We start from the raw sequence: 252,320 nt of genomic DNA on the forward strand, positions 1-252,320 counted from the left end.
TGCGCAACAGACACTGAGTGGAGCACGCTTAAAGGGAAAGAAAGTGCACTTTGGAATAAAGAAAGTTTAGGCAGCCGAGTTCGCCCTGCGAACCTACATAAGATAAAATTAATGGATGAATGGATGGATCATCGCCGCCCGTTCGGCCTCGTTTCACAGCTGGCCCACCGGGAAAAGTCTCGGTTCTCCCTATGGCCAATCTGCCCCTGGTGGGCAGACATTGGCTGTGAACGAAAACACTCAATCATTATTTCATTCTCTTTATAGTGAATGCTGCAGAATAGCGAGGGAGCGATTTCAGACTGTTCTGAAGGGAACTAACCAGTTGATTACAGTCACCTGTGATTGGTCAATGACACGCGGCAGCCACGGAAAGATAAAAAAAAAAATGATCATACACAGTGTGTGCCGCAATCAGTCCTGCATGAAAATGCGATTGAATTCTCATGAACGGGCTTGACAAGCGGAGGCCTCTCCATTTAGCCGCCTGGCGCCTCTTTCCCTATCTCAAAATGAATAGGGAACTCACGGTTACCACATCGCCTTTACATACTACTAATAGCAGTTTTTTATCCTATGACCCTGCTCAGTTAAAACCTGGATCATATCTGGCTGCAAATGACATTTCATCTGTAATTACAGGTGCATCTCAATAAATTAGAATGTCACGGAAAAGTTCATTTATTTCAGTAATTCAACTCAAATTGTGAAACTCGTGTATTAAATAAATTCAATGCACACAGATTGAAGTAGTTTAAGTCTTTGGTTCTTTTAATTGTGATGATTTTGGCTCACATTTAACAAAAACCCACCAATTCACTATCTCAAAAAAATTAGAATATGGTGACATGCCAATCAGCTAATCAACTCAAAACACCTGCAAAGGTTTCCTGAGCCTTCAAAATGGTCTCTCAGTTTGGTTCACTAGGCTACACAATCATGGGGAAGACTGCTGATCTGACAGTTGTCCAGAAGACAATCACTGACACCCTTCACAAGGAGGGTAAGCCACAAACATTCATTGCCAAAGAAGCTGGCTGTTCACAGAGTGCTGTATCCAAGCATGTTAACAGAAAGTTGAGTGGAAGGAAAAAGTGTGGAAGAAAAAGATGCACAACCAACCGAGAAAACCACAGCCTTATGAGGATTGTCAAGCAAAATCGATTCAAGAATTTGGGTGAACTTCACAAGGAATGGACTGAGGCTGGGGTCAAGGCATCAAGAGCCACCACACACAGACATGTCAAGGAATTTGGCTACAGTTGTCGTATTCCTCTTGTTAAGCCACTCCTGAACCACAGACAACATCAGAGGCGTCTTACCTGGGCTAAGGAGAAGAAGAACTGGACTGTTGCCCAGTGGTCCAAAGTCCTCTTTTCAGATGAGAGCAAGTTTTGTATTTCATTTGGAAACCAAGGTCCTACAGTCTGGAGGAAGGGTGGAGAAGCTCATAGCCCAAGTTGCTTGAAGTCCAGTGTTAAGTTTCCACAGTCTGTGATGATTTGGGGTGCAGTGTCATCTGCTGGTGTTGGTCCATTGTGTTTTTTGAAAACCAAAGTCACTGCACCCGTTTACCAAGAAATTTTGGAGCACTTCATGCTTCCTTCTGCTGACCAGCTTTTTAAAGATGCTGATTTCATTTTCCAGCAGGATTTGGCACCTGCCCACACTGCCAAAAGCACCAAAAGTTGGTTAAATGACCATGGTGTTGGTGTGCTTGACTGGCCAGCAAACTCACCAGACCTGAACCCCATAGAGAATCTATGGGGTATTGTCAAGAGGAAAATGAGAAACAAGAGACCAAAAAATGCAGATGAGCTGAAGGCCACTGTCAAAGAAACCTGGGCTTCCATACCACCTCAGCAGTGCCACAAACTGATCACCTCCATGCCACGCTGAATTGAGGCAGTAATTAAAGCAAAAGGAGCCCCTACCAAGTATTGAGTACATATACAGTAAATGAACATACTTTCCAGAAGGCCAACAATTCACTAAAAATGTTTTTTTTTATTGGTCTTATGATGTATTCTAATTTTTTGAGATAGTGAATTGGTGGGTTTTTGTTAAATGTGAGCCAAAATCATCACAATTAAAAGAATCAAAGACTTAAACTACTTCAGTCTGTGTGCACTGAATTTATTTAATACATGAGTTTCACAATTCGAGTTGAATTACTGAAATAAATGAACTTTTCCACGACATTCTTATTTATTGAGATGCACCTGTATTAGTTTCAGATTTCAGATATCACGATACACCACGATGCATCATAATTGTTAGGTAGAGAAACGTAATCAAATCAAATCGTTGTCAGAGTGAATTGTCACACCCCTACCTTCTAATTATGACACCATTTCACTCGCTTCTGGTGCCCCTCGCTGGACGTTTCACTGGGAAACTGCAGCGAAATGTGTAATAAGGCATATGATTTCGTTTTTTATTTTTTATTTTGCCATGGTCATGTAATGTAATGAGATCAGGCTGCTTTTGACACAGTTTATTCAGAACACTGAAATGTAAATTTTGTTCCGAAAACTTAAAAGTATAGATTACTTTATTTGTTTGTTTGTTTATATTATTAATATAATACTATTTTTTTTTTTTTTTTTTTTGGTTGGTTGGTTTATATTATTACAATAAAATTTGTCCTTGTTTAAAGAAACTTAAAAAAAAAATTGTCCATTTCCAGTGTAATATCACCTATTTTTCATACATAATTTTTCTGTATTATGAAAGAATATTAATATAGAGAGCATTATGAACTGTGTTTCTTTGAAGGCCGAAACATACTTCATGGAAGTGCATGAATGCAGACGCTTCTAGCTACGCAAACTTGATTTGTGCATTGATGCGTTCCAAGATGTGTCAGGCTGCAATTCATAATACAACGCAATTACGTCTTGCATTCTCAACTCTGCCGCGAGGGCCACTATAGCTGACATATATTTGAACTGTCTACTTCTATTGCGAGTTTTCCCTTTCCAGTTAACTACTGTCATTGCGGACCTGAATATAACACTTCCGGTTTAATGGCACACACTTTTGAAGGTAACTCTATCGCCCCCTGGGGTACTGAGGTTTATTAACACCACAGTAACGCAAGAAAGTACGTTAAGTATGTTCAAACGGACTGCTTATTGGCAGTGCGTTGCCCAAGCATTCACATCTGCAAAAACGTACATGGTTAAGGGTACTTACAGAAAAAAAAAAATTGTGTGAGAAATGTTAAGGAACTGTTAAGCAGTGGAACGCTTTTGCATCAGTAGCCTGAGAATGCAATGATGCTAAAATCATTTCTCATTTCATGGTGAGATAAAGCCACATTCCTCGCAAAGATGGAACCCGAGACGTGGAAGGGACAGAGCTGCTGATGGAGGGAGGAAAACAACTTGTCATCCATCCTCTCAGATCATTTCATACCAGAGAGCACGTGCTGTAGGGAAACTATAGCCAGAACTAATGGAAGCACACACACAGACACAAATCCTCTCACTCAGTCATCAGTGGAGTGGAAAGCCAGACATAAAGTGTGATGTTTCTGTCAGTAATTTGTGAGAACACCAATAATTTGTGTATTGTAAAACAGGTCACAGCTGTGCGACTGTCTGTGCCCTTGACAAAATATCTTGAACTACATTTCTTCTAGCTCTTCAAAAATTATTTGTTTTGGTTATGAAAACATTCAAATTTGTTGGTAAAAGATGATTTCATATCTTGATTTTATAATGAAAATACCCTTTAATAAAATAGACCCTATAATAATAATATACCCTGTTTACAGACTGTGAAACAGATCAATATTTAAGTCATTGTAAAAGAATGTAAAAGTGAAAGTGGAGATTGATAGTAAAAAAGGACTTAAATATTGATCTGTTTCTCACCCAAACTTATATCGTTTCAGAAGACGTGATTTAACCAATGTAGTCCTATGGATTACTTTTATGCTGCCTTTGTGTGCTTTTATGAGCTTCGAAGTTCTGGCCACCGTTCACTTTGACTGTATGGACCTACATACAGTAGCTGAAATATTCTTCTCAAAATATTTGTTTGTGTTCAACAGAAGAAAGAAAGTCATACACATCTGGGATGACATGAGGGTGAGTAAATAATGACAGAATTTTCATTTTTGGGTAAACTCTTCCTATAGTAAGTGATGTGCGGTCACAGGTGTACGTATATTGCCTAGTTTACAACAGCTTTGGATGTAGCTCATACAATTGGATTTCAGAGATATAACTATTCATTTTATAACAGAACAAAGTACACATAATCGTCTATTTAGGAGCTCTGTGAATCCAGCTTCTTTTGCATTGGTATGCATTGGTATGCTTGTGTGTGTGAAAATGCTGTGCATTTTTGTCAGTGTTTGGCTGGCTTGGTGGGAGTAACAGTGAGGGAGGGGTTTTGTTGTTGAGGGATTTTCCCAGCTTTACACACACAGGCCTGAAATCAAACAGAAGATCCCAATCACACAGACTTTCCATTGAGACACCTGCACCCTCACCAGCTACATCAAAAACCTGCTACTATCAATCATAACTGTACATGTGACAGCTTTATGATACGCAGAGTTTCTTCCTAAAATCAGACTTTGCACAAATTTGTGTTGTTTATGGTCCGCACTCAAACTCTCTAACTTTTTCGATCTGTGTTCTGACAACCACATATAAGCACACATGCAAAGAAAGAGGCAAATGCTCTATTTAAATGTCAGTAAATAATAAATAAAAAATAAAAAAACTATAGAGTAATAGTTATTGCTGCACACACTCAAAATGCAATTGCACACTTGTGGTGCAGTTTATAATGTTTCATACAGCATATCTTGGTGAGCTTGCTCTTCGAGACAGAGAAAGCTTTATCTGTGGCTGAATGTTAACTGTGCTGTCTAAAATACTTGAGATCTTTTAAGAGACTTGGAATGGGTCAAAGGTTTTTTGGCTCTAGCTTTCGATGGCACGAGTGAGTCACTTTTCAAACGCTGCTCCCAACTGAACCTAAAAACATCTTTAAAAAGCATCCAGCTGCAAACAAAATATCTGTGTATAATTCAGATATAAAAATGCAAACACTAGATTTCATGGAATATTATTTCTTTGTGGTGGTGCTTTTAAAGTTCATAGTCCAGAATTAAAGCCATGTTTGGTTTGTTTATATTTCTTTCCCATCAGTTTGTGTTTGGAGTAGGATCTGCCATGCAGGAAAAGATTATGAGAAGAAGAGAAAGAAAGAAAGAGAGAGAACAACGGAGGAATGAAGGGAAATAGGAAGAATTTTCCAGTCAGCATTTGAGTCCCATGAACTTTGCACTAAGAAACAATTAAAGGGGATTCTTGTGGCCAATATTTTGTTTAACACTGAAATATTACATTTATATGAATGCTTAAAATTTACTGTAGATCTGTTTTAGCATTTATATTTGTCATTTAACATTAAGCAAAACTCACTGCCAAAATGTTCCTCCAAGGGTCTTAGTACACTTCCCCAAGTCAAAAGGCCCATCCCCAAGTCTCTATGACGTTCTGTTGCAGAGATATGGCTGGGTCATATTACTACAGTTGCTAGGGTGCTCTGGATGGTTGCTAAGGCATGGCTAGGCAGTTGTTCCTGATTGGCCTCTTGCAGGCCCAAGTCAAAATTGCCCACCCTCTTCCGATCCGGAAATAAGATCACTCTTATTACTTTCCAATGTTAACTCTTTGGGATTTTATTTTTCATCCGTTGTTCATAAACATTGTTCGGCTGATTGCTTATAAAAGTCATAGCACCTATCTCCTTAATAAGCCGGTCATCACTTATATCTGTAGCACAAATGGTGCAGGACGAGTAGATACCTAAATTTTGTACAGAACAAGTAAAGAGTTGATATTTTTAAAAATCCCTAAATGTCGGTCAGAGCGATAGTAACAGTGGCGCCAAGCACCTCTAAATAGGGACGTGTAATTACTTTGAACAGGTTGCGATGAGAGTTTATTTTTCATGGAGACCACCTCTCTTTTGATGTGGAAAGACTAACACATTAATGCCTAATGAATGGCATAGATGCACTGTGTGTAGTGAGTAAGTCTGCTGTTCAGTTTAGGCTATGGAAAAATCCCTTTTGTCCTGGGTTGAGAGGAGATGCACATTTGTCATCAGAATATAGTCACCGAAGAGGACAACAATAACATCAACATGATCAAAATGTTCCAATTGGAGCCTCTTAATCATAGCCAACAAGATTAGTCAGCATTATGTTTCTGAGAGTTCTGGTATACTAGGATCGGCCTCATTATGCCAACTCGCCAACAAAAGGCATCTCCTACCCAGTGCCGGTCCTACCCCATTTGGCACCCTTGGCAAGGCGTTATTGGAACACACAGGGCGCATTTTGTTCGACAGATTGGACACATGCTAAAATTGGCTTTCTATATTGGCGCCCCCGAAGCGATGCCACCCTAGGCACTCGCCTATGTCGCCTAATGGGTTGGCTGGCCCTGCTCCTACCAGACATTTTTGCATCAGCTCCATGTTCAGCTTCCCCTGTGGCGCGAGCAGAAGTGCATTGCATCAGCTATGTGGGAAACCCCGGTTCAGATCTGTGTTGAAACCAGGAAGTCATCACACTTGCATAATCAGTGACAACTGCAATTTGGCGGTTACATTTTTCCCTCTAATCTTACATTTTTCCTCCACTGATGGTTAGATTTAAGTTTGGGTTTTAGGTTGGGGCTACAGTTTATAAAATAAGCATTCCTCTTCACTGTATAACATCCTGTACAGCTGAAAACAACTCGCCTCACAAGTCGCTTTTGATGCCCCTCCAGGGACATTACACCTGGAAAATGGGGCTCACACTTGCCCATTCGCTCAACAACACTTATCTCTTTGGCCATTGGGGGCAGTGTTTCACATTTCAGTAAGCATAGACTGATTTTAGCTCAAGAAAAATCATTCTACTGTTTCCGATTTTAGTGTGAGATCAGTCTGTCATAGCAGATATTATGACAATCGGCCCATTCAAAGTGCTTTACAGCAAAAAAGTCCAATGTAGAGAAGTGACATTTGTCCTTACTTATTAAATCATGCAGAAACCATTATGATTTATTGAATTCTTTTCCTATTTCTCAATATCTCTTTGTCTTTCTCTGCTTACTCTATGACACCCAGAGCACATATTTGGTCAGTGGTCACTCGACTGGATAGAGCGATGAACTATGTTTATTATTGATCTGCCACACTCTCACATGCCTTCACTGAGTGACCACACCCATGAATCCCAACAGCTGGGTTTGTACTGTATTGGCTCTATGTAGTGTAAAACAATAGTGTTCCTCTCCGGTCTTTATCCGGTCCATTGAGCCCTGCTGTTACTCGTGTACAGCTTCCTGTCCAGGAACTAAGATGGTTATGACATCACAGCAAGACTGAAATCAAATCACACTGATTACAATGCAAAATAACCAAGCATTTGATCAAAATTGACTTGATTTTTTTTCTCTTAAACGTGTAATTTAGTGATGAAAATGTAGTTGTAAAGCCATGCAATTGTTTTAAATGCTGATTATGTACTGGCTCTTTTAACTTGGGCTAGTAAGCAACCACCCTGAACAGCCTAGCAACCACTTCCCAACATTTAAAAACATTCAGAACACCTTAGCAACTTCATAGCAAAGCCCTGGCAACCACCCATAGCACCCCAAACATTCGGCGACAAGGTTTCTATTCGCAAGTACCTCTCAAATTTTCTCTGGAGAGGTAAAAATCGATTTATACTATTGTTGTGAAAGATATCTAAGTGAATACACTGTAAAAAAAAAACAAAAAAAAAAACAAAAAAAAAATTGGTTTCAATTTCTATGAAGCCCATATTTAGAGTGCATTATAAAGGCATTATAAAAGCATTATAATACACCGTAAAATATGTTAAAACTTCTCATAAAGGATTGTAACTACAATTATAATCATTTTAATACCTAGCCTATTTATAGTTACAACTCAAAAAGTATAATGCTTTATTGCACAGTTAACATAAAGTGCCCGGCACTGAATCAGAACAGTTAGTCGGGAGAGGGATAAACAGGAGCCGGAGATGCCAGTTCAGGAGAGAGAGAGAGAGAGAGAGAGAGAGAGAGAGAGATGAACAAACCTGTGTTTGTGTGTCTGTGTGTTAGTTTTATGCTGTGTTTAATTAAAGTCTTCGTGTTTGTTAATCTGGTTCCCACCTCCTCCTTTCTCTTGTGCAAGAGACCTTTTCTGTTACACTGGCACCAAAACCCGGGACTGGAGAGGACCACGCTGTCCTGGAGACCTCGCAACACCCAGGATATAATCTGATGGTACTGGAGTGGTTTGTCATTGGGCTACCAATGTCGTCCGGCAGGAGGCAGAGGAGCTGCTGCTGTCTGACAGGAGGCGGAGGAGCCACTACCATCTGCCAGGAGGTGGAGGAACCTGCTGCTGACTGCCAGGAGACGGCAACCAAGGGACAGCTGAGTGAGTCCAGTGCCATCGCCCGACGTCACTGACAGAGGTGGTCCAGCTGGCTGAGGACCGGGTGGGCGGTGTGGTCGGGAACCTGAGTTTTTTTCTTTTCTTTCTCTCTCCTCTCTCTCTCCTCTCTCTCTGGCTCTTCCACTCTCTTTCCCTCTCCCCTCTCCCTCCCCTCATCCTACTCAGGCTCTCAGGAGTCAGGGAAGACCAGCCGGCGGAAGGACGGCTGAAAGGGCAACACATCCCCTCCGGGATGGAAGTTGGGGAGTAAGTCAGGCCGGTTGGTACCCCAGCCTGAATCAGCACTGGGGGTATGTGACGAGGAGGAGGGTATGGGTGGGCTGTAAGGATGGACACCCGGCGCTGAATCAGCCCATTCAGCCAGGAGAGAGAGAGAGAGAGAGAGATGCATGAACCTGTGTGTGTGTGCATCAATTTTATGTTGTGTTTAATTAAAGTCTTCGTTTTTGTTAATCCGGTTCCTGCCACCTCCTTTCCCTTGAGCAAGAGACCTTTTCTGTTACAGGTGCCAAAAACAACAACAACAACAAAAAAAAACATCCAGTGAGCAGCAGTTCTGTGGACAGAAATGCCTTGTTGATGAGAGAGGTCAGCAGAGAATGGCTAGACTGGTTCAAACTGACAAAGTCTACGGTAACTCAGATAACCACTCTGTACAATTGTGGTGAGAAGAATAGTATCTCAATACCTAATATAAGGCAGGTGGTTTTAATGTTGTGGCTGATTGGTGTATGTATATACTGTATATATATATATATATATATATATATATATATATATATATATATATATATATATATATATATATATATATAATTTCCATTATATATATATAATGGAAATTATATAAAAATTCACTGTATACAATATCTCATTTTGAGACATGAAGAAACTTCCCATGTAATTCTGCGCATCATGGTGTAATTTAAGTACAAAGGCCGGAGGCCTAATGAAAATATATAATAAAGCTTGAAAATATATTAAAATATTAAAAGTATTTTACAAGCATGACTTTTAATACCTTTTATCTCTTAAAAATATCTTAAGAAGACATTGCTTTTGTCATTTTTCTTAAAATATATCTAATATACATATAACACAACTATGTATAATATATTATAACTTCTGCAGAACAGTTTGATGTTGGTCATGTTATAATGCAAACGTAAATATAATAAAGTATTATAATTGTGGTAACAATTGATTATGAGAAGTTGTAACATATTATATGGTGCATTATGAGACATTACATATGCATTTTCATGCATTTACAATGTCTTTACAATGCATTATAAATATGGGCTTCATAGAAAGTGCTACAAAAATGTTTTGACAGGTGACCTAAAATGCACCTCATGTTCATGTAATCTGACCAAATCAACCTGACAAATTAAGTTACTCAAATTAAAGTAATTTTATGGGTTAGATCAAATAGAAATTGATCCTTGAGGTAACAATTGCTGTTTGCCAGATTTTCAGCGTTGGTATAGTTTGATGTAGTTCCCAAAGCTACAAAGCTACATTTCTGATGGAGAAATGCTACCTTAAAGCTCATCATATACAGAAAGACAGAAGGAGATGTACATAATCATGAACAGACATGAACAAATGAGCACATATTGCAGATGAAAGAAACTGAGGAATAGAGCAATATCAAAAGGATGGAAGGATGAAAGAGGGGGCAGTGAGGAGGTGGAGAAGTAGAAGGAGAGAGGAAGTGGGAGACAAAGAAATGGAAGCAGAAAGAGGGAGTGTGGGAGTTACAGCATGAGATGAATAGAGAATATAAAGATGAACATTACACAGCTCAGTGAAAATGAAAAGAACAGAATAGAACCAGACAAAAAGAGTGAGTGACAGAGCAAGAGAGATAAATGAGAAATTGGATTAGAGTGTTGTCCTGCTAGCCTTGATCACACTTGACCTCTTGACTTGTCCTTTTCCTAATAAGACAGATCATATCTGCACACACATATGCGCGTCTGTGGCTGTAGCAGACAGTGCACATCATGCTATCTAACCACAGTGCTCTTTTGTTTGTGGCCATTGGCAGCTGCCCACACATTTTTATTGTGGACTGGGCTCTTCATAAGCATGTAAAAGCTACAGTATATGGTGGTTTATTGACGGGCCTGAAGTGCAAAAGTATGCAATCCGCTAGTAACAGTGGTGCAGTTGATGAAAATGCCATTTTGGTTTATGAAGGTATTAAAATTCTGCTGCAGTTTCAGACTGATCTCACTGTGAATTCAGCAACAGTAGGTCGAAAGTTCTGCTCCTGAAATTGGTCTGTGCTTACCGGAATGCATATCACTGCCCCCAGTGGCTGAAACTGGAAGTGTTATTGAACATACTGTATGGGTATGTGTGAGCTCCAGTTTCCAGGTGAAATGTCCACAAAGTGGTACAAAAAGCAAGTTGTATTTTATTAACTCTTCCCCCAACCCTAACTTCAATCCTAAACCTAGCCATCAGTGCAGTAAATGTGTACTTTTATCGTGAAAATGCATCCTTCGAATCATGCTTACCATTGTTTAGGTGAAAGCGATTACTTCCTAGTTTCCACGGGACTTCAACCCATGTCTCGAATGGCTGTTCACGCAACACGCTATCAGTAGCGCTAGAGGGAAATGTGTTCACACTCGAATTGATGCAAATAAATAATAAAGCATGATAAAGTGCTAGTCATTAATTTGGCAGACTGGGATCAATATCACCTAAACATTTGGAAGCAACATACCGATTTCCAGTGTGATCATGTTGGCAGTTTATGGACAGTTTCTCCATTGCAGTTTTAAATACTTTCTTCATTGAACAGTCCAGCTAACTAGAATTGGTTTTGGTAATTGCAAAGTTATTTTTTATATGAGATAGGCATAAGCAACCACTGTCTGATTATTTCTTGAGTATTTCTTGGGTTGTTGGATTACTTCACTTCTTAGATCATGAGGGAAAAATTCACCCTCAGTCTTTGATATAAAATTGGTAAAAAATAAAATAAAATAAAAATCATTCATTTTCTCTATGATCTCAAAAAGACAACAATTACTCCTGTCAGTTCTATTGTGTGTTCATGTTTAAAAATCATAACTTTAAAGTGTATTTCAGTCCTCCACACCTTGGACACCATGCATGAGAAATTACAGCAAACTGTGAATGTGACTTTTATAGATTTAGAATAGCTTGTCATATGTCTTCATGCCATGTGCCAAAGACATTTCTGATATTCGCATCTAGGCTAATTAATGTATAAATGTAAAACATTTTAAGTTTTGTATTAACTTGTGTTATGCAACAGAGCTTTTCCAGCTACCTTCATTTTAGGCTACTGACCCCTTGGTTTCATAACTTCTATTGTGCAAATCCAAAAGGTCATACTCTAAGATTTAAAATACAGCTAAAGGACTTTGGTATTTAGATACACCTTTTGATTCTGTCACCAAGGGTAATATTGTCGAAAAATGCTGTAAATGCTGGCCAAAGGTAATAGGTCAGCCACATTCCCATTTTTTACATGCAAATGAAACATTTCAACTTACTCAAAATGCTCAAAAAGGCAGCATAAAAGTAATCCATACGACTCCAGAAGTTATATCCATATCTTCAGAAAATATATGTGTGAGTGAGAAACAGATGAATATTTAAATCCTTTTTACTATCAATCTCCACTTTCACTTTCACATTTTTCTTCTGTTGTTTTTGGCTATACACATTCTTCATGCATATCGCCACCTAATGGGCAGGGAGGAGAATTTATAATAAAAAAGGACTTAAATATTGATCTGTTTCTCAATCAGTAATCAAAGTATCACAATACTATTATTAATTTTCTTGGGCATTTTAGCTTCTAATAAAGCTAAAACTGATTGGATTTTAAAATACATTTCATGAATACATAATTAACAAACATACCAGTAGTTCATGTACATCCAAATATGAATATTTAGGCCAATGACAAAATAGTAGTACCCGAAAGACACCACACTGAAAATCTGGGAAATGTTTTCATTTATATTTTCTTTTTTTTTTGATGACGTAAAATGAAGAAGAAACTTTTGAGATTCTACACTGTTTCTAGGTCCCTTATCAAATAAGCAGATCTGTGACACTGACCATGTTAACTACTTTAAACAAAAGGTCAGATTTCCTCTCCATTGACACACACAAGGTGTTCTTTGGAACATTCTCAAATCATGCTGGTATAACATGGATCGTCAGGTTTTGCACAAACGTGCAAAATCCAGAGCATGCTCTCACGCAAACAAATGGGGAAAGAACCAAAAGACCTTTTTAAATTAATGTACAATTTTCAATTAAAATTTGCACTCAAATTGTTATTCTATATAATATAGTTTGACATATAATTAAGACTCCTGAGCTCCTCACCAACCTCCCGTCCTCTCCCAGTTAGTGCAGCCCTGCCTTTAAGGGGAGGGGAAGATAAGAGTCCACATACAGACCACTGGAACTCCTCTGAGTCACAGTCCCATAATCAACGCAGCACAGACAGCTCGCGCAGGGCCGTGCACGTGCTGGACATTGATAAGAAAACTGCACGACCAGAGTTATATATAACTTATAAATGTCGCTTTCATTGCAGCCAATGTGAAGAACTGGACGAAGGGATTCTCGTGTCTTACACTTGGAACATCTTAGATTGTGAATGCAATATAAATAGTATACCTACTATTTAACTGTTTTTATACTCAATCAACGGTGATGTGGAGTTAAAGAGTTACGGAGGATTTTCTTGAAGAATGGCCTATTTTAGATTAAAACAAAAAGTCCAATTTGATCTTTAAAACTCTTTTCGCTTTAATCCGCAAACTGCCTTTCAAAGGACTTCAAATGGGCCGCTTGCTCCTCAGAAAAGAGACTCATTCTGCGGTGGAGGGCAATTTGAATGTTTGCGCACCGAGAAGAATGTCAAGCCTGCACAGCCACTGAGGGACTCAGAACTGCTGCTTAATTAACCCGCTATTTGCTCACGAGCCGCTGCTGTCCCCAGCGCCAGGTGCTGAGCTTCTCGTGCGCATTTCTCTCAATGCGCGCTGTCCCGCGGAGTCCCGCAGCGGCACGGCAGCAAGATGAGCTCGCGGATCCCGCTACTTCTCGCGGTGCTTGCGGCGGCGTGTCTGCGGTTTGGCAGTGCGGAGGTAATAACTTTTTTTTGAGTTTCTTAGAGTACTTATTAAAGGTATAGTTCACCCCAAAACGACAATTCTGTCATCGTTTACTCACCCTCATGTTGTTCTAAACCTGTTATTTTTGCTGTTATTGTATGTATTCTGTGGAACGATCTTATTTTAGCGCTTTTCCATACCTGTGAATCTTCAAAAAGGCTACATTTCCACATATTTGAACTAGCATGTTTTGTTCAGCTGTGAAACATGCAAGAACCAATGGGGTTTGGCGTCAGGGACAACGCAATGCGTCAAACCTGGAGCAATGAGTCGGTATGCTATTTTGTAATCTGAACGACAGCGCGAATTAGATTTGAGCTTGGATGGGAAGATTATCAGTGAAAAACGACTTCAATTTCGGCAGGTTACAAACAACGAGCTATTGTGGCTTCAGAAAACTCGGAATATAGCACGCAGAGAGAGTTGTATTGACTGTCTATAGTGTTTTTTGTGTGTCCTTTTCGGAATTTGATATATGTATATATACTGTAAATATATATATACAGTATCTATAAGGAAAAGTACATAATAACAACATTTTTATTTTAGGGTGACCTATTCCTTTAAAACAAGTCAACTGTTTGCTTGCATTTGTGTGAGCACATACTGTATGCACGTGTGTGTATGAGTATACAGGAGCAAATTTTCTTCCCAGTACTTCAAAGCTCCTTTCATCAATGTAACTGCCACAATAGCTAGTGCTGTAGTCATGCAGTGTGACCATTGACACCCCACAGCGAAACTTCCTGAGCAGCTTGAATGACCTACCAGAAGTCTTAACTGTAATATCTTCACGTGCCATTTTACTTTTATGCATATGATTCTTTCGGTCTCCTTGGGTAATACTATTAAATGGCTTTAGTGCCTAAAGTCTCCAGGAACCATTGAACCATTTTTGCTTTGTGGCTATGGATTTTAAAAATGTAAAAATGATGAAATCAAGAGAGAGAGAGCTGCACTAGATGAATGCATCGTGAATGTGCTAATAAGACAAATGGATCTAGACAAAGAGCTCATGGCATCTCTAAAACACGCACCTTTCAACAATTTTATTCAATGAAAAGTGGAATTAATGAGGAAGTGCTGAAATTTTAAGGCTTGATATGTAATTCCTTGCTGGAAGGGAAATGTAAGATCAAATCCATTTTAAAAGCTGTGATTATGAACCCTCTCAACTTTAAGATGCACTTTTCAGGAGTTCCCCTTGGAAGAACATAATGTTTCATCTCTTTATGTTGTGTGGTATGAGTGGAAACATCCCACTGGGTCACTGTAAGTCATAATCTCTTGATTATACGTTTTAATTGACATATTATAAAAATTAAACCCATACTTGCAATTATTTCTTGCAGTTACATAAACCAATCCAAATGCATATTTGCATGTGTTAGTAGATTATATGGGCTCATGTGTGTGCATTGTCAGCAGATGTGTAATTCTGTATCATTACTCCACAACATGGGCTGTGCATTCCGCCACTGCTCCACAATACCAGAAAGCACTTTAATCTCTGTTGATATTTGGAGCAGTCCAGCATGGCTGGCTCCAACACAAACATCAGTGTGTGTATGACCATTTACAACATTGATGATGAGGCCACCTGCAAGTGTCAGTGAAGCTCATTTTGATTTTAGATTGAACTAGATAGGTAAAGTTTGATGTTGGCTTGGCAAAACCTTCTCTGACAGACAGACAGACAGACAGACAGATAGATAGATAGATAGGCTTGGGCCACATCCATGCTAATATGTTTTCATTTGAAAAAGCATTGATTTTGCTATGTTTAAGCAAAGTCTTTTTAGGCAAGTCCAGTCACTCCGCAGCCATGTTTGAAATGGTGGGACTTTCTTTTCTACATCTGTTGACCACTGGGTGTTCCAATTTCCCCCATTCATTTTAATAAAAGTGACCCGTCTCTACTAAGCAGTCTCTGGTTTAAGCCTTTAATCCACACTAACACCATTTTCCTCCACCGAAAATGCAGAATTTTAAAAAGGTTCTCCATAACCGCATACTTTGGAAAGCAATGACATTAAGAAACTGAAAACGAAAAGGCTAAGTATGGACATGGCCTTTGCCCATTTGAACATTCTGTCAATGTAGTTTTGATCTGTTTCTCAGATTTTTCTCCTGAGTAAAAGAATCTAGTAATCCCAAGTGACTCTTGTAGTCTAGAGTTTCAAAAGAGATCTTAATATCTTAAACTCTGCTCAAATTTGCCAAGATACCAATGTTTTCCAATAGTCAGTGGTATTAACATGAACTTAAACATTTCTCATTCTCAGAATTCTTCCAAGACTAAATTATAAGAGAGCTGTGTTAGTTACTCACATTAGTTTTATAGCTCTATAGTTTTTTGTTGTTGTTGCTTAAACTGTTGTCAAAAATGGCCTCATGACTATATTTATTGCTCCTGGGGAATTTTAGGAGAAACATCTGAGACAAAGTTGATATGTCAATTAATCATATCTGAGAACTCCATTGAGTGTTCTGAGATATGAAAGAGCAACTGCTGACCAATAAAGCGGTTTCCTCTGGGTAAAATCAAAGAGTTTGTCTGTGTGGATGCCATCTGGTGCTTTTTTTTTTCTTTTGTCTAAGTTTGATACTATGTATTATATAGGTTGCCATAAAGCAATTACAGTTAGTGTGTTTGTGTGTCTGTGCCTCCCTTATAAATGATTATTAATTGTTTGGGTGTGTGAATGTGTATGTGTGTACAATATGCATGCATATGTCTGCAAGCATGTGTGTTGTGTTTTCATTTTTTCCTGCTAGAATGCAAATCAACATGCCAGCGAACACAGCGTATGCACATCTGTGCCATGATGAGCTCATTTATGCAGCAAATCACCATGACAACATTTCATCCAACAATGTACACCTGCTTATCGATGTCTATCTCTTGGTGGATTCACTGTGTAAGATCTCAATTAAAACCATGCTGTCGTATTGGCAGAAATCTTTTAGTGTACAGTATGCACAACTGGATGACTGAGTGCTTGAGAATATGACGGAGATAAAGAGCAAAAAAAAAAAATCAAGACAGAAAATTGATGTTTCAGTAGATTTATGCATTCAGACAAAATAGGATCACCAGTGTTTCGCTCCCAGGAGTATAAAACACAGTGATTCACTATGCATGTATGAGCCCAGAAGACTTCTGTTAAAGGGATAGTTCACCCAAAAATACAAATTCTGTCATCATTTGCTTACTCTCATGTGAAACTCATGTGACTTTCTTTCTTCCAAGGAACACAAATGGAGATGTTTGGGAGAAGGACACCCTCAGTCACTGTTCTCTTTCATTGTATTGACAAAAGATGCAATGAAAGTGAATGGTGACTGAGACTGCTATACTGCATAACATCTCCTTTTGTGTTCCTTGGAAGAAAAAAAATAAGACATACAGATTTGGAATAAACTGAGTAAATGATGACAGGACTTTCTTTTGGGTGAACTATCATTTTAAATTAAAAATTGAAAGAGGTGTGGTTCATCATGGATGTTTTCTTAATTTTTGGAATGCTTGCATTCTTAAGTTTGCACTGCCCTTGCCAAATTCTCTGAATCACTCGGAATGTGACTGATTTCCTTATCACGGTGGTTGCTGAAAAATTCCATACTTCCGGCAGATTCCTTTATCCATCCATCTCTATATTTCTCCTCCTCATTCTCACCTCTCCTCTTAACTCCTCTTTTGCTCCATATCTCCATCCCCCACTTCCTTTCTGCCCTCTATCCTGTGTCCTGCATAAATGCTGCCAGATGAAGTCGGGAAGACAAGGGTCAGTGGCCCCTGTCTGGACACGCTGTATGAACAGGGCTATTGTGTCCCCAAGACCTGCACTGACACCCTGAGACAAGCTAGCATCCAAAGCACTCTGTGCCTCTGTCACATAATCACTCACACAACACATTCACATGCCTTTATATTTTCACACTGGAATATTAGATTCTGATCAGTCAGTCATGGCTTTCCGTGGTCAAATATGTTTATACAATGGTTGGTAAACTATCTATCTATCTATCTATCTATCTATCTATCTATCTATCTATCTATCTATCTCTCTCTCTCTCTCTCTCTCTGTCTGTCTGTCTGTCTGTCTGCCTGTACGTCTGTACATCTATATATATACTGTGTACATTAGTGCCATAAATGTGATTTATTTATTTAATCGACTGACAGCCCTAAAAAAAAAAAAGAAATAATCTGCCTTCCAATGAATAAATCTCTGCACGTAGGTGCACTGAACGCTGTAACCGGAAACGCCTGAGCCGCGCTACTTAGAATGCGGAAGCAGTTGTGCAAGTAGCCCATTGATTATCACAAACATTTATTTCGACTCGTCACTCCTTTTCTTTAAAAAAGGCAAAATCAAGGTTACAGTGAGGCACTTACGGGGCCAATTTTTGGAGGATTTAAAGTCAGAAATTTGATGTTTATAATTTTATAAAAACACTTACATTAATTCTTAAACTCATAAAACTCATGTATTGTTTGAGCTGTAAAGTTGTTTAAATCGTCATTTTTTACAGTCATTTTAGGGTTTTAGGTTTTGTTGACATTACATCGTCATGGCAATGAAGTAAGGAATATTACTGGGTTCAATACAAGTTAAGCTCAGATGACAGCATCTGTGGCATAATGTTAACACAAAAATGTATTTCGATCCCTCAAATACTGTAAATTTCATCCCTCCTTTTCTGTAAAAAGCAAAATGAGTGGGGCCAATTTTTTGGAGGGTTTAAAAGCAGAAATGTTATGCTTATAATTTGGCTATAACTTTACACATTAAAAAGTGTAAAGTGAAAAGGTTAGTAAGAGATGTGATCACACTAAAATCATGTTTACATGCATATTGTTTATATCTTGTGGCTATACTTTTGAAAAAGTGAGTATTTTAACATTAAAAAATTGGCAGTCATTCACTTCCATTGTAAGTGCCTCACTGTCATCTGATTTGTGCTTTCTTTTTTTCAAGAAAAAAAAGGGGCATGTCAAAATTTATTTTTGTGGTAATCAGTATAGACCTTATTCACGCTAGCGCCATCTTTGATTTTTAAAGGGAATGATAGTGAGGCTGTGAGGGATAGATGTACAGTCCCTTCAATGGGCTGTACTGCAGTTTAAAGTGGTTTTGGATCATACTGTGGACAAAAAATTTCTAAAATATCTGTCCAAGAGCATTCGGTAGACAAAGAACTCAAGACAACATGAGTTGTGGAAAATCAGATGTGATCTAGGAGCTTTTTACAGCTTTTACCGTTCGTGCCATTGAAGATATGGTAAGTCTATCCCTCACAGCCTCATTCTCATTCCCATTAAAAATCAAAGATGGCGCTAGTATGAATAAGGTCTATTATTCCACAGATGATGTCGATTGAGCTTAACTTGTTTTGAATCTGGAATATTCCTTTAAGGCTTTTAAAAACCTTCTGGTTCTGCTTCATTTGAGTTTTTTTTAGTTTTTTTTGACTGACTGACTGTCTCTCTCCTAGGCCGATCCTCTCCCGGCTGCAGTGGTTGAGTTGGTGAAGGGTGGATCTGTGTCCTCTATGCAGGATCTGCAGTTTCTGCTGTTCTCTGAGTCCATAGGTAAATCAGCTCTCTTGAAATATCTCACATACTGTTCTCATGCTGTTCTCAGACACACCCAAAACATAATTTGAGAGTTTGCTGTTCTCAAACAAACTCTCAAACCTAATTCCATCCATATCTCATTATGGATCTTTAATCTCTTGGTCAAATAGTGGCTTTGACAGAGGTGTTAAAAAAAGCCAATCTATAATAAAGGAATGGTCCAACCAAATATGAAAATTCTGCCATTACGTACTCACCCGCATGTCTTCTCAAACCCATATGACTTTCTTTCTTCCTTGGAACAACAAAGGGAAGTTTAGCAGAATGTCAGAACTGCTCTCTTTCTTACAATGAAAATATATGAAGACCATGCTTCAAAAGAGACATAATATAAGTCGTCCATACTACTTGTACACTATATTATGAGTCTTCTGAGGCCATATGATAGCATTGTGCTAGGAACAGACAGAAATTTAAGTCATTATTCACTGAAAATCTTGCCTTATACCAGTCACTATAATTTTGTGGCAAAGAGCAGCTTGGACATTCTGCTAATAGCTCCTTTTGTGTTTCATGGGAGAAAGAAAGTCATATACCTTTGAAACTACAAAAGGGTGAGTAAATTATGTCTGATTTGCTTTTTTAACACTTCTTTCAAATTGCCTATTTGACCTTTTACTATATTGTCCTCATTTACATTTAGCAGACACTTTTATCCAGAATGACTTACATTAAAAAGTTCACATTAATAACTTTGTCTAGTTATGTCTCTTATTAAATGTGCCCTCTTAAAATATCACTCAGTGCACAAAGCTTTAGTAAAACTTTGTAAGGCAGTAAGCTTTAGGCATGGTTTGACGTCCCAGCGCTCTTCTACTCTTACTTTTATCCTTTGAAAATAAAAACAAGATGCCATGAACATTTGTTTATGTACTTAAGTGATCATATGCTCTATTCCTGTCTTTCTTCCTCTTAAATTGCATTGCATACATAATCAGACAATGTGTCGTTAAGAATCTTATGACATTCATAGTGATAATTGTTGGTTGTAAATAATTGTTGTGCTTTAAATGCTGAAGTTAATGTTATTTTGCTCTCCAGAGGTCGAGCCAGATGGTCACCATGACAATGACACCAGCAATCGACTGCCACGGAGTCTTCTCGGTTAGTCTGGTTAACATTGTTTTGTCTCTCATTTCTTGGTTATTGTTGCTCATCTGTCAAGATGTTGTTCTTTCATAAAAGTTTTCTTTAAAAAATTCTAAATCAACTTTTAAAGAAAGACTGTAACTGTAACAATAGTTTTATACTACATGAATTACTGTAATTATGTATCATACCAAAAGCTCAATGCAGAGCAGTTTGGAAGACATTAGCTGCCATAAGATGACTGATGGTTCTGTGTGCGTAAGTGTATGTAAGTGATGACTTCAGCTTTCAATTAATTATCTACTTATCACAATAGTGATCCAAAGTCAGCAAATCTATCTGTCAGTCACCCATTCAGAGGAGTTAATGTGTCTAAGGTGTCATGAAACCGCTGTGTCAGAGCATCTGTATTTCCATATACTATAATCATTGTGGAAGAGAGAATTTGACGAACTCCCACAAGGACTGTTCATTACTACACATGCTGAATGAGCAATTTGAGGAAAACACAGACGCTTTCAACACATCTGTTCATCGAGGCACAGACAGAAATCAAAATAGAGTTTTTTTTTTAAACCCCAAACCCCATGTATTTAACTTTGGGACATAACTTATCTCACACCGTTTTTGCTACGGACATGAATGATGCCTCAAATCGTCTTGTTGAGGAGAGGAGTGCTATTACTTTTCTGATCAATCCGACTTACAAGTTTCTGCCTGGCAGATGCTAAAACAGGCAGGAAAAAAATCTCATTGATTTACATTGATTGAGGGACTTGAGCCATAAAGCAACAACCTTGCAACTCCCTATTATTGTCTCAGCAAGTTTCTTCATGGGCATATGTGAAATGTCATTGTAGCAGGTAAAGGTGGACAAGGAGGAGGCGGGAACCGGCTGAACAGTCAACGTAAAGTTTAATATCAAACTCAACATAAAACAAACATAAACAAACACACACATATGCAACGCGGCCACGTGCGTCTCTCTTTCTCTCTCTCTCTCTCTCGAACTGGTGTCTCCGGCCCCCCTTTATCTGATTCAGCGCCGGCCGTGTACCCTCACAGCCTGGCCACACTCTCCTCCTCGTCACAGTCATGTTTCTCATGTGGATCATGACAGATGTAATTGTGTAGCCTGTGTGTTTCTATGTTTGTCTTCAGATGCTCAGCCTGCTCAGCAAGCCATCTGTAAGGTCAGGACAGAGGTCATCGAGGTCACCCGCTCCATGTTGGACCGTAGTTATTCAAATTTCCTGTTGTGGCCTCCGTGTGTGGAGGTGCAGAGGTGTTCAGGGTGCTGTAATACCAAGAGCCTGCAGTGTGTTCCTGTACTTACACACACACGATACCTACAGGTACACACACATGCTCACATACACCTGTAGCCAGTGCAATGCTCCGTTTAAACATACAGTGATTTTATCACTGGAGGTCGCTGAGTGGCTGTATTGTTGGCCGTTGAACACTGCAAAAAAAAAAAAAAAAAAAAAAAAAACATCTTAAAGGAATATTACTGGGTTCAATACAAGTTAAGCTCAGATGACAGCATCTGTGGCATAATGTTAACACAAAAATGTATTTCGATCCCTCAAATACTGTAAATTTCATCCCTCCTTTTCTGTAAAAAGCAAAATGAGTGGGGCCAATTTTTTGGAGGGTTTAAAAGCAGAAATGTTATGCTTATAATTTTATAAAATCACTTACATTGATTTTCTGTTAAAACTTGTGTATTATTTAAGCTGTAAAATTGTTGACCGCCATTTTTACGGTCGTTTTTGGGTTTTAGGGTTTGAGGCGTCATGGCAATTAAGTTGTAAAATTGAATATAGCTTTACACAGAAAAGGTTAGTAAGTGATTTTATCACAATAAAATCATGTTAACATGCATATTGTTTACATCTTGTGCTTATAATTTTAAACAGTAAGTATTTTAACATTTACTGATCTGCCCAATTCACTTCCATTGTAAGTGCCTCACTGAGATTTTTGCTTTTTCTTAAAAGAAAAGTTTTTTTTGGTTGTAATCAACATTATGCCTCAAATACTGTCAATTGTGCTTAACTTTTATTGAACCTGGAATATTCCTTTAAGAAGAAAAATTACAAAAGATATTAAGTCTTACAACATTTACAGCATACATGCTAAATTTGGTTTGATTTTCTGAAAACATGACTTTTTATCTTATGTTTTGTATCTTGTTTTAAGGATGTTTAGATATCTTTACTGGAAAAGAAGACAAAAATTTTATTGGTAGCCTTCACAACTGGCCATGCCTTTTGAAAATCTGATCACATAAGAGATGTCTTGAAATAATAATAATAAAAAAAAAAATGTTATACTAATTTGTCAAGGAATCAGTTTTCTTGCTGAAGGGGAAAGTGTTGCACATACATTTCAGCAATGCATGATGCATCATATCATGAATGATTATGAATGCATGAAACTCACTTAGTTTTCTCAACTTTGAGACTTTTCTCAGCATTGTGTCGCTTGACACGCCCAAGATCGTTGTCGTTCATGTTGCTGGAAATCGCCATCTTTAGGTTGCTTTTCTGCTGCAAATAGCTATATGAGTGAATAGTTCACCCAAAAACAAAAATTCTGTTATCATTTACTCACCCTCATGATGTTTTGAACCCGTATGACTTTCTTTCTTCCATTGAACACAATAAGGGATGCCCCAGTCACCATTTACTTTCATTGTGTCTTTTTCCATTTAATTAAAGTGTATGGTGACTAAAGCTGTCAGTCCCTACACATTCTGCCAAGCATCTCCTTTTATATTCAACGTTAGAATGAAAGTCATACAGGTTTAGATCAACATTGGGGTGAGTAAAAGATGACAGAATTGTAATTTTTTCATTTAAGTTTAAAAATACAATTTTCACTGTCTCTTCCTTTTCATCCTCAGGTGATGAAGATACAGTATGTGAACAAGAGGCCACTCTACGATAAAGCCATTGTCTCTGTCCTTGACCATGTTGAGTGTCGCTGTCAGCCAGCCCCTCGTTCCCCCCAGCGTAGGAAGTCATCTGCAAACAAACAGGAAGCACGAGATCGCTCTGGGAAACCTCGCACTAAAGATGAGCTCCACCGCAGAGATGAACTCAAACATAACCAGAGGCTCAGCCTGGAGGACCTACTGAGCCAAAGCTGGCTGCCCAAGGAGAGGCTCTCTGAGTCGGGAGCACCAGATGCCTTCCAACCTTCTGGAGAGATCAAGCTCCATTTCGGCCGTGATGGCTGGGCTCTGAATGAAACGCAGTATGGAGGGAGCAAAGGTCATCTCCATTACCCTGGGGATGGATGGAGACATCATGGCAACATGAATGACACAAAGGCGACTCCGCTGCCGAATCATACAGAGCGAGAAGAAACTGAGAAGCTTAATTCTTCTCTGCTCAATATTACAAAGGTCAGCGAAAGAGAGCTATCAAATATGCCATTTGAATCACAGACTAATGCTAACCAAAGTAAAACCAATCAGACATCTGAATATAAGACTGGTTTAATGGAACTGACCAATAAGACATTTAAGCATCACTCAAACATCACGCAAGAAATCAGCTACACCAATAGTGAAGAAATCGAGCATTTACAAAGACATGAACCCAACTTTGCTGCAGGGACCAATCAGAATCATGAAAATAAAGCCCTGCCCACAGAGCTGACCAGACAGACAGATCAGCTCACTTCAAACGCCACAGAAAGATCCAATCAAAATCAAGGAGATGTGTTTCTGTCTTCCGAGGAGAACAGTAAGAGAGTGAGAAGTAATGAGACTTCAGACGTAGGGAGTAAAGAGGAGGAGAAGAGGAGAGGTTCCAGCCCACAAGTGGAGAAAAACGCTAAGGAGGAGGAGATGGAAGAACTGTTGTTACTGCACAAACTCCTAGATGAAGAAAAACTCAAACATCACCTCAAAGTACAGCAAACAAGTACACAACAGGACGATAAACTACAGCAGCTCCACCACAAGCATCAACACGAGCACATAACCACAACCACACAACGAATAGGTAAATAACATACACATGAACAATACAGTATACACAGCTATAAAACCATAAAACAAACAGAATGCATCCACGCACTACTGTTAAAGGAATATTCCGGGTTCAATACAAGTTAAGCTCAGTCGACAGCATTTAAGGCATAACGTTGATTACCACAAAAATGTATTTCGACTCATCCCTCCTTTTCTTTAAAAAAAGCACAAATCTGGGTTACAGTGAGACACTTTTAATGAAAGTGAATGGGGGCCAATTTTTGAACGTTAAAATACTCACTGTTTCAAAAGTATAGCCACATGACATAAACATCACTTACTAACATCTATATGTAAAGTTATAGACAATTGTATAACTTTGTTGCCATGACCGTGTAATGTCAACAAACCCTAAAATGACTGTAAAAATGACGATTTAAACAACTTTACAGCTCAAATAATACATGAGTTTTAACTGAAAATTTAGTGCTTTTATAAAATTATGAGCTTTACATTTCTGCCTTTAAACCCTCCAAAAATTGGCCCCATTGACTTCCATTGTAAGTGCCTCACTGTAACCTCGATTTTTGCTTTCTTTAAAGAAAATTTATTTTTATGGTATTCAACATTATGCCTCAAATGCTGTCGACTAAGCTTGACTTGTATTGAACCCGGAATATTTCTTATAAATGTAAATGTAAAAACTGGGCAGATTTTTTGTAATATCCGCAGCATAATTGAACCAGGATGCTGGGTTTTTACCCTAAAAAGTGTCCAGTGCTGGCCTTTTTGTCTCTTCCACCACATAGAAGCTGCAGTGGAAAATTTTGCAGAGCACATTGTAAGCTGTGTTTTACCCACTTGTAATACAATCTTGTATCGATTCTCTTAGCCAGTGATCCGATGTTTGCCAATACCTCAAAGTCTGCCACAATACGATTTTGATTACATAAGATTCAGGGGTCTGCGATCGATATTATGATATTATGTGCCTATTTTATACAGTCAATTACATTTATCATCTCTGAAAAGTGCAAATCCAGTATCCACATTGGGACAGCCACAAATAAAGCAAAAAAATAAATAATACAAAAAATAGTCATACAATCACATACAAGTCATCATCAATCGTTTGATGACAGCTCATTGGTTTGTGGAATGAGGGAAGCACTACAGTGACAATTTGTCATCTCTACAAAAGTCAAGCAAGTCTTTCAATCCAAAATACTTACACACCCATGACTGGAAAGTATGTGCTATCTGTATTTTTTCTTGGCTACATCCTTCCACGGTTGTATTGAAAAATTCTGTTACAGTTAACAGTGATACATATTAGTAAGTGTGTTGATGTGAAGATGTGGAAAGTCTTGTAATTGATGTTGGTGCAGCAGGGCAAGCGTTTCCACTTTCCATCGTCAGTGCTGTTCATAACATCTAGTCATTTGACATGGTTGAATTACTCCAAAGTGCTTCAAAAGCCAAAATTCTCATGTATGATTCAAATGTGTAGCATGCGCCACCATATTGAGGGAAGCCCGATTTAATCGCGCATGTGAGCTGCTCCATGCTATCCTGTAACCGGAGCTCGCCACCCTTTTGACGCGCACACACACGGATAGAGCAGGGCGCAACTTCAATCACCCTGCGCACATCCGTGTCCCACATGAGAAGCATATTTAGCACTTATAAAGTGAGATGAATATCATAAGGTTGCTGCATCGTATGACGGAAATGCGTGCATATGTGGCTGGTGTTAAAATAAAGGTGCGTCTTAAAAAATGTATACATCGATCTGTACACATTGTATCCAAGGACGGATTAACCACCAGGCGGATTGGGCCATTGCCCAGGGGCCTCTAAACCCAAAGGGCCCGAGCTCTAAATAAATTATTTATTTATTTTGAGATATCTATTATAAATCCACGTAAACGTCAGCCTTATGTGAAATACCATTTGTTCGGCCGAATGCATGCTGGACGACAGCAGTGCGAGCATAGACACTCGAGTGTGCACTCAGGGATTCTGCTTCTCATAGGTGCAGTGCGTTTATTTGAAGGACTACAGACAACAGCGTCTGGTTTACAAAACGCTTCCAAACACAAAGATAAGGTGCAGTTTACCCTGTCTGTGTATAAAGTTGATGGTTAAAATTCAGCGACAGAATTCAACAGAATTCGTGCAGCAGTATATAGATGACTTTAAAATGTTTAAGTCGTGCAAGCATTTAATGTTTAATGATAAAGTGAAATATGCCTTAATACCCTAAATATGTGCACGGTAAACTTTTGTAATACTTGGTTAACCGCGAGAGTTCACGAACGGTTAATGTGTATTTTTTGGGACTCTGGACTCAGGAATGAAGAACGTTCATTGCCATGTGGATGCGTCAAACACAATTTCTGATTAGCAGGGAATAAATTGCACAGAGAGCTATGAGCCGCAATAGCACAATACATAGATCTTCAAATGATAAAATCACATTAAAGTTGAACAAAAATAATCTCTGTCACTGCCTGCAACATAGTAGGCCTATTATTAATCAATGGAAAATGCGTAATACTGCCCGGGCAGGTTCACGTTCCATGAGGCAGTGAACGCTACGGATTATAGGACTTCTTCCAGATGCTTTGATTTTTAAATGATTCAGAATTTAACTTGTGTAATTATTGTCTGCACACCAGAGCAAAAGGGGAAATAAACAGTTGCTCACCATTTAACAAGTGCTGAAACTTTGCCAGGTGAAAACAATCTGGAATCATGTGGAACAGTCACATTAAGTCCAATTTGCAACCTGAACTTCATCAGAATGTCGATTTGTGACACCAGCGCTGAAAAAGCTTAATGCAGCGCAACAAATGGTGAAACAGAACACAGGTGTCTTGAGATGCGTTTATAAATATTAAAGTTCTTTTAAACTTAATGCAGTCTAAAAAATGCCACGGTCCTGAGTTGTGGAGCAGCGCAATGATCGAAGATGTCTGTCCAGTGCGTGTTTACATAGAAAAACAATTCAAAAACAGTGCAGACGCATGTGTGAACAGCCCGTAACTCACCCTATAGCCTACTTGAAAAACTGACCCGAGCCTGGCCCAAAATCTGTAAATTTGTCGGGTACCGTCGGACCGTCGAATAGTGATTTTGATATTTGAAAACCATGCACATCCCTAATAATAACACATGATTTTGAATCGGTTCATAATTAAAAAGTACATATAATTGGTCATGTAAGACATTGCTACAAACTTTTCTTCCATCTATTTGAAAAATCCAACCAAATCTGATAAGCATCCTGTAGCGCATAAAGGTGAACGTAATCACGTCATGGGGGGCCTCCACGGTGTACCGGCCCATGGGCCTCTCAGGTCTTAATCCATCCTTGGTTGTATCGATGACATTGCATCGTTGGTTAATTGATCAGTGCATCGATCCAGATCGATGGATCATTACACCTCTATGTACTAACGTTTGATTTTTGGTTTGATTCTCTTGTGAGCTAATTGCCTACGAGTATCTCAGTTGACTTCATCATAATTGATGCAAAGTGTCACTGATATTACCACATAAATGCATACACACTGACAAATAACCACCTAAGGCATTACTGCTCATCTCAGCATAGCCACCTAAGATTCTAATTTTATATCTGTTTGAGGATTGTGTGTGAGTAGTATATAACATATTATAAAAATGTCCTAGTTTTCAATCCCTCTCTTTGTTGTAAACAGGAACCACATTTCCCCCTCCGCATCGTTCCCCTCCTCGCACACCTCCCAAACCACCTCCTCATCCCCCGAAACGGAGGAGAAAACAACGCAACCGCATCAGCAAATCCGCCATGAGAGCACTGCTCATGTAGCACAAAAACACACAGGTGAGCTCCTGAGACAATAGGAACTTGAAGAACTTCAGTACAATCAAAAGTCTGCCTCTGAAAATGACTGTTTAACAGTACCAAAGCCCCACTTCACGTTTCATGTAATTCCAATGACTATGTTTGTCTGTTTCTTTCTCTCGTTTGCAGACAGATTTTCAGATATGTGCCTCCCTAACCTTCTGCCTAACATCTTTTGTGTTCCACGAAAGAAATAAAGTCACGAGAAAGTATGCTGTTAAAAAAAAGTCTGCTGTTCTCACTAAATTGGATCATACCTGCAGGTTCTTCACATTTTCATCAAGTGAAGACAGGGGCGTGTCCAGGATTTTTTGCCAGGAGTGGCAAGAGTCGAGTAAGGGGTGGCATCCAGTAAGGGGGGGGGTTGTGCAGTGTCATCTTGCAGAGGATTCCATCTGAGCAGGGGATGGGGGGGGGGATGCTGTGACAAGGGTGGAACATTATTATGGACCATGCGCAACACGGACGGGTTAAGCCATTGCACACTGTCTCCAGGACACGAGCGGGGTCTGAGTTGGGGTGGGGTGGCAAAGCTCATTTTTAGGGTGGCAGCTGACACCCTGTGCCACCCTTCTGGCCCCACCCCTGAGTGAAGATTCTTTCTCAATGCTCCAGTTGGCTTCTTTAGAATGGACTCTCAAGCTGAAAAATGAGACCAAACCTGGGACTTATGGACCATGTAAATCAGCAAGTTCAGAACATTGGAAGCAAGGAATGCCTGAGTTTGAGAACATTGTAGAAGAACTTTGGAATTAAAAATATAATACTGTGTAACTGCAGTACACCAGAGCATGTTCCTCTTTGGGTAAAATATGGAAGAGAATGGCCTGACAAAACCCATAACCAACATATCTCCCGTAACCACTATCTTTCACCTGTGCTATTCCTCACTTTTAATTTTTAGACACTCCAGATGAAAGCGGTTGACATTTTCAAGTTATTTTGGAACCAATAATAATTGAGGCTTGAATAGAAAAAAAAAAGCACCTACGTTTGATGGTGATATCAAGAAGCATCTGATAAATGAAGCCTATTTTTTAAGCAGATCTGATCTGGTATTATCATCAGAGATGATACAGTATGTGTCAAATGTGACAAATCTATAAAAATATTTTAATGCATATTTATTCAAATTATGTGCTTTTACCTAAAAAAGACAGACAGAGAGAAAGCTTGAACGACTTGATCAACAAAAAATTTATTTGAATACATTACCAGCCAAAACCACAAACTACCTTTGCTATAAATTGTTTGTTGAATTTTTTTAAAATTATTTTTATTTAAGCGATTCTTAACACTGGAAATTCACACAGGATAAAGAAAGGGACTCTGTTTCTATCTCGATTAATTTTTCATACCTCTAAGAGTGTAAAGGTGCTACATTATAACCCAAAACAGTAAGAGTTTTATCATTAATATTATTTATTCTGTGTAAATCTTCTATTCTGTTCATAGCAGACCCAGTGTTATATCATAGTCTTACAAAACACTCACCAAAAAACCAAAATGTGGATTTCTGTAGTTTGTTCATGTACAGCTCAATGTCTGTGTTGAATCTTTACTAAACTTTGCAGATGGTGCAGATTTTGCACACTTTTTTTATACATGGAATAAAACACTAACCATCAAGGTGTAAGTGATGTTCTCTTTACTGCCGATTTGACAGTGGGTTCTGATTCCAGTTCAGCACATTTTAAAGGGATAGTTCACCCTAAAACGAAATTTCTGTTTTTTATTTACACATCCTCACGTGTAAGTTAATTCAAGTTTATGCATTTTTACACAAACTATCCTTAAAAAACATTCTAAACAAGCCATTTCGCAAAACTCAACCCAGCCTGGTAGAATTCCATGGTCCCTGTAAATGCTGAAATGGGATGTCCCAGAAGTATTTGAGACTCCTGTGTCTAGAATATTTATTCTCTATCACCAAATGAAGTTCCACTGGCAGTCAGAGGTCTTCAGTAGGAAAGTTTATTGCGTTGTTACTCTGGGGAGTCATGTTGTTTATTTAGTTTTTTGGGAAGGTGACAAATATGTTCCTGCACTAAAGGATCCTGATTAAAATTCCCCTGTTAGTTGAGCGAAAATCGGCCAAGAGGCTTTTTGTCAAGGGCACTGACAGATTTACAGTCTCTAGTTGAGTTTTCTTGAACCAAACTGTGGTATCTATCCTTAAAGATCTGTTTTAAGAGTAATAAGACTGATTTTTTCTTTGGACCCCTGACATCTAGCTGGGATAAACAACCAATTAATGTTCATAACAGTACATTGAGCTTGACTAGCAAATATGCATTGCAAAAAATGACCCATCATGCAGTTTGTTTTTGTCTGGTCTGCATATGAACGGTTGTGAGGGTGTCCTGCTTTGCTGCAGCCCACCCGGACAGATAAGACACACTCCTTCATTTCATATCTGACTTGCTTCCTTGATAACAGGAATTTATGTGCTGAATTAATGTTGTTAATTATGCGCTCGCTGCATTCCTCTGGGAGTAGAGAGACAGTGAGAGTCAGTGAAGTGGATGAACTCAGAGTTGGTACTATAAGTCATGACCTCAGACTTGAAGATGTTCAGATGTGCTTTAGACAATTTGACATTTTGATGCATGAATTTCTGGATGGGGATTAAACTTAATCCTGGATTAAACTGGATTAATGCCATTAAAATACTGAGAATCCTTTAAAAAACAGTAGCTGACTCTGGAAAAGGATTTTAAATGTTATGTACATTTATTCTGAGGTAATATGCAAAACCAAAAAATGGCAATTAGTGCCAAATAAGCTAAATATAACATATTTTACCATATCTAAATGTATTCTGCAAATAGAGATTTTTCCCTAAAACCAGAACAAAAACTCAGAGAAACATCTGCAGTTTACATCTGGGCTGTATGACTGACTAATATTGCTTTGCCAGAGTAAACACCACATTTATTTATTGTTCGATACAAAAATGATCACGCTTAATTTTGATGCAAATGAAAACGCTTGTGAATAATTTTCACCAGGTTCTTTGAACGACCCTCAGATACACAACTGTACGTTCAAGATACTGAACAGACTGTACTCCTGTTCCTCAAGCCCTCGTTTACATTCGTCTACTCTGACTGAGGTCTGTTGCATTCAGGCAAGTGATGTTACCATAACAATGATAAATTATTTAATTCATTTCCTCCCTTGATTCCCAATGATTTCATCCATCATTCATAATTAGTGCTCCAACAGTAAGATGGATTTTCTCCAACAAAGCAAAACGATCACTGAAATATTATGTGCTTCAGTATTACACCAACAACTTTTCAACCAACATCTACTGAAGCAAAACCAAAAATATATATATATATAGAAAAACAATCACTAATATTTGGCAACCATAAAAGGTCACATATCTGAAGATCCCACTACAAGACAGAGGATGAATATTCCTTTCTTAGCTAGTTGTTCACTCATTTCCCTCTTAGCATGCACACTTAAGCAAAGGTGCTAAAAGAGAAAGTTTGTTATTGTCATTGCTGCACATAAGTGATATACAGCCACTCAGAGTTCATATTTGCAAGAGTTAATGCACTAAGAGCAGATAAATCTCATGTATGCTAACAGAGAGAAGAGTTTCCCTCCCTCGCCATGATTTAGCCTCCATTAGCTAGCTAGCATAACACATGTATGCAAACAGACACACACAGGTTGTCTATAAACCCACTGCACTTTTCATTGGCAATAAGGCCACATCTGGACAGTGTTTTCCTCTGTTGGCGTTGGAAATGTGTGTGAATTTAGTTGAATGAATTGATGTCTAGCTAATCTCTGAATGATAAATCCAAAGTCATGCTAACAGCTGGCCTGAGCTAAGAAAATGTTTTGAAAATAAGTGCAGAATGCAATATTTATCTCAAAATGCACACACATTTTGTACACAAAATTGAAAATCTTTACACCTGGGCCAGTACGTGTGAGGACCTCCCATAGACTTTTGTAGATGATTGTTCTAAAATTAAAGCTAATTATAATAACTACACCCTAAACCTAGCCCCAAAACCATGCTAACAGCTGGCCTGTGCTAAGAAAATGTGTTGAAAACAAGTACAGGATGCAACATTAGCATAATAATTTATCTGAATTCACAATAAGTCTTCACCTCTAGGCCTTACGAGGACCTCCCATAGACTTCTATTGTTCTTAGATTTAAGCTAATTATAACAATTACACTTTAATTCAACACCCAATTATACCCCTTTTGGACATTATTTGGCCTGTTCATGAATCTTGTGAAGACTGTCCTCACAAGTCAGAGGTATTAGTGAGGACATTTTCAGATATTTGGTCCTCACAAATATATTGTAGCGAAAGTTCTTGCTCTGATTGTGATGTTAAGTTTGTGTCTATGAAAACAGCAGATATGTTTTGAGATTTGTTTAAAGGAAGTAGCAAACTATGATCATAGGTTTAAATGTATCTGAAAAAAGTTTCTATGAAATGAAAGTACTTATTATCATCCATATGGAAGTAACACTGGCATTATATGGAATTTGTCTAGAGCACTGAAGATTGAAAAGAGAGAGACGTCCAAGATGAAAAATCGAATGAGACTAAATTAGAGGTGTGAACTTGAACAAAACTTTTCAAAGTATCCTCAGTGTGTTTTGAAAAAGATAGAGATGCTTGTGCTTTGAGATGTTAATGATGTTTACACCGTTTGAAACCAATTTCTTATGGATGAAAGACATCTAAAGAGACACATACAGTCAGACACAACTTCAGCTGTTTAATCGTACAGATGTCATACACATAGACATGTACACTTGTGCACACAACTGCAGACACACAAGCACATGATGTAGGGCCTTAAATAAGATAACAGGAAGACAGTGTGCGCTGCCGGTATAGATAAATATCTGATCTATTGTGTGCAAGCTTGTGTGTGGCTGGGATGTGTGAAAATGTGTGTGCTTCTACGGATGCTTGTGTGTGTGTGTGACTGTATGTACTGTATGTTTATCTCTGCACATATTTGTGTGACACTGAGCCACAAATAACAACCTCCTGCCCCAGACATTCTGAGACGGTATGTGCTGCACACTCTCACACACTCTCAACGTCGTGGATCTGTACAGCTGTTGCCCCAGTGTGCTTCAGCTCAACTCACATTCTGCTGTAGATCACCTGCATGATTCAGTTTGAACTTAAATTATCGGCACAGCATGCACAAACATTTTGGTTGCAGTTAGGTTACAGCGTAGCACAAACTTTTAAAATGTTCAGAAAACTACACCTCACACCAAGCGATAAATCCAGTCTCATCCATGCAAATATGAGTTTTTGCCTAACAAGCCGCAATAATTTTGAAGCCGTTTGTTTTCTATTCATGTGGCGTTGTTTTGGGTAGCCACACTGAAATCTCACTGGTGCAAATCCCGCTCCACATAGCTGTATAGAAAAAATCAAATACATTCTGATTGGCTGTTAGTGTGCTGCATTGCGCAGCATTTTTGCTTTTGGTGTGAACTGTCAAATTACTTGACAATGGCAACCTTACAAATGTGCCTTAATTTTTATATAACCAAAATAAAATGATATGGAAAAGTTGTGAAAATACCTACCTGGTAGGTTTTCCTAAGTTGCCTCAAAGCATCTATAACAAATTTTTTGGATGAAAAGAAAACAAGATCAAACTGCAACCTTTGTGAATCATTTTGTTTAGGTTTATAAAAGTCAAGCTCGCTGGGAGCCTATTGATCACTTTAAGAAATAACCTTTGAATAATCTTGTTGAATGCCTTTATGATCTAAAGGACTTTGAATGGGGGTCAACAAGCTTCAGGAAATGTGGGGATAACTCTGAAGAAGCACCAATGAGGTGAACTGCTCACATTATAGTGAAAATGTGTAATGAACAACCCTTGCCAAGTGTTTTCTTACTACTCACTATCAGTTTGTTGGTATAATCAACACTTTTACCCAAAGAGATCATATCAGAATTAAGCTTCCTCCTTTGGGTGGGTGACTTTCGTCCTGAATCACTGGTTCACATCAGTACTGCTAGAGAATCAGTCTAGCATGAGTGGTTCACTAGAGGCCAGAGGTCAGATCAGGGGGCAGGATTATTGAGTTTAACAGATTAGCTTGAAATTTTGTTTTATTGAAAACTGTGGGACAACTGGCTTATTGATTATGCATGAGCGTATGTAAGGAGGCCCTGTGCTTAATTTCTCTTTGCCCCTGCAGGTCTCAGAAAGTCATTTCTTTGTACAAAATATATGCTCAATAATTTCTTTAAAAAAGGACAAATCTTTATTGAACTGAAAAGAGATTTTGTATAATTGTATTTTATTTTTTATTTGTGTGTGTGTGTGTGTGTGTGTGTGTGTTTTTTGTTCTAAAGGGTGTATGTCCCTCTTTTGCTTCTTTTGTATCAATCACCATGACCTCTGACATCTTCGCTCCTTAAAGAGTGACACCGTGGCGTCCCCTCAGCTAGTTTTGGACAGGTTTGTTTTGATGATGTCAGAACACGTGGGTGTCATGACAATGTGTTACTGACAGAGAGAAACACACACAGGCATGCAAAGCGTGCAAATCACTTACATTTTTATTACATTTGACATCAACTTTGCCATTACAAATGTCTTTTCTCCTTCATGCTCAGATAAATGAGAGTCCTGTTATGAGATTGTGTCTGAGAATTGAACTCGGTCATCAGCGGCGGTACCCTCAAAAATGTTCCAGCATTTTCAGTTGCATATAGTTGCGCAATAGGTTTTTGTTTTTGATCCTGTCAATACGTTGATATTGTATGTTTTAGTGTGCACATGTGTACACTTAACCAGAGGCAAGCAGTTAGCCCCTTCAAACCTTTCAGAGAAGGGGTGACATAAACTGAGATGGAAACGTTATTCAAATTATGAAACGCTTTTTACCCCTATTAACAATGTATGTGCATTATATAAATAAATATTAAATATTAAAATATATTGTATACAACGTAACTTAATGGGGTAGTTCACCCAAAAATGTTCTCATTATTTACTCACCCTCATGATATCCCAGATATGTATGACTTTATTTCTTCACCAGAACACATTTGAAAAAAATTAGAAAACTATCTTAGCTCAGTAGGTCCTTAAAATGCAAGTTGATCCAATTTTTGAAGCTCCAAAAATCACAGACAGTCAGCATAAACATTATTGATACGACTCCAGCTGTTAAATTAATGTCTTCTAAAGCGATACGATTGCTTTTGGTGCGAAAAAGATAAATATTTAACTCTAAATCATCACTTCCGGTAAACTTCACGAGAGGGTGGAGTTCAAGCGGTCTCTCGTGTCGTGTGGTGTATTACCATTGCCATGATACATACCTGGTTGAGACATCCAGGATCAGCACACAAACGCACGGCTGTGACTCAAGCGCCTCGGTTCTTGCGTATTTCAAATGCCAATGCGATTATGTCACACGTGCAGTTACAGTTAAAAAAAGACTTAAATATTTATCTTTTTCGCACAATAAGCGATCTTGTCGATTTAGAAGACATTAATTTAAAAGCTGGAGTTGTATCGATAACATTTATGCTGACTGTCTGTGATTTTTAGACCTTCAAAAGAGAAATCTCCATTCACTTGCATTTTAAGGACCTACTGAGCTAAGATAGTTTTCTAATTTTCTTCAAATTTGTTTTGGTGAAGAAAGAAAGTCATACACACCTGTGATATCATGAGGGTGAGTAAATAATGAGAAAATGTTCATTTTTGGGTGAACTATCCCTTTAAATGTAATGTAGACCATAAATATCTTCGCATTGTTTCTGTTTGATGGAGTGTATGCAGTCTGTGGCAGCCAATAAACTACTCATTATCGTGCTGTAACTCAACGTTACTGCATCCCACTTAACAGGAGATTTTGAAGGGTTCTGTAATTAATTTGTATTGGCAGAGTGACAGAAAAATCTAACCAATCAAATGTATTAATTTCACCTTGGGGGTTGGGAGTCAGAAATCTGCACCTTCACATAGTTAAGGATTGAAGGGGTACCCTGTTCATACACCACAATTTATGCCAGTGCACTTTACTGTACACACGAATACTTTGGAATCAAATGAGATTACCCTCCCAGATAGCAAACGTACATCTCCAAGATGTCTATTTTAGATATTTTCATATGAAAAGCATCATAATCTAATTAACATCTGCTAAACATCTTAAAAAGTTTTTCATCTTAAAAAGCTGAATTTGTTTCATGTTTTGGGCTTTCTTCAAATTGTAAATTAAATACACTCAAAATAGTCTGAAACAGTTTTTTTTTAATTTTTTTTAATTTTTTTTTTTTATTATTTTTTATGTCAGGTTGTTGTTTTTGACTAAATAATGTTATATGAAGATGTATTAAGGGACGCATGATTGCATAACGGTCTCATAACGTCTTGCAAATGCCTTAAAGACTTTCCTGTTTACTTACAACAAAGTTAAAGGGGACATGTTGTCCACCAAGGACTCCACCTCTTCATTTCTCTCTCTCTCTCTCTCTCTCTCTCTGTATCTCCATCTCTCTTGTTTTTTCTCTCGCTTTCTATTTAGAACAATGTATCTTAAGGAATATTTCAGGTTCAATACAAGTTAAGCTCAATCGACAGCATTTGTGGCATAATGTTGATTACCAAAAAAATTAATTTCTACTCGTCCCTCCTTTTCTTCCAAAAAGGCAAAAATTTGGGTTACAGTGAGGCATTTACAATGGAAGTGAATGGGACCAATCTTTAGTGGGTTTAAAGGCAGAAATGTGAAGATTATAATTTTATAATTTTATAAAAGCAATTGCATGAATTCTTCTGCTAAAACTTGTGTATTATTTGAGCTGTAAAGTTGTTTAAATGGTAATTTTTACGGTCATTTTAGGGTTTTAGGATTAGTTGGCATTACATCGCCATGGCAACAAAGTTGTAAAATTGGTTTTAACCTTACACAGAAAAGGATAGTAAGTGATTTTATCACACTAAAATCATGTTTGCATGCATATTGTTTATGTCTTGTGGCTATATTATTGAAAATGTGAGTAATTTAATGTTCAAAAATTGGCCCCCATTCACTTCCATTAAAAGTGCCTTACCCAGATTTTGCTTTTTTTAAAGAAAAGGAGGGGCAACTCAAAATAGATTTTTGTGGTAATCAGCATTATGCCACAAATGCTGTCAACTGAGTTTAACTTAAACCCGGAATAGTCCTTTAACCTTTTTGTGTGGAATGTACCTGCTTTTGGAAAGAAGACCAGCATTTCTGTAATGTTTGTGGAAAACCATCTAAACAACCAGATACTTTTACACTTGGCTGAGTTGCTTTTTGTATGCGTCTCTTGTAGTGAATGGATTGTTATCAATCTCAAATGGATCTTTTTATGATCGGATAGCTATACAATTTGTAAAAATGCATGAAGGGACCAGGTGTAAATACTGTACTTATTATTGTGTTAGTGTAATTAAAACATAGACACACACACACAAAACCAACTTAAGGTGCAGAGTGGAGTAGATTGGTGGGCCAGTAAATCAGATCTGCTCTGTGTGAAACCAGTGATACAGACATTTTCAGAAAACTCCAGCCTGCCAAATAACACACATGTGACACTGCATGCAGCTCACACAGTACATACAGCTAAACACACATAAACAGGCCTGTTAAAATAGAGTGTGTAGACAAAGAGTATAGTGAAGACAGCAAAATGTAGCAAAATCTTTAATATTTGGTGTTTGAGTAAAGATAGTTTGCAAACACTTCTGCTGAAGAACACGTAAGGAATGCATGAACCATTTTAAACATCTGGTTCATTTTCAAGCATATCTTTATAATTACATTTGAAATAATACAAACCATTTCACAGTAGAAGGGATAAACACAACACTACACAACATTATTTTAGTAATTGCATTAATTAATGAAGAAAAAATAATCAGTCAGCATAGGCTGTTTTACTTGTAACAAAATAGAAAAAAATATTGAATCAGACTTTTTTAAGAGTTAGTTTTCCCATAATTTTCTAAATATGGTTAAAAATGGAAAAGAACAGTATACTTGTGATGCACTCTATGTATAATTGTTACTTTTTATTTACTTTTTTCAGTATAATAATTAAAAAATAATAATGATAATAATTAAATTAAAGACATAATGGATATAAAACACATTCTGCATTGGGATGTGAGGCAAAAACAGAAATTTACATTGTCAACTAATGCATTGTTCACTCTATAGTTAGAGATACCATTTTACATTAATTTTACGCAACACTGTCATCTGTTGGTCAGACTGTCATAGCACAACAGCATAATAGCTTTAACTCAACTCTCTCTGAATTTCTAAGATCCAATGAGACTTTCACCCCCTTCAGAATGAGCATGTGATCCGCTTATCCATAGCTAGACAATGCTCTTAAAGTGAAAGTTTATATAAAGCAAAAATTTGAACTACATTCATTGTGCTCAATATCATGTCCTCTTCAAGCCCTGGTCCTCTCTTTTTGACCCCTCTCATTAAAAGTTGCTTTGAGTTTACACAGTCTTTTTAAAAGCACCAAGCCACCAGTCATTTGATCATTATGTTCCAGAGTTTGCCAGCATAACATACTCTCTAGGCTCTGATTGGCCCATACCAGTGTCGTGGCCCACTGGCAGCATGAAGTAGCCAGATGGATGAGGGAGGACCATACTACCATGATCTACACTGGGGGTGTACTCAGGGGGATCATCAGAACAGTTAAGGGGTGAAATCTTAGAGAGGGCGGAGTCTTGAATTGCAGGCATGCTGGTGGGAGGAGTCATAACATATCCTCCATTTATTGGAGCAGAATTCACAGACTTTCCAGGCATGCATGTGTCATCTCCATCAGAGAACACATCAGATATTTTGTCCTTGGGGATAGAATCCTCACAGCAAAGAATATAGGGCCCAGTGAAGCTCATGCCTGATTTGTCTTGGCACATACCCTCCCCCACGTAGGAGTGGAAGTAGTTTGATTCAGCTGACCATCGCGTTTTGACAGTGGTAGGGTCTAAATTCATGTCTTTACTGTGTAATAGAAGTGGCTTCTCAGAGACACTGTAAAAAAGTTAAGTGTAAAAGGAAAATATTATCATTCTCATTTTTTGGTTACATTTTTGACAGTTGGTCAACATGGACATTTGGGATGCACTGGTTATGAAAAACCGGTGCTTGAGTCACGAAAATATTTTTTTAAGGGGATAGTTCACCCAAAAATGAAAATTCTGTCATTATTTACTCACCCTCATGTCATCCCAGATGTGTATGACTTTCTTTCTTTTGCAGAACACAAATTATGATTTTTAGAAGAATATCTCTGCTCTGTAAAACCATACAATTCAAGTGAATGGGTGCCAAAATGTTGATGCTCCAAAAAGCACATAAAGGCATCATAAAAGTAATCCATATGACTCCAGTGTTTTAATCCATATTTTCAGAAGGGATATGATAGGTGTGGGTGAGAAACAGATCAATATTTAAGTAATTGTTTGCTTTAAATTTTTCTTCCTAACCAGTAGGGGGCGAAATCCATGAAGAATGTGAATCACCAAAAACAACAAAATCAGGTCGTCTATGAGTCATTTAGCACCAGGTTCTCCACAAACGTGCAGTGCGTGAAGGGAGAGGGGTGTCACTCATCCGGCCAACTAAGAGGCATTCAGTCATAATCCCACAGATGGTAGCTTCGCACCAGTGGCTCTTCAGCCAAGCACTCGCACCAAATGTCTGAACCTGTGGTTCCTCTGGTACTGAGCAGAATTACTATTGCAGCAACACATCATCAGTAGGGTAAAACTAACCTGTCTCACGATGGTCTAAGAGAAGAATGTAAAAGTGATCTCTCCCACACCTTTCATATTGCTTCTGAAGACATTGATTTAACCACTGGAGTCTTATGGATTTCTTTTATGCTGACTTTTTGGAGCTTAAAATAATTTTTTTCACTCATTTACTTGCATTGTCTTGACCAAAAGAGCTAAGAAATTCTTCTGAAAGTCTTTATTGGAGTTCAGCAGATGAAAGAAAGTCATACATATCTGGGATGGCATAAGAGTAAAATTTTTGGGTGAACTATTCCTTTAAGGAAATACAAGTTATGTTACAAGTTAAGCTCAATCGACAGCATTTGTGGCAAAATGTTGATTACTACAAAAAATCATTTCAACTCATCCCTCCTATTCTTTAAAAAAAAAGCAAAAATCGACTTTACAGTGTGGTACTTACAATGGAAGTGAATGGGGGCCAATATTAAAAGGGTTTAAAGGCAGAAATGTGAAGCTTATCATTTTTTATAATTTTATAAAAGCACTTACATTAGTTCTTCTGTTAAAACTTGTATATTATTTTAGCTGTAAAGTTACGTCAAGATATGCGTTACGCCATCATGGCAACAAAGTTGAAAAATTGGATCTATCTTTACACAGAAAAGGATAGTAAAAATGATGTAAACGGGTGTGTTCATTTTTATGTGAGAGCTAACCTGCTTTTACAGATGCTGATATCGTCTGTAGCCAGGAGGACACATGTTGAAGTTTTCTCTTTCTCACTCTGAAGATCCGGCCTTCCAGTGGAAGACTTCTGAAAAAGAGAGAAAGAGGAATTTTGCAGTTCAGTAACACCTCTACAGGGTTTTGTGTGTTAGTGAAATCCTCAGTGGATATCTTGACCAAAAATTGTCTATTCTAGGGATGCACCTTTCCAATACCTGGATCGGTATCGGCTCCGATACTGACGTTTTTAGACAGACCATGTATCGTCCCGACGAGCCCGATCCAAATCCGATACTGTGTGTTAGTTATGTTTGTTACTGTCAAGCTCCAAATATAGCATAAAAAAAGGCACCATTAATGTAGTCCATATGACTAAGCCACTTTAAAACATGCGATAGCTCTGTGAATCGCAAAAGGCTGTTTAATAAGTAAATGTACAGTTTGCATGTGCGGCGCATTAGTGAATGCCGCAGCTCTGTTGACACACATAGCATGCGCATGATTTCGATGTGCTCGTGGCCCTCATAGTGGTGCGCAAAATGTGAGTGCCACACACAAACAAAATTTCAGACATAGTTGCTCAATAGTTCAGTTCAATTATAACATGCATTGTGAATGGCACTGATGGAGCATTTCGCCAGATTTTGATTAAGAAGTGAATTAAACTACTGTGAACTAGCCCACATTTAGACAATTACAGGACTTACTGGAGTGTTCTGACTGTCAAAATAAAAACCAGAGGGTGTTAAAGTTAAAGGTGCACGACTGAAATATATTTCTTTTGTATTCTAAAATGAATAATTTATTATTATTATCATAATTATTTGTTTACAAATAACTGTGAGAATGAAAAGTGGACAACTTATAAAAGAGTACACCAATTAGTATCACAGAGTGAGGTATAGTTATTCTAAACTGATTATGAAAAAACAGCAACACCGGTATCGGATCGGGATCGGTATCGGCTGATATTGAGATTTCAGGTATCGGAATCAGATCAGAAGAGAAAAAGTGGCATTGGTCTATCCCTAGTCTATACAGACTGCATTGACGGACAAACAACCGTCCTAAAGCTAACCAAAAAACTAGATAAAACTATGATTTCAAACTACTGAAATAAAATAATTAACACAAAGTAATTAAAAATCTATAACAAAACTAAAACACAGGTTGGAATACAAACAAAAATGTTCATGTTTTTCCAAGCTCAGTCAGTAAAGACACTCACCTTGATCATTCCCTCAATTACTCTGCTATTTATGGGCGAGGGAATCGATCCCTTCCATAACTCTGTCCTTCTGTTGAGAGAAAAACACACCCATGAAGAAATAAACACACTAACAAAAACAACTACACATGATGAATGACAAGGTTTTTCACCTGTGACAGGCTGGAAGGATGTTATACAAGATGATGAAGAGCACAGCCACAAACACACTAGCCAACATGTAGATTGTATTGCTGATGGGCCATGAAGCTGTACACGCATACACATGCAAACAAAGAGAGTTTTTTTTAAAAGTGCACTCAGTAACTTTTTGTTTGTGTCATTTTGGACTTACGGTGACACCCAGTGGCGTGGATGCAGCATGATTCAAAATCAGTATTTTTCAGGTACCAATGCCATTGTAGAAATTAACTATTCACAGTCAGCTGTGATTAATTTAATTCCTGAATGAAAGTGTCCAATAACAGGGTGGTTACAGAGAATAAGCGAGTAGTATTTTTTGCTGGTCATGTGATCCTTTAGAAAGACACTTGAGCAAACGCATACCTTAAGTTTGGAGGTGCAAATGAGGACAAAAACATTCAAAAGAAAAATATATAACTGCACACTCTCTTACAAGTTTATTTTATTACCAACGTTTCGGCAACAAGCCTTTGTCAAGGTACGTGTATGTGTTCCTAACATGGTAGCCCCCATGAAGGGACCCTCTCCATGTACAATGAAACAGCTTTTAAAAGGTTACTGATATGACTGGAGTCTTCATCTCATGTGGGTGCTCATCATTTTATACACATGTTTCAAAATTAGAGTTAATTTCTTTAGGAGTAAAACTTTTAACAAAAAAAAAAAAAAAAAAAAATCAAAAAAAACAAAACTGAGTGCACCTTTAAGTGTTCATTTTGCATTGACTTACTATTAAATATTTATTAACAGCAAAAATGATATCAGTTAAGATTCAATGAATTCACACTGGACACATTCAACCACTTTTTCATGTCATAAAATGATCAAATTTACTTGAATTCACCCTATATGTAAATATTAATCATTTACTTTCTCTATGATTTAAGGATGATAAATAAGACCATATATACTATAAGCCATTTGTCATGTTCTTTTTTGCAATTCCTTTTGGTGATGCTAGTGGCATAGAAATGACACACTTCAGCTTTAAGAAAGGAATATATCACATTTCAAGACTGAAATAGGCCTGTATGATCAGAAGACCATGTCTGAAATCAAAGGTGTTACCTCGATAGATGGTAAATGGCGTTGGCTGGGACCATTCTGATGGCCAAACTACGAAAAGACCATCAGGATCAGGTATATGCTGCAATCTAATGTAGGCCTGGTACTGTATTGAATGTTGTAGAGAGCTAGAGAGAATCTCAAACCTGCTCTGCCCCTGAGTAATGTTATAGAGCACTGAGCTCTACAAAAAGAGAGAGAAATAACACCTTTTATAAATCACAGCAACAACTAAACAGTTTAACGTTTTAGTATGTGCAAATTTGCAACATAAATTAAGACTGAAAGAAAGTTAACACCTTTTTGGTACAGATTTGTAGCTGGATTTGGAAGTCAAGAAGTTCAGAGACTTCTGGTAAAGACCAGGTTATGTTGACAACACCATCTGCCTCCACATTGACCGGGTCGAGTTGCGGAAGTTGAACTGGAGGAGCACATGAATATGCTGTTACAGGTCCTGTTTAGAGACTATAGTTTTTATCCCGACAGCTCATTTAACCATCAACTTATCAAAACTGTCCGTGCCTTTATGCTTTCAACACAACAACCTTTATACCGTCCATCTTTCTAAAGTATATGTCAGTGGTGCTCAATTGTTGGTAGGTTTCGGTTTTATTATGAGATCTAAGACATCCTCAAAGTCACTTTTTATATTTCAGGTACACACTGAGCCTGTAATGTTCCTCCTAAACACCAGATGGCAGCACTGACACTAGCATAATAGAGCTTCAGACTCCACTAACAACCATGGGGTTTGAAGTTTGGCCAGAGCCCTTCATTCAAGTTAAGCCTACAAGTTTAGCAACAAAATGCATAACATTGTCACATTGTTATTTTATGGACGGTACACTGGCGAGGAGACAAGAGGCCTTTTTTTAATGGATGTCTATGAAGGAGATGCTTGAGTGTGCTGAATAAACTGATTTTGTGAGGAAACAGCTCATCACTTAATGAATTGACCACCTGTCTGCTAATATTCAACATGTTTTACACTAAACAGTCCTACTGGAATGAACTATGTGTGAAGTTTACTATGATAAAATTGCTGATTAATAAGAAAAGACACACAATTTTGCGACAGGTAGATGTCAGTTTACGGCTCTCCCCATTCATTTGTATAGTATCCGCAAACGGGGATTCACTGTCGTAACATGCTAGTTGACCGTTACGCTCTCTCTCTCTAATGGTAAAAATGCGGAGGTGGTTATAAAAGATCTCTTGTTTAGCTAGTTAATATGGTACAGTTAGCCCCTGCAACTACACCATCTTGGCCCTAAAAGCAGCTTTTTTTCCACTGATGGTATTATAATGAAGAATAATTTTGCAAGCAACAAATAAAACACGACACATTCATTATATTTTAATAGATAATTTGACCAGTTCCTCGTTTTTTGAAGGCCTCTTAAAAGCGTTAAATGGACTTAAAAGAAAAGTTCACCCAAAAATGAAAGTTCTCTCATAATTTACTCACCCTCATGCCTTCTCAGATGTGTATGACTTTCTTTCTTCTGTGGAATGCAAATTAAGATTTTTAGAAGAATATCTCAGCTCTGTAGGTCCATACAATGCAAGTCAACAGGGTCCAAAACTTTGAAGCTCCAAAGTTTAAATAAAAGTAATCAATATGACTCCAGTGGTTTAATCCATGCCTTCAGAAGCGATATGATAGGTGTGGGTGAGAAATAGATCAAAAGTTAAGTCCTTTGTTACTATAAATTCTCCTTCCTGCCCACTAGGTGGCGATATGCACCAAAAATGTGAATCCCCCCCCCACCCCCCAAGAGCACTTAATTGGGCTGGCGAAAGTGGAGATTTATAGTTAAAAAGGACTAGAATATTGATCTTTTTCTCACCAACACCTATCATATCGCTTCTGAAGAAATTGATTTAACCACTGGAGTCATATGGATTACTTTTATGCTCCCTTTATGTGCTTTTTGGAGCTTTAAAATTTTGGCCACCATTCACTTGCATTGTATGGACCTACTAAGCTGAGATATTCTTCTAAAAATCTTCATTTGTTTTCTGCAGAAGAAAGAACACATCTGGGATGTCTTGAGGGTGAGTAAGTGATGAGAGACTTTTCATTTTTAGGTGAACTATTTCTTTAAACTGCCATTGCGATGAATGGGAATGCAAACAGATAGCTACTTGAACCACCCTTTAAAAGACTTACTATGTTTTGCCATATTAAATGCCCTACTGTAGTACACTGGCCTCAGCTCCACGGTTAACAGGGAAGGGTCAGAGGTCTTCACAGAACAGGTAAACTCTGACAGCTCAGGGCCACTGGACTTCAGCAGAGGGTTTTTACAACATTCAAAGGCTCTGAAGGACAGAGAAAGCATTATGAGTCAGGGTTGTCAGTGCGCAGGATATGACACCACACTTTAAATCAATCATATGTGATGCAATGTGGGCCATTCTTTGAATGTTACTCACAGGCTGCTGTCATTGTCATGACCACAGAGATGATAAGAGATAAAGTGAGAAAGTTCGGTTTTCATCTGCCAGGAGCACGTCACAGTGGTTTCTCCCTCTATCACACACTGCAGGTTAAAGACACCATCTAAAAGTAAGAGATCATAAAACATCACTAACCTGAACTTCACTCTTTCAAACTGTTAATTAAAGTTTTATATGATCAGTTTGTTATGGACTGGGTTCTTATTACCATTGTGTGTCCTCCAGGACACTGGGGGGCTCCAGTCACTCCAGAGTCCAACAGCAGCCCGTGCCCTCACTCTGGCTTGGTATGGATACCCCGGCAACAGTGACTCCCTTTCAATCATATACTTAGAGGCATTGATGTTGTCCACCACCTATCCCAGTAAAAAAGAAAGAGAAAAATTACATGCTTTCACTAACATAAACACCCATGCACTTATGCTGCCAGCATAAGATGCATTCATTGGTAACATTGACACTTGCATGAATATACACACAAACATGCACTCAGCATGTACCAACATAAATATCCAAATCATTACAGCTGATCTATCTCCAGTATCAGAACAACAGCAATACTCTTTCATGTGGAGACTTTATCTTCAGTGGGAATCTTGTGACTAGTTTGAGGTTATATTGCCGTTTCCTTACAATGGCAGATTGTGCTATGTGATAGTACATACATGTGATACACAATGAAACAAAGCTGCTTTTACACAGATATTGCCGGATATCCACAAGGAATCCTATCAGAAAAACATACTGTTTTGTTAAGTGGTTTGTTTTAGTGTGTGGCAGGGTTACTTAGCTATACTTAAATATAGCTAAATATACCAAAGCTAACATATCTATTAGCTAAATCTGACAAAACCTCCCTTTGGTTACATCAGTAAAGGTAAAAATGGTTCTTTTATTGTAAAAAGTTTTCTTGAAGGGGTAGGGATAGTTTGTAATTGGGTCGATGACATGATGCTTATGTTTTTGTCCAGATATTGAGTTATTCAAAATGACATTAAATAACATTTCACACAAATCAATTACATGAATACAACTCCAGTATGATGAACAAGTTTTTAATTACTTAATTCAAAGTCATTTTGATTATTTTCTGGGGCTTAAAGTAAAAAATAAAAAAAATAAGTGGTGTAACTGTCTCCAACAGTAAACAAAATTTAAAAGCCTCATTAAAAACTGCAAATCTTGTAAAAAAAATTAAAAATAAATAAATAAATAATAATAATAATAATAATAATAATAATACAAACTTTTATAATGATTATTTCTTAAAAACAGCAGTGAATCATTTTTATTTTAAATATTAATATTTTTTAACTAATCTAGATTTAAACTAGATTTTTAAAAGATTTCTCATTACAACCTTATTTGTCAATGACCCTGTAATTATAATTAGCTTTAAAAAAAAAAAAAAAAAAAAAACGAAATCTATGGTGTTTTCTTATCAAGCCAGTTAAACGTGTATTTGTGTGTACTCACTATCCAGTCATCCCCATATCTGCGATAATGAAGCTGGTACACGAGTGTTCCTGTGATATTTGAGGATGCTGGATAAGGGCTTCTCCAGGACAGCAGATGACCTTTCCCATCAGCCAACTCCTCTGTCAAGTCAATCGGGGCGAGAACTTTTCCTGAAAATGCACAGAGACAACTGTGAAAGGTTTTTCCACACTAAAAATGCTTTAGAACAAACATTCATGCACAAAACACGCACTTACCCTGCTGGGCTACTCTAAGAGTTGTGGGTTTTGATAAACAGGGTACTCTGAAGTATAGATTGTGAAATGTTACACTGCTAAACCTTCTGGTGTTATAGTGACAGCTGTGAGAGACCTTCCCATTGGATAAAAGCACACCGGGTCCATTCGAGATGCAACGTATTTCATTTCTTCACAGAGAGAGATACAAGAGAAAGTGACAGAGACAGAGAGAGAGAGAGATAAGAAAAGAGTCAGAAATACCTATTTATTAATAATTTTGCAGATAACGAGAATTTCCCCGGCACTTTTCTCCTAAGAAAATTCAATCTCACTTGTTCCGAGCTCTGACGTCCCTGTAGTACAGTGTCTGTGATGATGTATTTCCTGCTGTGTGTGAATGAACATTTGTATCCTCCCATGCGCATCGTACCTGGGTCATAAAGTCACTGTAGCACTGCAAAGAATCCATAATTGGAGACCCTAAATCAAGAGATCAAATGTCAGTATTATAGACCAAAGGTTCAAATGAGATGAACAGTTAAATTTAAAGGGATAGTTCACTTCAAAACCATCATTATTGACTCCCCTTGATGTTGTTCCCTATCCGTAGGACTTTCTTTCTTCTGTGTAACACAAAAGAAGATTTAGGGCAGAACGACAGTCAATATTCACTTTCATTGGATCTTTTGTCATACAATAAATGTGAATGGTGACTAAGGCTTTCATTCTGCCTTATATCTCAGTTTGTGTTCCACGTAAGAATTAAAGTTATACATGTTTGAAACAACATGAGGGTGAGTAAATAATGACTGAATTGTTATTTTTGGGTGAACTATCCTGTTGAAGGAATAGTTCACCTTAAAATGACAATTCAGTCATTATTTACTCACCCTCATGCCATCCCAGATGTGAATGACTTTCTTTCTTCACCAGAACACAATAATGAAGATTTAGAAGAATATCTCAGCTCTGTTCAGCCATTTAATGCAAGTGAATGGTGGTCAGGACTTTGAAGCACTAAAAAGCACATAAATGCAGCATTAAAGTAATCCATATGACTCCAGTGGTTAAATCCATGTCTTCAGAAGTGATATGATAGGTGTGGGTGAGAAATAGATTAATTCTTTAGATTCATTCTTTTTTACGCTAAATCTCTACTTTGACCAGCCCTCCTATTCACGTTCACGAGAGTTCTTCTTTTGTTTGTTGGCGATTCACATTCTTTGTAAATATCGCCACCTACTGGGCTGTTGTGCAAATACGATTTATTTATTCTTTTCTTGCCCTTTGTCTCTCCCTTTTTTAATTTCTCCTCCCTACCCAGTAGGTGGCGATATGTACAAAGAATGCAAATCGCCAAAAAAAACAGAAGAAGAAAAACTTGGTCCTCTCATGAACTTGCATAGAAGGGCAGTTTGAAAGCAAATTTAAAGTAACAAATGGACTTCAATATTGATTGGTTTTTCACCAACACTTATCATATCATTTCTGAAGATATGGATTTAACCACTGGAGTCATATGGATTACTTAATATTCTTCTAAAAATCTTTGTTTGTGTTCAGTAGAAGAAAAAGTCATACACATCTGGGAGGCATGAGGGTGAGTAAATTATGAAAGTGAAGGTGAATTTTTGAGTGAACTATTTATTTAAGACAGACACAAATTGGTGCCATATTTCAACTCAAAACAGTTACTGACTTTAGTAAAAGATGGCCCCAGACAGTTCAGTATTCATTTGATCGTAACAGGAAGCCTTTCAATAATAAGTTTCCTGTTCAAGCAAGAAAGCAACAGCAACAACGCTCGGAAGAACTATGAACTGGTAAGAGACAGATATGGATGAAAGAAAACTTCATAAAGGAAGACATTTGTCATTGTTGCTAAATATGTTAGCTAGCTAGTCCATAGGAAAACAACTGCAATTGCAGATTAATATATTATGATGTGATATTAGTTGCACTATTCGTTTTGCTGATATATTCAATGCAATGGACTAAAAAACACAACCCCATCCGCAAAAAATAAATAATAAAACACTACTATTGCAAAACATAAAAAAAAAAAAAAAAAAAAAAACTTCTAAATGCATAGCTTTTACAATATAGCAACAAAATGCCTGAACAGTACACTAAAGGAGAATATAAAGATGAATGATGATGAATCTGTCCTCTTTTTTTAACATTTTGTTTTACACTTTTTTTCTGTTTCAAAGCTTTTTCCTAGAGCACCACTCTCTCACAGACATCTGACCACAATCAGGAACTTGCTAAAAACTTCTTAAAAGGGAGTTTTTCATTCTCAGTTTCTGCAAAATTCTTGATATTAGTTAGAAGTGAAGTTTCAAAGTAATAATTGAATTCATGCCCTGAGTTATAAGTGTCTGCAATGGAAAATCTCTGTCGACTGTTTAGTAAAGTCTTGGATAAGGATTTGTTTGTGTTGGTGTATCGGCCCAGGACAAAAGACACAACATGATTAGATAAACCAATGATAGGGTCTATCTGGTGGACACAGTCCTGAACCAAACAGTATTTTTGTTTTTTTAATGAACAGAATGCAATAATGTATGAAAGTGTTAACTTTCTGTCTCACCAGTCCCAGGTGTGACTTTATGAAGTGGACAGTGGTCAGCGCTGGTGGTTATGACAAGCAGAGCAAGTACACTCATATGTAGCATCCAGGTGGAAAACATTGTGGCTGAGATGCAAGACCGGAGACCAGCGAAATGCTTCTTACAGGTGGATCTCCCAGTTACCTCCAAGATATCTGAATATTCAGAAACTCAAATTTAGGAATAAATGTGACATGCATTCTCAGTTCATTTAAGCATATTCAGCTCATAAAATGGAGCTCCTTCAAGCACACAGATACATTAGTCTTAAAAAAAAAAGACAGACATTTGTGGTTGTGAGAAGTACGCACTTCTCAAAACTTCCTTCCTTTTTTACACTTCACTCATGTGCACCAAACAATACATACACTTTTTTGTCTCTGAAATACATTTGTATGCAACCTAATAATTAGAGAAAATGCTTAAAAGTAACTTTGAAAGCATAATAGAAAACATCTAAAAAGAAAGATATGCAAAATTCTTAAAATGCTCAAAATTACATAGCCTATTTTACTTACTTTGAGTGACAAAAACATGATGCCCTTCAAATCCATGTCAAAATTTTTAAAGAATATAAAGTCCATCTTTTAATTAAAGGAACACATCAAAGAACCGGTGCACATCATATTAAACGCTCCATATCTTCATGCAGCTGTTGAAGAATGAAAGTAAGTCTGGTACAGTTATGATACATGAAACGGTAAGGTAAACCTGACCGTCTGTCCGTGACCCACTAGTAGAGCTACACAGTGTAAACACAGATGTAGAATGTCACTCTATGTTTCTTGCAACTGCCAGGAAACTGTAAGGAAAGGGATTTCCCAGATCTTAAAAAAGTGTGAGGGGTAGGGGAGAGAGCGAGAGCGAGAGAACGAGAGGACACGGTCAAACTAAACTAGTCAAACTAAACTTTAGGGGAAATTATTCAGTTTTTTTATTTTTTATTATTCAGTTTATAATTTTGAGTTTATTTATTTATTTATTTATTTTCTGTCACTTATAGTTGTTTTTAAGTTTAAACTTTTTGGTAAGGTACGGCTGCTATTTTTAGTTGCAGTAAAGTGACATTACTTACGTGTACTGTAGGTGAGTAAACTCAGTAGTATGAAGCACGAGACTGCTTTCGTGGCTTTTCATGCCTGTAAAGGCTGGCTATAACATGTGCCAATAGCATTCGAGTGCAGGCTGTGAAGGAGCATATTGTTAGTTTCACCTGCTGAACGAATACACCCCTTCTCTGAAAGAGTTGAGTGGATAGTTTGAGTCTGAATGAGTTGAGTTGTCTCATTCATGAACAAACTTAATGTACTGGTATAATCGTTCATGAACAAAATGTATGAATGTAGATCTGAACAAAGATCTGCTGACTGACTAAACGAGAGGAGGCATGTAGTTCGTTCATTTCGGCATGTGAGTCAACGGTGTTTCTACTAGGAGAGAAAAGACAAGCATATCATTGGTTTGACCCACTGAACAAATACACCCCTTCACTGAACTAGTCGGTCATCTCATTTGTACTGGCAGGGTAGTGAGGGTTACTTTTGAAATGTATTCCACTACAGATTATAGAATACATGCTGTGAAATGTAATTTGTAACATATTCCATTAGATTACTCAAGGTCAGTAACGTATTCTAAATACTTTGGATTACTTCTTCAGCACTGGTGGATTTTTTCACTTGTTTTGACTATAAAAACTCTGCCAGTACAGTAAGACAAAAATACACATGTTAAAAATACATTCTCTGAAAAACCCAAATATCTTATGCAGTGTTGTTTCTAAAACAAGATTAATCAAATTGATCTTGTTTTAAGGATTTTTAGATATTTTTACAGGAAAACAATACAAAAATTATTATCAAGAATATGATTTTTGCCCTAATATCAAAGGTCGTCCTAGAAAAAAGAAATTATGATCCAACATGAATTTTCTTGATAAAAAAATACGATCGTACCTGGTATCATGTGCATGTAAAATGGCTAGAAACAGCATTTTAGCTTAGTGTAAAGATGACAATTTACACAAGGTTTATTTCTATTTCTTCTGCTCCAAACTTACTTCAAACTTACTTCTCTGTCTGCTCGTATGAATGTAACACATCATAAGAAAGTGTTTCACCGCTGTTCAAATGCTCTTTGGATCTCATCATTTATATGTATAAATGTTTTCCATCTGAAAGGACTAAATATTAAATGAAACAAATGACAATAAAATGCAAAGTAATCTCTTCAGAAGTCAAAATACTTTTTGAATGTAACTGTATTCTAATTACCAATGATTTAAATTGTAACTGTAGTGGAATACAGTTACTTATATTTTGTATTTTAAATACGTAATCCCGTTACTTGTATTCCGTTACTCTCCAACCCTGTGTACTGGTACGCTCGTTCACAAACGAATTGAATGAATCAGTCATCACATTTGTAAATGAAGATCTGCTGTTTGACTGAACAAGAGGACGAGGAGCTACATGTCATTTGTTCAGTTCGTCTTGTTCAACAAAAAAAGGGACCAAATTAATTACAAATAAAAGTGAGTGATGACCGCAAATTACAATCACCTACAGATGTTACTGAAACTCAAAATAATTTTTTAGGCTAGTATTGTTTATTTTATTTATTTATTTATTTTTTTGTATAGCTTGATATAAAGTCATACTTAGCAGTTCAGAATATGATAGATATGCTTTGTCGTCATTTTTTGGGGAAACGTTTATGATGCTTTAACACCCTTGAAGTGTTGAAGTATCTTAGTAGATTTGTAGACACGCATATTTTAATAAAGTATAATTAGCCTTATACTGGTTGTTCATTACACTGTACTTTTGATTCCATGAATTTTACTCTTTTTTTAAAATGTAAAGGACGTTCATTTGGCGCCATCTACTGGCGTAAAGGCGTAATCAATGGTCAATGAACGAATCAATGAATGAATCAATGAATGAATCAATGAACTAATCTTTTTGGTGAATGCCCAGCAGTTCAGAATATGATAGATATTCTTTTTCACATGTGGGGAAACGCTTATGATGCTTAAACACTGCAGTGCTGAAGTCTCTTAGTTGAACTGTAGACACGCATATTTTAATAAAGGATAATTAGACATGTTCTGGTCATGAATGACTGCTTTTGGTTCAGTGCAATTACTTAAATATGGTCATTTGGTACCATCTACAGGCATAAAGGCGTATCTTGAAGAAATGGTCAATAAATGAATCAATGAACAAATGTGAATGAATCATTTTGGTAAACTGAATCAAACTCACCACCACTAATGTTGGCATGCTAAATACATGCTGGTGGGAAGTGTAGTTTAGTAACTAAACAATTGCTCTATGAAGGGAACAATCAATATCATGTGTCACATCTATCTGTCCTGATCGTAAGCTCAACCCCCAAAACTCAAACATAACTAAAACTCTTCTAAATCTCAGCTTAACCAAACATTAAACACTAACAAGTATCCCCCTTTATATTGCACAAAACACACACACACACACACACACACAAAATAATACTTAATTTTAGCATTTACTCTCCCTATCTAGTCTCGTTCAAAGTATGCTGGGAACTAGAAACCCCCAGCCCAGTTTCAGATAACCAAACAAAAAAGATTCATGTTGTCCTAACACAAATGAATAAAATAAAATAAAATAAAATAAAATAAAATAAACAACCTGGTTAATTTAAGTTCACTTAGTTAAATGCATTTTTTGAGTTACACGAACAAGGGAAAATTAAGTAAACCTAAAGATAGTGTGTGTTCTCTGTTTTTTGATTATCTGTCAACCATTATCTGAATATTTAAGCATTTTAGTAAACCAAATAAACCCTAAATGGAAATTGCTGATCACAGCAGCATTTCAATAGCAGTTTCCTGTCATACATGAAATGGCACCACTGCGGTCATTTTATATGCCAGCTATTGTTTTTATTCTATTCAAGCTTACAAAGATCCATAACAGATCAGTAAAGATATCTTTTATTTTTATTTTTACTGGTTGTCTAGATACACTTGCTTTTCAGTAATTAATTAATGTTGAAATGGCCACTTCATGATTAGGCTACTTGATCAAGAATGATCACATGATTGGAAATATCCCTTTTGTTTCCCTATTTCGCTGTATGCCCATTGTTTTTTTGTTTTTTTTTTGTCCTTTTAATTTAAATATAATGGAAAGAAACACACACTATTCACAAATGTTTAATGAGTTTTTTGTTAACATATAATCTTAGGTGGAGATACTTCTTTCTCATTGAAATGAAAAGAATTTTGGTTTAATAACTGAATCCTGAATCTTTTTAGCACAGTCATTTTCTATAACCCCTTAAATAACTGCCTTATTTTAATCAATAGAAAATATGACTGTATGTGACGACACTTCCTATTACTTTTTTGCAGAATTCAGCTGCTTAAAGCTGAGCTGAAATGTGAATAATTATACTCTCATAAGTATAAACAGTTTTAAAAATCCTTACCTTTATTTCCTTAATTAAAAAAGGCTATTTATTATTCCATTCCTCTGTGCTTGGACAAAATTGTTCATGTGCCTGTTGCAATCAGCTTAAAATCAACATACTGCCCTTGTCTCTGCATGTTTAAGGGTGTGTTCTCATTATTGAAATGCATATGAACACGAGAGATAATTTACTGGAACAGATTCAAAACTAAAACTTCCTTTTTTCTCAGTTGGGTAAAAACTTGAAGCATCAGAAATTGTCTAGTTTACCACGGGAACTAACACAGAAAAAAACATGTTTGACCATACAATTGTTATTCTGTATTCAGTATCACAATTAGCATGAAAATTGCCAAGCCTTAAAGTAATAGTTTACATAAAAATGTTAATTCTGCAATCATTTACACATCCTTGTGTTGTTTCTATATTCATATGAAATTCTTTCCTCTGTGGAATACAAAAGGAGATGTTAGGCAGAATGACAACCTCAGTCACCATTCATTTTCACTGTATGGAAGAAGGCTTACATTCTGCCTAACATCTCCTATTGGGTTCCACAGAAGAAAGATTGTCATACGGACTTGAAACAACATGAGAGTGAGTAAATGATGACAGGATTTGCATTTTTGGGTGAACAATTTCTTTAATATGGATAATGAAAGTTACAGCCCTTGTTCGGAAAGGTACACAAGAATACCTCTATATAAGCTATGTATTCACACCCATGAAAACACATTTACAAAAAAAATCACACTCACACTTACACCTACACTCACTAACACCCATGAACATAATGACACACCCATGAACTCTCCCACACACAGACACGCAAACACTGTGCTGAGAACTTTCCAGTTAATGTGAGGATAACCTGAATGTGTCAGAAATTTCTCTTTTTCTTTCTCTTCCTCTCTTTCTGTGTGCCACGTGTGTGTTTGTGTGCTTGATTTATACTCAGCTCTTCAATGTAAATTCATTTAAGTCATTTAGCTTTTTCACAAGTTTGCATGTCCAATTAGTCCTTGAAGTGGAAATGGTAAACAGATTGGTAAGGATAAAAAAAAAAAAATCCCATCCCCACCCCCAGATTATTTAATTAAATTTAATAAAGATTACAAATGAAGATGGTGGAGGGATGCCGGACGAGTTGAAGAGAAGGAAAGCAGCTGCTTATATGCGCTTATGTTGTGATTGACAAGTTCCTCCCGAACCTTCCTTTAGAACTCCATTTATTTGTTGCATGGAAACATGTTGAAAGTTTCCCTTATATTTCCAGTAACAACAGGAAATCCCTATGCCACTGAGGGCATGTTGGAAAGGATGTTGATAGACAGAGCTGAGAGTCCTACAGTACAGTCCTATTGGTAGCTATGAGCAAAATCAAATTAGCCAAAATATTCAACAAACTAAGATACAAGAGGTGAGGGATTTGTAGAATTTTTTGAATGACATGTTCCGGTTCCAATTCTGCAGAGCTTTCTGTTGAATTTTGCGGGTGCAGATTCTGTACGGGCCTGCATATTCGTAGCCTCTAGCGAGTATGGAATTTGTCAAAAACTTCCATCATGATAGAACAAATACAATTTTAGCTGCAAAGATTCTTATTTTAAGGGTGAAGGTTTTATTAAATAGCCAAATGCATTGATTGGTTAGTCCGCTTTCTACATTATAATGGATGAATGCCATAAACAAGATCACAAAATTAAGAGTTCACTTTAAACTGATATGTAATTGCGACATTTCCTGAGCACAGAGAGAAGAACATTTGTTTGCACGCTTGAGCTCAGTTTGTATATGAGAAATGGCAGTCTTTGTGAAATTACATCTACATGAAGATCATACCAACATTAAATCAGCATGTTTCAAGAGAGCTTTTATTGAGAATTATCTGTGTGTTTTTGGGAATGTTTATTTTGAGTTATCCCCGGTTGTATTTTTCAGAGTTTGCATTAATCTTCACAGAACGCTGTCAGTTACCAGTCCTTCTCTGGAAATTGTTAAGAGGGATGGATGGATGGATGGATGCATAGATAGATTAATTATTACTAATTATTGTCTACACGCTGGACCAATGACAGTCTCTTTATTTAGATACTAGATTTAGCTGTTCTCAAGAGCGTGTCTGTCTCTGAAACCACTTTTAAAAAAAAAAACAAGATTGTTTAAAGATAAGATATATGCTGTTTGGTCTAAGCGGTTTTAACATGAGCAGACCACATGCACACTACTCTGTTCAAAACTCAACATAATAATAATGATAATCAAAAAAGTTTTTCCCTTTTGTGAATTTGTCTTTATTTTGTTCATGCCCTATAGTCTTTTTATAATATAATATTATCAACGTGCTATTGGTTTGAACTCAAACAATTAAGGCATATGCAATTTGCACCCTGGTGCAAATAGTGTCAGATACTATTTGCACCCATATTTAAATATTAACATACAGTATAGGCATCACTACAGTGTGTTTATTGTGTTTATTTTGAGTCCCACAGACACAGTACATTATTCCCTACCCCTAAACCTAACCTTAAACTTACCTTAGAAAAAATAACCTTGGTTTTACTACAGTAACTAGTTTCACCATGGTATTTTGCAGTAAAATTATAACAACCACAAAATTAACCATGGTTACTATATTACCACCATATTACTGTGGTAACACCATGGTTAGTTGCATTAAAACTATGGTTTATGCCAAATAAACATGGTTACTACAATATTACTATAGTAATACAGTGATGCAATCTATACACAAGCAACGCCGAGCCACAGGAACGAGTGCAATTGACAGACCCCGCCACCAGATCAAACCCTTCTCTGCACTCCCCGACATTCACCGTGATCAAATCACTGCAATGAAATCAGCCTTTATATTAATTTGTATTTATTATTGTAAGTAGTATTAAAGGAAATATTAAGAGTGGAAACAGGAAATCAGATGGTAAAAAAAAAGTGGGACTAAAGGGGCAATCACACCTGGGTCGCTAGGACCACACTGTACAATCATACCGTCTTTACACCCCACACCACTGCAGCAACACCTGTTGTCTAGTTTGTCATATATTTTTGTGGTTCCACCAGACTATTGGGGTGCAAATAGCTGTACTGTGTGGCAAATACTATTTACACCAGGGTGCAAATTGTCACTCCGAACAATTAAACACAATTTAGGTCCTAAGGGGTGTTCACAATGACAATTTGCAGGGACAAAGCATGTGGAGGTCATCCATGTTTAATGAGAGCAACCATCTTTGGAACCCTCCCGGGAGGCTATTTCCAGTCACGACAGAACAGCTCCTATCTACTTGAATGGGGGAATACCGATATCTCACAAACTGTTTGCCAAGCTTATGTTCAAATGGCATATTTCAAATCAGCAGTAAAATAAAACTACTCTGATATCATAAATTGTGCTTCTTTCCCTCTATGCTGAAAAATAAAATTTTACAGGCTTGTTTTCCTAATGTGCATGTATATCGGTGGCCAGCTGATAGATAGCTGTGCAAGGTGTATAAACCTCACTCTCCTGACCTCAAGAGGTGCACTAGCGACTGAAGTTAGAAGCTGTAGCCTTTAGCCTCCTTGTTAGTGCACCCACCTCCCATGCCGGAGATGCCGGTTCGAGACCTGTACGGAGCGGGCAGAACAGGAACGTCATAATGGTGCCGTGACCTGGATGGGAGTGAGGTTTAGGGGGGTGAGTGTAACAGGAGCCAGCTGATAGATAGCTGTGCAATGTGTATAAACCTCACTCTCCTGACCTTAAGAGGTGCACTAATGACTGATGTTAGAGCCTTTAGCCTCCTTGTTAGCACACCTGCCTCCCATGCTGGAGACACCAGTTCAAGTCCCATACAGAGCAGGTAGAACAGGAGTGTCACATGCACATTCTCAAGTTAATTGACAGGCGATGTCTGTATCTAAAAGGTGATTGGCTTTCACCTGTAAGGAGGGACTTCCTTTCTACATCCATTGACAGTTGGGTGCTTAGAGCTCCTTGGTTGGGCATTCCAGTGTCTCCCATTCATTTTAATAGAAGTGGCCCATCTCTGCTAAATAGTCTCTGATGTTATACAATTGTAAACAAACCCCTCTTGTCACATACATACTGTCAGTACTAGCATCTAGCTAAAGTCACTGCCCTAAAATGTATTGACTTAAATTGTAAGCTCATACAATGATGCACTGTGGAGAAAGCATTGACTCTTTGTTCATCTGTAATTTTTCTGCAAACTCCTACTCTTCTGTAGGGTAAAATTAGCCCAAAAAGCTTGCTTGCAAATAGGCAAAGTCTCTTTCAAGGCAACTCAGTCCACTCGGCTACCATCTTGATAACTCTCCCAGGCAGCTATTTTGTCTATGGATACAAGCGGCATAAAAATAAAGCTCCTTTCTACTTGATTAGGAAAAGACAGAAATCTCCAAAGCGGTCGGTCGAGATTACAATCAAAGAACATATTTAAAATCAGTTGTAAAATCTGACAACATTGGTTTCATAAATTGTGCTTCTTCCTCTCAGATCACGCTAAATTGTGCTTCTTTCTCTCAGATCATGCTAAATTGTGCTTCTTTAGCACAAGATCATGTTAAAAAAAAAGACATTTTTCATGCTGGTCCAGCTAATGCGCATGCACATTCTCGAGTTGACTGACAGCCGATGTCTGTATCTAAAAGGTGATTGGCTCTTTTACCTGTAAGGCAGGAATTCCTTTTGTCCGCCATATTGAGTGTTCGAGTTTCTCCCATTCATTTAAATACAAGTGCCTCAGCTCAGGCTAAATAGTCTCGGATTCAGGTCCTTAGAAAATCCAAGATGCCATTAGGGCACTTTTTGATAGGCTTAAATAATTTTCATTTTACTATGATTTGGGACACACTATTACTAATCTGGTGCACTATGTAGAACAGATAGCATTGACAGTTCACCCTGTGGTGTGTGTGTGTACAGGGGACCGGACACTAACATCTGTTTATTAAAAAAAAAAAAGAAAATCGAATTTTTCTCCTCTCTTTTTTGTTTATTCTGTTTTGACTGGGTGTGGTGTAAAGTTCATTAGAGCAATATTAGGGTTAGTGATTAGGTTATGTTTCCATAAGATAGGTATCAAGTGGTTAGCTTTCTCATTAGCTAAATGTTAGCATAAGCCACATGAGCCTAGTCATTTACAAGGTTTTTATTTAGTCCCTATGCTGTTCTCTGATAGATGTTGTATTCATTTACAGAGTAGTTTTACTTTCTCAGTATCACATGTCTAAAAGTTTGCATAGTCACGCATGATATCTGGATTTTCCTATTTCTAATTTGGTCTTCATAGTTTGACTTGGCTGAATTTCACACATTTTTGCTTATGTTGTTGTTCTGTGTTTTTTCTCCATACTAACAACATGTTCACCAACAGGCCAAAATCTCTTAATAACCAAATAATTGGCATAGTAGATCTTGTAAACTGTGTAATATAGGGTATTCATTTATGGTTTGTGCTCCTAAGACCATCTAATATGATTCATGTTTTATAAAGACACTATTCTGTATTACTGATATTTTGTAGTGTTTAGTAGTGTGTTTGTTTGGATCTGCCATGTAACATTAAGAGTAAAGGTTTTGACAACACATTTCAGTCAAGAAACTTGGTTAAAATTAATATAGTAGACTCATACAGTCAGCCAGGTTAGCTATAAAGCTAATGATCAGGACACTTTATAAATGGGCAATTTTCAGCTGTCAACATTAACAAGACACCACACATGTTTATAACCGAGAGAAAATGATACAAACCTTAAATCACAGTATTCCTCAGATGGCATCCGTTTCTTTGAAAGTTTGTGGCCTTGGAGCTTGTCTGTTTGTGCTTGATTCCATGCTCATGAGAGCTGTGACTCTGGTCCCGCTCTGATAGTAAAACGAAACATGATTGGTTGAAGATAGAACATGCTACGACTGGTCCGAGTAATGTGGGTTATCTGATTGACTTGAGTAAACCATGATTGGAGGCCACCTGGACTCAAGGTGGACTCAAGATGGCGCCGAGTATGGCTGCTGCGTTGCGAGCTCTGACACAACATGGTAGTGTTTTGTTTGTTTTGTTCACAATTCTTATGTTTTTTGTCTTGGATGTTGTCTGCCTTATTGTCTACGACAGACAAACACTTTTGGACATTGGTTCAGCAATTTCACACCGTAAACCGGACTTCAAATTCCTCAATACCGACCCGCTGTTTACAAACACGCAAGCGGAGCCCTTTGTCTGGGCAGCACGGCCGCGGAAACGCAGGAGGAAAAGGGTCGGCATTCTCATCAGAGTAAGACGGCGTGCAAATCGATCCCCGCTACCCAGTATTCTACTGGCAAATGTTCAGTCTCTGGATAACAAGCTCTGCGAGCTGAAAGCGCGGATCTCTTTCCAATGAAAGATGAGGGACTGCTGCATTATCTGCCTAACAGAAACTTGGATGTCTGCGGAGATTCCAGACTCAGCTATTGAACCCGCGGGGTTCTCCGTGCACCAAGCGGACAGAGCGAAAGACCTCTCATGTAAAAGCAGAGGTGGTGGTGTAAGTTTTATGATCAACAAATCCTGGTGTGATCAGAGGAATGTACATTCTATCAAGTCTTTCTGCTCTCCTGATCTGGAATTTCTCATGCTTCTGTGTCGACCATTCTGGCTACCGAGGGAATTCACAGTGGTCATTATCACAGCTGTGTACATTCCCCCACAAGCTGACACAGACCGGGCAATCAAGGAACTGTATGGGAGTATAAGTGAGCAGGAAACCGCGCACCCTGAGGCCGCGTTCATTGTGACCGGGGACTTTAATAAAGCCAGTTTCAAATCAGTCGCACCAAAATACCACCAGCACATTAGTTTCAACACACGAGGGGACCAGGTTTTGGACCATTGCTACTCTCCCTTCTGGGATAACTACAAATCCCTCCCCCGCCCACCATTTGGCAAATCGGACCACTCTTCCATTCTGCTTCTGCCCGCTTACAGGCAGAAACTGAAACAGGAAGCACCCACCCTCAGAACGATCCAGTGCTGGTCGGACCAATCAGACTCTACGCTACAGGACTGTTTTGATCACACGGACTGGGAGATGTTCCGGTCCGCCTCTGATGACGACATTGAGCTTTACGCTGATAGCGTAATGTGTTTCATCGAAAAGTACGTGGAGGACATAGTTCCGACCAGAACAACACGGATCTATCCGAACCAGAAGCCATGGATAAATAGCGATGTTCGCGCGGCACTTAATGTGCGGACCTCCGCTTTCAATTCCGGGAACGTGGAGGAGCATAAACAAGCCAGTTATACCCTCCGAAAAAGAACAGCAAAACGCCAGTACAGGAACAAGATTGAAGGACAGTTTAACACCACCAACTCTAGAAGCATGTGGCAGGGAATTAACATAATCACGGACTTTAAAGGGAATAAAAACTCTGCCATGAACACCGCTGCCTCTCTCCCGGATGAGCTAAATACTTTTTATGCTCGTTTTGAGGGAAATAACACCGCCCTCGTGGAGAGAGCTACAGAGGTTAGTTCACTCTCTGTCTCTGTAGCGGGTGTAACCCGAATATCCGCAAAGCCGCGGGCCCAGACGGCATTCCGGGCCGCGTCATCAGAGCGTGCGTGAACCAGCTGGCTGGTGTTTTTACAGACATTTTCAACCTTTCCCTCTCTTTGTCTGTAGTCCCCACATGCTTTAAAACATCCACCATTGTGCCTGTTCCAAAGCAATCAAAAATAACTTGCTTAAATGACTGGCGTCCTGTTGCTCTGACCCCCATCATCAGCAAATGCTTTGAGAGACTAATCAGAGATTACATCTGCTCTGTGCTGCCTCTCTCTCTAGACCCATTGCAGTTTGCTTACCGCAACAACCGCTCCACTGATGATGCCAATGCATCTACACTACACACTGCTCTCTCCCACCTGGAAAAAAAGAACACTTATGTGAGAATGCTGTTTGTAGACTACAGCTCAGCATTCAACACCATAGTGCCCTCCAAGCTAGATGAGAAACTCCGGGCTCTGGGCTTAAACAAGCAGACGCCAGGTGGTTAGAATAGGCAGCAACATCTCCTCATCACTGACCCTCAACACTGGAGCCCCACAGGGCTGTGTTCTCAGCCCACTCTTGTATTCCTTGTACACACATGACTGTGTGGCAACACATAGCTCCAATGCCATCATTAAGTTTGCTGATGACATGACGGTGGTAGGTCTGATCACTGACAATGTTGAAACAGCCTACAGAGAGGAGGTGCACACTCTGACACACTGGTGTCAGGAGCACAACCTCTCCCTCAACGTCAGTAAGACAAAGGAGCTTGTGGTGGACTTCAGAAGAAAAGACAGAGAACACAGTCCCATCACCATCAATGGAGCACCAGTGGAGAGAGTCAGCAGCTTCAAGTTCCTCGGCGTCCACATCACTGAGGAACTCACATGGTCCATCCACACTGAAGTCGTTGTGAAGAAGGCTCATCAGCGCCTCTTCTTCCTGAGATGGCTGAGGAAGTTTGGAATGAACCGCCACATCCTCACACGGTTCTACACCTGCACTGTAGAGAGCATCCTGACTGGCTGCATCTCCGCCTGGTACGGCAATAGCACAGCCCACAACCACAAAGCACTGCAAAGAGTGGTGCGAACTGCCAGACACATCATCGGAGGTGAGCTTCCCTCCCTGCAGGAAATATATACAAGGCGGTGTGTGAAAAAAGCTCGGAGGATCATCAGAGACTCCAGCCACCCGAGCCATGGGCTGTTCTCACTGCTACCATCAGGCAGGCGGTATCGCAGCATCAGGACCCGCACCAGCCGACTCCATGATAGCTTCTTCCCCCAAGCAATCAGACTTTTGAACTCTTGATCTCCCACGATCAAAATACATCAGCACTGCACTTTATTACTTTGCTCTTATATGTCACACCGGACTGACATAAATTATATTATTATTATATTATATTCTCTCTTAACAACTTACTATCAACCGACAGCCTGAATGTCAATACAGTACAATACAGCCTACTGTACATTCTATATATACTACTATATATACTTTTTTTTTTTATTGAATAATGTGTATCTATATTGTGTGTATTGTATACTGTACAGTGTATGTTATTATTTGTATATTGTTGAGTGTAATTATGTGTATAACAGATGTTTAAATTGTGTTGTGTTAATTTGATGTTATTGTAAATTGGTATATGTCTCATCACTGTCACGACTGCTATGTTGATCGGAACTGCACCCAAGAATTTCACACACCATTGCACTTGTGTATATGGCTGTGTGACAATAAAATTGATTTAGATTTTTTTTTTTTTTACCTATTTGTAGATTTGGGTGCACATCTTGACGCGTGTAGCGATCCGCAAATGCACAGGAAGCGATCCACAAATAAATGCACATGATTCACAAATGAATGCTGGACAGAGTTTTGTTTGTGAGTTAAAAATATTATTTTTAATATTTGTTTTTATTTTGCAAATCTCATTTTATTTATTTGTGAATTCTCTTTATTTTTGTGAAACTCCTTACATTTATTTGTGGATCTCATTCAATGTATTTGTGAACCAACTTTCTATTTGTGAATCTCTTTCAATTTGTGTGTTAATATGCAACAATTCCATCTCCATATTTAACATACCCATTCATAATTTAAAAGCGTATTTCCTAATGAAGGAACTTTTGAATGGGAATTCATATTAAAAATTTAGAAAACATATAATAGACGGGTAGATTAAAAGACGGGTTGTTACATATTGTATAAAACTGAGTGTTGCATTTTAATCCTGGTCTATCATGATATGCGTACCATACTAATATACATACATACTTTGAATGTAGAGTTATACGGTAAATTACGTTTTAATTTGAACATGGGAAGGACAATGAAACATTTAGCTGAAGTTTAGCTTTTTAGCTTTAGCTTTGGTTACAATGAAATTAATATTGTATTTTAACACATTTTTTTTTTTCATGTTCTTTCCACCACTTGTGTGAGATTCACATAACACCTTCTAAAAACATAAGTGAACACATATTACTCGCATCTCATAGTTTCCTGTCAGTGTCTTATTGTGTTAAAAGAAGTTCTTTAGAAGTTGCAGTTTCTGTGTAATGTACTGTAATACTGTTTCTGTCAGACATGAGTCTGCTTCCTGAATCCTGTGACCACTGATTTCCTTCTTTTATTTTGATTTCTCAGCCGAGGTAGATTATCTGACCAAAAGACCACTGAAGTATAAGCACATTTTTTTTTTTTTTTTTTTTTTTTTTTTCTGATGAGGAGAGAAGTTTCTCATTCAGAACAGAGAAAGAGGGTGCTTTCCAAGGTTGCTGCACACTGATAAAGTGGTGGGACTTTTTCTTAAAAGACCCCAAATTTGTGGGTTTCTAGGTTCATTTGTTTTGTGTGTTAAAGAGGAAGTTCACAATATATATATATATATATATATATATATATATATATATATGTCATCAATTAACAGCATGTCTTCAAGAATCTGCATGTCTTTTTTAGTTATTTAAGATGCTCTTTTCCATACTATGAAAATAAATGTCGACCACAGTTGTCAAGCAAGTGTTTCAATGGAAAACTGTTCTAATCCTCACACAAAGCTCTCAGATAATTTCAGAAGCTTCAGTGGACTTGAAATATAGTGCAAAAGAAGTATGGACTACTTTTTTTGATGATTTTGTGGTGCTTCTTTGTCCTATTTGGAGCTTGCCTGGTCCCCATCCACAATTGTTGTATGGAAGAGAGCAGTTTGAACATCCTTTAAAACATCTCCTTTTGTGTTCCACCAAAGAAAAAGTCAAACAGGTTTGGAACAACATGAGGGTGAGTAAATGATGATAGAATTTTAATAAATTAATTCACTTGTCTTATGGACAGACCTTACCAGAATTTCAAGGGCCATTAATAGAGCAATTGCTTCTTGTTCTGTAGTAGCGTAAGCCATTGACTGTGATGCTGAACTGAGAGTTGTAGTGTGTGTGTGTGTGTGTGTGTGTGTGTGTGTGTGTGTGTATGATCCAGTGGAAATTATGCTGCCTTTGTCCTTCATGCTAGTGCTGCACAGTTGAGTCATCAGCAGGCTGGAATGGACTAAAATTCCCACAGGATGTCTACTGGATACTGCATCCCCTCTTACTTTGATACTCATCCCAGTAAGCTGGCTTGAAACACATAAAACTGTGTGATTTCTGGGTATTCTAGGTGGTTGTCAAAAGAACCCATTCCCAAATCTCTGTGATATTATGGTCCCTAGATATATGGCCTTGGTCCATCTTTCAATTTTAGTTTATGGGATTATTTCAAATCCATTTTGTTGTGCGCCATGCAAAAAGTACCTGCTTGATAATTTAGAAAAGTCACACCACACATCAACAAGCAACCTGATTTTAGGTATTATTCAGTCTTATTTAGACAAGTTAAGGTGGCGGCACACTAGCCAACTCCAAACAATAAACTTTTGGCAGAGGGTGTCACACTTATCGACTGTTCTGCAAAGATCTCACACTTTTCATCTGGAGGGATGACACACTTACCTTTTAGGAATGGTTGAGGGGTGACAGACAGAAATACCGACTCCACGCGACTCTCTGATTCCCTGTCACATGTAGCTCGCCAAAATATCAACAGGAGTACCCTGTGAACATAAACAATTGTAAGAGTGTTTTAGGATGCGGTTCGTGTGATAACTTTACCTTGTGAGTGAGTGTGATTGCGTATTTATGCCCTTGAGGCTTGCTGTGAAACACGTATGTCCATATAAGCTGTCAGAGAAATAAAGGATTATAACAAAAACAAACTGTTCTGCCTCTGCTTTCTGATTTTATTCGTTTTTTTTATTTATTTTTTTTTATTGTAGGAGAACCCCATTAAAAATGCTTGTTGACATAATTGATATGGATTACAATCTGTGTTTGTGATCATGTGCAGCTGTGAGTGCGATAGCTGATGAAAACGTTCAGATCAGAGCATGATGTCTTGTCAGTTCTTCAGTAAAAGAAGTTTGTTGGTCACTTGTTGAGACTGCAAGAGCCTGACCCAGCGACAAAACCATTTTTTCTAACAAGTTTGATCTGCTTTTTCAGTTGTCAGAGCCAGTAACTCAGCAGGGAGTCCTATTGGTCAAGGGATTCATGTGTGATTATGTAAATGAAGCGTTTGCCTGAAAATCGGTTGGAAAATTGGCTTGTGTGATGCCTACTTAAAATAATTGTTCTCCCCAAAATTAATATCCTCTCATCATGTACTTACCTTAATGCCATCCCAGATGTATAGGACTTTTTTTCTTCTGATAAACACAAATGAAGATTTTTAGAAGAATATCTCAGCTATGTTGGTCTATACAATGCAAGTAAATGTGATCAGAACTTTGAAACTCCAAAAAGCACATAAAGTCAGCTTAAAAGCAATATATAAACTCCAGTGGTTAAATCCATGTTTTCAGAAGAAATTTGATAGGTGTGGGTGAGAAACAGATCAATATTTAAGACCTGTTTTTTCTATAAATCTCCACTTTCACTTCAACATTCTTCTTTTTTTTTTTTTTTTTTTTTTTTTGCAATTCGCATTCTTCGTGCATACCTACTGGATCTGTTTCTCACCCACACCCTATATATCGCTACAAAAGACATGGATTTAACCACTGGAGTCATATGGATTACTTTTATGCTGCCTTTATGTGCTTTTTGGAGATTCAAAGTTCTGTCCACCATTCACTTGCATTTACTCTATCCATTTAATTATTAATTATTACAACAGTGCATACAGTATGTGCTCAAAACTTTGAGGCATGATTGTTGAAAAAAATGCATGATTTTTCTACGTAACAGTAAACCTGATTAAAGAATTCTTCTCACCTCCCCTGAGAGCCCGTTTCCCTATAAGTTCTATGTGGATGCAGTACATGTGATCATTGTGTGTGATGAAGGCTTTGAACTGCCTCTAGTGGTGGTTTGCTGGAAATGCTGGTCTTGATCCTTTTGTGGGAAACCGGATAAAGATGAGCTAATTAGAATTTGCTCTTTTATTCCATGTCTAAATGGATTTAGGGATCAATTTCATATGTGTGGCACTAAATGAAGGAATTTCCTTTCTTGATCCCAAAGCAAAAGGAAATGAGAAAGCGAGCTTTAGGAGGTTGTTCCATTGTAAATCTGTCAGCTCTGTCCTGAACACACAGGATCACTGATGAAGAAAGGTCAAACATATTCTTAGAGGTGTACATGCATGCACATCCCCCACCAGGGGTGTAGGAACAATCTGAAAAATGGGGTGTCACATTAACAACCATATCAGCCTGGCTCAAGAATATTAATAAGGTGATGCATTGTATTCTAGTAGTCCTAACTGATTTGCTGAAAGCATATAAGTGGGGTCTAGGGGTGGACAACATAACGATTAAAATTATGTTCTGGTAAAAATGTGTCAAGAGTAGAAATGTTTCAGAGTATCGCCTTGTGGTGGGGTGAGCAAGAGACAGGCACAGTGGGTGTGGCATCAGACCCACTATGCATTTATTTAAAATCTTAAATAAATAACTATTGCCAAGGGGCCTGGGTAGCTCAGTAAGAAAAGACGTTGACTACCACACCTGGAGTCGCAAGTTCGAATCCAGCATGTGCTGAGTGACTCCAGTCAGGCTTCCTAAGCAACCAATTGGCCCGGTTATTAGGGAGGGTAGAGTCACATTGGGTTAACTTCCTCGTGGTCGCTATAATGTGGTTCTCGCTCGCGGTGGGGCGCATGGCAAGTTGTGCGTGGATGCAGCAGAGAATAGCGTAAAGCCTCCAAGCACACTAGGTCTCCGCAGTAATGTGCTCAGCAAGCCACATGATAAGATGCATGGATTGATGGTCTCAGAAGCAGAGGCAACTGAGATTTGTCCTCCACCACCTGGATTGAGGCAAGTCACTATGCCAACACAAGGACCTAGAGTGCATTGGGATTTGGGCATTCAAAAAAACAGGAGAAAATCCACAAAAAATTAAATAAATAAATATTGACTAAAAGTGGGATGGTTGAACTTAGACATTTCTGAAAGTGGAAGAACTGTTATGATACATTTAATCCACAAAGCCTTTATACCACAAAGTTTTGAGATGAATTCATTTTCTGTATTTCACTACAAGCTGAATAGGTTCTTCTTGCGTTCTACTGTAATTGCTAAGCCACTAAACCAGGCATTGCTCATAAGTTTGTGTAATGATTTAAAGTAAAACAGGGTGTATGCTGCCAAACATCCGAAATAAACTTTGTGGTTTGAGTGTATTTTCGTAATGTGGTTTGTTGTAGTGCTTCTCTCGAAGACAGTTGATTGCAAACATCATACAGCTTGATGTGATACTGAATGGCATTAGTGTTTAGCTGATCTGAGACCTGTGTTGGCTGTCAGCCTAAATGCAATCTTGCATAGACCCAGAGGACCACTGTAACCCAGTGCAAACCATTCGAAACACAAATACACATGCTCCGAAATGCCAAATAATTGCATGTGTGAGAAACTTATTTACTGCATGACACTCTGAAATACTTGATTTTGATTGATCAATCAAATTTTTTTTTAATAATGACCTCTACTGTATATAACTGTATAACTGACCACTGTCCCAAGCAACCAATTTCCTACAAAGGAGTGCTTCATAGTTTTATGTCTCGTATCACTCTGTGCTCTTATTCTTCTCACATAATACAGTAATTTCAATTCAAATCACTATTTCATAATAACACATTTTTAATTTTTATGTTAACTAGCTGTTTAATACTGTAAGTAGGAAATGTACAGGCCCCCGGTCATAATCATGGAATAAACTTCCTCTTAGTGTCAAGTCCTGATCACCCAGTCAGGGTTTATTCCATGACTGTATGTTTATTCCTTATTTAAACGAATAATTCACCCAAAAATAAAAATTCTCTCATCATTTACTCACCCTCATGCCATCCCAGATGTGTATGACTTTCTTTCTTCTGCAGAACACAAATGAAGATTTTTTATAAGAATATCTCAGCTCTGTAGGTCCAAACAGTGCACATGAATGGAGACCAAAACTTTAGAAAAGTGTCTAAAAATCACATAGGCAACATAAATATAATCATTATGACTCCAGTGGTTAAACTCATATCTTCAGAAGCGATATAATAGGTGTGAGTGAGAAACAGATCAAAGTCCCTTTTTTTACTAGAAATCTCCACTTTCACTTTTTTCTTCTTTTGCTTTTGGCGATTCACATTCTTCATGCATATCGCCACCTACTGGGCAGGGAGACGAATTTATAGTAAAAAAGGACTTAAAATTATACCTATCATATCACTTCTAAAGATATGGATTAAACCACTGGAGTTGTATGGATTACTTTTATGCTGCCTTTATATGCTTTTTGGAGCTTCAAATTTCTGACCACCATTCACTTGCATTGTATGGACCTACAGAGCTGAAATATTCTTCCAAAATTCTTAATTTGTGTTCTGCTGAAGAAAGAAAGTCATACACATCTGGGATAGCAAGAGGGTGAGTAAATGATGAGATCATTTTCATTTTTGGGTGAACTATCCCTTTAAATGTCTAAAGAAATCTGTCTACAGCTGCCACCTCCAGAATATGCTGATATCTCATAGACCTCCGAACCAGACCATAATATACATAGCTTGATGTTCTCATCAATTTTAGCTCTCTGTTTAAAATTCGGAAAAGGTTAAACTCTTGGTTTTGTTAATGTAGATGCCACAGTTCAAGTGAAGGGTGACTGAAAAGACAGCTGTTTTGTGCCACATGGAGCAGTGACGTGCACTGACCTTAGCAGAGACTGCTTTTTATTATTTATTTTTTTTAATTAGTAATTATAAATACTTAACTAATTTTTTTGCTTTTTGAGTATTTAACCATTTTCTTGTATAAATATACTGTACATAATTTTTTCAATTTTTCCTTTATCACAAATAATAGCCTATTCTGTTATATTTCTCACAAAAAGCACCATGGTAATACACTTGTTTATTTATTTATTTTCAGACATGGTCTGTGATAACCCCATGTTTTTGACATGTGTCATATGTCGGTGCCCATGTTTTTTTGTTTTTTTGTTTTTTTTGTTTTTTAATTACCTTGGAGTACCATGACAGTATCATGAAATATGAACACGATCAGTCATTCAATACCATGACATTACCCTGGTAACGTGGTGCACGGTGCAAAGGCACGATGAGAAAGTGCGAGCGCGAGGCTATCGACTGTGTTCCGCGAATGCTACAGGGTCCTTGAATAACATAGGCCTATAACATGCGAGTAAGGGCAGCCGGTGGAGTTTCTGGTGCCCCCCTAGGATATGATGGTACCCCCCTAAGGTGTTGGTGCCCTACACAAACTGCGTAATATGCGTATAGGGAGCGGCAGTACTGTGGAAGCCTAATGGTATTTTTCTGAAAGTAATTAGTCTAATGGCTTATTATTTTCAACAAAACCAAACTGGCTTTGGCTGAACCAGACAGCTCCTTCAGTTTATGTCAATATTCTATAAAGGACAAATTTTATTTATATCACTGATGTTACTTGTCTGAAGTAACGGCACTTCGATGTTCTAGGGCGAATTCAAAACGGCATTTTATGCTTTCTTCAAGGGCACTGCTGCAGGAGGGGATGCCACTCGAAAGCTCGATCAAAACGAAAGTGAGAAAATGAATCTTTTCGGAGGGCCCTTCCACAAAACTGTTAGCGAAGGGCACATTCTTACAGTAATGCCATGTTTCCTTCAGATTACCCACTTCAAGGGTTCTGCACTTCGGAGTGAGTATAGGGCATAGGGAGGATCACTTGCGAAAGGCACCTCCACTTAATTTTCTTTAATACCCCTGTGAGAAATCTCATAATAACACATTATTACTGTTATTTTCAAATTATGACGACATTTAAATTTTGTTTTATTTAACTATTTTAATTTAATTATTAAAATGTCTCCCCTTTTTCTGGATGACCAAAAGGGCACTGTAGAGCCGAGGAGGGCGGGGCCGGGCTGGAATGACGCACGCCCGGTCCCCAATCAGCCTGATGGGGCACGCGAGGGATAAAGGCGGCCGGGGACAACAGTTCGAGAGAGAGAGAGATAGAATTACAGGCAGCTGAACTGTGTGTTTATGGTTGTGTGTTTTTGTTTAAGTTGTTTATTAAATTATTATTTAAGTTGTCAAGCCGGTTCTCGCCTCCTCCTTTCCACTGAACCCCTTTACACTGGTGCCGAAACCCGGGAAGGAGGAGGGATTCCCGTCGCAGAGTCCTCGACACTGCCGTCCACCCAGGGGAGCGGCGCTGCCATCCGACGGGGGACGGAGTAGCCCGACCACCCGGATTTGGTGAACGGCCGCCGTCCGTGGGGCGAGTGGGGATGGGACTCCCCGACCGCCTGGAGCAAGGGAGCCGCTGCTGGGGGCGGAGGAGTGCCCTGTCGTCCACCGGGAACGTGGAGGGGTCGAGAGAAGACCGCCGTCCGCGGGGACCGCCTGGAGTGGTAGGGCCACTGCCAGGGGCGGAGGAGTGTCCCCACGGGACGCCGGGAACGCGGAGGGGCATTCTGTCCGCTGGGGGTCGGAGGTCTGACTCCGGGCCGCCCGGGGAGGAGCGGCTGCCATCCGCCTGAGAGGGTGAAGGAGTGATCGAGGACCACGCGACGGCGCATCAGAGAACCGGTGAGTTTCTTTTTCTCTCTCTCCTCTCTCTCTCTCTCTCTCTCTGTCGCTCCATGTTGGCCTTTCCCTCGCCTATTTTGTTTTGTTGTTGTTGTTGTTGTTGTTGTTGTTGTTTTTCCCCTCCTGTCTCCTCCCAGGTCGAGGAAGGCGGGGATGACCCATCGGTCGGGGTGCAAGGCACGCCCCCCCGGAGAGGAAGAGGGGATGTACGTCATGCCGGGGGCTCCCCGGCCTGAGGCAACGCCGGGAGGAGTGTAGAGCCGAGGAGGGTGGGGCCGGGATGGAATGACGCACGCCCGGTCCCCAATCAGCCTGATGGGGCGCACGAGGGATAAAGGCGGCTGGGGAGGACAGTTCGAGAGAGAGAGAGAGAATTACAGGCAGCTGTACTGTGTGTTTATGGTTGTGCGTTTTTGTTTAAGTTGTTTATTAAATTATTATTTAAGTTGTCAAGCCGGTTCTCACCTCCTCCTTTCCACTGAACCCCCTTACAGGCACCTTTAGATTAGCGAACGAAAGGGGCTCCTGCTGCTCCCGCTCTGTGCACGTCAGTGACATGGAGTGACTGAGCACCTGAGGTTGGTGGCACAGTCAGTGGAGCACATCTGTTATACAGAGATGGTGTAGGAACAGTCTAAGAGGGTTATAAGATGGTTTAAAATGTACATGTATAAAAGAAAGAACATTTATTTCTCTATTGCCTGCAACTCATTCACACTCTAGCTCTTTTTTTTTTTTTTTTTTTTCTAAATAAACAATTGTTCATATGCCTTCATGTCATACTATTGTCACTCTTTAATTATCACTCAAATAATTTCTTTTGAGGATAAATCCTTGATTCATTGATTAGACACTCTTCCCCACTCAGTGGCTTCTTGTCTTTTCATGCATGTATTTTTATGATTACATAATTCTAAAGTCCCTGATGAGACCCTGAGGAAAATTTTTAAAGTCACAGATGTTGCTCTTTTATAGCTCAGGATATTTAGTAACTCTGGATTTCTCAGTTGTGTTTCATTTAAGAATCGACTTTTTCTCCAACGTGGTAATGTGCCTCGTTGCATGTGTCGTGGCAGTGTCCTGATGAGATGAAGAAAACGGCAGAATATCAGTTTGAAAACACTTACTTTTTTTACTTGTCTCATCACATCATGACATATAATCACTTTTACTACACTTTATTATTTGCAATTTATAATCAACTATATTTACAAGCTTGTTCGGATGTGCTCAAATTGTGCAATAGCTCAACTGATAGTGTTACACTTGCTATGCAAAGAACCAGGGTATGAGTCCCGAAGAGCACTCAAATTGACACTTGAACCGAAAGTTAAAAGCACTCAAAAATAATGTGGTTGCTTAAGCAATTGTGTTTTTCATCTCACAATTGCTTTTTCTGACACTTTGGATTAGGTTCAGGTTCAATGTTTAGGTTAGGGAGGAAGGTTTTGTTGATTTTAAAATCGATAGAGCATTAACCTTGAAATCCTCATCTGTTTATAAGAAAATTAAAATGGCTTTTCAAGAGATCAGGCTTGTTTGTCTCAGATGTTTCTCCTACTGTAAAATTCCTTTGGAGAAATACAAATAGGCACACATGTGATAGTTGCTGACATACAGTAAGAGTAAAGAACTATAGAAATGTATGTGGATAGCATAACTGTGATAATTTGATCTCGGAAGAGTAATGAGAAATGTTTGAGTTCATGTTGAAATCTCTAACTTTTGATTGCAGACTTTGGTATCTGGGCAAATCTAAGCACAGTTTGTGACATTATTGAGATCTCTTCTGAAACTCTCGACGAGACACATGAGATTACTAGAATCTTTCTCAGGTGAAAATCAGTGAAGCCGAACACTAAAGCAAAAGTCTCATCTGCTCTCTGTTTAATCTCATTGCTGTCTAACAATTATATGTAACATAATTTAGATATTATGTAGATCTCATTTGTGATTTTTCTTTCCTATGGTCACATGTGTACATGGATACTTGTTACATACACTAAATGTATTTATTAATTTGTTTGTTTGTTCGTTCATTCCGTCATTCATTCATTTAATAATTCAGTCATTTTAGTCATTTGCTCATTCGTTCATTCATTCTTTTATCAATGATTTTCCCTGCTCTCCATCCATAAGGCATCACACCATCCCTACTATCCGAGTGAAGCCCCTCCCTCCTCCAATTTCTCTCTTTTTCTCTCTCTCCCTCACTTTCTCTCTCTCTCTCTTCCTTTATCTTCCTCTCACACTTTCTCTCTCCCCTTCATCTCACCTCCAACTAGTCAGTGCTCCGTCTCTCTGTCCTGCTTTGTCTCTCTCTCTCTCTTTTACCCTCCCAGTCTCTCTCTCTCTCTCTCTTTCTCTCTGAAGCTCCAGTTTGGTTTTCTGTCTGTCTGTGCGTTGCAGGTCTTGTTCTTCTGTAGACCTGAACCTCCAGCCGAACCCGGGACTCCAGCTCATTCTACAGCGGGTAAGATACAGACCGGCATGCTCCACTATGGGAAAAAGAATTATTAAATGTCTAGGACAATAAAACAAGAGAGGGGGAACAGTTCAGGAGATAGAAAAGAGGAACAAGAGAGAATGAAGTGAGACAGGAATGGTGAAAAAAAGAATTGTAGGCTTGTAAAATGAAAATGAGAGCGAGAAATAGGGAAATGCTCAAGTATAAGGAAGATTAAAACTGTTAGAGAGAGAGAGAGAGAGAGAGAGAGAGAGAGAGAGAGAGATGCAAGTCTCTCGCAAAGACGACAACATCATCTTCTTGTAATATCCCATTCACAAACCACAGCTGAGCTCTGCCAGCCCGCCGCACTCTGTGTGAGTGTGATAGAGGGAAACAGAGAGCTTGTAAAGCATTATTGAAAATGTAATAGACAACATCTAGTGAGAATGGGACTCTAAAATTAGAAAAAACTGTCAGGGAGTTTTATGCAGACACATAAAAATGAACTGGATGAATTTCTCATTAAAAAGCTATTTAAATCCCAACACAATGATGATGAAAATGATGAAGTCATTTTGGCATACACTGTTTCCTTTATCATCCATCCATCCATCCATCCATCCCACTTTCTCTTCCTTGCTAACTCTCTCTTTCAGATGTTGGAGTGTCATTTCTGTGTTGTGCATCTTTTATTGTGTTTATATTAAATAGAGCTCATTCAACTCGGTTCCACTATCAGTTTACCAAGATCAATGATTCACTGGCTCATTACATTTCTGCAATAGCAATGTTGTCTAAGTAAATCGATTTTACCTTTCCATCACCTCTCTGATTTTGTCTCTTTCCATCCAATCTCTTCCTCTGTCCATCCCTTCTTAAACAAGTTTCATTTTTTTTACACCTTCATTCTCAAGTTAACATTTTCACACAGGGACTTTCTATTGACTTCTGTTGTTTTATTCAGCTAATGTATGCCCTAACCCCAAACCTAACTCTTACTGAAACCGAATTGCACATTAGATTTATATTTAGACATTTTAAAGCCCCATTATGAAGCCATTTGTGGGGTCTATTGCAAGGTGGTGATTTCTGGTTTTACTGTCCGTGTGGGACATTTGGTCCTCACAAAGATAGCAAAACCTGACCCACACATACACACACAGTTGATTGTGTGGTGTAAAACACATTCTGATAGTCCAGCTGTTCTAATTGCACAATCTGGAGCTCAGATTTACAGAGAAAAAAAGAAAGACAGAGAGAGAGATGAAAGACAGCACGAATGAAGGCGTGAATGGCTGCATTAGTGCTGCTGTGGTCCTCATGCAGGAGAGTATTTCTGGGTTCCCAAACACCATATGATGCACGCTGTCAGTGTATGTGTGTGTGTGTGTGTGTGTGTGTGTGCCTTTGTGTGGGTTCATGGGGCTGCGAGCACAGATACTGCTGGTATGGTGTTAGTGTGTTAGCTAAAGGATGGCACAGCAAAGCGATTACAGACATTCTGCAGTGATCACACAAAGTATGTGTGTGAGTGAAAGGGCTGCCTGCTCAGGTTAATGAACCAAATCAGTCACACAGACACACACTCTCTCTCTCTGTTTCTCTCCCTCTCTCGCTCTGTCTTTCTTCACTTTTAAATGGATCAACTGTCCACCAGAGATTACCAGTATATACCATGTGATTTTATGAATTAGTCTTTTTTTTTTGGTCCGTTTGTCTGTTTTTTCAAATCCAAGTAATCCACAAATTACTAATTACTTCTCAGATTACTTTACTGATTACTTCAGTGACTGATTACTTATAAACCATCTTTTTTTTTGAGGCTGGACTGGAGGGACGTTCCACATTGTTGAGTGAGTTAACTCAAAAAAATTATCCAAATCAAAGTAATTCAAGTTATTACTTCTCACATTACTTTAATGATTTCTTCAGTGAAAAGTAATCACATTACTAATTACTTCTAGAGAAGCTACTTTCTTAAACATGTCACAGAAAACTTTTTATTGATCACTCAATGTGATATTCAAAGACATTCAAAATAACATCTATATTTCCTCATCCTTAGTCATATGCCTTTTAGGTGTCACAGAAACACAAACAGACGTACACATGAACATAATGCATGTTTTAAATGTATTATACATAAATAATATTGGTTTAGAAATATGTCTAAGCTATGTACTTAAAAGCATTTTTATTGAATGTACTTAAATTACCTTAATGTACTTAATTTTGAAGATGTACCTAAAATGATCTTAAATGAAAGTCAGTACATTAAAACAAATAAAAAGAATTTAAAAATGTAATTCGTTACACTACTTTTTGATCCACCTTTCTTTTTTTAATTAATTAGATTACTGTTACTAATTACTAAGTAATCAGAAGAATCTGTCTCTTTGATACGACAAGATGTTTTAACATCGAACTTAAAGTTGCCCTCAGTAACTTTTTGCTCGTGTCATATTGGACTTACAGTGACACCTAGTGGTGTGGATGCATCATCATTCAAAATCAATAATTTTCAGTTACAGATGCCATTGTAGAAATTCACTATTCAAAATCCGCCATGATTCATTTAATCCAAGAGTGAAAGTGTCCAATAACATGACGGTTACTGAGATTAAGTGAGTAGCATTCAGTTGTTCATGTGATTCTAAAATGGTAGCCCCCATGAGGGCGCCCCTGCCCCATGCAGAATAAAACAGCTTTTATAAAGTTACTGATATAACTAGATTCCTCATCTCATGTGAGCGGTCATGATTTTATACATACGATTCTAAATTACAATTCATTTCTTTAGGAGTAAAACTTTTTTAATAGGGAAAAAATTACTGAATCCCACTTCACATTTTTTGGCTTTTATTAAAGTTTGTGTGACGTTTGGTTGATGCTATAACATTTTGCTTTGGGAGGTTAGGGCTGTCTTTTGGTGTGTGTATGTTTTGCACAGTTTTGATCGAACAGATAGACATAATTGAATGTTTGCAGTGTGTCTGTTTAAGTGTGTGTGTGACTGTGGACGTGAGAGTCATTGAGATTGGACAGCTGGCACTAATTGAGTATTGGCAGATAGAAACTGCAATGTTGGTTTGTGTAGGATGGTGCGTGTGTGTGTGTATGTTTCAATTTCTCTTGTACGTGGGAAGCTTTTAGATAAAACTCAACGGTAGCCTATCTCTCACTGATCTGTTTCTGTCTATCTTACTCTCCAACACACACACATACACTCACATCACTCAGTCAGGCTTTCTGGAGATTAATTAACGAGCTGTACTGTTGTGACAGTCTTGAAATGATAGATTAATTGATTCAAGTGTTTGTGAGGTCTGCGTTATTGCAGCCCAGCATTAAGGGTCTCACGTAAACCGATCAAAGCAATTACAGCCAATGTCTTGTCAGGACTACTTTTGCATACTAATTAAAACAGAAATAACTTTGATAAGAAGGATATGGTGATGGCATTGAGTAAAGTTAATGTTGGTGAATGCATGTATGCATCGCTAAGATCTACAACTGCAATAGCGATATTTATCTGTGGATGCAGCATCATTCAAAATCAACAGTTTTCAGTTACAGATGCCATTATAGAAATTCAGTATTAATTTATGATAGATTTATCAATGAGTGAAAGTGTCCAATAACAAGACGGTTTCTGAGTTTAAGAGACAACTAGCATTCTGCTGGTCAAGTGATTCTAAAATGGCAGCCCCCATGAGGGCGCCCCTGCCCCATGTAGAATAAAACAGCTTTGTTAAGGTTACTGATATGACTACAGTCCTCATCTTATATGAGTGGTCATTCTTTTATACAAACAGTATGTTTCAAAATTACTATTGATTTCTTTAGGAGTAAAACTTTTTTAATGAAGAAAAAAATTACTGAGTGCACCTTTAAAGAGCCGACATTGTGTAAGATCATGTAAGCGGCTTAAACTGCATTCCTTTATCAGTTTATTTTTTCCAAAACCGATCTGCGTATATAGATTTTTGCCCATTACTCTGATTTCGTGTTGCATGTAAACACCTTTGCTGGTGTTTTTACTAGCTTACCCAGTGTTCGCAAGTGTTGTGCGCATTCCTGTTTATGTTTTGACGTCATAAGCAGAGGATAACCTGATGATTTCAAGTCTCATGGAAACACGGTATTATTGCATTGTAAGCTTTTTTGAATCAGCTAATTTTTGGAAGTTATCAGCGTATTTTCAACTCTACACCCAATTTAAATCCGAGATGCTTTTGAAAAATCAGTGTTTTTACGATCTAACACTCACAATTCGCAAAACAAGGTAGGAGTGTGATACTCTTAAGGAAATTAATTAAACAATAAAAAGCATTAAAGTCATCACAGTTGTCAGACCGTTGTTTGATTTTACATCAGCAACAAAATCATTGCGAATATATTATGGTCATTCAATATACCACCAGACCAAAAAGCAGGTATGAACAGTTGAATGCACCTACACAGAATCATCACAATCTGCTTTCTGCTTCCACTCATATTCACCAAGCATGTGCCATCACTCAGTATTTCATCTGTCAGAGTGGACACATTTCCCTCATATTCTGGCTTTAAATTCCCTTTAACCTTTCATGCCTGATCACATAATAATTCAAGGTCAAACGGCCCAATAACTGCCTACTCTCTCAGTACTTCAGCAGAGAAAATACAGAGAAAGCGAATGCTAACACAGACAGTGCAGGATCACTGCAATACATACAGATGGATTTTACTTCAGCCTAGTGCTGTCTGTAATAGTCTTTATCAGTACTATTAGGTTCTTATCGCAACTCACAGGGTGTAGCTCTTCTCTAGCTGTGTTGTATGTTTTAATGTGACTACTGTGTGTGTTTGTGATAGATCTGTCACCATTATAAAGGAACAAATACACCTCTCTTGTTTGTGTCCTTGTCAGGGACAATGTGTGGGTGTTGGGAGTTTGTTTAACATGTGTGTGTGTGTGTGTGTGTGTGTGTGTGTGTGTGTGTGTTTACATGTTTATGCTATATTTACTTGATATATCAGTTTTGTAGACAAAAATATAATTGTGCCACCATATTAATTTATTTCATTATAAATTTAAAATGTAATAAAAAAAATAAAAAAATAAAAATAATTTTTGAAATTGATGACTTGGACCAAATAATAAAGAAAAGCAGCCAATAAGTGCCCAGCATATAGACGGGAACTCCTTCAATACTGTACAAATTCTAGGCAAAGGGTGACTACTTTGAAGATGCTAAAATATAACACAGTTTTGATTTATTTTGGATTTTACATAATTCCCATAGTTCCATTTATGTTATTCCATAGTTTTAATGACTGTACTATTGTTCTAAAATGTGAAGAAAAAAAAATATAATATTGAATGAGTAAGTGTTTCAAAACTTTTGACCGGTAGTGTATATATATCAAGGAGAGTAAAACCTGAGATCACCTACCTTATCCAGCGGTCCCCATGAGGGAAATGGCTTATTAAACACACTGAGTTAAAAACAATATTTTTTTGAAAATGTTATAAAACAAAAAGGTTTCTGTGAGTGTCAGGTTTAGGGGTAGGGTTAGGGTTAGGGTTAGGGGATATAAATTATCATTAGATCTGTATAAAATCCATAAAATGCATGGAAGTCTATGGAGATTCCCCACAATTATATAAAAACAAGTTTGTGTGTGTGTGTGTGTGTTTATCTAATTTTGATTTTAGACATAGCGTTAAAACACCTGCTAATGATCCACTCAGAATTGAGCCGCATCCTAATGGACACACACACATCAACTGCCGTGCTATTATCATTGCAAAACTGCTAAACAGGACTCTTTGAGTGAGGATTTATGTTAATAGGGGATTTTATTTGCTGTTGCACTGTGTAAATGTTCAGCGAGAATGCACAGAGTGAAGACAAATGCATGTTGCTGTTTTTTAATATTTTTTTTTATTTGCCCTGTTTTCTTAGGCTTTGATCCTTATACACTTAATAGTTTGTGTATGGGTAGTTCATTAAATATGTTGTCATTAAGTATGTTTAAGAAGTTGAGATACTGGGGAGGCCTGGGTAGCTAAGCGAGTAAATATGCAGATTACCACCCCTGGAGTTGCAAGTTCAAATCCAGGGAGTGCTGAGTGACTCCAGCCAGGTCTCCTAAGCAACCAAATTTGCCCAGTTGCTAGGGAGGGTAGAGTCACATGACCTCCTTGTGGTCACTATAATGTGGCTCTCACTCTCAGTGGGGCATGTGGTGAGTTGTGCATAGATGCCACTCAACAAGCCATGTGATAAAATGCACAGATTGACAGTCTCAGATGCAGAGGCAACTGAGATTCGTCCTCCACCACCCAGATTGAGGTAAGCCACTACACCACCACAAGGACCTCACGCATTGGGAATTGGTCATTCCAAATTGGGGAGAAAAAGGGAGAAAAAAAAAAAACTAAAGTTGAGATACTGACAGTGTGACTTGCCAAACTCCATCTAAATCTCTTACTAAAAAAGCATTTTGCAATTTTATTTTATTATTGTTATGCAACTTTTTGTGACCTTACATTACCGAGTGACAAGGTAATTAAACGTTTGTGCTTTTAAAACACTGTAGAACCATTTCAAATAAAGTAAAGAAGACAAAAAGAAATAGTGATGAGTTATGCCTGTTTCATACTATGGAAGAAGCATACATTTTTTTTTCTCCTGGACAAATTAAAGCACCCTAGGCGAACAAAGCCTGAGTTTAAACTACTTGTGATGTCGTTTTAAAATGAGCTCGTTGAGGGTGACGTCATGGTGTTTAACGTACTGTTCCAGCCCAGGAAGTAATGCCAGTAATGCAGGCTTTTCTCTCCATGAACCGTCGCATTTAATACTGTATAGCTCCTTTGCTTTATTAAACTTGTCATGGGGCCCTTCCACTTGTGGTGACAAGTTATTTGATCTGATTTCATAAAAACTCCAATCTCTCTTTACTCATTTGTCATAGCCACGTTGTCTTTGTGGAGTTTGTGCTGCGAATCATATAAAAAAGTGCACTTCTGCACAATCTCTGAGAGATGAGCTTCAAAGTTATCCATTTTAAAGACAGTAACCTAAGTAACAACTCCTCAGCTGGCACCCGTGATTGTAAATAAAAAAAAGTTATGTCCAAACCACACCCTTGATTAGTTTTAACCAATCATCAACGCTTTTCGACCAGCCTAGTTCCACTAGGTCAAGAATTTCAAAAGAAATATCACCAAACAAACACCTCGGTTGAACAAAAACGTCACTGCATTTTGACATCATTCAAACTAAGCGAAGCCTTTTCGCCAGGAAATTTAAATTAGCCATTACCCGACCTAAGATGTACACTTCCCCTTGTACATTCAAATAAATGTAGCCAAAAATCTTAATGTTTATAAAAACTCTTTAAAAATAAAAAGAGAGAGATGTTTGTTTTAGTTCTTTTCATCTGGAAAGCATCAGCATCTATTTAACATCTGCTAAACATCTTAAAAAGATCAGATTTACAATCAATCTGAATGAACATCTCAAAGACATCTGCTGAATGTCTTACTGACAGCCGAGACATTCTTATTGACATAGGTCTTATAGATGTATTGAAGATGAGCAAACAACAACAACAAAAAAAAGTCTTTCAGGTGTAAACACACACATCAAATAGACGTATGGGTGATGTACATGTGCTATCAGGGATGTTCATTTACATTAACAGTAAAGAGCTATATAATGATTGCATGGCTCAGATTATTTGGTTTTAGCAAAATTTGATGAGAAATGTTTGAGTTCATATTGAAATCTTTGACTTTTGATCGAAAGCTTTGGTATCTTGGCAAAGTTACTGTAGTCTTATAGATATATGAGAAAAAAATGAGAAACATGACTCTTAAGCAAAAGTCTCCATTTAATCTCATTGCTGTTTAGGAGAAACAGCTGCGATATAAAAGAGATACTTGACATTTTTCTTTCCTACAGGTGTGTCTGAGTAAGTTAAGTGAGAGTGAGGGATCTATTCTAAGCTCTTCATAGTGTTTAAGGTGATTTTTTTTTTTTCTGGGCTTGTGGCTGACAGGGGAAAAGTCTAACTTTAATCTGACATTGAGGTCACTGTGTCGCACCAGGAGTCAAACCTTTAATTAACCAATCCCTGACCTCCTAAATGAGGTCACCACCATGGCGGAGTTCCAGCGGGAGAATCGTCTAAAACTGACTCACTCAATCTTATCTTGTAACACTCTACTTTCTTTCTTTAGCCTTCTGGCTATTTCTTCCTCAAATACATGCTGTGATGTACTCTAAATCTGCATGTATAGTTTTAAAAGCAGCTGAGCTCTGGATATATGAATGAGAGACAGTATATATAAAGGCAGCACTCAGGGGAGCTTTCAGGATCTCATTCTTGTTCTGCCTCTTTAACAGAGGTCAGTTGTTCATTCAGTCAGCAGAAAAGGAGAGGAAAAGTGTGTTCCTTTTCTTTTCACTGAACAGTGGCTTTATGTTACAGTATTTGTGCTTTGTCATCACAGAAATTCACTTGATCTCAAGGGACACTTCCACCCAATGGGCCAAATAATTGAAGTCACAATAGCACCCTTAAAGCCAGTATGAACTCTTTAAATCTGAGAGCCAATGGGATTTCAGGCCTTCACCCTGAGGGCCAATAGAATATTTATCTGGTCCCATCCGGCTGATAGGAGTTCCAGAGGTCAAGGACGCTGTCTCAAAGTCAGTACGGACTGAATGTGGTTGTTCCCCTACTGAATCAAGATTAGTTTTGATTTATCCTCTGAGATATAATTAGCCTTCTTCTCCAGAAGCCTGACCCCCACTCTCAGGGAACCAATGGCAATGCAATATGCAACTTGGGACAAATGTAATTGTCTCCTAGCTGAATCAAGTTCACTGAGAATCTATAGCAGAATGTAGAACACCTAGAGAGGGCAGTGTAATTATGCAAGTGTGTTGCCCCTAAAAGTGCTTTTCCATCATCGGGCCGAATGGTTCTGACTCTGAGCATGGTGAGTAACAGTTCAAGTAGCATTTCCACTTGAGCATGGTTCAGTACGGTACGATAACAAACCGTTCCCGACCTTGAACTCTTAGCATGGTTAGCTAACCATACTGAGGACAGAAAACCGTTCTGGTAGAATGCCTTTAAGTATGTAATGACTCATGATTGTTCACTTGCCCAGTCAGTCCATTCTACTTATGAATTCACAGCACCACAGTGGAAAGAGAAACCGTACCAATTAGCCTGTATCGGTACGGGATGGCATGGTTCCACAAAGAGAACCATTTGGCCCAATGTTGGAAAAGCGCTTTAAGAGTTTGCACCCATGATCACGTACCCCCTGCAAATGTACAGCTTGGTAATGTAACACATAAAATTTACCTCAGCCCAGCTGGACAAAGCCAGCATCCGATGACTTAAAGTTTAGACCATAAGAAAGAAAAACCATGATGCATGTGTTTATTTGGGGGCAAGCTATCTAGTAACATTGTCAGTTACAATGCCATTTGACTCTCAAGTCACTGAAACAGCTGGCCAGTTCTGAGAGAGTTCCACAGATTCCTGGTCAGAGTACCAAGTCCGGTACCACCACCATTTGGTTGAAAACGGAACATGTGTTTCCCTGAGATTCATCATTTGATCAGTGGTTATGGATTGAAGCTCTTGGTCAAGGTGATGATAATGGTTATTTTTCTTTACAAGCTTTGAGCATTATTTACATATGTGTCTATTTAAAAGTACCTTAAATTTTCCAACATGATCACAGGGAGAAGTTGGCATGTTGCTTCCAAATGTTCCAGTACCCTGACATCGGCCCCATTATGAAGAGATGCTAAAGCGCCAATTCCAATCATACATTTTTGCATCTGTTCAAGTGTGTTTCCCTCTGCTATGGTGTGACTGATAGCCTGTTGTGCAGCATGGGAGACCTGGGTTCTCATTCAGCGTGGAAACCAGGAAGTAACTGCATATGCATAATCAGTGTCCAGGTTCCATTTTCCCACTAAAATTGCATTTTTACTCCACTGACAGGTTAGGTTTTGAGTTGTGGGTTGGGTTTGGAGGTAGAGTCAATAAAGTCATTTACAACTGAAAACAACTTTCTTTGCAACACACTTTGGCACCCTTCAAGGGCATTTTACCCAGTAACTTTAGCTCACATGTGCCCTTAGGTTCAAAATTACATCCTGCTTCCTGACTGTTTCAGAATTCACTGTAAGATTAGTCTGAAATGCATGATGTGGCAAATAAAGAACACAATACTTTCAGATCCACATTTGGAATCTAAGAACCAATCACATTTCTCCTCATTTGTGTAAGCCCAGTCTAAACTCACCAAACATAAGTGCATTACAATTCTGAAGGTCATTTTGCCCTTCCCAAAACAGGCAAGACAGAAGCATGTACAGTAACACTGGTGCTGTTGGCTCTAAGATAGAGAACTCTGGGTTAGCCCAGGAGATAGCAGTGGTCATTGTGTGGAATGACTTAAAGTGACTTAATTAGGTTAAACAATGCTTTAATACCCAGAAGACTCTGGACAATTAAACAAAATAGCTTATTACTTTCATTGAGCCTTCCCCCCTATAAGAGAATGCATTACTACTACACCCCCCCCCCCCCCTTTCATTCTGCAGTTCTTTACAATGCACTTAGTGCACTGTTTTTGCCTAGGGCTCAGGCTGGTCAGTCACAGTATCTGAACTGCTGTAAGAAAATGAAACACAGTAATTTACTACTGCCCTTGATACTGGTATGGGACCTCTCTCTCTCTCTCTCTCTCTCTCTCTCTCTCTCTCTCTCTCTCTCTCTACCGATTCGGAGCACATTTAAAAAAATTCTGCAAATCTCTCAGCTTTTTGCTTGCTCATTTATTACAGATTTTGTACATTTTTAATAATGCTTCCAGCTGAAAGATAATATGACTCTTTGCTTCATGTAGCACAGTTTACCATGTTTAAAACAGAGACATTGCAAGGGGATGAAATGGCCCTCTCGTGTACTTATGAATGGAAGAAATAGTAATGTTAAATGTGCCGGCTGTAGTCTGGCCTTACACTTAAAAGAGCCATCACTTGTTTGATAAAGGTATCGCAACACTACATTTTTTTTCGTCTGCAGGAATAGAAGTCCCTTAGAGTTAAAAGAACCAACCACATTTTTGATAGATATCCCTTGTGATTTGAGCAAAAGAAGTGCAATTTATGATACCATTGTTGACGTATTTTATTGCTAATCTGAAATATGTTATTAATGTACTGTAAATATTAATATTCATACATTGTATTCATTGGCGTCTTTCACAGCACTAAAGGACACCTAACAGCATTACAAGAAATCGAAAAGTCACAATCAATTTAACAAATTACAGCATTACCATGGTCATAGAAAACATGGAAATGTCTGGGAATTAAATTTTTCTTTTATTGTCTTTTCCAGGCCTGGAATAGTCTTGGAAATTAACAAAATCTCAAATGTCATGGAAAAGGCATGAACATTTTTATAGGGATTACAGATTTTTCTAGTTTTTCTCTGTATTAAAATATTTATTGGCTTAATATTGCTCTTTTGTACAGATTGGCTCAAGTAAAACTGTCTCAAATTCCATAGTGATTCTGATTTGTTTGTCAAAAATTGTGAAATGGAATCCAGTTATTTGAACGGAATCTTTCGCCATTCAAAGTGATAATGTAGGAGCTGCATAGCTGCTTGGCCTCAATCACCATTCACTTTCATTGTATGGAAACAAGATGCAATAAAAGTGAATGCCCAGATACAGACCAATATATGTTTGGTTGAAAGTGCAATAATTTTCTGTGTTTACACCTCTCGTTCACATTGGAGCGGCATTTTCCTCCACTGAAAAATGCTCTCCATTACCGCAAACTATAAAGGGACTTTAAAAAGTCAGCAGAATCCATGTGGGCCTACTAATTACACATCGTTTTAACTCATTTTTCCATGTAGTTGGTGCTACTGCTAGTTGTTGAGTGTTTGTGTGTGTGTGTAGATTTGTTCGTCATTCGCTGAAGATTTGCTGACTGCAGAGAGACCCTTCAACTAATTCTGTTTTCAAGGATCCTTAAACGTGAACAACAACCCCCTCTAGCGCGCACACACACACTTATACACGCACATTCTTACACACACATTGCAGCAGTCATGAGGAGAATACTGATTTCATTTTGGTCGTATTTTTCATGCTCTAAGCTGTGGACATGACAAGAATGGGAATAGAAAGGAAAAGAGAGAGATAGAGAAAGAGCTGCCAGCTTGGTTATAGAGGAATGAAAGGTGATAGAGGAAGAAAAGAATGAGTGAATGAATGAGAATGGAAGAAAAGAATGAAAGAAATTAATGGCTGTGCAGTTTATGACTGGAGAAGGAGGAATGAATTAGCAGATCATCGGAAAAATGGTCCAGACAAACACATCTGGTTCTGAAGTGGGCCAGTTGAATGTCACCTTCCCCTTTGAGCTAGTCCAGGTTTGTTATGGTCTGGAGTGGTCCAGTTTTGTCAGGGGAAATGGGTCTGTATGTGATTCAGCGTCTCACATTAGTATCAGTCTTGTATCAGTCTGCCTTGTGTTTACAAGGTAATGATTTGTTACAATTAACACTTTTGAGGAAGAAATACTGTAATCACTGGATTTGCCAAAGTTTGCCAGTAGCATCAAAATGTTGAAAGATATTCAGAGTTTTGTTTGAGGCACTTATTAGCAAGCAAACAAGATATCCACAGGCTGAACTGGATAGACAATCAATTCATCTTTAAGTGGTCAGTTCTTGGCCTGAAAAAGCTGAAAAGTGGACCACACTGTATGCAACTAGGCAAATGATTGGCTACAAGTGACTAAACTTCAGGCTACGTCAGGTAGACTGTCCCTGTGATAAGTTTGTTGTACTGTAAGTCGCTTTGTAAATCTAATAAATGACTACTTACTTCCCACTTGGCCAGACCAAGTTTTCGTGTCAACTGAAATGCTTATGTAACTAGCCTGCCTCATATGAGCTGCAAAACTTAATTGAAATGTGTGTTTTTACTGTATATTGAATGGCACAAGTAGAAAAACAAGTAATATGTTTAGTGCCTATACAATAGTCTTTTCGTCTGTAAGCTAAGTGCGATTATGTATAAGTGCCACATGAAAAATACATTTTGAGAATATTGGACATAATATATATACATTTGAAAATAATATTATATTATATTATACTAATCTCATAAGACTACTACTTTATTCTCATAAATTTTACTTTTATTCTCAAAATATTACTACTTTAATCTCATAATGCTACGACTTTATTCTTGTTTCTTTTTTACCTTATTCTCAAAATATTACTACTTTATTCTCATAATTTTGACTTTATTCTCATAATATAACTCCTTTAATCTTACAATGCAAATTTGTTATTTTTGTACATTTTACTTAATTCCCAAAATATTTTTATCTCATAATGCTATAACTTTTTTTCCAATAATTTTTAACTCATCCCCAAAATATTACTACTTTAATCTCATAATTCTATGACTTTAATCTCATAATGCTACAACTTTATTCTCATAATTATGACTTTATTCCTAAAATATTACTACTTTTATCTTATAATGTTGCAACTTTATTCTTGTAATTTTGACTTTATTCTCATAATATTTAATATCTTGTTACAACTTTTTTTTTTCTCAAAGCTTTATGGCTGTTCTCGTACAGGCCTATTATGAGATTATTCTCAAAACATTACAACTTTATATATATTATTAAAATGTGGCACTAAACACTAATGTAGCTTAGTGAGTTAACTGTGATTTTTCAGTGTACATTAACGGCTAGCAGCTATCCAAAACCCTCATAAGACATTACAATCTGGATTTGCTGAGGGTAAGTGGCTTGATGGAGAGATGAAGAGACTGCAGAGCTAAAGACATGTTTCTATGGACCCAGACAGTAAAGTCGATCTGTTAGCAGGCTGTAGAATTGAAACTAATAGAATACTAACTTGTTTCTAAAGCTCTAGAATGGCGACATGTCTGATGCAATCTGATTCAATCAGGTTCTCTCCTGCAGCTCATCAAGTCAACCTCAAATGGTTCTTCAAGAACTGTATGATTTAGAGGGGTCAGATCATGTAGAATGATATTTTCCTTCATCTTTTGAGGTTAAAGAGTAGTATGAAAGCATACTTTAAAACTCAAATCTTTCTCCCCAGTGAAAAATAGACAATTAGACAAAAAAGATGACATTCTGAACTTCCACAACTTTCTAAAATTGACGGATGAATATAAGTAAATGCACATTTTCCCATCAACTACACCTAGTATTCAGAAATTCAGCCTGCCTAGTCATGTTAAGGTAATAAAGAGAAAGCAAGATAAAGAGTTCAAAACGCTTTGTTGTGATGCTCGTTGGTTGTTGAAACGGATCATCTGGGAGACAGAGAAGAAGTCAAGGCAACACCGAACACACTTGCCTCCATAGTGTTTTCATTAATGGGTTTGTGTATGTTTGTGTACATGTATTGATCTCAAGTAGAAACATAACATCCCTCTCTTAATGAGCAAAAAGCCTCACTAAAGCCTTCCATGGCCTAGAGGAGTTCTTAATTGCCAATTATTTACTGTTATTGCAGTAATCATGAGGGTCAAGCGACTTTGCCAATACAGATAACTAAATAGCCTCATCAGTGACTCCTTTTCTCTGTGAAATACCCATAATACAAACTGTGTGGAAGTCCATAGATGCACACACAGAAGTGGACACACACACAGTGTTGAAGCTTAAATGTATCTGATGTTTGAGACAGGACTATTCTCCATAGACCCCAAACTCTCAAGGTTCCAGTAATGACTTTGGCAGCCAACCCAGAATCTGGTTTGCAAGAAATTCACATTTGTCGCAAACCAGCGGCCAACAACAAGAGCCTGTTTTCAGAGAGCTGTTTCAATCAAATCACCATTAAACATCTGCATGGGAGTCACGCCGGAAACTGAAAAGAGAATTTTATCCACCATTTAATCATACATAATCTTTGTACTGATATTACAGCTTCACAAATGTGATGGGCTCATGTTCCGGCAGCTACAGCAGGTGTCAAACACATTAAGATTAAAATATTTCTTTTTAAGAATGTAATTTAATTAGAGAATTTGCTTGTTATTTACTTGTTTGTTTTATATGTGATTATCAGCAGCATATGTGGTACGGTTTTCTATATTAGGAGTGGTATTTACTGTATATTCGTGTCATTTTTAGAAAACAGTGCTGTTTGTGTACCAGGTTTGTCACCATGACTTACTACTAATAAAATTTACAGGATCCTGAAGTTAAGTCACATTATTTGATAAATCTGTCTGTTTAGAATGGAATAAAATTTTTTTTTTAATTTTAAATGTAAACGTTCAGAATATTCCCAATTTACGTGTATATTATCGGCATAAACAATGGCCTCACATAAGTATTTGGACACTTTAAGGGATAGTTTACCTAAACATTTTAATTCTCTAATCATTTAGTTACCCTCATGCCATCCCAGATGTGTATGACTTTCCTTCTGCAGAACACAAACAAAGATTTTCAGAAGAATATCTCAACTATCTATATGACTACAGTGGTTAAATCCAGAAGCAATATAAAAGGTGTGGGTGAGAAACAGAACAATATTTAAGTCCTTTTTTACTCCAAATCTCCACTTTAACTTTTACAAGTGAAACTAATCAGGCACCACATGTGACTTTCAGATGTAAAAGTGAAAGTGTAGATTTAGAGTAATAAAAAAATAAATAAATAAAAAAAGACTTAAATTTTGATCTGTTTCTCGCCCACACCTTTTATATTGCTTCAGAATACATGGATTTAACCACTGTAGTCATATGGATTATTTTTATGATTCCTATATGTGATATTTGGAGCTACAAATTTCTGATCACCATTCACCTGCATTGTAAGAACCTACAGAGCTGAGATATTTTTCTAAAAACCTTCGTTTGTGTTCTGGAGAAGAAAGAAAGTCATACACATCTGGGATGGCATGAGGGTGAATAAATGACGAGAATTAAAAAATTTTGGTTGAACTATTCCTTTAAGCCACATTTCAATATGAATTAATTTTTACTGTATGACATTCATTGATATGTCAAAGTAATTACTTTTATTTGTATAGTGCTTGATAAGTCACAACAATACACATCATTTCCAGAGGTGGGTTGTAACGTTCTACATTTACTTTTGTACATTTACTTGAGTAACTTTTGGGGAAAAAAATGACTTTTATGAGTATGTTTTATGGTGGGTACTTTTCACTCTTACTCAAGTAAATTTCTGATGAAATCTTTTTACTTTTACTTCGATACAGTGACAAGCGTTCCTGTCATTACATTACTGGTTTTAATTTAATAAGTGTTAATAAATATGTAATTTACTGAGACTTTTGAACCGAACTCTTACGACAGTGGAACTTCACAGCTGCACGCTGTCACTCGAGTCACGTTCAATACTACAGCAGCAAGTGTGCAAAACAAACATTTCTTCACTCCACACAATGCCTTCATTTTCTGCCAAGACAAAGATATATTTCAAGATTAAAATTGCAGCTCCAATTTAAGAAAACATGGTGAGGTAATTTTTAGAGATTGTGACAATGTGGGCCTGTCTGTGTCATGATGATACTCATTCATTTTCAGCGTGAATCTGTAACTGTGGGCTCTTATGACTTCTGTTTCTAAGTTTGCATTTTTATATCAGCGCTGCAACATATCAGTGCCTACTGTATAAATCCTTGTAAACATCCGCGTTAAGTGCAAATGTTTTGCCCTGCCTATCGCGATTGTGAGCATTTCTGCACGTGCAAGGTTGGCGCGTGCACAGCGTTTGACATATGCGGGCGGCTTTGTCTTATGGACAGCACACTTCCAAACACAGATATAAGGTGCAACTGACCCTTAGTGAAAAGAACTAATTATCTAAATTCTTTTGACACTGACAATGCTGGACCGTTACTGAACTAAATTCACGCAGGATGTAAAAAGCTGTGAAATAATGACAGAAGGCATGAATAAAGCATGATCTTGCTTCTGTGTATAATTAAACATGATATATAATTTGGGACTGTGTGACACTGTTCACGTTTTTCACCGTAATAATTACTAGAAAAGGTTTCCATAATTCTCTTCTTATTTGACAGATTCGTCCAAGTCTGAGAAGCGTCCTTAAATATTAAGATGTTATCACTTTAAGGAGTGAAAATATGTTAGGCAATGTTAGGGACTGACAGTCTCAGCCACCATTCCCTTTCAAAATATGCAGGGGAAAAAACATGCAGTGGAAGTATATGATGATTAAGGGTAGCATTCTGTCAAACATCTCCTTAAAGGAATAATTTCCTCAAAATTGAAAATTCTTGCATCATTTACTCACCCTCATGCCATCTTAGATGTGTGTTTTTTCTTTTTTTCTTTCTCCTTCTGCTGAACACAAAGATTTTTAGAAGAATATCTCAGCTCTGTTGGTTGATAGAATGCAAGTGAATGGGTACCAAAACTTTGAAGCTCAGAAAGCACATAAAGGCAGCATTAAAGGTATTCAAATGACACTGGATCAATCTATGCCTTACAGGACAGAGAAGGAGGAACAAATAAGAAGTGATGAGAGGCAGACAACAGTGCAAAATGGGATTTTTTTAGGGACAGCCATCCAGGGGCATTTTGTTTCTTAAATTATTATTATTATTATTATTATTATTTGCAAAAACAGCACCAAAGTGCTAAATTCTGGTGACTTTGGGAGCTGCATTTGTACATTGTCTTGAGTAGTGTTTAGCAATAATTTCACTATGGGTTAATAACAGTGTCAGAAATTAACTTTTTTATTAATGGCCAATATTTGATATTTGAATGATGCTGTCTAGACTGGAAGCGTCCGTTGCAGCAGTAAAAATATCATTTTAGAGCATAAATCCAAACTCTAAATCACGTTCATCATTATTTATGTGAACGCAATTATTTCCTGGTTCCCACTGGAATAGAACCGATGTCTCAGAGGTGGATTTTGCAACATACTATCAATATTGCTAGGGAAAAATGTCTTCATGCAAGGAAGTGATGCAAAAATGTCTGATGGGGGATGACGCATGTCAGTAATTCAGCTATAGGGTTGATTTCAGGGTACATTAACTTTCAAAAGCAACATATTGATTTCCCATGTGATCATGTTGGTTTCCCTGATCTGTATTTGGTAATCAACCTTGTCAGACAAGTACTTACCAGTAAAATTTTGCCGGGGCACCACAGAATCTAGAAAGAGTCTAGTGATGCCCCTGGACCCGTCATGTGTCCAGTTCTCTTCCTTTTCTCTGTTCCACCAGATCTCACTGCCTTTTTTTATTACACTGTCCTTCTTATCTTTTATGGGTTTTTTATCCACTCTTGCTCTTTTCTCACCTATTTTCTTCACTTCTCTCCATCCCTCCTTTCCAGTTGGCAAAGCTGCCTATATTCATTACTTTACCTGCCTCTCTTTCTCTCTCTCATTCTCTCTCTCTCTCTCTTTCTCTAGCTGTAATGGAATAGTGCAAATGTGATTGTCAGTGTGTACTATGGCTGTGACTGAGAACAGTGCTGGTGTTTTAGAAAGTGTATTTCTCTTGATTTCTGTTTAGCACATGTGTACACGAGTACAAGCGTGGGTGTGTGAATAAAAGATGAAAGGCAGACTTTAGCATCAAGGTCTTTCTTTCAGATGAATCCAATTCATCCCTCTGGTTTAGATGCTGTAAATGCTCTTTTTGTTCTCACCTGTGTCTCTTTCTGACTTTCACTGTCTGTATCTGTAATTAACTCTTTCACAACTTTTCACTTCAGAGTCCTTTTTTACCATATTGGTGCACATACACGGTTAATCTTAAAAGAAATTTCCAGGCCATATTTAACAAAGAAAAAGCATTTTCATGACAACTAAGATAATTTCACCCCAAGATGCTCATTACTGTAATACTGTAATGCAATTCATTCTGTCTGATTTTAACGTGTTCTGATTTTATATACTGTACAAAAACAGTGTATCCAGATGCCGTCTAATATATGCTATGGTATGCTTTCAAAAGACTGCATATATAGCACACAAGTTGTATAATAACAATTAATAATAATTCCTTACATTTATATAGTGCTTTTAGGCACTCAAAGTGCTTTACATAGTATAGGGAGAATCTCTTTAACCACCACCAGTGTGCAGCATCCACCTGGATGATAGTGTGCCAGAATGCCCACCACACACTAGCTTCTGGTGGAAACAGTGGAACAACATGTGCATGTTACAGGCATGTTTATTTCTCTGGATTTAGTTGCATCCTTCTTTTATAGCAAGAGAATCTTGCTCTTTGCTCTATAGCCCCTCTTCTCCCTCCATTCATAATTAATGAAAAAATATTCCTCCTTTCCTCAAACATGTGCTCTACAAGACAGAATGAACATTACTACTAACTCAGAACTTCGCAGTCTGGTTTTTAGTGTTAAGTTTTACAGACGCTTGCAATCCTAGGTTGTTTGAACCAGTGTTAAGAGCCTTGAACATTTTACAAAATGTGACTTTAGTGATATATTTTAGTACAAATCTTACTTATATTCAGCATAAAAAAAAAAAATGTTAACACCAGATGGTCAGGTTGGTTTTTCGCATGCACATACCAATTGCCACCCAACTGACCAGGACTCAAATGTGTTTTGAGGTTGCTTGTCCTGGTAAAGCAGAAGGCTCTCAGAGTACTGTAAGATATCCACAATCTGTCTGACAATGACAGAACACCGCCTGGACACGAATACACCTGAAACAAGCTGTGCTTTCTATTCTTGAGCAAATAAATCTGAGCATTTTAGAACACTGTGGCACAGATCAATGAATTTGTCCAACACTCATTACCGTAGAATTTCTGGATGAAATCTACAAAATGGTGTTATATTATCTACAGTGGCCTCAAAAAGTATTTGGACACTTAAAAAACAAACAAACAAAAAATTATTTTAATGTGACTGCATTATGGCTCTGGCATACTTCAAACAAAATTGAAGAATGAATAGGTGTGATGTAATTTAGAACACAATCTGGCCAAAACGAAGGTGTTTTTGAGTTCGTTTTGGTGGTTCGTAACAGCTCGCCAGTACAAACTTACAATAAATTTCATACCGGCTGCTAAACACCGTCTTACTGCCATTGGTCAACATCATCAGTAGATGTGACCTGGAGCTCCACCTACTTTGAGGCTGACAGCTCCGTTCATTCAAAGATCAGTCAACATGAACACACTGGCATGTAGCATTATTAGCAAGCTGGTGCAAACTTACCTACATCTGTACGATCGTTCGCATAAAACATTTTCCAAGAATTAGATTTTTCTTTTAATTTGAATTTTTTATTAATTCTACAAAAGGAATCAAATAAAGTGCCTATTCACTCGTAGTTTGAAATGCTGCTTCACTCATGTGCCGTTTGCAGCCGAAAGCCATTCACATCTGCCTCATTCTTATATCATTATTCTTTTGTCTGTATTCCGCCCATTAACACTCTTTTATACACCCACCTTTGCAGTAGTATCAGTGTCAACATAAAATACAATAACAGAGGGTAACCAGCGCATATTATGGCCACGTAAAGCATGTTAGCACATTAGCGCCATGAATGCAGAATGTAAACATGATAAATTACACATTATCTACTGCATACGTATATATTACTTTAAATCATCATCGAGCAGTTTGACCACAAATATCTGACCACAGAATGCCACAATTCACCAAGTAAAATCAATTAATCAAGAGAGCTGAGTAATACATTGTTTTATCATTTTAAACCTTGCAAACCTTTTTTGTGCAATGTTTTTCTTTATGTGTGCTTGTGCTATCTGTCTGTAAAATAAATGTTACTTTTCATATTTTGTTGCGCAATGCAATGGCATTCATATATATTTTTGAATGTGTCTCAAGTGCCAAATATTTTTGGATAATATATTTGGGACACTGTATATTACAGGGTGTAAAGAGAAAGAGAGTGAGGTAGACAAAGAAAAGCACTTTTTGACTTTAAGGTCTCTTAAATTGATTCAATGATAGAGAGAGAGTGAGACAGAGGACAAGCACTGGAGTGTTTCAAAATCAAAAGACTCCTCTTGAGTCTAGTGTGGTTTAGGTAATTATACATCATTAACGACAGAGAAATTCACTTAAGGCTTTTAAACAGTCTTAACCGCAGGACTTCCCACACATGTGCACACACATAGAGTTCTCAGTGTGTTCTGTGCCCCGTAGCCCATGTAAATGACGGTAATGCCAGTCTGACATTCCTGGCCCATGGGATCTCTCACCTTGAATTGGACTCCCAACCGCAATGCGGTTTCTCTGAGCACTACAACAGTGAGAGTTAATGATCCTGTGCACAACATTGAATAAAATGTACAGTTTGTCTAAACGGCAGGTGAAACGTGTAATTCCAGGCTGCTCTCTCAGACTCTCCGCTCTCTTTTTGTACTTTTCAGATGTCTTTAAAGTAATTGGTAAATGTTGCAAGCCAGATTCAAACAATCACTGCCCATATCAGATCCACAACTCAATTTGTCCTATGCATGTGTGCTAACAACTAAGCCACAACCAACCTTAGTCAGAATACCATTCCAGATCTACACCTAGGATCTTTTTTATTTTAGTTTTGGCCTTTTTACATGTTTTTTTTTTTTTTTTTGTTTAGAGTTGAGGGAGGACAGTAAATGATGCACAGTCCGAGGAGGATTGGAATTGGGAATTTGAGCACCAAAGCTCAGACCATGTTTGCTGACCACTAAGCCATGGCTCCGGTTATCCTGGGCTACTCTGTGTTAACACTGCAGAGAAGAAGTGTTAGTATTTGAGATTCAGTGTACACGACAGCCCGTGATGGATTCTCCCGATGAACCTGGTTCACTCTGTCGTGCTCACTTTACTTCTACTTCCTTTTCTGCACTGTCAGGAGGAAACAGTGACAAAATCCAGCAGTGTTGTGAATTCAAAATTCCAACAATTATGGCTAAAGGCCCCTGCACACTAATGGTGAAGTGCTTCTTTGTTCTTCACAGCCAAAATGAAGTTTAAACAGCTTAGAAACAACATACTGTTTGTGAACATTCAGACATCTGCCACACCACTGAGGGAGGTGTTAAGAGGAGCATTTAAATATGAGATCATACAAGACTACAACTACTCAACGGTGATTTAAAGTTTTATATATATATATATATATATTGTAGATAATGTGTAATTTGTCATGTTTACATTCTGAATTTATGGCACTAATGTGCTAACATGCTATATGCGGCCATAAAAGGTGCTGATTAATTTGTAATTTATGATGACACTGATACTACTGCAAAGATGGATGTATAAAAGAGTGTGAATGGGTAGAATACAGACAAAGAATGATGATAGGCATATCTTACGTTGGGCAGATATTTGAATGGCTTTCGACTGCAGACGGCACATGAGTAAATTGGCACTTAAGAGTATTTGAGTAGATTTGATTGCTTTTGTAGACTAATTTAGTAAAAAATCATATGAAATGTTTTGGAAAATGTCTCTATGTGAACAATCGTACAAATGTAGGTACGTTTACACAAGCTCGTTAATAATTCTGCACACCGGTGTGTTCATGTTGACTGATCTTTGACTGAACGAAGCTGTCGGTCTTAAAGTAGGTGGACATGGACCATGGCAGTAGGAAGATGTTTAGCAGCCAGCCGGTAAGAAGTTTTCCTGAAAGTTTGCCCTGAAGAGCTGTTGCAAACCACCAAAACTACCTAACCCCCCCCCCCAGATTTTGTTCCCGTTCGTTCTTTGATATCGTAGGGTTGTGCAGGGGTCCTAACTCTGTTTCCCCAACACAATACTTTTTTCATCTTTCCCATTTTCAGACTTCTTGACGGGCTTTTCTGATAGTTATCAATGGACGTGTCTGATAGGAAGATAAATTAGTTTTAATTTATCTTCTTTTTTTAACTTCTCTCCTTTTCCATCATGACTTTTGTTTCCTCCTGAATACAGATAAAGACTGAAGTCTGACTTTAAATCAGTCCAGTTTTGGCTTTCTTCTATACCAACTCCTCAGAGGAGCAAATGATTAACTAAACCATTAGAGGTATGCAATATTTTATATTTTCTGTCCGTGGTAGCATTTGTGTGTGTTTAAAAGTTTGTGTGTTTGTTTCAGAATATGAACAGAGCCCCTCAGGGATGCTTTAGAGCCTTTTTACCAGATTTCACTCAAAGTTTGTCTTTTTGCTGGACTACAATTACTCTAAACTACACATTCTGTTTTCATCTCGCCATTCACAGCGTTAATAGACTTGCAGCACAAGCACCATTGTCTTTATAGATTGCCTGGCCTTTGTATTTGCCCACATACTGCTATGTTTTAGTAAGGTAATGGATCACTGAGCATGCTGAAATGTAAAACTCCCCTTCTGGGCTCAGCAGAGGATGTTTTTGTCCTAATTTCTCATTCATAACCTTTCTCGTGTGCGTGCGAAGCTTTAGAGTGAGAGTTTTGTATTATCAGAGGGGAAATTTTGCCCCTTTTCTACAAGAGTGGTTGTAAAATAGTACTACAAAGGTTTTCTTTTCCCTTCTCTTGCCTTTCTCATTGCAGTTGTGACCTACAGTTTATTCCTCTCATTCTCATGGATAGAAATACGCTGAACAGATGCATTTTCAGTCTGGACTTGAATGTGGCTCTTGTTGGAGCACATCTGACCTGTTCAGAAAGCTGGTTCCAGCTTCGGACAACATTATAGCTAAATGCTGTCTCAACTTGTTTTGACTGAACCCTCTGTATTTCTAACTGACTTGATTCTAATGATCTGAGAGGTCTATTAGGTTTATATTCAACAAGCATATCTGCAATGTATTTAGGTCCTAGGCCATTGAGTGATTTATAAACTAGTAATAGTACCTTAAAATCAATTCTAAATGTGGCTGAAAGCCAGTGTAAAGACATGAGGACTGGAATAATATGCTCAGATTTTTTTGGGTTCTGGTGAAAATCCTGGAAGCAGCATTCTGAATGAGCTGCAGGTGTCTAATTGTCTTTTTGGGAAGCCCGGTGAAAAGTCCATTGCAGTAGTCCACCCTTCTGGTGATGAATGCATGAACAAGTCTCTCTAAGTCTTGACTGGATACTAAACATCTTATTCTGGCTATATTTTTGAGATCATAGTAGGCTGATTTAGTTATTGCTTTGATGTGACTACTGAAACTTATGTCTGACTCCAAAATGACACCAAGATTACTGACTTGATTTTTTGTCTTTAGACCACTGGAGTAAAGGTATGTGTTCACCTTGGGAATTTTGCCTTTGTTGCCAAATACAACGACCTCTGTCTTGTCTTTGTTTAAGTGAAGGAAGTTTAGGCCCATCCAACTGTTAATTTTGTCAAAGCACTGGCACAGAGAGTCTGGGGCTGTAGTCATTTGGCGATAGGGCTAGGTAGATCTAGGTGTCATCTGCATAGCTATGGCAAGCAATTTGGTTCTTTTTCATAATTTGGCCTAGTGGGAGCATATACAGGTTGAACAGGAGCGGTGCAAGAATTAAAGCAGCACTAAGATCCAGTAATACCAGCACTGATATTTTGCCTGAATCAGTGTTTAGCCGAATATCATTAAGTATTTTTATGTGTGCCGTCTCTTTGCTATGATGCTGTCGGAAACCAGACTGGAAATTGTCCAAGTAGCTATTTGAGTTTAAGAATGTATTCAGCTGATTGAAAACAGCCTTTTAAATTATCTTGCCTATGAAAGGAATGTTGGATGGATGGATGGATGGATGGATAGATTTGTGTAATTTTTGGAAAAACAACTGCAAATCAATTTAAAAAGAGAGTCAGAAAAACCTTCTAACCTTTCTGCTCTTCTGGAGTCCAAGTCAGACTTGTTTGCAAAGGTTATCAAGCAACATTTTGCTTTGCCTGTTTACACCAGAACAATATGAAAGGTGTGTTTTTAGTTTCGCCATGTTTTAGCCTTTGCTTTTACCTCTGGTGACATTTTTACTGCATATCCGATGTTGATGTTTGTGCTTTTCCTTTCCCATGCGTTCATTTTTAATGAAAGCTGGTTGCCGTAGAAAGTTCCTTTATTATTTCTTTTCAGACAGCTTTGCTTTCAGAGATTTTTTTTTTCATGTTTATTCACTTCTCTGTGTCCCCCATTTTGTCTCTGAGACAGTATGAATAAAAGGTGTGCGTGTGCACCTGTGTTTTTGTCACTGAATACTGTATTCCATTACAAAGTTGCCAGAGGCAATCGGTTTTATGAACCAGTCATTCTGTGTCATGATTTTGCCTGAATTGTGCATGCGTATATGTGAAAGAGGGAGAATGCAAAATATTCCATTAGTTCCCTATCTGTCACTCACTCGACGTTGGTGTCGATGTAGTGATACTAGGGGTCACTCTTGGGAGCCCAAGACACCTCTGGTCTTTGATAAAAGGCCAATGAAAATTGGTGAGTGGTATTTGCACGCCACTCCCCCGGTCATACGGGTATAAAAGGAGCTGGTATGCAACCTCTCATTCAGATTTTCTCTTCAGAGCTGAACGGTCATGCTCATTGAGCTGAATACTACTGTTCATTCACCTCTGCTGGATCTGACGGTGCATTTCAGCGGCTTCTCCCTCCTCTGCACTGGTGCACTGCAGAGAACGCCCCTGGGTGCTTCGGCAGAAAAACTAGAGAGTATATTTTCTGAAAGAGCATCTTTCCCCTCAAAAAGAGAGCACACACGGAACGTCTTTTTAAAGATGCTTTTCCGATTGTGTGTTATTCCTGGTTGCGCTCGTTATCTCTCGCCTTCTAACGGTCACGATCACTGTCTTTCGTGTCTGGGCACTGCTCACGCGGAGACAGCGTTTGTGGATGGTCATGTTCTCATTGCGAGAATATGTCCATGGCAACGTTGCGGTCGCAGCTCACCTTCGTAAGAAAGGTCCTTTTAACCACGGGTATGAGGCCAGCGCGGCTAGCACTGGGGGTGATTTGGGGACCCCAACGGGACCGCCTTTGCCGGGTATCCCCCCGCAGACCTCCCATTCCCCAGCACGCTCGTCTGCCCCGATCGGGCTTCCGGGTGAGTCCGCCGGCTCGTCTCACGGCGAGTTCGACCTCTTATTCGGAGCCCGCAAAAGTGATGAGCTCTCGAGCGCAGCATCGGAGAGCGGGCTCATCCAGTCGGAAGCCTCAGCTGGGCTCCTCCCTTCGGGGTCGATTGCCAAGTCACAGGCTGATGCGGAGATGACGACATGCTTTCCCAGGCAGCCACAAGCGTCGGTTAGAGTGGATCTCACTGCTCTTCCCTGAACCCTCGCGGCTCGGTGATTGGTTCCTGGGCTCGCGGCACCACTCAAAGCCAGGCCCTGCCCCCGTTCCTTTCTTCCCGGAAGTGCATGAAGAGCTGACAAGGTCACGGGAGGCACTTTTTACTGCCCGGTCCCGATCTTTTCAGCTTCCCCGCCCTCACTACCCTCGATGGTAGGGCGGCCAAGGGCTATTCGGCAATCCCCCGGTGGATAAAGGCGCTCGCGGTGCACCTATGCCCGCAGAGCACCGCCGCCTGGCACGGGTGCCCAAAGCCCCCATCCAAGGCCTGTAGGTTTACGTCATCTCTGACGGCTAAGGCCTACGGTGCTGCTGGACAAGCCGCCTCCGCCCTGCACACCATGGCTCTCCTGCAAGTCCGCCAAGGCGCTAAAGGAACTGCACGAGGGTAGTTCTGCCCCGGGATTGATGCAGGAACTGCGCTCGGCGACCGACCTCGCTCTCCGAGCGACGGAGGTCACGGCGCGGACTCTCAGGCGGACGATGGCCACACTAGTGGTCCAGGAGCGCCACCTTTGGCTCAACCTGGTCGAGATGGGTGAGGCCGACAAGACACGATTCCTTGCTGCCCCCATTTCCCAGGCGGGCCTATTCGGTGACACCGTCAAGGACTTTGCCCAGCAGTTTTCGATGGTAGAACAGTAGATGGATGCTAGCCGGCATATCCTGCCCCAGCGCGGTTCAAGATCCCGCACCTCGTCTACTCATCGCCAAGGGCGTCCCCCTGCAGTGACTGCACCGGCTCTGCCGCAGCCCGTCCCTTCGGCCCGGCCCTGGCATGGAGCCCACCGCAGGAAGCAGACGCCACCCGTCTTGCGGCCGCCCAGAACCCGTGAAAGGCTTCAAAGCGCCCTTGAGACGGGCGACCCAGGGACAACGAAACCCGCTGCTCTGGAGCTGGTAAGCAGATCTCCATCTTTTTGTTACCTTCTTGCATTTAATTGTGCTGCATGCCCAAGTGGCTGCAGTACTCAAAAGCTCAGCAAGAGCAGTTTCCTTGTTCCCTGGGTCACGTATCCAGTGTGTACGGCCGTCATCATGACCACCGTCCACCACTCTACTTAGCAGGTTTGGCGCTCCAGCGGTGGTCTCCCGCCCCTGAGCGCCCAGCTGTGGCACAAATCTGCCCCCGATGTGACAGTCTCCACGGGTCACGAGGACAGGCCTATTCCTCCCCCGTCCAAGGCTGTTCCAGGGGTGGTCACAAGGAGCCAAGTAAGTGCTTCGATGTCCTTAGACTCAGCACGGCCACGACATGGTGTGGCACCTCGAGCTCCGCCCCGCCGTGAGGCCCCACCTGCCGGTACATCTGATGACGTTGTCCCTTTGGTCCCCCTTGCGCGGAACTTGGACGCATGGCTTGCGCTTTCCAAACTCGGCTGTGCAATTCACTTCGCCGGGCATCCGCCCAGGTTCAGCGGTGTCCACTTCACCTTGGTGAAAGACGAAAACGCTGCTACCCTGCGCGGAGATCGCTACCCTCCTACGGAAGGGCACGATAGAACCTGTCCCTCCAGCCGAGATGAAGAAGGGGTTTTTCAGCCCCTACTTCATCGTACCGAAAAAAGGCGGTGGGTTGAGGCCAATCTTGGACCTGTGAGTTCTGAACTAGGCTTTACACAGACTCCCGTTCAAGATGCTGACGCAAAAATGCATTCTGGCGAGCGTCCGGCATCAAGATTGGTTCGCGGCGATAGACCTGAAGGTTGCGTACTTCCACGCCTCGATTCTTCCTCGACACAGACCCTTCCTGCAGTTCGCGTTCGAGGGTCAGGCGTATCAGTACAAAGTCCTCCCTTTCAGCCTGTCCCTGTCTCCTCACGTCTTTACGAAGGTCGCAGAGGCTACCCTTGCCCCGTTAAGGGAGGTGGGCATTTCGCGCTCTCAACTATCTCGATGACTGGCTAATTCTAGCTCACTCTCGAGATGTGTTGTGCACACACAGGGACCTGGTGCTCTCACACCTCAGCCGACTAGGGCTTCAGGTCAACTGGGAAGAGAGCAAGCTCCCCCTGGTTCAGAGCATTTCTTATCTCGGTTTGGAGTTGGACTCAGTCTCCTTGACGGTGCCTTATGAATGAGCGTGCCCAGTCGGTGCTGGCCTGTTTGAAGGCGTTCAAACAGGGAACAGCGGTTCCACTGAAACTTCTTCAGAGGCTCCTGGGGCATACGGCATCCTCGGCGGTGGCCAACCCGCTCAGGTTGATGCATATGAGGCCGCTTCAGCACTGGCTCCAGACTCGAGTCCCGAGACGGCCATGGCGCCACGGGACACACCGCGTTGCCATTACGTCGGTCTGTCACCGTCTTTTCAGCCTTTAGACCAATCTCTCGTTCCTATGGCCAGGTGTTCCTCTAGAACTGGTCCCCAGGCGCATCGTGGTCATGACAGACGCCTCCAAAATGTGCTGGGGCACTGTTTGCAACAGGCATGCACGAGTTGTTGGCAATTCTGCTCGCCCTGCGGAGGTTTCGGCCGTTGATCCAGGGCAAACACATGTTAGTTCAGACAGACAACACGACAATGGTAGCATATGTCAACCGCCAAGGTGGTTTGCGCTCTCGTTGTATGTCACAACTCGCCCGCCGTCTCCTCGCTGCAAGCCACTCACATCCCGGGCATCCTCAACACTACAGCGGACGCGCTGTCACAACAGGTTACCCTCAGGGGAGAGTGGAGACTCCACCTTCAGGTGGTCCAGCTGATTTGGAGTTGATTCAACAGGCACAGGTGCACCTGTTCGCCTCCCAAGAATCCTCCCCACTGCCCGCTCTGGTACGCCCTGACCGAGGCCCCCCTCGGCATAGACGCGCTGGCACACAGCTGGCCCCCTGGCATGCGCAAATATGCGTTTCCCCTAGTGAGCCTGCTTGCACAGACCCTGTGCAAGGTCAGGGAGGACGAGGAGCAGGTTGTCCTGGTAGCACCCTACTGGCCCGCCCAGACGTGGTGCTCGGACCTCATGCTCCTTGCGACAGCTCCCCCCTGGTGAATTTCCCTGAGGAAGGACCGTCTTTCTCAAGGATGGGGCACCATCTGGCACACGTGCCCAGACCTCTAGAATCTCCATGTCTGGCCCCTGGATGGGACGCGGAAGACCTAAGCTGTCACCAACCTGCGGTGGTAGACACGTTCTCTCAGGCTAGGGCCCCCTCTACGAGGTGCCTGTATGCCTTTAAGTGGCGTCTGTTCGCTAAGTGGTGTTCTTCCCGTCAGGAAGACCCCCAGAGATGCGCAGTCAGATCAGTGCTTTCCTTCCTGCAAGAGAGGCTGTCCCCTTCCACCTTGAAGGTGTACATTGCTGCCATAGCAGCACACCACGACACAGTCGACGGTAAGTCCTTAGGGAAGCACGACCTGATCATCAGGTTCCTAAGAGGTGCGAGGAGGCTGAATCCCTCCAGACCGCGCCTCGTTCCCTCATCGGACCTCTGTAGTTCTTCAGGGTCTACAGAGAGCCCCCTTTGAGCCTTTGCAGTCAGCCGAGCTTAAGGCACTCTCCTTGAAGACTGCCCACCTGACTGCGCTCACTTCCATCAAGAGGGTAGGTGACCTGCTAGCGTTCTCTGTCAGCGAAACGTGCCTGAAGTCCGGTCCAGGTTACTCTCACGTGATCCTGAGACCCTGACCGGGCTATGTGCCCAAGGTTCCCACCACCCCTTTAGGGACCAGGCGGTGAACCTGCAAGCGCTGCCCCAGGAGGAGGCAGACACAGCCCTGTTGTCGCTGTGTCCGGTGTGTGGTTTTACGCATCTATTTGGATCGCACGCAGAGCTTTAGAATCTCTGAGCAGCTCTTTGTCTGCTTTGGTGCACAGCGGAAAGGAAGCGCTGTCTCCAAGCAGAGGATCGCCCACTGGCTCATTGATGCCATAACTATGGCATATGTTGCCTAGGACATGCCGCCCCCGGTAGGGCTACCAGCCCATTCTACCAGGGGTGTAACGGCTCCCTGGGCCCTGGCCAGGGGTGCCTCTCTAACAGACATTTGCAGAGCTGCGGGCTGGGTAACACCCAACACCTTTGCAAGGTTCTACAACCTCCGGGTGGAACCGGTTTCGTCCCAGGTAGTGGCATGCAACACAAGCGGATAAGCCTGGGATAGCTGGCCGAGTGTATCACTTGCACATAGCGCCTTCCACCTCCCTTGGAGCTGAAGACGTGCACCATTAATTCCCAGTAGTGTTCACAAACTTTGTTCCCTGGTTGACTTCCTCCGAGCCCTGTGGCAGTCGAGTGTTCAGAGAGACTCGCTGCCAACCCAGTACACGCGCTAACTAAGAGCCCTGTTCTGGGGTAGGTGCTCCGCATGTGGCAGTTCCCTGTAAGGCTAACCCCATGCGATCTATATCTTCCGCTAGTTCGTTTCCCTTCTGGCAAACTGCGTCTTCCTTGGGCAGAGCCCCTCTGCTCCAGTCTCCATGTTTGTAGTAACTCCTCCCCCATTGGGCAGAATCTACCTTGAAGACTCTCCACATGGTTGGAAAGACCATGTGATGTATTTTTCCACTTAAATATCCCCCCTCTCTTTGGGCGAGGTGTGGTCTCCGCAGTGTCTTCCCCTTGGGAGGGACACCCCCCGACTAGACCTGGCGGCCCAGTCGGATAATCCCCCTTCTTTTTTAGGGAGTGGAAAAAAAGAAGGGGAAAAGGGGCCACGACTGGGTTAAGCCTGTCTCTATCTTTGGGTAGTCGACTTGTCCCCAAAAAGGGCCGTTCGACACTCATAACTGTGTCGGGGGAGGTTATGTGTCGACCTGGTGTGCTGGCTATGAGGCACACAGCAAGTCTGCCCACCACACACTGCCAGTTCACGTAACACCGTTCAGCCTTGTGGCGTTTTGTATAGGGACCCCTAGTGTCACTACATCGACACCAACGTCTAGTGATTGACAGATAGGGAACGTCATGGTTACTGGTGTAACCTCCGTTCCCTGATGGAGGGAATGAGACGTTGGTGTCGATGTAGTGACACTAGGGGTCCCTATACAAAACGCCACAAGTATAATCAAGCCCATTAGTATAATCAATAACAAATGCAATTCAGAGGTTGCATTTTTCCCTCTAACATTACATTTTTACCCCACTGATGGTTAGGTTCAGGTTTAGGGTTTGTGTTGGGGGGTTCAGGTAATGACAGCCTGTACAGCTGAAAAAACTCACTTCACAGTTCGCTTTTGGCACCCCTCCATGGGAAATACACCTGGAAAATGGAGCTCACACATCCCCATATTCTGGACAGCACTTACCGCTTTGGCCACTGGGGGCAGTGTTTCACATTTCGGTTAGTACAGACTGATTTTAGCTAGAAAAGTCAACCTACTGTTTACAATTTCACTGTCAGATCAGTCCATAGCAACAATGGCTCAACCAATGGCATGAGTTTGGAGCAATATGGGGTCAGTTGGCCTCATTCACTGAAAACTGCATGGAATTTGCGTACTTATACATACAGGAAAAGTTGTCACAGAAAATTTCCACCTGATTCAAAACTGGTGCGTACGCACATTAATTTATTCTTATCCTCGTTCTAATGTTAATGAATCCGGAGTATTCTAAATGGGTCGCATTCCCGAAGTTAATCAGTTTGCATAAAACATGCCCAAATCATCCCTATATAAGGACTTTCAGCACCGCTGTAACTGTACAGTTGTAAATGTGTAGATAAAGATCCTGCAGAAAAACCATCACACCATAAAACAGCACAGTACAGCAAAACAATTTTGAATGATTTTATAATGTGTACCACTATAGATGTTGGATGAACAAAAGAAGTGATTGGAGCGCTGTTTGTGCATTTATCTGTGTCTCATTATCCACAGGTTCAGACTGTGCGTGTGGTCCATATGGCAGTGCTCGAAGTGAAAATAAATAAGTTACATGCCTTTTGGTTTTCTTGGATGTGGAAGATATCCCTCTCCGGAATAAAAACCCTGATTCCCCGTAACATGGTAGGCGACTGAAGTACCATTGAAAGTTTATAGGGCACATATTCTAATTAGTCGTTGCCTCCGCAGTGGGTGCATGATTGACCGAGGTTAGAGTCCCCAAAGCAGCTGGTTGCGTGACAAATTTTGACTCCGTAGTATCCTTATGTTTAGGTGTAGGTGTAGGCATGGGCTTTAGGGGTAGGGACCAATGAGGTTAGGGGTGGGCGTAGGGGTGGGCTTTAGGGATAAGGGCCAATCAGGTAGCTGGGAGTCAGAATCTGGCGGGTAGTCAGATTTCGGCACAACACCGGGGTGAGTTGCACCGATTTCTTGACATGGCAGGGTATTACTGCGGTTTGTGTAAAAACGTTTCTACCGTTGCTCACCCCCTTACTTAGCTCATACGCATCTTTCATTTGAAAAGATGACTGCCAACATGCTTTTGAGAGTGTTAAAACTATTGTGTAGTGTGCCAGTGCTGGCAGCACCAGAATTTACACAGCCTTTTAAGCTTGAGGTTGATGCAAGTGCAGTAGGTGCCGGTGCGATACTCTTCCAGGAGGAAGCATCCGGAATTGATCACACTATCTGTTATTTTTCCTGGAAATTCAACAAAAACCAGCTCAATTACCATCGAAAAATAAATTTTAGCACTCCTACTCACACTCCAGTACTTTGAAGTTTATGTTGGTTCCACTAGTCTTCCCGTTGTTCAAATCTTCTCATCTTTCTGTCGCGCATGTACAATCAGAACCAGTGCCTCATGTGCAGGTCACTAGTAGTACAGAATTATAATCTGGATATCCGTCACAAGTAAGGAGCGGACAATGTTGTGGCTGATGCCCTTTCTAGAATTTATTTAGTTGCATTTCATGGTCTTTAAAGTTCTCCTGTTTTCTTCTAACAAACAGTTGTCAGAGTTTTGCTTGTGTTTATGTTTTGGCCTCTAGAGGTCCTACTGGTGCTCTTATACCCAGCTTCTCTATTTGTAATCAGTGTTATTAAATTCACGTGTGTGTCGTTTAGCCCTGTGTATTTAAGTTACTCTGTCTCCTAGTTTCTTTGCTTGATGTTTAGTTGTCCTGAAGCCAGTTGCCTGAGTAAGTGTTCTCTCAAGATGTTTTACCATCCTCCAGTGACTCAAGGGTTGAGAGATAGACTCTCATGCTGGAGACCTGAGTTCAAGTCCTGACTCTGATAATAGTATATGTTTGTTCTTATGGGTGGGGTTATGTCTCTGTGCCATGTTTGTATTAGTGATGTCCAGCACATGAACGAATTGTTCTTTTGAACCAATTCTTTTTAGTGAACGAGTTGAACCAGTTCACCAAATCAGACTCAATCATTTGAAAGTCTGTGTCTCGAGTCAACACGGATCCACAAGTTACTCTATCTTAACCTGTCTCTCAGATGTGCCTGACACTCCGAATCTTAATGAGCCGATAACCATGAGTAATATGATACTAGAACTGGTGATATCTGCTTTTCCTAATTCTTCTTTACAATGAACCGCTCAAACTAGTTCACAAATCGGACAGAATGCTTGGGCTGCAACAGTTCTTGAGTCAACAGTACAATGAGTCGCTCGTAACAGTTCTTGACTCAACATTACAATGAGTCACTCTGACATTTCTTGAGTCAACAGTACACTGAACTGAGAATCGCCTCTTTCGGAGGTGACTGACATACTGAGAACCGATGAGCTGCTGACACTGAGTGTGCGTGTGATTATGGGGCGAAATGTATGTTTCAGATGTATTTTGCTGAACAACAGAAAGTGTAGCAAATAAAACATACTGGAAATATGTTTATGACTTGATTTTATTACCGTTTTATCATCGTATGAAGATGATCCAGTCTACAGCTCTCGAGTCAACAGTACACTGATCCCGGGACTGCAGCTCTAGAGTCAACAGGACGCTGCGTGAACCGTGGACTTGACTGAGGGGGCGAAACATTTCAATCGAGAGATGTAAATGAATTTTACTATTTAGTATTGTGCATGCAGATTTTATCTGAAGTTGTGACGAGCTGGATAATGGTTTCTGTAAAAAAGTGTTGGTGACGTCCGAACAAATCTTCTATAATAGCCAGCCAGCCAGCCCCAGGAACTGTCTCACCCACTTTGTGGTCTTGGGCCTCGGGCAGGTCGCAATCACCGCTGTCTTATCAATTTGGGGATGCACCTGCCCGTGGCCCAAGTGGAACCCCAGATACCGTACCTCCACCCGCCCAATCGCACACTTCTTTGGGTTTGCTGTGAGTCCCGCTCGGCGCAGCGATCTCAGAACCGCCCTCAGATGTTGCATGTGCCGAATGCGGTCTGAGAATTCAGTCCACGAGATGCTGAAACATAGCCGGGGCTCCAAACAAACCGAACGGAAGTGTCACAAACTGGTGTAATCCAAACGGTGTGGAGAAGGCGGTTTTTTCACGGGAAATTGGTGTCAAGGGGATCTGCCAATAACCCTTCGTCAAATCCAATGTCGAATAAAATTGAGCAGTGACCAACAACTCGAGCAACTCATCAACGCGAGGCATTGGATACGCGTCAAATTTAGACACCACGTTGACTTTCCTATAATTCACACAGAATCGTACAGACCCATCGATCTTAGGCACTAGAACAACTGGGCTGGACCAATCACTGTGGGATTCTTCTATTACCCCCATATCGAGCATTGCGTCCAATTCTTCCCAAACGATTTTCTTCTTGTGTTCGGGTAATCGGTAGGGGCGGCTACATACCACGACCCCGGCTCGGTCTCGATGTGGTGGTGAATGAGGTTCGTATGACCCGGTAGAAGGGAGAACACATCCGCAAATTCCTGTTGCAACCTGGCAACCTCCGCGAGTTGACTCAGTGAGAGGTGGTCTCCGCAAGTGACCTGTGAACTGTTTATGTTTTGAACTCACCTCCGGACTGAGCTCCGCCTTCTCTGGAATTACCATAGCCAGCGTCACTGGGACCGCCTCCCTCCACAATTTCAGGAGATTGAGGTGATATATTTGACGTTTGCCCCCTCTATCGGTTCGTTTAACCTCATAATCGAGATCTCCGACTCGTTGTGTGATCTCAAAGGGCCCTTGCCACTTGGCGAGTAATTTAGTGCTCGATGTGGGAAGTGATACAAGAACTTTATCTCCCGGTGCAAATTCCCTTAGCTGAGTTCCCCTGTCATACAGTCGGCGCTGTTGTTCTTGAGCTTGGAGCAAACTCTCCTGTGTTAGTTGTCCCAAAGTGTGGAGTTTTGCTCTAAGATCAAGAACGTATTGAATTTCATTCTTATTATTTGAAGGTCCCTCCTCCCAGGCCTCTCGCAATACATCAAGCACACCGTGTGGGCTTCGCCCATACACAAGCTCAAATGGGGAGAAGCCAGTGGAGGCTTGCGGTACCTCTCGTACTGTGAATAACAGGGGGTCAAGCCATTTATCCCAATTTCTAGCATCGTCATGCATGAACTTACGAATCATGTTTTTGAGGGTTTTATTAAATCGTTCCACCAGGCCATCCGTTTGAGGATGGTACACGCTGGTGTAAATTGATTTAATACTCAACAATTCGTACAGCTCGCGTAGTGTCCGTGACATAAACGTTGTGCCTTGATCGGTGAGGATTTCTTTTGGAATCCCCACCCGGGAGATTATTTTGAAGCGTGCCTCCGCAACACTGCGTGCTGAGATGTTGCGAAGAGGCACCGCTTCCGGATATCGCGTTGCATAGTCCACTAGGACCAATACAAAGCGATGTCCGCGTGCTGACCATTCTGATGGCCCGACGAGGTCCATTCCAATTCTCTCAAAGGGGACCTCAATCAACGGAAGAGTCACCACCGGATACTTGTGAATATCCCCGTGCACACATTTAACCCTCACTGTTTTAGCTGTGCCCAAAGCCTCAGGTTGAACCAAGCGTTGGTGGATAGTGGTTTGATTACACTCGGTGTCCACCAATGCTTTGGTGAGTACCCCCCTTGACACTTACCGGTATCCGGTACGCTCCGGCCCGGTCGGGGGCAGCCTGCGGGAGGTCAGAGACCCGCACCACCATCCCCAGCTCCATCAGAGGGCACTGATCACGGAAGTGGTCCGGGTCCCCACACCTCCAGCAGGCTGGCCCAGGCGCTATGCCCGTACTTGCGTCGGCGGGTACCCCCCCCCCCCCGAGAGGGAGCGCAGCGGTGCATCGGGGTAGGGGAAGGTGTCACCTCCCACGCCTGGGGAGCTGGTCTCGGTGGCTGAAGTCCTTCTCATCTGCGTGGGGCAGGAATGGGCCCTGAGGACAACAACGGAATAATTTGTGCCGCCCACTGGCCGAGCAGCCAGCCCCAGATCTCGGCAGTGCATTCAAATAAGTCCAGGAATGCCTTGGGGTCGTCCGCCGTCCCCATCTTCTGTAATGCAGGTGGGGGCAACGGCGTGTGGGTGTCTGGGGTTGCGGCTGGGGATGCCTCCTGGCTGAGGAGGCTCCGGATCGCCTGCCGGTCCTCTGCTTGAGTGCGTAGGAGCTCCACAAACCGGTGATCTTGATCTTGCCGGAGCTCAAGCAGGGTTTGCTGGTGGTTCCGATGTAAGCCAGCGAGGGCTTGGAGGATCTCAGCCAACTGGGAGGACTCTACAGGGCGACTTACGTCCATCTTCAAACTTTTCCTCGATTTCGGCACCAGTGTAACACTTCTCAGTGGAAAGGAGGAGGCGAGAAGCAAGATTTCCTGGTTCAGGTAGGCGTTTAATTGTGCACCTTGACACTTACAGTTCCACACACACTCGACAGTTTCACAAGCAAATATTTACTTAAGCAGTCCCACTTCATTACATCATCAACATAATAACATGTAGCACCGTGGCCTTCCTTGCGCCAGTCTCTCTCCCTGTCTGCTGGCGGTGTGGCTCTTTTATGCCGCTCTCCCCGTTCTCACTGAAATTAGAGACAGGTGTTAGACATAATCTAGCTCAGGTGTAAGCGCCCTTACCGCTTTCTCTCTCTCCGGAGAGATGCTTGACCATGCCCCCCCCACTGCCACAGCCGTTAACATGTAATATGATCGTTCATGAGAAGCGAGTCAATTCGCGCAAACGCCACTAAAGTCACATGCTTTGACCACTGGGAAAACAGATGGTGAGAGACATTATGCTGAGACCTGCGCCAAGCATTTTATCAACACAGATAGAGCTCCTAACATTCTAACATCATTGCAGCGGCAAGACAGCTGCCATTTGAACACCAGCCTTGCACTGCGAGGTGCGGTGCAAGCGGGCGGCAAAAGTTGCGAGGGCGAGGTGATTGTCTGTGTTCCACAACTGCTACTGGGTCCTTGAATAACATATAACTTGCGAGTAAGGGCAGCCGGTGGAGTTTCTGGTGCCCCCCTAGGGAGCTGGTGCCCTACGCAGACTGCGTAATATGCGTATAGGGAGTGGCGGTACTGATTACCGCTAACGGAAACCCTGCTGCTGTCTCCAAGGTTCTGTCACAGTATCTCTGTTTGATAGTGCACTAGCCAATGCAGAATTTGGAGACATTGCTGGAACCCTGCAGGTAATCTACACTTAATCCCACTGGTTACAATTGTGACCAGGGTCTAAAAGGAGATTTTGATGTATTTTGCACAGAATTGTCAAATGTAAATGACAGTGCAGACTTTTTTGCATGTCTGTCAAAACTCCATAAAAAGAAGCAAATCATTACTGTCATAATACACTTACAACTACCATATTTTGTACATAATTTGAATTGAGTTGTGTTCATTTTCTGTTGTTCAACTCTGTTGGTGGGGTAGGTTTTGTGTGGACAAAAATGATGCGATTAATTGCGATTCAATATTTTAATCATTTGACAGCCCTAGTTGTAATATCACTGAATGAAACACTGATGACAATATTATTATTATTATTATTATTATTATAACTTAATTAAATAAAATGTAATAATCAGCAGTATGCTCTTACATACGACTTTATTGAATGTGTTTGTGCGTGTATTCTACGACGCCGGCGTATTAGCATTATGTGTAGTGATGTCATTACGCGATGACGTAAATTAACTGGTGAATTGTGTTTTTTAACCGGTTCATTGAAACAAACCCTCCGAAAGAACCGCTTCACGAAAAAGAATCAGACTTCCCATCACTAGTTTGTATGTGTTTTGTTTTTTCCCATGTCTGTCTGTTTAATTTCTTAGATCCCCATTATTGGTCCATTCATCCATCAATCATCATTAACCTGCTGACGTCACTACCCCTCATCACCAATCATCCCATACCAGGAGTAATAAAACAGTCCGCCAGACCACCTGCAGCAGCTTCACTTTGTTTTTGCCATCACTGTTGTTGTTAAAAATTCGATTCTGTGTTGCTTGTAAAGTATTGTATGTAAGTCTGCTTTTGTGTATCTGTCTCGTCAATCCCATATTTATCCAACCAGTCATTACAACTGCCATTTTTCATTCTGTGTATGTTTGCCCACCGGGAGAAGCAGATAGGTAAGCAGTTCACGTGACATAGATTGCGCAACACGTAGGGATTGCTTCTGTATTAGACACACTAGGTAAGGGGTGAGTGCCATCCACTGTACTTTTGGTTTTGATAGAGAGTGTAGAATATTTAGGGCATCACTGATGCTGAAGACTTTTTCTTTTCATTCTCTTTGGTTTAAAAGTCAGTGGTTCTAAACGCGAGTTGGGCTTTGTTTTGTTTTGTTTATTTCTTTTCTTTGGTGGCGCTCGCGTCCCTTCTCCCACCTTTTGTTGTGTCTACCTGGTAATTGTAAATATTCTAAATATCACATTCACTGTTGCACTTTCACTTTTCACTTTATTATACATTTCTGTTAATAAACCATCTTGTTTTGCACCGCATCACTGTTGTATGGTTACCTGTTTGTCCAGCACATAAGGTAATTTTTAATAGTTAATGTTACACCCTATTACCCCTTTTAAAATACATCTGGGGTTGTAAGAGTGACTGAGGCTAAAATTCTGCCTAACATCTCCTTTTGTGTTCCATGGAAGAAAGAAATTCATATGGTGTTGAACAACATGAGGGTGAGTAAATGATGACAGAAGTTTCATTTTTGGGTGAACTGTCCCTTTAACTCACTGTAGCACTTTGAAATGTTTGCATGCAGGGCAAACTTAAGTGTGGGCCTGATGCTGCTGTAGAATATTCAGTGAACTTTCACATAATGTAAGAGTATGCAACACTTGTGCAAAAATCGATGCAGTCTTAAGCTATTTGAGGTTTTTCAGGCATCTCACACTCCCTGGTGATGTCATAGGCATATGCAGGGTCCCATTCCACTCCCTAGTTCCCTATTAAGGGATTGGAGCACAAAACGCACAAATTCAGGCACTAGCAAGGGTGTTGAGCCACTAAACATTGGAACACTGATGACTCAATTTCATTTAACACTATTATGCAATTTTGCATTAAAATGTTGCTAGTTTTTATCAACAGCATCACTGTATAACATGTCATGAATGGTATCCTTCTGGTAATGTTTCGTTTATTGTGCATATTCACTGTAGCTGTTAAAGGAATAGTTCACCAAAAATGGAAATTATATATTTGTATACGAGCCTGATTTCAGGCTTGTTCAAGGAGTCACAGTGATAGCCAGAGTGTTTTCGCTCGGCCTCCAGGAAGCCCTGTCCATGTTAGGATGAAACAATTAATCCATGACTGCACCATGTGCAGGGCCACTCTCAAGAAGGAAGATGGACATGACTGCTGTCCCACCTGTGTAGGCTTAGAGCACTTGAAACAGGGCCTCAAGGAAAAGAGGCCTGCATGAACTGTAGCACCATGTCGTGGGAGCATGGGGCTTCCAGGTAAGCTTCAGTAGAAGGACTCTGACAGAAGCATTACCCCTGCCACGTAAAGCAGTGAAATAGCTCAGAAGGTCGGAAGCAATGAGTGCCTCCACTAGCAAGAGATTTAAGGAGGACCCCCTTAACCAAGCAAGTTGACGCACTGACTTCGGAGTTTGCTCAGATTAAGTCTCTCAGACTGTTTCACTTATTCGTTCTATTTCGTTCTTACTGACCGCCAGAGGCAGTGCTTCACACTGGATATTATCTCTCTTCACTCATGCTCAGGTTGAGTCTAATATCTAATATAGCAGCCCCCACCAGTGCCTTTTTCAGAAGAGCCTCGCAACCTTCTGCTCTTAGTGTTCCCCCATCCAATAACTACATAGAGGAGCTACAGAAGTGCTGGGCAAATCCTAAGTCTCTTACACACCATACTAGTGCAAGCAGGGCCTTGGCTGCAATGCAGGGGGCAGATTCTTATGTCTTGGGACAGATGCCTAAAGTTGACCCGCTTCTTGCCTCTTTTGTTCTCTCGCCAGTATGAGCTGCTGTTGCCATTCGGCCTTTCCATATCCACTCTTTACCAGGTATATGGCTGCAGCACTGTCTCTGTCCTAACCTGGGGGTGCAGGTGCTTCCGTACCTGGACGACTGGCTCCTCTGCTTTCCATCTCAAGAGCTGGCAGCAGAAGAAAGCAACCTGCTGATTTCCCATGTTACCCAGCTGGGCCTCATGGTAAATTTCAGCAAAAGTCTGCTAACTCCAAGTCAGCCTGTGAAGTTTATAGGCATCACTCTGGACTCACGGTCAATGAAGGCATCACCATGGACAGTATCTTGCTCCTCCTTCAACAATTTCAGAAACAGGTCAGGCTTAGACTAATGGGTCTGTTAGCAGCAGCAGCTGCTGTGGTAACACTGGGCCTTCTTGTGTTGCACCCTTTCCAGATATGGGTGAACAGTCTCCATCTGAACCCCATGAGGCACAGGAACAGGCTGATCAAAGTTACACAATGGTGCCTCCTTACCTTGAAATCATGGAGGAGGAGATCTTTTCTGACCAAGGGTGTGGTCCTGTGCGTGATTCCCTCTCGCCAGGAAATAATTCAAACTGATGTTTCACTTACTGGCTGGGGGGCAGTCTGGCAGCACAAAATGTTCAGGGGACATTGGAAACACAGGAAAGCCTTTGAAAGTATAAATACCTTGGAGTTATGAGCAGTACTACTAGCTCTGAGGTACTTTGGACTAGTTCTAGAGGGTAGGCATGTCCTTATCAGGACGGACATCACATCGGTGGTCTATCACATCAACCATCAGGATGGCACCATGTCCAGTCAATCCCTGAAGGTAGCACAGGACCTTGGTTCGTGAGCATCAGAGCGATGCACCTCCCAGGTGTGTCAAATGTGGTGGTGGATTTTTTTGTTTTGCCACAGACCTCCCCCAGGAGAATGGAGACTCAGCCCGGAGGTAGTGGAAATGATATGGCAACGATTTGGCAGAGCGGAGGTGGACCTCTTCGCCTTAGCATCCATGACCCACTGTCCCCTCTGGTTCTCTCTGACAGAGGAGTCCAGCCCTCTGTGTCAGGATGTACTTTATGCCTTTCCTACGACCCCCTTAATCCTGGTGACTCTTCACAGGATCCGTCAAGGGCACCACAGGCTGCTCCTAGTGGCACAGAATTGGCCTGGGAGGCCATGGTTTCCTGTATTTTTCAAGCTCCTTGAGGGGGAACCCTGGAGCCTTCCCAGGAGGCAGGATCTCCTCCACCAGATAGAAGGGCAGATTTGGCACCAGGACACAGACCATCTGCAGCTCCATGTTTGGCCTCTGAGGAGCCAGAATCACTACTGAGGGCTTGTGACCAAGAGGTGAAAAATACAGTCTTAAAATCTAGAGTACCCTCCATCAGGATTGTTTACACTTGTCGGTGGAAGCTGTTCTCTGATTGGTGTAGGGAATAAACAATGGTCCCAGAACACTGCCCTGTACCCTTTTGTATTACGCTTTCTGCAGTCTCTGCTAGAAAGCAACAGGGCGGCCTCTACCCTAAGAGTATATGTGGCTGCAATTTTGACACAACACATAAAGGTAGACGGTCAACCATTGGGGGTCTTACATTTTAATTATTTGTTTTCTTAGAGGTGCTCAGCGATTGTGCCCCACTCAGACCATTCGGGTGCCCTCATGGGATCTGAGTCTGGTTTTAAAGTCACTTACACAGCACACTGTTGAGCCCATGGAGCAGAGTAACCTAAAGTGGCTTTCATTAAAGACTGCATTTCTCCTGGCTATTACTTAAGCTAAACATGTAAGTGAGCTCCACACATTATCAGTTAATGCATCTTGCATGCACTGGAATGCGGATGGCTCAGTAGTGACATTGTGGCCCAACCCGACATTCCTCAACAAGAGGCTCCCAACCTTATTTAGGAACCAGGCAATCGAGCTAACAGTGTTTAATCCTCCTATGTCAAAGACAAAGGAGAGCAGTCAAATTGAACTATTATGCCCAGTACTTGCCCTTCATGGCTACTTAAGGGCCACAGAAAGCTTGCGGCAATTAGACCAGCTCTATCTCATACGGTGGGTCAAAAAAGGGTCAGCCTCTTTTGAAGCAGAGGTTGTTGCACTGGATGGTGGAGGTAATCACCCAGGCTTATAAGATCAACAACCATCTGATGCCAACTGGTGTAAGATGCCACTTAACAAGAGGTATCTCCACATCTTGGGCAGCACTGAGGGGCATCCCCCTAAGTGATATTTGTGCGGCAGCTAATTGGTCATCTACATACACTACCGGTCAAAAGTTTTGAAACACTTACTCATTCTTTATTATAATTTTTTTTTTTTTTTTTTTCACATTTTAGAATAATAGTAAAGTCATCAAAACTATGGAATAACATAAATGGAATTATGGGAATTATGTTGTGACTAAACAAAATCCAAAAAAATGAAAACTGTGTTATATTTTAGCATCTTCAAAGTAGTCACCCTTTGCCTAGAATTTGCAGAAATGTACTCTTGACATTTTCTCAACCAACTTCTTGAGGTATCACCCTGGGATGCTTTTTAAACAGTATTGAAGGAGATCATATCTATATGCTGGGCACTTAGTGGCTGCTTTTCTTTATTATTTGGTCCAAGCCATCAATTTCAAAAAACTTTTTTTTTTAATTACATTTTAGTTTTATAATGAAATAAATTAATATGGTGGCACAAATATATTTTTGTCTACAAAACTAATTTCAAACATTTAAGCATACGCCTTCAGATCAAAAGATTTTTAAGATCATGAGAAACATTTCAGTCAAGTGTTTCAAAACTTTTGACCGGTAATGTATACTTTCTCCAGATATTATAGAGTTAATGTGGCTGCCCTGGGTGCTACTGAAACTGCCGTCCATATGGGGCCTTCAACTTCCTCTTAGGGGTAAGCATGCCTCCTCATGACCTTGTTGTTATGAGTCATCCAGTGTGAAGCACTGCCTCTGGTGGTCAGTAAGAATGAAATAGAACAAGAGTTACATCTGTAACTGCAGTTCTATGAGTTCTGGATCACTGCCAGAGTTTTCTGTCACTCAGAGTCTGGAAGTCTGGAAGGTTAAATAGGGGAGGACCCCATGTCATCCTGGGTCACAGGGTGACTTCGTTGAAATTAGACTCGACCTGAACATGATCGAGTGTGAAGCACTGCCTCTGGTGGTCATCCAGAACCAATAGAACCGCAGTTACATACATAATTCTTGTTTTACAACTGTGTAGGGACCAGAAAAACAGGCAAACAGCATGAACCAGGGACGGGTAACAGAACCAGGACCTCATTAACAGGCTGGAAACAGCTAGAAACAGCTTTCTCATCATAATGTTGTTTCATGCCTTTTTGTGCAACTGTAAGCAATTCCTGGGCAAGAGAGCAGGCATCGTGCAAACGCTCTTGGAATTGGCTCACATAATCCAAAACATTATATTTAGGACTCGAACCAATATTCATAATTTTCTCTTTCAAAACTTTCAAAGGTCTTATCACAGTATGTCCAAACACAAGCTCTGCTGGGCTAAAACCAAGTGATTATTGCAAAGTCTCACAAACTGCAAATTAAACCAATGGAACACCTTTGTCCCAATCCTTTCCTGTATCCATACAATATTTTCTGTGCATTGATTTTAATGTTTGGTGAAACCTTTCTAGTGCTCCTTGACTTTCAGGGTGGTAAGCACTTGACACTTGGTGAGAAATTGTAAGGGATTTTAGAACCTGGGTAAAACGTCTAGATAGAAAAATTGTACTTTGATTAGTTTGAACAATTTTGGGTCCGAATGTAGAAAAACATTTAATGAGGATTTTGACAATGACGGGAGCTGTGATTTTTCATAGTGGGATGGCCTCTGGAAAATGGGTAGCAGTGAACATGATTGTAAGACACCGGATTTAGTTTTTGGCATGTCCGGCAGATTTCGGCTACATCTTTCTTGGGACCGGGCCAAAAGAAATGTCTGAGAATACATTTTTAAGTTTTCGTTATCGCCCAGATGCCCGCACAGCTGGTGATCATGTGCGAGACAAAACACCTGCTGCCAATAAACAGCGGGGACTACAATCTGAAACGCAGCATTCCAGTCAAGGTCAGTAACAGTGTTAGAACACCATTTACGTATTAGCAAACCATCTTCCACAAAGTCCACAGTCCACAGCAGAGGAAAAACATTTACTCAGGGACTGATCAGCTTTATGTGCAGTAATCATTTTCTCACGAGTGACAGACAAGGTTAAGTTGTCAGGGCTTGTCACAGTGTTTTCTGTACTGTCAGACGTTGTACTTGTCTGCTTTCTCGCAGATATGGCAAAGTTAGACTGAGTTGGTGGCGATTCATCTATAAATATAGAAGCCATATGTGGCAGCGGGGGCATTGGCGAGTGTCCGTACGGAGAGACAGAAAGTGGTAAAGGCGTTTACACCTGAGCTAGATTATGTTTAACACCTGTCTCTAATTCCAATGAGCATGGGGAGAGCGGCATATAAGTGGTCACGCCACCAGCAGAGAGAGAGAGAGTCTGGCATGAGTGTCTCACGGTGAAGCTACTGAGTTTGTGATGCTAAACAGTTATGATAAAGACTTTGTGATGATTAAGAGGCTGTGAATATGAGCCTGTGACGCTAAAGAGTTTGTGAAGCTGAAGAAGTTACTGTGCCAGTTGTGACTGTGTTACCCCGAAGTTTGTGATTAAAAGCTCACCTGAGACCTGAAACATCCTGTCCCAGTGTCCTCCTTCCCTTAAACCATAAAAGAATCAGTCAAGTTAATTTCATCACCCATTTAACACGACTGAGCTCACGTAACAGCACAAGCAGAAAAAACTTCACGTTAAGCTTCAGTTAATTCATCTGTGTAGGAAAAAATCTGGTGTGTCCAACACCCAGTAGTGTAGTCTAGGGCATATGCAGGCATACGCCATATGCCCGCCTCTCTTTCTTAGTATTTTGCGTATGCCTACCTAAAATAAGTGATGATACATGTGGCCGCCAGAGTAGGCTTTTGACCCGGAAATTTTTCAGTTTACTAACGCGATGCCACAGCACCATTGAGTGAATTGTGTTTGTTTATTTTTTAAGTGTACAGAGATTCTCTCTAAAATTGCATGGAGCTGCCAGAGGCGAGATTGCAACTGATGGCACTGGCAAGACAGACAGACTAATTAAGCTGATCCACCAATCAGAACGTTCATTTCAGATGTGATTGGATATTTTCTAACCAATAATATTTTCAATTTCATTAAGGGGCGGGAAATTTCCAGCATCTAATGCTGATGCACAAGCATCCCTGTAGTAACCATACTTTGCGCTGTAAATTTATTTCCCTGCTAAATGTAAATATCTAGGATATATATATATATATATATATATATATATATATATATATATATATATATATATATATATATATATCATAAAATTCACAGTATTCCTTCATAAATTCACAGTATGACCACCTCTTCAGACATTACTACACCACTGCCAACACCTCTAACATGGGCATTACCTTTCCTACTGCTAGGTCATTCCCTAGTATAAAAGTTATCCCTTTTATGGGAATTGAAGAATGTGCCCCAGCCTTTATAAAACCAGTGAGTAAATTAAACTGTAAATGTACACGGTGTAAAGGTACTTTTACAACACCCATTTCAATGCCTTGAACAAGCACACTTGAACCACAGTATGACATTTCTGACAACGACAACACATCAGAGACAATAAATGACTGTGCAGCACCTGTATCACGCAGTATTTGAATTTCTTTTTGATCTTCACAATTACGAGTCAGTGAAATTAACCCTTTCATGAGAAATGGTTTAAAGCTACAATCAGGTACATCATCATGGGGTACAGTACTGGCTACCTCTGGGACAGTTTTCACAAAACCAAAGCCTTTGGCTGTGGCTGCTGTTGCTTTCGCTTCAGCGCAAGGCAGTCAGCAATTACGTGACCCTGCTTGTGACAATAAAAACAATCACGAACCTCTTTCGGTTGCAAAGGACTGGGTTTCGGTTGGGAGGGCTGAGATTGAGAAGACACTGACATTAAAGTCTTCTCGGTGTGTGCAGATGAAAACACATTTTTATTCGTGAGCACATCTGCTAGAATGGCTGCCTGAGACAAAAAATTCACTTTCGGCAAACACGCTCAGGCAAGCAGAACTTGATTTCCTCAAGTAAAAATAACTCCCTCAGTGAATCGAATTCAACAACTTTGCTTGCAACACAAAATGCCTTTCTCTCTCACAAATTCTACAAAGGTCTGGTTTACACTTTTCTTATGGTTTCTAAATCTTTGTCTATAGGCTTCTGGAACCAACTCATATGCATGAAGGATTGCTGATTTAACAGTCTCATACTTCAAACTCTCCTCCAAAGAAATTGTGAAACAGATTTCTTGGGTCTTACCAACTAACTTACACTGAAGTAACAGGGACCACATATCCTTTGGCCAACGGAGGGATGCAGCAATGCGCTCGAAAGGGCTGAAGTATGAATCGACTTCTGTCTCCCTGAATTGAGGCACAAGAGCTATATGTTTACTACCATCAAAGGTGGTCGAGGGTGGATCGACTACCAAACTGACATTACCGACCAATACAGGGCTTGGTTGCGCAGCTGAATCGGCAGCGATTTTCATTGGCTCTAGCTGTCGCAACTTTACCTGTTTATCGGTCTCAATTTCCAATCTGCATACTTCCAGACGCAGCTCCAACTGTGCCTGATGCTCTTGAACCCTCTCTTGTGCCTCCATTTGCAAACGGGTCAGGCGGACTTTCAGCCGTGCTCCATCTTTAAACCCGGTGGAGGCAGGAGAGAAAGGATCAAAGGGTTGCAAGATGGCTTTGGCCTCGGGCTCCGCACCGACCTCCGCTCCAGCCTCAACCTGCCCCTCGTCCCACTCGCCCACTGAACTGAGAGGCTGTGCTCCAGTGCCAAGAGGGTCTGTCTCTTCGCCACCGTCAGCATCCGGCAAAACAAGGACATTTAGCTCACTCAATCGATCAAAAATAATACCCTTAATTTCTCATTTAAGAGCCTGCCTCAAAATGGGAATAATATAATGGCCTGCAGTGGTAACCAAATCATCCTTCCTGCATTTTTCAAACTATTCAGCTGTTGGACTATCAATAAATGCTTACAAATCAAATGACAACATGACTTTTATTGCCAACAGGTAAACCACACACACACCAACACACTGCATCAATCTAAACCCTAACCAATACAACAACAAAACTCTATCCTGTTCCAACACAATGTCCACAGCAAAAAAAATAATTTTTAATAGCTCGGGAAATGGACGAGCCCCCAATAATGTTATGACCCCAGATGTATTTTAAAAGGGGTAATAGGGTGTAACATTAACTATTAAAAATTATCTTACGTGCTGGACAAACATGTAACCAAACAACAATGATGTGGTGCAAAACAAGATGGTTTATTAAAATAAATGTATAATAAAATGAAAGTGCAACTGTGAATGTGATATTTAGAATATTTCCAATTACCGGGTACACACAACAAAAGGGGGGAGAAGGGATGTAAGCAGCACCAAAGAAAAGAAATAATCAAAACAAAGCCTAACTCGCATTTAGAACCCTCTACACCAGACCTGGGCAACTTATGGCCCGCGGGCCATATCCAGCTCTCCACATGGTTTAATGTGACTCACGGCTCATTTATCCTAAAAGCGTTTTTTTTTTTTTTTTTTTCAGATATCTTGCATTGGGACCTAACGCGCCTCCACAAGCGTTAACATGCTCAGAGTTGCCATATAAGAGATGCAACACCCCCAATTTGAGATTTATATTTGCGCAAATTGGAAATATTCCGCCTAATGTTATACTTAACAAACTTAGCGATCTCTAGTTCAATATTCTGCTCAAGGAAAAGTGTTATATGGCCACTCTGTGTCCATTCTTGAGGCTGCTTGTGATGCTTGATGCTACTACGTTTGCAGGTGAACCTTCTCAGTGATGAAATTAAATATAAAAGTAGATCTCAGCATCGACACTCGGAGGGTTAATCATTGACATGGATGTGTATATGTATTTTTTTATTTGTGCAATTTAGAAATGTTGAAGTCCTCTCGCACCTGTATGTTAATCTAACTCTTGCAGTAATCATTTAACATAGTCATGCAGCCTGTTTTATTCAGTTGTGTGCTGAATGAAAAGTCAAACCATTGATGAGACCCACATCATGACCCTTTTAGCGTGTAAATGGGTAATGTTTTGAAAATAAAATAAGTAAATTCACCCGCTTTGCAACAAACATTAAATGTTCTATAATTTTTTTTTTTATTATTATTATTAAAATAGACCCCTGATGTAAAGAGTGTTAAATTGAATAATAAATTAACAGGGAAGTAGAGATGGTAAAATAAATAATTTATAATAAGCTAAGCCTTTATTCAGTTTTTTAATGGCTGATAGTAAAGTATCTACCTTTGTAGAGCAATACAATACTTTAGGCAATTGCAGAATAGTCCCATTAGCCACATATACACTTCAGAAAATTATTTAAAAACTATTCCGGGGCTTAAAAGATACAAAAACCAAATCAATGTGGAACAGTGTATCTCAAAAGGAATACAATGTGGCCCCCTATGCACTACTTAAAGCCCGATGTGGCCCCTTTACCAAAATAGATGCCCACCCCTGCTCTACACTGACTATTAAACCAAAGAGAATGAAAAGAAAAAGTCTTCAGTGTCATTGAAACCCTAACTATTCCACACTCTCTATCAAAACCAAAAGTACAGTGGATGGCACTCACCCCTAAACTAATGTGTCTAATACAGAAGCAATCCCTACGTGTTGCACAATGTATGTCACTTGACCTGTTTATCTGTCCCCTTCTCCCGGTGGGCAAACATACACAGAATGAAAAATGGCAGATGTAATGACTGGTTGGATAAATATGGGATTGACGAAACATATACGAAAGCAGACTAACCTACAGTATTTTACAAGCAACACAGAATAACATTTTTAACAACTGATGATGATTGACAGATGAGTGGACAAATAACGGGGATCTAAGAAAGTGAAAGTAAACAGACAGACATGAGAAAAAACAAAACATACAAACACGGCACAGGAACGTAACAGTCACCATTCACCTTCATTGCATTTTTTTCCATACCAACTGAATGGTGACTGAGGCTAATATACTAACTATTCCTTTAAAAGCAGATGTTTTTACTGTAGGTTTTGACCTAGATTAGAGGTCAAATGTAATTCCAGATCCAGCCATTGAGGGCAGCTTTCCACTTCATGTGCCAGAGAAAGCAGTTACCATTATCAATTTTCTCTTTTTCATCTTTCCAACTCTGGTGGGATGTACATTCCCTGCATGGCACGGCTGCCAGCAGGGCTCACAATGGTTGACAGTCACTCCCAGAAATGCTGCAGGATTAGAGATGAATTCTCCAGGGACCCGGGGTTTTGCTGAGCTGCAAGGAGAGAGATCAAATTAGCCCTCAGGAAGGGGAATCAGAGACTTTGAGGTGGGAGGAAAGGGAAAAGCCTTACACGAAGAGTGGTGCCTTCTGGGAAACAAATGAGTGAGACATGAAAGATCAAAAGAAGAGAAATTCTTCTAGAAGGCTTGCAGCATGGTGCCTTGCAGATCTAGAATTAGCAAGAGCATCGCTTACATTTTCATATGGTTTATATCTCTGTGTATTTGTTTGATTTAAAGGGGTCATATCCTACATCACTGTCCCTCAAGTCCACTTATAATGCTCGCCAAGTTCCCTATCTGTCACTCACTCGATGTTGTGTCGATGTAGTGACACTAGGGGTCACTCTTGGGAGCCAGAGACACCTCTGGTCTTTGATAAAAGGCCAATGAAAATTGACGAGTGGTATTTGCATGCCACTCCCCCGGACATAAGGGTATAAAAGGAGCTGGTATGCAACCACTCATTCAGATTTTCTCTTCGGAGCCGAATGGTCATGCTCACTGAGCTGAATTCTCACGACTGTTCATTCACCTCTGCTGGATCTTACGGCGCATTTCAGCGGCTTCTCCCTCTTCTGCACTGGTGCACTGCAGAGAATGCCCCTGGGCGCTTCGGCAGAAAAAAGAGAGTATATTTTCCTGAAAGAGTATATTTCTCTAAAAGAGCGGCACACACGGAACGTCTTTTTAAAGACGCGTCTTTTTAAAGATGCCTTTCCGATTGTGTGTTATTCCTGGTTGCGGTCGTTACCTCTCAACTTCAGACGGTCACGATCGCTGTCTTTCGTGTCTGGGCGCGACCTTCATGGAGGCAGCATTCGTGGATGGTTCATGTTCTCACTGCAAGAACATGACCATGGCAACGTTGCGCATCCCAGCAAGCCACCCCTGTGGCTCCCCGCCTCGGTCCTTCTACCTACAGATTTGAGGCCAGCGCGGCTAGCACTGGGGGCGATTTGGGGACCCCAATGGGACCGCCTCCGCCGGGTATCCCCCCACGGACCTCCCATTCCCCAGCACGCTCGTCTGCCCCGATCGGGCTTCCGGATGAGTCCGCCGGCTCATCTCACAGTGAGTTCGACCTCTTGGTTGGAGCCCGCGAAGCTGATGAGCTCTTGAGCACAGCATCGGAGAGCGGGCTTGTCCAGTCGGACGCAGAAGCCTCAGCTGGGCTCCCCCCTTTGGGGACGATTGCCCAGTCACAGGCTGATGCAGAGATGACGGACATGCTTTCCCGGGCGGCCGGGAAAGCATGGCTCGATGATTAGTTCCCGGGCTCGCGACACCGCTCAAAGCAGCCTCGCCCCGCTCCAGTGCCTTTCTTCCCGGAAGTGCACGAGGAGCTGACAAAATTGTGGGAGGCACTTTTACTGCCCGGTCCCGATTTCTCAGTTCCCCTGCCCTCACTACCCTCGATGGCGGGGCAGCCAGGGGCTATACGGCATTTCCCCTGGTGGATAAATGTTCTACTGGCCCACCCAGATGTGGTTCTCGGACCTCACGCTCCTCATGACAGCCCCACCCATGGCGAATTCCCCTGAGGAAGGACCTAAGCGGTCTACCACCCGCAGTGGTAGACACGATCACTCAGGCTAGGGCCCCCTCTACGAGGCACCTGTATGCCTTTAAGTGGTGTCTGTTCACTAAGTGGTGTTCTTCCCGATGGGAAGACCCCCAGAGATGCACAGTTGGATCGGTGCTTTCCTTCCTGCAGGAGAGGTTGGAAGGGCAGCTGTCCCCTTCCACCTTGAAGGTGAATTGTTGCTGCTATAGCAGCACACCATGACACAGTGGACGGTAAGTCCTTAGGGAAACACGACCTGATCATCAGGTTCCTGAGAGGCGCCAGGAGGCTGAACCCCTCCAGACCACACCTCGTTCCCTCATGGGACCTCTCTGTAGTTCTTCAGTGTCTACAGAGAGCCCCCTTTGAGCCTTTGCAGTCAGTTGAGCTTAAGGCACTCTCCTTGAAGACTGCCCTCCTGACTGCGCTCACTTCCATCAAGAGGGTAGGAGAACTGCAAGCGTTCTCTGTCAGCGAAACGTGACTGGAGTTCGGTCCGGGCTACTCTCACATGATCTTGAGACCCCGACCGGGCTATGTGCCCAAGGTTCCCACGACCCCTTTTAGGGACCAGGTGGTGAACCTGCAAGCACTGCCCCAGGAGGAGGCAGACCCAGGCCTATCGTTGCTGTGTCCGGTGCACGCTTTACGCATCTATTTGGATCGCACACAGAGCTTTAGGATCTCTGAGCAGCTCTTCATCTGCTTTGGTGCACAGCGTAAAGGAAGCGCTGTCTCCGAGCAGAGGATCGCCTACTGGCTCATTGACGCCATAGCTGTGGCATATCACGCCCAGGACATGCCGCCCCCAGTAGGGCTATGAGCCCATTCTACCAGGGGTGTAGCGGCCTCCTGGGCCCTGGCCAGGGGTGCCTCTCTAACAGACATTTGCAGAGCTGCGGGCTGGGCAACACCCATCACCTTTGCAAGGTTCTACAACCTCCGGGTGGAAACAGTTTTGTCCCAGGTAGTGGCACGCAATACAAGCAGATAAGCCCGGGATAGCCAGCCGGTTGTATCGCTTGCACATAGCGCCTTTCACCTCCTCTGAGCTGAAGATGTGTGCCATTAATTCCCAGTAGTGTTCACAAACTATATTCTCTGGTTGACTTCCTCCGAGCCCTGTGGCAGTCGAGTTTTCGGAGAGACTCGCTGCCGGCCCAGTACATGTGCTAACTAAGAGCCCTGTTCTGGGGTAGGTGCTCCGCATGTGGCGGTTCCCTGTAAGGTAACCCCATGTGATGTATATCTTCCGCTAATTCGTTTCCCTGTTGGCAAACTGCATCTTCCTTGGGCAGAGCCCCCTCTGCCACAGTATCTATGTTTGTAGTAACTCCTCCCCTGCTGGGTAAGATCTACCATGAGACTTCTCCACATGGTCGGCAAGACCATGTGACGTATTTTCCACTTAAATATCCCCCCTCTCTTTGGGTGAGGTGTGGTCTCCGCAGTGTCCTCCCCTTGGGAGGGACACCCCCCGACTAGACCTGGCGGCCCAGTCAGATAATCCCCCTTGTTTTTTAGGGAGTGGAAAAAAAAGAAGGGGAAAAGAGGCCATGACTGGGTTAGTCTGTCTCTATCTTTTGGGTAGTCAACTTGTCCCCAAAGGGCCGTTCAACACTCATAACTATGTTGGGGGAGGTTACGTGTTGGCCTGGTGCGCAGGCTACGAGGCACACAGTTGTCTGCCGTCACACACCGCCAGTTCACGTAACACAGTTCAGCCAGTTGCGGCGTTTTGTATAGGGACCACTAGTGTCACTACATCGACACAACGTTGAGTGAGTGACAAATAGGGAACGTCCTGGTCACTTGCGTAACCTCCGTTCCCTGATGGAGGGAACGAGACGTTGTGTCCCTCCTGCCACAATGCTGAACTACCCGCTAAAATGGCCGGACCTTGTCTCGGCTCCTCAGCATAAAACCTGAATGAGTGGTTGCATGCCAGTTCCTTTTATACCCATATGTCCGGGGGAGTGGCATACAAATACCACTTGCCAGTTTTCACTGGCCTTTTATCAAAGACCAGAGGTGTCTCGGGCTCCCAAGAGTGACCCCAAGTGTCACTACATCAACACAACGTCTCGTTCCCTCCATCGGGGAACGGAGGTTACGCAAGTAATCAGGACGTTTTCTTGCACCAAAACCTGTTTATTTCGTTGTACGTGACCATGTTCTCTGACCATTAGAAGCAGACAAGCTGCTTGCTACTGTAGCTCTAAAATCTGAAACTGTTTGGTTAGTATTGCTGTTCTAATTGGAAGACACTCTTAGAGGAATAATTTACACAAAGCAATATTGCTTTGGGTGAATAAATATGATTTTGATGTTTACATTTCCAAAAGAGTGCGTCATTAGACTAGTTTCACAATCCTTCAGGGCTGCACAATCAAAATAATATCAGAATCGCAATATGGTCATATGTGAATGTTAAACTGCAAAAGGCTGCAATTTAATGAAATTAATACAAGGTGTGTGTGTGTGCTTCAGTATGAATGGGTGATGCACTGTTCAGAGTGCACACGTGCATTGTGAAAGCGAAGTGCTGTAGGTTCAGGCATTCATGCAATTCCACACCTTTGCAATTGCTACAATTATTATACAAATTTAAAAATGTGACACAAAAAAGGAGGAGAGGATGGTGTTTCACTACATTTGTAATGAGGAACATTGTAAACTGTCAAATACACACTGCACTTGCAGTTTTTCACCAAATAAAGGCTCCAGGTGAGAATGAAGTAGATACAACAGAAATATGTTACTGTATAAAACCAATCTAATCCTTAAAATAACAATAATTCAGTATTATAATTTAATAATAAACTTGACTGGGTCAAACAATAATAATTCAGTAGCCAATTATAATAATATTTTATAATAATAAAAAAATAAGTTGTGATGTTGTAGTTTATTCACACCATGTTCATTCACAAAAAAATGTTTTAGTAAAACTAAAATATGAAGGAAAGTAATGTTTTTATTACTATGTACCATTGTATTTTGGTGCATATACATGAAAATGATTAAATATTCTTCTTCCTTGTGTTCATTTAGTGAAAAACTGTGGAAAACATGCCTTTTTTTCTATAGGATTTTACTGTACTTCATGCATTAAACATTTTGAATCTACTTGGCTACAATGACAGTTTGATTGAAATGATGATTCCTCTGGTTGATAACAGCTCTGAGAAGGGTGTGAAAATTAAGAAATATAATCAGAGGAGAGGGGACATTTTTGGTGAACTATCCCTTTAAGATATCTCTGTAAGAATAAAAAGGATGAGGCCCTGTTATCTCAAGACATTTCTCTCTCTCGTTCTTTTCTGTTCCCCATGTCTCACACCTTCAATCACATGTAAGACATGCACAAAAAAACTGTGACACATTAGCTAAGGTACAACATTATGCCTTTGGAGCACCTGTTCAAAGCGTTGCTTTCATTTATTTAAGTTGAATAATTCATCAGGGATGACCAGTCAGAACATTTCTCTCTAATAGTCTCTGTCAGGCATATGAGTAAAAAAAACTTTACATTGTAAGACAAAAAAAGATAACACAGTTTGCATAGTAAGCAAAGTAATTACCTAGTTTTCATGCACTTAAAGATTGCTTTAAAAGTCGACTCAATCTACACAGTGATTTCTTGCAGTGTAGTGTGAAAAACATTTAAGTTTATGGTCCTTGACATTTCCAATACTTTGTATGCCCAGTGGGTTACATTTACTCATATTTTATGGATAAGATAAATACTACAGTGTTTTTTAATGGCTAATCAGAAATGGAGGGCTCTTTGCAGTTAGTGTCTGTTTAGTTCTATGTGGTAACAAATCATAGCATTGTAATACCATCCACCTGTCTTTCCTTATGTCTGTACATTTATGTATTTGGAGATCTAAGTGAGCCCATGTATCTGTTTGTCTGTTTGTGTCTTTCAGTTCCTCCTTCAGCATTCTCAGAACATTATGTCTTATAATTAGATTCTCAGATTTCGGGTAGACATCCTGTCTGGCGTACTAAGAAATGAAGGAGAAACAACTATACATCAAATGTTTCGTGATGATGTAGCATCGTGATTACAGATCTGGGCTTGTAACGAGAAGTAACCAGAATACGTGATCCATGAATTTAAAGGGATAGAAATTCTGCCATTACTGCCATGTCGATATGCTGATTTTTTTTTCTTTCATGGAAAACAAAAGGAAAACTTTACACATCTCTTGACATACAACAACAGTTTATAGTGACCACGGCTGTCAAGCTTAAAAAACGACATTAAAAAACACACCATAAAAGTAATCCATACAACTTGTGTGCTATAGCACTGTAAAATCGAATTCGTTAACCTAACATAGATTTTTCAAGGCAATCGATTTGCATGCTTTTCTAGGTAAACATATTATTTGGCTCAAATAAACTGAACTTAATGTTTTTATGTAACGTGAACCAGTTACATGTAAACTTAACCGCGGAGACCACACCTCGCCCAGAGAGAGGGGGGGATATTTAAGTGGAAAATACATCACATGGTCTTGCCGACCATGTGGAGAAGTCTCATGGTAGATCCTACCCAACGGGGGAGGAGTTACTACAAACATGGAGACTAAGACGCAGTTTACCAACAGGGAAACGAATTAACTGAAATTGAGTTATAGCACGTCTTATACAGTATAAGGGAAATTATGACTGGAATCTAGGTTTGCCATATGGCACATCGGATTCTCCTCAGTACTTCATGAACATAAATCTGCACTTTTGTAAAGTACAGTTGACTTTTAAAAGTTCTGGATCAGTCCATGTAGTTTTCTACACCATCTCTGTGGGATGTGGTGATGTGTCTCGCTGTACTTGACTGAACACGTGCATGTCTTGTAGGATAAGCACTGCACACAGCCCACCAATGTCACCCAATGAAGCCCACTCAGAGCACAATGGAGGCACTTTACATACATGTGGAGGCAGTTTAATATGTATAGGTACATACACACAACCTTTAATATATGGACAGTAATTTTTATGACAAAACAAGCACACACTACTGCAATATTTATCAAGACCCAAGTCTATAGACCCAAACATGATGTATGCCAAATGAAGCAGATTTCTCTTCAGTTATGTTTATCTTAAAGTTTTAAAGGCTCTTTGTCATCATGTTCCTTTACTGGCAGGTTTGATTGTACAGTTAAAATGCCATTTTGAGATTTAACCAGACTTGAAATGCAAAGATCATTCCTGTTTCTGCTAATTAAACTTCTCTGTGTTTTATGCGAGTCGTTAAACTGTTGTATTAGCATATTTGTCTTTGCCAGCTCAGCTGACTTCAACATTAGCTTGTTCATTCAGCTGAGAGCTCTTGCTGTACCAAACGTCACTGAGGAAAGTCAGCAGCTGAGCAGCACTGAAGTCAGCATTGCCAAAGCTGTTTTTGCCCAGCTGACCTCCACCTGATCTCAGATCAATGAAATGAGGTGCCAGCTGAGAGGAAAAATACAATGCGTACTTTCACTGCGCATCTGCACATTACCTAAACTAGACTGCCAGGTGTGAGAAAAGGACAAAGAGAAGTTTTTATATGTCGGCAGTGACAGAACTATCATTCGGTCAAAGTAACCAGTTAACGTAAGCAGAGAGTGTGTTGACACTAAAAGCTGCTTGACGGCAATGTCTTGTCTCCCTTTTCCACCGAAACTTGTTCCAGAGCCAAACAATTACGTTACTAGTTAACATGCCCACAAAAACACATGGTACACTCTGGTCTTTATTTATGAGTATAGTTTGAGAAGTTATTCTAATATCCAAAGTAAATACTGTAAATTAAATGTATGCAATTAAGACCTGGCTTTGATATACCAGAATTTAGCGAATTAAGTAATCAGTTCATTTTGAAGGGATAGTTCACCTAAAAATGAAAATTCTCTCATTATTTACTCACTCTTATGATATGCCAGGTGTGTATTACTTTCTGTCTTCACTAGAACACATTTGAAGAAAAATAGAAAAATATCTTAGTTCAGTAGGTCCTTAAAATGCAAGTGAATGAAGATTTCTCATTTGAAGCTCCAAAAATCACAGACAGTCAGCATAAGCGTCATTGATACGACTCCAGCGGTTAATGTCTTCTAAAGTGATACGATCACTTTTGGTGAGAAAAAATATCAATATTTAAGTACTTTTTAACTCTAAATCAGGGGTACTCAATAGGCGGACTCTGGTCCGGATCCGGACCGAAGGATATTTCAATCCGGACTAAGCTCTAAATCTCTGTGCTAGTCATCTGACACCTGGCTAAGTGATTGTGTAAGTATACTTGTATATGCGCACGGAGTGGGAATAAAGCACGTTCAGCGCTGGAGAGAAATCTTTCTTTCTGGAACGGGAATACAGCACGTTCAGCGCTGCGCGCTTTATTCCCGTTCTGCATGCGTTGCTTCTCTCCCTGCTATAGACATGAGGCACTGCATAAAGCCTAATTTACTGTATGTACGAGTTGCAGGTGTGGTTATTTTATCATCTAAAACATTAACATCAAAAACGTTAACGTGGCGCCTTTAGACTACAATGTTCCCTATCTGTCACTCACTCGACGTTGTGTCGATGTAGTGACACTAGGGGTCACTCTTGGGAGCCCCAAAAACCTCTGCTTTTTTGAAAAAAGGCCAATGAGAATTGCCGAGTGGAATTTGCATGCCACTCCCCCGGACATACGGGTATAAAAGGAGCTGGTATGCAACCACTCATTCAGATTTTCTCTTTGGAGCCGAGCGGTTGTATTCAGTGCACTGAATTCCCTTCTGCGCAAGGGCGCGATAGAGCCTGTCCCTCCAACCGAGATGAAGAAAGGGTTCTACAGCCCTTACTTCAGCGTACTGAAGAAAGGCGGTGGGTTGCGACCAATCCTGGACCTACGAGTACTGAACCGGGCTTTGCACAGACTCCTGTCCAAGATGCTGACGCAAAAACGCACACTAACGAGCGTCCGGCATCAAGATTGATTTGCAGCGGTAGACCTGAAGGATGCGTACTGCCACATCTTGGTCTAACCTCGACACAGACCCTTCCTGCGGTTTACCTTCAAAGTCCAGGTGTACCAGTACAAGGTCCTCCCCTTCGGCCTGTCCTTATCCCCTCGTGTCTTCATGAAGGTCGCAGAGGCAGCCCTTGCCCTACTAAGGGAAGTGGGCATCCACATCCTCAACTATCTCGATGACTGGCTAATCCTAGCTCACTCTCGAGAGTTGCTGTGCTCCGGCACCTCAGCCGACTGGGGCTTCGGGTCAACTGGGAAAAGAGCAAGCTCTCCCCGGTTCAGAGCATTTCTTTTCTCGGTTTGGAGTTGGACTCAGTCTCGATGACAGCGCGTCTCATGAACGAGAGCACGCAGTCGGTGCTGAACTGTCTGAAGGCATTCAGACGGAGGACAGCGGTTCCACTGAAACTTTTTCAGAGGCTCCTGGGGCATATGGCATCCTCAGCGGCGGCCACACCGCTCGGGTTGATGCATATGAGACCACTTCAGCACTGGCTTCATACTTGAGACCCGAGATGGGCATGGCGCCGCGGGACACATCGCTTGACCATCATGCTGATCTGTCGCCGCCTCTTCAGCCCTTGGACCGACCTTGCATTTCTACAGGCAGGGGTTCCCCTAGAGCTCCAGGCGCGTCTCCAGGCGTGTCATGGTTACAACAGATGCCTCCAAAACGGGCTGAGGCACCAGATGCAACAGGCACACAGCCGCCGGCTCCTGGACTGGCCCGCGGCTGCGTTGGCACATCAACTGCCTAGAGTTGTTGGCAGTACTGCTCACCCTGCGGAGGTTCCGGCCATTGATCCAGGGCAAGCACGTGTTGGTCCGGACAGACAACACAGCGACGGTAATGTACATCAACCATCAAGGTGGTCTACGCTCCAGTTGTATGTCACAACTTGCCCGCCGTCTCCTCCTCTGGAATCAGCAGCGCCTCAAGTCACTACGAGCCACTCACATCCCGGGCGACCTCAACACCGCAGTGGACACGCTGTCACGTCAGGTTACCCTCAAGGGAGAGTGGAGACTCCACCCTCAGGTGGTCCAGTTGATTTGGAGTCGATTCGGTCGAGCACAGGTAGACCTGTTTGCTTCCCGGTAATCCTCACACCGCTTTGGTATGCCCTGACTGAGGCACCCCTCGTTATAGATGTGCTGGCACACAGCTGGCCCCCGGACTACGCAAATATGCGTTTCCCCCATTGAGCCTACTTGCACAGACCCTGTGCAAGGTCAGGGAGGACGAGGGGCAGGTCGTCCTAGTAGCAACTTACTGGCCCACCCAGACGTGGTTCTCGGATCTTACACTCCTCGCTTCTTTTTCAGGGACGGGGCACCATCTGGCACCCACGACCAGACCTCTGGAATCTCCACGTCTGGCCCCTGGATGGGACACAGAAGACCTAAGTGGCCTACCACCCGTGGTGGTCGACACGATCACTCAGGCTAGGGTACCCTCTACGAGGCGCCTGTATGCCTTGAAGTGGCATCTGTTCACTAAGTGGTGTTCTTCCCGACGTGAAGACCCCAGAGATGCGCAGTCGGATCGGAGCTTTATTTCCTGCAGGAGAGGCTGGAGGGGCGGCTGTCCCCCTCCACCTTGAAGGTGTATGTAGCCGCTATTTCGGCTCATCATGATGCAGTAGATGGACTTGGGGAAGCGTGACTTGATCATCAGGATCCTGAGAGGCGCTAGGAGGTTAAATCCCACTAGACCGCACCTTGTCCCCTCGTGGGACCTCTCTGTAGTCCTTCAGGGTCTACAGGGAGCTCCCTTTGAGCCCTTGGAATCAGTTGAGCTTAAGGCACTCTCTTTGAAGATTGCCCTCCTGACTGCGCTCACTTCCATCAAAAGGGTAGGGGACATGCAGGCGTTCTCTGTCAGCGAATCGTGCCTGGAGTTTGGTCCAGGTTACTCTCACGTGATCCTGAGACCCCGACTGGGCTATGTGCCCAAGGTTCCCACGACCCCTTTTAGGGACCAGGTGGTGAACCTGCAAGCACTGCCCCAGGAGGAGGCAGACCCAGCCCTGTCATTGCTGTGTCCGGTGCACGCTTTACGCATCTATTTGGATCACACGCAGAGCTTTAGGATCTCTGAGCAGCTCTTTGTCTGCTTTGGTGCACAGCGGAAAGGAAGCGCTGTCTCCAAACAGAGGATCGCCCACAGGGTCATTGACGCCATCACGATGGCATATCAGGCTCAGGACGCGCCACCCCCGCAGGGTTATGAGCCCACTCTACCAGGAGTGTGGCGGCCTCCTGGGCCCTTGACAGTGGCGCCTCTTTGGCAGACATCTGCAGAGCAGCAGGCTGGGCTACACCCAACACCTTTGCAAGGTTCTATAATCTCTGGGTTGAGCCAGTCTCGTCCCGTGTATAGGCAGGCACGAGCAGGTAAGTTCCGGGACAGCTGACCGGGTGTACCACTTGCGCATAGCGCCTTTCCCCTCCCTTGAGGTGAAGACGTGCGCTCTTGACTCCCAGTCGTGTTCACAGACTGTGATCCCTGGATGACTTTCCTCCTTAGCCCTCTGGCAGTTGAGTTTGCAGAGAAACTCGCTGACCGGCCCAGTACGTGCGCTAATGAGCCCCTGTACTGTGGTAGCTGCTCCACATGTGCTGGTTCCCCGAAGGTGACCCCATGTGAAATTTTTCGCAAAATCGTTTCCCTGTCGGCAAACTGCGTCTTCCTTGGACAGAGGCCCCTCTGCCCCCGGTCGCCATACTATGTAGAAACTCATCCACCTTCGGGTAGGACCTACCATGGGACCTCTCCACATGACATATTTCTGACTTTTTTCAAAAAAGCAGAGGTGTTTGGGGCTCCCAAGAGTGACCCCTAGTGTCACTACATCGACACAACCTCCCGTTCCCTCCATCAGGGAACGGAGGTTACGAAAGTAACCAGGAAGTTTTTTCCATGTCTAAATCTTGCTTTATTAATCAGCATGCTACGAGCCTTTCATAATAAACAAACAGATTTTTGTTCTAATTTTGTGACAATTAGATGACATCATGGATGGCAAGGAAAGCCTATTTATACTTATTATGCAAACAGTATTTTAATGCTTCACTGTTGTTATGTAAATTGTTTGTTGTTAATAGATTCTCACTTTAAAGATCCATAACACTCTTTTCCAATTATCTGTTGTCCAACATCTCTATCCTTTCCTTTTTCTTTTTCTGTTTCAAAAGTGCCTTTTTCTTTGCAATTCTTCCCATAAGGCCTGCACCCCTGAGTCTCCTCTTTACTCTTGTACATGAAACTGGTGTTGAGTGGGTAGAATTCAATGAAGCTGTCAGCTGAGGACATGTGAGGCATCTATTTCTCAAACTAGAGACTCTGCTGTACTTCTCTTCTTGTTTAGTTGTACATCTGGCCTTCCACATCTCTTTCTGTCCTTGTTAGAGCCAGTTGTCCTTTGTCTTTGAAGACTGTAGTGTACACCTTTGTATGAAATCTTCAGATTTTTGGCAATTTCAAGCATTGTATAGCCTTCATTCCTCAAAACAATGATTGACTGAGGAGTTTCCAGAGAAAGCTGTTTCTTTTTTTGCCATTTTTGACCTAATATTGATCTTAAGACATGCCAGTCTGTTGCACACTGTGGCAACTCAAAAACAAGCACAAAGACAATGTTAAGCTTCATTTCACAAACCAAATAGCTTTCGACTGTGTTTGATATAATGGCAAGTGATTTTCTAGTAACAAATTAGCAATTTAGCATGATTACTCAAGGATAAGGTGTTGGAGTGACGGTTGCTGGAAATGGGGCAGGTCTAGATTTGATCAAAAATTACTTTTTTCAAATATTGATAGTGCTGTTTTTCCATCAGAAATGTCCTGACTATACTTTGTGATCAGCTGAATACCACTTTAGTGAATTAAACACAAAAACTGTACTACTGTCATTCAGCTTCAAAATGAACTGCTGATCTTATCTTTTAATATTCATATCCATGTGCCCTCGACTGATGAAGTCTTGATGAAATAGTTTAATCTTTTGGTAGAAAAGATCTCTCAGACCCCACTACTTTGGCTGTCTCTGGGCCCCCAATGTCCTCATCCCTGTCCAGTTTTGAAGAGACTATTTTGACTGTTTAGGAATATATATGGTATATATATTTTTACAAAGTACTATTGCTGCCAATGTGGCAAGTTATAAAAACTATTTAAAAAAGATACATAATTTCCTAGCCATTTAACTACTGACACCATGTAAGCTACATAATATTATCCAGACCTTTACTGCGAAGGAAATGTAGAGAACCTCTTGGAACTTTAATTGAGTACCCCTGCTCTAAATCATCTCTTCCAGTAAGCTTCACGAGAGGGTGGAGATCAAGCGGTTTCTCGTGTGATGTATTTGCATTGCCATGTTATGGACATGATCTCACATTCTCCTCTCAGCTGAGACATCCAGGATCAGCACACAAACACACCATTGTGAGTAAAGAAACAGATAAATACAGATCTAAACCAAAACCAACCAAGCTACAGCATTCCTCCTCACTTGTAAACAGTGCTTCTCTTCCTGCTGTGACGCACATGCGGAAGTTCTCGCATGTTTCAAATGCCAATGCGATTACATCAATCATGCATACTACTGCTTACTGGAAGCATGATTTATTAAAAAAAAAAGTACTTAAATATTTATCTTTTTCGCACCAAAAATGATCGTATCGCTTTAGAAGACATTAACTGCTGGAGTCGTATCGATGACGTTTATGCTGACTGTCTGTGAATTTTGGACCTTCAAAAAAGAAATCTCCATTCACTTGAATTTTAAGGACCTACTGAGCTAAGATAGTTTTCTAATTTTCTTCAAATGTGTTCTGGTGAATAAAGAAATTTATACACACCTGGGATATCATGACAGTGAGTAAATGATAAGAGAATTTTCATTTTTGGGTGAACCTTTAAGGTCATTATCCTGATACTGATTGTAGATCCTTCTATATTTCCAGCAAATGTCATGTTTGATCTATGACCTTCAATACAGGCTTTGCCCTCAGCATCACTCAGAGCATGCGTGTGTGTGTCTCAGCTGTTGGCTTGGATTGAAGCCAGACTCTAATGATGAAGCATCAAACATTATTTCCGATTCGATATACATCTAGTCGTAATCTCTCTGGCAGTCAGATCCTTATAATACCTCTTTTCCATCTGTCAGTTTACAAAGAGAAAAAAGGGTTTTATCACCATTGGAGATTAGTAATGGAGAAAGTAGAGGAATGTTGGAAATACATTGCTTCTGATCAAGAGTTGGGCCTGAGCTGTGTATTTTTAAAGAATCACACACACACGCACACACACACACACACACACACACACACACACACACACACAGGTCAGGGTTCGGTATTCTCTGTCTTCCCTCACAGCACAACACTATTCCATAATTTTTGGCTTTAGTTCAGTATTTTTTCTTTTTTTTTTTCTTTTCTTTTATTAATTCCTTCACTTCATGATCTCTGATATGAAGAGCGCTGGTCAAAGTCTTTCTATTGTTTCCCTATTATGCGTATTTTCTCTCTCTCCAGTAGCAGAAATGGCGATGAACAGCATCCTTAACACTGATGACATTAAGAAAGCCCTTGAGACATTTAAAGGTAATTATGACATCACATCCTCTGTCACATTTAATAAACATATGATTTGGGAACTCTCTTTTGGGAAACTATTATTTGAAAAATGTGAAAAAGAAATATGCAGAAAGATTATGTTGAATCAAAACGATTCAGTCAATTATGCGAGAGGACTTATTAGGACTTATCCACTTTACAAGCTCCCTATCTGTCACTCACTCGACGTTGTGTCGATGTAGTGACACTAGGGGTCACTCTTGGGAGCCCGAGACACCTCTGGTCTTTGATAAAAGGCCAATGAAAATTGGCGAGTGGTATTTGCATGCCACTCCCCTGGACATACGGGTATAAAATGAGCTGGTATGCAACCACTCATTCAGATTTTCTCTTCAGAGCCGAACGGTCATGCTCACTGAGCTGAATTTCTACTGTTCATTCACCTCTGCTGGATCTGACGGCGCATTTCAGCGGCTTCTCCTCCTCTCCACTGGTGCACTGCAGAGAACACCCCGGGGCGCTTCGGCAGAAAAAAAAAAAAGAGTATATTTTCTGAAAGAGCAGCACACACGGAACGTTTTTTTAAAGATGCTTTTCCGATTGTGTGTTATTCCTGGTTGCGGTCGTTATCTCTTAGCTTCGGATGGTCATGATCGCTGTCTTACGTGTCTGGGTGCGACCCACACGGAGGCAGCGTTTGTGGATGGTTCATGTTCTCAGTGCGAGAACATGACCATGGCAACGTTGCGGTTCTTACGAAAGCAAGCCACCCCAGCAGCTCCCTGCCTCGGTCCTTCTACCTACGGGTATGAGGCCAGCGCGGCTAGCACTGAGGGCGATTTGAGGACCCCAATGGGATCGCCTCCTCCGGGTATCCCCCCGCGGACCTCCCATTCCCCAGCATGCTCGTCTGCCCCAGTCGGGCTTCCGGATGAGTCTTCCGGAAGTGCACGAGGAGCTGACAAAATCGTGGGGGGCACCTTTTACTGCCCAGCCCCGATTCCGCAGTTCCCCCACCCTCACTACCCTCGATGGCGGGGCGGCCAGGGGCTATATGGCGATTCCCCTGGTGGATAAGACGCTCACGGTGCACCTATGCCTGCAGAGCGCCGCCACCTGGTGTGGACGCCATAAGCTCCCGTCCAAGCCCTGTAGGTTCAAGTCATCCCTGACGGCTAAAGCCTACAGCCCTGCTGGACAAGCCACCTCTGCCCTGCACGCCATGGCTCTCCTGCAGATCCACCAAGCCAAGGCGTTGAAAGAACTGCACGAGGGTAGTTCTGCCCCAGATTTGACGCAGGAACTGCACTCGGCAACCGACCTCGCTCTCCGAGTGATGAAGGTCACGGCACGGTCTCTCAGGCGGACGATGGCCATATTAGTGGTCCAGGAGCGCCACTTTTCGCTCAACCTGGTCAAGATGGGTGAGGCCGACAAGACAAGGTTTCTTGCTGCCCCCATTTCCCAGGCTGGCCTATTCGGCGACACCGTCGAGGACTTTGCCCAGCAGTTCTCGGCGGTGAAGCAGCAGACGGAGGCTATCCGGCACATCCTGCCCCAGCGCGGCTCAAGATCCCACACCCCGTCTGCTCGTCGCCAAGGGCATCCCCCTGCGGTGACTGCACCGGCTCCGCCGCAGCCCACCCCTTCAGCCCGGCCCCGGCGTGGAACCAACCACAGGAAGCAGACGCCATCCGTCTCACAGTCGGCTGCTAAGAACCCACGGAGGTCGTCAAAGTGCCCCTGAGATGGGCGACCCAGGGACAACGAAACCCACTCACCTGGAGCTGGTAAGAAGACCACTCCATCCCCCGGTGGAGGGCAGGGTGGAAAATCTTTTGTTGCTTTTTTGTTTGATTTCGCCACATGCCCAAATGGCTGTGGTACCCAACAGATCAGCAAAAGAGCGGTTTCCTTCCTCCCTGCGTCACATACCCGGTGTGCACGGTCGTCATCACGACTACCGTCCACGGGTTTTTTCTTGCAGGATTGGCGCTCCAGCGGTGGTCTTCCCGCCCCTGAGCGCCCAGCTGTGGCGCACAGCCGCCCCCAGTGTGGCAGTCTCCACGGGTTATGAGGACAGGCCTCTTCCTCCCCCGTCCCAGGCTGTTCCGAAGGGGTTTTACATCCCCTACTTCATCGTACCGAAAAAAGGCGGTGGGTTGCGGCCAATCTTGGACCTGCGAGTACTGAATCTGGCCTTACACAGACTCCCGTTCAAGATGCTGATGCAAAAACGCATTCTGGCAAGCGTCCGGCATCAAGATTGGTTCGCGGCGGTAGACCTGAAGGACGCGTACTTCCACGTCTCGATCCTTCCTCGACACAGACCCTTCCTGCGGTTTGCATTCGAGGGTCAGGCGTATCAGTACAAAGTCCTCCCTTTCGGCCTATCCCTGTCTCCTCGCGTCTTCACGAAGGTCGCAGAGGCAGCCCTTGCCCTGTTAAGGGAGGTGGGCATTCGCATTCTCAACTATCTCGATGACTGGCTAATCTTAGCTCACTCTCGGGACATGTTGTGCGCACACAGGGACTTGGTGCTCTCACACCTCAGCCGACTAGGGCTTCGGGTCAACTGGGAAAAGAGCAAGCTCCTCCCAGTTCAGAGCATCTCTTTTCTCGGTTTGGAGCTGGACTCAGTCTCTTTGACAACGCGCCTTATGAACGAGCGCGCCCAGTCGGTGCTGGCCTGTTTTAAGGCATTCAAACAGAAAGTAGCGGTTCCACTGAAACTTTTTCAGAGGCTCCTGGGGCATATGGCATCCTCAGCGGTAGCCACCCCGCTTGGGTTGATGCATATGAGACCGCTTCAGCACTGGCTTCAGACTCGAGTCCCGAGATGGGCATGGCGCCACGGGACACATCGCGTGGTCATCACGCAGGTCTGTCACCGTCTTTTCAGCCCTTGGACCGACCTCTCATTTCTACGGGCAGGTGTTCCCCTAGAACTGGTCTCCAGGCGCGTCGTGGTCATGACGGACACCTCCAAAATGGGCTGGGGTGCTGTTTGCAACAGGCACGCAGCCGCCGGCCTGTGGACGGGCCCGTGACTGCATTGGCACATCAACTGCCTCGAGTTGTTGGCAATTCTGCTCGCCCTGCGGAGGTTTCGGCCGTTGATCCAGGGCAAGCACGTGTTAGATCAGACAGATAGCACAGCAATGGTAGCATATGTCAACCGTCAAGGCGGTCTGTGCTCTCGTTGTATGTCACAACTCGCCCGCCGTCTCCTCCTCTGGAGTCAGCAGCACTTCAAGTCGCTGCGAGCCACTCACATCCCGGGCAACCTCAACACTACAGCCATTGCCGCCATAGCAGCACACCACGACACAGTCGATGGTAAGTCCTTAGAGAAGCACGACCTGATCATCAGGATCCTAAGAGGCGCCAGGAGGCTGAATCCCTCCAGACCGCACCTCGTTCCCTCATGGGACTTCTCTGTAGTTCTTCCGGGTCTACAGAGAGCCCCCACTGAGCCTTTGCAGTCAGCCGAGCTTAAGGCACTCTCCTTGAAGACTGCCCTCCTGACTGCGCTCACTTCCATCAAAAGGGTAGGAGACCTGCAAGCGTTCTCTGTCAGCAAAACGTGCCTGGAGTTCGGTCCGGGCTACTCTCACGCGATCCTGAGACCCCGACCGGGCTATGTGCCCAAGGTACCCACGACCCCTTTTAGGGACCAGGTGGTGAACCTGCAAGCGCTGCCCCAGGAGGAGGCAGACCCAGCCCTGTCGTTGCTGTGTCCGGTGCGCGCTTTATGCATCTATTTGGATGGCATGCAGAGCTTTAGGATCTCTGAGCAGTTCTTTGTCTGCTTTGGTGCACAGCGGAAAGGAAGCACTGTCTCCAAGCAGAGGATCGCCCACTGGCTCATTGATGCCATAACTATGGCATATCACGCCCAGGACATGCCGCCCCCGGTTGGGCTACGAGCCCATTCTACCAGGGGTGTAGCGGCCTCCTGGGCCCTGGCCAGGGGTGCCTCTCTAACAGACATTTGCAGAGCAGCAGGCTGGACAACACCCAACACCTTTGCAAGGTTCTACAACCTCCGGGTGGAACCGGTTTTATCCCAGGTAGTGGCACGCAATACAAGCGAATAAGCCCGGGATAGCCGGCCGGCTTGCACATAGTGCCTTTCACCTCCTTTTGAGCTGAAGACGTGCGCCATTAATTCCCAGTAGTGTTCACAAACTTTGTTCCCTGGTTGACTTCCTCCTGTGGCAGTCGAGCGTTCGGAGAGACTCGCTGCCGGCCCAGTACACGTGCTAACTAAGAGTCCTGTTCTGGGATAGGTGCTCCGCATGTGGCGGTTCCCTGTAAGGCTAACCCCATGCGATGTATATCTTCCGCTAATTCGTTTCCCTATTGGCAAACTGCGTCTTCCTTGGGCAGAGCCCTCTGCCCCAGTCTCCATGTTTGTAGTAACTCCTCCCCCATTGGGTAGGATCTACCATGAAGACTCTCCACATGGTCGGAAAGACCATGTGACGTATTTTTCCACTTAAATATCCCCCCTCTCTTTGGGCAAGGTGTGGTCTCCGCGGTGTCTTCCCCTTGGAAGGGACATTCCCCAACTAGCAGCCCAGTCGGATAATCCCCCTTCTTTTTTAGGGAGTGGAAAAAAAGAAGGGGAAAAGAGGCCACGACTGGGTTAGCCTATCTCTATCTTTTGGGTAGTCGACTTGTCCCCAAAGGGCCGTTCGACACTCATAACTATGTTGGGGGAGGTTACGTGTCGACCTGGTGTGCTGGCTACGAGGCACACAGTGGTCTGCCCGCCACACACCGCCAGTTCACGTAACACAGTTCAGCCAGTTGTGGCATTTCGTATAGGGACCCCTAGTGTCACTACATCGACACAACGTCAAGTGAGTGACAGATAGGGAACGTCATGGTTACTTGTGTAACCTCCGTTCCTTGATGGAGGGAACGAGACGTTGTGTCCCTCCTGCCACAACGCTGAACTACCCGCTGAAATGGCCGGACCTTGTCTCGGCTCCTCAGCATAACACCTGAATGAGTGGTTGCATACCAGCTCCTTTTATACCCGTATGTCCAGGGAAGTGGCATGCAAATACCACTCGCCAATTTTTTTTGTCCTTTTATCAAAGACCAGAGGTGTCTCGGGCTCCCAAGAGTGACCCCTAGTGTCACTACTTCGACACAACGTCTCGTTCCCTCCATCAGGGAACGGAGGTTACACAAGTAACCAAGACGTTTTACTTTATCATTAGTTTTTCATCATTTTGGTCAGCTTTTTAAAATGTACAAATTCCATGTATTCCATCAATAAATGTGATGCCTTGAAATTGCATATATTATATTACATTAAATTATAATCATAAATATATGTACTTTATACTTTGTCTCCAAGAACTAGCAAAAACTTGGTTAGTTATTATTATTTTAATTATTTTAATATAAACATGTTTTTAATTTGCAGATAGAATTCATTAGAAACATTTTTACAGGTATATGTCTTTGATACAAGTATATGTATACATGACATAAAATCAGTGGACATGCTGTAATAAAAAGGGCAAAATCTTCTGGGTTTTCCAGTGGACATTTTTAATAATATGATCAGTTCATATCAAGCTTTATTGGCAAGATAAACTTAAGTGTACATTGACAATGCATCATTACACTATACATTCAGATATAAAACACGTTAATTTGTTAAAATTTATAATCTCAAAACTATTATTTTCTCTGGCTGCCATTCAGTCTCTGTCGCACATACACAGGGTCTCTCTCACGCATTTTCACTTTTGACACTGATTCAAATGACAGTGAGTGAGCATTTTCAGGCAATCTAAGAGATTTACCTCCCGTAAATTTATATGCCAATTTTTGCCACAGGAACAGGAGAAAAACATTTGTGATGTTTCAAGATTTGAAAAAAAAAGATTGCATTAATTGCATTTTTTTTTCTTCACGTTAAACAGTCAACTATTAATCGCAGAAATGTATGTGTTATATTTCCCAGCCCTAATTATAAGTTTATTGTTACATGTATAATTTGTACTATTTATAAGTATTTACACTGATATGAAGAACAAGTCGACGAAATCGGTACTGTCTTTTTAAGAATAGCGGCAGTTCAGTGAGCATCTAACTGCAGTGTTTTGATTTAGCACATATTAACAAGTGGAGTTGAATGGCTTCTTTACGGCATCTGTGCTAAGTATGTGTGAATAGAATTAAATGTTTCTAAAACATTTTTTTATTTAATTTTTTTTATTTAACTCGATCTTGGGATTTTAAGAATCAATATCGGGATAATTTAGTAATCTGAAAATCAACATTTTCACCCAGCTCTATGGCTTGCAGTTCCTAAAGTCACCCAACAAACAAGATAACTATATCCTTTCCTGTAATTTTCTTGTCAGTGATCATAATTATTAGAGTGATCATTATTATCATCATAATTACAGAAAAAAAATGTAAAAGTTTCCAAACAGGCTGAATCTGTATTTTTGTTTGGGATATTCTCACAGTCGCTGACTCATTCGACCACAAGAGGTTTTTTGAGATGGTCGGACTGAAGGCGAAGTCAGCTGCTGATGTGAAGAAGGCCTTCCATCTCCTTGATGCTGACAACAGTGGTTTTATAGAGGAAGAAGAACTCAAGTAAGACTTCACCATGTCTGCACTACCATCGAGTGGTGCAACACATCACAGTAAAATTAGATTGCTATATAATTAACTAAGCTGTCTTCACTGCAAGTGCACAACATAGCTGGTTTAAAGGGATAGTTCACCTCAAAATTAAAATGCTCTCATCATTTATTCACCCTCATGCCGTCCCAGATGTGTATGACTTTCTTTCTTCTACAGAACACAAACAAAGATTTTTAGAAGAATATCTTTGCTCTGGTGGTCCATACAATGCAAGTGAATGGTGACCAAAACTTTAAAGGTCCAAAAAGCATATAAAGGCAGCATAAAAGTAATCCATAAGACTTCAGTGGTTAAATCCATGTTTCAGAAGCAATATGTGTGGGTGAGAAACAGATCAATATTTAAGTCCTATAATATTTTAGTCAAAAATCCAGTGTTTCGGCTCACTAATAGTCATAGTTATGAGTTTGAAACTTTTAGTATATATGTGAGTGCATAAGAAGTGTGCTCAATTCACTCGCTTTCTCTTTACAGGTTTGTTCTGAAAGTTTTTGCTTTAGATGGGAGAGACCTGACTGATAAGGAGACCAAAGCATTCCTGCAGGCCGCAGATAAAGATGGAGATGGAAAGATCGGAGCGGAAGGTAAAGCTAGACAAACCTTCCCTAGCACAGCCACAATATGCACTGTTTTAAGTGAAAAAACATTGGCATAATTTCTCTCTTTTTCTCTTTCAGAGTTTGCTGCTCTAGTTCGTGAATAAGTGACACAGACTCTTGGTGTATTCATACTTCTTAACCTTTTGACCTTGATCTCAGTCCCCTAACACACCCCTGACACACATACATACACCCTCACAAGCTTGCACGCTCCATTCTTACTACATTATCTCCCTATACACAAACACACACACACACACACACACACACACACACACACACTAACCTCCTATAATCATGCTATTTATTTTCCTTTTTATACAGAAGTGAGTGTTTTTGTTAGTGTATAGATCAAGAGACCTTATACAGGGCAAAACCTCATGTTGGCAATATGTAGATATTATAGAAGAGAAAAAAAAACCCTCTATTTTCTTCTGTTCACTCTCCATTGCCGTCTATGTCTATATCTTCCTTCAGTCTCTCCTATTGATCTTTCTCTCCTCTGCCCCTTGGCAATGCTCACTCTCTCCATCTCTCTGGTAACAAGCCGTAGTGAAACACACCAAATGAATAAAGAGGTCAAGCTGTGAAAGAAAAAACAAAATAAAGTAAAAATTGCCTCAAGAGTTCTAGCTTGCTATGAATCTGCTTCTTCTCTGCTTTTATTCTTGTTAAATCAGTCAAATATACTGTATGCCTGACACTGTTACTGTATCTCTTGAGAAAGTCAAAGAGACATAATGACAGAGAAAGCGAGAGCATTTCTCAACAGGAAACTCTATTTATACTGCAGGAAACAAGCTCCTTTGAAACTGTAGCTTGTCAAGTTACACGCTCCTCATAAGTTCAATTAGATTAGCTGCAGTCAAGCTAGCCTTTGGAAGTTGTTTGCCATACAGTAACACAGTAACCAAATGCAGTTAACTGCATTGCAGCTTTTTAAGTGGACAACCACTTTCTCTTTTATATAGCAATCACAGTATAGAATAATTTTAATTTAATTTTACTGTATCAATAAAGACAATGTAAAATGGCTTGCCAGGAATTGTGTAAACACTACTGTGTGGTGACCACTGATATATACAACGATCAGCCACAACATTAAAACCACCTGCCTAATATTGTGAAGGTCCTCATCGTGCCACCAAAACAGTGCCAACCCGCATCTCAGAATAGCATTCTCAGATGATATTTTTCTCACCACAATTGTACAGAGCGGTTATCTGAGTTACCGTAGACTTTGTCAGTTCAAACCAGTCTGGCCATTCTCTGTTGACCTCTCTCATCAACAAGGCGCTTCTGTCCACAGAACTGCAGCTCACTGGATGTTTTTTTTGTTTTTGGCACCATTCTGAGTAAATTCTAGAGACTGTTGTGTGTGAAAATCGCAGGAGATCAGCAGTTACAGAAATACTCAAACCAGCCCATCTGCGACCAACAATCATGCCACAGTCCAAATCACTGAGATCACATTTTTTCCCCATTTTGATGGTTGATGTGAACATTAACTGAAGCTCCTGACCCATATCTGCATGATTTTATGCACTGCACTGCTACCACACGATTGGCTGAATAGATAATCGCATGGATGATTGTTGGTGCCAGATGGGCTGGTTTGAGTATTTCTGTAACTGCTGATCTCCTGGGATTTTTAACCCACCCCCAACACCCTCCCCCCAAGAAATATCCCTATTTTTCACAAGCCAATGTTGGCCGGTATGGTTATTACTAAATTGTTTAACTATAGAGCTGTTCGGCCATGATGTCAATTTGTAGGCGAAACTGGAAGGCTATTTCCTATGGGTTTGCAGAATAGGGATTTTCAATGTACATGTAAAATAAGACGTAATTAAAATTACTTATCATAAATTTTTAAACCGGTGTGTCTTTTAAAAATGCATGTTGCTAATTCGTCGCTAAATAAGGACTACAACAGTCATTCATTTTGTAAAGCATGTAATGCAGATGCTCAAGTTAGTTGTAGTCCTTAATTAGCATTGTGATAGCAACATAAAAAAAATTAGGGCTGTTAACAGGGCTGAGAAACTAAATTCGAAATTATGAATTAAATATTACAAAGTTCAAATTATATATACATTTTACAGACATTACTTCAGTTAGGGGGAAAAACTACAAGACATCAGTGATCCCCAGATTTTTAATCGAAGTTGTCTCTTTAGTCGACAGATAATTGAATTTACATTGCGCATCAGCATTGTGTTACATTGTTTATTGCAATGAACATAAGATGTTTAAAAAAAATTGACAACTTAAGTGTGAACAAAAAAATAATAAAAAGATTTAGCCAGTTCATATTTTCATTTGCAGCTCAGACTCCCTCACCACAGTAATGACATGTATCTGAGCCCAGTGCTGCAATATGGGCTGTTCAAACAGGATGCTAGATGGAGCACAACAGAATGGAACAGAACGCTGGGACCTCGGGACACGCTTTTTGAAATTGTACTCCTTTCCTGCTACATTTTAAAATGAATTGCTTAGAGGCTGTTCATACCAAATGCATCCTTGTGCTAATAAAACTTCATACAGCGGCACTAAAAGAGCAGAACACGTTTTAAAAGTTTTTCCCTGATACAACATCTAAAAAATGCAGCAATAAAAATAGATTTTTTTTTATTACGGTGTGACAGTCAAAGACGTCCGTTTGTGTTTACACAGAAAAAAAAACAAAACAATGAAAAACATCATGGATGGATGCAAAAATGGCTTTGGTGTGACCCCTTATGCTGTCAGATGCTGACAAGAGAGCAAGACGAACGGCAAAAAGACCTCCACCCAGATCATCGTCAGTGATTGGCATACATCTCAAATTCGAATGCAGTTTTAGCATTCAAAGGCGCATTTTTTTTTTCTTAAATTTGACGAGTATTTGAATTTCTAATTTGAATTTGACAAATTTGGAACACAGTGGCTTGAGAATTTAAGTTTGGCATATGACTGTGTGTACAGTCATTTAAAACATTTAAAGCTGCACTCAGTAACTTTTTGCTCGTGTCATCTTGGACTTACAGTGACACCTAGTGGTGTGGATGCAGCATCATTCAAAATCAATAATTTTCAGTTACAGATGCCATTGTAGAAACTCACTATTCACAATCAGCCATGATTAATTTAATCCAAGAGTGAAAGTGTCCAATAACAGGATGCTTACCGAGATTAAGCCAGTAGTATTCAGTTGTTCATCTAAAATGGCAGCCCCCATGAGGGCGCCACTCCCCCATGTAGAATAAAACATCTTTTATAATGTTACTGATATGGCTTGAGTCATCATCTCATGTGAGTTGTCATGATTTTATACATATGTTTCAAAATTACAATTCATTTATTTAGGAGTAAATCTATTTTAATGGGGAAAAATTTACTGAGTGCACCTTTAAGTCTGTTCAAGTAATGTTAACCACAGACCTTATTTTACTCTGATACTCTAAATCTTAAACTGCTGTTCTAAAAACCCATAGTTAATTCCAGAGGGACCCATGGCTTGAAAATGCTAATTGTCTTCTGGATTTTTGGTCTACAACCTTCTTATACAACCATTACGATCATATTAGGATATGTGGTGCACTCACCAGCTCTGGAGTACACATTCCATTTATGTGATGTTATCATGTGAACTGAACATGGTTAATGCAAATTTAAATAAGTAACATAACTACATCTACTTATTTACTTCCAAACACTGCAGCTGACATGTCAATAAATGACTGCTACAGAGACACAGAATCAACTTTACATTTATTTTACATTGTATTTTACCTGTATTTGCCAGTTCAAGCATAACTATAACATGAACCACTGCTATGAAATAAGCACATATGTCTCTATTTGTAATATTTAGCAGTACCCATCAATAAAGCAAACTTTATATTCTCAAAAACATCACAAATGGTGATGAGATACAAGACATGTACATCACTACAAATGGGCAGCACTAATGGTTTGACACCTCAGGAGAAGGTCACACCAATTACTGTCAAGGTCAAAAAGAACATTTACTTTATAGGCACTTAAGCAGACAGAACACCCAATTTGAGGTCAGTGTATAATTGGGCATGTCAGCTGAATTAAATGAGTTAAGAGACAAAGTTCAATCACAGAGCCGCAGAGAGACCGAAAGCGGCTTATCAGAGAAGCTAGGGTCCCAGAGGTCAAATCAAATAAAACTGTTAAATCATCCCCAATGGCAACAAACAGAGTTGTATTCATTTTAAAGTGCATCAGAGACAACCTGTGTTACTTAAAAAAAAAAAGAAAAAAAGAAAAGCATTTCAGCTCACAAAATGTCAATTATATACAATTATTAGAAAAACGACAAATTATCTCAGCTCTTGGGAGAACTTGAAATTAAGCTGACTTTGAAAATCAGAGTCCCTGCATTTACATTTCTTGGTTAGTCAGCACAACTCCAGAATACCAACAAAAAAAAAAAGTAAATAATGTCATGTCTGCAAACAAACTTGTTATTTTCACTGTCTGAGAGTGTTTCTTATTGCATTACCTCCAGCAGACTAGAAATTATAAATTACCTCTTCAAAGGTCAATTTTCTTTTACCGCAATTCTGAAGGCCTCTCTAATTATTATAATGGGCTTTTAAAGACCAGTCATTGATCATTGCTGAGTATCTTTATCTTAACTGTGATGCTTTGTACTGATACAATTATTCTGGAAAATGAATGTCTTTTTGTAAAACTTGCAGAACTGATCTGCCATTGGATGAAGAGTTTAAAAAATCTTTGAGCATCTGATCTGTCATTGCTTGAAATGTTTCTTTATATCCGTGGAGCTGATCTGTCATTGGTTTTGGTGGGTTTCAGCTTCACTGTTGCAAATGGGTTTGTCCCTCTGCAAAAATACAGAAAGAAGTGATTGTGTTGAATATACTGTAGATGATCTGTCTCTTATTTTTGATACTAATGCAATTAGAATGCTTGTGGTCTCAAACAGGTAATTCTGAATAAGCAACATATAGAAGTTACTAGACTTCCACCAACCTTGGAAAAAGTTCTGGCCCATAGTGATCTTGTCTCTGTCAAAAGAAGAAAGTACAATTGTTTGCATTGTTGACTGTTTTAAAACTCTTTTTGACTTTTCTTACCATTGCTATCCAAAAAAGTCACAGAAAAGCCAGTTTAAAAAAAAGGTTAGTGTTGGTGTATTCAGCTCTTGTGTTCTATTTGACATCCATTTTAACACTTAAAATGTTTTTTGTCTCCTGGGGGACACAAACATTTCAGAGGCTGGGGAGAGGAGCAATGACTGAGTCTGTCAAATTTTTGTAAATAATATTGAAAGGGGCTCCCTGCAAATACTGAGGACATGCGACTTTGTAGATAATGTCTGGGACTACTTTACAATCTTTATCTAAAAGTAAAAAGGCAGCATTTTTTGAGAAGGCAGTTGACTTCGAGGCAAACGCTCCTATCTTTTCAATGTTATTTTCATGATTTCAACACGCTATACATTTTTTAATAAAAGCATTATTTTAGAAAAAACAACACAGAAATGTATTGTGTGGGCCCTAATGTGTTGGAAAATAGCAATTCATTCATTTTCAAAGGTATCTTCATATTCTTGCCATTTTTAGGGTTAAAACTAAGGGTCAAACTCAAGCCCCAACACACAAAATCAAACCAAAAGAACTATCTTAACATTGTGACTGTTCAGTGGTGGAAAGTTGTAGGCAGAGCAAACGATCAGACCAAAGCATGCAGTTATCACATACACAAACACACTGACAAAAATTCATTTTCTAAATCAGTATTTTTGTCTCTTTTATCTTCCAGTAAAATAACAACTATCCAATAAAATAGAAAATCTAATCATTCCGTACATTTGGAATGTTCAAATGGGCCGACAGTCTGAAACAGAATGTTTGTGAATTCAAAGTCCAACTGTAAAAAAATTCAAACGAAAACACTCACACAAGGCCTTTAAAGGAATATTCTGAGTTCAATACAAGTTAAGCTTAAATCAACAGAATTTGTGGAAGAATGTCGATCACCACATTCAATTATTTTGACTCGTCCCTCGTTTTCTTTACAAAAAACAAAAATTGAGGTTACAATGAGGCACTTTCAAACCAATTTTTTTAGGTTTTAAAAGCAGAAATTTGAAGCTTATAATTCTATAAAAGCACTTACATTAATAATTCTACAGTAAAAATAAAAATAAAAATACACAGCGTTACGTCATCACAACAAATTTGTAAAATCAGATATAACATAAAATGTATCACCCTAAAATGATGTTAACGCACATATTGTTCATGTCTTGTGGCTACACTTTTGAAATGTATTGAAAGCATTTTAATGTTTAAAGATTGGCCCTATTCACTTCCATTGTAATTGTCTCTGTAACCCAGATTTTTGCTTTTTTTAAAGAAAAGAAGGAACCAGTTGAAATTAATATTTGTGGTTATCAACAGTTTGCCACAAATGCTGTCGATTGAGCTTGATGTTTTTACTGAACCCAGAAAATTCCTTTAATCTGATTTCTCTCTTTATATCTCTATACAGCATACAGTACTGTGAAAAAGTTTTAGGCAATTGAAAAAAATAAAAAATATATATATATATATATATATATATATATATATATATATATATATATATATATATATATATATATATATATATCTATATATATATATATATATATATATATCTTTGAGGAAAAAATTGAACATGTATAAAAAACAAAATGCCATGAATATTTTTTTATTTATCAATAAACTTCATACAATTTGCAGAAAACATACAAAAAACTAAATTAATATTTGGTGTAAACACCCTATGCCTTTAAAACAGCACCAGTTCTCCTAGGTATACTTGTGTAATGGTAGACCGCTGGTACGTGCTGTGCAGTGTGTAAACCTCACTACCCTGGCCTTAAGAGGCACACTAGCGACTGAAACTAGAGGCTGTAGCTTTTAGCCTCCTCGTTAGCGCACCCACCTCCCATGCCGGAGACCTGTGTTTGAATCCCACTTGGAGAGGGTCGAGCAGGACCGGTTACAGTGGTGCTGTGACCCGATTGGGGGTGAGTGTAACAGTAGCCAGCTGATATGTGTTGTGCAGTGTGTAAACCTCACTATCCTGGCCTTAAGAGGCACACTAGAGGCTGTAGTCTTTAACCTCCTCATTAGCACACCCGCCTCCCATGCCGGAGATGCCGGTTCTAATCCCGCTCGGAGCGGGTCGAGCAGGACCGGTTACACTTGCGTACAGTTTTTCAAGGTTGTTGGCATATAAGATGTTCCGAGCATCTTGGATAATCTGCCACAGTTCTTCTATGTATTTAGGCTGTCTCAATTGCTTCGGTCTCTTCATGTAATCCCAGACTGACACAAAGATGTAGAGATCCGTGCTCTGTTGGGACTATACTATCTGTTGCTGGACTCCTTGTTTTACTTCTACTCTACTCTATTTGCAAAAGAAATGCTTGGATAGATTAAGATATAAAATAACCATCTTAAGACAAATGTTTTTGTGAAACATCTAATGTGTGCAGTACTGTATAGCATCTAACACTATGTATTCACTATCTAATCAATATACATTTACATGAGAAGCAAAAAAAGAATATACTGAATATATTCATATTTTTAAATTAAGATAATATTTCAATGTATCTTGTTTTAAGGATGTTTAAATATTTTTACTGGAAAACAAGACAAAAATACTGACGTTTTTTCACACACTGACAGACCCTTAGCAGAAAGAGCTCCCCCCTTGCAACCACCAGAATGAAGGATGAGGCGTCGTGGAAAAGAGAACTTCACCACAGTGCCCCTGCTGACCACAGGAGGGAACTGACACTTAACATTGAACATCAGACTACTCATCAAAACATTTATATCAGCTTACAGTCAAGAATCTCTCCAAGGATTTAAAATATCCTAAATATCAGCAAAAATGCACAAACCGCATCAGCAGAAAACAACATAAACTCAAGTTTTACTGATTAAAGGATTACTACATGACAGTTGCTGCATGTTAATTTTCACATGACTTTGCATGTAAAATTTATGTTGTTTGATGGAACAAACGTGATCAGTTATACTCAGTTAGCTATAACATATACAAAGTCAACATGAAATCAAAATTTACCCTATTCACTTTCTTAATACACATGCCTGGTCGTGTTATAAAAGTTTAATCTGTAGACAGAAAAAAATAATCTTCATAATATTTAATCAAAAATGTATTAACTAATACTAATTTATTTTCAGCTTTTAACAATCTGATCAAATCCAGATAAATTAAATCAAGTTTTGCCCTATATTTTCACTTGGAAATAATACGGCATTATATAAGTCACAATATGGAAGTAAAATGGGTTATAAACTCTGTCTCATGTTCACTTTGACAGGCCTTACTCTGTTTTCTGAAGGGGTGGGGGTGATCGGCCGGGATTCACTAGTTTTTATTGATGATGGTGGAGGGGGTGGAGGTGGAGGCGGAGCCACGTAGTGACTGCTGCTCACTGGTTGGTCGAGGAGGTTACTCATACTGCTGCTGCTTCTGAGAGAGCTGCTGTTGAACAATGACAGGGATAGAGATCAAAGATCATGAGTGTAAAGCGCAGCACCTGCGCAGGTGTGGGGAAATGTGCAGTATCAGCTTACCTGGAGACAGATGGTCCAGGTGGCTCAACCATGGGGCCTACATAAGCAGCTGGGAACCAGCCCTGCCTGAACAATACATAAATGTGATCCAATGAGCGAGAAACAAAATCTGGTGGTCAGTCCAACTGTTACAGAACTAATAAAGAACAACAATACTTTGTCTTCAGTCTAGGTCTCAGACATGCTAATTTGGTGGCCTGGCATGCTAATACTGTAATCTAAAAGCACATCGGCTAATTTATGTGTCAGTCACTGTTACAATTGTAAACTGGTGCTTGATTGGTGGGATCTGTGAACCTTTCTCAAAAATGACTTGAAAGCCGAAAGACAATACGGGCCTTCTACCTAACCTTCTCACCAACAAACATGCCACCTCACAATTGTCAAACTTCCAGTTTTGAGGACACATTTTCATATCTAAAGTAATTTAATGAAGTATTTTAAGCCATCACGAACTGACTTTGATGAAATGTTCCGAAAATTCATAGCAATCAATTCACACAATATTAGTAAATAAATAGGGCTGTCAATCAATTACAATTTTTAATCAAATTAATTACATGATTTGCTGATTACTATTTGCGAGAAAGGCCCCCAAATAAAAATAATTTAATAAATAATGATAAAAGAATTATACATAATTGTATGAAAATAATTTTATATATAAATAATAAACATAATAATTCAGATAATTAAAATACATTACATTGTTGTGGATGACGAGTAAAGCATTGATTAGACAATACAAAAAGTGGCTTTGGAAGGAAATATGTTGTTTATTTCCATATCATTGAACATAAGATTATCATTGGCCAACAGTCCACAGCAATCCATTTTGCAATTGAATTCATCAATCTGTAAGAGGTAGACTTATAATAAGGGCTTTTCTAAGGACACATCTATGTACACATGCCTCAGACTGAAACTTTTGGAGTGTCTCACTTTGGTTGCATGGTGTCATTTTTTGCTCGTGTCATCTTGGACTTACAGTGACACCTAGTGGTGTGGATGCAGCATCATTCAAAATCAATAATTTTCAGTTATAGATGCCATTGTAGAAATTCACTATTCACAAACGGCCATGATTAATTTAATCCAAGAGTGAAAGTGTACAATAACATGAAAGTTACTGAGATTAAGCGAGTAGTATTTAGCTGATCATGTTATTCTAAAATGCCTGCCCCATGTAGAATAAAACAGCTTTTATAACTGATGTGACGAGTCATCATCTCATGTGGTCATGATTTTATACATGTGTTTCAAAATTACAATTCCTTTCTTTACTGAGTGCACCTTTAAATGTAGTTTCAAACTAGAAAAATGCATCTCGAGTACTTTGCATTCAGAGTTGCGCTACAGTTGTGTTTGAACGCAAAAACGCATCCTAATCTTGTGCTGTCTGCTATAATTAAGTGTGGTTTGTTGTCTTTACAGCTGTGTGTTGCCTGTTCAGCCGGAGTTGCACTTACTGCCCCTTGCTGACCAAGACTCACAAAAACATGAAGATGAACATTCGTTTTTAATGCATTATTTTTGTATAATTAACTGAATTAACAAATTACATCGACAGCCCTATTAATAAAATTTATTTCAGAAAGACAGGAATAATAAAGTGGCTGGAGTAGTTTTCAAACAAGAAAAAAGTAATGCCTAATAGGTGTGGGTTGGCATGTGTGAAAGAGCTCTAACCGTTCAGAGCTGTCAGATCGGCCATAAAGCCAGCCGTTCCTTGGCTCCTGAACAAGTAGGGTGATGGTTTCTCCCCGGGAGAAGGGTAGGAGGGTGGGGTTTGCAGTGGGAGGGTGGGGCACCAGTGCTCGCATTACTCTGCCTCCAGCCAATCCCGAAAAGGAGTTGGAACGACTGGGCTGAGGGGAGGGGCCTGAGACAGGATGGGCGGTTACAGAGTGAAGGGATGAGAGTTTGTCATATGTACGACAAGTTATGATACTGAACAAAAAATTTAAGAAAAGGATAATGTTCCATCATCAGATGTTTCTTCGGATGTCGTAAGGCCTTCATACCTCTAGAGGGAACTCTCCCCAAAGGCTGCTCTGCCCAGCGGCTAACATGGTCATAAATCTACCAGAAAAACACAGAGAAAGAGAAAAAGATAGAGAGGGCATGAGTAAAATATCCATCAAGGTTATTGTGATATAGCAAATACAGCATTATTGAATTTTGTTATTATATGAAACTTGTGATGTCATCATATGATTGTTTTTCTCACTGTGTTCTCCTCCAGTCGTGAAGGAGCGCGTGGACGAGATTCTCTTGTGTGATTCACCAGATCTTTCCATCCCTCTGCTCTGTTCTTCAGACTGTCCCCTGTCTTTGGGAATAATAATATGTTTATTTACATAGATAAATCAAATTCAGCACGCTTTGCTGAAAAAAAAAGAAAAAAAAAACCTGTTCCAAGTACATTTTCAATAGACAGAAAAAAATTGCATTCTATAAAATACAATGTTTGAACTAAACAAAAAGAAACATAAAACTGCCGAAGTTTTAATTTTGTTTTAAGTTTCTGATTTTTCCTTTAGAACTCCTAAAAGCATACTGAAAGAAACAGAAAGGGTTTAGTTCCCTTCAGAAAAATAAAATACTTTATCATAAATTGAAATGGAAAGTTTTTATTATGCCAATTCCTGTTCAGTAGTGAGTGAGACCATTTTTTACATACAGAAAACCTCATAACAACATAAACATCTGCTAATGGACCCTTTTCACACTTCCGATTTTTGGAACACTGAAGTAAACGATTGCAGGGTGAACTTTGATAGTGGTGAATGGGAGATTTCCATTGCTTACACATTTGCTATAACATCAAAAGACAAATGCCACTATTATGTTTCCACAGCTTTCCAAATGAAGAAAAATATAGAGAGTGATGAATTATGAAATAAGATGGCAAAGTTATTGTCACTCTCTCAGCAGATGTATTAGAAACCTCACCGCATCTGTGGTAACTCGTTTTTTTATTTTTTTTTACTTACTCCAGGGTAATGTAAGACAAAGTATGATGTTACAAATTTACACTTAAATGATAGGAAATATAAAAAAGTTTGCAAAATTTACGCTACTAAATAAGGCTGAAATGAATCAGTCTGTGAAAAGGGTCCATAATAAACTTCAGACACTATGAAGCAGCTGGTTTAAATGGACACTAATAAAGGTAACTAGATAGGTAAAGTTTGTCAAGACAAGCTTTGATGTTGGCTTGACAAAGTCTTGTCTGAAAGGTAGTTTTCAAAAATTGAAGTTTGAAGGTTAGAGATAGAAATCAGATTAAAGGCCTCATGTTTGTTTGTTTTCGTTTGACTTTTTAGACAGTTAGAGTTTGAATTCAAACATTCCGTTTTAGACTCTTGGCCCGTTTGAACTTTCCATCGATATAAGTATATGGGAATTTTGGCCAATTTGAGCTGTAATGGGAAAACCATTAATATGATCAGTTAGAAAAGACACAGCAACTCAAGTAAGAACAGTCTAAAGGTCCGTGCCGAATTTGGTGGATGTAGCTTGAAAGCTCTAGTACAAGATACAGTCAGAAATTTTGTCTTGGTTTAGGGATTTAGAGAAAACTCTAACCAAAGTCTGTAGATTAACAGTGTGTTGGCTTTGTCAACATAATAATATTTACCTTGTTCATGAGATATGCAATAGACTGGGTGAGTCCACAGTGTTTCTCTGCCAGGAATCGATATCTTCTTTCTTCCTCCTTTAATGCCTCTTTCTGACTCTCTCTGAGAAAATGCACATACTCACTGCCATCCTAAACACAAACGGAACCATTATAATCAACATCTTAAACATTTGATCCGCTTCTGTGGTCATTACCACCATCTTTTAACATCTGTTTGGAGGCCTTAACATGAATGATGCTAACCACCATCTTCCTTGTTACACATTGCCTGTGTAGACATAGACACACTACCGGTAGTTTCAGCTTCAGATGGCACAAAATATGACTGGCTAACTTCTACAATTTTCAATTTTCTAGTCAGGGTGTACAGGATTTTATCAGTCTTCTGGGAATTTTAGGGCAGGACCATACACTGCTCTCACCTGTGGGACCCCTCTTCTCATCTGTCTCTCCAGTGCTGTTGCTTGGTTTCTAACTTCCATTTCATAACGCCTCCTGCTGGTCTTGAGGAGTAAATGAACCAAACAACTTTAACATATCTCTCTACATTTCTAAAATTCATTAGCAAGATAATTTCTGTTGGCTAATGTTCTTTCTGTTCTGAGTTTTGATTTGACTGAATGATAAAAAAAAGAACTGGTACTGATCTGCTCTTTGAAATCAAACCACACACAGTGGCTGTTAGATTTTTACACACAAGTTTTGTTCTATTAAATGTACATTGACTGCTATGGATGTGTAAAACATTCTGAAAATCTTACCGAGATGTAATCCTTATCTAGTCTGACATTACTGTCCATCTCCTGGAGGACCTCAGAGTGGAACCAGCGAAACTGAACCAATCACACACAAAGACGCACACACAAACACACACACACACACACACACACACACACACACACACACACACACACACACACACTGATTTATCATGGGTTTGGCCATAAAGACAATCTAAAATGGTTCAATGTCAATAAAAAGAGGCGAACAGATGATCTTGAAAGATGGGTAAATAGGAGAGATCAAGGACAGGTAACGCACCACTCCCTCCAGTTCATTGGTCAGTCTTCTCTGACTCTCTGAGATCTGTATCAATACATCACCTACAGAACAAGAAGACATTTTGTCCAAAGCATGCATTCAAGGTATAGAGTAAATTTCATCACTATGTGCATGAAGCACTATAGGCTGATATAGAAAAACAATAGCCATAAGAACCCTATAGCTGTATATAGAAACACTAGAGCCTTATATAGGAACACTATAGCCTTATATAGGAACATGAGAGCCTTGTATAGAAACACTGTAGCCTTGTATAGAAACACTATAGTCTTATATAAGAACACTATTGCCTTATATAGAAATATTATAACCTTATATAGAAACACTATAGCCTTATATTGAAACACTATGCCCTTATATACTATAGCCTTGTATAGAAACACTATAGCCTTATATAGAAAAACTATAGCCTTATATAGGAATACTATAGCCTTGTATAGAAACACTATAGTCTTGTTTAGAAACAATATAGCCTTATTAAGAAACACTATATAATTATAAAGAACACTATAGCCTTGTATAGAAACACACTAGTCTTGTTTAGAAACACTATAGCCTTATATGGGAACACTATAGCCTTATATAGAAACACTATCACCTTCTATAGGAACACTATAGCCTTGTTTAGAAACACTATAGTCTTACTGGATATAGGAACACTATAGTCTTATATAGAAATGCTATAGCCTTATATAGAAACACTATATCCTTATAAAGAAACACTATAGCCTTATATAGGAACACTATAGCCTTGTATAGAAACACTATAGACTTGTTTAGAAACACCATATCCTTATAAAGAACACTATAGCCTTATATAGGAACACTTTATCTTATAAAGAACACTATAGCCTTATTTAGAATCACTATAGCCTTATATAGTAACACTATAGCCTTGTATAGAAACACTATAGCCTTATATAGAAACACTATAGCCTTATACAGGAACACTATAGCCTTATATAGAAACGCTTTATCCTTATACTGTAAAGAACACTATAGCCTTATACAGGAACACTATAGCCTTGTTTATGAACACTGTAGCCTTAAATAGAAACACTTTAACCTTATAAAGAAAACTATAGCCTTATATATGACAATATAGCCAAACACTGTATAGGAACACTTTAGCCTTGTATAGGAATGCTATAGCGACACTATAGCTTTATGTAGAAACACTATAGCCTCGTAGGAATGCTTTAGCCTTGTGTAGGAACAATATAGTCTAATATACTGTAGGAACACTGTATGGCTGATGTAACACTGATTTACACTATATATAATACAATTTAATAACAGCAAATATTATATACACAAAATTGCTGAATTGCAATTTTGGATTTTGGAATTGACACTAGGTGGAATTACTATATCTGTTCATCGAACAGGACACATTTATCGGCTGATACCAAAAAAAAAAAAAAAATGACCAAATATTAGTTGATTAATTGGCCTCGCCAATGTTTTGGTCTATCATATAACACTTATTCTATCTTCTGGCACTGTGTTGTGCGTTAATATGTGTTAAAGTGGAGGTATTAGGCTTCTAAAGGTTAAGCAACCACTGCCAATCTGACGGTGTGTCATCATGTATTATTTAAAATCACAGAGGAGGTACAGATACCTGATATTGACCACTGACATACACACACACACACACACACATACAACTTTCTCTCTCACACACAAACACACAACACACTAGTCATAAAATATGATTCATAGCAACCAAAGCACCATTGAAATTTAATGAAATTGTTCTGTTAAACCACAACAGGGATATAGATGCCAGTCATAAATAAACACTCACACACAAAGTGCATTTACAAGAGCAAAGTACAAATTGAGTGTGTGAAGGACACTGACTGTCTTGGTTTATAACCATCAATAAACACACAAACTCTCTCTCTCTCCCTCTCTCTCACACACACACACACACACTTGCTCACTCTCTCGCTGTAATGGAAAGTAGCCTGTACAAGTGTATGTAAAATGTTTGACTTTGACAGAAAAGTATCCATCCATAATTAAAAGAGTGCTAAATAATGAAATGATAAGAGGGAGTAAAAGCTTACCCAGCAAGCGAGAGGACATACTCTGCATGGCCTGTTCACCCAGCTTAGTAAGAGTATTGAAATAGGCCTCACTTGTGACAGCAAGGGCTGTAAACACACAAAAATTTAATTTTGGTTAATTTACCACTTTAAGTCTGTGATTTTTACCCTTCAAATTTTATTTTTAATCGGTATCTTTGTCTTATTTTCCAGTAAAATATCTAAACATTCTTTTTGTGTGATGGTGGCTTTTTTCACTTGTTTTAGGCATAACCCTCACTAAAGGTATTATTATTTTATTATGGTTTATTTGATAAACCATTTAATGGATCTTTTGCTCACTAGTTCTGCCGACATATTGTGATTTTAGCTGAACTAACTAAAGTGTTTGATTCTGTATCGCAACACCAATAGTTTTTTTTTAAGGACTAACATAAATAGAATATTGACTGTCAAAACACTAAAAAAAAAAAAAAAAAAAAAACATTTAAAAAACCCCAATAAAAATCATAGAACCTTTTTATTTGTTCATGATAAGTTGTTTGATAGATGTCTTTCAAAATACTAAAGTTTTCAACAGATGCAAGGTCTATCAAAGCTACTCATTATTAGCTCTGCATGGACGTCACTGAGTGAAACTAAGTCTCATAAAATAGACAGTCATTAAACAATGATATTGAATCAGCCAATGATGTTCCAGCAATGCTGCCTTATTATTATCTATGACAACTGGCAGACCAAAGTTCAAACTTTCCACTTCTGCTTCCCCCTTACATCTTTTCATCAGTCTCTAATTCACTCATTTTACCTCATTTTATCTTCATGTTCACTTGCCTTGAAAAGCTTGAATGTAACTGTTTCCCAGGGCCACCAGTCTCTGCAGACTTGGGTTGAACTCTTCCATTATGCTCTGTGCGTAGACAAAGTGTAAGAACAACAATCAGTGAGAGAAATATCAAACATGTTTTGTTACTTCGATTATCGCTATAGTTTCATGTTGTTGTTTATCACAACAATAAAGTTTACCATCTAAAATCACTTGTGTCCAAAGAAATATATTCATTTATATTTATATATATTATCAATTATATACATTTTCAGATTAGGTACAAATGTAGGTGTTTAACTTTTTTATGCTGAATATAATATAATATTAATTTTATATTACAGAATATTATATTATATAGCTTGTTTATATTGATAATGTAAAATTGATTACGCCTATGACAAGAAGCCAATGGTGCATGCTGTATATTTAGATTACACAAAAATCCAAAAAAACAAATTTCATCTATAAAAATTTCAACAAATACCATTTCTTTACACAATCTACTCTGTGTCAGTGTATTCAACAAAGACTTTCTTATTATTTGATGCATTAAAATGTTTTTCACTCAAATGAAAGTAAGTGAAATTGACATTCAATTTAAATGAGAGGTAACTGTTTCTAATTCACACTCAGAGAGACTTTAGACTTACTGTATAAATACCCAGAGTGGTGCGATGCAGCAGATCACTGTTTTGTCCTGACATCCTGATCTGTCACTGCAGCCCAACAAACAATAAACAATGTCCACTGACTTAACAACAAACACTCCACACTGACAGATAACCCACCACAGTCTCACTGTCGACCCCCTCGTCTCCTGTGTCCTCTCTCCTGTCCTGTTTGTGTGTGTGTGTGTGTGTGTGTGTGTGTGTGAGAGAGAGAGAGAGAGAGAGAGAGAGAGGGAGAGAGAGAGAGAAAGAGAGATGGGGCTATTGTCACCTGTGTGGCCTGTGAATTATTTAACAGTGCCTGCCGTGTAATAAGGTGTGACTGAGGTTAGATACCTGCTGTAAAACTGCTAATTCTTTGTTGGTGTCTGAAAATGTATTGCTAAACCTATTTGCAGAGAAGCTGAGATGGACGTGGTGTGAGGTACTGTAGATAAAAATATCCAATACAGGCGTTTCAATTTCATGTGGAATGACATGCTGCCAACAATATCAAAAACGCATCACAAAAAAAAAAAGAAAGAAAAAAAAGTAAAAAAGTGTCTAATACAAACTTGCTTGTGCTTGGATAGCAATTGTAGGCTGTTCTTTAAGGGGATGTTCACACTGAACACGTTTTTCGTCCAACTGCACTGCTTTTTGCTTGCTTTTCTATGTAAACAGGCAAGACGGACGCCTTTGACCATTACACCATGTTTTAAATACACATCTCGTGAGACCTGTGTTCTGGACTGGTCTATTCATTGCACTTTTTTACCACAAGAATGTGTTCAGTCTGAATGGCCCCTGCATTCAACATCCTTTATCATCTACATGCCTTAAGAACATACACAGAACGTGAATACTATTTCACAATTTAATTTCATATACTATAACTATTATTAAGATATTTAATAGCAATATATTTAAAATAAGAAATGTAAAAATATATATTAAATATAATAAAATAAATTACACTTTTCAAAATTAAAATAAAATATTAAATTAAATTAAATGCTAAACATAAATTGTTCTTCTTATTTTATTTAGTGTAAATATATTAACATATTTGAAAAAAATATGACATTAAATATAAACTGTAGTTATTATTTATACTTAATTTTATCCTACTAAATATCAATTGTATAACATTAATTATTTATGCTATTATTAAGGTTATGATTATTATAATTATCATCAGGCCTATTATTAAATGTAAAAAAACAAACAAAAACTGTGTGTGTGTGTGTGTGTGTGTGTGTGTGTGTGTGTGTGTGTGTGTGTGTGTGTGTGTGTGTGTGTGTGTGTGTGTTTTACTCCTCCACGGCGCAGGATCACTTTATAGCTTCCGCGGAAGAACCCGTCTCTGCTGTCCCGCTAAAGATGGAGCTATCTGCGGCAGGGGACCGTGTGTTTGCCGCTGAGGCCATCCTGAAGCGCCGCGTCCGCAAGGTCAGTTACTTTATAATCAAATCATTTTATTTTGGCTCTCTGCGGCCTACAGAAACACTAAAGTTCAGCCCTGCACACCGAGTGCGATACATGAACTGCACTAGAGCACCACGCTTTCCAATACAATCTGCAAAATTGCTCGTAATGCATATCGCGCTCATTTGCATATGCATTAAGGGCTCCTTTGAGCATACTAATTTGACTAAGATGTTTATTGTGACGATCATGGTACAGTAGCAGTTTGTTTTTGGTAAGTGTCAGCTGGAGCTGGTGCTGTTAGCGGGTTAGCTTTTTTTTGTGTCTGCCCGGAGTGCAAATTTATTGACAAAGGCCGGTGTTTCGCCTGACACCCCATTTACACCGGAGCGTGCGACGCAGCGCTATAAAACTAGAACGCTCCCATTATAATCAGTTATATGTATATTGCATTATAATAAACAAAGATGTTTTATACTTCGCGCGCCTGCAGTATAGACAGCATCGTTGATTTATAATGGGAGCGTTGCGTTCTGTTTCTGTCCCGGCACGACTCGTCGGTCTCATGCAAGTAATCTCTTGGTATCTCTTGGGTGTGGGAAAAAGCTACAGATCGATTTTCCTTTTGTTTTTGTTTTTAGTAGATGGGAAAAAGATGTGTTCGTTACATTCATTAATAATAGCAGTAATAATAATAATACATTAGTATAGTATCATAATCATATAATATAATAATACATTAGTATAGTATCATAATCATATAATAATATAACTATATTGATTAAGTATACTTTATACATTTTTTGAGGCTGGTGCAATGGGAAATATTGTTTGTCAAAACAACAGTGTCTCTCAAAACATCAAAACCATAAAAACACTTGTTAAAGTTGTTTGTTGGCTGTTACATTGGGAATGCACGGAATTTGAATAAGTTCTAAAAATCAAAATTGTCACATCATTTACTCACTCTTAGGCCATCCCAGATGTGTATGACTGACTTAATTCTGCTGAACACAAACAGAGACTATTTAGCAGAGATGGGTCACTTCTGTTAAAATGAAAGGGAGAAATTGGAACGCCCAACGATCAACGGATGTAGAAAGGAAGTTCCGCCTTACAAGTAAAAGAGCCAATCACATTTTAGTCACAGACATCACCTTACGCTAGTTCGCTAGTTCGAATCCCAGGGCGTGCTGAGTGACTCGAGCCAGGTCACCTAAGCAACCAAATTGGCCCGGTTGCTGGGGAGGGTAGAGTCACATGGGGTAACCTCCTCGTGGTCGCTATAATGTGGTTCGTTCTCGATGGGGTGCGTGGTGAGTTGAGCGTAGTTGCCACGGTGGATGGCGTGAAGCCTCCACATGCGCTATGTCTCCGTGGCAACACGTTCAACAAGCCACGTGATAAGATGCACGGGTTGACGGCCTCAGACACGGAGGCAACTGGGATTCGTCCTCCGCCACCCGGACTGAGGCGAATCACTACACGACCACGAGGACTTAAAAGCACATTGGGAATTGGGCATTCCAAATTGGGAGAAAAAAAAAAGAATAGTATCTCAGCTCGGTTGGTCCATTCAATGCAAGTGAATGGTGACCAGAACTCTGAAGGTCCAAAAAAGCACATAAAGACAGCATAAAAGTAATCCATATGACTCAAGTGGTTAAATCCATGTCTGCAGAAGCAATATGATAGGTGTGGGTGAGAAACAGATCAATATTTAAGGCCTTTTTTACTGTAAATCTCCACATTCACTTCAATATTCTTCTTTTTTTTTTTTTTTTTGGACGATTCACATTCTTTGTGCATATTGCCACCTAATGGCAGGGAGGAGAATTTATAATAATAAAGAACTCCAATATTGATCTGTTTCTAACCCACAAATATTATTTTGCTTCAGAAGTCATGAAATTAATCTCAGGAGTCATTTGAATTACTTTTATGCTGCCTTTATGTGCTTTTTGGAGCTTCGAAGTTCTGGGCTCCATTCACTTGCATTAAATGGACCAACAGAGCTGAGATATTATTCTAAAAATCTTTGTGCTCTGCTGAAGTAAGAAAGTCATACACATCTGGGATGACATGAGAGTGAGTAAATGATCAGAGAATTATCATTTTGGTGACCTATCCCTTTAATGAAAGTAGGGCTAAAACGATTAGTCGACGTTATCGACAATGTTGACAATAAACAATTGTCGATAAAAGTTTCCGTTGTCGAATAGTCGTTTGATCTCATTTAATGTAACATGAGATCAGATATGCAAACTAATGATGACGCAGGAGAGCAGCACTTCAGCTCACGCTTGATTGAGGAGAGGAAGAAAGAACAACTCACAGTCCAGATCACTCCAAACTTTCCAAACAGATTAAGGTGATGTAGATTGCAAAGTATGAGGGAATTATAATACAGAAATACAAAATAAGTAAAAATAGAAGCAGTGTCGTCTTGACGTGAAATAAAGTGGAGCCGCACCTGGCCTTCCGCTTGAGGAAAACTTGCCTGTCAGAGCATCTAAAAAGGAAACACCCCATCGTTATATCTTTAATGCATCCTTTATTAAAGTTCAAATAATAAGGAAGTGGGTTGTATAAATAAGCACAAACTCCGAAACTGGCATTTCTCTGTGCGGTCAGAGGTACTTAAATGAGTCGTGTGAAAAACAGTGCGAGGCGCCCGATTACTGCAGCTAGATTATAACATGATGGCTCGTAACGTAGTGAATCATAATATATGTGTCATGGTGTTTATCTTATTGTGAAGAAAATTGTCGATTCAAGCTCTATCAAGAAGAGGGAGTTTGTTTTTTGTGAGTTAAAGATTAATCGATGTGACCAAAAAGGTGAGAGAATGTAGTCTTAGCCCATTATACAATACAAAAAAAATATAAAAAATAATTGGTTTTAGATTTGTCTTTTTTGTTTTGTTTTCCAATATAAGTATCTAAAACTGCTTACGTACATTTACTTTAGGAGCTATACTGCAGAAGAAAAAATTGTTATCGGAGAATGTTGAATATAATATTTAATATTTAAATATTTTAAAATATCTAAACATCCTTAAAACAAGATACATTTACCTGAGAAGCAACATATAAGATATTTAGACTTGTTTTCAGAGAATGTATCTTGAATATGAGTATATTTTGTCTTTACTGCACTGGCAGAAGTAAAAAAAAATTCCCCTTGAATACAAAATACACTTATATTTAAGATATATTCTGTAAAAACAAGTCTAAATATCTTATGTTGCTTCTCAAGTAAATGTATCTTGTTTTAAGGATTTTTAGATCATTTTAAATGGAAAAAAAGACAAAAACACTTGATAACAATAGGATTTTTTGCAGTGAATTTTTTGCTGAATTAAATTTAATAAAAAGTTGTTTTTTTTTCCTTTAGTTCAGAGAATGTCATTTAAGGGTATTTTTAAAAGAGAATTTTGTCCTCTTTATTGTTAGCAAGAATGTTTAATACAACCTTTTAAGTCGTGGCATAAGCTGAATATTCGGTTAAGAGCTAATGATTAATCGTTGTAATAATCGCCCAAATAGTCGAATAATCGCTCTAATAATCGTTAGATTAGTCGATTATCAAAATAATCATAAGTTGCAGCCTTAAATGAAAGGTGTCTGTCCTCTCACAGAGATAAACGTAAGTTTTTGGAATTGGTTTTGACTCTTCCACAGGGACGAATGGAGTACCTGGTGAAATGGAAAGGATGGGCGATAAAGTGAGTGAAGTACTTGTATATCAACTTTGTTAAAATTATGTTTCTGTATAATAGTGGGCTGTAAATGATATGTGAATGTATTTTTTGTAGGTACAGCACATGGGAGCCTGAGGAGAATATCCTTGATGAACGACTCGTTGCAGCGTTTGAACAAAAGTGAGTTTTGTTGCTGCTTTGTACAGCCCCAATTCCGAAAAAGTTGGGACAGGATGGAAAATGATAATAAAAACAAAAAGGAGTGATTTGTTAATTCTGTTCACCCTGTGCTATGTTGAAAGCACTACAACAACACATTATAAGTTCCGCCCTTCTTGGTTACGGTCGCTTGCTCTGACAAGCTCTGCAGAACTTCCCATAGGAATGAATGGGAGATTGCCGTGAACGGTGCAGTTTTTGCCCTAATATTCTCATAAACGGAATTGATAATATTCTTGCGTGGGCTGGAATGAAGAGTGACACTGTAAGGCATATTTATCTGTCTTTTTATTAAAAAAAAATGTGTTAAATTACACTCTGATTGAAAACTGTGGAGACGGCAAATCAGAATAAAGGCAAACAATTTTCAGTCACTTTAAAAGAGAAAAGCATCATTTGATAGTGATTACAAACCTCATAACATTAGTGTAAGTGAAAAGAACTGCTTATAACATCTCATAACACACTCACTATGATGCTGTAAACTCTTTGTTTACTATTGCCTTTACTAAGACCTGAATCAGTACATACATTTATTAACATTCAGTTATTAGCTTTAATTTACCTGGGAGGAAATGTAGGTCATCACTGATGTTGTATATGTTTTTTTGGGAATGAGGGCAAACACAGTTTAATCCATAGCATGCTTTTCGTGAGATTTATTTAAAGATTTTTAAAAGAAACAAAAAACACTGCATGTCTCCTCTGTAGGTATCTTGTGTCACTATTACAAGTGACCTGGCAACAAAGTGTTTTCGATATAGTCCCACTTAAAACTACCCAAACACATGACTTCCGTAGGCTCTCATTGTAAAAAGGCAAACGCTTGTCAGAGAAATGGCAGTGGGGCAACAGTTCCTAAAAGAGGATTGGTCAGAAACGCTTTTAAGGCAGGGCTTAGCGAAGGGTCAGTTTTCCCCCATTCATCCATTATGCAGGTCTTCAGCTGTGCAATTGTACGGAGCCTTCCTTGCTGTATTGTGCACTTCATAATGCGCCACATTCTCAGTTAGAGACAGGTCAGGACTGCAGGCAGGCCAGTCTAGCACCCGTGCTCCCTGTTTACGCAGCCATGCACTTGTAATCTGGGCAGTATGTGGTTTGGCGTTGTCCTGCTGGAAAATGCAGGGACGTCCCTGGAAAAGATGCCAACTGGATGCCAGCAAACAGTATGTTGCTCCAAAATTTGTACAAACCTTTCTGCATTAATGGTGCCCTCACAGATGTGCAAGTTACCCTTCTACATTAATGGTGCCCTCACAGATGTGCAAGTTACCCATGCCATGGGCACTAACACACTCCCATACCATCACTGGCTTTTGAATCTGACGCTGATATCGGCTCTGACAGTCATTTTCCTCTTTGGACTGGAGAACACGTTGGAAAAAATATGGAATGTTTAATAGTGTGGACTCGTCGGACCCCAAAACACGATTCCACTGTTCTACTTTTCATCCCAGATGTGACCAAGCCCAGAAGTTGGTGGCGCTTCTGGACAGTGTTGATATATGGCTCCTGCTTTGCATTGTACATTTTTAACTTGCATCTGTGGATGTAGCGGTGAATGGTGTTGACTGACAAAGTTTTCCCGAAGTATTCCCGAGCCCATGTCTTGATATCCATTACAGACGCATGACGGTTTTTGAGACAGTGACGTCTGAGGGATCGTAGATCATGCGCATTCAGAAGTGGTTTTCCAGCACATAGCCACATACTGCCCGGATTATAGTGCATGGCTGCATAAGCAGAGAGTGCAGGTGTTAGATTGGCTTGCCTGCAGTCCTGACCATCTCCAATTGAGAATGTGTGGCAGATTATTTAGTACAAAATACGTCAACAAAGGCCCAGTGCAATTGCGCAACTGAAGACCTGCATAATGGATGAATGGGGGAAAATTCCACTTGCTAAACTTCACATACTTGAGTCTTAAGTGCTCAAATGCTTAATAAGTGTAATTAGAAGAAATGATGATGTTATACAGTGGTAAACACTTGACTGTCCCAACATTATTGGAGCATGTTGCAATCATCTGATTTGAAATTAGGGTATATTTAAAAAAAAAAACAAAAAAAACAGTTAAACAGTTATTCACAAGATAAAACATCAAATAACGTGTTGTTGTAGTGCTTTCAATATAGCACTGGGTATATAGAATTTACAAATCACTCTTTTTTTGTTTTCATTAGCAATTTCTATACTGTCTGAAATTTTTCGGAATCGGGGTTGTAATTCATTAAATAAGATGAATTGTGACAATGTTATTCACATGAATGTGTTTTTAAACTTTCATACTTGCCGTTTCAAATTCTGTAACATTTTACTAAATGGTTTAAACAGTTCTCCCTTTTGACCGAAATTCTCCTGTTTCAGAGCAAAGAGCAAAAGGAAATGTTATATTTCCATGTAAACATGTTGCCTTGATTGAAGTTTTTGCAATGCTGGCTATGGGATCTAATGAATGTTAATTACTGTTGTGACTGTTGATGCATCTTTTTGAAGTGGTCTCCCTGAGTCAGCACGATTGGCTCTTTCTTACATACACAGGAAGCAGTCAAACAGACATCTTAAGTCACATCACATGAAAATTCGAGTCAGATGTACGAAGTAATACTTTTGTAGTCATGGTTTGTGCTCAGAGGAAGTTTGTTGTTCATAAAGCTAAAGCTGAAACTGACACAAGCGCTCAGTATGTATGTGCAAACACTGACATAATCAGAAACCCCTTTGATCAACTCATGTTTTTGCTCAGAGAGCGAGAGCAAGAGATGTATGGACCTAAAAAGAGGGGCCCGAAACCTAAAACGCTGCTTCTGAAGGTATGTCATCAATTCACAGTACTTTATGCCTCATCTACTGACAGAAAAATGAATTTGTTGTTGGTGTGCAAAGTCATTTTCATGCAGCTGCTATCAGTATCTCAAATTATACAGTGATTTCAGGGAGTCAACTTGTTTAAAGGAAATGTTGTATCTAGGTAGTTTTCGGGGGGCAATCTGTTGCCAAAACGCTTCTAGAAGCTGTGCATAGTTGCGTTGCAAAATGTGTCTGACCGCAATTATTAACATAGTGAAAGTACACGATGCATGCTTATCGTTGCCACAAGGGGCACTCGCTTCTATGGTGAGTTTTCTCATTAAAGTCAACAACTGTATTGGCGGAACATCAGTTTGATTAGAATATTGCTAAGCAATTAATTTAAAGTCAGTGTATTTATAGCAACTTACCAGAATAATAACACATCCTGTTTAATGGCACGGATGTTTGAAGGTAACACTATCACCCCCTTGAGCACTGAGGTTTGTTCCCGCCACGGTAAAGCAAGAACGTACATTAAGCATGTTTAACCGGGCCGCGTGTTGCGCGTGCTTGGTCAACGCATTGCCATCGGTTTATGCGATTTTCCGTAAAGTATATTGCAGCTGGAACACTCTTAACGTGTATGGTTTCAAAAATTTTGTTTAAAAACACTGTTAAAAGAATATAAAAACCAATGTATACTTTTACATTTTGACTTTGGGAACCCTCCTGTAATTGACAACCCTTGAATGCCATGTTTTACAAGTTTTCTTTTATAGATTTTTTTTTTGTTTTCTTTGAATTATGTTTTTGTAACACTTGAGAGAAGTGACACTTTTTTCCTGGTATTTCTGTTTAGTCAAGAGCACAGGCTGCAGAAACCTCCCCACGAGTCCAGGAGTTCAAGCACAGTCGTCCACAGCAGCATTCCAAACTTCCTCCTCCCTCGGCCACACCATCCTACACCCCCACTGCCTCCTCCAATGCCAAGTTGCAGTCCGGGGCTGCTCAGCCCAAATTAAAGAAAGACATTCACCGTTGCCATCGTATGGCACGCCGCCCCTTACCCCGTCCCCCCGACTCTGCACAAACGTTCGGTTCCTCCAATCCTTTCTCATCCCGGCCAACAGTCAGTCCATTCTCAGAAACAGTCCGTATTCTGAACCGCAAAGTGAAACCCCGAGAGGTGAAGAAGGGTCGGGTCATTCTGAACTTAAAAGTGGTCGACAAGGCTGGGAATGGTGGAGTCCCCAATAGTAAAAGGACAAACATGCAAAGCTTCACCCAGCAATCCCACTTTGGGCGCCAGAAAATTCCATCTCGGAATAGAGTAATTGGAAAGAATAGGAGGTTTGGAGAAGGTTCGTACAGAGGAATCCAGCCCCCCATTAGTGGTTCTGGATTCCCTGCATTTGGAAAACTGTTTGACTCTGCAAGCAATTCTGAGAGCCAGACTCAAAGTGTAGAGAATCATGGTAATGCAATCAGCAACGGTCTCTCTTCGTCATCGACTTTCCCACCACAAATCCAACCCAAGAATTCCTCATTGATGCCCCAGGCCTCACCAACAACTGCCCCAGATCAGGCCATCCACAAACTCAGCCCTCAACCTGTGGCCTCAAAAAACAGCTCAGCTCCATCCGTTCTTCCATCCTCTCCCATGTTTTCCTCTTCATCCTCTGCATCATCATCATCAGAGGAGAATGAGCACATCCTTGACCTTTCCGTACCTCATGAAATGGACAGGCGAGTGCGGCGTCGCCATCCCTTCTCTGGTCGTCGGCCACTAAAAGTCCCTGAGGTGCCCGTATCGGAAGAGCCATCAGAGGAAGAGAAGGATTTGGATTGGCATCCTGACATGACATCCCGATGTGCCAACGTGGTCGTCACAGACATTACGGCTAACCTCTTCACCGTAACGATCAAAGAATTCTGTCATCCACCCTCCGCAACCTCTCCACCCTGCAACCCCAAAAGTATATCATCACAAAACAACACATAACAGCCAAAGCACCATCCAAACAAAACATGAATGCAAGCACCACAGATATGGCCTTCTCCAGCCTTCAAAAGGGATATGATGCTTATGCCACTCTTTAAGATATGTGGCCAAGCAGTACTCCCTACAACACTGTGCCATGACTTTTATTACCACAAAAGAATGAAAGTATGTCTCTAAGTATCATTTTTCTGCTCTAAACACATGGTCTTTTTTTTCTAAGCATGGATTTACTCACATATGGCTTCCATGCACACGTGCCAAGCATTCTCTTGTATATATTCCATATATAAAAGTATAGTTTGAATCTGCACACTGACTTTCATCTTTGCAATGTAATGCCCCTGTCACAAGGCTTTGAGCATACAAAATTATTTCGGACATCGCAGTGGACCAGGATATGATGTCATGTGCGAGGGTTTCTGGTTTTAATAAATAGTAAATCACAAATAAAAAAATAATATTATTTTCAGAATGTTAGAATATACAGTCTACTCACTTTCCAGCAACAATAAAAATACGCAGCTTTGAAATATTTATATTTTGAATTGAGCCAAGAGGTCAGTCTGTGACATTTCAATCTTACATAGGTCACATGACTTCTATTCATCCAGATTCGCAGTTCAGGGTTCACCAAACTTGAACTTCCATCCGCAGCATAGTGTGAAATTTCTTCGCATGAACTTGCGTTTCCGGTCTTCTGATTTGGATGCGTTTCAATGGGAGTGAATGGAGCATGAAGTGTAGTGTGACCTCCCCTTAATTCTCCATCATTGCTACGAGTGAATGTGTTACATATAACATCAATAACATTGAATTGTGCTCGAATCAGCAGCCAGGATCTCAATTTTGAGAACTTTTTAATTATATGGATGCTGTTTATTTTCAGGGTCCATAATTAACAGTCGGTTAGCTCCAACTGCAAGTAAAAGTTGGTTTTGGCCAGTAAATAAAACAAAGATACCAGTGTGCAGTAATTTGTTTTGAAAGTGCAACAAAATTGTTAAAATTGCAATGTAAGATTGAACGCTTTCAAATGTATGCATACAATGATTATGCTTAATAACTCGTGAACGTGTGTGGTCATGTAAACACCTTAAACGGCTTTCCTTTATTGGGGTAAGGTCATAAACGGTTTAAGCGTAAACCGATTGGCACAGGTAGATTTTTCCCATTACTCCGATTTTGCGTTGCATTTAAACACCTTTACCGGCGCTCTTAACGGCTTATCCAGTGTGCGCAAATGTTTAGTGCATGCTTGTTGACGTTCTGACATCAAAAGCAGATAATATCCCAATGATTTTAAATGTCATGTAAACAGTTTTCTTGAGTTGGCAGAATGTTTGAATAAATAGATTTTTGGTAGTTTTCAGTGTATTGGTGTGCATGTAAACATACAACAACATAAGGACCATTACATGCACAATCTTAAACCAATTTGGTTTAATAAGCCGACAACGTGTGTGATCATGTCAATGCCTTAAATGGCTTTCTTTAATCGGGGTAAAGTCATAAACAGTTTAAGCAAAAAAATACACACACACATATATATATATATATATATATATATATATATATATATATATATATATATATAGATAGATAGATAGATAGATAGATATAGATATATAGATATATAGGTATCTTTTAGCCCATTACTTCGATTTCGCATTGCATTTAAACATCTTTACCTGTGTTCATACTGGCGTAATCCAATGTGCATAAGTGTTATGGTGATGCCTGTACACATAAGTATCGTGTAAATGCAGTTTTCTTGTGTTATTGAATTTTTTTAATAAGCTGATTTTTGGTAGCTATCAGCATATTGGTTTGTATGTAAACACAGTCAATGACAATTAAATTCTTAATTCAGTTTAGATATTTAATTGAAGAAAAGCTAGGGACAACAAAACAGCTTATACAGTATATACAGAAGTTACCAGGGATTAAAAATTTAATGTTTTTCATTTTGGGTTGTTCTGAGCAAAAACGTTTTTTTTATTGTTTATTATTGTTTCGGTTCAGAAATTCCCCAACCTACTTTCCAAAAGGTTACCGGTTAGAACAAAATAAAAGAACGGTTAATAACGTTCTTTTAAAAATGACAGTACTCTGCGCTAAGGGCTGGGTGAAATACTAGATCTGAAATGCCAGATCTTGCAAGAGAAACAAGCAACATGGTCTGGAAAAACAGATATGCTTCTTAGTCAAAACCAGCAGCATCAAATCTGGATTAATGCATCATATCTAACAATAATTCAGTGAAGACTTGGAAACAACTGAGAAATAGACTTTTTACCTCTAATAATGTTTTCCTTGTATCTGGATTAGACGTGCATGTACAGTATATGTAGTAATTATACATAGTTATTAAAAAGGTCTTCATTCACAGAATGCAACATCCACAACGGGCAATTAGGCAAAGAAATGTGTGACGCAGCAGTTTCCTTCAGGATCAAAGCACGTTTACATTTTTGGAGTTAAAAAGAAACAAAAAGATCATGTTTTTATTTATTTTTTTATGATCAGTTGTAACTTCCAGCTCCATGAATCTGTGCCAGTAAGATATGAGTTCCTTCTATGCTTTTTCAGGAAGATTTTTCCTTTGAATTAGTTTGAAATCTTAAAAAGGGAAGAATACTTTGTATTAAAATCAATATGTTACGTGATCATCTTGTTCAGAAAATGTAGCTGTTATTTAAGGATTTAAGTATTCATATTAAAGGGATAGTTTGCCAAAATAATTAACTGTCATCATTCACTCATTCTCATGTTGTTGAAAATCCCTGAAAAATTATGGATGCTTTTCCATACAATGAAGTGAATGGTGGCTGAGGCTAAAATTTAGCCTGACAGCCCCTTTTGTGCTCCACGGAAGAAAGTCAAATGGGTTTGGAATGACATGAGTGTGAGTAAATAAGAACAGAATTTTCATTTTGGGGTGAATTATCCCTTTAAAGTCTTTTTAGTTGTTTTGTTTTTCCATGAGTGAAGTATTATTTTTTGTAAGGACACAGTTGTTCAATTTAACACTCTTTTGTCTCTAACTAAAGTGCTCTCCTTAATAGCGACCTAACTTTCTTGTACATTCAAAGCTTTTAGATCAAACAAAGTCAATGAGTTTGAACGAGAGCTTCACTATTCCAGGAATGTCTTGTACCTTCCTGTGTGTCTTTGTCAGCAGAGATACATAAATTCCAGCAGAGAGTTCACAACTTTGAATCAAGAGGAAGAGTATTTGCTGAGACTTTGTCAAAGAGACTTCTGGGAAAAGCTAGCTTTTGATTTTAATTGTTATGTGTTTGGAATGGTCTCTACCCTTCGGTTAGGCTTTAATGAAAACTGAAGTTTAAACCCCATGAGTCTTGATGCATGCCTGTGTCTGTTTTTTTAATGAGAACAGATACTGGCCTGATGAATAGGATGATGATGTCATTGATATGGAAACTTTTACTGCGGCCAAACACAATATTTAGGGCTATTGTAGGGTCATAAAATAAGCTCACGTTTTCACTCACAGTGCAGTTTCCCTTATGTGCTTGGAGTGCTTTACATCCCAACAAGCCTTTATAAACCTTATTTAAACCGTATTTTAATGTTAAGGTTTGAGTGATGATAAGTCACTGAAAGCACATCTCAAGTGTTGCAATTTCAACTTGTAATTCTTCAACATTGAATGTCATTATTGTTAAGTTGATGTACTTAAACAGTGTTTATTCTGTCTGTTTTTGTAAATAATTCTGAACTTTTTGCTTGAAATACCTTTTAAAAATGTAAAAAAAAAAAAATGATTTAAATATTTTATGTCAGCCCATTTTGAATGTATGACCTTTTGCTTTTGCTCTTATTGTTAATTTGTTTTTTTATGTTCTTTTGTTGTTGTTGTTGTCTTTTGTTCTTTGTTTAGCTTCTTTTTCTTTTTTTTAGTTTCCTTTATGTTTGTTTTGTTTTTTGATTTTGTTTTGTGTTTTATTTTATTTTTTTGTTTTTTCTTTTTGTGTATTGTTTTGCTTGTTTTGTTTCTTTTTTGTGTTTTGTTTCTTTCAATTATGTGTAATTTGTTTGTTTTGGTTTAGTTTAGTTTGTTTGTTTCTTGTGTTTGTTTGTTTGTTTTCTTTTTTTCTTTTGTGTTTGTTTTTGTTTTTAAATATCCATCTATGCCATCTGAAAGAACAGGTGCCCAGTCCTGTGTGTCGCAGGTGTGTCGCATGAACCAACATTGTTGGTCTTAAATCCCTGGTATTTTCAGCAAACTTTATTGAATCTTCTGAGCCCTCTGGCAGACCCTGTAATCCCAGTTAACCAGCACGCCAAGACTCGGGGAGATAAGAATCAAGATTTCCTTTCAAAATCCCCATCAGGAGATTCTCATTCTGTTTATCCCACTGAATCCTAACTCTCTTTATTCCTCCACATCTGCTCACAATTTAGCTCAAACCTCCAAGATCAGGAAGTTTTAAGGACACATTCTCTTGTTGGCCTGCAAAAATACCGGTAATTGATTTCTTTTGCAATGGAGGTTCAGTAAGTCTATTTTTAATGTGTTGTAGATTTTCAGTTGCAAATGTGAGGAATTGCTGGTCTGATGAAGAGTCGGGTGGCTCGAAATGTCACCAAGGTGGGATTACACTAAATGTTCTATTTTTGTGGTGTGCCGACTTGTTTCTTTTGAAGCTGTTTCCCCCTTTTTTTGGTCGAGCGCCTACGCTGAGCTTTTTTGCCATTGGATGTGTGTGCTTTTGCTTACTGTTTTGCAAATGTGAGGAACTGTAAATTCCTCAGCACTAAGATTGCATGTTTTACTCATGATTGTCTTATTTAAAAAGGTTAAACGTAAATGCACACTTGCCTTCGTGCAAAGGAACAGGTTTTGAACATGTAATTATTTTCAAAAGGACCATGTGCAGCTCTTTATTTTGTGATATTCATTGGAGTGAAGTTTGAATATATGAAATGGAAAGTCTGCAGCTCTGGTCTCATGCACTACTATTTGATTAAAAAAAAAAAAAAAAAACTGTTTAGCTGTTCTTATTCTTATGTACTTTTGGCCTCTTGTGCAACCAGACCTGTACAGTCAGCTGAGAACATTGGTTCAGCACACAGAACATGCGAAAAATAGAGCCCTTAACCTGTGCCCCGCTGCAGGGATTTGGTCTGGAGATCTGTTCCACACTGCTGCACTGTGTTCATGTCTGGAGCGTAACTTCTGTTCTCTCAACTCAGACTGAACCATCCTATGTAGTTTTGGCATTGATCTGGCTTCAGAAGTGATCCACCTCACCTTACCTTATTTCATGTTTGAAATGTAAATAATATGAATACTTTATTTTTAAAATATGTGTGAAAGTTCTTGTTTTTCCCACCTCTTTGTTCTTTTGAAATGCACTCTTTGTTAGCCAGTGACAAATCCATTATTGATTTATGCATTCAATGTCCTCTAATTTGAATTGTTCAACTTTTTTTGTTATAAATGTTTTTATATAATAACCGTTTGCTTGATTTTTATTTTTTTTTTTTAAAGTAACAATGTACTGGCCATAGTAAAATTATAATTATTTTTCATTGCTTTGATTATGTATTGTGTACAGATTTGACAAAGTGTTGAAAATCATGGCATTTTTTTGTAATGTCTTGAAGTAGAGTGTAGCCAAGCTCACTGGGCCCGTTTTTATAAATAAATTGCTTTTGTGATTTTTGCAATGTATGTTTGTATGTCGTCTGTAACTTCATAATAAGAGTGCACATTGATAAGACATCATTATCTTTCTCTCTGTGACTGTTTATGATGCACACAGTCCTCTCTTCAAATTCCAGTTGTTGTGTAGTAATATGGGATGTGCATTGAAAACCTCCAAAGCCTCAGCAATCTTACAAAGCTCCTACAGCAGACTACTAAACTGGTTTAGAAACCTTCTATAACAGTCTTTCCTCTGCAGAACACATAAAGGAGATGTTATTGGCAGAATGTTAGCCTCTGTATGTAAAAGAGGTGTAATGAACAATGAACATTTTGCTTAACATCTCATTTTGTGTTCTGTGGAAGAATGCCATTTGGTTTGGAATTAAATGAGGGTGAGAAAAGTATTATAATTTCCCTTTTGGGTGTGAACTATCCCTTTAAGTTAAGCAATTTACAAGGATATTTATGAATAAGATGATGTGGAGAGATTAATTTGAATGGGTAAACCATTTAAAGGGATATTTCACCCAAAATGAAAATTTTCATAATTTACTCACACTCATTTCATCCCACGTGTGTGACTTTCTTCTGCAGAACACAAAGTTTTTTAGAAGAATATCTCAGCTCTGTTGGTCTATTCAGTGCAAGGGAATGGTGGCTAGAACTTTTAAGCTCCAAAAAGCACATTAAGGCAGCATAAAAGTAATCCATACAACTCCAGTTGCTAAATCCATGTCTTCAGAAGTGATATGATAGGTGTGGGTGAGAAAAAGATCAATATTTAAGTCCTTTTTTACTGTGAATCTCTAATTTCACATTCTTTTTTTGTTGTTGATTTATTTGTATTTGCCGATTCACATTCTTCATGCAAATCGCCACCTACTGGGCAGGGAGGAGAAGTTATAATAAAAAAGGACTTAAATATTTATATGTTTCTCACTCACACCTATCATATTTCTTCAGAAGACACGGATTTAACCACTGGAGTCTTATGGATTACTTTTATGCTACCTTAATTTGCTTTTTGGAGCTTCAAAGTTCTGTCCGCCAGAGCTGAGTTATTTTTTTTAAAATATCTTTGTCATACACGTCTGGGATTGCATTAGCGTGAGTAAATGAGGCAATGTGAAAGCAGAGATACTCTAGCAGGGTTTGTTTTTTTTTTTTTTTTTTTTTTTTGTTTGTTTTTTTTTTTTTTAGCATAAGTTTACGAGGAAAACAAACATATGGTGAATTAATTTATTTCTCGGAACAATTATTTGGTATTATTTTGTTATCTATTATTTTCCTTGGTTGAAAAGACATTTTAGTCTACAACAAAGCTTAATCTGTGTGGAAACTGACGCAAGAATCCGCTTTTTTCATTGCACCAAATCCTGTGACGTCCTGGAGGCTGTTTAACTGTCCACTAGAGGGCGCCACCAAAGCACTTGAAAAGGAACAACAACTCTCAGCTCCTCGAGGCGGCAAAGGTTTTTTTTTTACCCCGCCTTTTTACCTTGCTCGAGAACCAGGAAGCTAAACTGTCTTGAAGTCTGCGAAGAAAACACTATTCAGTTTTAGATTTAACTATAGCTGAATTAAGACTTATTGAAATTTGCAAAATGGCAAAACATGGGTATGCTTTGTGTAGAGGAATGTCTCAATTATTTAAGCTTAGCTGTTGAAGGAAATATGTCATTTGACAAAATGACAAATGTGGACACAGAAGGTCATTTTTGATATATAAACAACATCATCCAGAAATGTCAGTGCTGATATGCTGGCCTACTGATTGATGAGGTGATGCTGTGAGATATAGTGTTCTGCAGTGATGTTTTATATCAGTAGGCATCAGGGACCTTGAATGCTACTGCCCCTTTGGCAAAGCTCCAGTTTACGATTCACAAGTTCACAGCCACTGGGTTGGTAATGGTTTAATGAAAAACAAAAAACAAAAAGTTTACTTTATCTATTTGAGTTGAGCTTACATTAATACTTTCTGTGTTAATGTAGCATTGATAAAACTTGGCAAGGACATTTTTTAAGCAAGATGATAATAGGAGGAGATTTGTTCATGTTTTATCTTCATTTATATTGGTATTTAAAAGAGTCTATTATTTTTAGAGTTTTGGGGGTTAGCATTGTGAAGAATTGACAAGTGCAACAGTATCACTGTCTTACACTTGCTCATCTGGCATTACTAATGATTACTAATATAATGTACCAACATTTATTATATAAACCTAAGTAAATTGAGTTTGACAAACCTAATGAAGTGAAGTTAAACCTACAAAATCGACCTATTCTGACTATATTATTTTGGCTCAATGAAACTGACTTAATCTGAAGGAAAGATATTAAATTACTTGTACAAACTTAATATGATTCAAAGTAAGGGTTATGACTTCATTTTTCTGAGTGATTTATGTTAAGGCCTGTATAAATCACTGGTGCAAAGTAGGCTACTACACTGAAATGTCAGTCAATATATAGTAGGCCTATAAAATGCTCATTAAGTCTTATTTTTAAGAATCATATCTATTATATCCTTAATCAGGGCCATGATAGACATTGAGCAGGACACATCCCACCACACAATATTTAGACTAGTGGTCGACCAATGTGTTTTACATTGGTTAATTCTTAAATTATTACACTCAGTCATCCTCAGTGCTGAATATGAGGTTACATTCTTGTTTCACATTGTCTGTCTGTTTTTAGAGGGACATGGTCCATTTTTTAGACTGCTGTCCCAGTTCAGATTTTAATTAAATCAAAAATAGTATTTCCACCCCTTTACAACTCACTGCTCAGCAGATGCTCTCCTCTCTTCTTACTGTACCTCTGCTGCCTATTGCACACATTTGTCAAAATCAGCAGCTGGCAACCACATGGCTCCATTGAACACAATGAATCAAATTGAACCCTGAACATAAGACAGTACTTATGGCCAATAAATCTCAAGGAGAGAATGTTAATAACTCAGCTTACCAAAAACCTGTAGACTTCACAAGTGAAGATTTATGATGATCTTAACTGATGTTTCTAAGTGACCGAACTGGGAAAGACTTATATTATTAGTGGATTGGGTGTCCAGACAATCCATAGTGGTTATGTAACGGTTAACAGTTGGAACAGGATAAATTAATACGCATATAGAAATATCCTGTCCAGTTTGATCCAGTCAAGTGCCTCCAAACTCAATTGATGGGACTTCGTTTTGCAATGATACCCACAAAATTTTAATAAAGGGTGTTTTTAAACCTTTTAAAGCTACTCATTCTAGACAGAATCCATAGATCTGACAGTCTGTCCTTAAACCCACCAAAACTGAACCATGTCTAATCCAAAGAGTTTTGGTATAATAAGCAAAAACAACTAAATTGCTGTCCCCATCCAAGTCTTACAGTAAATAACCTAAAGCTTACAGAGAAACAAAAGCCCTCACATATAAAATGAACATTACGGATTATTTGATATAAATCTACAGTATGTTATTCTGCTGGCTCTGGCGTAGGTCTCATGTATTTTATTTCTCATCCACCTTACGCATGGTGTATATGATGTGTACGTGGAGGTGGATTACACTTGGCACGGTGACCCGTTGACCTGCTGTGATATGATGAGGTCATGCTTATACACTAATCCCTTCTGTGCTCAGGTGATTTCACGCTTCACAGGGGATGGTGTGGGATCACAGGGGATTCAAATATTTTGCACTTTCCTGTCCGGAACGCGCACACAACACAAACGAGGACAGGAAGATGCGTGTAAAGGGGTTGCTTCAATCAACTAATTTACATTTTTAAGGAATTCGAGATTAAAGTTTGAAAATCTGCTATTGACAAGCCTAACATTGTTAGAATTTTCACTATTAAAAAAAACTGATAGCGATTGTATCGTAAAATTGGCAGGATCTTCTTTTTTGTATCTATGTGGCTTTGATGTGGCATTTCATTTAAGCAGAACCAAAGCCTAAAACATAAGTTTAACTAAAACTTTAACAATATTATTGTGTTGCATTGCAAGCACTGGTAGCCTATATTTCCTTCTGTAAATGTGTTTCTAGTTCTAGTCTAATTTGCTTCATGGGGTAACATCAAAAGTAAATTAAAGGAATATTCCGAGTTCAGTAAGCTCAAATGACAGTATTTGTTGCATAATGTTAATTACCACAAAAAAATAATTTTGACTCATCTCTCCTTTTCCTTTAAAAAAAAAAAAAAGCACAAAAATCTGGGTCACATTGAGGCACTTACAATGGAAGTAAATAGGGCCAATTTTTTGAGGGTTTAAAGGCAGAAATGTGAAGCTAATTATTTTATAAAAGCACTTACATTATTTCTTCTGTTAAAACTTGTGTATTAGTTGAGCTGTTAAAATGTTTCGTAGCGGACTACTAAATTACCAGGATTACAGGGTTTATGGCTTTAAGCGTCATGGTAACGAAGTTGAAAGATTGGCTATAAATTTACACAGAAATGGTAAGTGATTTTATCACACTAAAATCATGTTAAACCGCATATTGTTTACGTCTTGTGGCTGTACTATTGAAACAGTATTTTAACGTTTACAGATTGGCCCCCATTCACTTCCATTGTAAGTGCCTCACTGTTTTTTCGTTTTCTTTTTTTTAAGAAAGGGAGGGACAAGTTGAAATTAATTGCTTGTTGAAATCAACATTATTCCACAAAAGCTGTCAATTGAACCTTCAAATGCTGTCACAAACGCTGAACATAAATGCTGTCAACTGAACCCGGACTATTCCTTTAACTGGTTTTATTCAACAATGCTATTTTGCAGGACTATATCAACCTGACTACAGGTTATACTAACAAAAGTCATTTTTAAGGGTTATGTCTGATAGAAATAGTTCAAGGTAACAATTGCATGTTAACACTTTACTTATCATTAGAAAGTCTCACTTTAATTCAATATTGCCGTAGTTCGGATTAGACTTCAATTGGCTACTCGCAGTCACTGTAAAACCTGCAACTGTTTCCTCAAGGAGCTATTTCTAGGCTACTTGATCTAAACCTTAAAATGACTTTTGTTGGTATTTGTAGTCAAGTTGATTCAGACATGTTGATGATATTAATTGGCTTGAATTAATGTAGTTAATTTGGATGTTACCACTTGAAGCACATTTTATTTTAACACTTTTTCATGTGCTGACATCTAACTGGTTTTATTACATTGAACATTTTTATTTAATCTGACTAAAAGTTATTTTTTATGTTAGATCCAGTAGATCCTTGAGGAAACATTTGCAGGTTACCATTATATCAGTGCATGTCCTGCACCTTGCATACCATACATGCTCTCCTAATCAGTGCGGGTGTTCTACAGGCTATATGAAATCTAGCTCACATTGGTCTGACATGCGGATTCTGTTCTCTCCACCTCCCTCGCATGTGTAGCCCACTCCTGATTGTACTACCCCCACCTCCTGCTGTCCCCACAGTAATACCGAGATGGAGATATAGAGAGACGCTTCCTACGGATGGTCATTTAATCAGAATCAAATCTGTGGACACTTTATAGAGGAAAAGCTGTTATCATTGAAGAGTGGTGGTTTTGAGAGAGCTGATGAGATCCTGAGGGTTGAAGAATTCGTTTGATAATATTTTAATTGTGCATTCATGTTCCTTAAGGGCTAAATTTCACAGTTATCTTTTCTTTCTTATTTTTATTTAATTATTTATTTATTTTTTTCATTACTTATTTTTTTCAACCGCCACCCTGAAGTTCATTGTTGTCATCTTGGCCGCCGGGATGGTGGCGTTTATTGGAGCGGTCATCTGCATCATCGCCGCGGTCCACAGCGGATCTCCACCGGCATCCGCGGCCGCTGCACAGCCTCTGGCCGACAACCAGTCACTGTCACCGGACGCGAGCGGGAAAACGTTTTCCTCAGCCCGGGCAGGACCGCTGGACGCTCTCCATGGTACTGACGCGACCAGTAGGGATAGAGGGGTACCGGAGGCGCCTACCTTTTACGGTTTAACGGGAGTAGGAACAGGAGGTAGCGAACAGCAGGTCACTTACAGCAGACTAATCTGCACCCCAGTGCCCGCCGGCGAGTGCAACCCAAAAAACTTTCAGCAACAAGCGGACGACCAGTCGCTTTATGCGGGAGAGGACTGGGGATATCTCCGAACCACAGCCGAAGAGCTCCGGCAAACCGTGCTCCAGCAGAAACAAGAGATACTCACGGATCAGAAAACCATCCGGGAGCTAACCGTAAAGCTTTCGGAATGCGAGAGTGGGTTGAAGGGACGGAGGGTCCCGGAGCGGAGCGCGTCGCTTTCGGACACAAGAAAAGAGAACAAGGACCAACTCATGATGCGGGACGATGCGGGATTCTCAATGCCGACGACTCATGCGGTTGAGGAGCTGGTGCATTCCATAACCCAAATGAAAGACCGCATAGAGAAACTGGAAGTAAGGCACAAATTCGGCGATTTCTTTATTCGCAACTAGCTTCTGTGACAGAGGTTTCGCGGTTATCCGTTTGTCTATATAAAATAGAAACTATACATAAGTGGCTGACCTGTTGATAAACACGTTTGGTATCATCAGGTTTACAGAAAAGCAACAAAATACTCGTTACTTGCATTAGGGGGCGTCCACACAGAACGCGTTTTAACGTTCTGTGCGCGCTTTTTATTATTGTTATAGGCTACAAGTGCGTCAGACCGACTTTTTTCTCTTTGCGTCGCATGCATCTCGCTTTTTGGACGGCTCACGTTGTTTATAGAACGCGTATTAAGTTAAAAAATAGTTCAACTTTGAAAAAAACACGTATTCCAGCATGTATATAAGCATTCGTACTTACCGTCCGCACTGTTTTTCAATTGTTTTCCTATGTGAACATGCGGTAGGCGGACGTCTTTGACCGTTGCGCCATTGTAAACTCTTAGAAACGACTCTCAAGACGTAAACTCTTAATAATACTTTCTGCTCTATTCGTGGCGCAGCGTCTAGCTTTATTTAGCGCAAGGATGCGTTCGCTGTGAACGGCCCCTTACAACCTCATGCGTTCTGTTCCATTCCGTTGGAATTATTAAGAGCCATGCGTGGTTATATCTATAACTGCTTTTATAATGCAAGTCGAAATATTATTTAACATGCCATAATCAACCTGACTAAATTAGGTTATTCGGGCATTGATTTTTAAGGGTCAGATCAGGTGAACAAAAATATCCTTGATGTAACAAAGGCACATTTTCGCTTTAAATAGCCTAACCTTTAATTGACTGTTTTTAAATACATATAAAAGGTGCTGTAGTGGTCATCACAGCTTGTCACTGCACTCGTAAAGTTCACCTCTTCCGTCAATCCTAGAGCTCCTTTGCGTTTCTGCTCACGTACAATCGCCGTGATTTATCTCTGTGCGGCAGACGCGCGTCCCTGATTGGTTTGCGAAGGAAATATACGGCTAAGTGCGCTGTTTTCATGTTTTATGATCTGACCGGAGCAGCAAATTACATCCTCATCAGCACTACCTCAGGGGGTCATCTGATTAAACCTTCTAGATCTGATCTAAATCTGATCTAGACGACAATCTAGACATATTAAGCCTTGATGTAACGAGGGAAAGGATAAACACTGCAAGTTAAATAGAGCGTTTTAAGCCTCAGTTAACATATTTTACAGAAGAATAAAAAGGTTAAATGTAAATATGTGAATGTAAAATTGAATGTATGTTTAAAACGAAGGATAGGCCTACATCTGCCTGTTCCAAGAATATAACAACAGGATCCATGACAGCAGGGGGGAGATGAGAAATATGACAAACACTGAAACCATATTATGGACCCCTGTAGCTTTGAATACCAGCTCTACAGTGTTGCATTTCCTGGCACATCATGTCTTTGACATTATTCCAATAGAGTAAAAAGCAGTATAGAATAGAATAGAATAGAACTGAATAGAATAGAATAGCGCCAGCATTCCATTTTTAATGGAAATGATAGTGAGGCTGTGAGAGATACATTTACCATCTCTTCTATGGGCTGTACTGCAGTTTAAAGTGTTTTGGGATAATTCCGTGGACAAAACATTGATAAAATATCTGTCCAAGAGCATTCAGTAGACAAAGAACTCAAGACAACATTGTGAGTTGTGGATCAGATGTGATCTAGGAGCTTTTTACAGCTTTTACCGTTCGTGCCATTGAAGAGACTGTAAGTCTATCCCTCACAGCCTCGTTCCCATTAAAAATCAAAGATGGCGCTAGTGTGAATAAAGTCGAATAGAGTAGAATATGTTACTGCTGCACACTGGGGGCCAATTAAAAAATATTATGTTGCAATGCTTTTAAATGTGTCTCATTAAACATCCAGTCTCCTCAGTTCGTAAGAGGTAACATTCAGAGGTGGTAATGTTTGCTCTGAGAACAGTTTTATTCAGTTATGATTATTTTCTAATGATGCAATATATCATGAAATTTGAACAGGATTCAGTCTTATTCAAATTGATTAATTGAACATTATTGAACAACATTATTTTTATATTTTACATTGGGTGCGCATGTAGTAATTTTGATGGATTGCTATTTTTTTAAAAATTATTATTATTATTATTATTATTATTAATTTTGTTGTAGATGCACTGAATTTTTACTGTCAATTTGATGCATGCTGTTGATTAGAACTCAGGATTATTGAGTCAGGAAGTTGACATGTTGCTACCGAAAGTTCCAGTACAATGACATCGACCACATTATGCATAGTTACTGACAAGTGCCATCTCCCATCAGACATCTTTGAATCAATTCAAGTGTTTACATTTTCCTGTGACACGCCAGAGAGCATGTTGCACCAGCAGCCTCAGAGACCGGGGATGTTTCTCAGTGCTAAGAACGTTTTGCAAAATTGGTCTTGCCCAGCTACCTTGAAAGAACAAACTCAGAAGGACAGGAGGACGTAGAATGCATCTATGCGATATGTAGATCCTACAACCTCATATCTATTTTCTTTTTTGGAGGTGGATGATGATGTTGAACGAGTCTACAAGGATGTAAGAACATATAAGAAAGCACATTGAGAAACAGCTCTTGATTCTAATCCCGTATTGCAACCAGGAAGTAGTAACAATGATGACCGCAATTCAGAGGTTCCATTTTCCCTCTAAGATAACATTTTTACTGCACTGATGGTTAGGTTTAGGGGTTGGGTTTGGTTGTAGAGTTCATAAAATATGCATTACTCTTTATAATATTACATCATTTTTTAAAAATGAATAAAACAACCTGCTTTTGGCGCAGCTCAAGAGCGCCCATATTGTACATTCAAAAACAATTTCTGCTTTGGCCACTGGGGGGCAGACGTTTGAATTTTGATAAGAACAGACCGAGTCAAGCTAAAGAACTTTTGACCTACGATTGCCGAAGTCATAATGAGACCAGTCTGTGACTTTTACACCCTTTGCAATATTCATAAATTCATACATTTATATTAAATTCATAAAATAAAAAAAACCCATACATTGTTTAATCATAAGTAGCCTATTATGAGACATTCAGTGTCTTGGATTTAGCTTTTGTGTTTGTGTTGTTAACTGTCATAATTATAAGTAAATAACACAAATATGATTGCTGTCTTGTTCACAGTATGAAATGGCCCCACCAGCGTTCAATCACACAGACACAAGCTCACAGAAAGCCACAGGCACTGTCTCTAGCACTTCTCGTAAGCCAGTGGCAGCCACACAGAGACGAGTGGAGGACCTGCAAGGAGAACTGAAGAGAAAGATAAAACTGCTGGAGGAAGAGAGAAAAGCTCTCCGCAAAGAGACACAGAAACACCAGGAGCATATTGACAATGGACTGGATACCATACACCAGCAGATAAACAGTCTGGAGAAAGGTGAGCTATAGGTCAGTCTTTGCTAGCAGTAATATTAATTTAGAGGACTGAATTAAGCAAGTTTTTAAACAAGTAAAAGTAAGTATTTAGACCTTGGAAAAATGTACTGTGGTAGAAATGGGGGTCCTGTTTTCATTGTTTTCAGCATAAAGCCCAGAGGAAATGTTTGTGATTAGGCCTTTGGGAAATTACTGTGTGCCCAATGTGGACTTTTAAGGTAATAGACCTACTGATTTAATACCAATCATGTAAGTTTAGTTTAACAGTAATTGATCACAGGGCTGTACTCAAGGGCCATACTAACAGGGGTAGTTCACCCAAAAATTCATGCCATCCCAGATTTTTATGAATTTCTTTCTGCTGAACACAAACGTAGATTTTTAGAAGAATATCTCAGCTCTGTTGGTCCATTCAATGCAAGTGAATGGTGACCAGAGATTTGGAGCTCCAAAATCCACATAAATGCAGCATAAAAATAATCCATAAGACTCCAATGGTTAAAGTCATGTCTTCTGAAGCGATATGATAGATGTGGGTGAGAAACAGATAAATACTGTATTTAAGTCTTTTTTTTACTGTTAATTCTCCTCCCTGAACAGTAGATGGCGATATGCACGAAGAATACGAATCGCCTAAAACAAAAGAAGAAAGTGAATGTGAAAATGGAAATTGCTAGTAAAAAAGGACTTAAATATTGTTCTGTTTCTCTCCCACACTTGTCATATCACTTTTGAAGACATGGACTTAACCCCTGGAGTCCTATGTATTACTTTTATACTGTCTTTATATGCTTTTTGAGCTTCAAAGTTTTGGTCACCATTCACTTGCATTGTGAGGACCTAAAGAGTTGAGATATTCCTCTAAAAATCTTCATTTGTTTTCAGCAGAAGAAAGAAAGTTTACACATCTGGGATGGCATGAGGGTGAGTAAATGATGAAAGAATTTTTTTTTTTTTTTTTTTGGGTGAATTATCCCTTTAAGCATGGAGAAGACAACAGTCTATTAAATAAGAAGGAATGTTGTGGGTTCAATACAACTTGTGGGTGCACTACTGATAGCATGCAGTCGATTTCCATAGACAATCATTTTTTGCTCATCCCTCAGTTTGTAAAAACAAACCAATAATGAAGTCGACAGTAATGAATTTACAATGTAAGTTTGCAGGAAGGCATTCCGAAGCAGCTTGTATTTTTTTATCTTTTTATATTTGTATTATATAGCATTATAATTTTTTTGTCTATTTTCTATTTGTATTTTTATCAGCATTTATATTAATTGTTCCATATAAAAGTGTGTTAACCTTAAAGTTGTCTAAAACATCCTTTAAAAGGTGGGACTACTATTCTAGGCGAATGAACTTCTAGTAATGCATGACAACGGTAATTCCTGTGGATGGATCCTTGCATGTATCATGCGAAACTGAAAATATTTACCAAATTTATATGGTCATGACATGAGTTGAAATATGCAGGATATACAGGATTACATACCGATATACACAAACTTTGCAGATACAAGGTTAGTGTTTTCATCACAATTGTCTCATGTTAACATGTATAATGTTTAACTCTTGTGGATATACTTTTTAAATAGTGTGTATTTTAATGTATACTGGTGCAATAACTTGTCCCATTGATTTCCATTGTAAGTCCATCACTGTACACATATTTTTTGTTTGTGTTTTACAAACTGAGGATCAAGTGAAAAGGATCGTCGTTGGCAAGTGACAGCATACCACATTTTTCTTCGTGTTCAATTTCATCGTTATTTTTACATTCATCATCCACTAAGAATCTATTTCTCTCTCTTTTCTGTTTCTCACATTCTTTCTTTCTCTCAGGTCTGTCTGAGAACAAGTTTCCAGAGGGTTACAGGCTCTCATTCCCCATACGTAGTAGCTCCATGTATGCCATTGTAAAACAGGAAATCCCAGCCCTCCACGCTCTCACCGTCTGTATGTGGTTTAGGCCTGCCAAGAGCATCATGGGAACAGCAGTTTCATATGCTGTATCTGGTCAGAGCCACGAGTTTGTGCTACAGCAGCTGGTTCATGGACCCATTGAACTTATAATTAATAATGAGGTAGGGCATTGCAACATAATAACTGACCGCTGACTTCACTCAAATATGTAATCGGACATAATCTATAATCTCCTTTAATGGTTGGAATTGAAAGGCACCACTGAATGTAGCTTTAAAAAGGAAATTTGATTAAATTTGATCAGCTTACCTACTTTTTTTACTATCCATGCTTTTAAAAGTTGTTTTTGATGCTGTCAATTTGAACTTAGTGCTCGTACTATGTGTTAAACCAAATGAATTGTTTGTCCCTTGTTTACCAGTGTTTTCAGCCTTTCAGTGATGTAATATTAGATAGTAATATAATCTCTGCGGCTTTGGCTCAAAATGACAGCTTCAACCTTACAGGCTCTTACAGGATCTTTCCTTATCCAAGCATGTGAACCTCAGGGGTTCACATATGCTGCTCTCAGCTGAAAACATACTGTTGAATATGATAAACTGTAATTCAAAGTCTATATTCCTCCATTCTGTAGGTAGCGCTGTTGCCGCTGAACTTGACAGTGGGCAGATGGCAGCATATGTGTGTGAGCTGGAACCAAAGGTCTGGAGTGTGGCATGCCTACTTAGGGGGCAAGCTAAAGAGTCATGGGAGTGAACTGGCAACACGGCACTCCATCCGACCGGGAGGAACTCTCATACTTGGCCAAGAACAAGTATGTAAGACTTTGGCTGCTAATACAGGTTGTCAGATTCATAGGGTGGTAGGTCAAGATTGGCGACATTTGGAGTTTACAAAATATGAAAAAAAAATCACTATTAACCCAAATTTAGGCTTAACTAAGATCTGTTTACTGTAGCTGTTTGTAGTCTGAGCAGAAAAAGCATATACAAAATAGTCCCCCCCCCCCCCCCCCCAAAGAATCTGATTCAAACCACATCCACATGTGAGTTCGGAAAAGATTTTTGAAAATACTTTTCGGCCTTTACATTCAGATTAGATTTCAAGTAGATTTGTTCATAATTCAAAATGCAATGTAACAGTAATGTCATAAAAAAACTGCAGTACAGCCTACAGCTGTCTGAATTCCCTTATGTACACTATTAGATAGATAGATAGATAGATAGACTGATTGATTGTGCTGGTAGTAACTGATTACATGTAATCTGGGTTATGTAATCAGATTACAAAAATAAAGTACTTGTAATTGGATTAAATTACATTTTAAAATACTCATAATCGGACTACAGTTATTTTCTTATGGATTACATTATTACATGTTAGTTAGGCAATGGCAGTAAAATGTTCATTATATGGATTTTTTTTTCTCTTTTTTAAATCTTTTACATTTTTCACTCAGCCTAACTATGAAATATGTTCAGTAGTGTTTTCGGAAGAGAGGGAGAGGGGGAGAGCTGTCAAATTGCACACAGAACTGATACTCGTCATTAGCCAGATGAAGATGGAGCAGTATAAATCAGCATTTTACCACTGGATGCACTGAGATAATTTCACTTTTAAGGCAACACAGGGGAAAAAAACATTACTGTGCAATGTAAACTCTGCCTTCCAAAGGGAAATATCCTGTCAACTGCAAAGGATTAAAAAAAAAAAAAAAAAAAAAAAAAACATCAAATTTAAAGATGCATTTGAAGATATTTTTGCATGTTTTCTTAAATTTCTTAACTCCTGATGAACACATATTGAACATATTATTTGAATTATCACTCTGTGTGTAATTTAAACATGCGTCACTGTGTGTTTGGAAGGGTTTTGTCCATCAAACACATCAAAATATACACAACATTTCATTTTCACAATGTAATCCAATTGCATTAAAAGCATAAAAATAGTTTTAGTTTTGTGAATGGCTTTTGTACTCTGCTTTAAAATGCACTTTTGCTTTAGCGATAACTTTGAGGCAGTTTTTGTGACGTTGATTCCCAAATATAACTGGTCTGATCTCTTACCACACAAGGATGGCATTTGTTAAATGCCGAAATTGCATGACCACGTTTGTGTAATGCGGCCTGGGAACCTGTCCATATTTCTAGAAACTTCCATAAGAAATGCAAGTGACATCAAATAAGAGTTAGGTTGGAAGTAATCCAAAATAATCCAAAAGTAATAGGATTAGGTTACCCCAAAAATGTAATCTGCGAGATTACATTACTGATTGCAATTTTTGTCATGTAATGTGCAATCAGTACCCGATTACAATTCAGAAGTAATCTGCCCTGCACTGTAGATACATAGATAGATAAATAGATAGATAGATAGACAGACAGACAGACAGTGCTGGGTAGTAACTGATTACATGTAATCTGGGTTATGTAATCAGATTACAAAAAGTATTTGTAATTGGATTAAATTACATTTAAAAATACTCGTAATTGGACTACAGTAAATTGTTTATTAAATAGAATTTTTAGATAGAGAGACAGACAGAGATGGATGGATGGATGGATGGATGGATGGATGATGGATAGATAGATAGATAGATAGATAGATAGATAGATAGAGAGATAGATAGATAGATAGATTGATCTTTTTAAAAAATACAAAGGAATATATTTATTTATAAATTAATATTTTGATTATATTTGGGAAAACTTTACTTCTGTTAGAAAATCAAGGGGAACAGTGTGTGTGTTAATGGATCATCTAGTCAAAAATCTGATTACTGTGTCTTGTCTCCTGCAGAGCTCGATGGGTGGTCTTCGTTTCGAGGCATCGCGGGTTCTGGTGGGAGAGCTGTCCCAGTTTAACATGTGGGATCACCTGCTATCACACTCAGAGCTCTCTGCTCTCGCCCACTGCAGCACAGACATGATGGGTAATGTAGTGCCCTGGACCAGCCGAAAGGTAGAGGTTTTTGGTGGGGTCATCAAGCAACCGACCGATCACTGCGACCACCGCACCAGCGCAAGGCAGTGATGGGCTCCTGATCAGGGATAGTTTTAGGGTCATAGATGGGCACGGCAGAGATTGTTGAGGGAAGATAAACCCATACCGCCATCAAACATTTGTGTAGGCTGCTTTAAAGGAACAGTTAAAAATTCGGTCATCATTTACTGTCCCTCATGATATTCCAAACCTGTGCTGTTATCTTTCTTCCGTGGAATTCAAAAGGAGATGTTTCACCGAATGCCCAAGCTGCTCTTTTTTCCATACAATTAGTATGGAACTGGGGCTGAGTGCCACAAAGGTAAGAAAAGCTCAATAAAAGTACAATAGTCAATATGCTTAATGCACTATATACCAAGTCTTCTGAAGCCATAATAGTTTTGTATTATGTAAAATTTGAGTAATTATTCACTGATAATCTTTGCGCATTCAACGATGCCTTTTGTGTTCAATAGAAGAGAGTCATACAGGTTTAGAATGACATGAGGGTGAGTAAACGATAACAGAGTTTTCACTTATTGAGTGAACTGTTGCTTTAAGCAAGTGTTTGGGAAACACTTAGAAAATGTGTGTCTAGTAGCTTAAATAGGCTGGTATTTTATTTACAGTAACACTTTTCTTTTTCTTTTTTTTATCTCTTTCAGTCTTGCTTATAATATGTCTGAAAGGCAAACATCACTTAAAACACATTATGAGGGATCTTAAGGCTCAATGCATGATGAAAGTATAATTTTGTTTATTTTTTTTTCCACAGTTCAAAGCAAGCATTTGAATACTTTAGATCTGTTATTCTTAATACCATGTAGTTGCTTTCAATTAGTTTAGAAAGAAACACACGCAAACAACTGGGAATCTTTTCGCCGTGTTTGTTATCAATCTGCCGTTTGGGTGAGTTGTTTTTATATGTTTGATGTTTTATTCTTGTTTTTTTAAGGTTTTTTTTTTTTTTTTTTAAAGATGTTTTTGTAATACTTTGAATCATGCTGTTTCTATGGTGATCACTCCAATAGACTGGATCCATATTGGTCAAGCCAGTCCCTATTTTATTCTCCTCCATCTAAAACCCTTTTATATCCCATCAAAATCACATTCAGTAAGCCTGAACAGCAAAGGAAGGGAGCTCAATACATCAGTAACAGTTTAAAGACGACATTTGGCTAAATGAATAAGTCAGCAATATTTTTATTAATAACTACATAAACCTTTAAAGCCATTTTAACCCTTTACAATGTGGCATCTACGGTGACATACTTTTCAGCGTTCCTGTTAAAATTAACCTGCATATATCTACAGACAAAGAAGCAGATATATATAAATATATATACACAAATTTATGCAAAATCTACTGAACAAAATTGTATTTGTAAAATAAGCTAATAAACATTCCATATTGTTTAATATTTATTTGTACATTCCACAATGCATCTCTATGTAAATGTGACTGCTTATATAAATTGCATCACACTTGTAGTACACTGTGTTATACTGTATGTGGATTATACTGAATGTATTGTGTATGTAATATACAGCAGGCTGGAAACTGCCAGTTTTGATGGCCTTGCCAAGTAAAGACCCAAATATATGGACATTTTTATCATAGCGTACTGAATTGAAATTATGGATGTGGAAACCATTGTTATGAATGTTGCAGTTGTTTTATAGGCATGAAGTTTAAGATTTCCATTGATAGCGTCATTGATGAGTATAATCTCACATGGTTGGGAACAGATTTAACTTGTTGCTGACTGTTTCTGAAAGAATGTTTTACCAATGAATTTCCTTGGCTTTTCACTCTGATACATAGCATATTTGCTCTTGTTAGTGCAGTTGGCATTTCTGTGGTTATTTTTTGATGTTTAATTATTTTAATGTCACAAACAAGATTTAAACCATATTCACAAAGAGTTGTTTGCAAAGAATTGATAATAGAAGCCAAATGTATTTGAATGGCAATGTTTTGAAGATTGGAATAAGTTTGATATGGTCTCTCTTTTTTGCATTCTCGCATTTATATATTTTATTATTTTTTCTTTTCTCCTGGAATCTCTTCATCCCTTGCATCCTGTCTGTGTCTTTGTCTGTATTAAACTGGAGACCAAATGTGTTAAAATCTAAAATGACCATGAGAATTAAAGTATATAGCACAACGAATGCCAAAGTTGACTCTTTCTTTTCTTTATTTTTCTCTCAGATTAGTAAGGGTTAACAATAATTCGGTAACACTTTACAATAAGGTTCCATTTGTTAACAGTAGTTGACAACATTAGGCAACATGAACTAACAATGAACAATACTTTTACAGCATTTTTTAATCTTAGTTCATGTTCATTTCAGCATATACTAATAAATTTTTTAAAATCAAAAGTTGTAATTGTTAACATTAGTTAATCCAATATGAACTAACATGAACTATTATTGAACAAGTGTATTTTTATTAACTAACATTAACAAATATTTAAAAAATACACCCACCGAGCTCTTTATTAGGAACACCTGTACATCTACTTATTCATGCGATTATCTAACCAGCCAATTGTGTGGCACCAGTGCAATGCATGTATCATGCAGATACAGGTCAGGAGCTTCAGTTAATGTTCACATCAACCATCAGAATGGGGAAAAAATGTGATCTCAGTGATTTGGAGCGTAGCATGATTGTTGGTGCCAGACGGGCTGGTTTGAGTATTTCTGTAACTGCTGATCTCCTGGGATTTTCACAAACAACAGTCTCTAGAGTTTACTCAGAATGATGCCCAAAACAAAAAACATCCAGTTAGCGGCAGTTCTGTGGATGGAAACACCTTGTTGATGACAGAGGTCAACAGAGAATGGCCAGACTGGTTTGAGCTGACAGAAAGGCTATGATAACTCAGATAACCCCTCTGTACAAATGTAGTGAGCAGAATAGCATCTCAGAATGCACAACATTTCAAACCTTGAGGCGGATGGGCTACAACAGCAGAAGACCACGATGGGCACTTTTTTAGGGCAGTTGTGTTCCTATATAAGTGCTCAATGAGTGTATATTGTTAACTCTTAGTTCATGATACTTAATGCATTGACTAATGTTAACGAATGGAACCTAACTGTAAAGTGTTACCAATAATTATTTTTCTAGCAAGATGTCAACTATATCAGCGTTTACATGTTCGTTACTGTATCTATTCACTGTCCTTCTTCCTCATTGATCTCCTCTTCCTTTGTTCCTCTTAAGCAGAAAAACCTTGCTGAAAAAAGATTGCTGGTCTTAGCTAGTCTCCCTAGTCATTGTAGTCTGTTTGCTACTTTAAGAGAGGTTTAAGCCATTTGTCAGCAGGGCTGACTGGGAGACCAGCTAAGACCAGAATACCAGTTTAGGCTGGCTTAAACTGAGTACTGAAACTGAAACACACAATATATGCAAATATCCATGCTGTGAGAGAAAGAGACATTAAAAAGGTTTCCCAAGAGGATTACTGACCTTTTATTTATATTATATGAGGTGTGTAATGTGCTCTTGTATGTCCCTCATTCTGTGCACCATTTCTGTTTATTGTTTCTAGACTGTGTGTTCGACATTAGTCCCATTCATCTTTAAGAGTATTATACCTGTAGCCTTATGGCTTCTTACATGTTTTCTAAATGAAGTTGTATACATGCATATTTGTGTTTTATAATAATTATTTAGGCAAGCACCAGAATTCATTCATTTCAAATGAATTATTTCAGATGCCATCTGGCATCTGCCTTTTAGAGAAGCCTAATTAGTTTTTTTATAGTTGAGATAGACCTAAATTTAAGCTCAACAGAGCATGTGTTTCTTCTGATGCTAGAAAACACATTGGAGTTCTACTATAACAAATAGGAAGCTTCATTGTTAACCCTTATGTGGTCAAATTGATCCATTTCAAATTTTTACTAAAAAAATGATACAAGGATAAAAATTTTCAACCTGAAACTCCATGGCTTTGGCTTATTTTCTGTGAAGAACATGTAAAAGAAAACAAAATTCATTGAGTACACATGCTACAATGCCCCCACACATTCATGTCTTTCATACGATGTTCATAGAGACATACACATAGCGACACAAAGACAGACACACAGAAACATGCACACATGCACACACACACACACACACACACACACACACACACACACACACACTCACACATAGAGAGAGAGAGAGAGAGAGAGAGAGAGAGCACACACACAGATAGAGAGAGAGACATACACACAAATACACCTGCTACATTGTTACAATCCAAGCACCGAGAAGCTGTCTGCTCCCGCTTTTCTGCTGTCTTTACCCTCTGTAGTGTGGGAACCTACAGAGACACACAGACAGACACACAGAAACATGCACACATGCACGCACACACACACACACACACACACACACACACACACACACACACACATGTTGGTGCAGCTATCATTATGAGGACTCTCCATAGACATAATGATTTTTATACTGTACAAACTATAGATTCTATCCCCTAACCCTAACCCTACCCCTAAACCTAACCCTCATAAAAAACTTTCTGTATTTTTACATTTTCAATAAAACATCGTTTAGTATGTTTTTTTTAAGCGATTTGAATTATGGGGACACTAGAAATGTCCTCATAAACCACATTTATAGCATAATACCCTTGTAACTACCAGTTTGTAACCTAAAAAAAGTCCTCGTAAACCACTTAAACTTGCCCACACCCACTCACTCACTAGATAGGTACATTTCCTGAAGAAAATGTGAGTGGCGCTTGCCGTGGCAAAATTTCTCACCACGTTGTCCCACCAACTGCCCCAAGTTGAAAAAGGTAACTTACATGACAGTAGGATGTTCTGGTCCAGATATATTGGTGTTGTTCCATGGTTGCTAGGGTAACCACATCTGGTTGCTAGGCAGTTACCAGGGTGATACTTATCAAGGCTCCTTGCTATCCTGAGTGAAATAAGTCAACCCTCAAGTCTCTACGATTTTCTGGTGCAGAGGTATGTGTTTTGCTATTTGGTTGCTAGTGTAAGCCAGTGTGGTTGATAGGCAGTTGCCAGGGTGATACTAAGAAGGCTGCTTTCTGTCTTGAGTCATACAAGCCAACAATTAATTCTCTACGACATTCTGATCCTGAGATACACATCTAAGCGATTTAGAATGGAAGTCAATGGGATTTGGTTGCTAGGGTGCTCTAAATGGTTCCTAGGGCATGGCTAAGTAGTTTCCATGATGATACTTGAAGACTTATTGCTCAACCAAGTTAAACAAGCCAACTCTCATTTCTCTAGGACATTCTGATCCGAAGATATCCCTCTCAGACTCTTTGAATGGATGTCAATGGGGCTGGTTGCTAGGGTGCTCTAAATGGTTGCTAGGGAGTGGTTAACCATTAAACAGAGTGATTCTTATTGGCTGCTTACTAACCTGACTCAAAGGCACAAATCCGCAAGTCTCTAAGACATTCTGTTCTGAAGATATACAAGTCTTTATTATAGTGGATTTTTTTACATAAATTATAACTTTATCACAAAAAATGAATGACACTTCCATTGTTAAATGTGATCTAGCAGAGATTAATTGCAAACATTAATCATATATGTTATCTATATTGTTTGGAATTGAGATAAAGACAATATATGTTAAGGAGTTTTTTTATGTAAATCTTTATTTCTGAATTGCTTTTAAAACCCCAATAATGTCCCGGGTCAATTTGACCCGAACAGTACCAAAGGGTCCAAAAAGTGAACATCACACAAGGGTTAAGAATAAAGTACATGCTCCACCATGCTTACTGTGATTTAACCAAACCGGACCAAACCAAATGTCACTGGATTAACATCCTTCTTGGCAATGAAAAAAAACTTTTCTATCATGTATCATGCCTTTCTGATTTCAGTTAGGACTATGATTGTTAGGAATGTTGTTCCTCAACCAATAAATAATGCTCAATAATGAACATGTACTACTTAGGTAAATCATGCCGTGCCACCAAACATATATCTGTTAACAATTTTTAACCATTTCCAATTCTCTCGCTCTCTATCAATTTGATTATTTTCCTCGCTGAGTCCTCTGTTGTATCCATTAGGTAAATGTTTGAGTGGATTAGGCATTAGACCTGTAAACCTTGCCGTAAACCCAAAAGGCCTTGTGTGTGTGCATCTGTCCATGTCTGTCTCATATTTATTTTCACCGTGTGACGAGGAGGAGGGCCCTAATTGGGCTAATCAGACGAGGAGAGGGATAAGTGCAGCGGAATGCGGCAGTTCGGGAGAGAGAGAGAGCCATATGCAGCTGCCGTGTGTGTATTTGTGTTTGTGTCTTTTTGTTTAAGTTCTTATTAAAATATTATTTTGACTGTTCAGCCAGTTCCCGCCTCCTCCTTTCCCATTTGAACCCTGTTACATTGGTGCCGAAACCTGGGAAGGAGGAGGGATGTGCTGTCGTGGAGTCCTCGCCACTGCCATCCACCCAAAGGAGCAGCCGCGGCCATCCCCAGGGGGACGGAGGAGTTGCTGCCGGCCGCCTGGACGCAGAGGAACGGCCGTCATCCGCGAGGGGAGGAGGGGCTCGCTGCCGGCCGCCTGGAGCGGTGGGGCTGCTGCCAGGGGCAGAGGAGTTCGCTACCGGCCAACAAAATGCAGAGGGGCATTCCATCTGCCAGGGGTCGGGGGACTGGCTCCGGTCCATCCGGGGAGGAGCGGCTGTCGTCCGCCAGAGGGTGGAGGAGTGATTGAGGACCAGGCGACGGCATGTCTGGGAACCGGCGAGCAAGTTTTTTTTCTCTCTCTCCTCTCTCTCTCTCACTGTCGCTCTGCCTTGCCCTTTCCCTCTCCTCTTTTTTTTTTCCCTCCCCTTGTCCCCCTCCCCAGCCCTAGAAAGATGGGGAAAAGCCTGCCAGTAGGTGGGTCCAGAAGGGCAGGAGTGTGATGAGGAGGAGGGCGGGGCCGGGCCGTGACTACGTAAGCCCGGCCCCCAATCAGGCTAATCAGATGAGGAGAGGGATAAGTGTAGCGGAATGCGGCAGTTCAGGAGAGAGAGAGCCATATGCAGCTGCCGTGTGTATTTGTGTTTGTGTCTTTTTGTTTAAGTTCTTATTAAAATATTACTTTGACTGTTCAGCCAGTTCCCGCCTCCTCCTTTCCCATTTGAACCCTGTTACACACTGTTTCATAAGTATACTGCTCAAGCACTTGATTAAGAAATTATAATTTGCTTACTGACTTATAAACAAACAGATTAGTGAAACAGCCTTTTCCTCATGTCAAGACTCTAATTACTGATAGCCTCACTTCAGAACTTGTGAAAGTCTTTTATTCTATGCATAATCTTACTGTAATTAGCTCACCTGGGTACCTACAGGTCTATGTTTGATACTCTGAGGTCTACACAACTCGGTGCCACCAAAGCATTTCAGGGTGCAAAAAATGTATGTGGAAAAAGACAGGGTAGAAACAACAAACAACAAAAGAAACAACATATAGACCAGGAAATTTGTGAAAGATCAGAGACCTCGAGTCTCTGTTATAAAACAGTGTTAGCTGTGTTGGGAATGTGGGGGCTGATGGCAGCTCACTCAATAACATCTGAACGTGGACCAAACTATAATCAAAGACTTGTGAGCCATCTTCAGTATGTGGTCTAGTTTAAGACATAAACAGCTTGTCACGTTTCATCAAACATGATCAGAGATTTTTAGTTGAAATAATATAGACATATTATGCTAGAACACAAACTTTACAGACCATCTTCTGTACAAAATTTGGTTGAAGAAATAAAATCATAGTTTAGATATGTTCATGGGTTGACATAAAATGACAGCAGAGTCTTGCTTTTTTGTGTCACGTTCAATGTGAAAGGGCCTTCAGTCAACACATGCCAAATGAAAATGATACCACACACAATTACACACACATGTGTGTCCGAAACTGGATGGCCCACATTGCTAGTAGTTCCCTTAATCTGAAAAATGTCATAATTCCTGCTAGGATTACCTCTCTTCCCTCACTTTCACAGAAAATCCAGGAGTATAATCTGAAACACAAGCAAAGGTTTACTGCCAGATGTGTGTGACAGAACAAACGGCTGACCTTATTTTGACACAAAAACACACTTTCAGTGTTCCTCCCCATAATAACATACTGTGGAGGTACCATGGTAAAGTTATGGTATCAAATGGTAAAAAAAGTAAGAAAGAAAGAAACAAAAAAAGAAAATGCAAAAGAAAGAAAGAAAGAAAGAAAGAAAGAAAGAAAGAAAGAAAGAAAGAAAAGAATTGTAGGGAGGGAGGAAAGAAGGATGGAAGGAAGGAAGGAACAAACAAAATAAAGTAAGAAAAAAAGAAGGAAGGAAGGAAAGAAGGAAGGATGAACAAAATAAAAAAGTATTAAAGAAAGGAAGAACAAAAGAAAAGAAAGAAAGAAATAAAGAAAAAAGAAAGGAAGAAAGAAAAGAAAGAAAATGCAAAAGAAAGAAGAACAAAATAAAGTATTAAAGAAAGAAAGGAAGAACAAAAGAAAAAAATATTAAAGAAAGAAAGAAAGAAAGAAAAGTAGGAAGGAACAACAAAATAAAATAAATAAAGAATGAAAGAATGAAAGTGCAAAAGAAAGAAAGGAAGAACAAAAGAAAAGAAAGAAAGAATGAAAGCGCAAAAGAAAGTGCAAAAGAAAGAAAGGAAGAACAAAAGAAAAGAAAGAAAGAATGAAAGAAAGAAAGTGCAAAAGAAAATAGAGAAAGAACAAAAGAATATAGATAAATAAATATGGAAAGAAAGAAAGAAAGAAAGTGCAAAAGAAAATAGAGAAAGAACAAAAGAATATAGATAAATAAATATGGAAAGAAAGAAAGAATATAGATAAAGAAAGAAAGAAAGAAAGAAAGAAAGAAAGAAAGAAAGAAAGAACAAAATAAAATAAAGAATGAAAGAAAGAATGAAAGAAAGAAAGAAAGAAAGGAAGAAAGAAAGAACAAAATAATATAAATAATTAAATATGGAAAGAAAGAAAGAAAGAAAAAGAAAGAAACTGCTTGTACTAGGCGGAAGTGTTCAGGTCACGTGAACCGGTGCGTCTCCATGACAACAGCAGTGGAGGAGAGTATCTTTTCATAACGCGACAGAACGGTAGGTAAATAGATTATGACAATAAAACTTTATCAATTAAGGTGCTTTAAAGTTATTTATTTCTCCATGCATTTCCAATGGACGCGTTTAAGCCCATGCGAACATGAATCGGGTTAGTTAGCTAGCTAGCATTAGCACAGAAATGCTAAAAACAAACGCTAATCTGATACATGTGAGTCCATTTATCATCATATGTATCTGCGATACTTTTAGATAATGATTTACTGCAGACTAAAACGTCTCTAATGTTTTGTAATTACTTTTTTATTTTTTTTATTTTATATGAATTAATTCGGTACCTTGTAATTAAGTATTAAAGGCACTGAACTTGCCACCTTTGTTTTTCTCTTCTTATCTCTCTGTTTATTCATCTTAAACAAGAGTGTGTTTCTAAAAGACGTGTTGGCTGTCTATGCGGGTGCATTTGTAATGTACAGTACATTAGAAATGCCTTTAAAGGGATATTTTATCCAAAAAGAAAATTATTATGTACCCACCCTTGTGTTGTTCCGTATGGCAAAGTTAAGAGCAATTAAAAAAAAAGAAGAAGAAAAAAAAAAAAACATGTAAATGTGTATGAACAGTAAAACAGTGTAAAGTGCCACAGCTGTGTAGTGTGGAAAAACCTGCTTCTTACTGACTCATCTCTCTCCATTTCTCTCTTACAGTAAGGGAAAAGCATGGCAGAAACCGTTGATGTTAAAAAAGAGGAGGCCGACTACAAAAGACTGCACAGCTTTCCGCTCATCCGGGTGGGTGCAGCTCGACTCCTGCTGTGACCTAAATAGAAATGACCAGTTATTAATGTGTCTGTGTCTGCTTCCCTTTTTCTTTCTTTAAAAAATATGAGATTGTAAACTTATTTATCCATCATGCACATGTGATTTAGAGTTTGTCATATTTTGTGTCCAGCACACAGATATGCCAGAAGAAATGCGAGTGGAGACAATGGAGCTCTGTGTCACAGCCTGTGAGAAATTTGCCACCAATAATGAGGTCAGTCAGGTCTACGAGGGTATGCTTGTGTTATGAAGTGCAAGCTCAGATGAATATGCTCACCAGGTCACACAGGTGGGGATGGAGTCTGTTATTTTGTCTAGTACTGAGTCAGTACCGTTACAGTATCTCACACGCTCACTGTTTGGCCATCTGGAGGGTTCCACTTGCCTACATGTTTTCAACTCTCTCTCGCTCTCCCTCCCTGTCTCTCTTCTGCTCTATTTTCAGAGTGCTGCCAAAATGATCAAGGAGTCTATGGATAAGAAGTTTGGCAATTCATGGCATGTGGTGATCGGTGAAGGGTTTGGGTTTGAGGTGACCCATGAAGTGAGGAACCTGCTGTATATGTTCTTCGGGGGAAGTCTGGCCGTTTGTGTGTGGAAATGCTCTTGATGTCACTTCCTGGCAACAACATCACCACTGTGAGATGTTTATACTCACAGACCTGTCTTAACTATGCAGCCCTATTTGACTTGACTATATGTATATGTGTGTGTGTGTGTGTGTGTGTGTGCACGCATGCATGCGTGCACAATTGTGTGAGTGAAATTGTGTGTGAGGGGCAAAGAGAAAGAGCGAAACAGATTCCTGAGCATTTCACTCACTTTCTGAGTGAAAATCCCAGGAGATCAGCAGTTACAGAAATACTCAAACCAGCCCGTCTGGCACCAACAATCATCCATGCTAATCTAATCAGCCAATCGTGTGGCTGCAGTGCATAAAATCATGCAGATACGGGTCAGGAGCTTCAGTTAATGTTCACATCAACCATCAGAATGGGGAAAAATGTGATCTCAGTGATTTTGACCGTGGCATGATTGTTGGTTCCAGACGGGCTGGTTTGAGTATTTCTGTAACTGCTGATCTCCTGGGATTTTCACGCACAACAGTCTCAAGAATTTACTCAGAATGGTGCCAAAAACAAAAAACATCCAGTGAGCGGTAGTTCTGTGGACGGAAACACCTTGTTGATGAGAGAGGTCAACAGAGAATGGCCAGACTGGTTAGAACTGAGAAAGTCTACGGTAACTCAGATAACCGCTCTGTACAATTGTGGTGAGAAGAATAGTATCTCAGAATGCTGTTCTCAGATGCGGGTTGGCGCTGTTTTGGCAGCACGAGGGGGACATACACAATATTAGGCAGGTGGTTTTAATGTTGTGGCTGATTGGTGTATGTGTGTGTGTGTGTGTATATATATATATATATATATATATATGTATGTATGTATGTATATAATATATATATAAAGTGAAAAATCAACATTATGCCACAAACACTGTTGATTGAGTTAAACTTGTATTGAACCCGGAACATTCTATCAAAACACGGATTTAAAGTCAACATGTAATCAAAATTGACCCTATTAACTTTATTACTTTGTTGTGGTCTTATTGTGCACGATTCATTGGTGTACTTTAATCCAGAGAAGAAATATGTTTATCTTTGTAATTTTTCATCAAAATGAAATAACTAGCTCCTCTCAAACAGCTTTGCTTTTTGGCTGATGTCACCAAGCCCTCTTATTTTTAAACCCTGCTCCTTCAACCAAATGGCTTCATTTTTTCCTTTACTATTCACAATCCAATTAATTCCCATTGGATAAAACAAAGTGCCACCCTAATTTTTTTTTTTTAAATGCATCGTATTACGCAAGTAAAATGGGTTGTGAATGATTTCATGCTGACTTTAAGGTAGGTTTGGAAGAAATCACTGACTTAGTTTACATGGACAATACAAAGCCATTTATTGCGAGAATGCTGCTTGAGGCTCGAAATCAGTGTATGCGTTTACTTGAGCTGTGTTCGCAGCTTTATCTTTACTTTTTTGCTTTCTCTTTACTCGAGAAATTCCTTACATTTAACTTTTTTCTCTTTTCTCTTGTTTACATCCGGCACGGTCAGCAAGCAGCTTTCTTAACAGCAACTTAATTTCCCTGCGATGCTTGAGTAAATAAACAAACATGGCATCCAAGGAAGGCTTCGCTATTTTATTCTCCGTTGCTTCGCTTTGTTTCCAGATATTCCAGAGTTGTTGCTGTGTTTGTTTCCATTGCATCCTGCAGCGGAATTGCACGGCAAAAGTGGGATTTCCTTCTTATGTAAAACTCCTGGATACCCCAATGTACAAGCGCATATACGCGAATGTGAGGGACTGTCAATATTTTACATTGTCATTTAGAAATGTGTATAGTTTATAGTGTATGTGCTTTTCCCATTGTACTCCCAGAAATGTTGAATTCTTTCCGCTGTGTCGACTTGTTGTTGGGCTCCATCCAATGACGTTTATTCTCCGGTCAGTTCCACCCACATGCGCACATCTCAAAAAGCTGTAACAATGGTGCTGATGCGTTTACTTGGCCAGATAAGCTGTGTTCTCCGGTAGAAACCTGGGTGTTACACCACTTTCTCTTAATCCTTTAAACGGTATAAGAAAACCGGCATTGTAGTTTACATGACTTTTCAGAATGCCGCTTTCTGCTACAACCCTAGAATAAACCGTTTTTTTAAGTGCATTTAAATGTGGTCACTGGGAAGTGAAATACATAGAGATGCATTTGTGGATGAACATACACTGCTATCCTCTGTAACAACTTAAGTGTCAATGTGCAGTTCTATTCTTTTGTATTTGTTTGGCACATTGACTTTGGAGTGTGTTTGCTATGTGAGGCAATGCAGGACAGAATGTGTATTGCACTCCAATTCATGTGTCATCTTGAAAATGCATCTTTCTCTCTGTCCTTCTGTCTCTCTCTTTTATTCTGTTTCCTGTCCAACAATGTACTGTGTCTCTCTCCGTGGGCTGCTCTGCCACCTGTTTTAAATTACTCTCTCACTCACTGTTGTTCTTTTCTACTGTCTTTCAGTCTCACCTCTCAGGAATCTTGTGTTGTCTATTTTCCCCTCTTTACGTAACCAGCATTTGTAATGTATGAATACTTGAACACTATGTAAAGTTTTTTATTTTTATTAGGCGACTTGAAGGTTTCTTAAGTGACACAATAATAATACAACTAGTATTGTTCCTTTTTCAACCATTTTACAGCCCTGAATTTCATAAATTCTAAAGCCTGAATCCACAAACTATTAATGTACTTTTCATAAGGGGCCGTTCATACCGAACTTGTCCTTGTGCCAAAAACATGCTAGACGCAGCATGAATAGAGTGGGTCTTTGAAGATTTTGTTTTTTAAAGTGGTCCAGACACATGCAAAAGCTGGTTTGGTGTGAACGACCCCTTGAGTTAGTATTCTTTAGACCTGTTCAGGCGGTAATTGTTGTTTTACATTGGGCTGTGATGTCATTTCAGCATTTACAGGTGCTAGTTGGTAATTTTGTTGCAGTCCAAATCGGAAATGACACTGATTTTTCTTAGGAGAAAAATCTCAGACTAATTACAGTACTGACTGATGTTTGATAAACACCAGATTTGTGTGATCATTTATTTCCAGTCTGAATTGACATCTATGTGTTTACAAGGAGAAACAAGCCTGAAAGTTGTTTTTTAAATCTTTTTGACCACTGCTAATTGCCGTGGAGTTATGTTTGACACTTTCGGTAATGATAATTTGGGTATTTGGATCTAATATTGTCCAAATGTTTTATCCAATGTTTTAGCCATGTGTGATTCCTTCTTCCAGGTTGGACAGCAACTCCCTCGAACCCTTGTGAATTAATGCACGAGTTGTAGCACAAAGGAGCAATGCAAATGCTCTTTTACAGACATTCTGAGAAACAATTACCACCCGAATAGTGCTTTGACCTCAGCTATGGTAAAGTGCTGTACAGTTTGTTTGTTTTTTTGTTTTGTTTTTTTTTCAGAATGTTCTATACTTCTCTTCCTGCAGTTCTAAAATGCAGTAATCACCCCTGAAATTGTATTTTTATTTGGACTTTTAATGACTATTCAAATCTTCTGTTCAATTTTGTAATAATTTTTATGTCAACACTGTGCAATAATTGCTCTGTTTAGATAAATAAAATTGAACAAAGACATGTGACTCAACTGTGATATTATAGCACATCTAAAAATTTAGTTTGAATGCCCTTTAATACCTCTTTTCAGGTGTATGAATGTGTATGTATTACTCTAGTAACATTAGTGACTGATGAGTGAAGTCAGACAATTACAGTTTTATTTGATTTCCAATGTATTTTGTGCAAATCAGCCTTTGGGCCACATATGTTGTTGAACTTGTAAGTCTAGCATGTTCCCTTTGTTTCATTTCTCTAATTACCTTCAGTCTCTTTCTCCATCATGCCCACTTTCCGGATTTATATTAATAGGCTGTCCACCTTGTCAAGTTCCTTTTATTTGTTTTCTTTTTTCTTGATTTCTTGCACAGACATACTGAGCTTACTACCAGGACATCCCCAATCTCTTCTCTATTTTAGTTCCTGTTTTCCTCCCCCTCCCTCCCTCTCTGTCAGAAAAAAACTGAGTCCAAATCAATGTGTTGCTCTGGCTCTCTCACCTCATTAACAGCTTGGCTCTCTCAGGGGGACTACATGATCGCCCTGACATTCTGCTGACCAGGAACATACCGCAGAGAGACTCAGAGGGAGAGGGAAAGCAAGCCAAAGATAGGTTTCAGACAAGCTCATCAAAGAGAGGGAAAAGTTAACACCTAAGATTTTATACTATTGTAAAATAGTAACCAGTAAAAATACACAGGAGAGTAAAAAGATAGAAGAGAAAGAAATGAAGAATATGATGGTAGGAACGTGTTAACATGCACAAGAAAATGTGTTATGTAAACACGTCAACCTGATTGCCATAACCCCTCAAAGCAAATATTTTGGCTAGTATATGCCTGTATTAATCATAATTTTGGGCCATGTAAACACTTTATTTGTAATATTTAATGTAGCAGAATTTTATTGTATAATGGTTCATGTCCACATGAAAGTCATTCTGGCTGATATGAGATACAGACACTTGAGAAAATCACACAATTTTAAGAAACATATTTTTGAACATAAATCAATATACAGACATCTGAAAGCATTTCAACAGTTTAAGGGCCTACATTTTGGGCTTTTGCATGCTGCTGTCAAAGTATATAACCAAAATGCTGCCTAACATCTCCTTTCGTTGTTCAACAGAAAAAGAAAAGTATTTTGATTTGGAAGAACATAATTAGGGTGAGATGACAGAATAAAATTTTTTGGGTGAACTATTCCTTTAAATTTGGCCCCAATATGCAGAATTACTGAGAAGCACCATCAATACGCGAATGTTCATATCTCGAGAATTGGCCCCACTCTGCCTTTGATCCCTTTTGATCTCCGGCTAGCCAGCTACTGCATTTCCAAAGTAGGTGAAAAAAGTCACAGTAGTGTTAAACCCAGAATATAAACCAGATTTTTCTAACCGCACATACTCTGTACGAATAGTCTGCGAATGTGCTTGGAATTGGTTGCACTTATTAGTGGGTCCACAAGGTGGTAACATTCACAGTCAGGTCGTTGCTTTTACGAAGTACTGCAAGAAGACAACGTCAGCGCCGGTGAACAACAGGAGATGAAGGTGGACACAACAATGGATGAGTGCATCAAGAGCGTGTGTGTGAGGAGTTCAGGAGATACCTGTGGTTGGAAAACTTTACTCTGAAAAACTATAAAGACCTCTTTATGGGTCTAAACTCCTAAAGATAAACAGTCCAGTATCAAATAGCAGTCGTACCGCGAATGCGTGTACTTAAGCATGGTCAAATGGAGTATAGTTTGAAAGGCTAGAGCGTTCGGCTGTACGCATACATTAGCGTATGCATAAAAACCAATACTTTAGTATAGTATACTTTAGGGTTAGGAGTATACTAATGTAATTACTAATCAAATGTTTCTTTCGAATAACATTTGCTCATGACTTGCGCAGTGCACAGCACAAAAGTGTGCATATTTCAACTGTAGCTACAGCTTCAGCCACTGGGGGGGGGGGCAGTTTGGCAATTTGGAAAGCATAGACAGATTTTAGCTGACAAAACAATTGCTGATTTCTGTCAAAGACATCAGCCTGCATTTTGAGGTTGAAATGAACTTGTCAGAACAGAATCAAAAGAAATAGAAAAATTTGGTAGAAAATAGAGATAAAGAGTGATTGATGAAAGAGAGCAGCATTTGAGGATGATCATCAGTGATTTGTAGAGCATGAATGCTCAGATGAAGGGACCGCGGGATTACACTGATTGCATAACTGTGAGTGTTCGAAGGAGGAATGACGGCAGTGAGGAAGTGAGCGGGATGTATCAGCAAGGGGATGAGAAAGGGATAAATACAGATCAGTTTTCTTTGTCTTTGGTTTCTCTCCTTTTGCAGTCAACATGTCTGCTCACATTTACTTGTGCAGATCTCTTTTTATACAACTGTTCATGTTGCCTCCTTTTAGAATTTCTTCCCTCTCTTTCTCACTCGGGGCTGAATGAAATATTCATTGCTTAGTAGTATTGAGTGAGTGTACCAACAGTGTCTCAAACATTGTTCCCTTCTTCATTTGAGAAAATATGCACTCTCACACGTAGTATTCTATATGTAATCTACAACTGTTTGCAGTGAGTATTTATACATATATTTCTTATTGACTTGGAGAATCTCAGCTATCAGATGTCTCAAATCGCACAGACACCAGAGCTTCCTCACCCTCTCTGCTATACAGACTGAAGCAGTTGCCTCTGAATTCCAAATGACAAACTAACAGTTCATGTGAAAGATAGAGGGAGAGACAGAATGAGAAGCGAGCCAAGAAATAGGATAGTGACTGGAGAGTACAATTAGGGGAGGTAATGCACAAGATGAAGGGTATGAAAAAGGAAGAGAGATCAATATTTAATACAGTCTGTGCCTAAGCTTGACGTCTACCCTCTTGACACATACAGTATTAATAAACAGGATGACAGGATCCTCCTGTGTGTTTATGAGTGAGACAGAGCCTGTTATCTTGAAAAATGCTGTAAATTATTGTGATGCTCTGTAAAATGAGGTTAATAATATTCAATAATATCTGGTTTATCAGAGCAGATTAACGCTGGAATGTACTGTATTTCAATTAGATTTAACGAGCCATTTTGTTTTCGTATTATTTGCCCCCATGCATAATCTAACACTCTGGCGATGTTCGAAGTGGAATACTTGTGTTCTGCTTTCTGTGCAGTATATACTTAATTTTGCCTACTATTTAAACTTAATAGTATGCAGTGTTGGGGAGTAGTTAACTAGGGTGGTCAGACGTCCTGTTTTTCCCAGAACAGTCCCGTATTTAAGCACTTTTTCTAGTGTTCCGACTTATTCTGAAAAAATCGTGTTTTGTCCTGTATTTCCCCTCTCCTAAAATTTCTCTATCGCCTATGCGGCTTTCTCAGTCACGTGAGTATTCTAATCAAAGTTAGCCAAGGATACGGCTTATTAAACCAATAAAACTGCACTGTGTTATTTGAAGTACATGATTGGATAATACTATCAATAGATGTCCAGTTAGTGAACTGATTGAAGAGTCAGTTTGAAAGAGCACACCGATGAAATTGCGGCTGGAAAAATGTCAAGGAAGCGTGCATGTACATTTAGTGAGGATCTTCAAAAAGAGTTTACATTTCTAAAAAAGGAGTCACAGACAGAGCCTAGTAAAGTGAGGTGTGAGATTTGTGGAGCTCGCTTTTCCATCGCCCATGGAGGCCGCACCGACATCGCACAGCATGTTCATACAAAAAAGCATGTGGATGCTGCTAAAAGAGTAGCACTGTAGCATCTCAAAATGCTACATTTGTGTGGCTACAATGGAGTCGAGGGAGTAATCACCATTCTCTCTTTCATGTAGCACTTGGAAAACCAAATCATTGAAGAGAATTGGTGCTTTCAGACTATTCAGATAAATGAACACCTTATGGAAACCATGGTTTTGATAGAATCAACCATGGTTTTACTACAGTAATACTATAGTATCCATATAATAACCATGGTTTTACAACATTAATAGTGTAGTAACCATGGGTAATTTTGTGGTTACTATGGTTTTACTACAAAATACCATGTGAAACTAATGTTACTGTAGTAATGGTTAATTCTCTTAAAGGGATAGTTCACCCAAAAATGAAAATTCTCTCATCATTTACTCACCCTCATTCCATCCCAGATGTGTGTGACTTTCTTTCTTCAGCAGAACACAAACAAAGATTTTTTAGAAGAATATCTCAGCTCTGAAGGTCCATAAAATGCAAGTGAATGGTGATCAGACCTTTGTAGCTCAAAAATCACATAATGGAAATGTAAAAGTAATCCATATGACTCCAGTGGTTAAATCCATAAATTCAGAAGTGATATAATAGATGTGGGTGAGAGACAATTTAAGTCCTTTTTTTACTCTAAATCTCCACTTTCACTTTAGTTGTATGATACATTGTTGTCACATGACTGCATATGCTTCGTGTTAAATTCATCACAATTATTTTCCATTTTTATTCTGATGTATGTCTTAACTTTAGGCAGTTTGGTTGAATAATGAATCAAAAAAGAGATGTTAAAAAGTTTTGGTTGATATTACTTCCAGTTCACTCATCACGCTGGAACTGGAAGCCCATAGTATGCAGAACTGTTGTGTGCTACACATATTGATTAATGAATGTCATCCAGGTGTTCTATGCATACATACATTTCACATCCTCTGTCTAATACATATACAGTACTACAGAAATAGTAGTTGTAGAGTAGTATGGTAATATGATTCTGATTATAGTCTTTCTCTTTTTATATACTGTAGGGCTTTCAGAGTGCACTACATTAATAAGTAGCATGTTAGTAATCTGGTTTGTTTGCACTTTGGGGTATATGTGCATATGTTGTGCAGAGTTGAGTTGAGCTGTGTGTGTGATGATGCAAAAGCCACACGTAAATCATTTCACACCAGGGAATGGCCTCTCCACGTACGGCAGTGAGACTTTGAATTAATGATGCAATAGACCATGCAAGTGGCGGAGAGTTGGGCTTCGGGGATAAAGGCATGTCAAATCCACTCCTGCCTGTTGGCCAGTGCTTAAAAAGGCTGATTTCCCAGGTCTCTTCTTTTAACGGCTGCATGTTACATAAAGGATCTTTTGAGATAAGCATCAATCTGGCTTTAGGATGATGCTGTCTGTATATGGCGATCTGATCTATGCGTATGTTTTCTTAATTCCAGGATTTCTGACGTCAAGCATGTGCCCTTATGTTGAGGGCATGTTTCTTTCAGTGGATGCCTGATTTCAAAGGTTTGGTCCTTTTCTCACCTTTACTCATGTTGTTCAAAACCCATGACTTTCTTTCATACATTGAACACAAAAGGAATGTTTAGCAGAATGTTTACGCTGTTCTTTTTTATGAAATGAAAGCATAAAGTTTGACTTCATCTGTCAAGCTCCAAAAAGGACAAAAAAGCACCATCCAAGAAGTCCAAATGACTTAAGTCTTCTGAATCCAACCAATAGCTTTGTGTGAGTAACAGACTTAAATGTAGTCTTAATTCACTGGAAATCTTCAATATTTATATGTGTTATTTCGCACATATTCAAATATGCTGCATGAGAGTTAATGGCGGAAATGGTGTAGATGGTCTCGACTTGGAAAATAGTGCATGAGATATTTGGACTATTTTCATAAGACACAAGACCACACACCTCCAAGAAATTACATACATATCAATAAATCCAAAAGAGAAAATGTATCCTTAAGCCAAAGCCAACTGTAGGGAAATACAGCTTGGGCCTGTAGACAAGTAGGCTTGGAATGAAGACCAGGAGTCGAGGTGTCAATCAAATTAGTTGAAATTTACTTAAGACAGTTGTTTGCAAAATCAACTGGCAGAAGTCATCAGTACAAAAGCCTCTGAGTTCGAAGACAGGAGAATCACAAACTCAACTCAGGTCCAAAATCATCAGTACTTATAGTCAGATACAGCATCAAGTTGACATAATGCAGAATTCTGATTGGTTACAAGCATAGATAACTGTGGCAGCGGTGGCGTGGTCAAGCATCTCTCAAGAGAGAGAGAAAGCGGTAAGGGCGCTTACACCTGAGCTAAATTATGTCTAACACCTGTCTCTAATTTCAGTGAGCACGGGGAGAGCAGCATAAATAGAGCTATACAGCGCTTAGTCGGAGAGAGAGCCTGGGCACGACAGACCCGAATAAGAAGCAAAGAGTTTTTATTACAAATGATGAGAGTTTATTTTGTGGAACGGTGTGTGATTGTGGGTTAACTTAGTGCATGACGCCAAGACTCTGAGACTGTAATTTGTGCTGCAGAGAGAGAAAATAAATCCCTACCTGAACCAGGAAAGCTGCTTCTCGTCTCCTCTTTACAATAACTATAGAACATTTCTGAACATGGTCATCGTGTACATCGTTTATCTCATTGATTGTTGGCATGACGCTTTAGTTCCGTATAAAGGCTCCAATGGTCCGAGTCAGGTCATAGGCCACAGACAGTCTTCCCTTTATGGACAATAGTAGGTCTCTGAGGTCCAGTTGTCCACCTCTTGACTGCTATTCTCACTTCACTGAATTCCTGAAACAGAAATTCTTTTGGAGAAACACACACAGTTTCTCCTATTCAAGATCTTGTACTACAAAGCTTCTGTTGGAGACTGGTCTTAACTTATTGGAACTCAAAACATAGAGATAATTGTACTTTCTCTAAGGGCATCTGAAGTGGTATTCTTATTAAGCTGGCAGAAAACATTCACAATCATTGTACGTTGTTAGATCATGTAGACACTAGAGAAGCAGCCTACATGACCTAGGCCTATTAGTCAGAAGACACGCTGTCTCCTAAAGCATGAAGACAGATATGGAATGGTCTCAAACTGCTTGTACGAGCATGATACCACAAAGAACATATATTAAGATATTTAGAATAATAAATCATTAGCTCAAAAGGATATATGTGATAAAATATTGATTAGTTCCACTAAAATAATTCACTTGATCACATTAGGTTAAATGCCGATCAGTTTAAATGTAATTCACTTAAAGGATATATATATATATATATATATATATATATATATATATATATATATATATATATATATATATATATGAAGAAGAGGAGGTGGTGATCCAGGCATCCACCCCTTCACAACAATGCTGGTTTTGTTCACAGATGCAGACACATAATTCCAGAAGGTGTTAGATAGCACATTTCCGTGATGATTGTTATTGAGCCCACATGCATCTCTCAGATCTGTCATCAAACGCTGTCTGATATGTCATTTAAAAGTGGCCCACAGCACAAGATGTGTTTATGTGCGCTATATAATGCCTCATTCATGTCCCCAACTAAATGTTCCTCATTTTTACCTTTATATTTAATGATTATGTAACCAGTCCAGCTGGACCCACTCCGAGTGGGATTTGAACCGGCGTCAGCCGGCATGGGAGGTGGGCACTCTAATGAGGAGGCTGAAGGCTACAGCCTCTAGCAACAGTGGCTAGTGCGCCTCTTGATGCCAGGGGAGTGAGGTTTACACACACTGCACAGCTATCACGTACCAGCTGGCTCCCGTTACAATCATAAGAAGACGCATCACAGTTACAGTCTTTGCTGTTGGTGATAGTGCCATGAGCTGCTTTAATAGAAACATGAGCTTGGGAACAGCCAATTCACAGGTGTGAAAGCAACACCTACTGCAGCTTTATTAAACTCCTCTGGAGTTCATTTCACACCAGTGATTTCACCTGCAGTTTTAAAACAACTCAACGCTGTGATTAAGCACTGATTTTGGAAGGTTCTTCCAAACATATTAGTCACAAAAACTAACTGTAAGTCCTGCATTTAGAGGAGCAGTTCACCCAAAAATGAAAATTCTTTCATCATTTACTCACCCTCATGTTGTTCCAAACCTGCATGTTCCCCCCCCCCCCCCCCGTGGAACACAAAATCATCTATTTTGAAGACGATCCAAGCTAATCAACAACAGAGGAGATGGACCAGTGGCAGTGACTATATAGTGCGCGTATCAAGTCCTACATGGACTGCCTTTCTAGACCTTGACAGCCCCTGACCACAAAAATCTCAGAGGTGTTAACCACATTATAAGGCCCTTTATTTTTATCTTAAATATGGGCTGCTGGTAGATTAGCGAGAAAGTCTGATCTAATGATGTTGTGTTCTGTACTGTATAATTCTGTTAGTAATGCTTCTCATTATTTTGTTTCTTTTTCTTTTACATTAATTATTCTGGATATTTTGCGCTCTCTGGTGGACAAAAGCACAATTGCATCAAAAGAAGAGCTTCAAAAAATCCCCAAAAAACGTTCAGTTAATCAGGGTTTTCAGCCTTAACAGACTCACAGAGACCCCCTCACCAAGACCCTCAGCCAACCCACACTCCAGAAAATAATTTTAAGATTTATGCATTTCCATTCCATAAATTCTATCAAATTGAATTATGTAATTTTCCAATTAAAAAATAAATAAATAATAAAATAAAATAAATATTTTTACGTTTTATTAATATAGATTTGTTAAACATTACACAGTACAGTTTCATCAAATTTTGTTATGAAAGTAAAATGTATAAATCAAAAAATGGGCTAAAAAACAATTTGAGTGCAAGAACCCCTTATATATATATATATATATATATATATATATATATATATATATATATATATATATATATATATATATATATATATAAAAGCTAGATTGTCTTAGTAACACTTTTAGAATTAGTTTCATTAACAAGCATTAACTAACATTAAATAATACTTAAAGAAATATCATGGGTTCAATACAAATCAAGCTCAATCGACATCATTAGTGGCATAATGCTGATTACCACAAAAATTAATTTAGACTCGTCTGTCCTTTTCTTTAAAAAAGAACAAAAATGGAGGTTACAGTGTGGCACTTACAATGAAAGTGAATGTGGCCCATTTCTGAGGGTTTAAAGGCAGAAATGTGAATCTTATAATTTTATAAAAGCACTTACATTTAAGTCTTCTGTTAAAACCTGTGTATTATTAGAGCTGTAATGTTGTTTAAATCATCGTTTTTCCAGGATTAGATGGTTTGAGGCATTACGTCATGTCAACGAAGTTGTAAAATTGGCTATATCTTTACACAGAAAAGGTTAGTAAGAGATTATATCACACTAAAGTCATGTTAACACGCATATTGTTTACGTTTTGTGGCTATACTCTTAAAACAGTAAGTGTTTCTAAATGGCTCCATTCACTTCCATTGTGAGTGCCTCATTGTAGACAGAGTTTTGCACATTTTTGTGGAAATCAACATTATGCCACAAATGCTGTCGGTTTAGCTTAACGTGCATTGAAACCGGAATATTGCTTTGACAGATTAATAGTAAAGTTATTTTAAAATAAATAATTAATTAAATAAATAATAATACAATTCTATATTTCTCCTCTGCGGACCCCTGGTTGAAAACCCATAGAGTTTGGGGAAGATGGCGAATGTTCCCTCTCAATTTAGATACAGGTTTAGCACATACTCTAAGCTTGTTGCATTGTTATTTGGTTAAAACGAGTATTTGCCAAATTGCAGCACATAATTGAAGATCATGTGAAAACTTTTGGAGGGCCCGGCTGTCATCAGATATCTACAGAATGTCTAATGTAGCAACAAGATGTCTATTGTTCAAAGTTTTTCAGTGTTACAATGTTTTGTCAGGTAACCTAAACGTGCTTCATGTGGCAACATCTTAATTATAGAGGCTTCTTGCAGTAAACACAGCACATTTACAGTGTCATTTGTATTTACAGGATGATCAATGTCCTTTCACATAAGATGTTATGGCTCATTCTTACAGAGTTCTGTAGTGGGTGTCTACAAGTCTCAAGTTTAAACATGACGTTTCGCTTTTGCTACATCACTTCCGTTCTCGGGTCCATTCTTGCTACCATTGTGTCGCATTCAGGCGGGAGTTTTGGAAACAACTCTTTCTGTTTCTACGCTCTTGGTATCAGCAACTGAAATATACAAATACTTACAGCTAGCTCAGCTGTTGACAGGTACGCATTAGCCAGATATGTACATTTTGCGTTTAAACCCTTGAAATGCCAGGATGTTTGCAATAGCAGCCCAGAAGGGGCCGCAGAACGTGTTCTTGCGTTTAAAAGCTAGACGCAACGAATATGAGAGAACGCAAGTGTCCCGAGACGCGTTTATAAGAGTTGACATTCTTTAGAACTTGAAACGGCGTCTAAAAAACGCAGCGCTTCAGCGCGAGACGCTGAATAAACAGCTTCACGCGGCGCGTGTTTATATGGAAAAACGACGCAAAAACACGTCTGGTGTGAACGGCCCCTAACAACTATACGGTGTTGTAATTGTTTGTTTGATGCATAATTGTAATAGCTGTTCTGTAATATCGTTATAAAATTGTTATAATGCTTTCTTGTCGCAGAATAGATTGGAGAATTAATGGGAGTCGACGGCCGGATGGACCCGTTAGACTTCCTAACGAATGAAAATCTGTTGCTTTTTCTTCACCGCAAGAAGACGGAGATTTCTTGCATGGAACAACCGCACACTTTCCTCACCCAGCTGCGTGACCACGATCTGCTGCCGGAGAAACTTTATAAGGCACGAATACATTGTCTTTCTACCTCTCTCACCCACTTATTCTCTCTCTCTTAATCCTCCAATAACAGTGGTAGTACAATGGTACTACCATGGTTTTTTGAACTTGAACACTAGCAGTACTGATTTTTTGTTTGTTTTTTGTTTTTGAACATGTCAACATAGCAATACCACGTTTTCAGACATGTACTATTGCAGTACCCTGATTTGGACATTGTACCATAATAATACCATGTTTTTCGACGTGGTAGTGTAATTATTACATTTTTCGAACTTGAACCATGGCAACATCATGCTTCATGTACCATAGTAATGGCATGTTTTCGACATGGTATGTTTTTAAAACCATGTTTTTGGTCATGTTACATGGTAACAGCGCCGTTTCTAGGCATAGGCGAACTAGGTGGTAGCCTAGGGCTGGGAGGGTGCCAAAGAGGAGGCCTCGGCCATACCCCAATAGGAATCTTGCCAGAATGGTCTGAAACGGCCCTGCATGGTAATATCATGTTTATTGGATAAAGAACTATAGTTTTGGGTTGGGTTTACCGAAGCACTAAGTAGGACGTTAGTAGCACTTACGTAGTACTTAATATCTAAGGCGCGTTTCCCAAAAGCATCATTATCTAAGTAGTTTGTAAAAACTTTTGTAAATTAACAAGAGCTTTGAACCGCTCTTAAGTCCATTAAGTGCAACTTAATCGTGTCTTTCTGGCATCTTTCACAATTTATCAAAGACAATGGGACATTGAATAAAATGTATTAATATATTTTGATCATTGGAAAGCCATTGTAAACTATTTCAGATGATGAAAAAGTGTTGAAAAAATCGCTATGAAATCAATAGGCAGTCTCCGCAGTCTGCGCATGCGACTTGATCTAAATTACAAGACACGTAATACAGTAATAACGTTATGTAAGCCTTCTTTGATAAGCATAATTGTAATGGCAATAGAAAGATGACATGTTCTTATTAAACAGATTATTTAAGAAGACACACATGAGTAATTTGACCATGCAGTTAAAAAATTAAATAAATATGCCTTAATAAATAATTAAAATATGGTTAACAGAGGAGATTAGAGCGAGAGTGTGCAATGAGAGATTCCCTCTCTCTCACCTTCCTCCTCTTCCTCCTTCCTCCAATGGATGTTTCAGATCTTTTTATAAGACAGTAACAAATTGCATGATGCATAATGGCAGTAAGGCTACAAGCAGGTTTGGGGAGTAATGGATTACTTGTAATGGTATTAGGAAATCAGTATACAAAAATTAGGTGACTGTAATCCGAAAAGAAAAGAAATAGTGAATTTTCCTGACATAAAGTGATACAGACAGCTGTTTGTTTAGAGTGAGAGATGGTTTAGATGTGTGTTCACTTCGGGATCTCTCTCATGACGCATGCGCAAATAACACCTGTCTCACATCAGCACTCTGCTCTCGAGGCAAACAGCTGCTTCATCGCAATGGCCACGAAAGAACATGCATTATTTTCTTGGAAATTTGACATTATTCGCTCTTTAAAAGAGAAAAGCGAAACAACATTAAAGTTCAGTGGAATTTATTCCTTCCAGCTGTGAAGATGGTAATAAGAGCCACACAGAAATCACATTAGCTAGGTTAGCTAAAATTAGTTAATATGTGTTAAAATGAGTTAGCCTTAGTGCTCAAAGAAATCCGTGGCCCTCATCATTTGGTGGGAGCAGGAATAGCTGCCAGTTCTGACACGATTTGAGCATCATTGCTGGTACGGCGTAAAAATCCTCTCGTTTGCATGGTTGCAAATGCGAATTGTACTATATTAGCCAGGATGTCCTGTATGTTGTTCTGTTCTGTATTGAAGCTGAAAAAGAAAAAAAAGGTGTGAATACAACAACAATACAAAAATCAACTGAAAAAATAGAAAAACTGCTTTGACTTTCTCTCCTTTTTCTTTTTCTGTAGCAGACAGAGAACTCACCTGATTTCTTTAAAATACTGAGTTGTTTATTAACATTAACAGCTCATTTTCTGTTTTCTAGGTAGGGTGCAGTGTACATGTTTCTTTTCCTTAGTTATAATAACAGCTACAACAGTGCTCATAATATTACTCAAACTTGTTCTGTTTGCATTCAAGGCATAATTTAAAGTTTTAGAGATCATATTGATTTTATCTTTACGTATGTGCCCTTGTGGTAATCCAAAAGTAATGAAAAATAATCTGATTACATTACATTCATATTGCTGTAAATGGATTACATTACTGATTACATTTATTGTTAAGTAATCTGTAATCTGTAACAAATTACATTAAAAAAAAGTAACCCTACCAACCCTGGCTACAAGTAGCCTACACTCTAACCAGATGATTTGTTAATATTAAGACAGGTCTATGAGTAGTTAAATACTGATGCCCGTCATTTTAATCCTGTTCTGTGCGCATTTGTTCAGTTTCCAGCCAAAGGAATAAAACTTTAGGTTATGTGAGAGCCTCTTATGATTCACATAGCGTACATTCACGTTATGCATTTATTGCGTCACTTTCATTGATCTCTATGATTGAGCATCAGTACATCTGAATCTCCGTCTTACTAAAGCCATCATTATGTTTTTAATTAAATACTGTACCATGTAACACTTACCATGGCGATACACTGTTTTGGACATTGTACTACTAATACCATGTTTTTCAACATGGTACTTTAGTTATAGTGTATTTCAGACATGATACCTGTATGTGCCATGGCAATACAATGTTTTTTGGACATTGCACCATAGTAATATCATGTTTTTTGACACGGTATGTTTGTAAAACCATGTTTTTTGACACACACCATGGCAATACCTTGATTTTTTTATATAGTACTATAGTTATACTTTGTTTTGTTGACATTGTCCATGCAAATACCAATGTTTTTCAAATACCAATACCATTTTCGATACCATTATTTGACCATGTTTTTGGACACATATCATGTTAATACCAGACACTGGCTGATAGTGGATTTTGCCGATACCAATAACTAAGCTGGTGGAAAAGGCAAATAACCAATTAACTGGACCATAGTTTTGAAAATTGATTTATTGAAAGTTAAAAAATAAATAAAAAAATTCTTCGTTTTCCTTACTGTGACATGAACATACATAGAGGCTACAAGAATGCAATATCCAAAATGAGTAAAAATCCCAGATGCATTTTATTTTGCAATTAAAATCCCAATAATAACCATACCAAAAAAATAAAAAATAAAATTATTTGGTCCATAAGGAGGCCTTTTAACTGTAAGCAAGCCCAAAATACACCAGGGACTCCCAGCTTACACAAACGCATAAGGGAATTAAAACATGCACTTTTACCATCATCTACAATGTATTACAATATAAACGCATTAAAGTAGACATTGTCATATAGGCTCATAAATATGGAAGTGCAGTAGTTAAAGGAATGTTCCAGGTTCAATACAAGTTTAGCTCAATCAATCAGCATTTGTGGTATAATGTTGATTACCACAAAAATGTATTTCGATTCGTCCCTCCTTTTCTTTAAAAAAGACAAAATCAAGGTTACAGAGAGGCACTTACAATGGAAGTGAAAGGGGCCAATTTTTGGAGGGTTTAAACACAGAAATGTGAAGCTCATAATTATATAAAAGCACGTACATTAATTCTTCTGTTAAAACTTATGAATTATTTGAGCTGTAAAGTTGTTTAAATTGTCATTTTTACAGTCTTTTTAGTGTTTTAGGGTTTGTTGACATTACATTATCATGGTAACGCAGTTGTAAAATTGGCTATAACTTTACAGAGAAAAGGTTAGTTAGCGAATTTATCACGCTAAAATCATGTTAACATGCATATTGTTTATGTGTTGTGGCTATACTTTTGAAACAGTGAGTATTTTAATGTTCAAAAATGTGCTTCCATTATAAGTTGACCTTCACTTCACACAAACACCAACACCTCCTGCAACCCCCCTCCTCCCTCCTCCTGCTCTTAAGATCTGTGAAGATGATGTGAACCGCAACTTTCGAAAACAAAGGATAAGGAAAACACAGGGCCCAGATGGCGTTTCACCTGCATGTCTTAGATCCTGTGCTAACCAGCTGGCCCCCATCTTCACACAGATCTTCAATTGATCACTGGAGCAGTGTGAAGTCCCATGCTGCTTCAAACTTTCCACTATCATCCCCATTCCAAAGAAACCAAAAATCACAGAACTTAATGACTACAGACCTGTAGCCCTGATGTCTGTGGTCATGAAATCATTTGAGAGACTGGTGTTGGCCCATCTGAAGAACATCACTGGACCCTTTCTAGATCCCCTTCAATTTGCTTATCGAGCAAACAGGTCTGTGGATGATGCAGTCAACATGGGATTGCATCATATCCTGCAACATCTGGACAGACCAGGGACATATGCAAGGATCCTTTTTGTGGACTTCAGTTCGGCTTTCAACACCATCATCCCAGCTATTCAACGGACTAAATTACACCAACTCTCTGTTCCCATGTCTATCTGTCAGTGGATTACCAGCTTTCTGTCAGACAGGCAGCAACTTGTGAGACACCTGTACAATCAGCACTGGTGCCCCCCAGGGATGTGTGCTCTCCCCACTACTCTTCTCCCTCTACACCAATGACTGCAATTGCCAAGGACCCCTCTGTCAAGCTCCTGAAGTTTGCAGACGACACCACTGTCATCGGCCTCATCCGAGATGATGATGAGTCTGCATACAGAAGGGAGGTTAAACAGCTGGCTGTCTGGTGCAGTCAAAACAACCTTGAGCTGAACACGCTCAAAACAGTGGAAATGATTGTGGACTTTAGGAGGAACCCCCCAACACTGTCCCCCCTCACCATTCTAAACAGCACTGTGGCAGCAGTGGAGTGATTCAGGTTGCTGGGCACTACCATCTCACTGGACCTGAAGTGGGACCCACATTGACTCCATTGCGAAAAAGGCCCAACATGGGATTGTTGTACTTCCTTCGCCAGTTGAGGAAGTTCAATCTGCCACAGGTGCTGCTGATACAGTTCTACTCAGTGGTCATTGAGTATGTCCTCTGCACTTCAATAACTGTCTGGTTTGGTTCAGCTATGAAATCAGACATCAGAAGACTACAAAGGACAATTCGGACTGCTGAGAGGATTATTGGTTGCCCCCTGTCCCCCTTCAAGAACTATACACTTCCAGAGTGAGGAAAAAGGCTGGAAAAATCCCTCTGGACCCCACTAACCCTGCCCACTACCTTTTTGAACTGTTGCCTTCTGGCTAACGCTTCAGAGCTCTGAGCACCAGAACCGTCAGGCACAGGAACAGTTTTGTTCCCCCAGGCTATCCATCTCATGAACAGTTAAAACTGCCCCTTTGAGCAATAATTATGTGCAGTTCACAGTCTAGTCTTTTTATATTTATCCAACACATCCAACTTCTTCTGCCGTTACATTCCCTTGCACTGTACATAACCGATTTGTATTTAGATTTGCAATATATTTGTGTATGTGTGTGTGTATGTATATATATATATATATGTATATATATGTATGTATGTATGTATGTATGTATGTATATATTGTCTATTGTGTATTCTATATATACTTATTTCTTTTCAATATTTATCTATTTTTTGTTCAATTTTAATTATTTTTTTAAAGTCTTGTTGCTGTTTTTGTATTGTTGTGTACTGGAAGCTCCTGTCACCAAGACAAATTCCTTGTATGTGTAAGCATACTTGGCAATAAAGCTCATTCTGATTCTTATTCTGATTCTGATTCTGAAGTGCCTCACTGGAACCAAGATTTTTGCTTTTTTTAATAGAAAAGGAGGAACGATTCAAAGTACATTTTTGTGGTAATCAATATTATGCTACATACAGTGCATCCGGAAAGTATTCACAGCGCTTCACTTTTTCCACATTTTGTTATGTTACAGCCTTATTCCAAAATGGATTAAATTCATTATTTTCCTCAAAATTCTACAAACAATACCCCATAATGACAACGTGAAAGAAGTGTGTTTGAAATCTTTGCAAATTTATTAAAAATAAAAAACGAAAAAAATCACATGTACATAAGTATTCACAGCACTTTGCCATGACACTCAAAATTGAGCTCGGGTGCATCCTGTTTCCACTGATCTTCCTTGAGATGTTTCTACAACTTGATTGGAGTCCACTTGTGGTAAATTCAGTTGATTGGACATGGTTTGGAAAGGCACACACCTGTCTATATAAGGTCCCACAGTTAACAGTGCATGTCAGAGCACAAACCAAGCCATGAAGTCCAAGGAATTGTCTGTAGACCTCCGAGACAGGATTGTATCGAGGCACAGATCTGGGGAAGGATACAGAAAAATTTCTGTAGCATTGAAGGTCCCAATGAGCACAGTGGCCTCCATCATCCGTAAATGGAAGAAGTTTGGAACCACCAGGACTCTTCCTAGAGCTGGCCGCCTGACCAAACTGAGCGATCGGGGGAGAAGGGCCTTAGTCAGGGAGGTGACCAAGAACCCGATGGTCACTCTGACAGAGCTTCAGCATTTCTCTGTGGAGTGAGGAGAACCTTCCAGAAGAACAATCATCTCTGCAGCACTCCACCAATCAGGCCTGTATGGTACAGTGGCCAGACGGAAGCCACTCCTCAGTAAAAGGCACATGACAGCCCACCTGGAGTTTGCCAAAAGGTACCTGAAAGACTCTCAGACCATGAGAAACAAAGATTGAACTCTTTGGCCTGAATGGCAAGCGTCATGTCTGGAGGAAACCAGGCACCGCTCATCACCTGGCCAATACCATCCCTACAGTGAAGCATGGTGGTGGCAGCATCATGCTGTGGGGATGTTTTTCAGCGGCAGGAACTGGGAGACTAGTCAGCATCAAGGGAAAGATGAATGCAGCAATGTACAGAGACATCCTTGATGAAAACCTGCTCCAGAGTGCTCTGGACCTCAGACTGGGGTGAAGGTTCATCTTCCAACAGGACAACGATCCTAAGCACACAGCCAAGATAACAAAGGAGTGGCTCCGGGACAACTCTGTGAATGTCCTTGAGTGGCCCAGTCAGAGCCCAGACTTGAACCCGATTGAACATCTCTGGAGAGATCTGAAAATGGCTGTGCACCGACACTCCCCATCCAACCTGATGGAGCTTGAGAGGTCCTGCAAAGAAGAATGGGAGAAACTGCCCAAAAATAGGTGTGCCAAGCTTGTAGCATCAAACTCAAAAAGACTTGAGGCTGTAATTGATTTTTTTTTATTTAATTTTTTTTTAATAAATTTGCAAAGATTTCAAACAAACTTCTTTCACGTTGTCATTATGGGGTATTGTTTGTAGAATTTTGAGGAAAATAATGAATTTAATCCATTTTGGAATAAGGCTGTAACATAACAAAATGTGGAAAAAGTGAAGCACTGTGAATACTTTCCGGATGCACTGTAAGCTGTCGATTGAGCTTAATTTATATTGAACCCAGAATATTCCTTTAATCAACAGAAGATTTATCATTCATCAATAGTAGATTGGCAGTACTCCGGTAATAAGAAAATACTTTTCCCCTTTTCTCTTGGGACACCGTCAGTCAAAATCAACATGAAGAACTTATGATTAATGTATATATACTGAACAATAAAACCTCTTTTGAGCACTAATTTTTATACCCTTATTAAAAGTTATAATAATACAAAAAAATAGGTAACTTAAGGCTTTGATTTTTGCCCATAACTGATAGTTCCAAAAAGCAACTATCAGCGCCGATATGTCAGTAAAACTGATATATCAGTTGACCTCTAATTAATATCATGTTTCTCAACATGGTACTATGGTAGTTTACCATAGGTAAACTATTAGTGTTTTTCGGACATGACATGTACCATGGCAGTAACATGTTTTTTGGACATTGTACCATAGTAAAACCATTGTTTTTTATTGTTTTTTATTTTATTTATTTTTATTTTTTATTTATTTTTTTTTTTTAAATAGTATGTTTTTAAATCCATTTTTTTTTGTACCAAAAAAATGTACCAGGCAATTGATTTCTGGAAGTAATACTATAGTTATACTTGTTTCTTGGACATGTTCGATGCTAGCACCATGTTATTGTTATTTTGGATATGATACCATTATAAATTGTTTTTGTCCAAAAACATATCCAAGGTACCATGGTAGTACCATGTCTTTTGGACATGTGTCATGGAAGCACCATGTAATTGTTTGAAGAACTTTGGAATACAATGTGAATAAGGGGAACCAATTGACTTGAACTGGGCCTCACACAAGACCAGAGTATTTGGTATTTTGTATTTTTGATCACCTGTCACTTAATGTGTGAATGTGTGTGTGTTTATTAATATCAGATGGCCCCTCTCTCCATCCTCAGGACACCAGCTAAGGAGTTTCACCTTAACAGTAAAAGAATGATCCAAATGGACCATTTAATAAATTAAAAATATGTAAATTAGAGAGAGCTGGTCATCTGAATAATCTGAAGGATTTGTGAGATTCCCTAACCCTTAAGAGCTCTTCTGTGCCATCAACCCAAGGAACACACAGTTGTAATAAAATGAGGTTTATTTACAAATACTACAAAATGGTACTAATAAGCTAAAAGATAAAATAAATAAATAGGTAAATACAGTGCATAGGATGGAAAGAGGCAAGTGGCTGAAATGGATGTAGCCATGGCAAAGGATGAACATTATCTTATGAAAGATAAGTTGCTGTTTCTCTGTTAATTAATAAGGTGAAAACCTTATTCCTAATTAAACAAATAACTCAAAGATTATTTGCAAGACATTTCATACACAGGTTATGCAATCTAAAAAACATTAGAAAATCATAAACTGATAGTCTACACTAATGCCAAGGTCTCTGGATAGAGGTTTAGCAGTGATATTTACATTCTCCTTGATCGATCGATGAGTTCGGTGAAGGCGATGTCTTCCACTGGGGCTCAGGGCCACGTTACAGTGGGGAACAAGCTGGATTCCATTTCAACAGCCTTGGACATGAAGGTGCTGAGGAATGCTGATCTCCTGGAGAGGGTTCTTGCAATCTGGAACATGCAGATATACAGCCCTTATGTTGGTGCAAGATTCATCATCTGGAACACGCAGATGCACAAAACTTGAAGAGAAGGTTTGCTCGCCAGAGCTAAACCTTGTTGCTGTAGTTATCTCCCTGGTATAGGGATTCCGAACTTGGTGTTGCAATAAGTGAGACTTGGTCGATATTCTGCTGTCTCTCGGATGGAGACTAAGAATGTTGGATGATCTGTTATCCTCTCTCCCATGGAGTGAGACCAGAACGGAGAAGTGTTTTAGAAGTGTATCCTGTTAACGACTCAGGAGTGTTACTGTTATTCTGTTAATGTCTCGCACCACTCAGGCTGAGGACCCAGAATGTTGATTATTATTCTATTATTGCTCCCAAACTCAAACAGCCGGGAACTCAGAACAAAGGTTTGGTCATCCGGAGGATAGTTTTATACCTTCCTGATGAGGAGGAGATTTCAGTTTGGCGCTTCTTGTTTCAGGGTTATGATTAGCTGCTGACATCAGAGGGAGCCCACACAGTGTGGCTCACCCTCCCTTCTCTGTGTGAAACATTTGCATATTTTAAAGTACATAGTTAGAACAGTGTCTTTAAAGTTTAATCTATGCATTGTTCCTTTTCCAAAGCTCTTCAAATATACTCTTGGCATTTTCTGAAGATATAGAGACCAAACATGATATTGAAACATGATCTGCTCATACTCCTCTTGTTTTATGCCTTTATTTCTCTCTTTGTCTGTAGAAGCTTAAAGGAATGCGCTCTCGTGAGCAGCGGCAGAAAGGCGTCTATGATGTTCTGGATTGGTTGGAGAAAGAGAAATCTCATTGCATGCATCGGTTCTGGGACTGCTTGTTTAAAGACCATATCCTTCATCTGTACCCTGCACTACGTCTGCTCAGAAACAGCCTGCTGGACGGTCCGTGATTTTCATTATTATCAGCTTCAGGCTAAATCTGTTTGTCATCTATATGTTTGTGCATTTATATTTGCAGTATGTTTTATTTATTTTCATTTTGTTCCAGGCACATTTAGCTTCAATGAGAAACCCGCAGTTGAAGAGGGATTGACTGAGAAGGAACAGTCTGAAGGAAAGGGGGAGAAAGTAAAGGAGAGAAAAAATAACAAAAAGCGAAAGATAAATGATAAAGCTAGTGAGGATAGCGATGGTCCAGGAACGTCCTCTGCCTCCACACCCACTCGGAAGAAACCAGCCAAGAAACCCTCCTTCTGTGAGTGTCTGAACTAGAGCAGGTCCAAAGTTCTCACCGAATTCCTGGGTGCCTTTGTCCTATCCTTGTATTTTTTACACTTTAGAGCAGATTCTCACATCACCTGTCCCTTTCTCTCTCTTTCTCAGCATCTCCCATTAAGAAAGGAGACACACAGGAGATTTGGATGTGGCCTCTTTATAAAACTCAGCTGCCAGTATCCTGTGGGAATAAAGAGGGCACTCTTCATAGGGACAGGCTGGCCAGAGGTTCACCATCGCTGAGTTTTTACTCTGCATTTTAAATACTTTTAAGGGTGGATCATTCAGTTGAAATGTACAGGATTCTGCTACATTAAAGGGATAGAAAATGATGTCATCATTTACTCAGCCTCATGTTGTTCCATACCTGTTTGACTTACTTTCTTCCATTGAACACAAAGGGAAATGTTTGGCAAAATGATATCCTTAGTCAGCATTCACTTTCATTGCATTTTGTTTTTTTTTTATTCAAACAATTAAAGTAAATAGTCACTGAGGGTAACATTTTCCCAGACATCTTCTTTTGTGTTCCACCGAAGAAAGAAACTCATACTTGTTTGAAAAAACATGAGGGTGAGTAAATGATCACAGAACTTTCATTTTGTGGTGAACTATCACTTCAACTGGTGTTTGTATTAGTGGTTGTTATCTAACTATTCTATGTACTTCCTGTAGGGAAGGAGTGTATTTTTGCACAGGGACGCTGGTTCACCCCATCTGCTTTTGAGCAGTATGGAGGCAAGGAAAGAAGCAAAAACTGGACACTCAGCATACGCTGCAGAAACACACCACTCAAGAAACTCGTAGAGGTAAATAAAGCAGACTCTTATAGATGCCTTAATACCATACATATAACATCCCTGTACACTTCCATACATTTTAAATACTGCATGTCCTAATAAACACTTAAATACTATATTACAACTAACAGATCTGTATACACTTTTTAATACATCATACTGTATATAATTGACCGCTATAGACTCTTAGATACATTAAAACAGCTAGCCTTTTTAACATAAGCCACTTGTAGATTTATAGTTACATTTAATATGGGAAGCCCATATAGATGTCTAAATACATTAAATGTAACAGACCACTATAGATTCCTAGATACATTAAGTTCTGCAAGTCATTATAGATGCTTAAAAACACTTAAAGGAATATTCTGGGTCCAATACAAGTTAAGCTCAATCAATCAGCATTTGTGGTATAATGTTGATTACCACAAAATTTATTTTGACTCGTCCCTCCTGTTCTTTAAAAATAAAAAGCAAAAATCTGAGTCACAGCAGAGACTATTTAGCAGAGACGGGCCACTTCTATTAAAAGGAATGGGAGAAATTGGAATGCCCAACCAAGGAGCTCTGAGCGCCCAATGGTCAACAGATGTAGAAAGAAGTCCCGCCTTACAGTTAAAAGAGCCAAACACCTTTTAGATACAGACATAGCATGTCAATCAACTCGAGAACGTGCATGCGCATTAGCTAAACAAGCTGGGAAAATTTCATTTTTTAGCGTAATATGAGGTAATGAAGCACAATGTATGATACCAGTTTTGTCAGATTTAACTGCTGATTTAATATGCTGTTTGATTGCTATCTTGACCAACCGTTTTTGAGATTTCAGTATCCCCCCATTCAAGTAGATAGGAGCTGCACTGGCATGACTGGAAATAGCCTCCCGAGAGTGTTCAAAAGATGGCTGACAGTGGACTGACTTGCTAGAAAGACTTTGGTTACAGTGAGACACTTACAATGGGAGTGAATGCGGACCAGTCCGTAAACATTAAAATACTCACTGTTTTAAACATATAGTCACAAGACGTAAACAATATGCATGTTAAAGGGATAGTTCACCCAAAAATTAAAATTCTACATACAACCATCCCAGGTGTGAATGAATTTCTTTCTTCTGCAGAACACAAATGGAAATTTTCAGAAGAATATTTCTGCTCTGTAGGTGCAAACAATTCAAGTGAATGGGTGCCAAAATTTTGACATTCCAAAAAGCACATAAAGGCATCATAAAAGTAATCCATATGACTCCAGTGTTTTAATCCTTATCTTCAAAAGTGATATGATAGGTGTGGGTGAGAAACAGATCAATATTTAAGTCCTGTTTTACTAGAAATTCTTCTCTTTGCCCAGTAGGGGGTGATATGCAAACAGAATGTGAATCACCAAAAACACAAGAAGAAGAATGTGAAAGATATAGTGGAGATTGACTGAGCAGGGAGGAGAATTTATAGTAAAAAAAATGATGTAAATATTGATCTATTTCTCACCCACACCTATCATATCACTTCTGAAGATTAACTTCTGATTGATTAACCCACTGGAGTCATATGGATTACTTATATGCTGATTTATATGACTTTTGGAGCTTCAAAGTTTTGGCACCCATTCACTTGCATTGTATGGACCAAAACAGCTGAGAAATTCTTTTTAAAAATCTTCGTTTGTGTTCTGCAAAAGAAAGAAAGTCATTCACATCTGGGATGACTTACTAACCTTTTCTTTGTAAAGTTATATCCAGTTTTACAACTTCGTTTCTATGATGAAATAACTCTGTATACTCTGTAATCCCGCAAAAATAACAATTTAAACAACTTACATCTCAAATAATACACACGTTTTAACAGAAGAATTAATACTTTAAAATAAATTATGAGCTTCACATTTCTGCCTTTAAACCCTCCAAAAATGGGCCCCATTCACATCCATTGTAAGTGCCTCACTGTAACCTCCATTTTTGCTTTTGTTTTTAAAAGGAGGGACAAGTCGAAAATAATTTTTGTGGTAATCAAGATTATGCCACAAATATTTTCAATTGAGCTGAACTTGTATTGAACCCGGAACATTCCTTTAAATATAACACACTTCTTGTGGATTTCAAGGTACATTATATATACAGTTGTGCTCAAAAGTTTGCATACCCTGGCAGAAATTGTGAAATTTTGGTATTGATTTTGAAAATATGACTGATCATGCAAAAAAATTATTAATTTTATTTAAGGATAGTGATCATATGAAGCCATTTATTATCACATAGTTGTTTGGCTCCTTTTTAAATCATAATGATAACAGAAATCACCCAAATGGCCCTGATCAAAAGTTTACATACCCTTGAATGTTTGGCCTTGTTACAAACACACCTGGTGACACACACAGGTTTAAATGGCAATTAAAGGTTAATTTCCCACACCTGTGGCTTTTTAAATTGCAATTAGTGTCTGTGTATAAATAGTCAATGAGTTTGTTAGCTCTCACCTGGATGCACTGAGCAGGCTAGATACTGAGCCATGGGGAGCAGAAAAGAACTGTCAAAAGACCTGCGTAACAAGGTAATGGAACTTTATAAAGATGGAAAAGGATATAAAAAGATATCCAAAGCCTTGAAAATACAGTCAGTACTGTTCAATTACTTATTAAGAAGTGGAAAATTCGGGGATCTGTTGATACCAAGCCAAGGTCGGGTAGATCAAGAAAGATTTCAGCCACAACTGCCAGAAGAATTGTTCAGGATACAAAGAAAAACCCACAGGTAACCTCAGGAGAAATACAGGCTGCTCTGGAAAAAAGACAGTGTGGTTGCTTCAAGGAGCACAATACGATGATACTTGAACAAAAATGAGCTGCATGGTCGAGTTGCCAGAAAGAAGCCTTTACTGCACCAGTGCCACAAAAAAGCCCGGTTACAATATGCCCGACAACACCTTGACACGCCACACAGCTTCTGGCACACTGTAATTTGGAGTGACGAGACCAAAATAGAGCTTTATGGTCAGAACCATAAGCACTATGTTTGGAGAGGGGTCAACAAGGCCTATAGTGAAAAGAATACCATCCCCACTGTGAAGCATGGTGGTGGCTCACTGATGTTTTGGGGGTGTGTGAGCTCTAAAGGCACGGGGAATCTTGTGAAAATTGAGGCAAGATGAATGCAGCATGTTGTCAGAAAATACTGGCAGACAATTTGCATTCTTCTGCATGAAACCTGCGCATGGGACGCTCTTGGACTTTCCAGCACGACAATGACCCTAAGCACAAGGCCAAGTTGACCCTCCAGTGGTTACAGCAGAAAAAGGTGAAGGTTCTGGAGTGGCCATCACAGTCTTCTGACCTCAATATCATCGAGCCACTCTGCCACATCTCAAACGTGTGGTTCATGCAAGATGACCAAAGACTTTGCATGACCTGGAGGCATTTTGCCAAGATGAATGGGCAGCTATACCACCTGCAAGAATTTGGGGCCTCATAGACAACTATTACAAAAGACTGCACGCTGTCATTGATGCTAAAGAGGGCAATACACAGTATTAAGAACTAAGGGTATGCAGACTTTTGAACAGGGGTCATTTCATTTTTTTCTTTGTTGCCATGTTTTGTTTTATGATTGTGCAATTCTGTTATAACCTACAGTTGAATATGAATCCCATGAGAAATAAAAGAAATGTGTTTTGCCTGCTCACTCATGTTTTCTTTAAAAATGGTACATATATTACCAATTCTCCAAGGGTATGCAAACTTTTGAGCACAACTGTATATAGCAGCATGCTTTTAGAGACTCCTTCATAAATTATATATAATAGATCTCTGTAGAATCCATATACACAAAAATAGAGCAGGCCCTTATAGATGCTTGAATGCATTGAATATAACATATTTCTGGAAGATTCTAGGTACATTTAATAAAGTAAACCCTTAAAGATGCCAGAAATGGGGCCTGGGTAGCTCGGTGAGTAAAGATGCTGACTACCACCCCTGGAGTTTGCGAGTTCGAATCCAGGGCGTGCTGAGTGACTCCAGCCAGGTCTCCTAAGCAACCAAATTGGCTCGGTTGCTAGGGAGGGTAGAGTCACATGGGGTAACCTCCTTGTGGTCTCTATAATGTGGTTTGCTCTCGGTGGGGCGCGTGGTGAGTTGTGCACGGATGCCGTGGTGGATGGTGTGAAGCCTCCACATGCACTGTGTCTCGGTGGTAACACACTCAACAAGCCATGTGATAAGATGCGCAGATTGACCGTCTCAGATATGGAGGCAACTGAGATTCGTCCTCCGCCACCCGGATTGAGGCGAGTCACTATGCCACCACGAGGACTTAGAGTGCATTGGGAATTGGGCATTCCAAATTAGGGAGAAAAAGATGCCAAAAATATAGATTTATATAGATCTATAGATTTCTACAGACATTAGGCCCTTATAGATGCCTAAACACATTAAATATAACAGACTATATAGACTCCTTAATGTATTAAATACAGCAGACAACTGTAGACTATTTCAGCTCTTTTTCAAACATAAAGAATACCTCCTCATTCCTTTTAGTCTCTCTCCCTCTCTCTTTCTCCAGGAAGGGCATCTCCAGACTCCACCGATGAAGAGAAGAAAGAGGACATGCGTCCAAAACGTACCATGCTTTTTCTTCCTTTATGTGAAGTCAAGTTTTATTTCTGTGATTTGCTTTTGAAATTCATGAAGTTGGTTACTATGCTTCTTTCTGCAGAGCATGAGAGAACTGTTTCCTGTCATCTCCTCAGATAGCTCCAGTGCAGGTGAGCACCCAAACATCAACACTTATACTCACACACACTCTGTCTGCTGTCTGGCTGTCTGAACGCATTGTTGTTTTACTCCTTCAAGACTCAGAAACCAGTGCCCTGACAGAGGAGGAAATGGACGCAGATGATTTTGAGGAACAGAGAAGCAGAGAGGGAGAAACAGAGTTTAGAGGGAGAGGAGAGGAAGTGGAGGAGGAGGATGAAGCAGATATGGAAGATCTATCTGTTTTCCTGGCCCCATCTTTACCAGTCACTTGTGTTTCTATTTCCGGGATGCTACACAAATATAGGTTTGCATCAGGTATGTTTGTGCACTGATGTGATTGCTGTAATCTGTCTATGTTTTACACAGAACTCAGTATTTTAAAACCACAGGATTGCACAGTAAGTGCAAAGTTTATTTTATTTTTGCTGCAGGTTTAAAAGGGAAGTGTTTAAGCAGTTTATAGTTTGTTTTGCAAGTTTGAGTGTAAAGTGTTTTATTCAATGCAGGTTTGAGTGTAGTGTTTAAACAGTTTATAGGTTGTTTTGGCTCTGTTCCACTAGTGTTTAATCATAATCTCTGTTTAAGTACATAGTTTATTCTGTCTCTGTATTGCAGATGTGCGTGGGAAGTGTATCCGTACTGATGAGAGCTGGTTCACACCAGAGGAGTTTGTAAGACAGGAACCCTCTCTCACTGATGGATTCTGGAAAAGAGACATCCTGTGCCATGGCAAAACTCTCAACTTCTTACTGAAGGTAATGAGTGAGAGAGAAAGAGCAGAGAGAGAAGCAAATGAGAGAGTGAAAAATAATTTGTCTGTTTTCATATTTAGAAAGACATTCTGTGGATCCATTCGCTTCTGTGTGAATGTGAGATGTGCAGTGATCAAGAGCAGGACCTGGTAAGAAACATTTATACCTAACAATTCGTAATACATCAGCAGAAACATAACTCATGTTAATTACTTCTGTATAACACATACAAAGGTTAGTCTGCAACAGCATCTTCCTGTGGATGTGTTAAAATACTTCAATTACAAATACACTTATTCAGCACACGCTCAGTAGCGTTTTTTTTTTTTTTTCTCTGACTGAGAAAAGGGAGTGTGATTATTTCACTTTGTGAGAACATTTCAACAAAAAAATATACGGTAGATTTTTATATTGAATGTCTACTATTTACATCTACTGTGTAAAGTTTTGATGGCTTTGGATTCAGACTAACATCTCTTTTATCTCTAAGTCCAAATTGGGTCTAAGAATCTTTAACATGTGCAATGATTGCTATTTTATCTAATTATTTGATTGTTTTTCACTCTAAGCTGATCAATATATTTTAGTAAAAAGGATTTAAAGGTGCACTCAGTATTTTGTTGCCCATTAAAAAAAATTTACTCCTAAAGAAATTCATTGTAATTTTGAAACATATGTATAAAATCATGACAACTGACTAGAGATGAGGACTCTAGTCATATCAGTAACATTATAAAAGCTGTTTTATTCTGCATGGGACAGGGGCACCCTCATGGGGGCTGCCATTTTAGAATCACATGAACAACTGAATACTACTGGCTTAATCTCAGTTACCATCTTGTTATTGGACACTTTCACTCTTGGATTAAATTAATCATGGCTGATTGTGAATAGTGAATTTCTACAATGGCATCTGTAACTGAAAACGATTGATTTTGAATAATGCTGCATCCACACCACTAGGTGTCACTGTAAGTCCAAAATGACACGAGCAAAAAGTTACTGAGTGCACCTTTAACCTACAATAGTTCAGATAATTATAATGTGGGTTCCACTTACATGTTCACTTTATGTACACATTATTTCTGACTGCTAAAAGAATTGGTTCCATATAAAGGTGAACGTTATTCAGTAATATTACAGAGTATTAAAGCAGTTGTATTATTACTTTGATGTGTACTCTGATTTAAAATACAGCAAGTTAATACTTAAGTCTTACAATTGCTTCAAATCTCTCTGACTTCTTGTTGAAAAATTAAATATTATGATCTAGTCTTTATCATCATAAGTGAATTACAGGGACAGTTACGTTTGGCACAAATAAATGTTTCTTTTGTATTTGTAGTAGTCTGAGAGTTATGAAGGAAATCACCCTTGCGATCACCCTTCATTTATCCAAATTGGCAGCCATTGTTGAAAAAACATCATTAAAAGCACTTTGATAGGCTAAAGTGTCAAACAAGATTGCAATCAAAGAATGAATGAATTATTTCTGGCATAATGAATAAATAAAGGTGTTGTTTTATCATGTCATCTTGTGAAACAGTTGGCGCAGAAAAATGACGACGTGTGTTACGTGTGTGACTCCAAGGGAGATATTGTGTGCTGTGACGAGTGTCCACGAGCTTTTCATCCAGACTGTCACCTGCCAGCTGTACACAGAGATTCATCTGGGTAAGAGAGAGAGAGAGAAAATCAGGGATTTTTTTTTTTTTTTTTAATAAATAGAATCATTAAAAGTGCACCGAGTGCATGTGTTGTAGATTCATCCTTCTGAATGTATGTGTGTTCGTTTGCTTGCAGAGAATGGATGTGTACTTTTTGCGTGTTGCGGGCCAATCGACAATGGCTTTACTTGAGTCACATGACTGAACAAGATGCTTTAAATGCCCCAGTGTCCCAAAACAAACTGGTAACTACACACACATGCACACACAACTTTTATTCTACCTTACCTTACTCTCAAGAAAACTACTAAAATAAAGATTTATGGGACAATCTCTCAAAATTACATGTTGCCAAAACAAAAAGGAAAAAGTGAGATTATATATTTTACATTAAAGGGTTAGTTCAACCAAAATGAAAATTCTCTCATCATTTACTCACCCTCATGCCATCCCAGATGTGTATGACTTTCTTTCTTAGGCAGAACACAAATTAAGATATTTAGAAGAATATTTCAGCTCTGTAAGTCCAAATAATGCAAGTGAATGGGTGCCAAAACTCCAAAATCCACATAAAGTCAGCATAAAGGTAATCCATACGACTCCAATGTTTAAATCCATGTGTTCAGACACTATATGATAGGTGTGGGTGAGAAACAGATACATTTTTAAGTAATTTGTTATTCTAAATTCTCCTCCCTGCCCAGTAGGGGGACGATATGCATAAAGAATGTGAATCACCAAAAACACAACAAGAAGAATGAGAAAGTGAAAGTTAAAGTGGAGATTAACTGAGCAGGGAGGAGAATTTATTGTAAAAAAGGACTTAAATATTGATCTGTTTCTCACCCACACCTATCATATCGCTTCTGAATGTATGGATTTAACCACCAGAGTTGTCTGGAGTACTTGTATTTTGCCCGTATGTGGATTTTGGAGCTTCAAAGTTTTGGCACCCATTCACTTATATTGTAAGGACCTAAAGAGCAGAAAAATTCTTCTAAAAATCTTTGAATTTGTGTTCAGCAGAAGAAAAAAGTCACACATCTGGATGGCATTAGGGTGAGTAAATTATGAGAGAATTTTCAATTTTGGATGAACTATGCCTTTAAGAAAATAAAGCCTATGTTTATAGGTCTTACAGATTTTTTGCATTGTGACATTATTTACATGACAATTAAACACATTTCACCCCAAATGTTCTTTACTGTGACGCATTTTACTTTAGAGTTTATATACACTGGCGGCCAAACGTTTGGAATAGTGTATAGATTTCGCTCTTAAGGAAAGAAATAGGTACTTTTTATTCACCAAAGTGGCATTCAACTGATCACAATGTATAGTCAGGACATTAATAATGTGAAAAATTACTATTACAATTTGAAAAAAAATGTCAGAACTTCTTAAACTACTTCAAAGAGTTCTCATCAAAAATCCTCCATGTGCAGCAATGACAGCTTTGCAGATCCTTGGCATTCTAGCTGTCAGTTTGTCCAGATACTCAGGTGACATTTCACCCCACACTTCCTGTAGCACTTGCCATAGATGTGACTGTCTTGTCGGGCACTTCTCACACACCTTACAGTCTAGCTGATCCCACAAAAGCTCAATGGGTTTAAGATCCATAACACTCTTTTCCAATTATCTGTTGTCCAATGTCTGTGTTTCTTTGCCCACTCTAACCTTTTCTTTCTGTTTTTCTGTTTCAAAAGTGGCCCATAAGGCCATGAGTCTTCTCTTTACTGTTGTACATGAAACTGGTGTTGAGCGGGTAGATTCAATGAAGCTGTCAGCTGAGGACATGTGAGGCGTCTATTTCTCAAACTAGAGACTCTGATGTACTTATCCTCTTGATTAGTTGTACATCTGGCCTCCCACATCTCTTTCTGTCCTTGTTAGAGCCAGTTGTCATCTGTCTTTGAAGACTGTAGTGTACATCTTTGTATGAAATATTCAATTTTTTGGTAATTTCAAGCATTGTATAGCCATCATTCCTCAAAACAATGAATGACTGATGAGTTTCTAGAGAAAGCTGTTTCTTTTTTGCCATTTTTGACCTAATATTGACCGTAAGACATGCCAGTCTATTGTATACTGTGGCAACTCAAAAACAAACACAAAGACAATGTTAAGCTTCATTTAAAGAACCAAATATCTTTCAGCTGTGTTTGATATAATGGCAAGTGATTTTCTAGTACCAAATCAGCAATTTAGCATGATTACTCAAGGATAAGGTGTTGGAGTGATGGGTGCTGGAAATGGGGCCTGTCTAGATTTGATCAAAAATGACATTTTTCAAATAGTGATGGTGCAGTTTTTCACATCAGTAATGTCCTGACTATACTTTTTTGATCAGTTGAATGCCACTTTGGTGAATTAAAGTACCAATTTCCTTCCAAAACAGCAAAATCTGTACATTATTACAAACTTTTGGCTACCAATGTGTGTGTGTGTGTGTGTGTATGTGTATGTATTTTTCTTTTTATTTATTTTTTTCTTTTTATTTTTTTTGCCTTATATGAATGAGAGTTGGGAAGGAGAGAAATGTGCTTTATTGTCCTGAAAATTATGTTTCAATGCCAAAAATAAACATAAAGGAATATTCAAGGTTCAATACAAGTTAAGCTCGACAGCATTTGTGGCAAAAATGAATTGACTTATCCCTCCTTTTCTTTAAAAAAAGCAAAAATAAAGGTTACAGCGTGGCACTTACAATGGAAGTCATTGGGGCCAATTTTTGGAGGGTTTGAACAGAAATGTGAAGCTTATAATTTTATAAAAACATTTGCATTAATTCTTTTGTTAAAACTTGTGTATTATTTCAGCTGTAAAGTTGTTTAAATTGACATTTTTACAGTCATTTTAGGGTTTTAGGTTTTGTTGACATTCCATCGTCATGGTAAAGTAGTTGTAAAATTGGCTATAACTTTACATAGAAAAGGTTAGTAAGAGATTTAACACACGAAAATAATATGTGCATGCATATTGTTTATGTCTTGTGGCATTACTTTTGAAAAAGTGAGTATTTTAATGTAAACAAATTGGTCCCCATTTACTTCCATTATAAGTGCCTTACTGTAACCCATATTATATATATATATATATATACACACACACACACTACCAGTCAAAAGTTTTGAAACAGTTACTCATTCTTAATTATATATTTTTTTTTCACATTTTAGAATAATAGTAAAGTCATCAAAACTATAGAATAACATAAATGGAAATATGGGAATTATGTTGTGACTAAACAAAATCAAATAATTCAAAACTGTGTTATATTTTAGCATCTTCAAAGTACTCACCCTTTGCCTAGAATTTACAGACATGTACTCTTGACATTTTCTCAACCAGCTTCGTCAGGCATCACCCTGGGATGCTTTTTAAACAGTACTGAAGGAGTTCCCATCTATGTTGGGCACTTATTGGCTGCTTTTCTTTATTATTTGGTCCAAGTCATCAATTTCAAAAACTTTTTTTATTATTATTAAATGTTAAGTTTTATAATGAAATAAATTAATATGGCGGCACAATTATATTTTTGTCTACAAAACTAATTTCAAACATTTAAGCATACGCCTTCAGATCAAAAGATTTTTAAGATCATGAGAAACATTTCAGTCAAGTGTTTCAAAACTTTTGACCGGTAGTGTATATATGTATATATTTATTTTGATTCATCCATCGTTTTCTTTGTAAAGATCGTTGTCATCAAAGATCTCTCTCTCTTTCTCTCTCTCTCTTTGTTCTTTAGCACTGCCACTATTTGCTGTTATGTATGTATAGAGAGGATGTCCAGCGAGTGTTTGTAAAGGATCCTTGCAGAACAGTAAGGATTTTTCCTCTTTCTGTTTATCTTCTCATCCTGCACTCATTTATACAAAATGTATTGTTCTCATGCCTTTGAAATGGTTTAAAAATAAAATAACATTTATTTATCTTTGATTTGAAGTTATGATAGAAAAAAAACAATGCATGATAATTCTGAAAATATTAAAACTTCCAGGTTGCCAGATACTCTCAGTTAATATCTCATCCCATGTGGCTGGACAGAATAAAGGAGAAGCTGGAGCATGGTGAATATCAGATGGTTGGAGAGTTCGTCTCAGACTTTCAGCTCATCTTCAGTAACTGCAGCAGGTTCAACAAGGTAAAACGAACTGTTAAAACGCTCCTTAAAGGTGAACTATTCCAATTGAAATTGCAAAACAAAAAAAAAACTTTTCCAAACAGGATTCCCGAACACTTTCCCCACTTTCTATTGGTCAGACAAACATATAGTCCTGCCCCAAAAGCATGCCATTGGTTGTCAATTTTGCTATGTCGGGCTGATTGAGAGGCTCAAATAAACAAAGCAATGTTTTCACATGACATGATCATTTTGAATGAATCCCTAAGTGTTTATAGCTATAATATTTAGGCTTATAATCATGTCTGCATATTAAATGAATATTCTGGTTTCTATACAAGTTAAGCTCAATCAACAGAATTTGTGGCAGAAATAAATTTGGACTTTCACCTCTTTTTCTTTAAAAAAAGCAAAAATCTGGGTTACAATGAGGCACTTAAAATGGAAGTAAAAGGGGGCCAACTTTTGAACATTAAAATACTCACTTTTTCAAAGTCATAGCCACAAGACGTAAACAATATATGTGCTAACATGATTTTAGTGTGAAAAAGTCACTTACTAACATTTTCTGTGTAATGTTATAGCCAATTTTACAACTTCATTGCCATAACTATGCAATGTCAACAAACCCTACAATTACTGTGAAAATTATGATTTAAACAACTTTACAACTCAAATAATACATGCTTTTATAAAATTATAAGCTTCACATTTCTGCCTTTAAACCCTCCAAAAATTGGCCCCCATTAACTTCCATTGTAAGTGCCTCACTGGAACCTACATTTTTGCTTCTTTTTTTTTTTTAAGAAAAGGAGCGACGAGTCTAAATCATTTTTTTGTGGTAATCAGTATTATGCCACAACTTTTATTGAACCCGGAATATTCCTTTAAGCTGGGACAGGAGAAAGTATTTTAAAATCCAAAAATTGACACACTTCACCTTTATTTGGGATTTTTGTATTTGTTTATGTATAGAAAAATTGGACATTATTGGTCATTCAAAATCTTGGTGTGATGATTCACATAATGACAGGGTATTTGATTTTTAATGCAAAGTAATGAATGACTTATTGTATTTTGATCTCTTTTGCTCTTAAAAGGACAATGAATTTGGTAGAATGGGTGCCAAGCTGAAGGAATTGTTTGAAAAGGAGTTCAAGAACATCTTCACTATCCAATAGCATCTCGCTTTCCAACTCTGACAATATGTTTGGAACAAAGTCCTTTGAATACCTTTGAATATTCATTGGATCATATTATAATGTATAAACTGAAAGATGATGTAACAATGCAACATTTATGACTTGGTTGCTATGCAATACTGTGTATCAAGTAGGGTTGCAACGGTATGAGATTTTCACGGTACGATAACCATCTCAGAAAATATCACGGTATACGGTATTACACAGTTATTATCAGTTACAATGACCCTTAAAAGGAGAAACTTGAATTGAAACTTGAAAAAAGAAATTCTAATGGAAAATTAATTTAATTTTAATTTGTAAAAAAAAAAGTCTCCCTTTTGAAAATAAATAATGTAAATAGAATAAATAAGAAAGCTAACAGAATTACAATAATAAAACAAATTATAAACATGATAAAAAATATAGCATGTAACTATAACATGTTATATAACTAAAGCATGTTAGTTTACATGTTAACATAGCAGTAAAATTAACTACAATATGATAAATAACATCAGCTGTGTGAGCTTATAAAGTAATGTCGTATGATTATTAATAATTAACATATACTGTAAGTGCGTGACAGCGCAGCCAGACTGCTTCTGTTTGTACCTTTAACTCAGTGATTCTCAACTGGTTTTGCTTTAGGACACAGATTTTACATTGGATATCAAGTGGCGACCCGCCATAGTAAAAACGTAACCTGTATTTAATGTATCCTAGGTTGCATTTCCTTTTATGCTACATAGTTTTGTTCATGGTTTTCAAGTACAAGGACATGCATCAAGTGACATTATTTTTGCTGCTGATGTAAACAACAAAAGCGACAGGACGTTTTCTCTCCCCCGTTTTAAAAATTGAAGAGCATATTTACTTCTATGAGCCCATTATTATCCTGTTTGTTTCCTAATTTCAAACATAATTCAAACAGAACATAAATATTACACAGGAGGAAAGGCTCCTCATTACCATGATTAGGTCAGTGTAGCTAGTCTTAAATAATAGTAATAATAATTATAAATTATAATATTTATGAAAAAATAAATACTAGCTGAAACACATCTTGAAACTTTTAACTACAACTGCCACTGTTGATATAAAATGAGGTCTAACAGATTCTACCTTTAGATTATTTCATAAGAAAAATGTTGTCAAAATATAACAGTTACTTTCACTCATGTAAAATCATGAAACAATTTTGTAAAGGTGATGAATAATGAAAAAAAAAATGAGCGCATAGCACAGTGTTGTTCTTTTCCTCCTCAGTGCTGTTTGGCATGTCAGGGCTGCCTACTGTTTGCGAGGTTCGACTTGACTTTCTCTGTAACGCTTTAAACTAGAAAAGTCTCACTAGAATTGAAATTGGTCACATCAGTTTTGAGGTCTGCGCTGCGCAATATCGAGGGAAGCCCGGTTGTTGCACGCGCGCGTCAGAGAGCAAGCTGGTTCCGTTACACTCGTGCGAAAGTGCAGATGAGAAGCCTTCAGCTGATTGCGAGATTATCATTAAATCTGCCTCAGCAGTCCTAAATAGGCTATCACTTGGGCGGCCGCCGAAATATCTTCAATGGGAGAACCATGTCATTGTTCTTTCCCTGCTGTCCGCATAGACCTGCAACCCACTTTTGGGTCGTGACCCACCAGTTGAGAAACACTGCTTTAACTCACACACACACTCACTTATGTCAGACCCCCTCACCTTGCTTCTCTCTGACATTTTCTCTGCTGCATGTGTGTGTGTGTGTGGTTCAAGTCGATGAGTCTGACAGGCAGTCGAGGAGGAAAGGAGATGCGCACGCGCAGGTGAGATTCTCCGTCCGGTTGCATTTTTTTTCTCAATACCGTAGATAAGCAAATGTACATGGTATGATAACCGTCAATTTTCATACTGTGGTATACCGTGAAACTGGTATACTGCTGCAACCCTAGGTATTACAAGTGGTCATTCAAAGATTCAAATATAATTTTTTTTGTTGCACATAGGATATTGGTTTTTGGAAGTGTCCTAAAGGCGCAATGCTTCAGGTTTCAAGCATCAAGTAATTTTTTGGCCTTTGCTGAAAGCAAATGCTGTGAAAAATGACAAAATCACTGACAGTCAGATCATATTTGATGTTTAATATATAGCTTTGTAAACAGTTTTTTGGATCAGTGAGATGTAACTGTGGGTGGGACATCCCAGATAAAAACTCAGATTAACATGTAATATGTTACTTATTACTTTGCACTTTATTGTGTCGCACCTGGTTAGGGCATGGTGTTACAGCTGCTGTGGGTTGGCTATGTTAATACTAACTTTGCTGATTTTTAAGCTTGGTGATTTGAGTGACAGCAACCATTGGTGACCACTGAGATTAACATTATGCAAATGAGTAGTGATGCAATATGGCTACTACTAATGGAGGTGAAGCTCTGGCTCCTTGGCAACCCCCAGCAATTGAATGGCTGTCAAATGTTAATGAAAAGTGTAAAGTGTATAATTTCTGCACTTTATAGGCTGAATTTTGAATTCAGCCAAGAATGTATAATTAATAGTAGTCTCTGCACATTAAACTAGGACCGGTAAAACAATTTAAAAATGACACACTACACCTTTAATTTCAATGAGGAGGAGTTTAGTGGTTGAAGGGGAATCTTTTTCTCATTTGCTTTCGTTGAAGTTCAAGTAATTTGCAGTTTACACCCTCAAAAGAAATTTTATTCTGTAAAACAATGAAAAAATATTTGTACATTGTAATTCAAATTAACAATATTTTAATCAACTGCCATCTTGTTTTTACAATAAACAAGAAATAAATTATTTTTGTCATGTAAGTTTTATGTGTACAAATATTTGATATGTATTAAATATTTTGTTGTGTAAGTGTTGCTGTTAGGAATGCAAACATCACAGGTGTGATTAGTTGGAGAAAGATAGACAACAAATTGTGATGAAATTGATGTGAGGTGAGTAAACTGATAAAATCTTGCATTTACTATTTCAACAAAATACTACTCAGAATACCCATTTTAATATAAAAATCGTTTTCCATCTAGGAGAGCACAAATATCTCCATTTAGTGCATGTTTTCAGGTTTGCTTTTGCCAAAACAGACAGTCTAAGAAGGAACTTTCAGTTCAGAGCAGGATTTTATTTATTAAGTAAATGTTTAGAATGAAACACGCCTGGACTGGTTTTTAAATTAATAGAAAACATATATACACTTATATATACTTGTTTGTAACTGAACCAAAATTCAACCAGGCTAAATGGATAGTTCACCCAAAAATTCTCTTATAATTTACTCACCCTCATGCCATCCCAGACGTGTAAACCGAACATCTGCTAGCTGCATTGAGACGTCACACAGGTCACATAAACTATAACACATAGATCACCTATAGATAGATAGTATCACATAGAGACTGTGTCTGGTCTCCGAACTACCAAACACAAAACCCTCACTAAATCATTTAGACAAAATTTGATTAAGGTCAAACTTGAACAAAACAAAAAAATTAAAGATAAACATCATATGAATGTAGGGCTACTAAACATTAGGTCTCTTTCTACCAAAACACTAATTGTAAATTAAATTATTACGGATCATTGTATGGATGCGCTCAATTTTACTGAAACCTGACTTAAACTGGATGAATATATTAGTTTAAATGAACTACTCCCCCAAGTTATAGTTATAAACATGAGCCTCGCCTGAAGGGTCGACGAGGAGGTGTTGCTACAATTTACAGTGAAGTTTTTGATGTTACTCAGAGGACAGGATATAAGTCTTTTGAACTAATAATGCTTAATGTGACACCGTCAGATATAAATACAAAAATGTCTTTTGCACTTGCTACAGTATATAGATCACCCGGGCCTTATTCTGATTTCCTTGGTGAATTTGCAAATATTTATCAGTTACTCTAGTTAATGTAGATAGAGATTTAATTGTTGGTGATTTCAACATTCACACGGATAATGAAAATCATACATTGCGATTAGCATTTATCAATATTCTCAACTCTCTTGGAGTCAGGTAAAATGTGACAGAACCAACTCCTCACCATAATCATAAACTAGATTTAATTCTGTCATATGGAGTTGTTGTTGATACTATAGAAATTCTACCACAGAGCGATGACATCTCGGATCATTACCTCATCTCTTGTATGCTGCGATCAGCTAATGTTACTCAATCTACACTACGCTATCGTCTTCTCTAGCACTCTTGATAGTGTCGCCCCCCTTCGATTAAAGAAAATTCAAGAAACAAGCCCCGCACCATGGCACATTGATCACACTCTGCTCTCAAGAGAGCAGCTCAGAAAATGGAGCGCAAGTGGAAGAATACAAAATTAGAGGTATTTTGCAGTGCATGGAAGGATAGTGTCTGTAGCTACAGACAGGCACAAAAAGCTGCCAGGTCAGCATAATTTAACAAACTCATAGAAAATAACCACAACAATCCTAGGTGTTTATTCAGTACTGTGGCTAAATTGGTTAGGAATAAAGCCTCAACTGAACCAGATATTCTGTCACAGCACAAGAGTAATGACTTCATGAATTTCTTTACAGATAAAATTGGAATTGTGCAGTCGTCTGTCACAATACCTCAGAAAACAGTGTCTCATAATTTCCTCACGTGCAACTTCAATCCTTTGCTGTCATAGGTCATGAAGAGCTAACAAAACTTATCAAAACATCAAAAGCCACAACATGTATGTTAGATCAAATACCAACTAAGCTCTTAAAAGAGGTATTCCCTGTAATCTCAGAACCTCTTCTTAATATTATTAACTCCTCGCTCTCCTTAGGACATGTCCCAAGAAACTTTAAAATGGCAGTTATCAAACCACTTATTAAGAAGCCATAGCTTGATCCTGGAGAATTGGCTAATTACAGACCTATTTGAAATCTCCCGTTTATGTCGAAAGTACTAGAAAAGGTAGGATCCTCCCAACTATGTTCATTTCTACAGAGAAATAGTATATATGAACAATTTCATTCAGGATTTAGGCCCATCACAGTTCAGAAATTGCATTTATCAGTTACAAATTACTTGCTCTTACCATCTGATCGCGGCTGCATTTCTCTTCTAGTGCTTTTAGATCTTAGTGTTGCATTTGACATGATAGATCAAGACATTCTCTTGAATAGGCAGGAGAATTATGTTGGTATTTGTGTACTTGCATTAGCATGGTTTAGGTCCTATTTATCAGACCACTACCACTTTGTCTATGTAAATGAGGAATTGTCAAACCAAACAAAAGTAAAGTATGGAGTGCCACAAGGATCAGTATTAGGGCCTCTGCTTTTATCATTGTATATGCTTCCCCTGGGAGATATTATCAGGAATCATGGAATAAGTTTCCACTGTTATGCCGATGATACCTAACGTTATATTTCTTAAAAACCTGACAAAATTTCACAATTCTCCAAATTAGCAGAGTGTATCAGTGAAATAAAGATTGGATGGCCAGAAATTTCCTTCTACTCAATTCAGAGGTACAAATTTTTGGACCAAAAACCTCTAAAAATAAGCCACTAACATATAATTTGACTCTCAATGGTTATACTGTTACAACAGCAAAGAACTTAGGTGTTATATTTGATACCAATCTGTCCTTTGAAAATCAAATAACCAATGTTTGTAGAACAGCATTCTTCTACCTGAGAAATACTGCTAAGTTATGACACATGCTCTCTGTTGCTGATGCCGAAAAACTAATTCATGCGTTCATGACCTCAAGACTAGATTATTGTAATGCATTACTGGGAGGATGTCCAGCAAGTTCAATAAATAAACTTTAATTGGTTTAAAATGCAGCAGCCAGAGTGCTGACTAGAACTAAGAAATATGATAACACTGTGTAACAAATTATTATAATTTTTTTTTTTTTTTTTTTGGTTCCTGGGTAGTAAGTGTTATTTCCTAATTGCTTATGCCTCAAAAGTATAGAAAATGGCTATTATTCCCCACAAACTTTGCTTTTGTGTCTAGGACAGTGATATTTTGAAATTGACCCGTTTCCAATGAGAAAATGGGCGAATTTGTGTCTTTTCGTTCACATAAAGTCTGAAAAAAACAACATATGAATCCAAATTAACTTGTATTTATAGCAAAGTAATACAAAAATGACTACAAAAGATTTAGAATTGAGTAGTTTTTCGAGATTTATGATTATACTGTAAATCACTTTCACGAATCAGCCCCCAAATGTAGTCTCCCATCATGTTCTCGTTATACTGTCCTTGGTAGCAGCGTTCAAAGTCCAGTATATCTTGATGGAAGCGCTCGCCTTGCCCCTCCGCTCCCATGTTCTCCTTGAATTTATCAAGATGAGCATCAAGGATATTGACTTTGAGGGATTTCAGAGGTGGAGCTGAGGAGAGAAACCATACTACCCCAACCAAAAAGACCTCAACTACTTGATTAGAGATCTTGGTCTCCCCAAGTCCAATGCCGAGCTTTTGACGTCTAGGCTCAAGCAGTGGAACTTGTTGGATGAAAGTGTGCAAGTCGCAGATCAGAGGAAGCGTCACCAACCTTTTTCCACGTTCTTCACCTGTCAAGATGGGCTCTGCTTTTGCCACAATGTGACCAGTCTGTTCGAGGCAATCGGAATCGCCTGTAACCAGAATGAGTGGCACCTCTTAATTGACAGCTCATCCAGGAGCCTCAAAGCCGTGCTGCTCCATAATGGTAACAAGTACCCGTCTCTTTCCCCTGGCTCACTCTGTGCACCTCAAAGAGGATTACAACAGCATCAAGACCTTGCTGGACGCCTTGAAGTATGATGAGTATGGCTGGGAGGTCATAGGAGACTTCAAAATTGTGGCATTTCTGATGGGTCTCCAAGGCGGTTTTACCAAGTTTCCCTGCTATTATTTTACCCACTGTATTTGTTGTCATTTTTTCATAATCAGAGTCAGCTTTATTGCCAAGTATGCTTACACATGCAAGGAATTTGTCTACTTTTGGTACTTTTGGAAATTTGGTGACAGGAGCTTCCAGTGCACAAACAATACAGCAACAAGACACTTAGACACTAAAAAAAATAGAATAAAAAAAAAGTGAATAGAAAATAAAGTATATATAGATTTACACAAAAGAAATACACAATAGAAATACACACTCTCTCTCTCTCTCTCGCTCTTTCTCTCTCATATATATATATATATATATATATATACACTTACATACAGGGTTGGGAGGGTTACTTTTGAAACGTATTCCACTACAGATTACAGAATACATGCTGTAAAATATAAATTGTAATGTATTCCGTTAGATTACTCAAGGTCAGTAACGTATTCTAAATACTTTGGATTACTTCTTCAGCACTGGTAGATTTTCTCACTTGTTTTGACTATAAAAACTCTGCCAGTACAGTAAGACAAAAATACAGAAAGCTGACAATTTACACAAGGTTTATTTATTTTTCTTCTGCTCAAAACTTACTTCAAACTTACTTCTCTGTCTGCTTGTATGAATGTAACACATCATAAGAAAGTGTTTCACCGCTGTTCAAATGCTCTTTGGATCTCATCATTTATATGTATAAATGTTTTTCATCTGAAAGGACTAAATATTAAATGAAGCAAATGACAATAAAATGCAAAGTAATCTCTTCAGTAATCAAAAAAACTTTTTGAATGTAACTGTATTCTAATTACCAATGATTTAAATTGTAACTGTAGTGGAATACAGTTACTTATATTTTGTATTTTAAATACGTAATCCCGTTACATGTATTCCGTTACTCCCCAACACTGTTGCCAGAAGGCAGCTGTTCAAAAAGTTAGTGGGCTGGGTGAGTGGGGTCCAGAGTGATTTTTCCAGCCTTTTTCCTCACTCTGGAAGTGTATAGTTCTTGAAGAGGGTGCAGGGGGCAACCAATAATACACTCAGGTGTCTAAACTGTCCTCTGTAGTCTTCTGATGTACGATTTTGTAGCTGCACCAAACTAGACAGTTATTGAAGTGCAGAAGACAGGCTCAATGACTGCTGAATAGAACTGTATCAGCAGCACCTGTGGCAGGTTGAACTTCCTCAAATGGCGAAGGGGCAGTGGTGGCTCAGCTGTTAAGTCTCTGGTCAGAAGGTTGGGGGTTCAAGCCCCAGCACTGCCAAGATGCCACTGTTGGGCTCTTGAGCAAGGCCCTTGACCCTATCTGCTCCAGGGTTGCTGTATCATGGCTGACCCTGCACTCTGACATTTTTCACTGATGTGAAAAAAAGAATTTCACTGTATATGTGCTAATGTGTGATAAATAAATAAATAAAATTATAATTATGAGGAAGAACAACCTCTGCTGGGCCTTTTTCACAGTGGAGTCTATGTGGGTCTCCCAATTCAGGCCCTGTGAGATGGTAACGCCCAGGAACCTGAATGACTCCACTGCTGCCACAGTGATGTTCAGGATGGTGAGGGGGGGTCAATGTTGGGGTGTTCCTCCTAAAGTCCACTATCATCTCCACCGTTTTGAGCATGTTGAGCTCCAGGTTGTTTTACTACACCAGTGAGCAAGCCGTTTTAACGAGCTTCTAAAAAGTGCTGGTAAGTCTACACTGTAAAAAATTGCTGTAAATTTACGGCCAAATTCCTACAGCAATCTACTGTGATTCTTAAATACAGTAGTTTGCTGTTAAAAATGTTGCATTCTGGGAGATCAAGAGCAGGCTCACTGTGAAGTAACTAGTTTTACGGTAAATAGCTGTTCTGTGCAAGGCATTAGGGGAATATGAACATTTAAAATCATGATATCATTTTGGTGAAAGCTATAGTGACATTTTGAAACGTATATTTTAACCCCCACCCATGAAAATTTTCATTTGTGGAACATGGTTAGTGTTCATGATGTTTCTGACCAACACCTCTGTTATTTATCATCTCACATCAGCCTTCACTTGTCTGTCTAATTAGAAGTCAAATAATAATAAAAAAAAATCATCCTTAGAAGCAATGTACATTTTAAATTTACAATTTTGCAAGGATTGAACAGTGTATTTTTTATGAAAAAAACAAAACAAAACAACAACCATCTGTACACAGTAAAATAACAGTATAGCACTGCATTGTGGGTTATAATGGTGAAATACCCATAAGCCTTTGCGCTTGAATAAGTATGTATGCTTTGGCAAATGCATTGGAGCTACAAAAATTGTAAAAAAATAAATAAATAAATAAATAAAAAACACGTACAAAATTATTTGTTCAGACTTAATAGAAGTCTTAGTTTAATAGTGTTGTTGTTTTGTTATCAATAGTTGTGTTTTGATTGAAGTCACCATTATGGTGATTAGTGATCTCTTGAGTTGGCACCTTGGACCTTCTTTATTATTATATTATGTTCTTCCAGCCAGTCAATTTATGTTTAAGTAAAAGACAAGTTGTTGCACTGTGCTACTTGGAAGGCAAAACCTAAGGGTAGCCTGAATGTCTGATCCTACCTTGCAAATGGCACTACATGCGGCAATAGTGATGCATTACACATAAAACCAAAAACAATAAAGGATATTTCAGCAAAATTATTTCAAATTGAGTTTTTGATGAACTTACAGCATAACTCGAGTTTGATTAAGTTACAGCATAACTAGAGTTGTTATCAAGACACACAGATATCAACTCTCGGCATACAAAACGCAACAATGGTGACAATTAACAAACATACTTTTATCTAAATAAGAAAGAGCTGAACATTAAAATCCAAGTAACTTAGACTACAACAAAAACAACGTCAAAATAAACTAGTACATATTAAAAAATCAAAGTAATTTCTTCATGCCGCAGTGCATGCTGGGAACATAGCTGTAAATTTCAGCAACAGTAGATAGTATGTAATTTGACAGCTATATGCTGCTAAATTACAGTTGTATACTGTAGCTGTAAAAACAGCATATAGCTGTTAATTTCAGCAACAGCAAGACACCGTTAATTTTACAGTAACATGCTGGCAACCCTGCTGCCAGTTCTTTACTGTTTTTTGACAAGAAAATCTTTAAGAGTGTACATCAGCTGACCTTGTTCAGATAAATGCCTTTGATACTTTTCTTGATCATCTGGATAAAGAAATATTTGTAGAGTTTCGGTTCATTGGAAGATCCACTCAGAAAACTAAGTGTGACATTTCATTGTCATGGACCTGAAGAAGATGAATGCTGAATCAGGTATGCTGATTGTAATGAGGAGAGGAGTTAAAGAAAGACCAAGTAAGACCATCTTCTCACCGCATTAAAGAAGCAGGCCAAGAGTAAAAATTCCACAGGAAACTAGTTAAAAGCATTGCAGTTCTGTCTCAACTTGACCTTTGTTGCAAGCTTCTACTAGAAATAATGTCTTAGACTTAGA

At 39.2% G+C, this 252,320-nt stretch overlaps 7 protein-coding genes across 20 annotated transcripts; 5 read left to right on the forward strand and 2 right to left on the reverse strand.

Moving 5' to 3' along the window:
- Positions 1–12,954: 12,954 nt before the first annotated feature.
- On the forward strand, positions 12,955–35,324 carry pdgfbb (platelet-derived growth factor beta polypeptide b). Of its 3 annotated transcripts, none has more exons than XM_051713670.1 (8): positions 12,955–13,649; positions 16,455–16,597; positions 19,179–19,275; positions 20,362–20,424; positions 21,571–21,764; positions 23,321–24,428; positions 28,123–28,268; positions 31,301–35,324. In XM_051713670.1, the coding sequence occupies exons 1-7, from the start codon at positions 13,538–13,540 to the stop codon at positions 28,251–28,253; spliced, it is 1,848 nt and encodes a 615-aa protein (XP_051569630.1). In that variant the 5' UTR covers positions 12,955–13,537; the 3' UTR covers positions 28,254–28,268; positions 31,301–35,324. The 3 variants fall into 3 exon arrangements, with proteins under 3 accessions (XP_051569630.1, XP_051569628.1, XP_051569631.1); XM_051713668.1 differs by lacking the exon at positions 31,301–35,324 and adding an exon at positions 28,419–28,636 and having other exon boundaries at positions 12,958–13,649; XM_051713671.1 differs by lacking the exons at positions 16,455–16,597; positions 31,301–35,324 and adding an exon at positions 28,419–28,636 and having other exon boundaries at positions 12,965–13,649.
- Positions 35,325–37,995: 2,671 nt separating this feature from the next.
- csf2rb (colony stimulating factor 2 receptor subunit beta) lies at positions 37,996–54,687 on the reverse strand. 3 transcript variants are annotated; one of them, XM_051714884.1, is made up of 14 exons: positions 54,534–54,687; positions 50,036–50,209; positions 47,775–47,922; positions 47,461–47,630; positions 47,222–47,373; positions 45,954–46,101; positions 45,722–45,848; positions 45,456–45,607; positions 43,579–43,703; positions 43,283–43,463; positions 42,184–42,280; positions 42,032–42,101; positions 40,794–40,891; positions 37,996–39,370 (listed from the first exon to the last, which is right to left on the reverse strand). In XM_051714884.1, exons 2-14 carry the CDS (start codon positions 50,133–50,135, stop codon positions 38,869–38,871), a joined length of 2,070 nt encoding a protein of 689 aa, XP_051570844.1. In that variant the 5' UTR covers positions 50,136–50,209; positions 54,534–54,687; the 3' UTR covers positions 37,996–38,868. The 3 variants fall into 3 exon arrangements, with proteins under 3 accessions (XP_051570844.1, XP_051570843.1, XP_051570845.1); XM_051714883.1 differs by lacking the exon at positions 54,534–54,687 and adding an exon at positions 50,573–50,872; XM_051714885.1 differs by lacking the exons at positions 50,036–50,209; positions 54,534–54,687 and adding an exon at positions 49,142–49,262.
- Positions 54,688–74,457: 19,770 nt separating this feature from the next.
- Positions 74,458–146,887, forward strand: LOC127450863 (parvalbumin-7-like). Of its 2 annotated transcripts, none has more exons than XM_051715286.1 (5): positions 74,458–74,693; positions 138,940–139,005; positions 145,479–145,611; positions 146,137–146,246; positions 146,340–146,887. In XM_051715286.1, exons 2-5 carry the CDS (start codon positions 138,945–138,947, stop codon positions 146,363–146,365), a joined length of 330 nt encoding a protein of 109 aa, XP_051571246.1. In that variant the 5' UTR covers positions 74,458–74,693; positions 138,940–138,944; the 3' UTR covers positions 146,366–146,887. The 2 variants fall into 2 exon arrangements, with proteins under 2 accessions (XP_051571246.1, XP_051571245.1); XM_051715285.1 differs by having other exon boundaries at positions 74,461–74,693; positions 138,937–139,005.
- A 2,923-nt stretch (positions 146,888–149,810) lies between these two features.
- On the reverse strand, positions 149,811–164,572 carry LOC127450476 (brain-specific angiogenesis inhibitor 1-associated protein 2-like protein 2). 4 transcript variants are annotated; one of them, XM_051714616.1, is made up of 15 exons: positions 164,465–164,572; positions 163,151–163,336; positions 162,506–162,581; positions 161,693–161,779; positions 159,597–159,658; positions 159,317–159,388; positions 158,978–159,058; positions 158,553–158,684; positions 157,140–157,241; positions 156,934–156,991; positions 156,599–156,791; positions 154,910–154,975; positions 154,661–154,817; positions 151,275–151,309; positions 149,811–151,125 (listed from the first exon to the last, which is right to left on the reverse strand). In XM_051714616.1, exons 2-15 carry the CDS (start codon positions 163,202–163,204, stop codon positions 151,053–151,055), a joined length of 1,248 nt encoding a protein of 415 aa, XP_051570576.1. In that variant the 5' UTR covers positions 163,205–163,336; positions 164,465–164,572; the 3' UTR covers positions 149,811–151,052. The 4 variants fall into 4 exon arrangements, with proteins under 4 accessions (XP_051570576.1, XP_051570577.1, XP_051570575.1 ...); XM_051714617.1 differs by lacking the exon at positions 164,465–164,572 and having other exon boundaries at positions 154,661–154,814; positions 163,151–163,408; XM_051714615.1 differs by lacking the exon at positions 164,465–164,572 and having other exon boundaries at positions 163,151–163,408.
- Positions 164,463–195,912, forward strand: LOC127450987 (uncharacterized). The gene is made up of 11 exons (XM_051715469.1): positions 164,463–164,599; positions 168,259–168,302; positions 168,393–168,458; positions 171,247–171,313; positions 172,153–173,292; positions 184,667–185,398; positions 188,571–188,826; positions 189,714–189,749; positions 190,668–190,909; positions 191,383–191,562; positions 193,551–195,912. The coding sequence occupies exons 1-11, from the start codon at positions 164,531–164,533 to the stop codon at positions 193,782–193,784; spliced, it is 3,066 nt and encodes a 1,021-aa protein (XP_051571429.1). The 5' UTR covers positions 164,463–164,530; the 3' UTR covers positions 193,785–195,912.
- A 139-nt stretch (positions 195,913–196,051) lies between these two features.
- On the forward strand, positions 196,052–207,850 carry LOC127450478 (dynein axonemal light chain 4). 3 transcript variants are annotated; one of them, XM_051714622.1, is made up of 4 exons: positions 196,052–203,610; positions 203,771–203,854; positions 204,086–204,279; positions 207,498–207,850. In XM_051714622.1, exons 1-3 carry the CDS (start codon positions 203,539–203,541, stop codon positions 204,248–204,250), a joined length of 321 nt encoding a protein of 106 aa, XP_051570582.1. In that variant the 5' UTR covers positions 196,052–203,538; the 3' UTR covers positions 204,251–204,279; positions 207,498–207,850. The 3 variants fall into 3 exon arrangements, with proteins under 3 accessions (XP_051570582.1, XP_051570581.1, XP_051570579.1); XM_051714621.1 differs by having other exon boundaries at positions 196,052–202,858; positions 203,527–203,610; positions 204,086–207,850; XM_051714619.1 differs by having other exon boundaries at positions 204,086–207,850.
- A 9,872-nt stretch (positions 207,851–217,722) lies between these two features.
- On the forward strand, positions 217,723–244,785 carry LOC127450666 (nuclear body protein SP140-like protein). 4 transcript variants are annotated; one of them, XR_007899018.1, is made up of 16 exons: positions 217,723–217,860; positions 218,256–218,434; positions 228,197–228,371; positions 228,478–228,684; positions 228,813–228,932; positions 229,380–229,513; positions 234,060–234,116; positions 234,213–234,261; positions 234,350–234,568; positions 234,869–235,008; positions 235,086–235,154; positions 236,552–236,679; positions 236,809–236,917; positions 240,427–240,501; positions 240,726–240,822; positions 241,902–244,785. XR_007899018.1 is itself a non-coding variant. In XM_051714941.1 (16 exons), the coding sequence occupies exons 2-16, from the start codon at positions 218,273–218,275 to the stop codon at positions 241,980–241,982; spliced, it is 1,869 nt and encodes a 622-aa protein (XP_051570901.1). In that variant the 5' UTR covers positions 217,723–217,860; positions 218,256–218,272; the 3' UTR covers positions 241,983–244,785. The 4 variants fall into 4 exon arrangements, 3 of the variants coding, with proteins under 3 accessions (XP_051570901.1, XP_051570902.1, XP_051570903.1); XM_051714941.1 differs by having other exon boundaries at positions 240,679–240,822; XM_051714942.1 differs by having other exon boundaries at positions 217,733–217,860; positions 218,261–218,434; positions 240,679–240,822.
- The last annotated feature ends 7,535 nt before the right edge of the window (positions 244,786–252,320 follow it).

The sequence above is a fragment of the Myxocyprinus asiaticus genome, chromosome 13, assembly GCF_019703515.2.
Source record: "Myxocyprinus asiaticus isolate MX2 ecotype Aquarium Trade chromosome 13, UBuf_Myxa_2, whole genome shotgun sequence".
NCBI lineage: Eukaryota > Metazoa > Chordata > Actinopteri > Cypriniformes > Catostomidae > Myxocyprinus > Myxocyprinus asiaticus.

Bases quoted from the DNA above. Each gene is read 5' to 3' on its own strand.
- pdgfbb (XM_051713670.1), top strand. From the start codon at position 13,538: ATGCGCGCTGTCCCGCGGAGTCCCGCAGCGGCACGGCAGCAAGATGAG. The intron at 16,598-19,178 runs GTAAGATCTCAA...TCTCTCTCCTAG, and splicing joins TCTCTTGGTGGATTCACTGT to GCCGATCCTCTCCCGGCTGC. The intron at 24,429-28,122 runs GTAAATAACATA...TGTTGTAAACAG, and splicing joins CACAACCACACAACGAATAG to GAACCACATTTCCCCCTCCG.
- csf2rb (XM_051714884.1), bottom strand. From the start codon at position 50,135: ATGTTTTCCACCTGGATGCTACATATGAGTGTACTTGCTCTGCTTGTC. The intron at 47,374-47,460 runs GTAAGTGCGTGT...GTGCATTTTCAG, and splicing joins TCTTAGAGTAGCCCAGCAGG to GAAAAGTTCTCGCCCCGATT. The intron at 42,281-43,282 runs GTAACACCTTTG...ATGCGTGTACAG, and splicing joins GCCATTTACCATCTATCGAG to CTTCATGGCCCATCAGCAAT.
- LOC127450863 (XM_051715286.1), top strand. From the start codon at position 138,945: ATGGCGATGAACAGCATCCTTAACACTGATGACATTAAGAAAGCCCTT. The intron at 139,006-145,478 runs GTAATTATGACA...ATATTCTCACAG, and splicing joins AGCCCTTGAGACATTTAAAG to TCGCTGACTCATTCGACCAC. The intron at 145,612-146,136 runs GTAAGACTTCAC...TTCTCTTTACAG, and splicing joins ATAGAGGAAGAAGAACTCAA to GTTTGTTCTGAAAGTTTTTG.
- LOC127450476 (XM_051714616.1), bottom strand. From the start codon at position 163,204: ATGTCAGGACAAAACAGTGATCTGCTGCATCGCACCACTCTGGGTATT. The intron at 162,582-163,150 runs GTAAGTCTAAAG...GTCTACGCACAG, and splicing joins CCACTCTGGGTATTTATACA to AGCATAATGGAAGAGTTCAA. The intron at 159,389-159,596 runs GTGCGTTACCTG...TGATTGGTTCAG, and splicing joins CCAATGAACTGGAGGGAGTG to TTTCGCTGGTTCCACTCTGA.
- LOC127450987 (XM_051715469.1), top strand. From the start codon at position 164,531: ATGGAGCTATCTGCGGCAGGGGACCGTGTGTTTGCCGCTGAGGCCATC. The intron at 185,399-188,570 runs GTAAGGCACAAA...TCTTGTTCACAG, and splicing joins ACCGCATAGAGAAACTGGAA to TATGAAATGGCCCCACCAGC. The intron at 191,563-193,550 runs GTATGTAAGACT...TGTCTCCTGCAG, and splicing joins TCATACTTGGCCAAGAACAA to AGCTCGATGGGTGGTCTTCG.
- LOC127450478 (XM_051714619.1), top strand. From the start codon at position 203,539: ATGGCAGAAACCGTTGATGTTAAAAAAGAGGAGGCCGACTACAAAAGA. The intron at 203,611-203,770 runs GTGGGTGCAGCT...TTTTGTGTCCAG, and splicing joins ACAGCTTTCCGCTCATCCGG to CACACAGATATGCCAGAAGA. The intron at 203,855-204,085 runs GTCAGTCAGGTC...CTCTATTTTCAG, and splicing joins AATTTGCCACCAATAATGAG to AGTGCTGCCAAAATGATCAA.
- LOC127450666 (XM_051714941.1), top strand. From the start codon at position 218,273: ATGGGAGTCGACGGCCGGATGGACCCGTTAGACTTCCTAACGAATGAA. The intron at 228,933-229,379 runs GTTCACCATCGC...TACTTCCTGTAG, and splicing joins TAGGGACAGGCTGGCCAGAG to GGAAGGAGTGTATTTTTGCA. The intron at 234,262-234,349 runs GTGAGCACCCAA...TACTCCTTCAAG, and splicing joins CTCAGATAGCTCCAGTGCAG to ACTCAGAAACCAGTGCCCTG.